General features: G+C 43.0%; 7 protein-coding genes, 1 long non-coding RNA gene and 1 pseudogene across 20 annotated transcripts in view; 7 read left to right on the forward strand and 2 right to left on the reverse strand.

Moving 5' to 3' along the window:
* The first annotated feature begins 20506 nt into the window (after positions 1 to 20506).
* Positions 20507 to 40514, forward strand: IFNLR1 (interferon lambda receptor 1). Of its 4 annotated transcripts, none has more exons than XM_020983106.2 (7): positions 20510 to 20858; positions 28238 to 28361; positions 29922 to 30106; positions 31550 to 31692; positions 32405 to 32564; positions 32687 to 32802; positions 34850 to 40514. In XM_020983106.2, exons 1-7 carry the CDS (start codon positions 20801 to 20803, stop codon positions 35636 to 35638), a joined length of 1575 nt encoding a protein of 524 aa, XP_020838765.1. In that variant the 5' UTR covers positions 20510 to 20800; the 3' UTR covers positions 35639 to 40514. The 4 variants fall into 4 exon arrangements, with proteins under 4 accessions (XP_078001722.1, XP_020838765.1, XP_078001721.1 ...); XM_020983107.2 differs by having other exon boundaries at positions 20511 to 20858; positions 34450 to 34943; XM_078145595.1 differs by lacking the exon at positions 28238 to 28361.
* Positions 40515 to 49502: 8988 nt separating this feature from the next.
* On the forward strand, positions 49503 to 70761 carry IL22RA1 (interleukin 22 receptor subunit alpha 1). The gene is made up of 7 exons (XM_020983104.2): positions 49503 to 49645; positions 55142 to 55274; positions 56170 to 56354; positions 56932 to 57107; positions 59120 to 59258; positions 65700 to 65821; positions 67680 to 70761. Exons 1-7 carry the CDS (start codon positions 49603 to 49605, stop codon positions 68562 to 68564), a joined length of 1683 nt encoding a protein of 560 aa, XP_020838763.1. The 5' UTR covers positions 49503 to 49602; the 3' UTR covers positions 68565 to 70761.
* A 7141-nt stretch (positions 70762 to 77902) lies between these two features.
* On the forward strand, positions 77903 to 160209 carry MYOM3 (myomesin 3). Its single transcript, XM_020983103.2, has 37 exons — positions 77903 to 77987; positions 83896 to 84015; positions 85120 to 85197; positions 87831 to 87990; positions 90868 to 91025; positions 98792 to 98887; positions 100179 to 100267; positions 102009 to 102053; positions 102639 to 102779; positions 110401 to 110562; positions 110859 to 111000; positions 112173 to 112372; positions 113435 to 113488; positions 115054 to 115181; positions 115740 to 115923; positions 116095 to 116269; positions 120761 to 120882; positions 121969 to 122156; positions 123485 to 123611; positions 124652 to 124830; positions 126670 to 126784; positions 127966 to 128122; positions 132489 to 132598; positions 134208 to 134252; positions 134515 to 134651; positions 135741 to 135885; positions 137759 to 137818; positions 138906 to 138973; positions 141635 to 141745; positions 144997 to 145084; positions 147248 to 147286; positions 152062 to 152170; positions 155293 to 155456; positions 155840 to 155876; positions 156920 to 156942; positions 159119 to 159174; positions 159760 to 160209. Exons 2-37 carry the CDS (start codon positions 83909 to 83911, stop codon positions 160024 to 160026), a joined length of 4266 nt encoding a protein of 1421 aa, XP_020838762.1. The 5' UTR covers positions 77903 to 77987; positions 83896 to 83908; the 3' UTR covers positions 160027 to 160209.
* A 66344-nt stretch (positions 160210 to 226553) lies between these two features.
* Positions 226554 to 240587, forward strand: SRSF10 (serine and arginine rich splicing factor 10). 7 transcript variants are annotated; one of them, XM_020983099.2, is made up of 7 exons: positions 226557 to 226831; positions 228750 to 228854; positions 232683 to 232786; positions 233802 to 233964; positions 234236 to 234289; positions 234435 to 234536; positions 240429 to 240587. In XM_020983099.2, the coding sequence occupies exons 1-7, from the start codon at positions 226761 to 226763 to the stop codon at positions 240448 to 240450; spliced, it is 621 nt and encodes a 206-aa protein (XP_020838758.1). In that variant the 5' UTR covers positions 226557 to 226760; the 3' UTR covers positions 240451 to 240587. The 7 variants fall into 7 exon arrangements, with proteins under 7 accessions (XP_020838755.1, XP_020838757.1, XP_020838759.1 ...); XM_020983096.2 differs by lacking the exon at positions 240429 to 240587 and having other exon boundaries at positions 226554 to 226831; positions 234239 to 234289; positions 234435 to 236629; XM_020983098.2 differs by lacking the exon at positions 240429 to 240587 and having other exon boundaries at positions 226554 to 226825; positions 234239 to 234289; positions 234435 to 236629.
* A 3029-nt stretch (positions 240588 to 243616) lies between these two features.
* On the reverse strand, positions 243617 to 248868 carry PNRC2 (proline rich nuclear receptor coactivator 2). Of its 2 annotated transcripts, none has more exons than XM_020983102.2 (3): positions 248778 to 248868; positions 246438 to 246627; positions 243617 to 246101 (listed from the first exon to the last, which is right to left on the reverse strand). In XM_020983102.2, exon 3 carries the CDS (start codon positions 246081 to 246083, stop codon positions 245661 to 245663), a length of 423 nt encoding a protein of 140 aa, XP_020838761.1. In that variant the 5' UTR covers positions 246084 to 246101; positions 246438 to 246627; positions 248778 to 248868; the 3' UTR covers positions 243617 to 245660. The 2 variants fall into 2 exon arrangements, with proteins under 2 accessions (XP_020838761.1, XP_078001725.1); XM_078145599.1 differs by lacking the exon at positions 248778 to 248868 and adding an exon at positions 246883 to 247554.
* On the forward strand, positions 247583 to 255620 carry LOC110206005 (uncharacterized). The gene is made up of 2 exons (XM_078145598.1): positions 247583 to 249557; positions 253399 to 255620. The coding sequence occupies exons 1-2, from the start codon at positions 248545 to 248547 to the stop codon at positions 253502 to 253504; spliced, it is 1119 nt and encodes a 372-aa protein (XP_078001724.1). The 5' UTR covers positions 247583 to 248544; the 3' UTR covers positions 253505 to 255620.
* LOC144454198 (uncharacterized) lies at positions 254280 to 267208 on the reverse strand. 2 transcript variants are annotated; one of them, XR_013482516.1, is made up of 3 exons: positions 266526 to 267208; positions 256615 to 256757; positions 254280 to 255098 (listed from the first exon to the last, which is right to left on the reverse strand). It is a non-coding gene; the product is annotated as an uncharacterized LOC144454198 (long non-coding RNA). The 2 variants fall into 2 exon arrangements; XR_013482515.1 differs by lacking the exon at positions 266526 to 267208 and having other exon boundaries at positions 256615 to 256920.
* A 4088-nt stretch (positions 267209 to 271296) lies between these two features.
* Positions 271297 to 279521, forward strand: LOC144454199 (serine palmitoyltransferase small subunit A pseudogene; annotated as a pseudogene).
* Positions 279522 to 287047: 7526 nt separating this feature from the next.
* Positions 287048 to 288358, forward strand: part of CNR2 (cannabinoid receptor 2) — a 17580-nt gene continuing 16269 nt past the window's right edge. For both annotated transcript variants that reach the window (XM_078145603.1, XM_020983093.2), the window contains exon 1: positions 287048 to 287352. The gene's annotated coding sequence lies outside the window, so the exon portion shown is untranslated. The remainder of the gene's footprint in view (positions 287353 to 288358) is intronic.

The following is a 288358-nucleotide window of genomic DNA, read 5'->3' on the forward strand; positions in this document are numbered from 1 at the left end:
GAGCGGCCCAGGATTGAGGACAGTACTCTGGGTGAGGTCTGACCAGGATGGAATAAAGGTGCACTAATGCCTCTCTCATGTTGGACCTCTGCTTGAGACGACACTAGTTTTTCTGGCTGCCATATCGCATTGTTAACTCCTAGTGAGTTTGGAGTCCACGTAAACCCCCAGATCTTTCAAGCAGAGGGCCTCTGTTCTCCTCTGGATGGAACAACTGGCCCAGGGGTTGGGGAAAACCAACCCAGGCTGATTGCAAGTGAACAAACATCCTGAAATCCAAAAAACAAATAAAAAACTTAAACCCTGGTTGTTTGAATGACTCCCACTAGAGGCCAGAAAGGACTGGAGGTTTCCATCCACCCACCACTCCACCCCTTTGAGTTCCCCATGCTGGGCCTCCCAAACAAAGAGACCAGAACACTCAGCCTGAATAGAGCTGAGTGATATGATATGATAATCAGGCTTCCATGCTAACGGGAGAGAGGCAGCCCAGAAGTAATGCCAAACAATGCATAATTTAATACTCATTTCTCTTTGAATTTCAAAGGTTTTGTTTGTGACCAACACATTTACATTTCTATTTATAGATTCACAAGATGTCAGCCCTGGGAAGGGACTTAGGACACAGAATGCCAGCCTTGGGAGGGCCTTTAAAACACAGAATGTCAGGTGTGGTAAGGGTCCTTAGAACATAAAATATTGGAGGTGGGAAGGCCCTTAGCACAGTGAATGTCAGAGCTGAGAGGGACCTTAGAACATGGAAGGACAGAGCGAGAAGGGCCTTTAGAACACAGAACATCAGATGTTATTGTAAGGGCCCTTAGAACATAGAATATTGGGGCTGGGAGGGCCTTAGAACCTAGAATGTCAGAGCTGGAAGGTCCTTAGAACATAGAATATTGGGGCTGGGAGGGCCTTAGAACCCAGACTGTCAGAGCTGGGAGGTCCTTAGAACACAGGATGTCAGACCTGGAAAGGAAAGGCAGCTTGAAATTTAAAATCTACTCTGGTGTGAGGTTTTGTCTCCTGATTTAAAAAAGAATTCTTGTTGTAAGGGACGGCTTTCCAGAAGAGGAGGAAAAGAGGAATTGTAGGTAACTTAAAAACAAAATAAATCAGTAAAAACTTATTTTAAGAAATTTATTGTGGTGATCTCAAATACTCCAAACCTCCAGGGTTCCTGTGATCTCATTCAGCCTCTAACAATCAGCCTTGTAAGCCTTTTCTATGTCCCAGACATTGTTCTAAGCACAGAAGATACAAAAGACAAGTCCCTGCTTTCAAGGAGCTCATAGCCTAATGCCAACAACTATGTATTTGTAAGACATATACAGGGCAAATTGGGAATTACCTATAGAAGGAAGGCACTGAAAAAAGTAAGGCAGTTGGGAAAGATTTGTTGTAGAAGGTGGGGTTTTAGCTAGGACTTGAAGGAAACCATGGTCACCAAAGGTAGAGATGAGGAAGGAGGGCATCTTAAGCATGGAAGACATGGGTGGTAGAGGATCTTGTTGGAGGAACAGCAAGAAGCTGGTGTCATCGGATCAAAGAGCATATGGTGGGGGGAGGGAAGGGTTAAGGAGTAAGACAGGAAAGGAGGCACCCCTATCTGCCCAGTCCTGTAAGGCTCTTGCCCATTTATTCCCGTGACATCCACGCAGGGCGTCCACCCCATACGTTCTAGGCCTTCCTTGTGGATAAGCTACAAAGAAGAAAAAAAACCAACAAAAAACTGCAGGTGTATAACTGAGAGTTGTCTACTAGTGAGGAAGCCAGGTTGTGTGTGGAGACGGCAAGAAAATAGCGCAGCTGATAATGTCCACTTCTTAAACCAGAGGAAAAGCCTCAAGCCCTGGTCAGGGCAAGGACCATATACTCCACTGGCCACGCCCCTTCCCAAATCCAGACTGCATAAAACCTGTGGCCTATCATTGGTGTCACTTTTGAGTGCAAATCTCTCTCTGCAGTTTTTTTTTTTCAAAGACAAGTCCTTCTGAACTGGGATTAAGGGGATAAGACCTTAGAGTGAGTTTTCCCACCTCTGAAAGTGGCAAAAATTGTAATTCAGGGCTTGATTTACTGATCGTCTAGACTTAAGAAAGTGATAGAGAACCATGTGAATAATGCCGATTAAACTGAAAAGTGTGTCATGCATTTTTGAAGAGCAGGTTATTAAATATTTACTGGTATACTAGTTTATATTCTGCCCCACATGAGTAATTCCTTTGGGAGAAAGAGGTACTTCCGGTTACCTGGGAGGCGAATATTAGAATAAAAGTCCGTGCAAATAGTGCCCTCTGTTGGCCAGTCCTGGTACTCCTTATACCAGGTCATCTCCAGAGAAACGACAGTGTGATGGAGTAGCTCTGGGCTAGATACAGGAAAGTGGCCTTTCTAGTCCTGGCCTGGAAACTGACTCTATGTGTGTCCTTGAGCAAGTTATTTATATCATCTTACCTCATTTTCTCCATCTTGAAAATGAAGGAGTTGTAGATTTTATGTATGTGTGTGTACATGCATATATGTGTATGAACATGTATATATATACGTATGTGTGTATGTACATATAGTGTGCATACAACACACACACACACACACACACACACACACACACACAGAGACACATTCTGGTCCCTTACCATTCTGACATTCTTTATTTTAAGACCTCTTCTAGCTCTAACAGATTATGTTGAAAAATCCCTTCTATTTCTGCTATCCTGGGTTCTGAGGTATCTCTCAGTTCTGACACTCTACGTTCTAAGGCCTCTTGCAGTTTTGATATTCCCTGTTCTAAGGTCCCTTCTGGCTCTGACATTCAATGGACCAACATTCTGTATTCCGAGAGTTTTCCAAACCCAACTTCCTAAGATTTTGTGGGAAGATAAAAGCAGTTTCCTAACTGGTTTTTTTTGTACTCCCTTTTATATTTTAAAATTTCCTTTTTTATTATGAACTTGACAAACATGGCTATTCCAATATATAATAAGTACAGAAAATAAGCATCGCATATGAAAATGTGAATCTCTGTTACATATCGTTTGGGTTTTTAAATAGTGTATTAATTTTTTAATGTTAAGGGGGTGTTAAATTTAACACAGTTGTTCCAACACTGTCTGCGTCCCTTTTCTGTTCTCTTCTGAACGTGTGTGTGTGTGTGTGTGTGTGTTGGGAGGTGCGTGTGTGATGTGTTTATATGTGTGACCATCATGATGAAAAATCCATTTTTTATTGATGCTTGGTGCCCCCTGGTGTTCATTCTGGGTATGTGCAACTGATTTTAGCTAGCGATTGAAAAGTACCTAGAATCTCTTTGGGGACGCTACAAGCGAGGGTCGTCTTCGAGTTAAATATCGACTGCTAGCATATAGAGAGAACACGGAAGAGGCCAATCCTGTTTTAGGCTGCTGAAGGAAAAGGCACTGGGGGAGGAGCAGTTCCACCAGGTCCCTATTCCCAGCCGGCTACTCTAGAGACTCTAGTGATGGTGGTTCCCCTTGGTTGAGATCCAGGACTCTGTCTGTCTGTCTCTGTCTCTATCTTCCTCTCTCCTATCTTTCTTCTCTCTCTCTCTCTCTCTCTCTCTCTCTCTCTCTCTCTCTCTCTCCCTCTCCCTCTCCCTCTCTCTCTGTCTCTCTGTCTCTCTGTCTCTCTGTCTCTCTCTGTCTCTCTCTCTCTCTCTCTCTCTCTCTCTCTCTCTCTCTCTCTTTCTCTCTCCCCCTCTTCTCTCTCCTCTCTCTGTCTCTGTCTCTGTCTGTCTGTCTCTGTCTCTCTCTGTCTCATGTCTCTCTTCTCTCTCTCCCTCCATCTCCCTCTGTCTCTGTCTCTCTCTTCTCTCTTTCTCTGTCTTTCTCTCTCCCCCTCCTCTCTCCTCTCTCTCTGTCTCTCTGTCTCTGTCTCTCTCCATCTCTCCCCCCTTCCCACTCCCCCCCATCTCAGAGGAGAGCTCCTTCATTCTGTATTGTCTGGTAGATCTTCTCCTATGGATACTTCGGATTTGGATAAAGGGGTTTCCTTGCTAGAAAGGAAAAAAAGAAAAGAAATAGCTGACATACAGACGTGACAGTTTTGTTTGACATGTTTTCTCAAGGACCCCTTGTGAATCCTCTGCCACAAGCCCTCTGATGAGGAGCCTCCAGGGGTAGTTAATGCAAAGATGCTTCACTCCTGGGTCCTAGTGGTACCTAGCCCAGCACCAGTGCCTGGAGCAGACCAGGGGCTCCATAAATGCTTGTAGATTGGTTGATGGGGAGAGGGGAGGAGTGACTATCCATTACCGACAGAGTGAAACATCAAGAATGTTTGGAGAAACCCTCTCTGAAATTTGTCTGTAAGAACCCCAACTCCCACAGCCTCTAGCCTGATGGTGCCTTCTCACTATCTCCTCCATCCCCTCCTCCTTTATTTAAATTCCCCTGGGTTAGAACTCCTGATTCAAACTCTTCCCTGAAGTTCACTCCTGCCACAGCTCATTTCTCTGGCGTCTTAGTCCCTAAACCTTATTTTCTAAAGAAACAGGATCATAGCATTCAAGGGCCAAAAGGAACCTTAGGACAAAGAATTCAGAACTGGAGTGGCCATAGAACACAGAATGTCGGAGCTGGGAGGGCTCTTAGAGCACGGGATACCAGAGCTGGGAGGGCCCTTAGAACACAGGATGTCAGAGCTGGGAGGGCCCTTAGAACACAGAATTTTATAGCTGGGGGGTGGCAATCTTAGTTCATGGGGTGTTGGAGAGCACAAAATGCTTTAGCAGAAAAGCATCCTGTGTTGTAATGGATCTAGCACTGATTCTAGAACGCTGGGCCCATAATTCCAGTGTTCTCACTGATGTTTATCATCCCTGTGGCCTTACAGAAGTCACTTCTCTGGGCCTCTTTCCTCAACAATAAAAGGAGGTTGGACTACATGTCCTCCTCAACTCATGTTTGGACGATTTGTTGCTGGGCCTGCTGGCCTCAAGTCTCTCTCTGCTCCGCTCCATCCTCTGTTCAGCCACTAGAGTGATCTTCCTAAAGCTCAGGTCTGACCATGTCACCCCCTACTCAATACACTCCAGTGACTTCCTCCCTGTTGCCTCCAGGATTGAATACAAAATGCTCTGTTTGGCATTCAAAGCCCTTCTTAACTCAGAATCCCCTCCTACCTTCCAGTCTTCTTATACCTTCCTCCCCAACACATTCTTCTATCCAGTGATGCTGGCCTCCTGGCTGCTCCACGAACAAGACCCTTCATCTCTTGGCTTGGGGCCTTCTCTCTGGCTGTTCACCATCCCCAGAAGGCTCTCCCTCCTCTGCTCATGCTACTGATCTCCCTGGCTTCTTTAAATCCCACCTTCTATAGGAAGCTTTCCCCAACTCCTCTTAATTCTAATATTTTTTCTCTCCTAATCATCTCCTATTTATCCCGTCCATAGGCTGCTTTGTATATAATTGTTTGAATATTGTCTCCCTCTTTAGATTGTAAGCTCCTTGAGGGCAGGAACTATCTTTTGACTCTTTGTATCCCTAGCCCTTAGCATAGGTGAAGGCACATAGTAGGTGCTTTGAATTCTTATGGATTGACTGACTCCTAAGTCACTTCCAGCTCTAAATCTATGATATCAATCAAATCACCTAAAGAAAACATGGAGTTTCAGAGGAGGGGAAGTGACTTGTCCAAGGTCATACAGCAAGTTAGTAGCAGATTCAGAATTAAAGCCTGAGATGCTGTTATCCCCATAAAGTGCTGCTGGGACCTCTCCTTGGGCCAAGATGGCTGAGCAGGCAGATGTGACTGGAGGAGACCTAGAAGCAGAACCACAGCAAGGGTCCTCCTGCATTCCAAAGGCTGTAACTTGACCGGATTCTTGGAAGAACTTTCTAGTGAAGAAGTCTTACGGGAGTGAGCTGGAGGTGACACCATTGAACTCTAGGAATATGCTGGGCGTTCCATCAATGCCCAAGAACTACCAAAGACATATTAGTGCGGAACTTCATCCAGAAGACAGGTGCAACATAAAGAAACTGTCAGATACACTTATTACTACCATTGATAATAAGACCAGTGAATGGGTCAACTGGGTAATCCCAGATATCTCTGCATTTGCCATGGCTGCTTCAGAGCAGAAGTATCAAACAGTAGGCCCGAAGGCTGCATATGACCTCCAAGTGCACTCCAAACCAAATGAAAATGTAATTGGGAAATACTTAACAAAATAAATAACAACACAATAGAACAAGGTTAATGTTAATATAGTGGCAGCTATGAGCCCTGGATTCAGGAAGACCTGAGTTCAAATCTAGCCTTGGACACTTACTAGCTGTATGATCCCGGGCAAGTCACTTAACCCTGTTTGCCTCAGTTTCCTCATCTGTAAAATGAGCTGGAGAAAAAAAAATGGCAAACCACTTTAGTATCTCTGCCAAGAAAACCCCAAAAGGGGTCATGAAGAGTCAGACACCATTGAAATGACTGAACAACAACAATAATGTTAATATATTGTTTTCTAAGTCTAATATTTCTAATGTTAGAAAGGCAGGGATCCTTGTGTGAGGTTCAGTGGCCCCCGTTTCTATTCAAGTCTGACCCCACTGCTTCAGAGTACTGAGCACATTAAAAAAGCAACTGAGGAAAGACAAGAATGACTTAAATCCAAGAAATAAAAGTGTCACTTGTCACTCTGTCCACTTTGCCTTACAGAAGCCAACTTCACTTACCAAGATAATTTTAGTATGTCCATTTCCTACCCCTCCTCACCCTCTGACAAAAAAAATGAACTATTGCTCTGTAAGTCAATAAAAATTTGATTAGCATTTATTAAGCACCTTCTGCATGCCAGGCACTGTGCTAAGTGCCAGGGATAAAATAAAAGGGTCAAAAGATAGTCCCTGCCCTCAAGTGGCTTACAATATAATGGGGGAAACAACACACAAACACTTATGTACAAATAAGAAAACTCAATAGATGGATTCATCTATATAGAGTCTATCAATAGCTATAGATATAGTCTATCTATAGCATTAGCTATATATAAGTATAAGTAACTACACTTATCTATCTATAGTAAATCAGAGATAATCAACAGAGGGAAAGTACTAGTATTAAAGGGATAAGTGAAGCCAGGAGAGGCTTCTGGTAGAAGGTGGGATTTTATTTGGGAGGCTTGAGATAAGGAGACCAATCAGCAGGTTAATAATATAATAATATTTAATATTATTAATTATAATAGTTTACATAACAAGTTAATAATAATAATAATCGTCCAAGGGTTAGGGAATGAGAGAAGAAGTCCTATCATGAGAGATATTTATAAAGGCAAAAGAGACAGTTCTTGACAACTGATTGGAAACAGGGGTGGGTGAGAGAGTGAGGAGTCAAGGACAACACCCAGGCTGTGATCTGTTTCTAAGCCACTAGGCGGCGACATTGTGCACAGACCACTGGCCCTCGGGTCAGAAGACCCGTTTCAAGTCCCACCTCCTTGGCTAGCTGGGTGACTCTGAGCAAGTCACTTAACCTTTGTCAGCTTCAGTTTCTTCATCTGTAGAATGGGGTTAATAGTAGCACCTACCTCCCACGGGTATTGTAAGGACCAAATGACATAGCGTTTGTAAAGTGCATGGCACAGTGACCGGCACATCGTTGCTCTGTTGTGTCCAATTCTTTGTGACCCTGTTTCAGGTTTTCTTTTTTTTGTTCTTTTCCTTTTTGGTAAACTGGATTTTATTTATCCAATTACGCGGAAAGATAATTTTCAACATTTATTTTTTATAAGATTTTGGGTTTCAAATTTTTCTTTCTCCCTCCCTTTCTTCCATCCCCCCTCACCAAGATGGCAAACAATCTGATACAGGTAATACATGCAGAATCATATTAAATGTATTTCCACATTAGTCATGTTGTGAAAAAAGAAACAGAACGAAAGAGAAAATCCACAAAAAAAAATAAATGAACACAGTATGCTTTGATCTGCATTCAGTATCCATAGTTCTTTCTCTGGATGTGTATAGCATTTTTCATCATGAGTCTTTTGGAATTGCCTTGGATCATTGCATTGCTGAGAAGAGCTAAGTGAATCATGGTTGATCATCAAACAATGTGGCTGTTACTGTGTACAGTGTTCTCCTGGTTCTGCTCACTTCACTCAGCATCAGTCCATGCAAGTCTTTCCAAGTTTTTCTGAAGTCAGCCTGCTCATCATTTCTTATAGCACAATAGCATTCCATCACATTCATATACCACAACTTTTTCAGCCATTCCCCAATGGATGGGTATCCCCTCAATTTTCAATTCTTTGCCACCACAAAAAGAGCTGCTGTGAATATTTTTGTACATGTGAGCCCTTTTCCCGTTTTTATGATCTCGTTGGGACACAGTCCTAGAAGTGCTATTGCTGGGTCAAAGGGTATGCACAGTTGTATAGCCCTTTGGGCATAGTTCTATTTGGGGTTTTCTTGGCAAAAATACTGGACTGGTTTGCTGTTTCCTTCTCTTGCTTCTTTTACATATGAGGAAACTGAGGCAAACAGCGTGAAGTGACTTACCCAGGATCATGCAGCTATTAAGTGTCTGAAGTCAGATTTGAACTCAGAAGCTGAGTCTTCCTGAGTCCAGGCCCGGTGCTCTGTGCACTACGGTGCCACCTAGCTTCCCTGACTGGCACATAGAAGATGGTTAATAACTTTTTTTTCCTTCCTTTCTTTACAGGGTGACTCTTAATTCAAATTACTTTTGAAGTTTAGTTTCTATTTTTGATGCTTTATTCTTTACATAACAGAGACGTTGCTATGGTTACTATGCGGCCTTTAAAATTTAGATCATGTTGTGCATATGTTTGGGCTTGAACAAATCAGCCTTCGATGCTTTTATTAAAACCTCTTCAAAGTCCTTCCATGGATCACCCACTCAAACACAAGCAGTCAGCATCAAGGCTTTGCTCTACAAAAGTTTGGGGCTTCTAGCATTTAGGGCAGTAAGCCTAGTAAAGAATAATGTGGCACAGTGCTCCTTTCAAATCTATTTCCTTTTTAGGCAATTAAGAACTCACATGGTCATGATTTAAATGCTTCTAATAATTGTTCTGGTACAGATAATAATGGTAAAAAGGAGAAATGTCTAGAAGAAGCTGATGTTGATCAAGAAACTTTGCGTTCCTATAAAGCACAAATGATTATTGTCCCAAGGCCATTTTTCATTCCCAAAGTATCCCATCCTCAGCCTAGATTTAGCACTTGGATTCTTTGAGGGGTAAGGTATGTGTATAGTGGGGAGAGATCTTCCTTTGGGGACTGCCATTTGGAAGAGAAAAACAAAACCCAGTTAGCACATGCTTTCATTTGGGAAGGCTCCTAATTCCCTAATTTTTATTAAGAAGGACTGGAAGGTGCACTTTCTGCTGTTTGGATACTGCCTTTTTGAAGGAACTCAGTTGCCAATTAACCAGGCAGCTAAGTGGTATGATAGAGCCCTGGGCCTGGAATTAGGAAGACCGGAGTTCAAATTTAGCCTCAGACATTTACCAGCTGTGTGACCCTGGGCAAGTCACTTAATCCTTTTTGTCTCAGACTCTTCATCTGTAAAATGAGCTAGAGAAGGAAATGACAAATCTCTTCAGTATCTCTGCCAAGAAAACACCAAATGGGGTCAAAGACAGTCAGGCTTAACTGACCAATGGCAAAAGTTGCCACTAAAGAAAGACAAATGACTTTGCTGTAGCTATATCCGTTTCCCCCCCTAGGTTTTGTCCATCATCTTTATTTTCTGGCCATCACTCGCCTTCCTCTTTGGAAGGTGAGTTGTTTGATGACATGAAGTCAAGGAAGTGAATCTCTTTAAAGTGTAAGCTGTCATAATGAACTGTGATCACACATTTTCCCCTTGACATATTAGTTAAATAGAATGCACATGAAAAAACCACCAAAGCACAGTAAAAAGGCAGATTTTTGTCTCTTCAAAAAAAAATAACTATAGATTTTAAAATCAATAATACCACTATGACCCTGCCTCACTAACTTAAAAAACAAAAAATAAGGGGCAGCTAGGTGGCTCAGTGGATACAGCACTGGCCCTGGAGTAGGGAGGACCTGAGTTCAAATCCAGCCCCAAACACTTACTATCTGTGTGACCCTGGGTAAGTCACTTAACCCCAATTGCCTCAAAAAAAACCACCCCAAAACAAACCTTCACACACAGTATCGCATGGGGTCAGGACCTTTCCAAGATTTAGAAGTAATGCTCACTATTTCAACCGAAACTGATATTTAGAATGAAAGGGCAACTATGTCAGAAATGCAAAATTACCTTGCAGAAAAATCTTTTGTTGACATTTTTAGTAGTCATTGCTGGAAGAAACAAAAACAAAAACACCTGGGCTTCCTGGCTTTCAAGCAAGTATTCTTTCTATTTCACCTTTATACATTATTTACTAAATATAAGTCTTGCATCTATTTAGACAGATGATAATGGATCATTGTGTTGCCTACTACCTTAAAATATTAGTCATTTAAAAGAGAGGCTTTTTGGAAACAATGCCAGGATAACAGTAGGAATTTCAGACAAAGGCGAGAAAAACATTTAGAGTAAGTGGATTTTTTTTCACAGGGAAACAGAAATACTAAGAGAAATGTGGGGATCTTAATATACAAAATCAGTGGGAGTAAAAGGGTAGAGAGAGACTAATACAAAAATATATGGAGAAATTTGAAAAAGAGAAGCACTTTCTGGGTCGTGTAACCAAAAAGATGGAAGACCAAACATTTCCTCTGATCCTCCTAACTTCTCAAACCTTTCCAAAACAGCAATTGTGCACGAGAGATAAAATGATTTTAGTTATCTCCATGGTCTAGAACACTAACCCCACCCCCAAATGTGAAAATCTAATGAACTAGCAGCAGAGGAGGCTAATCCCTAACCCCTAACATGTTTAGTGAGCACTCATGGTACTACCACCCACTATGTAGGCAAGACTGCACAAGCAGACCCTGGAGCTTGCGACAGAACTCAACTCTATCTCCCTCTCCCCTTCCAGAAGCCAGAAGCTTGTCCTGCCTGGGACAGCAGCTCAGCAGTGCTCCGCACTATAACAGCTGTCATGCTGAGGAATAGAGGGAACTAGGGCAGGACACCTACGTGTGGCATTCCACTAAGCCTGAGGAAAAGAGCCCAGCATCCAACTGAAGCCAGTTTTTTCCCCCAGAAACCGCTTCAGGCAGAGGCTTAGGGTCCTGAAACATGAAATGCCCAGGACAGGAGGAGGCTGAGACAGATTTGAGGCCCAAACTCCAGGGAAACTACTATCAAAGGTGAAAGAATCCGAAATTGGGCCATAGGGGAAAATAAAGGGAAAAGATCTCAGGAGGAAGTAAGCTCAGTTACAAATCTTGAGCATAAGAAGAGAAACCAAAAAAACAAGATAGCAATAACTGAGGAGAATAATGCCTCCAGACAGGCTGAAAGACTCTGGGCATCTTTGATTGAATATTGTAAGACAAAGGAAACTTGTTGAACTAGAGAAACCCATGGATTCCCAAGAAAGTATGGTCTTACAGCAGGATATTCCTGAATGGTTTAGAAGAGAAATAAGAATAACAAAAGCAGAATTTATGGATTGCACAGCACAAATGATTACCAAAATAGACAAACTTGAATCCACAGGGGCAAATTTCACCAAAGAAACAAGAGAGAGAATAACTAATCTGCAATACAAGCGTACAGAAGGACACTGAAAGAAGAGAAGCAAAAAGCGACAATGTTCAAAAAAAAAAAACCATGATCTCAATACAAAGAAAATATATTGATTTTGAAGATAGTCTGGGTAGAGATAATGTAAGGATTATAAAGCTCCCAGAAGAACATGACACCTAAATGCTATAACACAAGAAATAATATAAGGAAATTGCCTAGAACTTCTGAACACAGAAAACAAAGTTCCAATGGAAAGAATCCATAGATAGCCACCAGAAACAAAAAAACAACAACAACAACTTATAATCCAAACACCAATATGCATACTGGCCAAATTCAATAATTCCATTGACAAATAACAAATGCTCCAAGTGAATAGGAAAGAGACCTTCAAGTATAAAGGGAAGGAAATTCAAATAACATGAAACTATTCTGCATCCACCAGAAAATGCTGGAAGGGAGGAAAATAACATGTTCTAAAGAGCAAAGGAACTCAAGATGCAACCCAAGACGTCATGCTCCGCAAATTTGATCCTAACCATTAACAAAAGAGATGGATGTTCAATGCAAAAGATGTTTTCTGCGTGTCTAGAAAGAAATTCAGACCTGAAAAAATTATTTGCTTTTCAAACACCCCAGACAACAGGAATAAAAGAAAGGTAAACAGATACAGCAACCAAAGACAGCAAAAAAAGGATAACATCAGAGAGATCATTAAGAGATTTTCTTTCCTAAAGTACACAAGGAGAAAAGAGTGAAAACAGAGGGCAAACAGAAGTGAAGGTAGAGAAACAGGTCTGAAACATCACGGACCAAAACATTCAACGCCCACCTAAAGGTGAATCAATTTCCTGTGGGACTAAACTCCAGAAGAAGAGGGATCGTAAAAGGAGGGTAAGGAAGAAGACAGAAAGGAATATGTGATGTACTCTCCAATCAAGTCAAAAGTTAACAATGAAGGGGAAATAACTCCTGACGTCTCTCAGGAAGAGGAGAGCCTACAGAAGAACGGATAAGGAGGCAAAAAAGGGAATGAAGCAGGTGGAAAAAAAGAGGGAAACCTTATTTCAGTTGTTGGATGGGGTACCACTGACGAATGCTCCCATGGAGGAAGAAAGATATTCCATAATGGTGGATGGTTACCATTCAATAGGTATAATTTACAGAGACTTGGTTCTTAGAGATATCACTCATCTTCCCTCAGGAGAAGGGGAATTAGAGATCGTAGGGGCAACTCAGAAGAGTCAGACCCAGAAGGGTATGGATCTAGGGTGGAGATCGCTTGGAAAATGGAAAAATAAAATAAAATGACCGTGAACAGAGCAAAGGTTAATAACGAACTGAACAATCAGGGGCAGAGGAAGATTCCCACCATGAGTCAATAGCGTCTCTATCACATTCAGGCACTGATATTTCTAAGCATGAGGCACAACAGAAAAGATCAGCAAGGCTATAATGTAGAAATTTTTAGAAGATGGAACCTAAAATATATCAGAATATATATATATATGCATAATATACATATATAATTTATAATACAGTTTTATAAATAATAATAATACTAATGTGATAAATAAATGCCATATATATAATGTGTGTGTACATATATATATATATATATAGTCTCTCAGAAGCTTTAATTCCATGAAGATGCAGAGACTAAATAAAAAAGTGTAAGGATCATAAATCAAAGAATAAAAGTCTGGAATAGACAAAAAGGGAAAGAGAACAAAATCCTTTGTAGGAAAAAAGTGCAGAACGTGAAAATTTAAAAATGAATGGGCAAAACAAGTTTAAGCAGGGAAAGGAAGAGGGATTTTACCTGACTACTTAATTGGGGTGGGGGGAGAAGGGGAAGAATTAAATAACTAGGTAAAAGGAAGGAAGAAAAAAGAACTAATAGGTTAAAAAAAACCTACCAAACTAGGGAAAACTCAACAAATAGAATTATTAGGATCTACTATGAAGAATTATAGGCTAACAAAACTGAGAGCACAAAGAAATAGAGGAATACCTTCAAAAACATAACATACACAAACTAATAGAAGAACAAAAAGAAATCTTAAATAATCAGAAAAGGAAATAAACCTAGTTGTAAAGAAATTACCAAAAGGGAGGGGGAGAACCTCCCCCTCTCAATGGATTTGCAGAATTCTATCAAACTTTTGAAGAATAATTACTACCCGTGCTACAGAAATTCTCAAAAATCGATAAAGAAAAATTGAGAAAGAACCAATTTCTTTTGTGAGACATCAATACACTTATCGATCAATTGTGCTGACTTTTTTTTTCCTCTCCAAAATAAAATACAATTTGTCATATGGGATGGTTCCCTGGGAGAGGGAGGAATGGGGTACATGGAATACCATGATAATGTAAAAAAAAATCAATAAAAATTTTTAAAGCAATATACTATCCATTATCTTCTATGATTTCTAGTGGGTATGGAATAATTCTGTATTATTTGAATTTTTTCCCTTTATATTTGAAGGTCTCTTCTGGCCATTTGCAAAATGTATGTTTGTCATTAGAATTATTAAATTTAACCTCTATGTGTAATGGAGTGTGAAGCAGAGTGCTTTTTTATTTTTAATGGAGGTGATCTATGTATTACTTCAGTTGATGGTCTGTTTTCTCATGTTATTTCCTGACTTAGGTGTGTTCTGGGTGGGGCATGGTTCAAGCCAATTCCCTATTAATTTAATATTTTATTCCAATATTAGTTCAATATTGGAATAAAATTTAAAACTCATAGGTTATTCAATGGTTAATAAACCACAAGATAGCCATTGAGGCCATCTGTTGGCTATCAGTGTGCTGGAGCTAGCTGGTACCATCTCTCTAGAGATGATTGTTAAATTTTCAGTTTGATCATTTAAATTCCAGAAATCAGAAAATGCTACAAATCAGGGCTTGATTTATCATTTTGTTGATTGTATAAGCTAAAGAAAGTAGTGGGGGGAAATGTCAATAGTGTAGATTAAACTGAAAAAATGTGCGTGGGTGTGTTTTTTTTTTCTTCTCCCCCAGGATGACTCATTGTTGAACATTTTACGAGCACATACCCGAGGACACCTCAAGTTGATCGAGCTGAGTTAAGCTCCTTTGCTTGAGTTGTCCATCATGGTCTGTGATCCATGTATCCAAGTTCCATCAGATTTCTTGATGGCTGTTTTGTACTCAGATGACCAGAAAGTGATGTCAACAGCCTAAGCCCTAAGCCTTCTGAGTCAATTAAGTTTCAAAACTAGTTTCAATACTTTTAAAGGAAATTCTAGCCTAACTTGTATGAAGGCAAAGATTAAGATATTGCTCCCCCCAAAATGGGAGTCAGGTTTTGTATTTGTCATGTTCCTCTGTGATTTTTGTTTCTTTTGTTTTGTTTGGCTATATTTATTTTTTTATTTTCAAATAATATCTTATTTTCCCCCAATTGCATATGAAGATAATTTTAGCATTCATTTAAAAAAATTTTTGACTTAAACTTCCTAATTTTCTATTTTCCTCCCTCACCTCCTTCCTTCTTGAGAGAGTAAACAATTTGATATAGGTTATATATGTGCAATCGTGCAAAATATATTTCCATATTAGTCATGTTGTGAAACATACAGACCCAAAGGAAAAAAGAAACCATGGAAAAAATACAGCAAATGAAAAATAGTATGCTTCAATCCGCATTGAGACTCCATAAATTCCTTCTCTGGAGGTGGATAGCATTTTTCATCATGAGTCCTTGGGAATTATCTTGGATCACTGTATTGCTGAGAATAGCTAAGTCATTCACAGTTGATCATCATATAATATTGCTGTTACTGTGTACAGTGTTCTGGTTCTGCTCCATTCATTTTATATCAGTTCATGTATGTCTTTCCAGGTTTTTCTGAAATCAGCCTGCTCATCATTTCTTATAGCACAGTAATACTCCATTACAAACATATACCACAACTTGTTTAGACATTCCCCAATTGATGGGCATCCTCTCAATTCCCAGTTCTTTACCACTATCAAAATAGCTGCTATAAATGTTTTTGCACAAATAGAGAGGTTTGATTCCTAAATTGTCTCTGTGCCTCCAGTATTCAAGGTCAATGACTGCTTGTATAGAGATCGGGTATTCTTTTAATGTAACAATATTAAGTATTTTGCTTCTCATCCATCAAATTTTCCTCTACTTCTATATTTTTGTATTCCAAATTTATTAATTTCTGTTTAGCTTCTTTTGAAAAACTTTCCAACGTGGATTTAATTTTTCTCTCATCTCCTAGCTGACTTTTTAAAAATTAATTTATTTGCTTTTAGTTGTCAACATTCACTTCCGTAAGATTTTGAGTTTTAAATTTTCTTCCCCTCCCACTTCTTCCCCCACCTCCAAGATGGCATACAATCTGATACAGGCTGTACATATACATTCATGTTAAGTATATTTTCCCATTGGTCGTGATGTAAAGAACAATGAGAATCAATGGGAGGAACTATGAGAATGAAGCAATGAAACAAAGCAACAAAGGAAAAAGAGAGCAAATAGTATGCTTCCATCTGTATTCTTACTCCATATTTCTTTCTCTGAGTGTGGTTAGCAATTTCTCTCGTGAGTCCTTTGGAGTTTTCCTAGATTCTTGCGTTCTAGCTGAGTTTTTAATTCTGCCTTAAGAGCTATAAATGCTGACATATAATCATTCCTAATTTCTTCTCTTACACATTTTTTTAACCATTCGGGAATTTCCTGTTTCTGTTACATGCTTTTTGGAATTCTATAGGATCGTGTGTTTCACCAAGCATGGGTTCTCTTTGTCTTGTGGTTTAAAGTAGCTGTGTAATATCTCTGAGAATTTAGTGATTTAGTATTCATCCTTCCTTCTGGTGTTAACATATGCTCTGTTGATTTGTCTGCGTGTGCTCTGAATTTTTATTAAGTTTTCTTTGTCTTGAAATCTTTTGGCTCTTACCCTTTTTTTACATTTTGACTCCAACACCTTTGCTGGTAGTTACCATGCTAGGACTGGATTGTAAAACTACTTCAGCCTCCTCTTATGTTTGGGGACTGAGCTTTCACTGGCTTTGGTCCAAGCCCTGAGAATCCTCTGAGGAGAGAGGACTGGCCTTGATTGAATTTCAGCCCCCTTTTTTCAGGGTTCTTTGCCCTAGTTCCTCTCGTGACTTTTCCCCTTTCTTTTGCTGGGCTAAATCAACATTTACTGCTTTTTTAAGGGAGGAAGTAAGGTATGGAAAGTGTTCTGGAAAGAGTCTTTGCAGTTTTGGGGATTTCTAACCTAGGGGCTGCCCTAGGCAGAGGACAGCATGCTTTCTCTCCTGGAACTCCCCGGCGCCCCCCAACCCCGACCCCGTTCTTCTTCACATGAGTGAACAGAATCAAAGTCTGCCATTTATTGCCAGTGGAGGGTGGACAGGAAGTGAAGCGTGTCAGTAAGGTTCCTGCAGCAGAAGGAGATCCCATTTGGAACCCTAAGCATAAGTTTGCAGTGCGGTTTGTATGTCCCTGCAGGGACAGAAGGGTAATGAGTGAGTACTTTAAGGATTCATGTTTTCAGATATTATTCATGAAGTTCTTTACCTTATTGGAAAACTCTTTGTCACCCTGTGGATTCAGTTATAATTCCTCTATGTCTGGTGCATAATTCCTCTTTGGGATTTTAGAGGTTTGTTGAGAGTTAGTAGTAACTAAGGAGTGTCTAGTCTACTATTCCATGACCCAGAATTTGAACTCTCCATTTTTAAAAAAAAACACCTTATTTTTTGCTCTCTCAATTTCAGGCATTTTCTCTAACCGTCCCTTATGCCTAGGATCCTTTTCCTTTTTATCTCTGTCTCCTGGCTTCCCTGGCTCCCTTTAAGTCCCAACTAAAATCCCACCTTCTACTGGAAGCCTTTCACAATCCCTCTAAATTCTGGTACCTTCCCTCTTTAAATTTTCTTCGTGTTTATCTCCACATAGAGCTTGCATATATTTGTTTGCTTATTGTCTTCTCCACTAGATTGTGAGTTCCTTGAGGGCAGGGAATGTCTTTTGCTTCTTTTTGTATCCCTAGTGCTTAGCACAGTGCCTGACACATAGTAGATGCTTAATAAATGTTTATTGACTGTAATATCTTTAAGTGCTGTAGGAAATCTTTCTTCTTGCCCCATTTAATTAAGCCATCTCTGTTTTCTTGGCTTAGGGTAATAATAATAATAATAGCTGGCATTTATGGAGGTTTAAGGTTTGCAAAGTGCTTCGCAAATACTAATTTGATTCTCACAATGACCCTGGAAGGTAGGTGCTATTATTTTCATTTTACAAATTGGAAAATGAGGCAAAGAGAGATTAAGTGATTTACCTAAGGTCACACACCTAGTGTCTGAGGCTGGATTATGGATTCAGGTCTTCCTGACTCTAGGACTCTATTCATTGTACCACTGAGGTAACTCAATCCTACTTACCTCCCGTCTCTCCTAGTGCATGAATGAAAAATTCCCACTCACATATGCGCTGAGTCTTGGGGTTTGGAGGAGTGTCTCACTTTCAACCCATTCCAATTTCCAGCTCCCATCTTCCTTCGGCACGCTTGGGCCAGGCTATTCCAGTTATTCCTGGGCTACTTCCTGAAAGATTTCTAGCCACAGCTAGTCCAAACAGCTATACCAAGGGTATATAAGCTACAGGCTTGCAACCATGGGAGTGGGAGATATTTTGCAGTCCCCATCACATAAGCTTGTGTTTTATTCTCCTATGTGAGCCTCAATTTTGCTGATCAGTAAAATAAGAAAGTCAGATGAGGTGTGCTCCAATGCCCCTTCCAGCTCTAACTATGATCCTACTAGACCGGGAGTTCCCTGAGGACAGGGACCATATATCTTGGTTATTTTTACCTCTCCTAAGACTTACCACAATGTGCTCTGCTAACAGTAGGCACTAAATAAAATTCTGAATGACTGAAAAGATGAATGGATGGATGAATGAATAGATGGATGAATGAAATTACAGGAATATACAGTCAGAATGACATTGGTGTGAGATCAAAAGACAAAGCATGAGAAAGAAACAAACATTGAGACAAAAACAGATACCAAGACAAAGATAGAAGTAAGAAGTGGTACTGCCCAGTTTCCTTTCCTGTAAATATCTCCTTTCACTTTCTGAGGCACCTGAGACCAGAGCTAGCTGACAGTGGGCTCAGAGTTCCCAGTTTCAGATGGATTCTCACCAGTTTATTTCCCCAGAACCTCTATGGGTTTGTGAAATTTTGAATTTTCTTAAACTAGAGGTAGGCAAGCTTACCTGGAAATTCTTGTCAAGTTGTTCTGATGGTTTCGTGAACTCCTTAGGTGAATAATCACATAATGATTACAATAGCAGCTGGCAGCTAGATGGGGATTTAAATATCAGGGCAGCAGTTGGGCCTGCTTCTCAACTATTTGTATCTAAATGAATTCATTTCAACCCCATTTTTCAGGTACTTACCCTGAGTTTTCATTCAGATTCTTTGGCTGTTTCCATTCCTCCTTCTTTCATGGGTCTTGTTGACATGTCCTTTTCGGTTTCATTTGTTTGTTTGTTTTGGCTTTTGCTTTGCATTGTTTGATAAAGGTCTGTCCATATTTCTTTGTGTTCCCTATGCTTGCAGGCTCATAGGAGCATAAACCCAGAGTTGAGAGGGGCCTTAGAAGCCGGTTAGTCTAGCTGTCTCATTTTACAGATGAAGAAGGATGAGGCACAGAAAGGCTAAGAGATTTACCCATAGTCACACAGGACTTAAATGATAAAGCTGAATTTGAATTCAGGTCCCATAATTCTAAATTGGATGGGAAAATTCAGTGTTCTTTCCCCTGGATTGTATTGCTGATGACCTCTGGGTAGTCTTCGAAGTGCATTTTAGTCTGTTGGGAGAGACACAGACATAGACCCTGACCTCTAGGAACCCCAGGTTTGATGAGGGATATGGTGACTTGCCCTAGAGGAACTTCCAGGGGATCTTAAGGGGAGTCATAGTTCCTGCCCTCAGGAAGCTCCCCAATAGAATGTAAGCTCCTTGGGGGCAGGGACTATCTTACCTTTATATTTGGATCCGCCCAGATACAGTGCTTGGCACATAGTAGGAGCTTAATAAATGCTTTGTTGATTAGTTCTTGCGCTGGGGAGTCCTTGACCTGACCTGGCATCAGAAAATCATAAATCTAATTAAAAGGCACGTCAGAGGCCTTTACTGAGTCCCAGGGAGGCTAGGTAACTTGCCCAAGGCCACAGTGTCAGTGCACATCAGAGACAGGATTTGAACCTACGTCCTCTCTCGTTCCACACGGTATGGGTGAAAATGACGTTTACATGGGCTTTAAGGTTCGCAAATGTTTAACATGAATGATATGACCCCAAGGAGTTCCCCATCTGAATGGAGGGTCACATGCCTCTTTCTGAAGAGGAGATATCGGATCTTTGTCCCACCTTTTCTATCCTACACAAACGGAGCATGAACTTTCTCCTATGCCTAGGGAGATCCACGTCACAGGGGCAAATGGTGTCCTGCTTTAAGGAGAAAGTTGCCCCTCGGGGAGCCCCAGTCTGATGAGGAGACCCACACATATCCTCACTGTCCCAGAAGAAAGTTTAAGGACCCGCCTTGCCCGAGCGCCTTCCCCGAGTCTTAGAGGGAGATGAAACACAGACCAAGCACCATCAGAACCCCAAGCCCCGCATCAGGCCCCGATAAACTGTCCTGGCGGCAGCAGAGATCACCTCGAGGTATTCAAGCCGTCCTTTTAAGAGAAGTGGCTAGGGAGTTTAGTGTTACAGCTGGGTACACCACTCCGCCTTGTGCGTGCTTTGCACCACACTCGCCCCGGCCTGGGGACTGGGGACTGGGGCTGAGATGCGCCTCCCATTCTCCTCCCACTCCAATCCACTCCACGCCCTTGACCTTTACTCTGGGTGAAGGATCAGCCTCGCGAGTTGTCATCCTGGGTGGCAGATTTCCCCCACAACGGTTCGGGAAAGCCCCAGCCGAATGAGGAAGAAAAGGGACAGGTGCGGAAAGGCCGGGCCCTGTTGGGGAGAGCCTGGCCAGCGCGGGGCTGGAGGGGGCGGTTGAGAGCCGAGCCGAGTCGAGCCGAGCCGAGCCAAGCTGGGCCGGGCCGGGAGCCCCCAACGATGGTCAAGGGCAGTTTCTGGGCCCCGCTGCTCCTCTGCCTTCTGCAGTCAGCGCCAGGTAAAGTCTACCCCGGCTGGGAGAAGACTAGGTCCCAGCTCACAGCGGGGCGGGGGACGGATGGAGGCTGTGGCCGGCCCCCTGGACAGCTGTGGGAAAGACCGATGGCGGGGACGCTCCGCCAGCGGTCTGCGAGATTTGGAATTGCTTTCTCCGGGTCTTGTGAGTACAGTCTCCTCAGACACTTGCAGTGTCGGGGCTGGAAGACAGCCTAGAGATTGTTGAATCCAGCGTCTTTTTTTTTTTTTTTGCTTCCAGGGAAGCATTGACGTGTGTCTAGTGTTCTCTTCCTCCCTCCTTTCTCTCTCCTTCCCTTCTCCCCCCTCCCAACCCCGTCCCCTTCCCCGCCCCCCCGCGCCCTTTTCTCCCTCCCTCCTTCTTCGGTGCAAGCCCCAAGCAGGCCACGTTCTTGCCAAGCGAGCTGGGGAAACCAGACACTAATAATAATGAGAAGGCAGAGGATAAAGACCCAATAAGACCTGTGCACTGTGATAGATACTGAGGGTGTGACCTCAAGAAACTCAGTGGGAAAGTCTCAAGTGCCACCGGGATCTCTTTAGGGTTCGAAGGAGAGAATTTCCTCACTGGGAGCTCCTGAACCAATGAAATCACAGTTCCAGTCCAAACACAACAGTAGCACTGCCTTGCCTAGCATTTTGTAACTGGATCTTTAAAGTTCTGAAAATGCTTTCATACCTCCCTGGATCACAGGTTCTTCGTTTGGAAGCAAGTGAGTTGGGTGTGATATCTGAGGTCCCTTTGGCCCCTTCCAGTTCTGACGCTCCATAACCTAAGACCTCTCTCCCTTCTAACATTCCACCCTCTAAGGCCTTTCTCAGCTCTGACATTCTATATTCTAACAACCCTCCCAACTCCCAGCTCAGTCTATGTTCTAACAACCCTCCAAGTTCTAACGTTCTGTTCTAAGGGCCCTCCCAGCTCTGACATTCTGTGTTCTAAGGTTCCCTCTAGCTCTGACTTTCTTGTGTTTGAAGATGCCTTTGGCCCCTTCCAGTTCTGACATTCTGTTATTCTGCCTTGTATCACAGCAGCCTCGTGAGGGAAGGTACTGGTAGTATGGTTACCCTCATTTTGCTGTTGTTCAGTTGTGTCTGATTCTTCATAATTCCATGGAGCATGTCTTGTCAAAGGCACTGGAGTGGTCTGCCATTTCCTTTCTCCAGTGGATTAAAGCAAACAAGGTTAAATGACTTGCCCAGGGTTACATGGGCCAAATCTGAACTAGGGTCTTTCTGTCTCCAGGCCCAACACTGAGCCCCCTAGCTGCCTAATTTTAGAGGAAGAAACAGGCAGGGAGAGAGGAAATGACTGTTCAATTTTCCACAGAAAGCCAAAGGTACGGGCTGGCATTAGAATCCAGGTTTCTCTTCTGAATTCTAGCTTTGTGTAGTTTCTAATGGATCACACATTTCCTTCTTAAACCCCTTGCAGATATACCTTTTATATACACACACTCTCTCTCCCTTTCCCCTTTCTCTCCTTTCTGAGAATCTTAGGTTCTTGTCCTAGGTTGCACTGACCTGCTACAGGGGCCAAGGGTAGCTTGGGAATCAGTCCTAGAGCTGCCACTGGCCCCCTGTGTAACCCAGAGTAAATTGTTTATTTGCCTTTTCTGGATTTTAGAGCTCATCCCCAAAATAAACTGCAGGGTACATAAAACTCTCTGATACGACTTTTCCTTTCACCCCTTTTCCCTACCCATGGGCCTCATCAAAGGCCCAGCAATAGTTATGCTATCATAGGATTTAGACTTAGAAAGGCCTTAGAGAATATCTGGGTCAGAGATTCTTAATCTGAGGTGTAAATTCAGGGCATAAACTTGGATGGGAAAAAATTTATATCCATATTTAAAATATATATATATATGTGTATATATAATGTGTGTGTGTATGTATATATATATATATATATATATATATATATATATATATATATATATAACACACACACACACATATATATCATTCTCGGTAGGGGTTGAGAGGTTTCACCAGTCTGCCATAGGAATCCATGATGCAAAAAAAGGTTAAGAACCCCTCGATCTAGGCCAACATTCTAATTTTACAGAAGAAGAAACTGAAGCCAAGGGAGGAAAATGACTTAACCAGTGCCCAGCACAGTGTCGGACACACAGTAGGCATTTAATAAATGCTTGCTGATTGGAGCAAAACCAGGATTTCAAACTAAAAAAGACTTTTGAAGCCATCTTCCCAGGTATATCTGGGTGGCCTCTTCTAGGTCAAAGGCCTCAGGAATAGAAAATGCCTCAAGTACATTGCTTTCTTTCCTTTCGTTCACTAATATATATAGTATCATACTATATAAAAGTATACATGTGGTATATGAATGCAATGGAATACTATTGTGCTATAAAAAATGATGAGCAGGCTGACTTCAGAAAAACCTGGAAAGACTTGTATGGTCTGATGCTGAGTGAAGTGAGCAGAACCAAGAGGACTTTGTACACAATAACAGCCACATTATGCAATGACTAATATTGATAAACTCAACCCTTCCCAGCAATACAAGGATCTAAGACATCTCCAAGGGCCTCATGATAGAAAATGCTATCCACATCCAAAGAAAGAAGTATGGAATTTGAATGCAGATCGAAGCATACTATTTGCTATTTTTTTCTCTTCTGTTGAGTTTTGTTTCTTCTTTCTGTGGTTCTTCGTATTGGTTCCAATTTTTACTTACAACATCACTAATCTGAAAATATGTTTAATAAGAATGTACATATATAGCTTATATTAGATTGTGTGCCATCTTGGGGAGGGTGGTGGGAAGGAAGGGGGAGAAAAATTTTAAACTCAAGAGCATGTGGAAGTGATTGTTGATAAATCAAAATAAATTAATAAAAATAAATAAAAAGTATGCATGGGCAGCTAGGTGGTACAGTGGATAGAGCTCCAGCCTTGGAGTCAGGAGGATCTGAGTTCAAATCTGGCCTCAGACACATAACGCTAACTAGCTATGTGACTCTGGGCAAGTCACTTAGCCCCACTGCCTAACAAAAATCAATAAATAAAAAACAAAAGTATGCAGTATATAAAAATAGCATTGATACTTTTTGTTTGCTATTGATATCACTGTATCCCTCTCTAATTCCTCCCAAGATAGCCATTCCTTATAATGCAAAATAAAAACAATGGAAAAATAAATGTAATCGAATTAGCCACCAACTCTGCCAAGTCTGACAATAGATGTGGCATTCCACTCCTGTGGTCCCTCACCTCTGCACAGGAGGCATTTTCTCCTATCTCCTCTCTGGGGCCAACCTCAGCCATTTTCAGTTCGTGTCACTTTTCATCCAGGACAGCGGTTTCTAAGATGGAAGGGCAGGGGAGCATTCCTTATAGTGGGCAGGCTGTCTAACCTTTGCTGGGGCTTAGTGTCCTCATCTGTAAAATGAGAGGTTTGAGTCTCATGATCTCCGAGGGCCCTCCTAGCAAGAAATCTATGCCACTGCTGCTTTCCCTGGCCGTTCCTACTCTAGGAAAAGTACCGCAGGCTTGCTAGATCAGAATCCATGCTGTTTCCCTCAGCATAAGCATTGCCTCTGGGAGAATTGTCCTGCAGCTATTCATAATAATAGCCAATGTTTACTTAATGCTTTAAGGTTTGCAAAATGCTTTCTGGGTATCAACTCATTTAATCCTCAGGAGGATCCTGGGAAGTAGGTGATAGTATTCCCATTTTACAGATGAGGAAACTGAGGCACAGAGCTAGTAAGTGTCTGAGGCAGGATTTGAGCTCAAGTCTTTTTAGCTCCAAGACTAATACTCTGCCCAGGGATAGAGAAGGTATGGCTTCAAGGCCACATGTGGCCCTCTAGGTCCCTCCAAGTGTGGCCCTTTGACTGAATCCAAACTTCACAGAACAAAAGGGAATTTGTTCTGTGAAGTCTGGATTCAATGAGAGCGCTACACTTGAGGACCTAGAGGGCCACATGTGGCCTCGGGGCAGCAAGTCCCCCCTCCCCCCATCTACAGTATCACGTAGGTATTCCTGATACCATTATGAGAGGAAATCATTTAATCTGGGCAAATGTGAGCTCGGCCCACAGTGAGACACACTCAGGCTTATCTATGTGGAGCTGCATCTACCTGAGTGCCTGAAAGCTTCTCCTAAGGGTTAGAACTGTAATAACTCACATACAGCACCATCAGGTTTCCAAAGCACTTTCCTCAAGACAGTCTTAGAGGTAGAAAGTGTGAGAAATGGCATCACTGTTTGATAAGAAATTGAAACTTCAGGAAATAATATCTAGAGACTGAAGGACCTGGCCCTGCCACTTAACTAGCCACATGACTTTGAGCAAGTCATTTCCCCCCTTCTCTGTGCCTCTGTTTCCCCGTCTGTCATAAGATTCTAGGATCTAAACCTAGAGCTCAAGGTTCCCTTAGAGGACATCTTGCCCAGTGCTCTCATGAGGCCACTGAGGCCCAGGTAGATGCACTGCCATACCTAGGGTCCCACAGGGGGTGGCTAAGCTGGGATTTGAACCCAGGCCCTTTAACTTCAAATCCATTGCTTTTTGCTTAATACCGCAATGCCTTCTAATAAAGCAGTTGGACTAATGGGTCCCTCTGGCCTCTTTTAGCTCTGCTTATATTATGATTTTAGAACGAGTAAACATTGAAATGCCCTGCTCCGGAAATTGCCCCTGAGAATTTACAGCTGAAAGGTGTGTCCACACTTCCCAGAAGTGACATTTGTTTTGTAATCCATTGTTACCACTCCTCTCCACTAAGCCCAAACCCAGTTCTCAGAAGCATGGATTAGACTTTCCCAGTACAATAGAAATCATTCATTGAATTGGTCAGAGGTTGGGAAGAGAAGTGGAACTCTGTAGAAAGTACATAGAACTGAAATTTGAACCCAAGATCTCCCTCGCTTTCACTTTCTATTTTACCATAGGGTCCCAGGATCCTAGATTAAGACCTGGAAGACATCTCAGAGGCCACCCAGTCCAACACCCTTGTTTTACAGATGGGGAAACTGAGGCACAATCAAACATTTAATCAACAAGCATTTGTTAGGTGCTGATTTTGTGCCAGGCATCCCACTAAACATTGAGGATAAGAAGAAAAAGCAGAAAAAGGCCCTGCCCTCAAGGAGATGACATTCAAATGTGGGAGTCATGTGAATAGGTACATACAGGATGTACAGAAGAAGTGGAAGGTAATAATAGAAAGGAAGGCTGATGGGGAGGAGGGGACCATCGAGGTCCTCAGCTGAGAGAATGGGGGAGAGAGATGCCAGGGGAAGTTCAAGGAAGGAAAAGGAGGTTTGGAAGAGCTAATATTGAAAATGGGAAAGAGATTATTAAAGAGGAGTAGAAAGATTGCCTTATTTCAATGAGGGCCTAGCTGAGATTCAATAACATAAATTTGTAGTGGACTCAGTCATCTTGGTTTTGTGACTTCCTCCAACTCTGTTCAGCAGTACACAGCATAGAAACAAAGGAGGAATCTGAGGGGAGTAATCCTGGTTTGAGCGTTGGGAAGACATGATGAGCAATTAATAAGAAAAGAGGGCAAGGCATTGAAATTGGGAAGGGAAGTGGGATGATGGCCTAGGAAAGCAGTGAGAGTCATCAACACAGTGAGGACAGAGAATAAGGGTCACAAAACATAAGGAGAAATGAAACGATAAAAGATCATGATTGGATAAAGGCATTTTGGAGTTCAGAGGATCATAGGTTTAGAACCAGAAAAGTCACTGAGTCTAACTCTTCCATTTTATAAGACTTATAAAAAGAGGCAAGGTTCTGAAGGGTTTTCACAGCCAAATAAGATTCCATATTCTATTCTAATGGTAGAAAGGAGCCACTGGAATTTATTGAATGGGGGTTGGGGATGGAGGAGAAAGCCACCTTGGTCTCTTGCATTCCCTTGCAGCACTGGTGTCCTCTGCCATTTTGGTGGTCACTAGAAGTAGAACCTGGTCAGATCTGCACTCTAGGAGGCTTAGTATGGCATCTAAGTGGAGGACAGACTGGATCAAGGAGAGGTTGGAGGTAGGGAGATCTGCCAACAGGCTATTTCCATAGTCCAGGAGTGAAGTGATGAGGGCCTGTACTAAGATGGCGGCAGTGTCAGAGGAGAGGAGGCAGAGATGTTAATGAAGGTCGAGTTGACAAACCATGGAATTGCCAACTGATTGGCTATTGGAGGTGAGAGAGAGTAAGGTATCAGTAAGGACACCTAGATTGTGAGCCAGGGTAACTGGGAGGAGGATGGTGTCCAAACACAGGGAGTAAGTGTCTGAGCCAGGAGTCCAACCCAGATATTCTACAACACACAATCCCTCACGCATGTTTGAACAGGGAAATAGAACACTTGGAAGTGATGGCAATGTCGAGGCTGTGGCCGTCCCTGTATGTAGCTGAGGTGGAGTAGAGAAGTAATTGGAGATGAGAGTTGAGTAGTTGATGAAATGGGAAGTTAGATTGTTTGAGGGAACATCGACATGTATGTTGAAGTCCCCACATATGAGGGCAAGAGTTGGGATGGAGAGGGAGACTGTGAACAGGGCACCAAATCATTGAGGAAGATGGAGAATGCCCCGAGGGTGACTAGATAACAGCAGTTAGCTTATGACTTGGGCAATAAGTTTGGGTCCTGTGAAGGTCAAACAAGGGAAGGCTACCTCATAATGGTGGTAGGCAACTAGGTGGTACAGTGGATATTAAGCTCTGTGACCCTGGTTGTCACTTAACCTCTTTCTGCCTCAGTTTCCTCATCTGCAAAATGAGGATACTAAGATCACCCATCTCCCAGGGTTGTTGTAAGGATAAAATGAGATAATAAACCTTAAGCCTTTGTAAACCTTAAAACACTATATATGTGTTACTGTTTTCATTATTATTGTTATACTGGTAGAGGGCAGCTAGGTGGCGCAGTGGGTAGGCACTAGACCAGGAATCAGAAAGACCTGGGGAGAGGGGAAAAAAAAAAAGAAAAAAAGAAATTTACATGATAACTTTATTAAATATTTAAAAGGAATAGCAAGTTGTACATAATAGATTTGTCATTTCATGTACAATCATCTTTTTATTATACTGTGTTATAGAAATGCTTATTTTTATTAAAAATAAATAAATGTGAAAAAATTCAGGCTCACTTACTAGCTGTGTGATCCTGGGAAAGTCACTGTTTGCCTCAATTTCCTCATCTGTAAAATGAGGTGGAGAAAGAAATGGCAAATTGCTCAATATCTTTGCCAAGAAAACCCCAAATAGGGTCATGAAGAGTCAGACAAAAGCAATACTACTGGTAGAGGGAGAGCCTGGAAGTGGTGATGGGAAAGCCCAAAAATGGGGTCTCAGACAACCTTGTCTAACCCTACAGGGAGCCCAAAGTTGGCCCGTCCACAGAACGTGACGATGCTTTCCCGCAACTTCAAGGTATACCTGACATGGCGCCCAGGACCCAACTATCCCCTCAATGTGACTTATGTGGTGAGGTATCAGAGGTAGGTAGAAGTTTCAGGCTTGAGGGAGGGGAGATGGATAAGGCTGGAGGGAGGACAGGGACTGGGGGAGTTATGGAAGGTGTATGGAGAGACTGCAGGGGAAGGCCAAGGCTGACTGAGGCCTACAGCTTCACTGGGCTAGCTGCTTTGATTCAATTCAAGTTAACAAATACTAATATGAAGTATTAAGTAAAATCCAGCCTTCCACTAGGTGATTTGGGGGTGGGGAGAGGGAAAAGGATATACACCCTTGCTCTCAAGAAGTTCACAGAATTAGGGCCATAGATTCTATATTGGTAGAGGCCATTCAGTTCAACCTTCTGATTTTACATATGAGAAAACTGCGTCTAGAAGGTTCTAGAAGGTTGAGTGATTTCCCTGGGCTCACACAACTAGTAAGTGCCTCAAGTCAGAATTTGAGCTCAAGTCTTCTGGACTCCAGGGCCATCACTGTTAACCCACTACTCTATCTAGCAGCCTACATAAAGTAGACCTCAGGCAGAGGATTGTGAGAGGCCTGGAGGCCAGTCAGCAAGTCAGTCCACAAACCTTTATTATCTACTTTGTGCCAGGCACCAGACTGAGTGCTGGAATGGGCCCTGCAAGGATTGGTTGGAAAAAATGGCCTGCTTAGGTGAGAGAAGATCAGACTTGAAGGTGCAGGATAGCTGACTTCAAGTATGTAGAGGTGGTCACATGGCAAAGCCTGGTTCTATTTGGTTCCAGAGAGCCAAACTAGGGGAGAATGGGGTGGTAGGGACAATTATAAAGAAGTGGATTTCAATTCAATGCAAAGAAGACCATCCTAAGGACTGGCAGCATGTCAGAGTCCGAGGTCTTGGGTTCAAATCCTACCTGGGATGCTTACTACCCTTTATGATGCCAGGCAAGCTGCTCACCCTTTTGGGCTTATGAAGGGAAAGAATGGGGTAGAAAATTTCTGAGGTCCCTTCAAGCTCTAGTTTTGTAATTTAATCATGAAAGTGGAATGGGCTGGCCCATGATCCAATCCAACAGGATTCAAGTAATAAGTGTTCCATCATGGAGGCCTCCGATCAGAGTCTAGGCTGGATAGTCTCAGATCCTCTCCACTTCTGACTTCCTGGGCTTCTGGGAGTCCCCCAAGGAGACTCAACTGGGCCGTGAATGATAACAACAGCTCACATTCCTACAGTCCTTGTCCTCACAGCAATCTGGCAAGGCTGGTAGTGCAGGTTATCATTATCTGTGTAGCACAAATGTGGAAACTGAGTTCCAGAGATGTTCTCTGACTTAAAAGAGTTACTTGGATGGCCTGTATGTGATCACTGGGGGAGGGGTCCTAGTTGTGACCGAGGAAATTACCCATCATAGACACTAGGAGTCGGGAGGAGGAGCAGAGAGGGTAGCCACTTACCGCCACGACCCCTATTAGCCGCCTCTTACGCCTGTGTTACCCTGGAAAGTCACGTAACCTCTCTGTTCCTCAGTTTCCTCCTCTGTAAAATGAACATGTTGGAATTGCTGGTCTCCCAGTTCTAGACTTATCAGCCTACAATGTATCCTTCGCTCTTTCCACAGCTTTGAAAATGAGCGCTGGAGGAAGGTCAAACATTGTATGGGGATTACCATGGAGGAGTGTGACCTCACCTGCCTGGAGAATCACAGTCTATACATCAAATACAAGGGGCAAGTTCAGGCAGTGGCCCCTGGGACCTATTCCCTGTGGGCAGAATCCCCTACTTACATGGATTATCTCTTTGATGGTAAGCTTCTGTTTCTCTTCCTCTTCATGGGGGTTCTGGTAGGGGGTGAGGAAGAAAGGGAGGCAATGGTGGTACCCGTTACTGTCAAAAATATTCCATAATTTAAAAATTGTTGATAAATACTATAGAATAGTATTGATTTTTAAGAGGTAGCGTGATGTCATGGCTACAGTGCTAATTGAGAAGACCTAGTTTCAAATCCCACCGTTGATTATGTAGCTATGGACAAATCATTCAGTCTCAGCCTCAGATAACTCTAAAATGATAGATTATAGGCTGCTCGCAGTCTGTTAGCAGAGGGAACTTGTATTCCAGCAGTCTCAGAGGCTCTCAACACACTAATGTTCTCCATAGTGATAACAGCGTAATGTGTCTTCAATTGCCATGATTATTTCTTCACAAGCCAGATGGTGGCAGGGCCCTCAAATGTCCATTTGCATGGCTGTCATATACCATAGTTCCTATCTTCCTCCTTCCTCCCTGTTGTCCAAATGGGTTCTCTTCCAAATTTCCCTATTTCTGGCCGGTTACCCAGGTTCAAAACCTCAGAGCCTTCCCCAACTTTTCCTCATTCTTCATCCCCAATACAGAATAGGTTACTAAGCCTTGTTGAGTCTGGTCAGTCCATGAGTGAACAAGTATTTCTGCTATGTGCCAGGCACTATGCAAAGGATGAGGGTACAAAAAAAGGCAAAAAGTCTTTTCCCTCAGGGAGCTCACATTCTAATTGGAGAGATAACAAGGTAAGCAGAAAAGATAGAAGATAATTGGAAAGGGGAGGCATTAGCAGCTGATGGGAAAGGGGGGGGGGACCCAGAAAGGCTTTCTGCAGAAGGTGGGGTTTAAACTGCATGGTCTAGCAAAACAAATTCTTCCCATGGGTTTGTTTTTTTTTTTTTTACAATAATACCTATCTCTTATTCTATATCCTGAATCTATCACCCCTCTGTTCAGGGGTAGGCAATGTGTTTCATCAACAATCTTTTGGAATGATGGGTGTCCATTGTCTTGATTGAAGTTCTTACAAATGCTTTCCTTCCTCACCCTGCCTCCCACAATTCCTAGCTCCCTTCAAGCCTCATCTGAGGTCACCTCCTACAAGAAGCCTTCCTTTCTTGATTTTCATCTGACATCCCCCACCCCTTCCACCCCATCCTTCAGAAAATCAAACCCAGGTCCACCAACCTCAAATCCAGAGGCTTTTTTTCCAGTGGCATGTTAACAAGTCCTCTAAGGCTGAGGGTTGAAACAGGAGGGAGAGAAGTCATAGATACTTCCTGACATAGACTCTTTTACAGAGCCTTGCAGAGGGTGGAAGATCCTGTGTTTCTAGCCTAGGTAAGGAGCTATCCTCCCTAGAGGCAGAGAGACAGATAAGATAACCTGGGAAGAGCCCTCCACTACTCTCTATCCCTACTGACTGATCTGCTCTGTATGTGATAGTGGAACCAGCCCCACCCAATCTGACATGGATACGGACCAAGGAGACCTTAAGCATCAATGCCACCTATAAGTTGCCCCACTGTGTAAGCTTGATGAACCTGAAATATGAGGTGGAATTCTGGAAGGAGGGGAGCCCAAACAAGGTAAAGAATACAGATCAGCACTTTCCCTCCTGCATGCCCTGCCCACCCCCCAGGGTCTTCTACATCCCTCTCACTCCCTGCCAAACCATCTTCTGCCTCATTCTCTTTATTTTAGCCTGTGATAAAGCCTAATACCTTTATTTTTAAAATTATTGATATATTTTGGGGTTTTTTTACATCACCTTCATTTCCAAATACACCCCCCCCTTCCTCTGGCAAGAAAGCCATACTGTGTAATAAAGAATAAAAAAAAGACAGAGAGAAAACCACCCAACACTTCAACTGAGTCTAACAGTAGTATGCAACATTCTGGGCCCATAGCCCTCCACCTTTGCTATATCATCATCATCTATATTATGTGCTCCCTTCACTGTATGTGATCTCAAGGTTCTGACCAGGACCTTCTTCCCAGCTCTTTCTACCCTCTCTCTATGACTTCATCAGCTCTCGTGGATTTAACTATAATTCCTATGCTGAGGATCCCTAGATCAAAATATCTAGCCTGTGTCTCTCTATCTCTCTCCCTCACTTCATTCCCATATCACCAGCTGCCCATTCGCCATTTTGAAGTGGATGTCCCATAGGCCTCTCAGACTAAACTGGTCCATAACAGAATGCACTTCTACTCAAACCAGGCGCCCTTCTAAAATATCAAGAGAAGTCAGTCCCGCTGCAATCATTCTGGGTTACCCTTTTCTTTTCTCCTGGACAGACCCGGTCCCAGGCCACACTCCATGGGACAGAGGTGAAGATCCCCCTCTCCCCGGCTTCTGCTGGGTGCTACTGCCTGAGTGCGCGGACAATCTACTTATTAATCATCCCCAAGTACAGCGAGTTCTCCCAACCAGTCTGTTTCCTGCTGGAGACCCCAGGTGAGACCTGGAAGGAGAAGACTATGGGATGGGGCCAGGTGGGGCCAAAGAGGAAGATTTTCCCACAAGTCTCTTGGTACACCCAAGGATCAGAGGGCTCCCATTTTGTTTTCTCTCCCCAGGAACCCAGCAGAGGAAGCCATTCTTGCTGCTATTTCTTCTGTCTATTATCCCTCTGCCCTGGATGTACTGCCTAAAGGATATCTATTTCCAGCAGGAAAAGATGCCTCAGAGCCTGGTATGTCAAAGATGGTTGGAGGAGAGGAGGGAACTCTAATCTGCATTGGTGCAGTCCTCACTGGCAGGGCAAGACTCACACAGAGTGAGAGGGGCTGACTAGCCATGTCATAATGAGGAGCGTCAGGAAGGCCTGAAATACATCACTCACCTCTTGTCAAGCTGCCTGAAATTCCACTATTAGGAGGGTTTTAAAAGTCATATGATCACTCTTGTATTTCCAAATAACCTAGAGTGTCAGAGATGGGTGAGACATTGGAACATAAAATGTGAGAACTGAAAGGGTCTTTAGAATGCAGAATGTCAGAGCTGGGAGGGCCCTTAGAACACAGATGTCAGAGCTGGGAGGGCCCTTAGAACACAGAATGTCAGAGCTGGGAGGGACCTTAGAACACAAAATGTCAGAGCAGTTCTGAGGGCCCTTAAAACAGAGAATGTCAGAAATGGGAGGAACCTTAGAAAACAGGATGTCAGAGCTGGGAAGGGCTTTAGAACACAGAATAGCAAAATTAGTAGGGATTTCAGACATAGAATGTCAGTATTGCAAGGGCCCTTTGAAGGAGAAGAGAGGAATAGGCACTTACGTGCCTCCTCTATGCCTATGAGTGCCTACTCTGTGCCAGGGCTACTCTGGGCTAAATGCTGTACAAATATTATTTCCTTTGACCCTCACGGCCTTGGGGGGTGGGTGCTATTATTATCCTCATTTTACAGTTGAGGAAAATGAAGCAGGCAGAGGTTAAGTGACTTGCCCAGGGCCACATAACTAAGAAGTATCTGAGGCTGGCTTCAAACCCAGGTCTCTGTGACTCCAGACTCAGCCCTCTATCTGCTGCACCACCCACCTAGAATGGTGTAAGAGCTGGGTGAGACCTGAGGGGTCATCTTGTCAAATTCCCCAAATTTTACAGAGAAGGAAACTGAGGCCCAGAAAAGGAAAGAGGCTTGGCGAAAGTCAGACAGTGACTGGGACTATACCACAAATCTCATGTCTCCTAGACATGACCCATAATCCTCTAACAAAATGTGGATCCCAATGAGAGAGAGAGAGAGCACCTTAAGCATTGATTAACTAACTGCTTTTCAAGAATCAGTTTTTCAGATGCAGAGAACAAGGGGGTGAGGGGGTAAGGGCAAAGGATAGATGCTAGGGCAAGAGTAGGGAACCTGCAGCCTCGAGGCCACATGTGGCCCTCTAGGTCCTCAAGTGTGGCCCTTTGACTGAATCCAGACTTCACAGAACGAGTCAGTTTGGATTCAGTCAAAGGGCCACACTTGAGGACCTAGAGGGCCACATGTGGCCTCGAGGCTGCAGGTTCCTCACCCCTGTGCTAGGGAAAGGCAGTAAGGAGGAGGTCTCCAACATCCCAAGATTTGAGAATCTCAGAGTTGGGAGATACCTTTCCAGCTCCTCTTGACCAGCCCCTATTTGGACAGAAATACCCTCTCGGACCTCCTTACCAGGTGGTCATTCAGGCTTCACTTAAGGAGCTTGAGGTATGGGGGGCCCATTACCTCTCAGGACACTTTGGAAAGCTGGTATCAAGCCTAAATGTGTTCTAGTGCAGCTTCCCCTCCTTGGCTCTAATTCTGCCTTCTGGTGCTGCAGAGAGCAGATCATATCCCTCTCCCCTTTGATCCTTTTCAGATCCTTGAAGATGACTATTACATTCCTGCTTAAGTCTCCTCTCCAGCTGATTTTCACATGGCAGGATCTCAAGGACCTTCCTCCTGGACAGGGAAGGAAATGGACGTGCAAAAGCACAAAATATCAGTATCCTAGGGTAGGGTCAGCCCTTCCCAAGAGAAGCTTAGAACCTCATCACCTGCTTTCTGATTCATTTAACTAGGATTCTGGGACTGGGTTTTTGAGAGGTCAGCAGGGACATCCAGTGTCCTCTGCTCCAGGAATAAGAGAGAATTAGATCAAGGGGAGATCTGGTCCAGCCACACCAGGATAGATGTGGGCATACTGGGGCCAAAAGAAAAACCACATAGGTCAAACGGAAACCTAATGGCTCTATTCTCCTCTCTCCACCCCAAATCAGGACTTTCCTAGGCACAAATGCTCTGTGAAAATCTTGGAACTGAACAGACAAGAGTCTTTCGGGGACCTGCACATCTGCCCTAAGAACAGTTTGAGGCAGGGAAGGAAAGCTTATGCAGGATCCAAGAACCCAGGCATCCCACAACCATCAGAGATGGAGGAGCATGACGATGAGGAGGAGAGTGAAGAGGGAGAGTCTGAGGATGTGGATGAGAGTGGAACCTTTGACGCTTACCTTGGAATCCCTTCCTTAAAGGGCCTGCTGACTGGAATGGGGGAAGCGGAGTCAAAGGCACAGAGTTGGGAGTCTACAGAGTCCCTGATACATGAACCAGGGTACGGTCTCTCCCCAGTAATGGACTCTTCAGACAGTGGAAATGTGTTTGACTCTTTCTGGGGAGAATCAGGTACCGTGAGCTATGTGATCGAGGATGGCATCTGTGGGGATGGCCCATCTCTGCCATCACCCATGCTCTTGAAGGAGTCAAAGGTTGGAGAAGAGCCTTCAGAAGATAGTTTGTCTTCCAGGGCCTCCCCAGTGCCCTTGAATCCCTCCTCACCTGGGTTGATGATCCTCCCTGAGGAACCCTTCACCTCTCTGAAGACACTGATAATTACCATGGACAGGTCTGAGGATGAGGAGGACTGGTTTATGGAGGGGGAAGAGGAGGAGGAGGAGGAGGAGGAGGAGAAAATGGGCAGTGTCAGTGAGGTAGAGGGCCTTTGGAGTAATTACTCCAAGAGGCCTAAGGTCACAGATTACCAGCACATACACTATAGGTTTCACTGAGTGAGTCATCACTCTCTTTAGCTCCCAAAATACCTACCTTTCAGTCTAGGCCTACTTCAGGATGTCTCTCAGCTTCTTCAAGTTCCTGAGGGGCCACTGGATACTTCAAGATACTTCAAACATGAACTCTTCAGTATTTGTGGGATAACCAGACTGCCTCTGGAACCCACCCTGGAAAATGATTTTTCAGTTGTTTGGAGTGGGAAGGTAACCATCCAAAGGGACCCAACAAATCCCAACAAGCCCCCCGACTGGCTGTGTGTTCTTGGCAAGACCTCTGTAGGTCTCACTTTCCTCATCTGTAAAATGAAGGAGGTTGGACTTGGTGACCTCCCAAGGTCCCTTCCAGATTTAGATTCAAGAGCTATGATCTGGTGAAGGAGTCAATGATCTGGTGCCCAGGATTCAGAGCTGAAAGGAAACTTCTGTGACCATTTAGTCCAATCTTCTCACTTAACAGAGAAGGAAACAGGTTCACAGAAACCTCATGCTGTAGAGAAAAGAGATCTGGACTTGGAGTCAGAATACCAAAGTTCCAGTCACCAGGCATTTGTAGCTGACTAGTGTGAGGTCCTAGGCAAAGCATCCTTTGAATCTCAGTTTCCTTATCAGCAGAATTCAATTTATTTTGACAAATATTCAAGGTTTATTATTTTTTTGTGTGCAAAGTATTGTATTACAAAGTACCGTACTACCAAGTACTTTTACACAGTGCAGGGTACTTGGGGCAGCTAGGTGGCACAGTGGATAGAGCACCGGCCCTGGATTCAGGAGGACCTGAGTTCAAATCCAGCCTCAGACACATAACACTTGACACTTACTAGCTGTGTGACCCTGGGCAAGTCACTTAACCCCATTGCCTAACAAAAAAGAAAAAAAAAAACAAAGTGCAGGGTACCAAAGATACAAAAAACAAAATGAAAGTCTTAGACCTCAAAGAGTCTCTATTCTGATGGGGGATACATACAACACATATGGCAAGCATGTGTGTGCTCATGGCAAGTGGGGCCTGAGCTGTGATTTGGAGGAATCTAAGAATTCTAAGAAGCAGAGGAAGGAGCATGATGGCAGCAAAGACCATTCACCACTGGAGCACAGGCCACATCAGAATGACTTTTGCGCTCAACACAGTGAGGGAAGTGCTTTGTAAACCTGGAAGGCCCTGTGGAAATGTGAGGAGCTTTTAGTGCTTTTGGGGATTTTTATTTGTTTACTTTTATTTTTTTTAATATATTTATTATTTATTTTTTAACATTCTTTTCTTATTAAATTTTGAGTTTCAGATTCTCCCCCTCCCGCCTCCCACCTCTCCCCCAGCCACTGAGAAGGCAAACAATATATCAGTTGTACATGTAAAATCATGCAAAACCCATTTTTATATTAACCATATTGCAAAAAAAAAAAGGGAGGAAGGAAGGAAGGAAGGAAAGAAGAGAAGAGAAAGGAAGAAAGGGAGGGAGGGAAAGAGAGGCAGAGAGACAGAAAATTATACTTCAATTTACACACAGAGTTCATCGGTTCTCTCTCTGGAGGTTAACAGCATTTTGATTTTTCATCATGAGTCCTTTAGAATTGTCTTGGATCATTGTATGATCAGAGTAGCCGGGCCTTTCACTGTTGATCCTAATTACAACATTGCTGTTACTGTGCACGATGATATTCTGGTTCTTCTCACTTTATGCTGCATCAGTTCGTATAGATCTTGCCAAGTTTTTCTGAAACAAAAATGCTACATAAATGCTAGCTATTACCCTTATTATTACTTTTACCCTCACAGCAAGCTTCTGAGGTAAGTGCTACAGGGATTATTATTACCATTTTATTGATGAGGAAAAAAGGCTGAAAGAAATTCAGTGACTTGGTCACATGGCTAGTTAGTGTCTCAGGCAGGATTTGAACCCAAGTCTTCCTGACTCTAAGTGTGGCAGTGCATCCACTGTGCAGATCTGTGAGCGTGTGGGCCTACGAATATTGCACAGTGGGAATGTTTTTTAAATTTTAAGTCTGAAAGTCTGGGTTGGATTCCCAGCTGTGCTATTCCTTCTTCTGTGTCTTTGGGTCAGTCGCTTACTTCCCTCTGCCTCAGTTTCCTCACCTGTAAAATCAGCACGTTGTCCCACATGGCCTCCAAAGACCCTTCCAACTCTAAAACTTGTTCTTGATAGAGTAGGCCACACCTGCCTCTTGCGGCTTGCCTGGCAAGCTCCCGGTGGTTTCCCCTTCTGCTATATTAATTTGCTCTACGAAAGGTAAGAGGGTAGAAATCAGAGAGGCCCAGGGGGACAAAGGAAGGGACTTGAGCAGATGAGCCCTGGCCCTAGAGATGATTTTTTTAAAAACAAAAGGCACAGCCTGCTGTACCCATCATTGTTACATTGGAAGAAATCAGCTTATCCACCTGTTTGAATCCTTGGTTATTTTCTATGGAAATATGTTTGTAAGAGTAGTCAAGTCCTGAAAACCCAAGGAACTCTCGCATGTTCGCTGTCGTGGAGCATCCTCCCGTGATCTCCTTCACAAATGGGCTCTGCAGCCTAGCGCCCCCTTCCCCGGAGCCAGGTCACCTGTGATCGCCCGCCCCAGCCCGCTGCCTGGCGGGGGCTGCTCGGGAGCCGCCGCTAAGGTTTTACATCATCACAACACGAACCAGCCACGTGGCAGCAATCCCGTCCAGCGGTTCACTCGTAGCAACCCATGACTGCTGTTGAAGGTGTCTGGGTTCCACTTCCAGCAACGGCTCCCGTGGAGGTGCTGAGTACTCTGGGGAAGTGATCCCCCACCATTCTGGTCTTCCCAAATCAGACCCAGGCCACTGGTGGGCAAGCTTCTTCTTCGGGAAGTGGAATCATCCATTCATGACAACTGTATTGGAATCCCCAGAGGACTCAGGCGCTTCCCAGGTTGCTCATGGCACGATCCCCTGTGACCTGACTCAGGAGGCCATGAGGAAGCGGTGTGTCAGCGAGCCCAGTAAGACCAGCGCTGGGCCTTCTGCATGAGCAGCAGCACCCTCCTTGCTGCTCCCCGCTTCTGAAATGTGCTGGGCATCACAGCCTATTTCCCCCTCCCCTCCCTTCCCCTCCCCCCTTCCCTCTCCCACCCATTCCCTTAGAATAGACAGGCTGCTCAAGTGTGGAAGCAGTTGTGCAGTGTGTGTGTTGGTTTGTTGTTGTTTTTAAGGAAAACAAAAGCAAAACACCAAAAAAAAAAGAGTAAAAGAAACCGCAGGGTTATTGTTTGTTTGGTTTTTTTAGTTTGAATTTTTGTTTTTGTTTTTTTACTATCTGAATCACCTTTGTGCTTCCAGCAGCCTCAGTCACTTGTTTACTTTGTACTCAACAGAAACTAATGAACTTTGAGCAGCCTTTAAAAAAAAAAAGTCAAGTCCTAGTAGTGAGTTCCAAATCATTTACCACCTGTTTCAAATGTTGGGAAGGATACCAGCTGCTCAGGGACAGTTTGGACTAGAACAAGGGTCTAACCTGGGCTCTGTGACCTTTTGAAAAGAATTTTAATAACTGTATTTTACTATAACTGATTAATTATTATTTTATTATTTAATTTATTCATTTTAATTATTTATATAAACATAATTTAATTATATATTAACTATTATTGTTAATATATAATTGGTCTGATATTTAATATATAACACAATTGACAATTTCCTTTGTAACACTGCATTTTATCTTATGCATTTAAAAACATGGTTCTGAGAAGGGGTCCATACTCTTCAACAAACTGCCCAAGGAGTCTAGGACACATAAAAGGATAAGAATCCTTGGACTGAGGGGATCTCTTGAGTACCTTCCAACTTATCCACTCTAATGTTCAAAATTTTCTTCTATAAAATGGGTATTTTAGCATCATTCTATTTCATGGTACTATTGTGAGGACAGTGCTTTGTAAACCTTAAAACAGTATGTATATATATTATTAGAGTTCTAACATTCCTTATTTTAAGGGCCCTTCCAGCCCTGATATTCTGTGTTCTAAGGGCCCTCCCAGCTCTGACATTCTGGGTTCCAAGACCCCTCCCAGCTCTGACATCCTGTGCTCTAAAGGTCCTTTCAGCTCCTGATATTCTCTGTTTTAAGACTTCTAGCACTGACACCCTATATTCTAAGATGTGTTCCACTCTGATGTTCTGTGTTCTCAGATGTCTTCCAAATTTCACATTCTACAATTGCATATTTGTATGCTATAGGCTAGAATTGTCAGCAACTAAGTTCCTATGAATTTTTTTTAAAGTAGTCTCTGAGAGATACCAGTTTGTAAAAGAAAAATTCATCCTAAAATAGAACTATTGCCTTCTGGGGAATTTCTTCAGTCACTAACCAAAAATGGGCTGAAATAATTGCAAGGGGAAGAACAAACTTTACCTCCAAGCTGCAGGAAGTTATTCCTAAAGCTCCAAAGGTTAGAGAAAAATAAATTGAAGATCTCTACTTAGAGTCATTGAGAAAACAGGGCAAGAATTAAGATCTGTTCTAATCCTGAAGCAACATTTCGTTGGATTCAGAGTTGAAAGGCATGGATTCAAATCTCTGTTCTGCCCCTTGCTGCCTTTATGACCCTGAACAAGTCACTCAACCTCTCTGGGCCTCAGTTTGCTCCTCTGTAAAATGAAGGGATTGGGCTGGTTGATTCCATGGTCCCTTCCAGCTCCAGATCTGTCAGCTTATAAAAACTCACAACTGTTAAAGGTTGGTGAGAAAGAGCCTGACTTGTACCTAGGTGTACCTATAGTATCTATGGACCAATAGTTCTCGTTCTAAGCTGTTTGGGATATTTTGATATAATGCTATGCTAACGCTAGCGACTCATCATGTCTAACTGCTTGAATAAAGAGTTATATTTTTATAGCAAAAGATTATTTGAGTGGAAAATGCGCTTTCATTTTTCAGATGAAACTTGTCTCTTGGGGGTGGCCAGGCAGGGGTGGGGAACCTGATTTGTTCTGTGAAGTTTGGATTCAGTGAAAGGGCCACACTTGAGGACCTAGAAGGTCACATGTGGCCTCAAAGCTGCAGCTTTCCCAACCCCGGCTCTAGTCCCTGCAGTCTGCCTAGTGGTAGGTTACCAAATTGGGGCATTTGGGATGTCCAGGGAAGACTAGCAGCTCTGGTAGGAGGGCTGCTGAGCCCTTTTCACGGCTGTTCATCCACTTTTGATGTCCACCTGTCACCCAACTCTTACTTATGGCTCCAAGAAGCTGTAGCACACCCAGCTTCCCTCCCACGTAAAATGTTCTCAGCTGATGGACTAAATCAGGTTGAAGGTAAGCGAAAGGCAAAAACCCTTTGATGAATTAAGGGGATGTCTACCCCAAGCATAAGAAGACTTCCTCTGGTGGAATGGGTGGATAAGAACAATTCATTCCGATGATCATGAAAACTTTGGAAGCAAATGCTGTGGAGCGCTTAGAGCTTGGTCAGACATTGAAGTTGCCAGTGTCATCCACGTCATCCCATCTTTGCCCATCATCCTGACTTTTGTTTTGCCACTGGACTTTAAGGACCCTAGAAGAGACAATGAGGCTGATGACTTTGTGCCACTCTGCCTCGCTTAAATCCAATTTATGCACAAATTAAAAGACATCACCCATCCCATTTGACTATTTGTGATGTCATTTTGGTCCTCTTCGACTACAGAGGAGGAGGAGGAGGATAACAACTGCAAGTTGTAGGCCCATTTAGGAAATCAAACCACTTGTGGTGGGCTAGCCTTGACAGTCCACAAGTAGGAAATGTCAGGACTCACCCTGACCTGTCAACAGCATTTGGGTTTCAATATAGGCACAACGGCCTCCTCACGTGTAAAGCTCTGCTTCCTCTTTAGTATTTGAAACAGTCTTCTCCCCTCTTTAGCCCAGTTATCAGAATGTGGCAGGAGCCAAATTCCCTTCTTGCTTCCTGGGGGCAGGAAAGGAAAGAGAGGGAAGACGGGAGGGAAAGAACCTGGGCAGGAGCCTTTAATGTCAATGCTTTTGCTCTGCTGAGTATTACAATTTATCCCATATATATCACTTGTACATCATTGTTTGCATCATCTCCCACATTAGATCTTGAGCTCCTTAAGGGCAGAGACTGTCTTTTGTCCTTCTTTATATCCCCAATGCTTAACACGGTACCTGGCACACAGCAGGCATTTGATAAAAGCTTGTTGACTTACTGACTGTCAGCAATGTCTGCCCTCAATGTCTTAGCATCTTAAAGTGATCCATGCACCACTCCGGCTAACCGTTTCTCACGATCACCTCTGTCGCCACTCACAACTTCTTCATTTTGTCCTTCTCACTGTATGCAAGTGATCACAGGTAACTTGCAGCAGCCCATAGATGCCCAGCATATGTTACCATTTTTCCTTGGAGAATAAATTCACCGCTGGAAAAATGAATTCAGTAAGTCTTTACCGAGCACCTAATAGAAACCATAAACTTGGGAACTTCTTAACCATGACATTTGCGCACCTATTCCATAAGAGGAGGGTGGTAATATCCATAGAACCTTCTTCTCTGGTTTAACTAAATTCAGCAGATATTGTCACAAAAGCATCATTGCTAACGATAGTAACATGGATAATACTATTAGTCACAGCAGTGTGGCATAGTAAGTACTGAGCAGCACTCAGAGTCAGCAGTCCTGGCCTCTGCTACATTCTGGTTTGTACCCCCAGGCAAGTCAGCCACCTTCACTGCTCTAAGCATGTCTAAAACTAAAAGTGGGAGACGACTTGCTGATCTGTGGCAATGGAGAGAGTTTCCACACTGGGACTTCCTCATGCCAGTGAAATCAAAGATCCAGATGATTCTGCCAAAAATATATTTGTATATATTTATATTACATGTACAGGAAATATAGATCATTTATTAATGTATATCATGTATATGACCGATCAAATTATTATTGTTATTGTGAGTTCAGCATAATAATAGCAATATACAGCAGGGAGGCCCCGTGTTGTAATGAGTGGAAACAATACTGGCCTTGATGTCATGAAATCTCCATTTGCATCCTGCTTTGCATACTTCCTTAATTTTCCGAGTCTCTGTTTTCTCATCTGCCAAATGGAGATAATGGTTCCAGTGCTAGAACCTCAGAGTTGAAAGAGACCTTATTGGTCATCCAATCAAGTCTGCCATTCCACCCCAAAAAAATCCCCCACAACATGGGCAATTGGACATGAAGCCCTTGCTTGAAGACCTCCCTTGATGGGGGATCCATTAGCTCTGGAGGTAGCCCATTACACACCATCTGCCTCATGGTTAATAGCAGTGTGGTCCCCATCAAGTCACTTAAGGTGTTATTATTATTATAACTTAAAGTCACTTGAGATAATAATAAAATTATAATTAATAATAATTAATAGTAATAATTACTTGCCACCACTATCCCCTCCCCAATATGGACCTGAAGAAGCTAGGTGGCACAGCAGATAGAGTACTGGCTCTGAAGTAGGAAAATTTGAGTTTGAACATGGCCTCAGACACTTACTAGCTGTGTGATCCTGAGAAAGTCACTTAACCCCTGTTTGCCTCAGTTTCCACAACTACAAAGTGGAGATAATAATAACACCAGCCTCCTAGATTTAATTATGTCTATAAATAATTGTTAATAACATCAAAACAAATTATTGTTACATGTGGCCTTTGGGATCAAGAAGCTTAGAAGGGAAAGAAGCCCTCTAAACAGTAGAAGAAACATAAGGAAAAGTGGTCCTATTGTGTGTGCCATTCAAAGACCATTTTTGATGGTTTTGCCATTCTTTTTCAGTGATCCCTTTCCCTCTTCCACACAGTAGTGCAGACATTCTAGAGATGAGGGTTGTGGGTGGTAGAAGGCTTACTAAAGTTGGAATCATGGGACCTGAGCTCAAATTCTACCATTTACTACCTGTGTGACCTTGGGCAGTCATGATGTAGTTCCTAGAATGTCAGATTTGGAGTCAGGAAGACTTGGGTTCAAATCCTGCCTCTGATACTTACTAGTTGTGTGACTCTGGACAAGTCACCTGATTTTCTCCATCTGTAAAAGGAGAGAGTTGGACTAGATGACTTCCAAGTTCCCTTCTGGCTCTAAGACTTATGATCCTATCAGCTCCCTGGACCGCAGCTTCTTCATCTCTAAAATAAAGTGGCTGGACCAGATAGCCACCAAGGTTTCTTCCAACTCTAGGTCTGTGTCCTGTGTTGCTAGGCTCCATTCCATCTTTCATGCCCATCTCCTGAGCTGGTCCCTTCCCACTTGTTGGGGACTCTTCTTGTTTCCAGGACACAGAGAGAAGCCAGTTCTTCCTGCTCGCTCTGCTTATCTCCTGGCCTGGACTAACTGAAGAGAAGGGAAAAGACACTTTTCCCTCAGTTCCCTCCACTGGTCTTCTTGACTGAGCTACCTAACTGACTAAGAGGATCAAACCCTGAAGCCATACCCCTAGTGATGCTAATGACCTGCCTGAACTCATTCCTCAATGAATAAACTCCCACCTAGTCACATCCTCTATACCCCAGTGATTCTAAATGTTGGATTGTGGTCATTCAAACCCTGTTCTCCTTCCCCCACTGTCCACTCCATTGTTTCCATCCCTCCTCAAACCAGTCCTATTCTAAAGCCACCTGCTCCTTCCACTGTGATCTCTGTAATGCTTGCTCTGTAGGTAACAAACTCACTTTCTTTTTTTTTTTAATACTTTCCTCCAATTACATATAAAGACAATTTGTAATACTCATTGTTTTTTCAATTTTGAGTTCCAAATTTTCTCACTCCTCTTACCTCATCTCTCCTTGAGACAGTAAGCACTTTTATATAGGTTATACATGTGCAATCATGCAAAACGCATTTCCGTATTAGTCATGTTGTGAAAGAAGACACAGAACAAAAGGGGGGGAAAATGAAAAAAAATAAAGCAAAAGATAATATGCTTTGATCTGCATTCAGACTCTGCATGCAGATGCAGAGTCTGAATGAATTCTTTCTCTGAAGGTGGATAGCATTTTTCATCATGAGTCTCTTGGAGTTGTGTTAGATCATCGTATTGCTGAGTCCAAGAGCTAAGTCAATCATAGTTCAGCATTGTACAATGTCGCTGTTACTGTGTACAATGTTCTCCTGGCTCTACTCACTTAACTTTGCATCAATTCTTGTAAGTCTTTCCAGGTTTTTAAAAAATCATCCTGCTCATCTTTTCTTATAGCACAATAGTATTCCATTACATTCATATACCACACCTTGCTCAGCCATTCCCCAATTGATGGGCATCCCCTCAATTTCCAATTCTTTGCCACCACAAAAAGAGCTGCTATAAATATTTTGTATAAATAGATCCTTTTCCCTTTTTTGGATCTCTTTGAGATATAGACCTAGTAGTGGTATTGCTGGATTAAAGTTTTATAACCCTTTGGGCATAGTGCCAAATTGCTCTCCAGAATAGTTGGATCAGTTCACAACTCCACCAATGTTACATTAGTTTGCCAATTTTCCCAAATCCCCTCCAACATTTATCATTTTCCTTTTCTATCATATGAGCCAATATGATAGGTATGAGATGGTACCTCAGAGTTGTTTTAATTTGCATTTCTCTAATTAAAAGTGATGTAGAGTATTTGTTTATATGTCTATATGTAGCCTTGATTTTTTTTCAACTGCAAACTGCATGTTTATATCATTTGACCATTTACCAATTTGGGAATGACTTATATTCTTATAAATTTGACTCAGCTCTCTATACATTTAAGAAATGAGTGGACAGTTTGGAACACAATGTGTAGTATTTTTATATATAGGCTTTCTTGAAATAGAAATGTATTGCTTTATATTTTGAATCCTCTCTTCTGATCTGCTATGCACATGGCAACGTTTATTTTTCTTTTCTTATTTCATATTTAAGTTTTAGTATTTAAATTTGTTTCTTTTTTTCTTTTCTTATGCATTTAAGTTTAAATAAAAAATTTACAAAAAAAAAAAAGAAATGAGGTCTTTATCAGAGACACTTGCTATAAAAATTGTTTCCTTGCTATAAAAATTATCTGCTTTCCTTCTAATCTTGGTTGCACTGGTTTTGTTTGTCCCAAAACACTTTAATTTAGTATAATAAAAATTATACATTTTACGTCTTGTAATGCTCTCTATCTATTGTTTGGTCCATTTCTCCATAGATATGATGTGTAAACTATTCCTCTCCTAATTTCCTTATGGTATCAGCCTTTAAGTCTAAATCATGACCTTATCTTGGTATATGGTGCAAGATGTTGGTCTATACGTAGTTTCTGCCATACTCTGTTCCAGTTTTCTCAGCAGTTTTTGTCAAATAATAAGTTCTTGTCCCAAAAGCTGGGGTCTTCGGGGCTCTCAAACACTACATCGCTCTGGTCATTTACTGCTGTGTCTTGTGTACCTGATCTATTCTGCTCATCCACCACAGCAAATTCACTTTGATCTTAAAATCTTGTCTTTTCCCGCTCCTTTCATCTTCTGGCTCTCATTGAGAGTTGGCTCCATATTAATGACACAGCATCCCTTTCTAGCGCTGGTTACATTTTCACTCATTCCCTCTTGCTAGTCAAAGTGGAAGAGTGAATATACACCTTGCTCCCCATTCCCACTTCCAAGCATAAGACTTTCTGTCACCATCATTAAGTAACTTCTCCCTTAAGGTTTAGTCATTCCCTATCTACCACATCATCAAAATTCTGGTAGCTGTTATCTAAGGGCCTCCAGGTCATTCTTCTTTCCTCAATGAGTTCCTGGATCACCTTTCAATCTTTCTCTCCTCCCCAACTCCTGCCCTCATACTCAGGAGACTTCAACATCGATTTTGGTATTTCCTCAATCACCCTTGCCTCACAATTCCTCAACTTGCTCATTCCCTATGACCTCCTAACCAACTACACTCAGAGATAAGCATATGCTAGATCTTGCCACCACTCACAAGTATTCCATTTCCATATTTATTAACTCTGAAATTCCTTTATATGATCACACTCTATTGATATTCCACTTCTCCTTCTGCCTTGTCATCCCTAACCCTGTCCTTCACACCTACAGAGACCTTGACCCTTTTGTTTTTTCCCAGGTAATCACCCTTACGCTGTTATACTCTTTTTGCTTTCCCTTTGTGGCTTCCTAGCAGAACCCTACACCTCCTTCTTTTGAATCCTTTGCCCTATCACTGATCTTGCCCTGCCAAGGCTCAACACTGGGTTACTACTATTATCTGCTGTCTTCATTCTTACTCATGTGCTTCCAAACAAAGCTGGAGAAAATTGTGAAATCATGCTGATTGGATGATCATTGATATTCCACTTCTCCTTCTGCCTTGTCATCCCTAACCCTGTCCTTCACACCTACAGAGACCTTGACCCTTTTGTTTTTTCCCAGGTAATCACCCTTACGCTGTTATACTCTTTTTGCTTTCCCTTTGTGGCTTCCTAGCAGAACCCTACACCTCCTTCTTTTGAATCCTTTGCCCTATCACTGATCTTGCCCTGCCAAGGCTCAACACTGGGTTACTACTATTATCTGCTGTCTTCATTCTTACTCATGTGCTTCCAAACAAAGCTGGAGAAAATTGTGAAATCATGCTGATTGGATCCAGCAGAAATTTATGTTGCACAATCTCAACTGGGCCCTCACTGCAACAAGGCAATCTTTTTACGCCTCCTTTATGGCTAGCTAGGTGGCACCATAGTGCATAGAGTGCTGGGTCTGGAGTCAGGAAAACTTATTTTCCTCAGTTCAAATCTGAGCTCAGATACTTACTAGCTGTTTGACCTTGGGCAAGTCACCTAACCCTATTTGCCTCAGTTTCCTCATCTGTACAATGAGTTAGAAAAGGAAATGGCAACCAGGAAAACACCAAATGGTGTCATGAAGAGTAAAATACAACTGAACAGCAAGAGTATAAGCTACTTGAGGGCAAAGTGCATTCTACTTTTGTTGTTGTAACCCCAGCACCTACCACAATGCTTAGCACACAGTAGGTACTTAATAAATGTTTGTTGAGTTAAATTCAATTTGAGTCGGACATGACTGAAATGACTGAACAACAACACAATGGACATCTTAAACTCAACATACCCGAAACTAAACTAATTATCTTTCCCCCAAAAAATAGCCTCTTCTACTGCTATCAAGGCTACCACCATCCTCCCAGTCTCCCAGGCTTGTAACCTAGGAGTTACCCTTGAATCCTCCTGCTCCCTCACCCCACCCCCATATTTAGTATTTTGCCAAGGCCTGTTAATTTTGCAGTATCTCCCAATATGATCCTTTCTCTCCTCTGATGCTGCTACCACTCTAGTTCATGCCCCTTTTGCCCCATGCCTGGATTGCTGCAATAACCTGCCGGCTGCTTTCTTTGCCTCAAGCCTTGGCTCACTCCAGTCCATTACACTCAGCTGTCAAAGTGATCTTTTGTTTGTTTGGGGTTTTTTTAGGCAATTGGGGTTAAGTGACTTGCTCAGGGTCACACAGCTAGTAAGTGTCAAGTGTCTGATCTGAGACTGGATTTGAACTCAGGTCCTCCTGGCTCCAGGGCAGGTGCTCTATCCACTGTGCCACCTAGCTGCCCCCTCAAAGCGATCTTCTGACCATGTCACTCCCCCCTACTCAATAGACTCCAGTGGCACCCTATCACCTCCAAGATCAAATGAAAAATCCCATTTCATTTTCCATAATCTCTATCCCTTAACCATTCTAGTCTTCTTATACTTTGTTCCCCTCCATGGACCTACCCTTGGATTCAGTGACACTGGCTTCCCTGCTGCAATTTGCACAAAACATTCCATCTCCCAACTGGTGGTCTGCTATGATTGGAATGCACTCCTTCCTCATTTCTACCTCCTGCTTTGGCACAGAGTTCAAATCCTATCTTCTCTTCATTCTAGTGCCTTCCTTCTGTTGGTTATCTCCAATTTATTTTAGCTACTTCTTGTTTGTCTGTTGTCTCATTCATTCAAGAAGTCCCTGAGAGGAGAGGCTATCTTTTGCCTTTCTTGCCAGCATTTAGCATGGTGCTTGACATATAGCAAACACTTAATACATGTTTATTGAATGACTGACTGACTAACTGACCAACCATGAATGGAGCATGAAGTCAGAATCGAGAAAAACCGGCTGCTCTGTACCAGCAGTCAAGGACCTCCCTCGGCTGTCAGCCAGGGCACCTACATTCCTGACAGCTCAGTCCAGCACCTTTGGACACCTGCTTCTCCCTGGGCATGGCTCCACCCTCCCCCACTGGCCCTGCCCTTTCCCTACTTCCCTCCCCCAGTGCTAGGCCTGGGGTGGAACAGACTGTCTGGGCACCAAGGCTTCCCCACCCTCACCATGAACACTCCAACAGTTGAGCGGAAGAGAGGCAAAGAGAGAAAAGGAGGATAAAAGAGGAGAGGAGAGGAGAGGAGAGGAGGGGAGGGGAAGGGGAAAGGAGGGGAGGGGAAAGGAGGGGAGGGGAAAAGAGGGGAAGGGAGGGTAGGGGAGAGGAGAGGAGAGGAGAGGAGAGGAGAGGAGAGGAGAGGAGAGGAGAGGAGAGGAGAGGAGAGGAGAGGAGAGGAGAGGAGAGGAGAGGAGAGGAGAGGAGGAGAGGAGAGGAGAGGAGAGGAGAGGAGAGGAGAGGAGGGAGGAGGAGGGAGAGGGAGGGGGAGGGAAAAGGAGGGGAGGGAAAAGGAGAGGAGGGGAGGGAAAAAGAGAAGAGGAGAAGAAAAGAGAAGAGAAGAGAGAAGAGAAGAAGAGGAGAGAGGAGAGAAAGAGAAGAGAAGAGAAGAGAAGAGAAGAGAAGAGGAGAGGGGACGAAGAGGAAAAAGAGAAGAGGAGAGAGAAGAGGAAGAGAAAAAGAGGAAGAGAAGAGAAGAGAAGAGAAGAGAGAGAGGGAGAGAAGAGGAGACTTGACGAAAGGAGAGAAGAAGAGCAAAGTGAAGAAAGAAGAGGCAAGGCCCTTTCCCTGACTCTCCTCTTCCAGGGGACCCAATGAAGTGGTTACTAGCTATCCTAGCCATCAGCATCCTGAATGGTGAGTTTCCCCAGTGCCCCATGGCCAGACCCTCTTTCTCTTCCCTGGAGTCAGAGAGAGCAGAGAGAGCTTTTCTCCCTCCTCCAACTTTAACAAGGAATTACTATGGCTTTCAGTTTTGTTTTGCTTTGTTTTTTTCTGATAAAAGCACTGGGTTTGGAGTCAGAGAACCTGCATTCAAATACTCCATGTTCCTCCTTACCAGCTGTGCGATCTACAAATCCCTTATCTTCTCTGGGCCTCAGTTTCCTTAACTGAAAAAATGAAGGGATTGGACTAGATGATCGCTAAGGTCCCTTCCAGTACTAAAGTCATGAAGTGACCTTTGCACATAATCCCTGAATGGCAGAGTGGGAAGAGAGCTTAGCAATATGGTTAGAAGGGGAAATGGCCCCATGGGTCTTTCACCCCTTGTCAGGGAGCTGTTGGAACAAGCTCTAACCAGCACAGGGGAGCTGATGGTGGAAGTTCCGGTGTGAGCATTTACATCTTGGAGACTGGCAAATACTACAAATCAAGGCTTAATTTGTTTTGTTTATTGTTTTGTTGATTGATGGGGGAAATGATAATAATATGGATTGAACTTAAAAGTGTGTCATATATATGCATGACAAACTTTGTATATATGTATGTGCAATACATTTGTATAATATAAATATATTTATATAAATATATATTTTAAATGTGTTGTGCATATATATTTATATGTCTATAACATAATGTAAAGGAAATATGTACATATACATATATTTTAAAGTATGTTGAGCATATATATGCATGACACTTTATATATGTATATAATACATATATAATATATGTGTATATGTATACAATACATATATAATGTGTATAATACATATATAAATCCCTCCTAAAAGGGTTTTCTCCTCAGGAAAGAAATGAACTGACAACTAAGGCAAAGTGGGGAGGGGTTAAAGCTTTAGCCTTGGTTTTCTCTTTCTGCCTTGAGTGATAGCATCTGGAAAGGGGGAGCTTGGCCCAGAGGTCCTGAGCATTCTATGAAGCCCCAATCTTTCTGGTTATCTCATCTCTCTCTCTCTGTCTCTCTCTCTCTCTCTGTCTCTCTCTTTCTCCCTGTCTTTGTCTCTCTTTTTCTGTCCCTCTGCCTCTCTGTCTCTCTGTCTTTCTCTGTCTCTCTCTCTCCCTTTGCTTCCAGGCAGCAGGGGTCCTCCACCTCATCCCCAGGCCACATGGTAGTGGAAGGGAGGAGAGGGGAGGGAGGGAAAGCTATAGCTACACTTTGTCCACCTCTTATACCCCCGTCCTTGCCCTTGTCATGTGGGATTAAAAATCATAGCATGCACATTTGTACCCTTGAAGGGTTGCAGAGGGCTCTGTCTTCACAACCACCCTGTGTGTGAGATGGCACATGAAGGTTTTATTCATTCATTTGTCCTGAGAGAGATCGGACCTCCTTTCCCAGGAGAAGAGAAGGCAAAGGGGAAACAAAGACTGTTTCAGCCATAATGGGGTATATATGCTCTGAGCACAAACTCAAAGAAAGTGTTGGTGGCAGTGGTATTTTATGTAGAAATTAGGAAGAACTTAATGAAAGATGGAGCATAGGATGTAGAGCCAACTTCAGGGATAATTTAGTTCAATAGCTCCCCATTTTGCAGATGTGGAAACTTGAGGCCCAGAGATAAAGTGACTTGTCTAAGGTCACACAGTTTTAAATAATAGAGCTGAGACTGAATCTTAGGTCCTCTCTCTCCAGACCCAGGGCTTCTTCTCTGACTCAACAAGGAATCACAATGTACCAGGTCAGGCCTCTGTTTAAATGAAAGTCATAGAGTGTTAGAATATTAGGGTTTGGGGGAGGGGCATGTGCCTGATCAGAGACAGGGGGATGGTCCCTTACAACCCCACTTAGGAAAGAGGCTGATAAAATCCACTGAGAAGAGTTTCTCGGAAGCCCCGACAAGTGCTGACTAGACCATCCACTTCAAAGGAACTGCTTTCATACCTCCTCCCACTCCTGCCCCTGAACAGCCTCAGGGAGAGGGCTGGGAATCCCAGTCTTCGGGAGGTTGGCAGGATTTGGCTTATTTCTGAAGACCCACAGACAGAGGCTGGCAGCAGCTATTGGCTATCATGTGGAATAAGCCCTGGCTTTGATAGAGTCAGTGGTCCTGGAGAAGTCAGGTTGCTGACTCCACTACTTAGTACCTGTGACCTTAAGGCAAGTAATTTTCCCTCTCTGGTCCGAAGTTTGCTTATCTGTGACCTGTGGGAGCTGGGGGTCCAGATCCTAACCTTTCAACTGGCTACTTTTGTGACTTTGGGCCCATCACTTCATTTCGCTGCATCTCAGTCTCCCCATTTGTAAAACATGACTGCTGGACTGGATCAACTTGTGGTCCCTACCAGCTCTAAAGTCTATGATACAATAATAATATTAACAATAGCATTGATATGGCACTTCAAAGTCTGCAAAGCGATTTAAAAATATCAGCTCATTTGATCCTCACAACAACCCTGGGAGAAAGGTGCTAATAGTATCCCCATTTTAAAGATGAGGAAACTGAGGCTGAAAGAGATTAAGTGTCTTATCTAGCTAGTGTCTGAGGCAGGATTCAAACTCAGGTCTTCTCAACTCCAATAATAAGTCTGTATTATCTAGCTGGATGATCACTAATGTCCCTTTCACTGTAAATTCCTATCCTCTTTTCCTTGGGTCTCCACCACTAGGGGCCTTAGCAACTCCTGATCCTGATGCTTTAGGAAGAAGGATGCCCTCAGGCTGACCACAGCACTTGAAGCTCTAGAGGAGATCCTGGGCTGAAATTTGCTGGAGCAAACATTTCAAGATTCAATTTAAGCTTCCTGAGAGCAGAGACTGTTCCACTCTAGTCTGTGTTCTCATCTAGCACAGTGCCTGGAATATGGGAGGCAACTGATAGATAGATAGATAGATAGATAGATAGATAGATAGATAGATAGATAGATAGATAGATAGATAGACAGAGAGACAGGCAGACAGACAGATAGATAGATAGATAGATAGATAGATAGATAGATAGATAGATAGATAGATAGATATTCACTTAACATATGACATAAAATAATTATAGAGTCTTGAGTAAAGTTAAAATCAAGGAAATTTTCATTTCTTAAAAATCCAGGATTTCCAGCTAAGCAATGTATTTTCCAGTCAGGATTTCATAATATACAACTTGCCTTTGGAGAAGTGTGGAAATCCTATCATTCTGAGAAGCAGATAATAGATTTGGGCAAAATATAAATGGGGATAAAGAGGAAATGCAGCCTTGTATTCTGGGTCTGATAGGGACTGTCCTCATTTATGGATAAGGAAACAGAGGCTAAGTGAGATACACTAGCTAGTTAATGTCTGAAGCAAGATTTGAACTCAGAGCTTCCTAACTTCAAATATCACACTCTGTCCACTCTCCCAGCTTGCTATATGCCTGAGTTCAGCCTTGGGGAAACCACTGTACCTCTCTGGGCCTCAGCTTCCTCATCTGTCAAGTGACTTCTGAGGTTGCTTCTAGCTCTAGGCTCTCTGCTCCTATGAAGTTACCACTTGGCAAATGCTTACCGAATGTTTCTATGAATTTCCAGGGAAGCAGCCAGCCCTATCCAGACTTAGGACTCACAGAAGCCCAGGAGAAGAAAGTCCTTGGGCTGGGAGCACCCCAACCCAATCCCCAAACTCACTGTACTGGCGGCTAGGCTAAACTAATGTCAATGTAGGGGGTTGGGGCAGTGGGTTGGAGAAGTTACTGAACACAAATACACAGACTGATACTAGCTTTGCTCTAACTCAGAGAAGAGCTACTACATTGAATTATTGTTCTCCATCAATTCACTTGCAAATTATGGCATCACCTTCCTGATGTCATGGTCCTCCTGGAGAATGAAGGACAAACAACAATTATTCTCCATCTCGCCAGGAAGCCACCAATCATTGCCTCATTAAGCCTAGCAGAATCCAATTAGTTCCTTCTCTGGGGCATTTCTCAGGCTACAGCATTCCCTCATCTTTCCTCTCCATAGCATACAGTCCTTTCCCAAGCATTTCTGGGGAGGAAGGAGGGCTTCCCGGAACCTGGACAGGTAGCCTTTATCTTTCATTCCCCTTTCATGTCCTCATTCAACCTCTGCCCTATCCCTGCCCCAAGTAGTAAGATAAAGGAAAGGAACAGAGTCAAGGACCTTCTTCATTAGAGAAAAGTTTCTTCTACCTCCATACAGCACCTATGCCTTCACCCCCGAAGGCTAGACCACAAAATAGAACTACCAGTCCTAGGCATCCCCTATAATTTCCCACACACATACTTGGAACTCCATGTCACTTGCCCCTAGGTGATCCTCTTCTCCCCCTACAAAGGTCACGGGGACACAGAACATCAGAGCTAGTAGGGATCTTAATCATTCAATCAATAAGTCCTGATTAACTGCCCACACAGAGACACAAAAGTAAGATAGTCCCTGCCTTCAAGAATACTAGGAAGATACTATTCACTGATGAGTAAATACAGGGATACATACAAAAGAAAGAGAAGCAGATCTCTTAACCTCTCAGTGCCAATAAACTTCTTAAGACTATAAGCTGCAGAAAAGGTACCAACCTACTTTGATAAAGGGTATCCTCACCTGGTCCTACCCTTATCCTAATGAGAATATAGGTCCAGTGATAAAATGGAATGGGATGGGAGAGGATAGGATAGGATGGGGTGGGTTGAGGTGGGGTGAGATGGATTGGAGGTGGGATGGGCAGGATGGGATAAGGGAACTAACAAATGGAGAATAAGGAAAGGGCTTGACCTTAAAACAAAAAAAAAATATGAGCTCTAGAAGGGATTCTCATTTTAGAGGAGGAGGAAACTTAAGGATAGAGTAATTTGCCCAGGATCACAGCAGTAGAACCAAACCCTGAACTCAGGTATCTTGGTTATTCAATTCCACCCCACTTCCAGACACCATCAACCCTAAAACTAATGTTCCTATTATATTTGGCACTACCTATCTCACAGAGCTGTTGTAAAGAAAACTTTGTAATCCTTCAAGCTATTGAAATGTGAGCTGTTATTGGTCTATCCTTGCCACATTCCCCAACACACCTCTACTTTTAAAATGGATAAGAAAACAGAGGTTAAAAGAGGAGAACTCACCAACCTAAAGCTACAGACAAAGTCTATAGCAGAGCTTGGACTCAAATTCATACCTTCCAATTCCCAGTTCAATGTTCTTTCTGCTAATTCCCATTGAGTGTCACCCAGTCAGAGGAAGGCCTTTCTCTTCAATACCTTCATGCTACTGGGCTGATCCCATCCTTGCTTCCCACATTCCTGGCTCAAAAGGCTATGTCTGCCCTTTGCCTGAGGGTCACAGCCCCCAGGCCATGTCAGGGCAGTGGCCAGTGGGCTGTGGGCAGTGGGCAATGCTGACTTGGGGGGTGGGGATAGGGGTCTGGGAGCCTCCTGGTTCACTGGCTTCTGACCTTCCCTCCAGCATACATCGCAGAGGAGAATCCCAAGCTTCTTCAAAACCTGATGTTCCACTCAAGCAACTTTGAAAACATTTTGAAATGGGACAGTGTTCAGGGAAGCCCTGCAGACACAGTCTACAGTGTGCAGTATAAAAGGTATAGTCACATGCCCTGATGGCAGGCCTGCACCTCTCTGAGTCAGACTGGACTCTCCCCAAGGCCAGGAACTATATCTCCACCTTCAGAGGACTCTAAAGTCAGAGACTGATTCCCTCCTCAAACCAGGGTTCCTAGAGATCAAGGGCCATGGCCCTCTTGGAGGGGGCTCTCTGAGGGCAGGGACTGTGTTTTTCCTCAGTCAGGGGCTCCCTGAAGGTAAATATTGTGCCTCTCTCCTCAGATTGGGGGTTCCATAAAGACAAGGACTTTTCTGTTTGCCCCCTCAGACTGGGAGCTCCTTAAAAGCATCTTCCCCCCACCTTCCCCCTCACTCAGGAATTCCCTGAGGTGAGCCATCATTTCTCCTTCTTCTGGCTGACCCCTTCGTTCCCAGTACTGGGATCTGTATGTGGGACACAGCTGAAGGTGAGGAGAAAAGAGCAGAGAGAATATGGAACCCAGACTGAGTGACTCCTGTTTAAGACAGCCCCACCTCAAGTTACTTCTTGAAACTCTTTGCTGGGGATAAAGACTATGAGGGAGGTGGGCAAGAATACAATTTCACATACTTGGAGACTCTTATTAGGTATGTGATGGCCCAGGGATGGCCTGTGGGATCTCTTCCAACTCTAAATTCTGTGATTCTGATTTGATTCTATGGTGAAAGTTCTGGGCTGGCTTGTTCGGGCAGACCGGGCTGGGAGGTGTACTTGTTTGCAAGGGTGGGGCCAGGTAATAGCTCTGCTCTCCACAACTCTCCAACTGTCCATTTGCTGCCTCTGTCATTCCCTCCCCTCTTTGCTCCCTCATCATCATCATCATCACAGGGAGATGGAGTCAGCTCAGAAGTTGAAGGGATTCCTTCTTATTCTCCTCTTGGCCTGCCCTATAGGTACGGAGACCCAAAATGGAAGCCCAAGGCCGAGTGTCAGAACATTACTCAGACATCGTGCAACCTGACCTACGAGACGAGAGACACCGAGGAGCAGTACTTTGCCAAGGTGATGGCTTCTAGCCAAGGCCACGGAGACATTGTGGAGTGGAGGCAGACGACAAGGTTCAGTGCCTGCCGAGACAGTAAGGACAGCTCCTTTTCTGAGGGGGAGGGGATGGACAGAAGAGTTCAGTACCCAGGACAGCACCAGGCTTTGAGCTGAGTTGGGGACAAAGGGACCCTTTATTTCATCTAATCTATCCCACTACAGCAGTTTTTAACATTTAAAATCTACTTCTCCTGACCTTTGTGCACCCTTCCTCCCTCCATCTCTGGATCATGGATTTAGAACTGGAAGGTACCTAATTCAACCTCCACACTTCACAGATGAGGAAACTGAGGTTCCAAAAGGTGAAATTAATTGCTTTGTTATAGGATCACAGACAGAGCAAGAAGGGATTTCAAAGGTCAACTAGTTCAAACCCTCTCATTTTATATATAAAGAAACTGAGGCCCAGTAAGGACCACAGGCAAGATTTGAACTCCAGTCCTTGTAGTGTCAACCTCAGCACTCTAACCATTGAGCTATACAAGCTTTTGTAGGGTTTTCCTTCTCTGTGTTGCTTAGCAAAAGCCACAGTCAGCACTTATGATAGTGGGACTTGAAGAGCAGGCTCAGTCATCTTTCTCTCTCCTCTTTCTTTCCACCACCCATATCAGCGCTTATTAAGCCGCCACTGGTGACCTGCATCCCCAACGTACGGTCTGTAAAACTCGTTGTGCATCCCTTGCCCACTGCCCTCTGGACTAGAGATGGCCACCAGCAAACTCTAGAAGAGATATTCCCAGACCTATTCTATCGCCTTCAACTGCACATCAACCAAACTTACCAAATGGTAAGCCCTAAACCCACCCTGTCCCAGAAAAAGCCCTCTTCCCAGTTCCCCAGAGAGAAGATAGAATTAAGACTTGACCTGAAAATTAACTGGTGACGTGGTAGCTCTTTAGAATTATGGCTGCTGGGATTTGAAAGGGACTCCAGAGGTCCTCAAACCAGAGCCAACCTGAGCAGGAATCCCTTCCCCAGCATCCCTCAGAAATGACTCCCCAATCTCTGCTTGTAAACCTCCAGAAAACAAGCCCACTACCTTCTGAGATAGCTTCTTCCACTTGGGCACAACATGGTTCATAACAGAATGCAGAAATCACCCACCAAATGGGTCTGTATCTGGGCTCCTGCCATAGTTCTTGGGTTGAGTCTCTTCTGCCCAAGCTCACCGGGAAAAGGATCATAGATTCTTAGAGCTATAGGGAACTTCAGAGGCCTTTCAATACAACCCTACCATTTTACAGATGAGGAAACTGAGACCTAGGGAGGGGGAGGGGAGATTAAGCACCACTTTGTGCCAGGCACTGTGTGAAATGCTTTATAAATATTATCCATTTATCTCATAACAGCTCTGGGAGGTGAGTGTTCTTCTTATCCTCATTTTACAGATGATGAGGCAGACAGAGGTTAAGTGACTTGCCCAAGGACACACAGTTAGTAAGTGCCTGCAGCTGGATTTGAACTCAGTTCTTTCTGACTCTTAGCCCAGGTTAAGTGACTTGCTAATAATTCCCATGTAGTAAGTGGCAGAGGCAGAAATTAAAGCCACCTCCTCCGACTCAGAGGCGAGGCTCTTTCTGCTGTACGGCATTGCCTCGTTGGGACCTATGCTCTGGATCCCCCTGAAAATGGACAGTTGAAAGCTGACTCTAGACTTCTTTTCAAGTGAATGTGGGATTAAATAGATAGAGCTCCAGCCTGGCCCTGGAGAAGAGTTGAGAGAATGCTCCCCAATTTCTTTAGAGAGGTGGGTGACTGTGGGTGTGGAATAATACATACACTATCAGGAATGGTCAGAGTTCCTCTCTTTTGTCTTTGTTACTAGGGAAAGCTCACCAGTCAGGGAAAGAAGAAAGGAAGTGTTTACAAAGGAACAGGGAATAAAATACAAAAGGCACCAATAAAAATAAAAATAGCTTGGGCTCTGTACAATGGCCAGTGTAAGAGTGGGATGATAGAATGGGAAGTGTCATAGGATAATAGATTTAGAGCTGGAGTATATTGAGGTTAAGAGATTTGGTCAGGATCACACAGGCTACTGGGCAGGATTTGAACTCACATCTTTCTGACATAAGGTCTAACATCCATCTATCACGGACATCGCGCACCCTACCTTTCAGGAAACCTACCTCTGCCACCTATTTGCTGGGTGATCCCTCACCCCTCAGCTTCAGTTTTCTCATCTGTAAAATGGGGTAATCATACTCTCCTGGAGGTAGCAGATAGGTGGCACCATGGAGGAAGACTTCAGTTCAGATCCAGCTTCAGATACTTTCTAGATGTGTCACCTGGCGCAAGTCACTTAATCTCTGTCTGCCTGAGTTTCCTCATCTATAAAATGGAGGTAATAATAGCACCCACCTCCCAAGATGGTTGTGGGGATCAAATAAGAAAATAAAGTACTCTGCAAACCTGAAAGTGCTATATAAATGTTAGCTGTTATTGTTATAGCTATTATTATTATTATCATCGTTATTACTCACCTCTGACACATTTTGTCTGCATGACCCTGGGTAAGTCTCTTACACTCTCGGACTCCCAGACAGTTCTGTAAGATTACACTTTGTAGAATAAGTACCGATCTGCACTGATGGAGAGAATTTCTTCACTTGGAGTCCCTTAGACCACAAAATCTCAAATCCTTGCTGAAAACAAAACAAAACAAAACACAAAGGTTTCTTGACCTTTTTTTAAGCAAATGTATTAGAACATTTTGTAATGTGGAAAGGGTGTGAAGGTAAACACTGGTGAGTATCAATAAGGTGAAGTTCTCTCCCTCGGTTTCTTTACTTTATGCAGCACTTTGAAGGGAAGCAGAAAGAATATGAATTCTTTGGCCTGGCTCCAGACACAGTGTACCAGGGGGTCACCGTGATTGTTATCCCCACCCCTTTCAAGGAGAGTGCCCCCTACACATGCCGAGTGAGGACACTGACAGGTAAGCTTTGATGCCCATGAGTCCAGTGGAAAACAGCCCCAAATTCAAGTTCTGTGCCTTCTCCTGCCACGCTCAGTGACCTTGGGCTATCCTGGAAATCAGTAAGACCCAGGTTCAAGTCTTGCCTTTGACACATAGTAGTTGTATGGCGATGGGAAAAATCATGTAACTGCTCAGGCCCTCCGAGCAGTCCACTGAAGAGTTGCCCATCTATCTAGATTGGTTTATGGAGTTTCCATATTGGGATCTCAGGCTCAGTGATTGCAAGCTGAAAGAGACCTCTGAGGTGAGCTGGTACAACTCTTTCATTTTCCAGATCACGAACCTAAGGCTGGTAGAGCTGAAATTATTTGCGGAGGGTCATGCAAGTATTAAGTGACAGAGCTGAGATTTGAACCCAGGTCCACTGACACCAAATCAGCATGTACCATAATGAAATCCCAGGTCTGGACCTCAAAAGAAAAATGCAGGGGCAGCGAGGTGGCACAGTGGATAGAGCACCGGCCCTGGATTCAGGAGGATTCAAGTCCGGCCTCTTACTAGCTATGTGACCCTGGGCAAGTCACTTTACCCCACTGCCTAGTCAAAAAACAACAACGACAACAAAACAAAAAAAGGAAAGAAAAATGCAGAGTTTTCACTGTGCTGGGAAACACATCATCTACCTAGAAAAGGCAATCATTAATAAGTCAGTCATTAACAAGCATGTACTAACTAGCTGATGTATGCTAAGGAATTGATGATTAAATAATCCAGATGGGTGAAAACAAAGTAATTTTAAAAAGAAGAGACCACTCAGAACAAGGGCACATTTAGGAGACGCCATGAGAGGTTCATTTAAGGAAGGCGGGGATTCTTTGAGGCCGAGTGCTTGCTAAGCCCGCCCCTTCCCAAGTGCTCTAACAGGAAAACTGGCTGAAAGTCTCACTCTGCCCTGCCTAACTTTCACTGGGTTTGGGGGGTGACCTCTAAGACAAAAGATGGAAAAGAGGCCTGATTTCATAGGCCAAGGGAAAGACTTGGGATCCTAACTGGGATCCCAGAGCTAGAACTAGAAGGGAGCCCAGAGGCCATATTTTACAGATGAGGAAACTGAGGCCTAGGCAGCTCAAAAGACTTGCTCAAGGTCAACCAGGCATTAAGTGTGAAATTTGAATCCAGATCCCCAGACTACAGAGTCAGTGCTAAAAGGAGAACTGGGAGGGGCCTTAGAACTCAGAATGTCAGAGCTGGGAGGGGTTTAGAAAATAGGTCAGTGCTGGGAGGGACCTTAGAACACAGGATGGCAGAGCTGGGAGGGACCTTAGAACACAGGATGGCAGAGCTGGGAGGGATCTTAGAACACAGTATGGCAGAGCTGGGAGGGGCTGAGAAAATAGGTCTGTGCTGGGGGACATTTAGAGACAGTGTAATTGAGCTCTCTCATTTCACAGATGTGAAAACTGAGGCCTCAGAGAAATGACTTGCTAAAGCTGGTTGCCAAGTCGGTATTTTGAAACTTTTTGAGAGAGCTACATATGGAGGCACGTTCCTAGTACACTCAGTTCTTAACTATCAAAGAGCTGATTAGCTGATAATTCCTGGCAGTTGCTTAATCCAACTTATGTTTCTCCCTGCCCTCCAGCACTTGTCTGAATTTTCTCCTCCAGAAACTCACAGTATGTAGGAAGGAGAGGAAAACTTGCTATACAACTAGCAGGCATGAAACCCATTTGGGAAAGTACAAGTGTCAGCCCCAGAGGTGATTTCTGGATTTGGAATTCTCTGCTCTGCTGAATTATCTGCTCCTCTCCATTCCCATGGCAAGTAGAAGTCCAAGCCACAGGAGGGGCCAGGACACAACCAGGTCTCAGTAGCCAGAAGTGGCTTGCTGGGCCTCAGGTACCATGACCTCCAGGAGGAAGACAGGAAGTGGCAATGGTCCTAGAAGAGCCGTATTCTGGACATAGTGCATGCTGGTTCTTCAAGTAGCTTTGTGCCCAACAAACTCTAGAAAAAGGCTAATTGTATCCATTGCCTCCACTTTATCTCCTCTCACTCCTAGTTCAGTGGGCAGAACTGAATTTAATTCATGAAATATTTATTAAGCACCTACTGTGTACCAGACATTGTGGTAGGTGCTGGGGTTACAAAGACAAAAGTGGATTGGCCTCTGCCCTCAAGTAGCTTATATTCTTATTGTTCAGTCATTTCTGACTCTGTGACTCAGTTTGGGTTTTCTTGGCAAAGATGCTTGAGTGGTTTGCCATTTCCTTCTCCACATAAAAGGAAACTGGGGCAAACAGGGTCAAGTGACTTGCTTAGGGTCACACAGCTAGTATCTGAGGCCAGATTTGAACTCAGAAAGATGAGTCTTCCTGACTCCAGATGCTAGTTTTCTAGTAGACACTGTGGAGCCACCTAGCATCCCTAGCTTATACTCTACTGTTGGGGAAGGGGTGGACAACATGTAAGTGGAAGTAAATACAAGCTCTATTCCAAATTCTTACTAAGGAATTTCAGGGTGGATGTAACTGAAGAAGGGAGAATGCATTGAAGGAAAGGCCTCATGGAGGAGGTAGGTTGCAGGGAGCCAGGGATTATAAGCGACTCATTCAGTTCCCACATGGGGTTGGTTCCATGATGAAGTGAAGGATCAAGGGTTTTATGGGGAGGGGCAGCTTCTCAGTTAGCCGTGCCTGAACTGGTGCTACCACCTCTGATACCACAAGCAGGGAGACTCCAAGAACTGGCTGTGGGAGCTTAGAGTCTAGAAAGCTGAGAACGTGGAGGGGGCCAGAATAGATGCCAGGTATGGATGGCAGCAAGGAGGAGTCAGGCAGAGAGCCAAGATTGCCCACCCCACAGGAGACACAGAGGGATCTCAGAGGAGCCCCCAAAACCACAGGTTTTTTCCAGCTACCACAGTTGTCTGTTTTTATAGCCCAGAAGAATCTCATCTTAAGGGGCAGAATGTTAGAAGGTCTTATTAGCCAAGCACAAAATAATGGTGTAATATCATCGTATGATTCCCATCACAGTATTATCAGCATTTAGAATGATCTCTTACAAACTAAGGTCAATGTACAAAGTGATTTCATGGAGACAGCAGTTTCTCACGTAGACATGTCACCTTGGACAATTCTCTTCACTCTCAATTTCCTCATTTATTATATCTTGATGGTATCTGGTGAATGAATGAATGATTGAATGAATGAATGAAAGAAAAAGCATTTTTTTCAATTAACAACATTTATTTTTATCTCACTTTTTCCCTACCCCTAACCTGCACTTAAAAAAAAAATCCTCGCAACACATAGGCATAGTCAAGAAAAACAAATTCCCATATTGACTGTGTCCAACAGATAGATGACTCTTTTTATACTCTGAGTTCATCCCCTCTCTGTCAAGTGAGCAACATGTATGGTATGAGATGTTGGTCTAAAGATTAGACTCTGAACCAGTGGTACCAAATTCATACAGAAAAAGGGACCACATATTGACTTAGAAAATCACATATTAATGTTATCTATGTTTCACTGTGTTTTTATTTATTTTGTTAAATATTTCCCCATTACATTTCAATCTGGTTCAGGCAGTACTCCAGATTAGTATGTGATTGACACTTCTGTCCTGACCCATCCTGCTTTAGTCCTTCTCCCAAAAGCTAAGGTCTTTGGGTTTATTGAACAGTAAGCTACTAGAACCTTTGTGTCCGTGTGTTATGTACCTAATCTGTTCTACTAGCTGAGTTCTCTAGTTTTTAACCAGTACCAAATCATTTTGATGATTACTTCTGTGTCATATAGTTTGAAATCTGATACTCCCACCTCCCTTCCTTCCCACTTTTCATTATTTCTCTTGTGATTCTTGAACTCGTGTTCCACCAGATGAACTTCCTCTCTCTCTGTCTCTCTGTCTCTGGCTCTCTCTCTCCCTACACACACACACACACACACACACACACACACACACACACACACACACGTATACACACACAGACACACAGAGGTTCATATATCATCACACAATGCATATATACACACAATTAAATATATAATAGTATACATAATATATAGTAATAATGTGTATATATCATATATATGTTAGTGTGTGTATGCATGCATTTCAGTCATGTCCAACTCTTTGTGACTCCATTTGTGGTTTTCTTGACGATGATACTATAGTGGTTTGTCAATTCCTTCTCCAGCTCATTTTAAAAATGAGGAAACTGAGGCAAACAGGGCAAAGCGACTTGCCCAGGATCATACAACTAGTAAGTGTTTGAGGCTGGATTTGAACTCATGTCTTCCTGACTCCAGGTCCAGTGCTTTATTCACTGGACCATCTAGCTGCTTCCAGGTCACCAAGTTAGTATATACTGAAGGTAGAATTTGAATGGAAACCTTTCTAACTATATATAGCTGATTTTATCTCTCTGCCACATTTTTCAGATCTGTACAATTGACTATAAAATTAAATTCTAAAAGAAACTGATTTAAATTTGATTGTTTTATTTATTTATCGTGCCTACTAAGTGCCATTTATTAAATGCCTACTATGTACAAAGTACTAGGCAAAGCAATGAACACAGGAATAAAAAAGCTAGAGTCCTCGCTGCCAAGGAGATCCAGTGTCTCACTGGGAGACAACTGGTAGAGGAGGTCTCAGCTTAAGGTCAGATGGGATGGTTGTGTGGTCCCTAGGGTGCACCGGGAAAGCAGATGACAGCACTTCCTCTTCAGTGTCATTTCCACTGACACCTGTGTAGGAGCAGTGGGTACAGGCCACTGCAGTTGGATGGAGTTGGATTGACCAATTCAAGTTGGTATCTAGGCCTCAGGCTTGGAACTTCCATTTTATTCCTTCTCCCAAGGGGGTGCACCCTCAGGCTCTATGCAGAACTGGTTCATACTAATCAGACACCCCCCCCCACAAAGACTCCTTTCTATTTAAATGTCATTCTCATTTATATCATTGCAGCCCACGTGTGCGTTGCTTCGTGCCTCTGCTTCCTCCCTCTGGCTCTATTTCATATTTCTCCCCAGGCTTCTCAGAGTCCCTCATATTCATCATTTCTTGTGCAATCACACTCCAGCACAGTCATGCACCATGATATATTCAGCCTTTCCCACAATCAATGGGCAATCACATAGTTTCCAATGTTTTGCTATCACAAGAAAAAGTGTTGCTATAAATATATTAGTACATACTGCACATGACCTTTCTTTCTCTCCTTGGTCTTGTGGCACTTGCCCAGTAGTGGGATCACTAGGTCAAAGTGAGAGATAATCAGTCAGCCTGCTTATTTTTGTCTTTGTGACACCCTCTAACCCTTGATGTATCACACTTTCTAAGATTTTAACTGACTGTGTGCTAGCTAGTTCTGGTTGATGCTGGCAGTTTCCTGTAGAATCCCAGGGAAAGCTGAGGAGTCCCTGGGTTCCCCTGTATATGTATGTAAGCATATGTATATATATATATATATATATATGTGTGTGTGTGTGTGTGTGTGTGTGTGTATGTGTGTGTGTGTGTGCTTGTATGTAAACATGTATGTGACATATAATCTCATCAATCAGCCTCACCCTACCTTGCTGCAGAGTAAGGTATAAACTAATCCCATTCCCTGGTTTCAGACTTCACTTTGAAGAAATCACCATGGATAGGAGCTGGTTCTCAGTCTGGCAAATTGAGAAACCCCCTTTTATCCACTTCTCCAGGAGTGAGGAGGCTCAGGTATATAAGCATATCAGTGCTAGATAGGAGGCATCATGATTGTACAGTTGGTTGAAAAGCCCTGAAATTCTGGATCCTCTCGTCCCTTGAACTTGTAGTCCTGTATTCTCTCACAAGCAGAGAATGTCAAAGCTGGAAGGAGCCTCAGAATATAGAATATCTGAGCTGGAAGGGCCCTTAGAATATGCAAGTGCCAGAGGTGGCCTTTTGGAAGTGAACTGTCAGGGCTGGGAGGAACCTTAGAAAATAGAGCATTCAAGGAGGAAGGACCATTGGGACACAGAGTGACAGAACTGGAAGGACTCTTAGAATGTGAAAGCCATGGAATGTAAAGCATTTCCACACCCACACACACCCACATAGACTCTACCCTTGTCTCTCTGAGGGTACAGCCTTTAAGGCACAAGATGTTCTAAGAGGAAAGGTGGGAAGGAAGAAAGGAAGGAGGGAAGGAAGGAAGGAAGGAAGGAAGGAAGGAAGGAAGGAAGGAAGGAAGGAAGGAAGGAAGGAAGGAAGGAAGGAAGGAAGGAGGCAAGGGAAGAGAAGGGAAGGGAAGGGAAAGGAAGAAAAGGGAAAAGAGGGGAAGAGAAAAGAAGGAAAGGGAAGGGAAGAGGGGTTAGAGAAAGAAAGGTTGGTCACAGGTGTTTAGAATTCCAAAATGGGAAGTCCCTACACCTAACCATTCACCTTCTTCCCCATATCTGTCTTCCTTTCTTTGCCCAGACTGGACATGGATGTATTCCTTCTCAGGGGTGTCCCTGTTTGCCATGGGCTTCTTTGTAGCTGTGTTTTGTTACCTGAGCTACCGATATGTCAAGAAGCCTCCTAAGCAGCCCAATTCACTGGTGAGAGACCTTGCGGCCCTGGGAAATGAGGTGGGAGAATGAGGGTGGGTGTCTCCAGGGGAAGGGCCTACAGCTTACAGAGAGACAGTGGGGACCCAAGGACCCCTTGGCTCTCCCTTAGACCCTAGGCTTGAAATACAGAATTTTAAGAGCTAACCCAGTTTGTCCTCTCAAATAACCTAGAATCCAAATCCACAAAAAGTGCAAGTTTAGGGATTTAATAGTATGCAGAAGTCAGTGAGGTGGTCAAGAATTGTGTCCAGGCATTGAAGAATATGGAAGCAGCTCAGAGATGATCCGTTTTTCTATCCTTTCAGGCAATTCTCACACAATGTGGTGTAGAAGAGTTCACTTGGCTTGGAGGCTAATAATCTATCTGGTCCTAGTCCTGGCTTTGCCTTTCATTAACCATGTGTCAATTCAATTTGATAAACATTTATTAAATTCCTTCTGTATACCAGATATTCTGCTAAATGCTGGGAATACAAAAACAAAAAATGAAATAATTCCTGCTCTCAAGAAGCTTACATTTTACTGAGAGGATACAACATATACACAAGTTATCAATCAAAAAGCATTTATTAAGTGCCTACTATATCCTAGGCTCTGGAAAACAAAGAGAAAAGTGAAAGGTTACACTCTAGTAAGAAGAAACAACACATACACACATAGGACATCCAAAATTTTGAGGGGAAGGCACTAGGGGATCAACGTGGTACTTAAGCTGAGCCCTAAAGGAAGCTTGGAATTCTAAGAGGAAATAGTAAGTAAGCTTGCATTACATTAATCAGGGACTGTTTGTACATCAAGCTCACAATGTGGGACATGGAGTATCATGGGCAAGCATTTGGGTAGCCCACTGGAAAGTATGTTGGGTCTGAAGTCCAAGACCTGAGTTCAAATCCCACCTCAGGGGCAGCTAGATGGCTCAGTGGATAGAGCAACAGCCCTGAAGTCAGGAGGACCTGAGTTCAAATGTGGCCTCAGACCAAACACTTGCTACTTACTAGCTGTGTGACCCTGGGCAAGTCCCTTAACCCCAATTGCCTTTAAAAAAAACAATCAAATCCCACTTCAGACACTTTCTAGCTGGGTGACCCTGAGTAAGTTGCTTAACTTCTATCAGCCTCAGTTTTCTCATCTGTAAAATGGGAATAAGAATAGCACCTACCTCCCATATTGTTGTGAGGATCAAATGAAATAGTACTTGTGAAATGCTTCTCAAACCTTAAAATACTATAAAGATGCCACCTATCTAATGATGATAATGATGATGATGATAATTACTAACAGCTAGCAGGCTAGTTTGACTAGAATAAAGAATATAGGGAAGAAATTTTTATGAAATGATTAGGAAGGTAAATTGAGCCAGATTGTGGAAGGCTTTAAGTCCTAGGTTGAACAGTTTATATTCTATTCTAGATGCAATGAGAAGCCGGTGAAGACTTTTGAGTAGGGGGGCTGAAATGCTCAGATAGTTTGGGGAGGATCAACATGGCAGATTGTGCAGGATGGGTTAGAGAGGGGGGAGGGGCACCAAAGGTAGTGCAGGTCCATCAGAGTCAGTGTGGTGAAAACACTGGACTTGGAGTCAGGAAGACCTGGGTTCAGATCCCACTTCTCCCACTCATTAGCTGCATAAGCCTAGGCAACTCCCTTCATTTCTCTGAGCCTCAGGTTCCTCATCTGTAACGTGAGGGGGTAGGGTTGAGCTCCATGACTTCCAGGGTTCCTTCCAACTCTTCATCTCTGTCCTTGAGATGCATCCTTGGAGAACCCCAAAGTGTCAACCATACCCCCTGTGGAATCAATGGCCCACAGCACTAAACTTTGCCTCAATGTCCTTGCTTCTCCACAGGATGTCCAGAGAGTGCTGACCTTTCAGCCACTGAGATTCATTCAGGAGCATATCTTGATCCCAGCCATCGACTTCAGCAGTTCTGGGGGCCTGGTCCCTCCAATCCAATACTCCCAGGTGAAGATACCTGGGGCCAGGGAGCCCCTAGGAGCTCCATTGCCCCCTGGCTTGCCTGAGATCACTTACCTTGGACAGAGTGAGATACCCATCCCTGTCCTCCTGGCTCATGAGGCACTTGCCCCACCATCCTATGCCCCTCAGTCAATTCCAGAGGTGGGACCACCTTCTTATGCCCCACAAGTGGCTCCTGAGACAGAGCCCTCATCCTATGCTCCTCAAGCCCTCCCTTATCCATGGCCCCCATCTTATGGAGCCTGTATGGAGATCTCAGGGGGACAAATGTCCCCACAACAGGCTTTGAACCGCAGATGTTTCAAGGGGACAATGGGCCAACCTCAGGCCAAGCAGAACCCAGCTGGACCCTTGTTGCCAAATTCCCAGACAGAGGAATGCCAGGAGATTTCCAGAGAATTCTTTCATCAATTCCCAGGACTCCAGAGAGAACAACCACCCAGCCCAGCCCTGCCCCTGGTTCACCCAACTGGTTCACTGGAATCAATAGCTCCAGGATACTTAAGCAACCAAACCTCTTTGCTTTCCTCTGTCCAGGTGGAAGACCATCCCTTTTCCCTCCTCTCCTCCACCCCTTCCCTCCTATTTCAGCCCAGGAAACAGACTGAGGGAGCCTGGAGCCTGCTAGATTCTGTAGTATGTCCCAGGGATGAAGTTCCTCCTCCAGGACCTGAGGGGAGCTGCCTAGGGCAGTCTACAGAGCTTGATTTGCTCTTTAGAGATTTGGACCTCACAGTACAGTGGGAGCCCTGAAGGAAAGTATGGCGGGGAGCAGCACCCTCATTGTGCTCTGACAGCCATTGTGGCTCTCCCCAACCTGGAATACAGCCCGGGGCAGAACCTCCTGCTGGTCACCCTGTGTCATGGCTCTGGCCCTCAAGAAGCCCCCATTTATATTAGGGTAAACACAGCTTCTGTCCTCAAGGAGACTGCAGTCACAGAAAGGAAACACAATTCCTGACCTCCCAGAAATCTCAGTCCTGAGAAGGAAGACGGTCCTACTTTAGAGGCTCTCCCTATCTGCATTTGGGGAACCCTTGGTCTGAGACAGGTGGACATAGTCCTTGCCCTCATGCGATCTTCAGTCTGAGAGGGAAGACAGTCCCTGCCTATAGGGATCCCCCATCCGAAAGGGGAGACAGTTCCTGCCTTCAATCTGAGGAGGAAGACAGGTCCTCCAAGACAGCCCCTAGTCTGAGGAGACAGACACAGCCTCCACTTTGAAGGAGCCTCCCAGGGTGCCCCCCTGCTTAGGAGGGCAATGCTCCCCTGCCTTCAAGGAGCCCTCTGCAAACAGACATGAAGCTCTTATCCCCAGAGAGCCCTCTGTCTGAGGGAGGAAACAGCTTTTGCCCGCAGGAAGGTCCCCAGTCTAAAGGAGGGAGGCAGGTCCTCCCATGGATCTCCAGTCTGAGGAGATAGACACAGCTCCAATCTTCAGGGTGCCTTCATACTTAAAAGGAAGACGGCCCCTGCCCTTGGGGAGCTCCACCCCTTTTAGGGGAGAAGAACCTGAAGAGAAAGGGTTCTTATAAGAAGAAGATGGACCCCACCCCTAAGCCCCTGAGCCCCATTTCTCCAATTCCAATGACCTTGGCAGCCCCCACACCCATTCCTAAGAGGGTTTAGATTCCACTACCATAGTCTGTCTTTCCCATACAATCTCTTCCTAGATACTGGCTGCCTGCAAACATACCCATCCTGCCTACATTCATGGCCTCCACTGCCTCTCCTAACAATCACATCTCAGTCACTCACAATCTAGCTTTCTTCCTACCTGTTTGCTTCATTGAGACTACACCTGTAAAATGACCACATTTCTTTTGAATTTGCCAAATCCAGTCTTCAACCTTCTTCATCACTCTGCATATACTATCAACTCTTCTCTCTGCTACATACATTCTCTTCCCCTCCCAAGCCAAAAAATCACCTTGTATTTACTTTGTTTATAATTCACTTATATTCATATGTATACATGTGTCCTCTCCACCCCTGCCCCTCCATGTAAGTTTTCTGAGGGCAGGGACTGTTTCATTCTCTATTCCCAGTGCCTAGCACTTACATGCTTATCAGTTTGGTGATTTCATCATGGGTTCAGTTTTCATCTTTATGCAAATGACTCCCAAATCAATATATCCAGTCCAATTTTCTCTTCTGAACTCCAGACCCACAACCCCAACTGCCTCCTAGACATCTCCACCTAAGTAATCCATCACTACAGGTGTTTCACAATAGACAGGTTCAAAACAGAACTCATTGTACTTCCCAATATCATTACTTCCTCAAAACTTTCCAGATTTTGTCCAGGATACCATTTTCCTCAGCAGTGAGGTGACACAGTGGATTGAGTGCCAGGCCTGGAGTCAGAAACATCTGAAACACTTACTAGCTGTGTGACCCTGGGCAAGTCACTTTATAACCCTGTTTTCCTCAGTTTCCTCATCTGTAAAATGAACTGGAGAAGGAAATGGCAAACGGCGCCAGTGTCTTTGCCAAGAAAACCCCAAATGGGGTTATGTTGGACACATTTGAAAATAACTAACCAACAACAGCAAATCATCTTTCCAATAATTCTAGTTCACAGCCTTGGAGGAATCACTGACTCTTCTCCCCCTCTTCCCCACCCCCCTCTCCTACATGAGGCAAGTCACTTATAAAATGAAGATAATAGACTAGGTGACATATAAGGTTGGTTCCTTCCAATCTATGATCTAACGATTCCTCCTAGTTTTTAATGATCTCCTCCTCTTAAAATTAATTTATATTGTTTTCTATATCTTCTACATTTATTTATTTGGGTATATGTTGTATTTGTACCCTGCCTCCAGTAGATTGTAAGTTTCTTGAGGGCAGAAACTTTGGCTGTTTTTTTTTTAATCTTAGTATCTCTAGCATCTAGAACAATACCAGACATATAATAGGCACCTAATAAATACTTGTAATGGAATAAGATCTTTTGTCTGAATGCTTTGTCCTGCTTAAGGACAGCTAGGTGGCATAGTAGATAGAGTGCCAGGCCTGCATCAGGAAGACTCCTCTTCCTGAGTTCAAATCCGGCCTCAGGCACTAGCTGTGCGATTTTGGGTAAGTCACCTAACTCTGTCTCAGTTTCCTTATTTGTAAAATGACCAAGAGAAGGAAATGGCAAACCACTCCAGGATCTTTGTCAAGAAAACCCCAAATAAGGAACTGAAGAGTTGGACACGACTTAAACAATTCAACAACAATAAAAATGAGGATAATAACAGCATCTTTTATAGGGTTACTGTAAAAATCAAATGACATAACATCAAAACACTTTGCAGATCTTAAAGCATTATCTACATGTTAATAGCTATGAAAATTAATGCCAGAGCTGGGACTAGAATCTTAGAAACACAAGATTTTCATGATGGTCTGGGATATGGAGCTAGGGTGGGGGAGGTTTGCAAAATTCCAATTCTAGTTCACTCCCTTCATTTCCCAGAGGAAGAAGCTGGGGCCCAGAGAGGAAGCTAAAACTCAGTGCCCCATCCACTCCCCTTCTTCCCCCTCCTCCTCTCAATGAGGCTTGAGGATCGCAAAGAGGGGGAATCATGAGGGAGTTAAGCATGACCATGCTAGAGCTGCTGCTCACCTCCTGCCCTTCGAAGACTCTCTCTGAGCCCTATCTGCACATCACTGAAAAAGAGGATCAGACCCTCGGACTGTGGGGCGAGGCCAATTTCCTCTCCCAAGGGACATAAGATAAGCTTCTCCCTCCCAGATAAACTTCCTTCTGCTCCCTCCCTCTGCTGCTGATGCAGCTCCACCTGTCAACATCCTTATCAACTTCTCATTAATATTTAACCACTATTTCAGGTCATTTTCATCAGTCAAGTGACAAATGGAAAGATTCCCCATGTATCCAGGCCCTTTATTTAAGGTAGGACTTGCCTAATGATCCCGTAACACCCCTGAGAGCAAACCAAGGCTACTATTTAAGGATGTTATGATAAGAGAGACAGGCAGTCCTCTTACCTCTGACAGACAGGACTCTTCCAATTCTGAGAGTCTTTGAAATTTTGAAACATAGTAGTAGATTGTAGTAGATGTAGTAGAATCTTAGAACATAAATTACTAGACTGAGAAAGGACCTTAGAAGATCCCAGCAGGAAGATACCTTAGAACAGATAATGTCAGAGTTGGGAAGTGTCATAGAATACAGAAGGTCAGAACTGGAAGGGTCCTTAGAACATAGAATGTCAGAGCTAGGAGGAACCTTAAGTACACTAAGAGCTAGAAAGAACCTTAGAACAAAGAATGTTAAAGCTAGAAGGGACCTTAGAAAACAGAATATCAAACCTCGAAGGGCCCTTAGAACACAGAATGTCAGAGATGGAAAGGTCCTTAGGACACAGAATGTCAGAGCTAAGAAGGGCCTTAGAATCCAGAACTTCACAGCAGGAAGGGTCCTTAGAACACAGAATGTCAGAGCTAGAAGGAACCTTAAGTACACTAAGAGCTGGAAAGAAACTTAGAACACAGGATGTCAGAGCTGGGAGGGCCCTTAGAACACAGAATGTCAGAGCTGGGAGGGCCATTAGAACACAGGATGGGGGCAGCAAGGTGGCACAGTGGATAGAGCACCGGCTCTGAAGTCAAGAGGACCTGAGTTCAAATCCGGCCTCAGACCAAACACTTGACACTTACTAGCTGTGTGACCCTGGGCAAGCCACTTAACCCCAATTGCCTTAAAACAAAACAAAACAAAACAAAACAGGATGTCAGAGCTGGAAGGGTCCTTAGGACACAGGATGTCAGAGCTAAGAAGGGCCTTAGAACCCAGAACTTCATAGCTGGAAGGGTCCTTAGGACACAGAATATTAGAACTGGAAGGAGCCTTAGGACATAAACTGTCAGAGCTAGAAGGAACCTTAGAACATAAAATGTCGGAACCAGAAGGGTCTTTAGAACATAGAATGGCAGACCTAGAGGGGTCTTAGAATCTAGAATGTTAGAGTTAGAAAGGGCCTCAGAAATTAGAATGCCAGATCTAGGAGGAGCCTTAGAACTTAGAATATTAGAATCGGAAGTTTGGCAGTGGCTAGAAAACCTTAGAAATCATGAAGTGCAATCCTTCCATCTGAGACATGGGATCATTAAATCCCAAACTGGTGAAATTGACTTAAGGTCAGACAGCAAGTTAGTCAACTTTCTTTGATATCAAAGTGGCTGAAAGAGATTTGTCTTACTCATGTTCATTAATGAATCTGCATCTTTATAGCCCAAGTGTTCCAAGGCGAGAGGAAGGAAAGCACAAATAAACACCTCCACCCTCAACAAGCTTGTGCAAATCTAAGAATTCCCAGGTGGTGGGGAGGCTCAACTCTCAAGTTCTGCAATCCGTGACTTCCTGAGGGTAAGGTTAAGAGTCAAGCAGGGAAGATCAGGACCGGTAGCCTGAGTAATGTGACCCCTGGTTCGTGGGTACCTCCCTAATTGGGGTTGGGGAGAAGGCGCCTCAAGGCCAGAACTGTCTAGGAAGTGGGACTCACTTGATGTCCAGGGTAGAGCAGAGACCAAAGGAATTCTGGCCCCTCATGGAGGCAACGTATTTAACCTCACATGAGGCTCAGTTTCCTCATCTGTAAAATAAGGGGATTGGGTTTCACGGCCCCTGAGTTCCTTTCCAACTCTCCCTCTATGACGATTATTAGCCCAGCAGAGTGAAAGGTATCGTGGCCAGGGCAGGAAGTTAATTTTCAAGTCCAAAGCAGAATTATACAAGTATCCTAACCGCCCCACCCCCACCCCCTTCAAATGCCCGTAGCTTGAATCACTGCTGTAGAAACATCCTTGGCCCTCTTTTAAAGACTCCCTCATTCTGGAGGAGCTCAGGGAAATTAGGAGGGAGGGGAGGCAGCTCAGGTTCTGTTACCTGAGTATTTCTATTTCTGCTCCCTGGAGTCCTTAAATCACACGAGGACTGGCCTAGCTGGGCAGGGTAGGAGTCCCCCAGGACAACCATGGGATTCATAGATAAGATGTCCATGAGGGACTTCACAGATTATCCACTCCTTCCTTCATTCTACGACAGGAAACTGACAAAGGGGGATTTGCCCACAGCCATACATGTGGAAGTGGTAGAGCTGGGACTGGAGCAAAGTCTGATACTTTTTCAGGATACGGAGGAAGTTTTGTCCCCTAAAAAGTTGCATTGGGTGAACTCCCCCCAAATCCTTAGGGAGGGTACCTGGGGGGGGCCTGAGAAGGGAACAGCTGGGGCAAAGTGAGGGGTGCCAGAATCTCAGGGGAATTGCCCTCCAGCCCTTCCTATGTGTGTGCTTGGGTGAGAAGGAAGGAGAGGAGTTTCCACAACTCACCCCACTCCCACAGGAAGGATTAGAGGCAATTACTATGTTCCTTATCGAGTCTTTTCATTCTGAGATCACTTCCAGCTCTGACATTCTGTGTTCTAAGGCCCCTCCCAGCTCTGACATTTCTAACTCAGAAGTGTCAAATACCCAGCCCACCCAACTGAATCAGATTAAAATAGTTGGGAAATAAGATAAGTAAAAATACAATTAAACATTGATAATGTTAATATGTGGTTTTCTAAGTCAATATTTGGCAGCTAGGTGGCACAATGGACAGACCACTGGGCCTGGAGTCAGGAAGACTCATCTTCCTGAGTTCAAATCCAGCCTGAGACGCTTACTAGCTGTGTGATGCTGGGCAAGTCACTTCACCCTGTTTGCCTCAATTTCCTCATCTGTAAAATGAGCTGGAGAAGGAAATAGCAAGCCACTCCAGTATCTTTGCCAAGAAAACCCCAAATGGGGTCACAAAGAGTCAGACGAGACTGAAATGACTGAAAACGAACCACACCAAGTCAATATGCAGCAGCTTTAAGGAATCTTTGTATAAGGTTTAGTGGCCTTGTTTCTGTTTTGAGTTGGACACTACTGTTCCAAGATGCCTTCTATCTCTGACATTCCATATTCCTCAGCCCTTTCCAGCTCTGACACTATGTGTTCTAAGGCCCCTTCTGGTCCCACCATCTGTGACTATAATTTTAGCTGCCATTACTCCTGGGGCCTAGAGAGCCCAGGAGGAACCGGCAAGGACCATTATTCTGTGTCACTGCCCTGCCGTCTCCTTCCACAGCCTTCAAAGAGCAGCCTTACGGCTGCAGCAGCCAGGGGCCTGATGTCACTACCTGACCCTCCTCTCTCCCTTCCCTGAAACATTAAGCCTTGACAGCAACCATTCAAGGTACAAGCTGTCCCCTGCTTACAAAGGGCTTGTCTTTCAAAAGCTTTTTTGTCAGCCCTTGGAACTCATAGTACAATGTTATAAATGCTTCTCAGGTTTCCAGGGTAGCCCCAACGACCAATTTAACCCCCTGAGACCCTGTATATTTGCAATAGAAAATATAGAAGAAAACACTAGCATTGCAATCCTTGTAATGGATGAGGAGACTCAAACCTGGCATTAAGTTAGAAATGGGGCTTTTAAAAAATCTTTCCTATTCATGTTTAAGAAAAGCAGATGGAGAAGAATCATGCTTGTAAGGCCAGAAGGAATCTTAAAAACCCCCAGTCCAGGGGTTCTCCACCTTGTTTGGGTCATGGACTCTAAGGCAATCTTTTGAAACCCCTGTACCCTTTTTCAGAATGCTGTTTTTAAAAAATAAAATCCATAGGATTTCAAAGGAAACAAATATATTGAAATAAAATTATCAAGATATTTATTAAAAACAAGTTTACAAAAAAAAGTTTACAAACCTTAGATTAAGACCCCCTGCTTACCTAGCCACCTCATTTTACATATGAAGAAACTGAGGCCTGGGAAATGAAATGAGTTGCCCCAGTAACACAGGTAGGAAGAGTCAGGTAGCATTTGAACAGAGGTTCTCTGATTCTAAAATTAATGTTCTTTCTGTTTACTCATGGCATATCAGGGTTTTCAAAGACTAAATTTTAGAATTCATAAGCCCCAACCCATATCTTCAAGGCATTTACTCTAGAGGGGGAGGGAAGGGAGTGACTCACACAGAAGTTTCTCATATTTGGTGCCAGGAGTGGTGAGGAGAGAGAGATAACAGATTAGTGAAGAGAAAGATGGAAAAGCAGATACCACTGGGGTTTTAATTAACACTAGATTTGAAGTCAGAAGACCTGAACATTAATCTCCACCACGTCATCTGTACAAGAGTAGGGAAGTCACATAAACTAACTAGATCTTCCTTGTCTGCAAAATAAGCAAATTGGACTCTGTGGATTCAATATTCCCCTCCAAATCCAAAGCCTGTGGTGCTATACAACTCACCAGGACTTTTAAAATGGTCATTTGGGGAACTCATAGATGTTATAAATTTACGTTTTTGTTAGCACTTAAAGGTTTGCAAAGCATATGATGAAGATCCTTGTCCTATTCAGGGGAGGGGAGAAATAGAAAGATATGAGCAAGATGGAATTGGGAAGTGGTTGAAAGGCCATTGCCAAAGAATAGTCATTAATGGTTCAATGTCACCTTAGATTAGAAGGAAGTCTTAGGGCAGCTAGGTGGCGCCATAGTGCATAGAGTGCTGGGCCTGGAGTCAGGAAGACTCATCTTCTTGAGTTCAAATCTGAACTGAGACATTTGCTAGCTGGTTGCCTCAGTTTCTCATCTGTGAAAAGATCTGGAGAAGGAAATGGCAAACCACTCTAGCATCTTTGCCAAGAAAACTCCAAATGGGGTCACGAAGAGTCAGACACATTTGAAAAATGACTGAACAACAAAAAAGGAAATCTTACATGGATTGATGTTAATAATTAGAGAAATGCAAATTAATGCAACTCTGAGGTTCTACCTCATACTCATCAGATTGGAAAAAGTGACAAAAAGGGGAAAATAACAAATGTTGGAGGGACAGGAGGAAAACAGACACATTGATTTACTGTTGGGAGAGCTGCAAGTTGGTACAGCCATTCTGGAAAGAAATTTGGAACTGTGCCCCTAAAGTTACTCAATTGTGCATACCCTTTGACACTATAATACCACTACTAAACCCATACCCCAAAGAGATAAATAAAAAAGAAGAAAAGGATTCATATGTATAAAATAATCAAAGCAGCTTTTTGTGTGTGTGTGTGGTAGAAACCAAGGGGGTACCCATCAATCGTAAAATAACTGAACAAAGCATAATGTATGAATGTGATGAATGCTGCAAGGAATGAAGGGTATAATTTCAGAGAAACCTGGCAAGACTCATATGAACTGATGTAAAGTGAAGAGAACAGAACCAGGAGAACAACTGATTTAACACTGTAACATTGTAAAGGCAAATAGCTATGAAAGACTTAAGAACTCTAATCAATGCAATGACCAACTATGATTCCAGAGGATCTATGATGAAAGTGTAGAATGAGATATAGGGTTTTTTTTAGATATAACAAATTTGGAAATTCATTTTTCTTGCTTATACATATTTATTACCAGAGTTAATTTTTCTTTCTTTTTTTAATGCAAGGGCAAGGGAAGAAATAGAAACTAGAGTAAATATATTTTGTTCATTGCAAAAAAAAAACCACAAAAAACCAAAATTAAATCCTCAAAATAACAATGACTAAAATGAGTGGGGTGGACTAGATAGTCTCAGCATAGTCTCAGATGTCCCTCCCAGCTCGATGTCCTGTTAACACAGACCACTGGACTTGGAAGGATCTTGGAGATTGTCTAATCCAGCCTCCCTGGTTTTATAGGTGTGAAAAGTGAGGCTCAGAGAATAAGATCACAGGGATAAGCATGCGGCAGAGTCAAGACTCGAACCCACAGCCTCTAGCTTCCAAGGTAGCAATCAATCACCTCCTCCCCTACCATTCTGGTACACTTTCTCTCCTATCCCGTGGAATAGTGGCCAGGGCTGAGAGCAGACGGACATCTCCAGAGAACCCCTGGGGGCTGCTCACACCTGTTCTTGGAGCTGGCTGGAGGCCAAATGCGGCCAGAGCAGCTCTTACATTCTCACCCCCCTAGGAACTCCCCCCTCCCACCCCCTAGATGGTTTCCATCCATTGTCATAGCACGATCCAGGCTGATGCTATATTTAAGACATCTCTGCTGTGCCCAGAAAGCATTCTTCCTCGCCCAACTGTTGTCCTGAGCTGCGGACAAGAAGAGATCAGGAACTCCCTTTCTTTCCTAATTTTCAGCGATTCTGAGGCCTCCGTGAGTCAGACTTTGGGAATTGGTTGGATGTTGGGGCATCCTGAGAGAGGAAGCTCTTCCACTAGAGCTGAGCTTTCTGTTGGGGAGATCCATTGGGAATGATTTCTATTCACTGGGACCCTTATGCTTGGGTGGTTGGTATATGTAGGGGGCTGGGGATGTGGGAACAAGGGTCTGGCCCACCTGAGAACCATGGCACTAAAATCAAGCCAGAGACACCGTGGATATTGTGAGCATCCTAGGCCCCACCCACCCACACTGACCCCTGGGAAGCAGCATATTCCAGCCCTCACAATTAACTGGGTGGGGAACCAGGGATGAGGAACTTTTGTCTCTCTCTGGAGCCTCAGTTTTCTCATCTGTAACAGGTGGACAATAATACTTAAATTTCTTACTTCACAGAATTGTTGTGAGGAAAGGCATTTGGCAAACCTGAAAGCATTCTGAAATGTGAATAATAATAATAATAACAATAATAGTCTGAACAGCATAGATGTGGGATCCAAAGGTTAAGAATTAGAGCTTGTTCAGAAAAAAGGAGGGGAGCTCTCAAGGTCTCTTTCATCCCAAACTCCTAGAAGCCATGGATAGGGCGATTATCAAAGTCAAATGGAGAGGGTATTGGGGGAGACCTCCTCCCCATCCTGAAAGGAGGAGGGGGAAGTAACAGGCATTTATGAAGCACCTACTATGTGCCAGGCTCTATACTAAATGCTTTACCAAAATGAGCTCGTATGATGCTCACAATAATCGTAGGATGTAGGTGCTAAATAAAATAGCTCTGGATGCATGAACCTTCAGAGACAGTGTGTGGCAGCCCCATGAATGCCAGCTCTGGAGTCAGAGCCCTCCTTACCCCTGGAAGTTGAGGTTCCGCTCCTGGTTGGCTCACTTATTTATTACCTCAGACACCCTGGGCAAATCCCTTCAGTTGACTTCAGTTAACCCTGAGCTTCAGTTTCCTTATTGGTGAAAGGAAGGGGTTGGGCTGGACAATATCTAAGGTCCCTCCAAGTTCTAATGCTATGGTCCTTCCTCTCCCAGCTCAAGACACAGTGGCCGTGGCTGTGGTCTTAGCCAAGAGCCTTGTATTTCATGGCGTTGTAGATGGGACCTAGGAAAGTTGGGTCTCTCTTTGCAGGATTATCTGAGGGTTAGGGACCCCAGGACTCCAGCCCCAGCTCTACAACCAACTCATAGTATGACTTTGGCCAAGTCACTTAATTTGTCTGGTTTTAATTCCTCATCTGTAAAACAGGGCAGTGAGATGGGGCAGAAAGCCCAGATGTAGGGTCAGCACACTTGGGCTTGGGCTCTGGCATTTACAGCAAAGTTGTTCAGTCATTTTCCGCCATGTTCGACTCTTCATGACCCATTTGGGGTTTTCTTGGCAAAGATACTGGAGTGGTTTGCCATTTCCTTCTCCAGCTCATTTTACAGATGAGGAAACTGAGGCAACCAGGGTCACACAGCTAGTAAGTGTCTGAGGCCAGATTTGAACTCAGGAAGATGAGCCTTCCCGACTCCAGGCCCAGTGCTCTATGCACTATGGCGCCACCTATCTGCTCTACAGCACAGTGTTTTGCAAACCTTAAAGTATTGCATAAATGCTAGCTGTTATTACTTACTACTACTACCATTAATTGTCTCTCCTAAAAGAATGTCAACCCCTTGAGGGCAGGAATTGTTTCATTTGTTGTTGGGTTTTTTTTTTTTATTCTCAATACCTATAGAACAGTGTTTTGCCATAATAGGCACTTAACAAATACTTTTGATCGGTTGGTAATTCTACAAAGTTTACAAAAAACTTTCTTTCTAATGAAGCAGGACATGCAAGTCTGATTATGCCCATTTTATAGATGAGGACAAGGAAGCTCTAAGCAGGTTAGGCTAGATTTCAATCTCCCCTGCCCAATCCACTTCTCCCAAAGTTTACCTTGCATAAGCCTCATTCTTCCTCTCTCTGAAAAGAGGCCCCTGGGGGCAGCTAGGTGGCATAGTGGATAGAGCACCGGCCCTCTAGTCTGGAGGACCTGAGTTCAAATTTGACCTCAGTCACATAACACTTACTAGCTGTGTGACTCTGGGCAAGTCATTTAACCTCACCAAAAAAAAAAAAGGTGGGGGGCCCTGAAGAAAAGTCTGAGTGCTCAGGGCTGAAGACTCTAAAGGAATAGGGGCTTTGGTCCTGGGAGGGCAGGAGAGGGAGGGGAAGGAGAGCAGAGAGCCTGCAAACCTACCCCAGTTTAATCTCCTAGCTATCAGTCAGCGTCCTAAAAAAAAGCCATGGCTCATTCCCCCCCTAAGCTGGCTCTCACTGCTGGCATTTGGAGAGCTGAGGGCTCGGAGCCAGTCCCTCCCTTGTTAATTAGAGTGAGAGCATCCAGGCGTAAGGCGCCAGAGGTGGGAGAGGGAGAGGTGCCCGGAGCTGTAACCCTTTTCCTACTGAAAAAAAAAAGTCCCCTAGGGAAGACCCCTGAAAGTCTGTAAAACAAGTTGGGGGGTGGATCCTGGATCTGAGCTTCTGCCCAGTTTGCACAGTCTCTGTGGTACTTTAAGGGACTTACACATAATAGGCACTTAAGAGCTTGTTGAATTTAATCAAATGAGTCTAAAAGTGTTTCCTTTGCTCCCTAAGCCATATGGGCACCTTGGCCAAGGGAAAAGGCTCAGCTGTTCGGCTTGAGCTAGACATAGAGTCAAAGGGATGGACTTCCAGCCCAGGGGAAGAATAACAGTTCTTATTACCCATGACGATGCCCAGTTGGAGAACTGGCCACTACCACCAAGGGGGCCACACTAAAAAGAGGCCTTAATGGGGTCAGATAGGGCCTGGGGCCCAAGGAAAAGGAGTAGAGAAAGGTGAGTCGCTCTCCTTCACTACAGGGCCTGCTGGCATAAGTACCTCTCTACCTGGAAAGACATCAGTTACTGAAACATCCCTTCAGAACAAGGTTTTAAATGGAGGATTTTATATTTATCCTGGAGGTAATGGGGAGTCACTAGAGTTTATTAAATCAGGGGGAGCAGTAACCTGGCCATACCTACAATTTAGGAAAAGCATTTTGGTGGTTGAATGGAAGATGCATTGGAGTGGGGAGAGACCCTACTGCAGGCAGACTCCCCAGCAGCTATTGCAATAGTCCAGGTGTGATGTGATGAGGAACCTTACCCCCTCAGAGCTTCAATGTCCTTATCTGTAAAATGGGCATAATCAGACTAGCACTTCCTACTTCATTAGGAAGAAAGCACTTTTTGTAAACTTCATAGAGTTACCAATCAATCAAAAGTATTCATTAAGTGCCTATTATGGCAAGACATCACTCTATAGGTACTGGGAAAACCAGTACAGGACAGTGTCAGAAGACAGAGGGGGTGTATTGGAAAGATGTTGCAAAGGTGAAATCTGTAGGTCTTAGCTACAGCTTGGATGTAAGGGTGAAAGATAGAAGAGGAGTCCAGTATGCCTCCTAGATTGGGACCTGCTGCAAGAGCGAGGGACTGGGAGGAGTGTGCTGCCTTCTACAGTAATATAGAAGGTAGGAGCAAGGGAGGCAGTCACGTCGTTCAGTCATTTTTCAGTCATGTCTGATTCTCCGTGACCCCGTTTGGGGTTTTCTTGGCAAAAATACTGGAGTGGCTTGCCATTTCCTTCTCCAGCTCATTTTACAGATGAGGGAACTGAGGCAAACAGGATTAAAGTGACTTACCCAGGATCACACAAATAGTAAAAGTGTTGACTCCAGGCTCGGCGCTCTATCCACAGCGCCACCTAGTGGCTCAGGTCTTCATGACAATGATGTTAATAATACCTTCCTTCTCTAACTCCTTAAGGTTTACAAATCTCTTCTCAGGAACACCGCGAGGTAGACAGTGTTATTATTGCTATCCCTATTTCATAGTCCAAAACACAGGTTCATAGAGATGGAGTGGGGGTGGGGGATGGTGTAGTGGAGAGTGGGGCTTGCAGTTAAAGGACAGACCTGGGTTCAGATCTAGACTCTATTCCTTACTACCTGAGTGACCCAAGTCACTTAACCTCTCTGGGCCTCAGTTTCCTCTTCAGTACAATAATTAGGCTTGCCTAGATGCCCTCTAAGGTTCCTTCTAGTTTGAATTATATGATCCTACGACTTCCTCAAGTCTACATGTCCAGTACAAAGTGGATCCAGAACTGGAACCCAGGTCTTTTAAAACACATTTTAAAAATTGATTTCTTTTGGTTTTGTATGACCTTTGTTCCCAATATGATACTTTTTTTCCTTCTTGTCTCTCAGAGACTGGTTTGGTAGGGCAGTAGATACAGCGCTGAGCCTGGAGTCAGGAAGGCCTGAGGTCAAATCCAGCCTCACTTACTTAGCTGTATGACTCAATTCACTTCTCTCTCCCTCAGTTTCCTCACCTGTAAAATGGGTATACTAATGGCACATATCTCCCAGGGGTAGGTGTTGTGAAGGTCAAATAATATAATATTTGTATAGTGCTCAGCACAGTGCCTGACACATTGGTGCTTAATAAATGCTTGTTCTCTTTTCCCAGAAAGTCATGCCTTATGACAAAATATATATATATATATATATATATAAGGGGGGGGAAGCCATTCAGCAAAACTAACAGTATATGCCAATGTCCAGACACGTAGTCTCCCACCTGTGCACGGAAGTGAGGGAAGTACACTCTACCATCTCTTTGGGGCCAAGTTTGGTCATTATAATTTCACAGCAGACTTTGCTGGAATCCTTATGTATCTTGTTTTCCTGCCTCTGCTTCCCTCACTTTGTATCACTTCATGTGAGTCTTCGCATGCTTCTCTGCCCTAGCTGTTCTCCAATTGCTGGGCACCTTGTTTTGAACCCAGTTTTGACTTCACATTCAGTGTTCCTTCTCTTATACTACGCTATTGGGATGTTTGGAGAATGGAATGTTTCCCAGGCTTCCCATGGCTACAGCAGCTGCTACTTTCCTATTTTTCATGAGGACCTAAAATATACCCTCCTCGAGAGTACGGATTCTTTACATTGTATCTTTGCCACCCCAGTGCCTGGCACAGTGCCTGAAACATAGAAGGCCCTTAGTATGAGGGTGCTGACTGAGTAATTCAACGTGTGACCTTAGGTAAATCGATTAACCTCTCATCCTCCATGAAAGAGGCAGCACATCTCTTGTGATATTATTTTCAGAGGTTAGGGAGGAGCATTATGGACGTGGAACATTGCATGTATTGTCTAATTTGGTTGGTGTTGAATCAAGTTAAGAAGCAGTTATTAAAACTCAGTCTCTTCTGTGGGTTACTTTTGTTGTTCAGTATGACCCCATTTGGGGGTTTTCTTGGAAAAGGTACTGGAGGGGTTTGCTATTTCCTTCTCCATCTCATTTCATAGATGAGGAAACTGAGGCAAACAGGGTGAAGTGACTTGTCCAGGATCACAGAGCTAGGAAGTGTCTGAGGCTGTATTTGAACTCAGCAAGACGAGTCTTCCTAATTCCAAGGCTGGAGCTCTACACAAACGTGCCACCTACCTGCCCCTTACATGAGTTTTACTGAACTGCCTTTCTCTTTCTCTCTGTCTCTCTGTCTTTTTCTCTGTCTCTGTCTTTTTCTCTCTGTCTCTGTGTGTCTCTGTCTGTCTACCTCTCTCTTTCTCTCTGTCTTCCTCTGTCTGTCTCTCTTTTACTCTTTGTGACAAGGATGTCTGAGCATGCCATGGCTTAGATTTTAAGGGTTGGGTAAAGGAAAGGGAGGAGGAGATATTGATTTAGAATGGAAGATGATCTAATGGCAAAAGATAGCAATAAAAACTGATATTTTTAAAAGGCAGGGGTGTTGTGAGAAGACAAATGGAAAAGCATTATTTCATGGGAGGGGATGTAGCATGGTCGCTATGAGTACTCTGATACCTCCCCTCAGGTGAGTAGGGGACATGGAGATCCACCGGCTAGAACACAGAAGCCAGGAGGAGCAGAAGGAGGAGAGGCAGCGGAGTCTGCATATGTCCTCTTCCACCCAAAGAAGAACCTTCCACACAAGGTGAGGGGGCTAGGTTGATTGAAGGCTGCATTTCCAGAAGCATGGGGGCTGGGAGTCCCACTGGGACCACACAGGGTATTACTGTGGTCAGTGCTGGGTCCCACATTTGAGGATGGAAACTGGCAACCTGGAGAGTGTCCAGAAGAGAGTGACCAGATGGTGAAAGAGCTGCTGACCATCACATCATTCAAGGATCCCCCTGAAGATGAAGAAACTTAGAGTGTTTCTTTAAGCTAAAGAACAAATAACTTGGAGAGGAAATGAAGGCATAGGATACAATTGTCTTCGTAGATTTGCTGTGTGGGAGAGGGACTGATTAGCTTTGTTCTGCTTGGTTCCAGGGGGTACAACTTGTAGTAGTGGATGGAAGTTAAAAAGGGATGGAAAGACTTCCCAGTGGTGAAGGCTGTCCCAAGGTGGGATGGACTGCTTTAGAAGGCAGTGGGTTCCTCCTCCTTGGAGGTCTTGAAGCACTTCAAGTCAAGCTAACCAACCTGTCAGCCATATTAGAGAGAGGTCACCAACAGTGGCCTTAGGCTTGCCAAGACAGCCTCTGAGATTGCTTCTGATTCTGTCACGGTCTGTGCCTGTGATTGGAGTCTAAGTGGGACTGGCAAGGCCTTGGGAGAACAAAGGACAGGGAGGTGACAGGGAAGCTCTCCTTCATTCTGTCACCGTCTCCCTGGAGTGGGCCATCCCATGATACCTCCATTTGCCATTGCTGGTGGTCTTCCCTGTCCTTCTCGCATGCTGGGAGCTATGGAGGGCCACAGAGCAAGAAGGAGGCAGATCCCCTGCCCTCAGAAAGCCCTCAGTCTTGTGGAGGTAGATACGGTCCCTCCTCTGGGATACTCTTCCCTTGAACGCTGGGGTTGGGAGGGAAGAGAGGGCAGACGATTTCAGGGAGCAAACCAGCCTTTTATCTGTCTTGGGAGTGGGAAGGAGATAGAGGCCGCAGGATAATAGAATTTAGACCAGAAAGAGACCTTAGAAATAATCTAGTCCATTCGGATTCCCAGAAAAATGTCTCCAGCACCACTTACACCACCCCTCCATCTCCCTATCCTTAGCTCTATTCACCTGCTTCTTTTTTTCTCTCCCCAGTGAGGAAGAGGAACAGTTTAGCTCCCTGGATTATTCTCTGGCAGCTGCCCTGGCCCTGACTGCTATGGAGACATCATGGTGAGCTGTGTGAACTTTCCAGAGAATCACGGCCCAGGAAAGGGGTCCCTTGGTCTATCTTCCTACTTTCTCACTAAAGCACCATGTTCCTGGCAGGGCTGAGGGATCATTGCTAAGAGTTTCACAGAAATTCCTGGGGATGGTGGGGAGGAGAGAGGAGAGAGAAGAATAAAATGATTCACACATATTTTATAGACAGAGAAATCAGAGCATTGTCAGTGATCATCCTGAGATCTACTTATCAGTCAACTGAATGTACTCACATAGTAAAGAAAAAGAGATGAGGACTAAGAATCTGACAGAACGATGTTAGGTTGAAGAGGTGACTTTTAGAAAGGGCCTTAGGGTCTGGGACAAGAACCCACTCTTTGAAAAAAACTGCTGGGAAACTGGAAAAGAGTATGGCAGAAACTAGGTATAGACCCAAATCTCATACCATATACCAAAATAAAGTCAAAATGGGTTCATGATTTAGATTTAGCAAACTGGGAGAACAAGGAATAGTTTACAGAAGAATTCATGACCAAACAAGAGATAGAGAACATTACAAAAAGCAAAATAGACAATTTTGATTACATTAAATTGAAAAGTTTTTGCACAAACAAAGCCAATGCAACTAAGATTAGAAGGAAGGTAGAAAATTGGGAAAGAATCCTTACAACCAGTCTCTCTGATAAGGGCCTCATTTCTAAAATACATAGAGAATTAAGACAAATTTATAAGACTACAAGCCATTCCCCAATTGATAAATGGTCAAAGGATATGAACAGACAGTTCTCAGATGAAGAAATTAAAGCCATCTACAGTCATATGAAAAAATGCTTTAAATCATTATTGATTAGAGAAATGCAAATCAAAACAACTCTGAGGTACCACATCACACCTATCAGATTGGCCAACATGACAGAACAGGAAAATGACAAATGTTGGAGAAAATGTGGGAAAATTGGAACACTAATGCATTGTTGGTAGAGTTGTGAAATTATCCAACCATTTTGGAGAACAATTTGGAACTATGCCAAAGGGCTATAAAAATGTGCATACCCTTTGACCCAGCAATAGCACTTCTAGGGCTATATCCCAAAGAGATCATACAAGTGGGAAAGGGACCCACATGTACAAAAATATTCATAGCAGCTCTTTTTGTGGCGGCAAAGAATTGGAAATTGAGAGGATGCCCATCAATTGGGGAATGGCTGAGCAAGTTGTGGTATATGAATGTCATGGAATACTATTTGCCATAAGAAATGATGAACAGGCTGACTTCAGAAAAACCTGGAAAGACTTGTATGGTCTGATGCTGAGTGAAGTGAGCAGAACCAAGAGAACGTTGTACACAGTAACAGCCACATTGTGTGATGACTAATATTGATAAATTTAACCCTTCTCAGCAATACAAGGATCTAAGACATCTCCAGAGGCCTCGTGATGGAAAATGCTATCCATATCCAAAGAAAGAACTATGGAAGTTGAATTTCTATCATTTTTTTTCTCTTCTGTTGAGTTTTGTTTCCTCTTTCTAATGGTTCCTCCTATTGGTTTTAATTTTTACTTACAACATCACTAATGTGAAAATATGTTTAATAGGAATGTAAATGTATAGCCTATATGAGATTGTGCACCATCTTGGGGAGGGTGGTGGGGAGGAAGGGGGAGAAAAATTTTAAACTCAAGAACATATGGAAGTGATTGTTGATAAATCAAAATAAATTAATAAAATTTTTTTAAAAAAGAAAGGGCCTTAGGGGTAGAAGGGGCCTTAGAACATAAAGAATCAGAGCTGAAAAGGCCTTCAAGCTTAGAATCTTAGAGCTAAAAGGCCCCCTAGAACACAGAATGTCAGAGCTAGGAAAGACCTGAGAACATACAGTATCAAAGCTGGAGGAGCCCTTAGGATACAGAATGTCAGAGCTGGGAGGGCCCTTAGAACACAGAATGTCAGAGCTGGGAGGGCCCTTAGAACACAGGATGTCAGAGCTGGGAGGGACCTTAGAACACAGGATGTCAGAGCTGGGAGGGACCTTAGAACACAGGATGTCAGGACTGGGAGGGCCCTTAGAACACAGGATGTCAGGGCTGGGAGGGCCCTTAGAACACAGGATGTCAGGGCTGGGAGGGGCCTTAGAATCCAGAATGTCAAGTAGTCCAACATCTCCTTTTTAAAAGTGAGAAAACTGAGGCCCAGCCAATGACAATGACTCCCCTAAGGTAGCAAAGGTAGGAGGTAGTAAAGCTGAAACTTGGTCCTGACTCTTCTGATGCCAGATATTGGACTCTTTCCACTCTACTTTGCAGCAGAGCATGTGGACAGTTGAGGAGGCTGGACCATCCATGTAAAGGAAATTCAGGGAAAGAGAAAAAAATCCTTATAAACTTGTGGTCAGGAGAGTCTTGAAGAAGGAAGAGGGATAAGGAGTTGGGACTTGGCCAATGGGGAGGAATGAGCTAAGTGGACAGGAGCAGAAAGGGCATTTGATGTGGCAGGAATGAGGCTGATGAATAGGATTATTGGGGTTCCTCCCCCCCCCATCAACCTCAGAAGCACAGAGATAATGGACCTTTGGGCAGTTTGGGGCTGCGGGCAGACTAGATGGCTACATTATAATTAGGAGGGAAATATTTGCTACTCCCAGGGAAGCCAAATTGAGGAGTGAGGCCTCTGTCCTGGAAGTGGAAAGACGTGGTGAGAAGCGGGTGGGCTTCCGGAATGACTGGGAGAAAACTGAGATTGACATCCTGAATGTCTGCCACATGCTTCGGGAGAGAGTGGACCGGAAAGCGCTATGGAGGAGGGTAAGCAGAAGAACACAGGCCCAAAGGATGCTCTGCGGCTCTGTGGGGCACAGTCTTGAAAGGCAGGCCATAAAAACTCTGAATTCCTTCATACCTGGGCCTGTACTATCACTCTCAGAGAGTTAACAGGGCTGGGCAAAGGGTTTGGAGGAGATCTTTCTATTAATTATCTTCTGATCAAAGAAACGGAGACCTCATGTACTAACTCTAACAGTGAGTCATATTACAGATCTGTGTCATCTTTCTATTTACTATGTATATTTTTGAATCACTTTTCTGTGTACGTATTATCTCCCCAGATAGAATGTAAGCTACATGCAGGCGAGAGCTATTTCTTTCTCGTCTTTGTATCTCTAGTCCCTAGATGCCTTGCACATCTATCTGTTTTCTCCAATCTTTCCCAGCATGGGGAGCTTCCAGGGAGAAACTCCCTCCCTCTGCTAGTGCAGTCTGGCACCTGCTCTGCTACCTAGTCTTTTTTTTTTGGGGGGGGGGCTAGGCAATGGGGTTAAGTGACTTGCCTAGGGTCACACAGCTAGTAAGTGTTATGTGTCTGAGGCCAGATTTGAACTCAGGTCCTCCTGACTCCAGGGCCGGTGCTCTATCTACTGTGCCACCTAGCTGCCCACTTAAAATCTAAACAAAGAGAGATTAAGAGCTGAAGTCACAAAGCCAGCATGTGTCAGCAACAAGTTTTGAACCCAAGACTTTCAGGCTAACCCTCTAAACACTCTGCCATGCTGTCTCCACATCTGGCATATAGTAGGTGCTTAATAAATGCTTGTTGATTGATTATATAACTATATTTCATGTACATAATGTTTATATGGTCAAGGAATTCCATTTAAGCAAGCAAGCATTTATTAAGTACCTACTTCATAAAGGTACTGTACTAGGTACTGAGGGTACGAAAAAAAGGACCTATCTTCAAGTGGTTCGTATTCTACTGCGGGGAGGAGGGTGGACAGAAATAATATGTACACAAGGAAATAAATGGAAAGTACATACAAGAGAATAGAAAATAATTTCAAGACGGAAAGAGAGCTGCCCACATTGCATGGGGATCAGGAATGACTTTGTATGGGTGGTTGCACCAGAGTTGAGTGTTGGAGAAAGTTAGAGATCCCAAGAGCCAGAATTGATGAGCAGAGATCTAAAACTGGAAAGGACCTCTAAATTCATCTAGTCCAATACCCTAATTTGGCAGATAAGGAGACCAAGGCATAGAGAATTTAGGGGACTTTCCCAAGGTTACACAAGTGGAAATGATAGAGCCTGGGTTGGAAACCATGTCCTCTGACTGAAAAGTCCTTGAAAACCCTCTTCCCACCGCACAATGTTTAATTCTGCTAGTTTCATTTTGCCCCATTTTATGTCTTCTCCATGTTGCCCTATAGTTCTATATCTGTCCTTCCTTGAAATTCCATTACATTCATACACACCCTTTATTCAGCCACTCACCAATTATTGAGCACACAGTTTGTTCTTACGGTTTGGTATTTTTATAATTACAAATAATACAGTTGAGAATACTTGTATAGGGATGGCTCTTTCTTCCTATCACTAATCTCTCTGAGTATAAACATTTTCATTGGGATCTAACACTAGAAATATTTTTGTAGTTTTGGTGGTGTAATTCTATATTCCTTCAAAAAATAGTCTAGCCTGTTTCTGGCTCCACTGGGCAACTGGCCTTTAGTTAATAGCTTTCCCATTAACTCACTATATAGCATTGGGTGAATTACTTCACATTTCTCAGGCTCTTTTTCTCATCTGTAAAATTAGACAGTTGAATTAGATTGCCTCTCAGGGTCCCTCCATCTCTTTGGAGTTCGTGAGCCTTGACATCTGAGAAGACAAGTGTGTAGGCAGTGGGGAATCTGGGAAGGGGCTGTCTCTGAGCAATTGATCCAGAGTTCATGCCAGTGGTATTTGAGTCGAGAAAAGGAGACGGAAACAGAATGTGACACCTGAAAGGGACCTTAGAACAAATAATGGGAGAGCTAGAAGGGGTCTTTAGAATATAGAATGTGAGAGCTGAGAGATACCTTAGAACATAGACCATGAAAGCTATAAGGGACCTCAGAACAGAGCATGTAAGAGTTGGGAGAGGCTTCCCAGTCCAATATTCTTTCCACCAAAAGACACTTCCATTCTCTTTAAGAAAGATAGGACAGGAAAGACTCATGCCAATTGATGCAAAGTGAAGTGAGCAGAACCAGGAGAACATCATACACAGTAACAGCAACATTGTGTGATGATCAACTCTAAATGACTTAGCTATTCTCAGAAATACGATGATCCAAGACAATTCTGAAGAACTTGTAATGAAAACACGCTATCCACCTCCAGAGAAAGAACTGATGAGGTCTGAATGCAAATCAAAGCATACTTTTTCTTTACTTTCCTTTTCTTGGTGTTTTTTTTTTGTCTGTGTTTTCTTTCACAACTTGACCACCATGGAAATATGTTTTGCATGACTGCACATGTAAAACCTATATCAAATTGCTTACCATTTTAAGGAGGGGGAGGAGAGAGAGGAAGGGAGAGAATTTAGAACTCAAATGTTTTTTAAAAGAATGTTAAAATATGTTTTTACATGTAATTGGGGGAAATAAAATATTAATTTAAAAAAGGATGGAATGAAAGGAGAAAGCATGGGAGTGATGAGGGAGGCAGGACGAAGGGTACAAATGAAGGGAGGAAGAGGAGATAGTAGAGGAAAGACTGGTGGCGGGGGACCCTGGAGACGATCCATCAATAAACATTTGTAAAGTGCCTACTATGTGCCAGGCACTATGCTAAGTGAGACATGGCTGTACATAGGAGTGCTGACCATGCAGACTTTCTTTCCACCTCCTCCACCCACATCTCTAGACAGAGGAGAAGACCCGAGAGGCCAAAGAGTTGAAGGAACTATGTTCCAGTCGGGGTCCTTACTTCTGGATCCCTCTTCGCTCCCACACCGTCTGGGAAAATGAATCTGTCCTGTTGACCTGCACTGTGTATGGCTCCCCTCCACCTCAAGTTGTCTGGTAAGTGACTGTGTGTATATATTGGAGCTGGAGGAGGGCTGATGCATGGAGCTCCTTTGTCCAGGGTAGGAGTTCTAATCCTGATTCTGTGCTGAGCAACCTTAGGTCAGAGGCTCACTCTCTCTGAGCCTCCACTCTGGGCGAAGCAGCAAAACAGGAGTCCCTAGTCTGAAGTTTTCCTGATGCTCTAGGCCTCCCTCTTGAGAGCCCAGCTTCTCATACGATTGGAAGAGTATGCAATATGGAATGAGAGGACACAGGTTCTAATTCTGACTTTGCTTATTACTAGCCCTTGTGAATTTCAGAAAGTTCACTTCCTCTGTCCCATCTTCAGCTTATTGGGCAAGAGATGGACCTTTCCAGCTTTAAATCTTATATTATGCTCTCATGAATAGCTCAGGGGTTATCACTGCCCTAGATCAAAGGTTCTTAACCATTTTTTTGCATTGGGTCTCTTTGGAAGTCTCATGAAGCCTTTGGCCCCCATCTCAGAATGCCTTAGATCTTTGAAGGAAGTGCTAAATTTCAGTTAGAGTTTACTGAAAATAAAGATGGAAGCTTTTCCCACCCAAATTCACAGACCCTCTGAAAACCACCTCCAGGTTTTTAACCAGGTTAAAAATCCTTGTTCTAGAAGAACTCAGGTTAAGATGGAATGTAGTTGAGTGATGTAATTGTAATTGAGATGAGTGTAGTACAACAGATAGAAGGCTAGAGTTGGAGTTAGGAATCAGTAGGGGACCAAACTTGGAGTCAGGAAGACTTGAGTTTGAAACTGGCCTCAGACACTTACTGGCTGTGTGACCCTGAGCAAATCTCTTTACCTCTCTGTGTCTCAGTTTCCTCATCTGTAAATGAGGGGGTTAGATTAGGTCTAATTAGGACTCTAAGGTCCCTTCTAACTCTAAATCTATGATCCAGTGGACTTCAGTATCGTAGCCTGTGGTTCCATAGATCCTGCTTAACCAACTGCCCCAGGCCCAGAAATAGAGAAAATCCTTGGGCAGCTGCTGGGTACAAAACTGGCTCCAGGCGACTGTCTGTAAAGATATTCTTAGCTTCCTCCCTGCCAGCTCTGTTCGGGGCAGAGGGTCATAAAAATATTATTCTGGAGGGCCCTTCACACAGCTGTTCAGAGCTGAACATCCCCTTTAGGGATGGGGAAAGCCGAGAGGAGAGCAATCTGGAGGAGACAGTGAAGAAGCACTGAATTTTAAGGCAGGGACCTGCATTCAAATCCCCCCACCTCTGTTCCTCACTCTACCATGGGAATTTCAACAAATTACTTTCCTTCCCTGGGCTTCAGTTTCCTTATTCAGTTCCAAATCTATAGTCCTGTGACCCAGAAGGGTTGCCCATTGAGAATGAATAGATGGTTTCTGATGGTGGGTGGGGTAAGGCTGAGAGTTAACACATTAGACAAGAGACGTGACAAGAGACAAAAGACTATAAAAAGGGAAAAATACAGAAAGAGGATTCTCCTCTTGGCTCCATCATTAACTTACTATGGAATCCTGGGTAAGCCATTTTACCCATCTGAGCCTCAGTTTCCTCCTAGGTAACACAAAGATAATAATAACAATAGCTCCTACTCACAGGGCAGTTTACTAGTTTACAAAGCCCTGTTACATCTATTATCCTATTTCCTTGTCCAGTAGGATAAAATATCATTAGCCCCATTTTCAGTTCACTAAACATTCATTTAATTCATTCATTCATTCACTTACTCACCAACATTTCTTAAGCTAGGATTTTGTGCGAGGCGCTGGAGGTATGAATACAGAAGGGGAACATTTTTCACCCTTAAGGAATTTATAGCCTATAAGGAATATGAGAGGTCATATGTCCTGATGAAAGCTGCACAGCTAATTAGTGGCAGAGCTGGCCCTCAAAACCCAGTTCTCTTGTTTCAAAGAGATGCCATCGGGGTAGAGTAGTGATTCTCAAACATTTTGGTCTCAGGACTCCTTTTGTTCAGTCGTTTTTTAGTCATATCTGACTCCTCCTGACCCCATTTGGGGTTTTTTTTGGTAAAGATACTGGAGTGACTTGCCATTTCTTTCTCCAGCTCATTTTACAGATGAGGACACTGAGGCAAACAAAATTAAATGACTTGCCCAGGCTCATACAGCTAGTGTCAGAGACTGGATTTAAACTGATGTCTTCCTGACTCCAGGCCCAGCATTCTATCCACTTTGTCACCTAGCTGCCCCAGGACTATTTTATATTATTAAAAATGATTGAGGACCCCAAAGAGCTTTTGTTTAGATGGGTTATATTTATTGATATTTACCTGATAAGGAATTAAAACAGATATACTTAAAAATATTAATTAATTTAAAAATAACAATTGCATTATATTAACATATGTAACATTTTATGATAAATAGCTTTATTTTCCAAAACAAAAAAAAATTTAGTGAGAAGAGTAGCGTTATTTTACTTTTTTTTTTTGCAAATCTCTTCAATATTTGGCTTTATAGAAGACAAGCAGATTCTCATAGCTGCTTCTCCATTCAATCTGTCGCAATATTATTTTGGATGAAGTACATAAAGAAAATCCAGCCTCACACAGATAAGGGAGTTGGGAAAGGGACAGTTATTTTAACAGGCAAACAACATCTTAGTATTTAGGAAAATAGTTTTGAGACCCCCTGAAAGTGTCTCAGGGACACATAGGGGTCTTTGGGTCACACTTGGAAAACTGCTGGTCTTGGAGTCAGGAAGACTCAGACTCAAATCCAGCTTTAGATACCTGCTAACTGTATGACTGTGGGCAAGTCACTTCTCTGTGCTTCTGTTTCCCCATTTGTAAAATGGAGGGATTAGACTCCATGGCCTTCCAGATCTCTTCCAGCTCTAAATCTGTGATCACCCCTGTCCAGGGTACCACATTGCCTTGTGTCCTGCCCATCTCACAGGGTCGTCATGAGGATGAATCACAGACTTCGACAGGTGGAAGAACAGACCAATCCATACTGAAAAGCAGTCCTTACATGGTCATTCAGCCTCTGCTTGAAGGCCAGGGAAGGGGAACCCAACAGCTCCAAAGTCAGCCCATTCTACCTCAGGATAGCTCTAATTATTTTTTAGGATGCTGGTCCCTCTTGGCCTTGTTCTTCCCCACACTTGGGCTGATGCTGTCGCCACACCCACGACTCAGCTGCCTGAATCCCAGCGGCCAAACCTGGCTCCCTCCCAGCCCTGTGGCCATAAGCCAAGGGCGTCTCCTGAAAGCCTATTATGAGAGGGGCTGTTTCTGATGACTCCAGTTGCCATAACACATGCAGAAAGATTCCTGGCTCTGGACCAAGATTGTGCCCACGGCCAAATGGGAGTGACTCAGGAGCCCTGAAGACATCTTTGCCAGGTCTGGGCACAGAAGATCACTTTTCCATCTTTGGGCACTATGGGAAGCAAACTAGCCCTGAAGGAGCTTAACAGAAGCTTCAGTAGGTTCCCAGGCAGGGAGATAGGAGAGGGCGCTCCCCATCCCACCAGTTGCCCCCAACTTGCTAGGGAGCCATGCAGAGACAGCTTGAGGTAATGGTGCTGGGAGACCTAGGGGGCTGCTCCCAGCTCAGCTATTGCTGAGACATAGATGGCCATAGATAAGCCACTTTCCCCCTTATCTATAAAATGAGTGGACAAAATAATTTCTAAGCTCGTTTACAACTCTTGTTCTATGACTATAAGACACTTCCTCTCTCCTGGCCTCAGTTTCTTTGTCTGTAAACTAGGCTAGTAACCCTGATAGATCACTTATTTGTTCACTCATTTAACAAGCATTTATTAGGCACCTACCAGGTGCACAAGCACTGTGAGAGGAAAAAAAAGATCAGATAAAGCACAATTCCTGCTTTTATGGAGCTTACAGTCTAGTAAGGAGAAAAGGCTCTCCACTATTAAACCATACTGCTCCTCTAACAATTCATTAGAGAGATACAAACAAAATGCCACAGGAAATTTAAGGCTTAGGTTGTCACTGACCTGATGGCAGCAGGGCAGGCTTCCTGGAGGTGGTGGCATGTAAATCAGTCCGTCAATCTGCATTTAGTAAGGCACCAGCATTAACAGGGATCAGAAAACACTTTTCAATAAAGGTTGGGGATTCAGAAGGTGAAGAGGACCCAGAGGGCCTGAGAAACCTGGTAACAGGATGAGTGGAGAGCCAGCAGCAAGTTTCAGGGACAGAGAACATACCTGTTTGACGGGAGTACAGAATGAATGAAAGAAAGGAGCAGGAGAAAGAACTGGAAAAATGAGTGTGACTCCAAGCTATGGGAAGCTTCAATCGCTAAGCAAAGGAGTCTCAAGTTTGCTTCTTCTTCCTCGCCCCTCTGCCCTCCTGGTGAGCTTTGGGTGGGCACAGTTAGAGGAGAAATTAATGGGGAGCCGTTGAAGACTTTTGAACAAAGGAGCAACAGGACACAATTTATGCCAACAAAAATTATACTAGCTGTGATATGAAGGATGGACTGGCAGGAGAGAGAGTAGAAATGTGAAGGCTTGTTGGGAGTCTATTGCAGCCATCATCATGCTTTCCATGTATCATCTCATGCAGCAGTATCAAGGGTGGGATTAGAAACAAGGTCATGTCAGTCCAATACTATTCAAGTCACCGTGTTACTTCCCAAGAGTCCCTGGAGCTGATAGAGAAAGTCGGTACTAGGATAGTAGCTGTTGGATGGGAAAGAATAGGGGGGATAGGTGGTGCAGTGGATAGAGCACCAGTCCTGAAGTCAGGAGGACCTGAGTTCAAATCCAGCCTCAGACCAAACACTTGACACTTACTAGCTGTGTGACCCTGGGCAAGTCACTTAACCCCAATTGCCTAAAAAAGAAAAAGAATAGGGGATATAGGAAAGACAGAAAATAATTTAGAAAACCGTTTAAGGTCTTCTAAGCAATTCTCTATTGCCTCATTTTAGCCTTACAACACCCCTGTGAGGTAGGAGCCACACAGAATGTCAGTCATAGATCTAGAGCTTGAAGGGACCTCAGAAGCCATCTAATCTAATCCATCCATTTTACAAATGAAGAAACTGAGGCTCGGGGCGGTTAAGCAATTTGCCTGAGGTCACAGAAGTAATAAATCTTAGAGGGAGGATTTGAACCCCATCCTCTAATTCAGGGGTTCTTAATCTGGGGTCCACAGACTTCCAAGGGGTCAGGGCATCTGTGAACTTGAATGGGACAAAAAACGACATCTTTATTTCTATCCACCTCTAACTGAAATTTAGTATATCCTTCAATTATGAATGTTGGCAACAAACCATAGCACAGTATTTCACCAGATGATAAAAAACACGCCAAAAGTTAAGAATCCCTGCTCTAACTGATGCACCAGGGCTCATCTCACTGTATTATTCAGACTAGCTCTTTACTGGGTATAGTCACCGTGAGGGAAGGACCTGCCCATCACCCAGGGAGTCAGGCTGCTGCCCCATGCAACACAACTGATCATGCTTAATTTCTCCTCTAACCATGCCCACCCAAAGCTCACCAGGAGGGCAGAGGGGCAAGGAAGAAGAAGGATTTGTTTCCTTTGACCCAGGGGTACCACAAGAACATGTGTCAGACACATTGGTTTGGTAGGCTAGGGAGAGGGGTTGGGTAGGAGGCAGTAGCTGAGGATAGTGGGCAGATGGTCTAGGTATTGCGTGAGGCCCAGAGCCACAGGGTGGATCTCAGTTTATGCCTCATGTACTCTTCCCTCTTTTGACAGCTTCCCTCCCTTTCCCCCTCCCACCCCTTTTTCTATTAACTCCCCTCTTGTTGAGGTGTCTTGGACTGATGGTTAACAATGAAGCTTTTTTTGAAAATCTTGCCCTTGGCTCACCTAGGAAGTTGGGATTTGGATGGCTGGGGGGGAAAATGGTTTTGTACCACGGAAGCAAAGCATGCCTTCCCAGGGGCTTGCTAAGCACAGAGCCAAAGAACTTTTTGTCAGGACTGTGGTTTCTCCACATTTTAGATGCCTTTCCAGTTACCTTGTAAAAGAAGCCAAGAAATTGAATGTGAATTTTGGAACAGAATCTGTAGGGAGGTTACCCACAATTTAGGCAAGAATCTCAATTGTAACTGAAAATTAGTGAGGCCTTGCTATGGGATCTCCAAGTAAACAGAAACGCATTTTTGAAATGTGGTACTTGAATTGAGGAATGTAAAAAATGCCCTTTTTAAAAAAAGTATTGCTAACATTTATGGATTACTCCCACTTTTAGAGAGATCTCTTATAACAAATAGTTAGCCCTAAAAACTAATCATATAGTGCTATCAAATGATTTACATATGTACCACCTACATGTCTCTACATATCTCTAATTTTAAAAATTAACCTAAGTCTATTTTCTCTCTTTCCTATCCCCCTCATTTTTTTAAAAAACAAAGAAAAGAAAACTTCCTTGTAAGAAATTTGAACCATCAAGCAAAATAAACTGCCTCAACAGCTACGTACAAGAACATGGGCCTCATTCTGCACCCTAAATCTATCGTCTCTTTATAACGAAGAGAACATTTCATTTTCTGTCTTGGGGATCCTTGATCTGGTACTGGCCAGAGTTCTCATGGCTTTCAAAGGTGTTTATTCTTATGGTCTTAATCCTCGTGTCTCCAGGTTCTGTTCATTTCATTCTTTATCAGTTTACAAAAGTCCTCAAAACTGACCATTTTTATAATATTGATGATTTAGAATAAATTATTCTCAGTTCCCACAAGCCTTTGCACCTCTCTTTGAAATGATCTATTCCTCATTTCTTTCAGCACAATTTTTTTTTTGTTTAGCCATTTCAGTCGTGTCTGACTCTTCGTGACCCCATTTGGGGTTTTCTTGGCAAAGATACTAGAGTGGTTTGCCATTTTCTTCTCCAGCTCACTTTACAGATAAGGAAACTGAGGCAAACAGGGTGAAGTGACTTGCCCAGGGTCACACGGCTCTTGTCAGGTGACTGTATTTAAACTCAGATCTTCCCAACTTTAGGCACAGAGCTTTGTGCACTATGGTGCCACCTAGCCGTTACTCCAACACAATGGTATTCCATTCCATTATAAACCACCATTTACTTATCCAGCCATTCTTCAACTGATGGACATTCTCTTAGTTTCCAGTTTTTTCCACCTACAAAAAAAGAACTGCTAGAATTTGAAGGGGGTTGAGAACAGTAAGAGAGGGGTGAAGTAGGAGGAATCTAAACCCACAAGCTGTTTCAAGAAACAGAGAACAATCAGACTTTGGTGATCTGGATATCTATGTATCTGGTGCCTGGAGCCAAATTGTTCTTAGCCACCTGCTAGTAAAGGAAGTAGCACCCTCTAAGTTTTGCCACCTGAAATAATGCCCTCTGGTCACCACTCTACTTCCAGTTCTGATCAGCAGCTCAATGCATTGGCTTTCTTCCCAGTGTCCTGATCTTCTGGGGTTAGGTAGGCATGACCAGTTTGGGGAAGGAGCAATTCTCCCCCTTTAGTGACAATAACACACATTTCTAAAGGCATTAAGGTTTACAATGTATTTTCCTCATGACAGCCCCAGAATCAAGGAATGATGGTATTATTATTCCCATTTTACAGATGAGAAAATTGAGGCTTAGCATAGTTAAGTGAATTGTCCAAGGTCATACAAGCAGTAAATGTCAGTACTGGGTGTCCAGCCAAGGTCTTTTGACTCCAAATCTGTTACTCTTTCCACTGTACTACACTGGAACCTCTCCAAATGTCTCCCCCTACCTCCTCCACCTTCACTGTCAAGTGTCTTGTTTCCACAGGTACAAAAATGATGTTAGGATTGATCCTCACCTCTTTCCCGCTGGAAAGTTCATCATGAAGAATCATTTTGGGTTGCTTACCTTGGAGATCAGGAGGTGATATATCTTTTCTGCCTGTTTCTCTTTCCTCACCGATTCCCTGGGACTTGGGGCTTAAAGTAAAACCAAGGCCTTTCTTTCAAGGCCTCTTCTTAGCCTGCTCTTAGAAAATCCGTCCAGATCAGGGGGTTCCAGGCTAGACACCGAGTGAAGGAAGCAAAAACAGGGCTCCTGCCTGCAGGGCAATTCTGCACTGAGAAGTGGGGTACAAACATATATCCAGAGATCTCCGCATGTTTACCCCACGTAAGGTTGTCTCATTTAACATCATAAATACATTGTATCTAAATTGTTGCATCCAAACCATCAAATCAAATTTGTTTTTGCCAATTATCTAGTGTTCCGGAGGAATAACTGTAATGTTGTTTCTATAGAAACAGTTTTTTCAAGTGAGAGGTACCACTGATAGGTAACAAAGTGACTAAAGAACAGAGGTGTAACTAGGATGGGGCAAGTGGAGTTTTGTTCCTGGATCCTGAAATTTAAAGGTCAATAACAGCACTTGCAGTCCTGCAACCACAGAAATTGTAGAAACTTCATGATCTTCTGGGAATATATTCCTTTTCCCCCAGTAGCTACACCCCTATGTGAGTTCCTCTCTAGCCCAGCCCCCAAATAATGGTTTCCCCAGCATTGACCCCATGATGTCCTGGAACAGGCTTCCTCCCCAAGAACAAGTACCCCAGGTGAGTTCCTCTCCACTCCATCTCTTGGGACATCTTGCCTTTTCCTTCCCCCATGACACTTGACTAGCGTAAGAAAATGCTGGTTATAACTCTGCTGAATGCAAAGAATGAGATCTAGCCTCCACTCTACAAGAATGTTCAGAGACTAGTGGGATTGATCAGGGAAGGCTTTCTCAAGAAGAGGTCTTGATCTTCCTGTGAAGGAAGCAAGACATGCAGACTGGTGGAATTCGAGAAGAGGGTATCTGGGGTAGGGTGGGGTAGGATGTCATAGGGGACTGGATTCCAAGCCTTGCTCTTCTTGAGTGACCATTGGTAATTCACATCATGCCTCTTGGCCTAAGCTTACTCATTTGTAAAATGAGATGAGTCAAGAGGATCTCAAAGGCTTCCTGAAGATCAAAGAATCTGTGATATTCTAATTTATCCAAAGTCCAGGGCCAGGGTGAGAGATGAGGGTGGTGAATTTACATTGGTGAACCCATTTTAGAAATGAAACTAGGCTTTGTAGTCCAGGTTCTGTTTTCCCTGGAAATGAAAAGGGCAGAGACTGAGACCCCACACACCTATTACCATCCCCCTCAGTTTTTCCTCCTTTCTAGATGCACAGTGGAGGATTCAGCCACCTACACAGTAATGGTGAAGAATGCCTATGGTGAAGCCTCCTCTTTTGCCAAAGTCCTCGTTCGTAGTAAGTCCTTTCCCCCCACTCCCACATTGGCTTAATGCTAGTTGAGAACCTTACAGTGCCTGTCTGTCAATAACCACATTGGAAATGGGCCTATGGTCAGATATGAGAAAGGCCTTCCTTTATAATGCATGCACAGGAATGGGTGGTCTGGCTGGGCACAGAACTTCTCTGGGGACTACAGAATATGTTGTTGCCATTGCTGAGTAATGCCCTACTCTTCACGACCCCATTTGGGGTTTTCTTGACAAAGATATTGGAATGGTTTTCCCTTTTCTTCTCCAATGTGCCCCCCATTTTACAGATGAGGAACTGAGGCAAATAGGGGTTAAGTGACTTGCCCAGAGTCACACAGCTAGTACGCGTCTAGGGCTGGATTTGAACTCAAATATTCCTGACCCTAGGCCAGGTGTTCCATCCACTGCAGCACCTACCAACAGTCATAAGATCACAGGATTTAAAGCTGGGAGGAGCCTTAGAGATCAAGTCCAGCCCCCTTATTTTACAGATGAGAAAACTGAGACCCAGAGAGGTAAAGGGACTTTCCCAAGGTCACACTGGTAATAAGCAGCAGAGTCATGATCTGAGTTATAGTCCTCAGATTAGAAATCCTGTGTGCTAGGGCAGCTAGGTGGCACAGTGGATAGAGCCTTAAAGTAAGGAGGACCTGAGTTCTTGACACTAGCTGTGTGACCCTGGGCAGGTCACTTAACCCCAATTGCCTAAAAAAAAAGAAAAGAAAAGAAATCCGGTGTGCCTTCCTCTACACCATGCTGAGTTACTTCAGGCAGAATGGGTTTGGTGGCAAGGGAATGCATTAATTGACTGTCAAGGGCCCTCCCTACTTTATGAACAGTCCCTGGCAAAGTTGTAAGAGAAGTAGGCTCACCAGTCCCTATAGATTCACTTCAAGGCTAGAGAAAGATGGTGCTAGGGCAGCTAAGTGGTGCAGTGGACTGGCCTTGGAGTCAGGAAGACCTGAGTTCAAATATGGCCTCAGATACTTACTAGCTGTGTAACTCTGGGCAAGTCGTTTAACCCCAATTGCCTGCAAAAGAAGGAAGGAAGGAAAGAAAGAAGAAAGTGACTCTGGACTGGTTGTTTAAAAGCATTGAACTTAGTAGAATTTAGAAAGTGTGAGTTCATACTAACTCACTGTGTGACCCTGGGCAACTAACTGACCTTCCTGGACCTCAGCTTCTCCATCTATAAAATGAGGAATGTGAATTAGGTGATCCCAGGTTCCCTTCCAGCTCTATCATTCTATGGTTCTAGGTTCCTCCCACATTTTACATTCTATGTTCTGTTCACTTTCAGCCCTGGCATCTATGTTCTAAAGAACCTTCTAGCTCTGACATTCTATATCCTAAAGGTCCCTCATACCTCTAACCTTTTATGTTCTGAGATTCTTCCCTTCCCTGCCTCCCCCCAGAGGTAGCCACAGCTGAGCACTTAAGTGCCCTCAGTGGAACACTCACCTCTAGTCAACTAAATGGAAAAAGCAATCCCCCTAGATGATGAATCTGCTCCTGTCATCACCCTGGCCCCAGGGTGGGTGTCCTTGGGTAAGAGACTATTTCCTCATATTATCCAAAGGCTTCGCCTGTTCTCCATCTGTTGTCCTGTATCCTAGCTAGAAGCTTGAGCAGCTAAGGGTCTTGATTCCCAACCTTAGCTCCTGACCCCATAGGAATGTGGGGCCATAGTCTATTCAGAGCTCTGATCTTCTTTCTTGGTTTTGCAGCATACCTGGGGAAAGAGTCTGGCTTCGATTCGGAGATATTTAAAAGTAAGGATGGGGGTGAGGGTGGGGATGCGAATGGGGAGGGGAGGGGCAGTTAAGTATAGTTATGGACACCTTTGTCATAAAGCTTGAGATTTCCCATTCAGCAGCTTCCAATGGGAATTCAATGTGCTTTCTTATCTATTTGTGACTTAGCTGGTAGAAATCGTATAGGCTGGCTTCTCATTGATACCCATCATGCTTCAGGGCTGCTCAAACAAACCAAAGGAGAGGGTGGTAGTGGTAAATCGCCTCTTACAAAGAGTCAGATTCAATTCAACAATTCATCGAATGTTTCCCCAAGCATCTGTTAAGTGGCAGGCCCCGTGCTCAAGTCTGGAAATGCAAAAGTAAAAGCAACGTCATGCGCACCCTTACAAAGCTTCCAATCTATTAATTTGGTCCATAGAGCGTTTCCAATGAAGTGACTACAGTCTCCTGGGGCGGGGGAGAAACAACGATTGGCCCAGAAACTAACGTTTGAATTGTCGGTGGCCTGGACAAGGGCAGTTTAGATCCCCGTGTAGTAGCCTAGACGGAGGTCTGGTCCGTCTTCTGGGAGAGGCCTGAGCATTTGTGTTCTTCCTCCAGGATTGCTGCTTGGCCTAGACGTTGAATTCAAATCCATTCTGCAGCCTGTTTTCGCCAGGGAGAAGGAGCCCTTCATCTTGGCCTGTGCTTTCACTCAAGATGTGCCTGATGGCCAGAGAAATATCCAATGGTTCAGAGATGGTATGTACTTATCGAATGCCCCATGCACTCCCCTGAGCTCACTGTGGAGATGCAATCCCTTCCCTCAAGGGGCTTCTAATCCAGCGGGAGAAAGAAAGCCCCTTCCATCAGGGAGCTCCAGTCTGATAGGTCGAAGGAAGGAGACTTCCCAAATTCTGTGAGTCCAGTACAATCCAAGCAATTAAAGGAGGACACAAGTAAAGGACCGGAGGGCTTCCTGACACCAGATCTCAGAACCATAGTTGAGAATTACAGCTAAAGTTGGCAAAGAACTTTACATCTATTAGCTCATTTGATCCTCTCCCAACCACCCTGTGAAGTCAGTGCAATAATTATTAGTATCCTCATTTTGTAGTGAAGAATGTAAGGCTAGGAGAGATTGCTGAGCTAATGGCCACAGAGATGGTATCAAAGGTGGGATTTGAACTCAGGCCTTCCTGCAGTGTAGTACAGTGGGAAGAATGATGGATTTAGTTCAGATTTGATTTCTGGTATGTGGGCCCTTAAGTAAGTTGCGTACCTCTCTGAGCCTCAGTTTCCTCTTCTGTAAAATGAGGGGTTGGTCAAGCTGACCTCTAATGCCCTTTAGGCTCTAAATGATGGCTCAGTGATCCCATGGCTAGAGGTTCCACATTCTTTCCACCACACAACTGCTGCCGCTTCTCCATCTATTGTAAAGGATTCTAGTCATAGGAATTGGGAGAAAGGTGGCCGGGGCAGCATTTGCTGACTTCCTTAAATCCTGCTCTCCGCTCTCCAGGGTGACCTTGAGCCTAGTCATTTCAGGGTCCCAGACTCAGTTTGCTCACCCAAACGATTGAGACAAACCTTCAGCCCTGCCTTGGGAGGAGCCTGGAGCTGCTTTGGAGAGGGCGCTAATCGTTAGTACTGACTGCCTTCCCTAGCAGAGCTTCAGCGAAGCAGTCTGGACCAAAAGAAGAATGAGTTTCTCTTTCCTTTGGACGCTCCTCTCCCCCAACCTACCCTGAAGTCCCAAGGACAAGGAGAAGGGACGTACACTCCCCCCTCCTAGCTCTTGAGTCCAGAAAGTCAGCACCTGTCTTTTAAGGGGTAGGGCATGGCCCCTGAGGAGACCCCAGAAGCAGCTGTAAAAACAAGGCCTGGGATATTTTCAGGAACACAGAGGGCAGCCAGGACACTGGATGCTGAGCTAAGGCATTGGCTGGATTATACAGGGGTGAGTGTAGGGAGGTGCAGATCAGGGATTGGGAAGGGGGTAGATTGGGCAGGTAGAGAATAATAATGACCATAGAGAAAGGACATAGGCAAGAGTCAGATTGGATTCATGAGCCTCAGCCCTCCTCACTGAGCTTCTAACTCCTCACCCAGCCTCCATTTCTCTCATCTCTCACTGAGCCCCATCCCCTGCCAGAATCCTTGGCCCTCTCATGGAGACCCCATCCCTTTAATGGGCTGACATCTCCCCACCAAACTTCTATTGCTTCATTGAACTCCTCAGCCTTTCATTGAGCCCCTTCTCCCTTCCTCAGGGAACATTAATCCTTTTACTGAGCCTCTAGCCCCCTCACCAAGTCTTCCATTCTCTTTCTTGGGGCCCCCCCAATCAATCAACCAATGGGTTGTCAATAGTAACTACCCATTATGTGCCAAGGACTGTGTTAGACCCACACTTCACTCATCGAACTGCCATCCCCTCCCTGAGCCCTGATACCACCCCTTAACCCCCCTAACTGCTTCACTTAATCCTTACAACCTCAATGAATTCCTGCCCCCTTACTGAGAGCCCATCCCTTTTCTGGGCAAAATCCAAATTCAAATCAACCTCAGTTTTCTCATCTGTGAAATAGGGATAATAACAGCACCTACGTTATAGAATTGTTGTAAGGATAAAAATGAGAAAATATTTGTAATGCACTTTATAAACCTTAAAGGCTATATAAATGGTAGCTATTGTTGTTCATAAAATGAGGGCATTGGACTCCACAATCTCTAAGGCTCCTTTCAGTTCTAAAAGCTATGATCCCATGATCCCTATTTGAGCCTCAAGTCCTCCTCACTGTGGTCCTCTGACCATATTCTCACTGAGCTCCCATTCCTCTCACTGATTCTCCTAGGATTAGAATTACACGAAAAATCTTTCAGCGCAGATGTCCTCACTCACCTTGACAAAGCCCCAGAGTAGCCCTGCCTCCTCTCTGCCTGCACTTCCTCCATGTCTACGGCCACACACTGTTCCTGCTGCACAGCCCTCCTCCGCTGAGGCTGTATTCTATTCAGTTCAATTTACCAGCTCTGGGCTCAGCACTGGGGATATGGAGCCAGACAGGACACAGGTACAGCCCTCAATGTGATTATTATCTAAGAATATGCCTGCCAGGGACACCAAGCCTTGATGATACACCCAGCCCTCACTTAAACTCTCCTCCAGGGTCTCCTCGTGGTTTTGGGGGACCCTGAGTTCTCAAAGACTACCAACGTAGTACCAACCTACCATTCACTGGCAGGTCCATCTCAGTCATTTCTGGCTCTTTGTGATCCCCTGGGGTTTTCTTACCATTGCCTTCTCCAGCTCATTTTATAGATAAGAAAACAAAGGCAAACAAGATTAAGTGTTAAGAAGCTAGGAAGTATCTTAGGCTAGATTTCAACTCAGGAAGATGAGTCTTCCTGATGCTGGACCTGGCACTCTACGCACTGTGCCACCTAGCTGCCCCAGGCAGGTCCTATCCCATTGGAAAGGTCTGGGGACAGACGAGGTCTGACATTCAAGGACGAGCTAAGAGTAGAAAGATTCATCTCCAGAAGGTAAGCCACCAAGGGATGAACAGTTTTCAGTTGTAACAAGTGATGAAGATCTTCTTCTAAGTCATGGTGTGTGTATTGGGGTAGGAGTGGACTTATATTCTTTAAAGGTGGAGAGGATACCCGCATGAATTGAACCAAGGACCTTGGGAATTTTTGAAATAAGTACCCAATTCAATATAAAGCTCTTTGGAAATGGGAGTGGATGATAAAACTGGTTCCTGTCCCCAAGAAGCTTATAATCTGGTTGGGTGGAATGAATGGTATAAAGGGGGTCGGGAAGGAAGTATTAGACTTGGAGTCTGGGGATCCCATCTCTGGTACTTACCTGTGTATTTGGGTAAACTATTTCCCTTTTTTGAGTCTTGTTTCCTCATCTATAAAATAAAGGAGTTGGCTTCTAAGACCTCTAAGGTTTGTCCAAGACTAAATGATATGAAATTATTATATAGTAGCTCCTAATGTAAGAACATAATGATATTCAAATGTTCTTTTGTATTGAGGAAGGCAAGACGAAGTGTGTTACAGCAGCTAGGGAGCTGTGCTTGGAGCCAGGAAGACCTGGGTTCAAGCCCTGCCTGTGACACAAACTGGGCCATTTAACCTCTCAGGGCCCCAGGCAATTCTAAGACTCTACAGTTTTCAGAGCTGGTTTCTGACCTGGATCTGTAGAGGGTGTTTCAACATTGGGAGTTGAAATCAGAGATTCAACCAAAAATAAACACAAATGTGTTAGACCTGAGAGGTACAAAGAATAAATGAAGTGATCCCTGCTCTCCTTGACTTTATATTCTATTGGAGACACAAATCATGTTGATAAATAAGTATAAAATAAGAGGAATTCTTACTAGCTGTGTGACCCTGGGCAAGTCACTTAACCCCCAATTGCCTCACAAAAAAAATAAATAAATAAAGTAAGGGGAATTGAAGTATTAAAAAGCTAACCAGTGGAGACATCAGGGAAGGCTTGGAGGTGGCCCCTAAGGTGACTACTGAAGACTCCTAAAGCAGGGATTGCCTGCATGGGATTGAGCCAGATCAATAGCATATACTACGCACTGAATGTTAGAATGGAGAAAAGTTGATTATTCTTCTTTGAGTCATTGACTTTGCATCCTGTGGTCAGTAGGTCTATGGTATGGATGCCAGTGTACTCTGTAGAAGGGACTTACATGGATTAGCATCATGTCAAGGGAGGAAACATAATTGCTTGCTTGGTCTGGGAGTCTAGGTTAAAGTTTCATTTCATCACAAATTATAATACATTTATAAAATGTGAGGAATATGCCAGCAAAAATCCTCCCACCCAAAGTTGGTCTTTTTTCTGAGGTTGCCTGATAGACACCAGTAAAGGTGTTTCATTTGGTTGTTTAGTTGTTTCGATCACATCAATCATCCATGACCCCATCTGGGGTTTTCTTGACAAAGATGCTGGAGTGGTTTGCCATTTCCTTCTCCAAATCATCTTACAGATGAGGAAACTGAGGTAGTCAGAGGTTAAATGACTTGCCCAGGGTCACACAGCTAGTAAGTGTCTGAGACAGGATTTGAACTCAAGCCTACCTGATTCCAAGTCCAATATTCCATTTGCTACCTAGCTGTTCCATCCTGGACATATTCAAATGATCACAATCTATTCAGAAGAACACCACATTAGCATTTGAATACAATTAATCCATATATTTACAAAAAGTCTCCATGATGGGATGAGCTGAATGTTTCACCTTTTCAGTCTTCCTGATGTTATGTGTCTGACATATAGGACAACTCATATAGCTGTATTGAGTCACAGACAGAAATTTGTTTTGTATTTTTCTTTGTAATTTTTTACAATGAATAAGCACTTATTTTCTCTCCCTCCCATCCTACCCTTTGTTGAAAAAGAAAACTCTGGCAACAAATATGAAAAAATATATATGTAAATGTATAAAATATGCACACATGTATGTATACATAAAAACATACGTACATACAGTTAGTTAAGCAAAGCAAATTTCCCCCATTTCCAAAAACGAATATCTTGCTCTGCATCTTGAGCCCATCACCTACTCCTCTGTCAGGAGGTGGGTAGCAGACTTCATCATCTACCCTCTGGAATTGTGGTCACAGGAAGAAATTTGAACCAAACTAACGCTATTTAATTCTTTTCAAGGTCAGATGACCTTGAGCTGCTTTCAATCGTTTCTCCCCACCACCACCACCTCCGATCCTTTTTTCAGATGTGCTATTTCAGAGTGAACAAGAGTAAATGAAAGCTCAAGGGGAGGATGAGATGAAGGGGTCCTGGAATCAAGACAGACCCTAGGCCAGGGGTCGGGAACCTGTGGCCTCGAGGCCACATGTGGCCCTCTAGGTCCTAAAGGGACACACTTGAGGACCTAGAGGGCCACATGTGGTCTGAAGGCCACAGGTTCTCGACTCCTGGCCTAGGCTCCTCTGAGCCACTTTATGGACTAATGCTTCTTTCGCTAAGCCAGGGATTCCACACTAGTCTCTTTGAGCCTGGGGATAATACAATCTTTGGCACATACAACAGTTAGGAAGTGTGTGACTTTTTACAAGAATATTATTCTGCCCCTGTGTTCTCATCACAGTGGATTTAGGGACACAGTAAAACTCAACATACAAAGCATTTTAGGCATTAATAATAATCATAACAACCATTATATAGTGCTTTAAGGTTTGCAAAGCACTTTCCATATGTTCCCTCATTTGATGCTATAATAAAGCTATGCAAAGAGTGTCCTAAAAGCCTTAGTCTAAGTTGTTAAAACTTACATCTTAAACTATTAAAGCATAAAACTTTGCTAAGACTTTTAGGACACTCTGTACTATACAAAGGAAAACTGATATTAAACAGAATTTTCTCAGTCCTGTTGGATTCTGGGCAAAGATCTGAGAAATTAAGTTGCCAATTTGTGTATTGAAATCCTCATTTTACAGTTGAGGAAACTGAGGTAAACAGGGTTAAGTGATTTACCCAGGGTCACCCAGGTAGGAAGTGGCTGGATTTGAACTCGGGTCTTCCTGACCTGACACTGGCACTCCATCCATCCAATGTGCCACCTAACTGCCCTCCCAACTCATTTCACTTAAGATTGGTGACAGCTTAGGAAAATTCCGTTCAAATGGAACATTTGTTGACTACACCTCAAGGAAACGATAATGATTTTAATGTCCTACTATAGAGAAAAATCCTTATTTGACTCCAAGCCCTAAGCTCAACATCCTACTATAATGTGATTCCAGCAGACCTGATTCATACAAAACTAGTCTGACACAGATCTGAGCAAATTCTGCCACACTTAGATCATTTCCCACTTGAAAAATATTTAAAAAAAAGAAATTAAAAAAACGGAAAAATAGTCAGAAAGATTTAAATTATAATTGATCCTGTGGAGTTCCGTGAAGAAAAGTCTATGCCAATATTTGCCTCTCCAGGTGACCAATCTGAGTCCAAAGCGCCATTCTGTTGCAGCAAGTAAAATGAGTTGTGTTCAGTGATCAGATCTCTTGGAAACAATATTTTTATTAGTTAAATCCAATGCAGTTTGAAGGACAGTCATCTGATAAAGAGGAGCTAAGTGGTCTCCTATGACATATGCTAGTGGAAATCCTTCTAGAATGTTATAGAAAGTTCTAGAAATTGCCTCACACTAAGGAAGTCAAGTTGTCTTAAAGTCAAAAATCCAGAACAGTGCATTGGTCACAAATGGAAGATGAAAACAAGCCAAAGATACAATCTGTGATGCGAGATCATAATAGTACTGTACCACATCAATGACTTACCGCTAGCTGGTCACGCAGTGGACAGAGCACTGTGATTAGAATCAGGAAGAGCCGAGTTCAAATTTGGCCTTATTCACCTACTAGTTGTGTGACCTTGAGCATGCTACTTAACCTCTGTTTGCCTCAGTTTCCTCAACTGTAAAATTGGGATAATAAAAGCACCTACCACTTAGGGTTATGGTGAGGTTCAAATGAAATAATATTTGTAAAAGCACTTAGCGCAGAACCTGGCACATAGCACATACTATACAAACGCTTATTCCCCTTTTCCCTCTACTTATAGGATGAGCAAAGGATTCTACAAATATACACACAGTAGGAGTCTTATGAGAGCAAATTTCATTTTTGTCTGGTCATTAAAAATGGCATTCTCTTCCGGCATCTTGCAGTGAGTGCAGGCTTGCTTTGGCATGTAGGCTTTTTTATCTTGATCAATAAACAGTGGCTTTTATGTGCAGATTCCTAGTAAGTTTTAAGTAAACCTCATGCTTTAATTTCAATAATGTATATGTTAGAGACCCCGGTATTCTTGCTTCCACACATGTCTTTGACAAGTACAAGGTTTCTTGCTAGTGCTGGACAGAGACACCCTCTCTCCCCCTCCTTCCAGTCCCAAAGGCAAGAACATCCTTTCCTTCAAATAGAAACTCCTCATCTTCACAACCTGCCCCTAAATCTACTTTTCCAGCTTTGTTAGCTATCACCTTCCCTTTACACTCCGTGGTCCAATCAGATTGTCCTTTTTCTGGTTCCACACACGGCACTTCATCTCCCACCGACGTCCTCCATGCCTAGAATGCACTAATTCCTCACCTCTGCTTTAGATTCTGTTTCCTTAAAAACTCAGCTCAAAGGCTACCCTTAGTAGAAAGTCTCTCTGGATCTTCCTCCCTTCCCCACCCCCCTAAATTTTTTTCAAGTTTTTTAAAAAATGTATTCTATAGAAATCACACATGCACGTTATCTCATTTGAATGTAAGTTCTTCAAAGACAGAGGAAATTGCAAATGGAAAGTGTTGACTAAATGCTCGCTGATTGATTGATTCAGGGATGCTGCTACAGATCTCCAAGAGGCGCCAGCTCCAGTACTTGGACTGCCAGGCTTCTGTGAAAGTGTCCTGTGCTTATAAAGAGGATGAAGGAATGTACACAATCCGAGTGCCCTCTCCCTTTGGCTCCAAGGAGCAGAGTGCCTATGTGTTTGTGAGAGGTGAGCTCTGGGGTCAGATGGAAGGAGCAATGGAGGGCTTGGCCTGGGGGAGGGAGCAGGTCTGAGGCGTTTGGCACCAAGAACCCCAGACGGAGTAGAAGTTGGGGATAACCAGGGATCAAGCTGGGAGAGGATCTAGCCTCTTCACAAACATCTTGCCCCTTATCCTGAAGCATCAAGGATCTGGACAATGGAGGGGAAGATAAAGGAAGTGAGGGTGAAGGATGGAGAGGTGATGCAGGTGGTTAGAGATGTGCTGTAAAATGAAAGCCAGTCTGAAGAGCGTTCTGTTACAGATGCCCCCGCAGAGGAAGCTGGGGCTCCAGGCTCCCCACTGAATGTCCGATGCCACGATGTGAATAGAGACTGTCTGATTCTGACCTGGGTCCCACCCAGTGACAACCGGGGCAGCCCCATCATTGGCTATACCATTGAGAGGTGGGTGCTGCAGCAAGGACCAATGACCAGAAGTAAGAGCCTGTCTTATACACAGGAAGATTTGTGACTTATGCACTGTGGGAGGCACAGCAAACAGAGGACAAAATCCCTGCTGGAAGAGAATGGTAGAGCTGAAAAGGACTTTAGAACACAGAATGCCAGGTGTAGGAGGAACTTTAGAACATAAACCATCAGGGCTGGAAGGGACTTTGGAACAAAGAATGTCAGAGCTTGAAAAAACCTTAGAACACAGAATGCCAGACCTGGGAGGGACCTTAGAACAGAGAATGTCAGAGCTGGGAGGGACCTTGGAACACAGAATGCCAGAGCTCAGAGGGACCTTAGAACACAGAACATCAGACCTGGGAGGGACTTTAGAACAGAGAATGTAGACACTGGGAGTGACCTTAGAACTCAGAATGTTAGACCTAGAAGTGAGCTTGGAACATTAAATGTCAGAGCCGGGGAGACCTTAAAACACAGTATATCAGATCTAGGAGGAATATTAGAACACGGAGTGTGGAAGCTGGAGACCTTAGAATACAGAATGTCAGAGGGGATCGTTTTGTCTACTGACCCCCTCAATGGGAAAACTAAGGAAAAAGAAAATGACTTCACTAACTCCCAAGTCTTCACAAAAGGACTAGTTTTCTACAAAGGCAGAATAGGATAAAGTCAGAGGATACTGTGAGAGAGCCCCATGAATAGCCCTGGAGATCTGTGGGGGAAGGGGACGTTTAATGGGGGGGAAAAGTCACAGGAGGGGGGGCGCTGTCCTGCTCTATTCACTCTAGTGCCTGACAGTATCGGGCAAGGGCAGAAGGAATAGGGTCTGGCTTATAAAAGACCAAGGCAGTAAATGCAGATTAAGACTATTTTAGAGCAAACCGTAGACCAGGCTGCTGTTGATGGAGGGAGGGCTAAGCAAGGAGGACTTTTTTTTTTGAAGGAGGGAAGATTTAATCCACAGTTTAAAGGATAGGAGGGGCCTGGCTAAAGGGGCGGGGTGGGGGGGTGTGAAAGGAAAAGGGGCTGGATTTCCAGGGAGGGATACACATCGTCAGTGTCATAGCTAAAGGCTCTGGGTATATAAAAGATGGGACTTGTTTTTTCAGGCTGGGGCACAGTGCCCATGTTGAAGAGCCTAGAGCTTGAGTTATCTCTGATAATAGGTGCCAGGGAGAATCGGGGGTATGGGAGGCCTGCCACGAGGCCCCTGGAGGAACCTGCCGATGCCCTGTTCGAGGACTCATTGAAGGCCAGAGCTACCGCTTCCGGGTGAGAGCCATTAACAAAGCGGGCACCAGCCTCCCTTCCAAGGCCACAGAGGTGGTCACTATGCAAGACCCCAGGGAAGCCGAGAGGAAGACAGGTAGGTACAGGGACCCCGTGGGCCAGAGTCACAGCCTTCCCAGAGCTTGGCGAGCAGAACTTCAACTGCGGGAGATGGTGTGTTGGGCACTATGGGAGAGAGACAAAGGAAACTTCTAGTCTCTGCCCTTGGAGAGCTTCTACTGGTGGAGGAGACACGGCCAACATCCCCAGGGAGCCCCTAACTTGATGGGATGTGGTCCTTGCTTCTGAAGGGGGATTCATAGTCCTTGCCTGCAGGGGGCCCCCATTCTTTTTTTTTTTTTTTTGGTTAGGCAATGGGGTTAAGTGACTTGCCCAGGGTCACACAGCTAGTAAGTGTTATGTGTCTGAGGCCAGATTTGAACTCAGGTCCTCCTGAATCCAGGGCCGGTGCTCTATCCACTGCACCCCCTAGCTGCCCCAGGGGGCCCCCATTCTCATTGGCGATACAACACACACATACACACACACACACACACATACACCCTTGAAACAGTGAGACAAGTAGTATTTGAATAAGTGACTGATAAAAGAAGAGCTATAGAGGAGATGAGGCTGAGGCTGGACACCTTATGCTATAGGCACAGAACTTTCTCAGAGCAGGTGAGTTTGCCCAACAAACTTCCAGTGTGAGTACTCCACTTATCCTGTTTCCTATCCTAAGAACCCCTTTCTAGATCCTAAAATGTTAGAGCACACAGAGCAGGGAGGGTCTTTAGAACATAGAATGTCAGAGATGGGAGGACCCTTAGAAGAGAGGGTATCAGATGGGAGGGCCCTGAGAACAGAGGGTGTCAGAGCTGGGAGGGTCCTTAGAACACAGAAAGTCAGAGCTGGGAGGGCCCTTAGAACAGAGAGTGTCAGAACCAGGAGGGTCCTTAGAACATGGAATGTCAGAGCTGGGAGGGCCCTCAGAACAGAAACTGTCAGAGCTGGGATGGGGCCCTTAACTGATATCTACTTCAACCCCTTCATTTTACAGAGGAGATCACTGAGGCCTGGAAAGACCAAGTGGAATCAGGCCTTGATTTCCATCACAGACACTCATGTATCCCTAATTCAAATCTATTCTCTATCCTAGTGATTCATTTTGATCTCGGGAGGACCATCACAATCAGCAAAGCTGATACTGAAGGTAACATCAAACTATGACAGAGAATGTGAGACTTTAACACCATCCTTAAGGGAGGTATAGTCTAGAATAATACCCAAGTGTGAGGCCCCACATCAGCCATAGCGAGCATGAGGCCCAGACCTAGGCAAACAGGAATCTGGGGAGCTCTGTACAAACCAAGGCCCCTACACTGACAATGGTAGTGGTGGTGGTAGGTAACAGCTATATAATACTTAACAGGTTACAAAACCAATTTACATATGTTGACCTTCACAACAGGGTGGAACCAAGACAAGCATTTGTAACCATTTTATAAAGGAGAAAATAGGCTCAGAGAGTTAAAATGACTGACCTAAGGTCACACAGCTTGTCAGTGTCAGAGCCAGAACTTGAATCTTTCCCTTAGCAGACCAAGGCTCTTACCATTCTATGAGCAGAGCCAGGGGCTCTTAAGACAAAGGCCACAGGGATGCCAGCACTCTGTCTCAGTATGAAAAAGGTAGTGTGGTGGGATGGATGGAGAATGTACCTCCAAGCCAGGAAGACCTCTGCTATCTTCGTAATCTGGGCAAGTCTCTCTCACTGTCCTAGGCATTCTCTAAGACTACACTTTGCAGAAAAGCAGCTGGCTTAGATTGGTACAGAGAGTTTCTTTACCCAGAAATTCCCTAGACCAGCAAGCAGGTCCAATTCCTAGCCCTACTTTTCAATTCTCAATTGTCTGCAGATGATTTTTCATCCCAGACCAGCTTCCCTTAGGAAGAAGTAACCTCTTGGTCCTCCCACTCAATCACTCATTAAGTACTTACCATATGTCAGGCACTGGAAACACAGACACAAAATTGCAAAAAGTTCCTGCTCTCAAGAAGTGTAGATTCTCTTGAGGGAGATAGAGTTTTGCTGCTGGAAGGGACCTGAGAACCTAGAATGTCCAAACAGGGTGGAACTTCAGAATAGAGAATGTCAGAATCAGAAGGAACCACAGAGATAGAACCTCAGAAGGAACCTTAGAGGAATGTTAATGGTAAAAGGGACCTCAAAATACAGAATGTCAAATTTGGAAGGGCCTTTAACATATAGAATTTTAAGCTAGATAGGACTTTAGAAGACAGGATGTCAGAGCTAGGAGGGCTCTTAGAACACAAAATGTCAGGGCTAGGACTCTTAGAACACAGAATCTCAAAACTGGGAGGAACTTCAGAATAGAGAATATTAGAACTGAGGGGAATCTTAGAGCACAGAATATTAGAGGTGAAAGGGACCTCAAAACATAGAATTCTAGACCAGATATGATCTTAGAACGTAGAATATAAGAGCTGGAAGCATCCTTAGAACACAGAGTATTCAAATCTGGAAAAGGCCTTAGAAAATCATCTAATCCAATGCACTCACTTGAAAATGTGAAAATGTCCCGTCCTTCAAACTCTGTGATACATTGAATGACCCCCTCCCTGAAGCCTACTCAACTAAACCGTCAAAATCAAAAGGATAGAATAGGCCCAAATGATGTGTTTGGGATAGTGAGGGGGGAGCCCCAGTGGAAGACAGCCATCAGCTGAGCGACTCTTTCATTGGATTCCTTGTAGATTCGGTGATCATCCCCTTGCCTCCCACCAACGTCAGAGCCAGAGAGACACGTCAGGCTTACGTTCTCCTGTCCTGGGATGAGCCTTGCCCCCGAGGCAAAGAGGACCTGACCTACCTGCTGGAGAAGGTGAGGTGACCCTGAAGTTCCCCCTTCATAGACACCTCACGAAGATGGAGGGTTGGACTGTGCAATCCAAGAGGGTAGCCAGAGTCTTCATCTGAGGAGGCCTTTAGAAAACAGAAGTCTTCCATATCTCAGGCCTCTAAGAATCAGCCTAAGACAAGATCCCACTCTGCTGGGCTAGAATGACTGAGAAATAATGTTAGCTTGTATTGCTATAGAACTTTAAGGTTAAAAGGCATTTTTTCTTATAGCTACCCTGTGAAGCAGACAGTGCAAATGCTATCACCCCCATTTTGAAGAAGAAAAACTGAGTCCTGGAGAGGCTTGAGTGACTTCTTACAGTCACATAACTAGACAGTTTGAGAGCCAGAACTCGAGCCCATGTTTTCAAACAGCAAGTCCAGAGCTCTTTTTTACATGTTTGGCTGTGGAGTTAACTTCCAAAGCTCAGTAGAAACATTTTTGGACAACGCACCATTTTTCTATATTTGTTGTACTACTGTGCACTATCCCATCACCCTGGAGAGTAAGGCAGGGACTGACCATCTGCTTGCCGTATAGTCAGTCGTAGGCAGCGATGCTTGGGAGGCAGTGAGCTCGGAGACCCCTGTGAAGTCCCCAAGATTCGCACTCCTGGATCTGGAGAAAGGGAAGGCGTATCGATTCAGAGTACGAGCAGCAAACCGGTATGGCCTGAGCGAGCCTTCGGAGCCCAGCGAACCAATCACCCTTGGGAGTCCTCCAGGTATTGCTGGTGGGCAGAGGGGAGGAGGGCACAGCCTGCCTCAGAGCAGGGATGGAGAGGACAGGCCAGCTCTCCACCTCCACTGTGGGCCCATGGACCCATAGGACACAGCCCTCCTCTCCCCTCCCACCCTTTCTCATTTTGTGGTTTTGGTTTGTTTTGTACTTTTAGCTACTCTTCCCCCTCCGGCTCAAGTCCAAGTTTTCAGAGACACAAAAACCTCTGTCTCCTTGATTTGGGACCATGTAACGGGGGACTCTGAGCTCCTGGGCTATTATATATACTGTCGGGAAGCGGGCGCTTCTGAATGGCAAACTGTTAACAACAAGCCCATCAAGAATAACAGGTAAGTCCTCCCCACGTCCTTCCTTGCCAAAGTACATCACTTCCACACGAAGGAAGCCAGGGCACCTGAGTGGGCGAGCAGCAACTGAGGCAGTAGCTTTGAAGAGGGCACCCTCTCTCCCACTCCAGAGCTGCTTGTAGTTAGCAGATAGAACCCAGAAGTCTGGATTCCAGGATAGAGTCCAGCTACAGACATCATTGGCTTGGGTTATTGACTTGGAGTTTTGATGAGACCTCACAGATTACATAGTCCAACCTCATTTTATGCTCATTAAAAATAAAACACAAAACCCTGAAGTCCGTTAGAGCTTGTGATAGGCTTGAGATCGTGCAGAAAACAGAGCTGAGATTTGGACCCATAAGAAGAAGAACCTCTGGGTTCATTGTGTCGTCTTGAAGCTGTTTGTCAAGGATGGGGTGAGAGACAATGAACCAGGTAAGACTTCTTCACATCAGCCAATGAGACTCCAGGTGGGGATCTGATGTATTTAGGAGGGTTTCTCTCTGTTCCAAGGGGTGTGTGTGTGTGTGTGTGTGTGTGTGTGTGTGTGTGTGTGCGTGCGCAGTGCGTGCACAGAGGTAGGCACATTCGTGCAACTCCATGGGAAAGTCATCAATGCCAAGTTTTCTTGTAAGGTGCCTGGAGTTTGGGGGACCAAAAAAGCACCAAAGGTCCTTGGGTGGTGATGAATCTATGGCATAGGGTCGGAAACCACCGCTGCCTTAACTGCATCTTTTCCAGTCTTCCCTATTATCGCATAAGATTGTGGAATAATAGAATCTCAGAGAGAAAGGGCCCTCCGAGGTCTAGTCCAGCCCCTGCTTGCCTGTGACTCCCCTTCTACTCCTACTGAGATTCCCTTCTAAACATCCACCAAATGGAATTCCAGTCTCCAGTTGAAAACCTTCAATGAAGAGACACTCATTAACCCTCTTCCACTTTTGGACAGCTATAACTATAAGAAAATTTTTCCTTGCCTTGAGCCTAAGTCAGTATCTCCTCCATGGCTCTTTATTCTGCCTTCTAGGTCCAAGCAAAGCAAATCTAATCCTGCTTCAGATACTTGAAGATAGCTGTCATGTGCTCCCTCAGCCTTCTCTTCTCCAGACTAAACAAGCCCAGTCCCTTCGACAGAGATCTTCATGAGACATTATATCTCTCACTATTCTTCTCACTATCCTTTTTTCACATGCTCCAACTTGTCAAGAGACTTCCTAAAATGTTGTGCCTAAAAAACAAACAACATTCCTAATGTGGTTTGGCCAGAGTAGGATGCAGTGGGACCATTACCTCCCTTACTGAAGACACTAGGACTCTCAGTGAAGCCCAAGATAGCATTCCACTATGACCATATTGAACTTCAAGGTAACTAAGCCTCCAGATTTTTTTCAAACTCTTCTCCCATCTTATACCTGTAAAGCCAACTTTTTTGAACTCAGTTTAGGACCTGACATTCCTCTCTAATAAGCTTCATATCATTGGATCCAACCCATCATTATATCATCTTGAGATCTTTTTGGGTCCTGAGTCTGTCATACTATCATACACTATGTATATGTCATATCATGTGTTAACTGACTCCTCCAGATTTGTCTTGGAAATAAATTTAATAAACCTGACATTTATGTCATCCAAAACATTGATAAAAATATGAAATAGCATGGAACCAGTGGAGCAGACCATGGGCTGCCTCCATTGAAGCTGATTTGACATACTAACAAATCTAGTTTTAATTGAATTGTTCTTTGGTCATTCAGTGGTGCCTGACTCTTCATGACCCCATTTGGGGTTTTCTTGGCAAAGATATTGGAGTACTTTGCCATTTCCTTCTCCAGTTCATTTTATAGATGAGGAAACTAAGGCAGAGTTAAGTGACTTGCTCAGGGTCACACACCTAGTAAGTGTCTGAGTCCATATTTGAACTCAGGAAGATGATCTTCCAGACTCCAGGCCAGATGCTTTATGCACTGTGATGCCACCTACATTGGAAATCAGGAAAGATGGCATTATCGGGGCCTGAATTATTGTTTTGTTGGTTGCCTGGAATCTAGACTTAGGAAAACAATGCAAAAAATGTTCATAACCAGAGAGCAAACTTAAAAGTGTGTCATACATTTTCAGAGATATGGTTGTTTAACATTTAACATCATACCCCTGCCACCAATTAATCTTACCAGTTTGGGCCAGTTCCTTAGCTCTTTCCTACAGCTGCTAAGGGAATTTTCTGCCATGAATCTACATTCTCCCAGGAAGACATATATGGGACAAGCTTCCTGGGGCCAAACCCACTGTGCTAGAACCTTGAGAAGGCACATAAACAGGATAATATAGAACAGAACTCTGCACCTGAAGTCCATCTACTCTCTGTCAAGAGATGTGAGTAGCAGGCTTCATCGTTGGTCCTTTGGAATTATAGTTAGTCACTGCATGGATCAGAGTTCTTAAGTCTTTCAAAATTATTTCTTTTTCATGATGTTGTTATCATGTAAATTGTTTTCCTAGTCCTGCTCACTTCACTCTGCATCAGTTCATACAAGACTTCTCAGGTTTCTCTGAAATTGTCCATTTCACCATTTCTCACAACACGGGAGTATTCTCTTCTATCCATGTACCAAAATTTGTCCAGCCATTCCCCTGACAGAAGGACATCTCCTTAGTTCACACACACACACACACACACACACACACACACACACACACACACACACACACCCTGAAACACAGACAGAGAAACCCTCCTAAATACACCACAGAAAAATGCCACCACAGGAAAAAAAAAACTTCTTTATGTTTTTTTGTTTGCTTTTTAAAATTTTTATTAGTTTATTTTGATTTATCAATAATCACTTCCATAAGTTCTTGAGTTTAAAATTTTTCTCCCCCTTCCTCCCCACCACACTCCCCAAGACGGCGCACAATCTGATATAGGCTATACATTTACATTCCTATTAAATATATTTTCACATTAGTGGTGTTGTAAGTAAAAATTAAAACCAACAGGAGGAACTATCAGAAAGAGGAAACAAAACTCAACAGAAGAGAAAAAAATAGCAATTCAACTTTCATAGTTCTTTCTTTGGATGTGGATGGCACTTTCCATCACGAGGCCTCTGGAGATGTCTTAGATCCTTGTATTGCTGGGAAGGGTTAAGTCTATCAATATTAGTCATCTCACAACGTGGCTGTTATTGTGTACGGCATTCTCTTGGTTCTGCTCACTTCACTCAGCATCAGACCATACAAGTCTTTCCAGGTTTTTCTGAAGTCAGCCTGTTCATCATTTCTTATAGCACAATAGTATTCCATTACATTCATATACCACAACTTGCTCAGCCATTTTCCCAATTGATGGGCATTCTCTCAATTTCCAATTTTTTGCCACCACAAAAAGAGCTGCTATGAATATTCTTGTACATGTGGGTCCTTTTCCCATTTGTATGATCTCTTTGAAATATAGCCCTAGAAGTGCTATTGCTGGGTCAAAGGATATGCACATAAAAAACTTCTTTAAATAAATATTTTTGTACATGTAGGGTTTTTTTCCTCCATCTTCAATATTTTGGGGAGTATGGGCCTAGTAGAATCAAAGGAGTGTCTATCCCTTTTCATCCTTTTTAAATTTTTGTTCAAGTTTTCCCACAGACCCTCCAAATAAGCATCTACAAAACACAATAATGGGTGTCCTCTTCTTCTCTTGGTATCTTAGGAATACTGAGGCACTGCCTGAGGCTTTCTACTCACATAAGGAAGATTGGACTAGATGGCCTTGGAAATCCCTTCTAGCTCTAAAGCAATCCATTATTCTAGGATCCTTTGAACTATATTTGCATTTTTACTCCATAGAATTTACCACTGGAAAGGGCCCTTAGGACACAGGATGTCAGAGCTGGGAGGGGCCTTGGAACACAGAATGTCAGAGCTGGGAGGGCCCTCAGAACACATTATATCAGAAGAGCCTTAAAGAACATGGCTGTGTATCATAGCAATAAGAAAGCTGGATTTGGAGTCAGAGTTCCTGGGCTAGAATCCTGTCTTTTCCATGCCCCAGGCAAATCATGTGGCCTCTCTAGGGCTCAGTTCCCTTATCTGTAAAATGGTCCTGAGGCCTTCCTCAGTTTGAGTCTACAATCCTGTAGAGTTAGAGACCTCCCTAATGCCATGCACCCTTACTCTCCAGTCACCCCCAAATTATGGTCATCATATTAAAGGTGTGCTATGGCCTGCTCACCCCCACCATGCATATTTGGTCTATTTGCCATTTTCATGATATGAGGACAAAGAGGTCATGATTTGTAGATCTAAGACATGTCTGGAAAAAACACTGATCTTGAGGAAATGGGCTTTGCCAGTCACAGGCACCATGGAATCAGTGAGAGCCTGGCCCAGCTTGTAGCCCTCAAATTTCTCCATCTATTTATCAGGCCACATTGGGTCCATCAATGTTGCTGTAAGACTCTGGATCTCCTGAAGGGTTATGTGTTCCTCTCACAGGTTTTCAGTCCCTGGACTAAAAACAGGGAAGGAATATGTGTTCTGCATCCGGTCGGTCAGTGAAGCTGGAGTGGGAGAGAGGTCAGCAGAAACTGACCCTATCACTGTCAAACAGGCCATCGGTATGTACAAAGGACCTGGAGACTGCCTTTCCAGGACTTGGAGCCATGGGGCAGGGGACAGAAGAGCCATTTCGAGGTCGTATGGGTAGCTCAGTGAAGAGATAGAGCACGGAGGGGGTCCAGCCTGTAGGAGCTCCTTCCCCTATGGCAAATGGCTTGAGCTGTATCACCTTAGGCAAGTCACTTAACCACTCTGGGCCTCCTGGTGCGAGGGCCTCTAGTATCCTTCCCAGTTCCTATCAAGGATCCAATGGTTTTGAGGCAAGAGCTTTGGACTGGGAGGCAAGAGAGCTTGGCTTAATCCAGGCTCTCTTATTACTTGCATGATTTGAGGCAAGTGATTTCACTTGATTCCACTAAGATTCAGAGCTAGAAGATATCTCTGAGATCATCTGGCCAAACTATGTTGTGTTCAATAAGGAAAATGAGGCCCTGGGAAGTAGTTATCCCTTCCACATGATGACTTTCCCCATTGTAGTTTTGATGTATCATGGGTCAGCACAAGAAATTAAATGGGAACTTGGGGGGAGTTTTGTGGAAGCTACGGATGACACGTGAAGGCCAGCAGACAACACAGAAAAAGCTTAGAAACACAGAAATGCATAAAATGTATGTATTGAATATTGAATATTGAGTATTGAAAAACATCACCTCAAATTTTGCCATCAGTGACTGTAAATACCCCATAAAAGAAAAAGAAAAAATTCAGACCTCTTCTCTGGCATGAAGGGAGGGCCAAAAAATGTAATGCAGATTTTCCAGATTGTGGGGCTCCTCCTCCCAACCCCCTCAATGTGGAAGGGATAACTGTGGAAATAACGTGGCCAAGGTCACACATCAATGAGTAGAAGGGCCAGAATTCAAACCCACAGCCTTGGGTCCTTACACTTGGCCTGCTCCTCCCTGAGATTCAGTTTCTTCTTCTGTAAAATGGGGCTGAAGTGAAGGTGGCCAAGAGAAACAATAAAATCAGTTTCAGTCCTGACATTCTACAAGATTTCTCTCAGCCCCAGATGCTGCTGTCTGGAGAAAAGAGCTGGCCTTGAATCTGTCTTTCCTCTCTCATCCTTGTGCCCTCACCCTCAGCCACACCCTCTGCACCCTACGGATTTGCCCTCCTGGCCTGTGGGAAGAATGACATGGTTATTGGGTGGAAGCCCCCAAAACGCCGAGGGGGAGGCAAAATCCTGGGCTACTTCCTGGACCAGCATGAGGAGTCAGAGCCCAAGTGGCAGCCAGTCAACCAGCAGCCGGTGCCTACCCGAGTCTATAAGGTATTCAGCTGGAAAAGCAGCTAGTTGGTCCACTAGCATTCATTAAGCCCCTGCTGTGTGCCGGGCACTGTGCCAAGTGCTGGGGATGTAAAGAAAGGTCACAGACGGTCCCTGCCCTCGAAGGCGTCATAATCTAATGGTGGAGACAGCCATGTACAAACGAGACACATGCAGGTTTACGTAGGGGTAGCCTCAGAGGGAGGGTGCCTAGGACCAGCTTCTCGCAGAAGGTGGGACTTGAACTGAGACTTGAAGGAGAGTCCTAGGCATGGAAGACAGGCAGGAAAAATTCCTGGCATTGGGAAATGGAGTGTCTTGTGTGAGGAGCAGTAAGGAGGCCAATGGCACTGGGTCAGAGCTCATGGAGGAGAGTATCTTAAGGTGTAAGAAGCCAGGGAAGGTAGGAAAGGGCCAAGGAAGGTGGGGGAGGGCTGGGAAGGGAGGGAGGGGCCAGGGAAGGTAGGGAGGGGCCAGGGAAGGTGGGGGAGGGCTGGGAAGGGAGGGAGGGGCCAGGGAAGGTAGGAAAGGGCCAAGGAAGGTAGGGGAGGGCTGGGAAGGGAGGGAGGGGCCAGGGAAGGTAGGAAAGGGCCAAGGAAGGTGGGGGAGGGCAGGGAAGGTAGGGAGGGGCCAGGGAAGGTAGGGAGGGGCCAGGTTATAAAGGACTAAAATAACCAAGCAGAGAACTTTATGTCTGATCCAGGAAGTCACAGGGAGCTACTGGAGTTTATTGCATAAGGCCAGCCAGCTCTCAATTATCTATGCTGCTGCATGTGATGGGGGTCCTCTGAAACAACAGAGAAACCAAAAGTCTTCCAGACTGGGCTCAGGGGTGTGCTGAGTTGAATGCCATCCATGTGTCTCCTCTTAATTCATTTTGATTGGACCAAAGGAAACCATCCCAAAATTAAACATTTTGATTCAATTCAAAAAGCATTTATCAAGGGCCCATTATGTGTTGGGTGAGAGGGGGTGTACATCGTGGATAGAGTCAGGAAGGTAAGACCTAGGTTCAAGTCTAGCCTCTCACATATTGTGGATGAGTGACCTTGCCCTCAAGAAGCTTACATTCTACTCAGAAAAAAAATTGCAAACAAGTCAATACTAGATATATCCAAAGTAACTCCTGGGAGAATCAGGAAAGACTTCACGTATGCAGTGACCCTTGAGCTGAGCCTTGAAGAGATTCTCACTTTGAGAGTCTTATTTGAACTGTCCCATAAATCTACCTGCCCTTTCTTCCTTATCCCTTACTCTCCCATGCCTTTTTCACTGCTTCAGCCCTTTCTTACCCTCATACTTGGGTGTTCCACGTTTTTTCTTCCCTGAAGTTCACTGACCTCCAGGAGGGACATTTCTATCAGTTCCGTGCTCGAGCAACCAACTGGGCAGGTGTAGGCGAGCTCTCGGAGCCTAGCGACCTGTTTGAGTGTAAAGAGTGGACCATGGCCCAGCCAGGTAAGGCTCTGCCTCAGCCCCACACATCTGCCTGGGCCAAATGAAAAGGAGGCCACCAGGTCCCTTCACCATTCTCTCTTTCCCTGTCCCTCTAACCAAGCTACTCCTGTCCATAGTTCCTAATTCATTAACTCAACTCACTTCAGTTTAACAAGCATTCGCTATATAACTACTGCATGCAGGACACTGTGGTGGTCATGGAGAATGCAAAGAAAAATCATCTCTGCCTTCAAGGAGCTTACAATCTACTGGAGGTCAAAGCTGTAGGTCCAAGCCATAAATGAAGCATTGTTTCACTGTGAAAAAAAAAATCAAAACTATTCCTAGTTAATGAGCTGACCCGTTACTCCCTGCCACAACCTGGGCCTTGACCATTGTTTGAGACAAGCCCCATGGAAAGTGCACAGTCTCAGATACTCAGAGCCTGACACTCAGTTGCCAACACCAGCCTCATGTCAGCTCCACAGTTTTCCAAAGCTTAGCTAGTTCTATGTCATTCCAACAGAGTATTAGACTTTGGAGTCAGGAAAATCCAGCTTCAGACACTTACTAGCTATGTGACTATGGGCAAGTCACTTAATTTCTGTCTGCCTCAGTTTCTGTATCTATAAAATGGGAATAATAGTAGCACCTACCCCACAGGAATGTTGTGAGAATTAAATGAAATGAAATAGTATATGTAAAGTGTTATATAAATACTGCTGCTGCTACTGCTACTTCTACTATTCCTACTATACTATTACTAGTCTACTACTAGTAATAATTGTCTACTACTAATAGTAGTCTACTACTAGCAATAATAGTTTGCCACTAGTAGTAATAGTCTACTACTAGTCTACCACTACTACTTCCCCACCACTATCACCACCACCACCACCACCACAACTACCACTACTACTACTAGTACTGCTACTAATACTATTGCTGCTATTACTACTACCACCCCCACCCCCACCACCATCCCAGGTGAGTTCTCCACTGCCAAGTATGCTGACTGTTGACAAATCTCCCCTCCTATATCTCCCTCTCCTCTTCTGCAGGACCTCCATATGATGTGAGGGCTTCTGAGGTGAGGGCCAGTTCCCTAATGCTGCGTTGGGAGCCCCCACTGTACAAAGGAGTGGGGCCCGTCACTGGCTATCATGTGAGTGTCCAAGAAGAAGGCTCCGAGAAATGGGAGCCACTGGTCCCAGGTCCTGTCTCAGACACCCACCTGAGAGTGAGTACCTGTCCCCTGCTCAGAGCATCCATGATTCCCTACTTCCCCCCCGCATGTAAGATCTCATTGGTGAAATGGGAAGTTAATCATCTCCCTGACCAAATGAGTCCTCTCAGTCCACTTGATGAGATTACATCATGAGCAACTTTGGTCAGAGTGCACTCTGGCTCCACGGGAGGGTGCCCCTGGCTCATAAAGGTTCTCATCAAATGGATTAGGGGGATTCCACTGATTCGTTGTCCCCCCTGATCGATCTCTCACTTGCTCACTCCCCACCCTTATTCTACACTAGGAGAAATGGAAGCCTAGAGAGTCAGAAGATTAGCCAGGATGCTGGGTCAAGGTCCAGAATAGAATTCAAAATTCCTGACTCCCAGGTTGAGAAGGTAGTGACTCTGTAAGGGGAATAGCTACCCCTAACTTTGGCAGGGGGATCTACTGCTTATGTCTCTGTTCCAAGGCCAACAGGTAGTAATCAAAGACAACTTGGCAGGAGATAGTTGCCTCTTTGATGCTTGTCTGTGGCCAAGGTGCAAACCCAGGAGGGCATCTGCCAAGCCCCCAGCCTGCTCCAGACCACATTCCCAAAGATCAGTTGATGTAAACTCAGGAAATACCAGCTCATTTAAAAATGAATATCAATAAGAAAGAATTAGGAAAATATAACTCCTCCCCCCACCACCTCTGCCATCCACCAATCATAGGAGGGATTTCATGGCAAATAGAAACACTTGGAGATTACTCCTTCCTGCTTTGGATTCTCTATACTGGAAGGCATAGATAACCAGGAGAGGGCTACTTATAAGTGCCAGACTCAAGAATCAGGTAGCTAGGGTTTTATTCTGCACATTAATATCATGGGGCAGTGTCAAGAGCCAGAAATTGGAAGCCAAAAGTCCTGAGACCTAATCCCAACTCTTCAATTAATAGACCGTGTGGCCTTGAAAAATTACATATTTCTGGACCTCAGTGTTTCCATCTGCAAAATGAAGGAGAAGGTTGGATTATGATCTAGGAGGTCCCAAGCAATGCTGACTTTCTCTTCTCTAAGGTCCTGCTCAGCTCTGACATCTTATGTTCTAAGGGACCTCCCATTTCTGACATTCTGTGTTCTAAGAACCCTCCCAGCTCTAACATCTTATGTTCTAAAGCCCCTCCCACTTCTGATGTTCTCTGTGCTAAGGCCTCTCCTACTTTTTATAATTCTGTGTTCTAATTTCTTTCCCAACATTGATGTTCTGTGTCTAAAGCCCCTCCCCACTCTATGTTCCGAGGTCCTTTCTAGCTCTAACATTTTATGTTCTAATGTCCCTTTCAGCTTTGACATTATGTGTTCTAAGATCTTTCCCAGCACCAATGTTTTAAAGTCCCTCACATTTCTAACATTCCATATTCCTTCTAACATCCTATGTTCTAAGATCTCTCCTATCTCTAACATTCGATGTTCTGATATCCCTTCCAGATTTGACATTCTGGGTTCTAAGGGCTCTCCCAGTTCTAACATTCTATATTCCACTGTCACTTCCTGTTCTGACATTTTGTATTCTGAAGTCCCTTTCAGTCCTGCCTGTCTACATAAGTCTATGACTAAATGGTTAGTCTTCATGCCCTAATTTGGGACAGCTAATGGCCCTCATGGAGAGCAAGGAAGCAGGATTCCCTTGGCCACATGTCCTTGGCCAAAACACAGTAGGATGACTGCAACAGGTCATGGCCCTACCAGCCCCCAGCTCATGGGATACCTAGTTTTCACCTACTTCATTAACATGATGGGCATTTTTCTGGAGATGGAGAATTGGTTCTCTGCTATTGGTGATGGAGCTTTCTTGGTCTCCCCAGGTTTCAGACTTGGAACCAGGAAAAAGTTACAAGTTTCAGGTACAGGCTGTGAATTCAGCTGGGATAGGGCAGCCATCTCTGCCCTCTGACCCTGTTTTCATGGAAGATAAACCAGGTAGGGGGGCTTAGAAGAGAGTTGATTAAGGGTGGGGGTGGTCAAGACTGGGAAGGCTATATTATCTGAGGCAGAAAGGCACTGAGTCACATTGAGGACATTGTCAACCCCCAACCCCTGCCCCATTCTATATACTCCTTCCTTCTCTGCTTCCTTCTTTTTTCCAAACCCCACTCCAACACCTCCATATACCACACCATCCCCTAACTTTCCCTTTGCCCCATCTTCTCCGTCTCCATTTCATATTTTTCCTCTCCATGTTCACTTTGGGAATTATCTACAGCTCATGTTTAGACCCAGTTTGACTTCTCCTCCCCCAGTCCTTGGAGTCCCTGGAGCCCCTTCTCTTGGCCTCAGTTTCCTCATCTGTAAAAAGAGGGAGTTGGATTAGCTGACCTCTAAGGTCCTTTGCAGCTCCAAATCTATGAATCTGTTATCCTATTCTATATTCTAACATTCTAAGGTCCACCCCCTACACATGTTCTATGTTCTAAAGCCCTTTCCAGATCTGATATTTTACATTCTAAGGCTCCTTCTAGCTCTGACATTGTATGTTCTAAGGTTTACTCCCTTACCCTCACATCTGACATTCTATATTCTAAAGTTCCGTCTACATGTGATATTCTATGTTCTGAAGTTTCTCCGATGTTCTAAGGCTCCTTCCAGTTCTAACATTCTAAGATCCCTCCTAGTGCTGACATTACCTGTTATAAGATGCCAACTCTGACCTCCTATTTTCTAAAGTCCCTCCTACCTCAAATATCCTGTACTCTAAGACCACGTCCAAGGGTGATACTCTGGGTTCTAAGGTTCCTCTGACAGTATATGCTCTGAGTCTCATTCCAACTCTTCCATCCTATACAAGGGAGTTCTGAGCCTCCTTCCCTCTCTCCTCCTCACTTTGCTTCCCTTTCCCTCAGCATGGCTGATACATAAAGCACTGGGCTGGGAATCAGTATGCCTGGGTTCTATTACCAGCGGTACCAGTGACTTGCCATGTGACCTTAAGGAAGTTCTTTTGACTGAGAGGAGGGAGGTCCCAGTCTTTTTACTTTTGTTCTTCCTGGTGCATGGCCCTGGCTGTTGTGCACAAGCAGTCCCTGGGAGAATGAATGCTGACTGGTGTGGGGACCTAGGCTCATAAGCACCATGGAGGACTGAGGTGTTATGTCTTTCCTCAGATGCCAGGGAAATCAAAGTTGGTGTGGATGAAGAAGGCTGTATTTACATGGCTTTTGAGGCCCCTGAGGCTCCAGATTCTTCTGAGTTTGAATGGGCAAAGGATTATGAGGGTCCTCCAGACCCACAGAGAGTCACAGTGAAAGATGGCATCTGCAGGTATATGTGGGGAACAACTCACCCATCAGCTGTTTTTTCACTCCCTCATAAGGAAATTAGTCCTAGCTCTGCTGCTGCCTAGCTGGGTGACTGTGAGCAAGCCACTTGAGTCTCTGAGTCTGATAACATAGCTTCCAATGCTAATATCTTATATTCTAATACCCCTCCCAGCCCAGACAGTCTGTGTTCTAACAGCCTTCCTAGCTCTGACATTCTGTGTTCTAAGAGCCCTCCCAGATCTGACATCCTATATTCTAATACCCCTCCCAGTTCTGACATCCCGTGTTCTAAGGACCCTCCCAGCTCTGACATTCTGTGTTCTAAGGGCTCTCACAGCTCTGACCTTCTGTGTTCTAAGGGACGTCTCGGATGTGACTTTCCACGTTTTAAGAAGCCTTCTAGCTCTAATAGCCTCTGCCCCTTTCAGCTCTAGCATTCTATGTTCTCAAGTGCTTTCTATTGCTCCCTGACCTTCCCTTCCAAGGATACAAAGTAATGTAGAGGAAACCTGGGTTTATCAAAGCCCTTCATTGAGCCTATGTAGTTCTGGATAAAAGTTAAGAGGTCTGGGCCTGCTGCACACACAGCTCAAGTCCTAACGATGGAACAGTGGCCCTTACATTTATCAAGCCACATTCCCTTCTCCACTCTCACGGGATTAGGTCCCCCCCTATTCTTCCCAGCTTAGTCACCAGTCCCAGACATCCTGCCTTACTTGTTCTTCATCATCGCTCGTGTTAGCATAGTCCTGCCACTCACTGTCTTTGGGATAAAGTTTGCTTATGTAAGAGCTGCTCATCCTCGGTCTCCCAGGATAGGCAGTAGCTGTCATTCCTTCTTTTTATTGCCCTTTGCCTCCTTTCTTCTCAAATCTATTCCATTTCCCAGATGACCAGTCAGCAGCCCTTAGAATGTAGACACATCTCCTAACAAACGGTTAGGAGGCAATGGAAGAGTAGCCCCTGGTGGCTCTTTTAGGCCATCAGGAGCATTATCAGGCTGCTTCCTAAGAGTGAAACCAGACACTTCCCCATCACCCCAGCCCAGGCTGTCCCTTGGCTGCCATAACACCTTCTAGTTCTGACCTAGTATTACCTTAAGGTTTTTTCTAGTAACTAACCTTCTATGCTACAACATTCTATGTTCTAAGTTCCCTTGCAGTCCAAACCATTCTGTTAGAGGCAGGCTGGTCACAGTGTAAAGAGAGCTGATTTCAATATGAGAGGACACAAGTTCAAATCCTGCCCCAAACACTTCTTACATATGCGACCTGGGGCAAGTCATATTTCTTTAGGTCTCAGTTTCCTCATCTGCAAAATGGGGAGAGAATTGAATAAGATTAATGCTAACGTCACTACTGGGTCTAAATCTAAGCTCTCTTTGAATACTTATATTCTAAGTTCTTTTCCAGCCTTCCTATTTTCTGTTGTAAAGTCCTTCCTATCTCTGACCATCTTATGATTTTTTTTATTTGATCCTATTCAAAAAAGTCTTTTTATTTTGTCTGTTCAGTCCTTGGTTTCAAGCAGCAGTGAACAGGTCAGCAGAAAGAACAAGAAGTGGAATGGAGAAATCCAATCTTGTTATTTACACCATTTATTGGGCTCCCATTGTGTCAGATCCTCACGCTAAACTCTGCGAAGGTGGGGATAACAGAATGAGGATAACAGGGTCCCTGCTCTCCAGGAGCCAACACAGGAGGCACACAGGGACTCATCCAAGGGCATTGTTCATCCAGAGCATTAAATGCAAGGAAATATGGCGCCACCTTCCATGCTAGAAGAATGACCATGGAGGGTGGAGGGAAGGGGAGGGCTGTGAATCAGAGATCCCAAGTAGACATAGAATTAAAGAACCATCCTGAGGCTAATATCCCTAACTTCAAGGCCTGTGGCTGTGCCTATACTGTTGTCCAGCAAACCCTGGATGAGCCCAGATCTGGGTCAGCTTTGTGGGGATAGAGCACCAGAGCCACAAGCTGCCCCATACCGTGTGTGTAGGCCTACTTAGGGGCATCTTCAGAAGGGCACCCAAAGGCCCCACCTGTCCTTCTAGAGTGCTGCTTTCTTCCTCTCCTGAAGAGATCTGATACGCCCACCCAAACATTATTCTGAACTTCCCTGTTAATAATAATAAACAACAAAGATAGGTCGTCTGGCTTCCAGAAAGCTCTTCTTGAAATATTACTTCTTTGGCCCTGATAATGACTTCAGGCAGGGCATTCCCAATGAAGAACTCTTCTCTGCCGATGCAGATCAACACCTTTTCTTAGGAACTTGACAGAGACACCAAGAGGTTAAGTCCCCTACCCAGATTCACACAGCCAGAAAGTATCAATGGCGGAACTCAAACTCAGGTCCTTCTGACTCCAAAACCAAAATTCACTGTGCTAACATGAGACGATAAAAAGAGCAATAGTGACACTCACATCTCTATAGGGAGAGAAGAGAGAGAGCAAACATTTATTAATTCACTTTAATTTATTTATTAATGTTTATTATTGCTCTGTGATAGACACTCTGCGATATTCACAACAGGTCAGTGAGGTCGGTGCCATTATTGTCCCCATTTTACACTTGAGGAAACTGAGGCAGGTAGCAGTGAAGTGACTTGCCCAGGGTTTCACAGCTAGTAAATGTCTTGGATTTAATCTCATGTCTAACTGACTCCAGGTCCTGTGTCCTTGGTCACTATGGTGCCACCTAGGTGCCACTTCATAGTTTTTTTAATCATTATTTATGTATTTACTTTAAACATTCTTTTCTTTTTAAGTTTTGAGTCCTAGATTCTCTGACTCCCTCCCACAGCCTCTTCTACCCACTAAGAAGGCAAACAATATGGTAACAATTATATAACAATCATGCAAAACATATTAGCTGTATTTCAAAAATTAAAAGAAAATAAAGAAAGTGAGAAAATTATACTTCAATTAGCACTCAGAGTTCATCAGTTCTCTCTCTGATGGTGGAGACCATTTTCTCATCACAAGTCCTTTGGAATTGTCATGGATTATTGCGTTGATCAGAGTAGCCTAGGCTTTCACAGTGGATCATCATTACAGCTTCACTGTTACTATGCACAATGGTCTCCTGGTTCTTCTCACTTCACTTTGCATCGGTTCATAGAGGTCTTGCCATGTTTCTCTGAAATCATCCTTCTCATCATTTCTTAGAGCACAGTAGTACTACATCACAATCATATGCATGTTATAGTTTATAAAAGCACATTACATCCATTATCTCACTGTATCCTCACAATAGTCTGGGGTGTGGGTGGGGCTTAGGAGGAGGGAGAGAATATGGAGGAGGGATAGGGAGTGCTATTATTATAATCTCTAGTTTACAGATAAGACAGCTAAGGCTCAGAGATGAAAACTACCTTGTTTTAGATGGGCTCATGTTACTCTACTCCCCTGTCATTGGCAGATTGTAACAGGTCTTTGTTTCACTATCAGTTTGAGCTCTGAACTCAAGATTCATAACCTCAGAGGATTTAGAATTGACTGTAAGAGACTTGGAGTGGGCAGCTAGGTGACACCATAATGCATAGAGCGCTTGGCCTAGAGTCAGCATGACTCATCTTCCTGAGTTCAAATCTGGCCTCAGACAGTTACTAGCCATGTGACCCTGGGCAAGTCATCAACCCTGTTTGCCTCAGTTTTCTCATAAAATGAGCTGGAGAGGGAAATGGCAAACCACTCCAATATCTTTGCCAAGAAGATCCCAAAAGGGGTCATGAAGAGTCAGACATGACCCACCTCCCAGCATTGTTGTGAAGATAAAAATGAGATATTTATAAAAAGCTTTGCACTCCTGAAAATGCTTTATAAATGTTAGCTATTATTGTTAATTATCTATCCTGCTCAACTGAATTTGTTCTAATTTACTTCTTGTATTAATTTTCCATTGTGAATTCCAAAGTCGATTTGAGAGTGCCTTTCATTCTTGCCCAAGGCTCCAAAATTGTTAGCTATGGCTCTTCACTATTTGATCTCTGAGGTTCCTGGTAGCCCTACAACCTGTGGTCCTATTTCAGAGGATCACAGATTATGAGTTAGAAGGGATCCCCAAGGCTACCTAGTATAATCCCCTCATTTTACAGATAGAGTACTGAGTCCCAGAGAGAGGAAGGGATTTGTTAGAGGTCACTTGATAAGCTGGAAAGCCAGGGACTGAGCCTATGTCTCCTGACTCCAAGGTCAGCACATTCTCCCCTGTACCACATTGCCTTCATGGCTTTGTAGGGCCAGCTAAGATGCCTTGAGATCGAGCTGAAGGGGAGGGGAATGTATTTGAGAACCCAGGGAAATGAATGTTTGGGTGTGCAAAAACCTAATCATGGAACCTCTTATTTCATCCCCTTCTAGCTCTAAGATAATCCTGAAGGAACCAGGCAAAGAAGACCTAGGAGTGTATTCAGTGACAGTCACAGATGCAGATGAAGACATTTCAGCAAGTCATACTCTGACTGAGGAAGGTGAGCTGCCCTCACCCTTGACACTACCCCTGGAGGGTAGTAGAAAGGACATTGGCCTAGTGCTTGATCCTTTGTTTATGTGTTGTCTCCTGAACTGGGCAGCTAGGTGGTGCAGTGGACAGGGTGTTGGACCTGGAGTCAGGAAGGCTTATCTTCCTAAGTTCAAATCTGAGCTCAGACACTTACCAGCTGTGTGACCCTGGGCAAGTCACTTAATGCTGTTTACCTCAGTTTTCTCATCTGTCAAATGAGCTAGAAGAGGAAATGGCAAACCACTCCAATATCTTTGCCAAGAAAACCCCAAATGGGATCATGAAGAGTCAGACATGACTGAAAACTACTGAACAATTCCTCCATTCAACTGTGAGCTCCTTGAAGCAGGGACTGTCAATTTTTATTGTTATTTGTTGCTATTTAGTTGTGTCTAGTTCTTTGTGACCCCATTTGGGGTTTTCTTGACAAACATACCAGAGTGATTTGCCATTTCCTTCTCCAGCTCATTTTACAAATGAGGAAATGAGACAAACAGGGTTCAGTGACTTGGCCAGGATTATACAGCTAACATCTGATCCAGATTTGAACTCAGGTCTTCCTGACTCCAAGTCAGGTGCTCTATTCATGATGAAGGACTGGCCAAAAGATCATGTCACAAAAAGATCTGTTGAATGAACTGGCCATGTTTAGCATTGAGAGAATGAGACGTGGCAGGGCAACATGGGTGGGAATAGGGATCAACAGAGGCCATGATCACTGTCTTCAAGTACCTCAAGAGGGAGCACCTAGTGGAGAAATGCTTGGCCCAGAGGGCAGAACCAGAAGCTATGGACATTGCACAGAAGCACACCTACGCAGGTGGAACTAGCCCAGAGTGGGACAGGCTTCTTCAGGCGCGTGTTCCCCCTATTCTCCTGGGAGCCCCTTCCCCACTGGAGGGGTCCAAGAAAAGGCAGCAGATCGCGTGACAGATGGGCAGCAGAGGAGATTTTTGTTCAGATACCAGGAGGACCAAACGGATGCTGATGTTCCTTTCAAAGCTGAGATTCCGTGAGAAGCGAGAGCACAAATGAGAGCACGGGGCTGCAGAACTGACCAGACAGTCCCTTAGAGACCATCTCATCCAATCACATTATTTCATAGATGAGAAGACAGAGGCTCCAAGACATGAAATGACTTGCTGAAAGTCCCACAGATTGCAAGTATCAGAACTTGGATTTGGACCTAGTTCTACACCAGACCCAAAACTCTTTCCATCACTAGGTCAAATCAACAAACATTTACTAAGTGCTTATTATCAGGCACTGTGCTAAGAGCTGGGGTTACAAATTGAAACAAGAAAGTTAGTCCCTGCCCTCAAGGAGCTTACATTCTAATAAAGGAAGACAACACATAAAAAGACAGGGTGGAGCAGAGAAGGTCCCTGAGAGGGGAGGATGCTAGAGAAAGTCCAAAGAATCAGGAATGGAGCCTAGAGAGGCCTTATGTGCATATGAAGGCATTTGATAAACTATAGGTCATCATGCCCTACATGAGGTTTAGGGGATGTCTCATGTATTTGAGCTGTTGACTTGTGACTTCAATTTGATCTCCCATTTGCTCTTCCCTGCTCTAGAACTGGACAAGCTGAAGAAATTGAGCCATGAGATCAAAAACCCAGGTGAGTATACCAAGCTGTGGTGGAAAACCGTCCAGCTCAGGACTCAGGGCAAAGATATCACTGTGCCTGGTTCTGAAGCTGAGATCCCTGGTCTAAAGCACAGGACTCCTGAGCTTAGAAAAGACTGTCAAGACCATTTGAATTATTGAATGCTAAGGATGAGCTCAAAGGTGGTATCAAAGTGATAAGAGGAATAGGAGAAGGAAGGGAGAGGGAAGGGATGATAGAGCCAGACGAGCGGTTCTTTCCTTCTGTTTCCTAGTGATTAAGCTGATATCCGGCTGGAACATTGATATCCTTGACCATGGAGAGGTTCGTCTGTGGCTGGAGGTTGAAAAATTATCTCCCGCAGCTGAGCTGCATTTAATCTTCAATAACAAAGAGCTCATCAGCTCTCCAGTAAGTGTGTGCTCAGAATTCCTACACACAAGTTCCCCTCCCCCAACTCACCCTCCCTCCCTAATTCCCTTTGTTCCCTGGCTATCATCACTAACAGAGATCAGCACGGAGGCAGTGTAGAAGAACAGAAAACATCCTAGACCAGGAATCAGAGGACCTGGGTTGGTTTAATTTTTGTGTGTGAATTGGGGAGAAGGGGAATCTTTTTACGCATACACTATTCGGACAATTATCATGCAATGTAATGCATGTTAATTCAACACATGTATGAAGTAGACTATAAGCTACCAGGGGGGCAGGGACCATATTATTTTTGGGTTTGTGTCTCCAGCACCCAGGACAGTTCTCTGCATGTACCAAGTGCTTAATAAATGTTTGTTGAATTGGGCTTGCCAGAAGTTAAATTGAAGTGGGGAAGAGGCTGGAAGGTTAGTTCTTAGATACCATCTAGTTCAACCCTTTGGTTTTTGTTTTTAATTAATTTATTTTAATTTATCGACAATCATTTCCATAAGCTTTTGAGTTTTAAATTTTTCTCCCTCTCCGTCTCCACCTCCTTCCCCAAGACAGTGTGCAAATCTGATATAGGCTATACATATACATTCCTATTAAACATATTTGCACATTAGTGATGCTATAAGTAAGAATTAGAACCAATAGGAGGAACCACCACAAAGAGGAAACAAAACACAACAGAAGAGAGAAAAAAAAAATAGCAAATAGTCTGCTTCAACCTGCATCCAAACTCCATAGTTCTTTCTTTGGATGTGGATAGCATTTTCCATCATGAGGCCTTTGGAGATGTCTTAGATCCTTGTATTGCCAAGAAGGGTTAAGTCTATCAATACTAGTCATTGCACAACGTGGCTGTTACTATGTACAATGTTCTCCTGGTTCTGCTCACTTCACTCAGCATCAGACCATACAAGTCTTTCCAGTCAACCCTTTGTTTTAAAAAATGAGGAAAATGAAGCTTACAAAGATTAAGTGCCTTGCCCAAAGTCACTAGTAAGTGGCAGAAATGGGACTTGAACTCAGTTCTCCTGACTTCCATTGAAGTCCTTTTCCCTCTCTGTTTTGTTTTCCCAGACACACAAAATCAATTTTGACAGAGAAAAGGGACTTGTGGAACTGACTATTCAAAATTTCTCTGATGAAGACATGGGAACGTATACAGCTCAGCTCCAAGATGGAAAAGCTAAGAACCAGATCACTCTGGCCCTGGTGGACGATGGTAAGTAAAAGCAGACACTTCCCCAACTGACTTTTTGCAAGGATTTATTATGGCATAGAAGTAATGTCAACAAATCTATGAGGAGAGAGGTACTCACTCTCTCCTTCTTCTACAACCTCTGAGACAAGCCCTACCTCCCAAGCATCCTGTATGGTCCCCTGGAACCTCTTCCACTTTACCTAGGCCAGCTTTCCACACATGGCACCCTCTTCTTCCCACAAAGCAAACCTCATTCCACCATTCCACCCCCTTCTCTGAGCAAGGCTGCCCAGGCAAGATTGTCAAGGAGGCAAAGTTGAGCTCCCCACCTCCCCAAAGCCCTCTAAGGTACTAGTGATCACTGAAGTGACAATTAATGGCCAAAGCGTTACTGAGAACTAAGGTTTTCACACCTAGCTAATGTATAGCCAGGTGTATCATCTGTTAACTACATTAGCTACATTAGCTGGTGAGCAATCTATTAAGAGCCTGGCATATGCCTGGCACTGTGCCAGGGATACTAAGACAAAAGTGGGACAGTCCTTTGTCTTCACTGTGCCTGCATCCTGGGCCATTCCCAGTCTTCTTGACATTTGTCTTGCCACTAGATTTCAATGACTCTGGAGGAAAGAGTGAGGCTGATGATTTTGCACAACCCTGCCTCGATTAAGTCCAATTCAAGACATCATCTTCATGATGTCATTGGTTCTCTTCAAGAACAAAGATCAACAACAACAACATTCTATGGAGGAAGATAATTATATTATATTACATTATATTACATTACATTACATTACATTATATTATATTATATTATATATATTATATTATATTATATTATATTATATTATATATTATATTATGTATCCTATAAATACATACGAAATATGTACCAAATAAATACCTGGAAATTGGGGGGGAGGTTTCAACTGATAATTAAAATACAGTGGAGGAAGGAGGAGAGGCAAAGTAAGTGTAATTGGAGGATAAAGGAGGTTTAGGTTCTAGAAGACAAATTTCATAGCTCTAGTGCACTCAGTGAACTAAGAGGCAACTAGGTGGTGTAGGGGATAGAGCTCTGGTTCTGGAGTCAGAAAGACCTCTGTTCAAATACCACTCCAGACTCTCACAAGCTGTGTGATTCTGGCCAAGTCATTTAACTTCTGCCTGACTCAGTTTCCTCATCTGTAAAATGGGAATAAAAAATAATGATGATGGGGATAATAACTCCCAGGGTAGATTGTGTGGATAAAATGGGATATTTGCAAAGTCCTTTGCAAATCTTAAAGCCCTGTGTAAAAACTAGTTATTATCATGATTATGATACTGGCCCACCTTAATAGTGCCCTTTCATAAAGCAAATGGGATGGCCCTAGGAGGAAATACCCTCCTACTTCCCCAATTGTTGGGTAGTTTCTCAGGGAGTTAGGTTGGGGTAGAAGGAGGAATCTGTGGGCTCAGGTTGTACTTAAAAAAAAAAAAAGACATATCTAAGCATTCAGCCCATAAGTACCCAGCCCACCCTATCACCTTGGCAAAGATTAAGGCCTGCCCCTCCCCCTTCCACTCCTTCTCCCTCAGGATTTAAGCTTATTTCACCCATCCAGGAAGATTCCTGTGATGACCCAGTCTTCCTTCCAGCAAAATCCTTGCTCAGAGCAAGGATTCACTTCAGACCCAATCAACAAGCCCTTATTATATAGTTATTCCATGCCAGGCTCTGTGCTAGACTCTTAGTCTACCAAGGCAAAACTAAACAGTTCTGCCCTCAAGGAGCTTACAGTCAGTCTTCTGACTTAGAATACTGATTGCAATCATGTTCTCTGCTACTCCTGACCTTGATGAGGTCCTCCAACTTGGCTAATGGCATTCCCCTCCATCTGGGCCTTTACAGATTTTGATAAACTTCTGAGGGCTTCAGCTGCCAAACGGAGAGACTGGAAGAGAAAACAAGGTAAGAGCCTGAAATTGGCCCTCAGGTGATTTTTTTTTTTGTTTTTGGATCCAGCAACTCTTGAAAACCATCTACTGAGTCACAAAGGGGTTGACATCCGGATCTTTAAAGGGAATATGCACACCAAAGAAATCATAGGTCATTTGTCTATTGAAGTACACGATTTCATACTTAATATTTTAAATGGAAAATATCACTGGAACCTAAATTTTATATCCTGCAGACTACCAGTGTTCTGTGGAATACTGTTTGGAAAAAGCTGACCTATGTTGTTATTCCAGTGTCAGAAGACTTGGGTTCAAATACCACCTCTAATGCTTATTAGCTTTGTGGCCTTATGCAAATGGATTAACTTCTCTGGGCCTCAGTTTCCTCACCTACAAAATAAAGAGGTTGATCTAGATGGCCTCTGAGGTCCCTTCTAATTCTAGATTTATAGTCCTATGATATCCTTAAAATAATCATTATTACATTCTTTTCTTTGATATGATTAATATTAATACAGCAACAAGTATTTATTGAGTATTTAATATGTGCTAGGCACCATGCCAAGCACTAGAGATACAAAGAAAAAGCAGAAACAGTCCTTGCCTTCAAGTAACTTACAGTCTAATGGGAAAGACAGTATGCACATACATAGATATAAACAGGATACACTCAAGATAACGTGAGAGGGGAGGGTGCTAGACCTGGAAGAACTGGAAAGGGCCTTCTGCAAAAGATGGCATTTGAGTTGAGTCTTGAAGGAAGCGTGGTGGTGATGGTGATGGTGATGATGATGATTGGTGAATAGTTACTGAGTATCAGGTTTGGGTTGTTAGGCTTGAAAGAGAATTCAGTTCAATTCTGTTCTATTAAACAATCTGTTGCAAACTCATTCAATTACTTTTTTTTTTTACTTATGTGTATACTTTAATTCTTGGTGGCCCAGAACCCAATGTCCCTCAACAAAGCAAAAGATTAAAGCAAAGATGGGGGTGATATGTGGGCACTTAAAAAGCAGAGGCCAACCAGGGCTGATGGATGCCAGGGAGGCAGTCCTCCGGCTCTAACAGACATGGGTGGGTGGATATGTTTGCATTGGCAGGTCCCCATTTTGTGGAACCTTTGAAGTGGAAGGTCACCGAAGAATGTGAGGTGCTGCTGACTTGCAAGGCAAGTGTGACACTTCTGTTCCGGGTCTTTCCTTTTCTGGCCTCAAGGGGGAGACAAAGATGTTTCCCATCCAAACCCAACAGTCCTTCTCGCTATCTCTTAATTAGGAAGTCTACTGTGTATTTGTTTCCAAGACAAGAATTTAGTTCCTTCGATCTACAGTCAAGTCTAGGAAATAGTCCAAATAGGCCTGGCTGACCCTGCAACCCAGACAACTGATGCTACTGACTTCCCTGGGTGGGGTGACTAGTGAGGAGAGGGGAAGGGAGGGGTCCGTTTTCAAGGACCGGTCCTTCTACCTTCTAGGAGGAGAGGAGTAATGTATATGTTCCCAGGAGGGAGATCATATCTGAGTATGACCTTGGGGTGGAAGAAATTCCTCCTGGAACCTAGTCGGCAAGTTTCAGGGTGAGGAAAGTGGAAAGTCTTGAAATGAAAATAAGGGAAGTTGGCAAAAAGAGATCCTTTGAGGGTTGATGGGATTATGAGCCAGGTTAATTGGGGAGAAGAGAAAGCTGGTGACCACGTGGAGCCTGGAGTCAGGAAGTCCTAAATTCAAATCCAGCCTCAGACACTTCCTAGTTGTGTGACCCTGAGCAAGTCACTTAACTTCTGCTTGCCTGACAAAATGGATTCACTGGAGAAGGAAATGGCAAATCTCTCCAGTATCTTTGTCAAGAAAGCCCTAAATGAGGTCACAAAGGGTTGGACACGGCTGAAACAACTGAGCATCAGCCACACTTGGAGAGAGTAGATAGGGCACTGGGCTTGGAATCGAGAAGACTCATCCTCATATTCAAATCCAGCCTCAGACCCTGGGCAGGCCAAGTCACGTCACCCTGTTTGCCTCAGTTAACTGGAGCTGGAGAAGGAAATGGCAAACGACTCCCATGTCTTTGCCAAGACAACCCCAAATGGGGTCATGAAGAGTCACATGTGACTGAAGTAACCCAACAACAACAAAGAAAATTGGGGAGAATGTGCGTGGGCATGGTGGGAGGGGGGCAGGATCCAGGAATGTTCTAAGAAAAAAACAAGGGGCTCCCGCCTCAAACCAATGAGAGAGGGGTGATCCCATTATAAATCAGAGGGGATTCTTGAGCACATAAGGGGAAATGGTGAATATAAGGGGGAGGGGTAGAGGAATTGTTTCAAGGGTAATGGGATTTCAGTGGATAGGATGAAGTAGGTATGTACCCCAGGGTAAAATGGGGTATAACTTGGAGGAAGACTTCTCCAAAAGGCAATAAGGTATAGTAGACCCCAAGATGGGGGGGAGGGAGAGAGAATTTATCTTACAGCTCCTTTCCCAAGAGGAAAGAAGCAGCAAGTTACAACTTCTTTGAACCTCAGTTTCCCTATCTATAAACTGGGAATAATAATACCTGTAAAAGGAGTTTCCTCATGATGGAGTTCCCAATATCAGTAAAATCACAGGTCCATTCCTTACCTCAGTCCCTATGCTGGTACCTCCCTCAGAGAGCCATTAGGAAGAGTCAATGAGATAATGTAAAAAAGCATTTTGCAAAACCTGAAACCACCTAGAGATGTCAGTTGTCATTGCTACCCCCTACCTCAAGACATGGTTGGGAGGAAGCTGCCTTGTGAACCTCGAAGCTTTCTACGCCCCCCAGAGGCAGGAACAGTGTCCCTTTTGCCTTTGCATCCACAGAACCTTGGCCAGCAACTGACCCAAAGTAAACAAAGTGCTCCTGGATTGATTTGCTGTCTGATTCATTTCATTGACTCTAAGCTACAGCCTAGAACAGGCTTAAGTTCTTAAAATGGGTTCTCAGACCCCTAGTGAGCCCTTGGATAGATTTCAGAAGGTCTGTGAACTTGGATAGGAAAAAAAAGTGTGCATTTTCATTAACCTGTGACTGAAATTTAGCATTTCCTTCAATTAAGAATATGTATGTATGTGTACATATATACACACATATGTATATCTATCCATACATATGTATGTATGTATATCTATATATACATGTATATATTCTGAATCCATAGGCTTCACCAGACTGTCAGAGCGGGGGAAGGAGAAGGTTAAGAACTGCTGATTTAGAGGTTTCTTTTCACTAAATTCCTGATGTGTCAAGTAACAAATATTTACTAAAGCCAGGTATGAAGGTATACTCCCAGACACCAGGGAGCCTGAGGCTGTGGAACCACACCTGGGAACAGCCTCTGCACTCCCAGCCCAGTAGAAATAGGGAGATCTAGTCTTTTTTTAAAATATGTGTTAGGCACTGTGAGGACTAAGAGATGTGAGGAGTCTGGGCCCCACCCTCAAAGGAACTTCACAGGACTGCCTGGCAGCCAAGACCCAACCACAGAAGAGAGGGCAGCACAGAACAGTCTATGTTCTTACTAGCTGTGTGACCATGGGCAAGTCACTTAACTCCAATTGCCTCACCGGGAAAAAAAAAAAAAGCAAAACCAAAAAACAAACAAACAAAAAAACCCAACAGTATATGTTAAAGGCCAAATGAGTCCTTCAAACAAAGAAGAACTGGCTTGCTTTTCTGCCCTGTTCTTAAAAACCAAGGGCAGGGAGCAATACTCTGATTAATAGAGTTTCCCCTATAAAACAAGAGAAGACACAACTTCCTTGAAGGGAAGCCTTCACTCACATCCTCTGGGCTCTTTCTCATTCCCCAGGTAACAAACACCAAGAAGGAGTCTCGGTTTCAGTGGTTCTTTCAGAAGAAGGAGAATTCAAAGGGCCAGTACAATGCTGAGACAGGGGACGGCCTTCTAGAGATTCCAAAGGTAAACATGGTACCAGGGAGTTGGGGCTGGGGTGATGGGGCATGAGCAGGCTGGCAGTGGGGATGAATCAGGAGGAACTGGGTAAGTAGAGTTCCATAACCTAGGTTCTAATCCCAGCTGTGCTTCTCATTCATCGTGTGACCCTGGAAAAGTCACTTCCCTTTTCTGGGTTTCACTTTCCTCCTCTGTAAAAAGGAGGGGTGCAGTCTAAATTGTCACTAAGAATTCTATGTTTTCATGTCCCTTCTAGTTCTGCCAGTCTCTGTTCTAAGGGCCCTCCCAGCTCTGACATCCTTTGTTCTAAGAGCCCTCCCAGCTTTGACATTCTGTGTTCTAAGGGCCCTCTCAGCTCTGACATTCTTTGTTCTAAGGGTTCCTAGCTCTGATATTCTAAGCCTGGATGACAGGGCCAAGTGACCTAATAATCCTTGTGCATCTAAAACTGAAAGCTGATCACACTTAGTTCCCCCTTCTAGACCTCCCTGCATTCTCAGAAAATTCTTGCCGATGGAGGTCTGGTTAGGAAAGAAACATGATTCCTCTTCTGAAAAAAAGTTTTAAAAAAAACCCAATACCTTTTACTTCACTGCTGCTGACTTCTACAAGGAAGCTGAAGTAAATATGACAGTTAAAAAGGGGAGAAAATGACCACGAATCTTCCCCCCTTATCTGGGGCCCTGTTCTTTGTGATGAGCCCTCTGTCTATGGTTCGGAGTGTTTCCTTAGCTGGTGGAGAGCTCCTCAGAGATTGATGACAGGCCTGGCGGGATGGGATGGAGGTCAGGAGCTATAAGGGGGGGGAAAGCACTGAACCCCAGGTTCCTCCGAGGTCAGTATTCTCATACCCTCCCCAACCCCCGAGAATGAGTCACAGGCTCCTTACCCAGCCACTCCCATCACCCCCTCAGAGGCCTGTGTAGCAGACATAGCCTGGAGAAGATTTGGGTTCACATCCTGGCCCTGTTTCTTACTATCTATATGACTTCCTTCAAATTTCTTCCCTTTCCTGAGCCTTATTTTTCCCCTCTACCAAACGAGGAGTTAGGATGAGATCACCCATAAGGTCCCTTCCTACTCAAAATCCTATGACACCTTCAACATCTTCCTGCTCAAAATCCTATGACACCTTGTACATATATACAGACATGTGTATACCCAGAAGCCACCCCCTGGAGGCTTCTGAATTGGGACTGTGAGGGTTGATGGGGAACTACAGGGAAAATCACAGACATAAAAAAGAAAAAAGAAAAAAAGCCCAGTTCTTTGTTTTCCTAAATTCCAGGGGTGGAGGTCTAAATTTGGGCACTAGAGCAAACTGTGATCAAGGACCTCTGAACTTGCAAAATAAACAATGGCACACCCTCTGTGGATGAGGGGAATGTGCATCCAGAGCTCTAGCCATGACGACCTCAGAGCCAGGATGCCCGGCCAAATGTGCAGCCCCACCAGCCCAGCAGGAAAGCCCTGAGAAGCCAGGGTGCCTGGGACCCAGGTCAATGGAGGGGAGGGGCTTAGAACTTGGAATCTGAGACTGTGAGACTGTGAACCTAAGGCCCTTCCACTCCCCAGAGGATGAGGTAGTGCAGGGGTGGGCACAACCCCTAGGTGTTGGAGGAAATGTTTGTATGTTTATTTATTCTTGCCATACCTTTGAAAGAAACAGTCCTTTGTTAAAACTTTAAAAAAAAAAAAGAGAGAGAGGTCCTTAGTCGGCTGGCTGGTCATGAATTGTAAAATCAACGTGTCTACTAGAAGGAAGCGAAGCGTTCATCTAGCTCATCCCCACCCCCACAGTTTGGCAGCCTGGGTAACAGGGCCCCAGAAAAGGGAACTGGCTTGTCCACCTTCTGCCAGAGGGGCTGCAGTCTGCTTGGCTCCTTCTCCCTCTTCCCCCAGGCCCTCTAGGCCCCAGCTCTGAACTTCTCCTGAGACTCACTTGTGCAAATCTTACCTGATTAGGGCCTAGGAGAAACCCTAAGTCCAGACCCTGAACTGGAGGCAAGGGGAAAAGCAAAGCCCCAGCCCCTGGGAGCCAAGACATGAAAAGAGAAGTTCGATGACAGACAAATGTGTAGGAGAGATGAACACACTCCCCTGGGAGCTTAGTAAAGGCAGAAATTACTCTCTGTGGGAGAGGTCACAGAAGGCTTCACCCCTAAAGCAAAGATGTGGCCACATCATTCCCTTACTCAAGAATCTTCAGTGGCTCCCTATGGCTTGAAAAACTCCTCAGCCTAGCATTTGAGACCCTCCACGATTAGGCTTCCATCCAGCTTTACAGATTTACCTCATTAAGCAAGTATTCAACAGGAAGCAGCTAGGGGACTCCACAGTGCATAGTCTTAGAGTCAGAAGGATGAATTCAAATCCTGCCTCAGACACTTACTAGCTGTGTGACCCTGGGCAAGTCACTTAACCTTGTCTGCCTGTTTCCTCATATATCAAATGAGCTGGAGAAGGAAATGGCAAACCACTCCAGGATCTTTGCCAAGAAAACCCTAAGTGGGATCATGACTGAAAACAACAAAGCATTAACAAATTGATTGTTGCCTTTCACATGCTTCTCTGCTCCTGCTAGCTGTCGCCCAGATATGCCAGTCCAACTGCTGCCCTCCTGCCTTTGCACAGATGGTCCCTGGAATGTGCTCCCTCCTCACCTCGATCTCACAAGATCCCTGTTTGCTTTCAAAGCCTCACTCAGGAGCTGCCTCCTACAGGAGACCTTTTCTGACCACCCCACTAGACTGCTTTGTATTACTCTGTGTACATTTATGAATATGCCACGTATGCCCCAGGAAATGCAAGCTTTTTTGAGGGAAGTAACTGTTTCTTTTTTGTCTTTATGCCTAGCATATCACCTGGCACATAGGAGGCATTGACTCAAACAGCCACTCAGCAAGCATTTATTTGGCACCTACTATGTGCAAATGGGAGTATCAGTGAAATTAGAGGCTCAGTCCCTATCCCAATCTTGATATTGAAATCAGTAGTGGAGCTGGTATTGACCTGAACCTTAGGATTCTAATTGGCAGAGATGGGAAGAAAGGTATTCTGACAGAGTTGGCAGGGACCCTAAAGCCTCCAGGCAGTGGGGGGGGGGGTTGCCTGGTTTGTCTGGAGCACGGGTTACCTACTGGGCCATTGTTTGAGAGAGGACCAGGAAGACAGACGGGTCACCAGCTCATCAGGAGCCTTGAATGCCAGGTTTCTGTTTTCTTCTCTCTCATACATGTTTTCAACACTCCTACCAGATGTCCAACAAAGACAAGGGCACATACATGGCTGTGATTTCGGATGACCGAGGGGAAGATGACACCATCCTTGACCTCACAGGTGAAGGTAGGCACCTCTAAGTACAGGTAGACGTAGGGGCCCTGGGGTGCATGACACACACAGCAACTCTGCTAACATGCCCCCCCACACACACACACACAAAACTGTGAAGGGGACAGTGTGTCTTCATCCCTAGCTGCCCTGTTCTCCTTGCTGGGGCTGCCTCCTCCCCACCCACCCCCAGCCTCCCCATAGCCCTGTTGTCTCTCCCTGCAACCCTGCCAAAGGATAGAGCAGCAGACATGTATATACCCAGAGGTTCCCATCCCCACGGAGAGGCCTGGCCAAGCATTCCCATTTGGGCCCTCCCCTGCCATCTAGCTAGAGACAACTAGCAAAGTGCCTGACATATAGTAGGCACATAATAAATGTTTGTTGATTGACTGGTGCTAGATTTGGAGACAAGAAGACCTGAATCCATGGGGCAGCTGGGTGGTGTGGTAAGTAGAGCACCGGACCTGGAGTCAGGAGGACCCGAGTTCAAATCCGAACTTAGACACAAAACACTCATTAGCTGTGTGACCCTGGGCAAGTCACTTAACCCCATTGCCTAGCAAAAACACACACACACACACACACACACAAACCCTGAATCCAAAACCTGCCTCCAACACTTAGTAGCTGTGCAACCTTGGGCAAATCACCTAACTTCTCTGAGCCTCAATTTCCCCCTCTGCAAATGTGGATAATTACAACCTCTCTCTCATAGGGTTTTTGTGAGAGCCAAATGAGCTAACATATATAAAGTGCTACATGAATGCTAGCTATCATTATTATTATTATCTTCTGGCTGGCACATTGTCCCGATGCCCTGAACATTCTTCCCCAGGTACAGGAGACTAAGAGGCTGGCAACTACTCTGACAGGCAGCACCTGAATGTGCCTGAGCCTTGTGCCAGCCCCCCCACTCCCCTGCCTCTCTTATGGATAAGCACTGAGTGAGTCAGGGTAGAGAAGAGGGCCATGCTGGAACAGTATGGGCCACAAATCCTGCCCAATTCAGATACCCTCAGCTAGCCGCCACCACCACATCACCAGCATCGTAGCTAACATTTATATAGCACCTACTGTGTGCCAGGCACTGTGCTAAGCTACAACTATTATCTCCTTGGATCCTCACAACAACCCTGGTAGGTAGGTGCTGTTATCATTCCCATTTCATAGATGAGGAAACTGAGGCAAACAGAGGTTAAGTGAATTGCCCAGGGTCATGCAGCTAGTAAGTGTCCAGGGCTGAATTTGAACTCTGGTCTTCCTGATTCCAAGTCCAGTGCTCTATCCACTGAACCGCCCCGCTGCCTCCATATCACAGTCATAATGCAAGGGGAGAAGTGCTATTGGAGACCCCTCAAAGTCTCCTCCTCCAACTTCACAAACTGTGCTCTCCAGATGGAACGGTTAACCTTCAGCTGCAGCCGTTCCAGGCCTTCAAACGACAGCCAGTTGATACATTCACCAAGCCCCTTTCTACCATTCAGGACCCTTAAAGCCCCCAGCAAAGATGCTAGCACAATCAATGCTTCCCTTGTTAGAACGTACACCCCCGCCCCCGACATGCTGCCAGCACCAGAGTCAGGAGTCCTGGTGCCTGGGACAAATTCAGGGGTGCCAGAGGAGACACAGAGACCCTAAGACATTTTAATGCCACTGTCAGGAAGGTGACCAAGGAAGGGGGTCACAGGGGAATGGGGCCAGACAGGCTTCCGAATTTCACCTTGGCCATCATGTACCTATATCACCACTGATCTCAGGCAATCCCACACCCAGTGGCATGATGTGATTGCCCTAACTCTTTAAGAGTCACTCATACTGCATTGATTTGGTGGTAGAAGAAGCCAGGAGCCAGTAGGTAAGTGTGATTCCAAAGAGAAGCTCAGGGGATTGCCGCCCAGAAAGGATGAGAGTAGAGGCAGACATACTCTGCAACATGGAGTACCCCCAAAGGGAAGAAATGGACCCTTCTTCCATGTTGGCCCCTAGGGACAAAGCCTCAGCCACTCCACCCTAGTTGCAGGTTAAGCCTACCATATCCCAGTCTCCTGGCACTTGTCCCACCTCAGTGAAAGCACTTCTATTCCTATAGTACTTTATAATTACGAAGTAATTTCTTCACAATGCCCTCTTGCCATCAGAGACACATCCTGACTTTTCCATCTCTTTCCTGTGTAGTGTATGATGCCATCTTTAATGAGCTCTGCAGGATCGGTGGTAAGTCAGTCCCATCTCCTGTGTGAATTCTGTTAGGAAGTTAATGGTACATGTGGAACCCCAGCTGTCCAGCTACCTGAGGCCGGGGCTGGGCTTCTACACCCAAAGGACAGACCAGCCTCAAGCTCTATTTACTCAACCATTGCATGGATGAACATGGAGGCCAGTGTGAAGCCTCATGGGTAACACCCACATAAAACCTTCCTTATGTGGAGCATGGATTTATCAGCGTAATGCCCCAGAATGGCTATGACTGTCCCTGAGTCAGTTCTTTACACCCTAGTCTAACTGCCTAAGGGGAAGCTAGGGACTAGAGTAGGTAGCAAACTTGACTTGAAGTCAGAAAGACCTGAGTTCAAATCCTGTCTCTGACACTAATCACTATGTGACTCCAGGCAAGTCACTTAAACTCCTCAGGTGTAAAACAGGGATAATTACAACATCAACTTCATAGGGTTATTCTGAAGCTGAAATGGACGTAATGTACATAAAGTGTTATGCAAACCTTGAAGTGCTATACTGTTGTTCGATTGTATCAGTCACATACGATTCTTCGTGATCCTATTTGGGGTTTGTGGCTTGCCATTTCCTTCTCCAACTCATTTTATAAATGAGGAAACTGAGGCAAACATGGTTAAGTGACTGGCCCAGGGTCAAGAAACTACTAAGTGTCTAAGGCTGGATTTGAACTCAGGTCTTCCTGACTCCAGGCCTGGCGCTCTATGCACTGTACCACCTAGCTGCCCAAAGTGCTATATACATGTACATATCAGTTGTTACAATTATTATGCATCTGTAACCATCTGCATACTCCACGGGATGCAGGTGCTCTATCAGAACAGAGTTTTCTAGGATTTAGGGCTGGAAAGGACCTTGAAGCCCACCTACTCCATCCATCTTCTTGTATAGAAACTGAGGCTCAGAAAGAGAGTGGTGTGCCTAGCAGAGCCAGGATTTGAATCCAAGGCGGACTCCCAGAACCACAGAACTTGAGAGTTAGAAAGAGCCTCTGTGTCCATCTATTCTGTCAGAGGTGTGCTGACTCCAGGTCCTACTTTCAGAGAGCCAGTTGTTAAATGTTCATTGTGAGTGTTTACACCTCAGAAATCAGCAAATGCTAGAAACCAGGGCTTGGTTTATTGTTTTTTTTTTATTTCTAGACTTAAGAAAATGCTGAAGAAAAATGTCAATCCTATAAAGTAAATTTAAAGGTGTGTCATGCTTACAGGTTTTTTTTTGAGAGCAAGTTGTTAAACATTTTCCAGCTTACCCCTGATTCTCACCTATACCTAAAAAAAGAATCCCCTCCTGTATTGTACCTATCAAATGATCATTCCACTTCTGCTTACATGATCTCCAGTCAGAAGAGACTTGTTGCAACCGGAGGCACAAATTCTACTTTCAACTAATTCTGCTTGTTTTCCTAACCTCAAGCCTAATGTTTCCTTTTCTCACCTTTAATCTATTGATCCTGGTTCTGCCCTCTGGGGCCAAACAAAACAGGTCTAATCCTTCTTCTATGGTGTTCGTTTCAAACATTTGAAGACAACTATCACTACTCTCCTAAGTCTTATCTTCTCCAGCCCAAGATCTCCCAGTACCTTTAACACATGCTCATGTGGCATGATTCACCATCCTTTTTGCTCAACCTCAGTTTGGTAAAACCGAGGTGATTGGACTACATGTCCTTTAAATTCCCTTCTAGCTTTAAATCTCTGACCCTCTGACTCTTCCTCTGGACAATCTCTTCCTAAAATGTGGCCCCCATTATTGAGCCCAGACCCTCAGATGTGTCCTGACCCTGACGGAGGATGGTGGGACCTCCATCTCCTTAGTCCTGGATGCTATGCCACTCAATGCAGCCCAAGATTACACTTGCTTTCTTGGCCACTCTATCCCACTATAGACTAATTCTGAAATTGTGGTCCACTGGAAACCTCAGGTCTTTTTCAGATGAACTGCCTTTTAGCCCCAGCAAAATTTTTGAACCCAAGTATAAGAGCCTGAATTCATCTCTATTAAATTTCATCTCATTAGATTCAATCCCATGTTTTATCCTCTATCTATACTACCTATATCAGTTGCTCATCTTTCCTGGGCTTCATTATATTCACTTCTAAAATGAGGGCACTGGACTTGATCCAATTCAGTTTAATTTGAGGATCATTTGCTTTGTACCTCTAAGGGCCCTTCCAGTTCCATTGCTCTAGGAGTCTATGATTCTATCAAGCTGGATGAGAACTGAGTTCGACAAATACTTGTTAAATTCCTGCCACCTGCAAGGCTCTGTGTGTTGGGTTCTGAAATGTGAGTTACCCAGCCAAGTGTGGAATGAGGAAAAAGCACCAGCTGTTCCAACATCCCTATCAAGAGGACTGATCTACAAGTATTGACTGCATGCCTTCTATTTGCAGAGCACTCAGTAGTGGATATGGGATGGAGATGTTCATAAGAACAGAAATGACTCCCATAGCACTTTGTTAAACCCAAGCAGTGCCCTCAGGATGACCAGGACAGGGAAGCAGGAGTTTCATTGAGTTATTGATGTGAAAACCCCCTCCATGGACACATCTAGGGGATTGTGCTGAGTTCTGGGCATCGTCATCTAGGAAAGACATTGAGAAACTGGGAAGCATCCCTAGGAGGGCAACCAGGGTGAGGAAGGGCTTCCAGTTCATTCATTCAGTAGGGAACATTGGAAGTAACCAGGGATGTTTAGCCTGGAAAAGAAAAGAGCTAGAAGGGACATGTTATCTGGCTTCAGCTAATTGAAGGACTACCTTTTAGACCAGGGCTTCTTCCCCTTTTCGGTGTCATAGACCCCTATCTAGATCCCTTCACAGAATAATGTGTTTTTTAAATTCATAATTGAAGAAAATACTAAATTTCGGTAAGAAACTAGTGAAAATAAAGACTTAATTGAAATCTACATATGTACTCTTTGGATCAATGGATCCCAGGTTAAGAACTCTCTAATATATGAAAAAGAAAGCCCAATATAAAGGGAATATATTTGTTGTTGTAGCCCTAGAGAGTAGAACCAGGAACAGCAGGTGAGTTTGCAAAAAGGCTAATTCAGGCTTCAATCAGTCCACTGACGAGCATTTATTAAATGCCTAGTATATGCCAAGCCCTGTGCTAAGCTCTGGGAATGCGAAGACAAAAATGATACAGGCCCTGTTCTCAAAAAGCTTACATCCTGTCTGGAGAGATAACATGTACATATAAAGATATGTACAAAATAGGTGATTTTGTGAGGAAGGCACTAGCATCTAGGAATGCTGAAGGACTTGAGGAGAATATTGAAGGAAACAGGAGTTCAAAAAGATAATAGCAAGGAGGAAACACATTCCAAGGCTAGCAGGCAGCTCATACAAAAGCACAGGAACACAGAAATAGGAAACAATACGGAATAGGAAGAACAGTAGGAAGTCTAGTCCGGCTGAACTCACAGACCAAAGAAAGGAAATCATAGTAACAACACTGGAAAGGTAGGTTGGGAATCCAGTCATGAAGGATTTTAAAAGCCAGACAGAGAAAGAATGGAATCTCTGGGTCATGGACATTTTAGTCACTGCATTTGCATTACTCCAAGTGCCTTTTCAAAATTATTGTACTGATCCAGTACAATGATTGCATAGCGTTATCAATGATGTATTAGAGTGCCCACAACCCCTCCAATATTGATTATTCTCATATTTTGTCATCTTTACAATCTGCAGGGAGTGAGGTGCAACCTTGGGGTTGTTTTGATTTGAATTTTTCTTATTACTAGTGATCTGGAGCATTCTTCCATATGGTTACTAATAGTTTGCTATTCTTTTTATGAGAACTATTTGTTTATATCCTTTGACTACTTATCTATTGGGAAATGGCTTTGGAGTAAATTGATAAGAAGAAAGTCCTCATATGCACCAAAATATTTAACAGCAGCACTTTTGGGGACAGCAAAGAGCTGGAAATAAAGTAGATGCCAATCAACTGGGGAATGGCTAAACAAATTGTGGTATGTGAATGGAATGGAATATTACTGTGCTGTAAGAAATGCTGAATTTGGTTGAATATGGAGAAGCAGGAGAAAATCTATATGAACTGATGCAAAGTAAGTAGAGTCAAGAAAATGATATACACAATGACACAATGATATAGAACTATGTGCCCTATGAATGGAAAGAACAAGCACAAAAAAAAGATGAAAACTGTAGTACAAAATTACAAAGAATAGGCATGGCTTGAAAAAAGAGATATGAGAAGTCACTTATACACAGGGGTGTGCTGGTAAATGTTTAAAATCTGACTCTTCCAAAAAGGTGGACACACATTTTAAAGTTTAATCTGAATTCTTTACATTTTCTCCATCGCTTCCTTAATAAGTCCAGAGAGCCAACAAAACAATAAATCAAACCCTGATTGGCTGATTTGCAAAGTGTAAATGTTCACAAAAAAAATCTAAAAATCAGCTCAGTGGAGCCAGTCTGATCTGACTTCAACACACCTCATGGCAGAGGTGGGAGGTCCACAAGTATTGTACATTGCCCACATGTTCAACCTTTTTTGATCTATTTATCAGTTATACTAATTTTTTCTTCTTCTTTTTCTTTTTTTCTTGCCTTAAAAATATTGTTTGTTATTTGCAATAATTGTCTGGTTTAAGTAGGAGAAGGGATACTGGGGGAAACTATGGTGATGTTAAAAAAAGAGAAGACAACCTTTCTTTTTTTAAAGTGTAAAAGTGAAAACAGTGTTTGGAAAACTAATTCTGTTTTTCTCATCAGCCCTTTCTGCCACCCCACTGAAAATTCAAGGCACTGAAGAAGGCATTCGGATCTTCAGCAAAGTGAAGTTCTTTGATGTAGACTGCATGAAGACCTCATGGTACCACAAGTATGCCCTCCCCCCCTCCCATTCCACCCCATGATCCTGATTGTGGCTAAAGGGAGAACGCAGCCCCTTCTCAGTGTTTCCCCTTAATAAGCCACTGAGGACTAAATTTCCAGAAGAATGGACCAGAGGCCAGGTCACAGACACCAGCATCATTAGCAGGATTAGTAGGAGGAGGGGTCACTAGCAGACCTCAGCTTAGTCAGACTCCTAGAGCTGGAAAGGAGCTCAGAGGCCATCTGAGCCCAACCTCCCCTCCCCAATTTTACAGATAAGGAAACTGAGGCTCGGGGAAGTTAGGTAATTTCCCAAAGGTCACATAGGTGGTAAGTATTAGTAGCATTCAAATTGAGGACATCTGACTCTAAATCAGTCTTTCCTCTGCACCATACTACCTCCAACCAATGATCATGTCTAGCAGAGACTAGCTAGTAGATCCTGGGCCACAACCTCTGAGCATGTCTCCATTGGGCATTTCCAGAGAGGAGGGGGAAGTCTGATTCAAAACTACTGAACCTTAAAAAAAAACCAGAATATTCCAGCTAAAAGGAATTTTGAAACATGAATGTTGAAACACAGATTGATAATATTGGAAGGGACATAAGGACCCGGAATATTGTATTATAGAACTTGGTACATGAGAGTTGGAAAATGTCCCAAAAATGCAGAATGTAAGAACATAGAAAGCCAAAGTGAGAAGGGAACTTGGGAACAATGGAGTCCTCCCCCTTCATTTTACAGAAGAGGAAACTGAGGACCAAAGTTCAAAGGCAGTGCCCAAGGTCTCACAGCCTTGACATTTAGAAAAGAAAGATCCAGGAAGGGTGGGCCAGCATGGGTCAGGAATCAGGCTGGACCAGTTGGATGGATGGTGGTTCTCCTTAGCACTTCATCCCAAATGACTTAATGGGAAAGTGAAGGCCCTGGGGTTAGTCCAAAGAGGAAATCCCTCTGAGACTGAGGCAAGTACCTCACAGCAGCTGATCCAGGCATGGGATGGGAAAACCAGAGCAGGGAGGACACCTACACCTGATCCAAGTACAGAAACACAGGACAGGAGTCTGGGTCATGGTCAGGGCTCTGACATTCTGTGTCCTAAGGGCCCTCCGAGATCTGACATTCTGTATCCTAAGGGCCCTCCCAGTTCTGGCATTAGATATTCTAAGGTCCCTTATAGTCCTGATATCCTGTGTCCTAAGGGCCCTCCCAGCTCTGACATCCTGTGTCCTGAGGGCCCTCCCAGCTCTGACATCCTGTGTCCTGAGATCCCTCCCAGCTCTGACATCCTGTGTCCTGAGATCCCTCCCAGCTCTGACATCCTGTGTCCTAAGGGCCCTCCCAGCTCTGACATTCTGTGTCCTAAGGGCCCTCCCAGTTCTGACATTCTGTATCCTGAGGGTCCTCCCAGCTCTGATATTCTGTGTTCTGAGAGCCCTCCCAGCTCTGACATTCTGGGTTCCAAGGACTTTCCCAGCTCTGACCTCTTTTCTTAAGTCTATAATCTCTATTTTCTATTCTGGCCCTCTTTTTTTAAATCCTTGCTAGTTCCAAAAGAAATTCTCTGACTTCAGGAATGGAATTTTTTAGTAGTGTAGAATGTAAAGCTGTAAGGGACTTTAAAATGTCATGTAGCCTAACCCTCTAGTTTCACAAAGGAGTACAGATTTGAGGCACAGAGGCAGGAGGAGCTTTCTGGGTATCACATGAGCAGTGCTCCTCTTGGTCCCAGGTCTTCTGACTCTCTGACTTCTTGCCCCACATTCACTCCAGCCCATCAATCATCTGTAAAACAAAGATGTTAACCAGACGACATCTAGCATCCTTTCCAGCCCTAAATCTTTGATCCTATCAGCCTATGACTCCAACACCTCGGATGGAACAAGTGTTATTGCCCCTATCCTTTGGCAGGTGGAGACTAACTTTGGATTGACTCGGCCATGTTCTTAAAATGAACAGTGGCCATTGTCCAGGGTAAAGTCCAGATGTCCTGGCTTCTCTAGACCAGTGTTGCCCAGGCTGTGACTTATTCTAGTTATCTCCATTTGCCATCTTCCACAATCTCATCAGAGTGAAATCTGAGCTGGGGCTAAGACAGGTTCCTGTGGCCTTGAGGCCACATGCGGCCCTGTAGGCCCTCAAGTGTGGTCCTTTGACTGAATCCAAACTTCATAAAACAAATCCCCTTCATAAAAAGATTTGCTCTGTAAAACTTAGACTCATCAAAAGGCCACACCAAGAACCTAGAGGGCCACATATGGCCTTGAGGTCACAGGTTCCCCACCCCCAGAAAGGATGGAATTGGGTCTATATAAGCAAAAAGAACTAGCAGATGGCAGTCATGGGGAGAGGCCACAGAAGTATGAGACAAAAGAAAAAGAATCAGGATTGAAAGGAAAGGAAGAGGGGAAGTGGACCTGAAAGTATCTGGAGTCAGAAGACCTGGATTCAACTCTCAGCTCAGCCATCACTTTACACCCTCAATCCTCTCCTCTGTCAAATGGGGTCTTTGGTATAGGTGATTGACCACTAACATCCCCATAGTTTTAATTCCCTGGTGAAGAGAAAGGGGGCAAAATGTAGAGGAAAGGGAAAACCAGGCAAACCTTTTTTCTTGGTTTTGAATGGAGTCTGACATTGGTTTCTGGGTGACCAGATACGGCCAGAGTTAGGAACTGGGGAAAGCAGGAACTTCAGGGCAGAAGCTGTACTATTTTCTTCAGAGAGGCCCAGCTAGAAATATATAGAGGGGACCTTATTATTGATCATAGGATCCTAGATTGAGAGATGGAAGGGATATGAGAAGGACATTGAATCCAACTGGAAACTGACGCCCTAGAAAGACTAAGGTTACATAGCTAGTAAATATCTGAGGCAGGATTTGACCTCAAGTCCTCCTGACATCAAGCCCAGTACCCTGCCTACTACGTGGACAACTATTACCCCCATCCCTCTGTCTATCATCATGGAGAGCAAGGAAACCAGACAATCTGAAAATCTAACAAGCAACAATAGGAGGAAATGAAGATGGAACGGGAGGAACTATTCTTATCAGGCCTATATTGATATAGCCCCACTATCCCCCATGAGACAAATCACGTTAACCATTTGGTAACTTTCATCTTCAGAGAAAAGCGACTGGAAAGTGGCGATCGGATAAAGGCAGGAAGTACTTTGGATGAAATCTGGCTCCACATTCTAGATCCCAAAGACTCTGATAAAGGCAAATACACCCTAGAGATCTCAACCGGGAAGGACATTCATAAACTCACTGCTGATTTGTCAGGCCAAGGTAAACAGGACTTACCTGTCTGTTTCTTTGTCCATTGGACTGTCCAAGCACATCGTCAGAAAAGCCTCTGGTCTGCTCTGGGCCCCCATTCTCTCCCTTTCACCTCCTCCCATCTTGCTTATCCTGATGACTCTCCCTACCCCCACCCTCTACTCTGTTCACTGTACCTCACTTTTTAATACCTGGATGCAGTTTCAAAAAGTAATTTAAAAAGATAATACATTAAAAGTACTTTGTCAATTTTAAAATGCACTTTAGAAAATCAGCTAACATTATTATCATCTTACGTTAATTAGTATTAAAATGTTCTCATTGAAGGCCCTAAATTGGGTGATCAAATTAAATGAGGCATTCGCTTTCTCACTCACCTTTTCTTTCTACAGCTTTTGATGATGCACTGGCTGAACATCAAAAACTGAAGTAAGTTTCCACTGACATTTCATTCATTGATTCTTCTAGTCACTCAACAAACCTTTCTAAGGCACCTACTATGTGCCAAGTTCCATGCTATTGAGACTGAAGGACTTTGGGGTAGGGAAACACAGTGTTTAGATAAAATGAGATACCCATCCTCATGAAACTCATAGTCTAATAGAGAGATAAAACACATACACAGACAACCATAATACAAATATTATATAATAAATATATTAAAAAGTACAAAAGAAAGTTCCATATCAAGGTCGAGGAGAAAGGTCATTGCCGACCAGTGGAGTCAGGGAAGGCCTCCTGGAAGAGGTTCCACTTGACCTGGGCTTTAAAGGATTGGAAAGAATTCAATAAGCAAAGAAAGGATAGAAGGCATTCTGGCATCTGAACAGCAAAAACAAAGAACTAGAGATGGGAGAATTCAAGGCATATGTAGTGAGAGTAGGGAGAGATTATTTTCCAGTTTGGTTAGGGCACCAAGTATGTGGAGAGCAGTAATATAAGAGAAGGCTTATAAGAAAGGTAGTATCATAGCATGACCTTAGACCTAGAAAGGACCTTAGTGGTCCAATTCCCTCATTTAAAGATGAGGAAACTGAGACCTGAAGTGATTTACTCTGAGTCACACAGCTAATAAGTGTCTGAGGCAGGATTCAAACCCAAGTCTTCCTAACTCCACATACAGTGATCCATCATTATACCATGCTTCCTCTCATGGTAGGGTAGTGCTAGTTTATGATTGACCAAAGGAGTCTGAACTTCACTCTTTTGGTAATAGGGAGCCACCGAAGATTTGGGGGCAGAAGAGGTGTAAGACCAGATCTATATGTTCCTAAGCCAAGTTTGGACCAGGGATATTTGCTTCAATTGCTACCTGGGACACAGTTAGCAAGCATGCTCTATAAACTGCAAAAGAGTCTGGATAACTGGGCTTTTGTTGTCATTGTTATTGTTAGTGCTGTTAGATATGATTATAGGACAATTGATGTAACAAATGGAAACTCATTCCCTTTTTCCCCGTTTCTGTTTTTCAGGCAGGCTGCAATCATAGAGAAGAGTAAGTCCATTGAGATCTGCATTTTCTTTCCATTCTCATGTCAGAAGCAAATTAGTCCAAAGGAGAAAATATCCCCAGGCTTAGCCAAGTGACCTTGCCCATCATTCCTTCTTCTTCCAGTGAGCTGGTGATGCCACATCATTCCACAGAAGAGAGATGAGAGAGATGGTTAATAGAACTGGGCTGGGAGAATAAGGGAAAGTGGTATGGAGAGGGCAGATCAATGGATAGAGAGAAAAGAAGGGAATGAGGAGTCATGGAGCTTAGTAGGACTTTGTGGAGAAGAAGTTTGAAGCAGAGAACTTCGAAGACTGGTCTCCAGAAGCCAGATTTTGACCAAAATTGGTTCTATTTAAACACCCAGGTGACCCCACAAGAAAATCAATATGCCAACCTCCCTTATTTGGTTGGGGAAAGGAAGGGAAAGGAAGGGAAGGGAAAGAGCATTTATTAAGCATCTACCATGTGCCATACTTTGCAAATATTACCTCATTTGATCATTATTACTTCAAATATCCCCAAATAGGACTATTGCTGAGAATCTGGAAGGAAACCCCCAAAAAGCAAGGGAAGAAATACTTATTAGGTACCTACTATTCCAGACAATGTGCTAAGCAAGTGTTCTTAGAGGTAACTGAGAAGGCAGAAGTTAGGTGATTTGCCAAGAGTCATACGGCTAGTAAGTGTCATGGCTGGATTTGAATTTAGGTCTTCCTGACTCTAGGTACAGTCCTCCATCTGCCAAGCCACCCAGCAGCCTCTGAACACCTCAAATAGCTATCACAAGACCTATGGGTTTTACTCACAGAAAAACCCCTCAGGCTCCCAATCAGAACTTGTTTATTTTTATTTTGTGCACAATTTAAACAAATTTAGTTATCTGCTTTCCCAGCTTGCAGCAGATTAGAGGAGCAAATTTTAAAAAATAAAATCCAGGATCATCTCGAAAGTGCTTTGGCAAGAAAGAGAAGTAAGAACTGAGACTGTCAGAGAGGGAGGAAGCAGAGAAACTATAGGAAGCAGAAATAAGAACTCAAAAAGCTCAGCATGCTGGAGCCATCTAGAATATGAACAGAGAGCCCCACACCTCAGGGGACCTGAGGTCATCAGTGTGCCATGGCCAGAGTATTTGGGTTAGAATCCTGACTCCTCATTCGCCACCTCTGTAACCCTGGGAAATTCACCCCTCTGGACCTCAAGTCTCTCATCTCTAAAATGCAGGAGGTTGAACAGACGGCCTCTGGGGTCCATTCCAACTCCAAATCTGTGACCCTGTGATCTACCTAGCATTTCTATGGCATTGTACAGCTAGCTGCCAAACCCTGTCATATTTTCTTATTCAGTCATTTCAGTCATGTCTACCTCTTTGTGACTCCATTTGGGGTTTTCTTGGAAGAGATACTAGAGTGGTTTATTGTTTCCTTCTCTAGTTCATTTGACAGATGAAGAAACTGAGGCGAACAGGGTTAAGTGACTTGTCCAGGGTCACAAAACTAAGCCTCTAAGACCAGATTTGAATTCAAGTCTTCATGACTCTGGATCTGGTGCTCTGTACACCATGGCACCACCCACCTTCCCCCCCCCTTCACATATACCAACTTATTTTTGCTTTAAAACAACCCTGGGAGTTGGTAGGATATCCCTATTTTGCAGATGAAAAAACTAAGGTCCAGAGAGTTATGGGATTTGGCCTAAGGCCATACCTGGCAGATCTAGGACTCAGATACTTTGCCACCAAACCTAGTTCTCTTCCCACTATACCACAGACCTCTTAAAAACTAACGTTCATCAATATGACCTTGAGTCACCATGAAGAAAGGAGGTTGTGTTCAGTTGGCTCAGTCTACAACTTGACCAGCTTTGTTCCACGTGACTATTTTGCCACAATCCTGCCATCACTGAGTTTGATTTTCTTTTACCTTTTCCAATTTGGTGGTTGTCAGGTGGACTCTAGGAGACCATTCTTCATTCTTGGCACACAAAAGGCCTATTTCTTTTAACTATTCTGCAAAACCTTAATGATGAGTAAAATCTGATTTATGTTTGTGGTTTTTTTTTTCCCAAAGTTTTAGTGCTTAAAGGAGTTCAGTTGTCTGAAAAATCCATTTCTATGGAACAAATATTCTAGGGAGAACCCAGACAAGTCAGGATTTTTATTCCATTTATTTCTTTCCAGATCGTGCTAAAGTTGTAAAAGGCCTGCCAGATGTCGCCACTATTATGGAGGATAAGGTAAGAGTTCAGTCAATTCCAAACACATTCTGCAAATCCACTTGGGTTCTCATAAAGTCGTAGAATATCTAAGCAGGAAAAGTCTGCAGAACATTAGAACTGAAAGGGGTCTGAGAACACAAGATGTTAGAACTAGAAGGGACCATGGAACACAGAATGTCACGGCCAGGGGGGACCTCAGATAATTGAGGGGCAGAGCAAGAAGGGATCTTTGAATGTCAAAGCCAAGAGGAACTAGTGGAATAGAAAATATTAGAACTAAAAGGGGCCTTAGACTATAACGTAGTGTGTTAGAGCTAGAAGGGACCTTAGAACATAGAATATCAGAGTTGAGAGGGACCTTAGATCATAGAACGTCAGAGGTAGAAGGGACCATAGAACATAAAATGTCAGAGATGGAAAGGACTGTAGAAAACAAAATGTTGGAGTCGGAAAAGACCATAGCTCTCCTGATTCCAAATCTGGCACTTTTCATTCAACCAACCCTCACTCTTACTGCTCACCTAGGAATCGGGGTGGGTTTCTCCATCATGGAAATGGACAGCTCCCTGATTGGCACCAAACTCTTGCCATCTCTCAAAACAGACCCTGTGTTTGACATGCATCATCTCAGGGGACCCATTCCCAGAAATCACCTGGCTGAAAAATGACCAACCCGTGGCCTTCCGCGACCGCTATCGGATGGAAGTAAAGGGGACTGTGGTCACCATTACCATCGAGAAAGTCTGCAGTGAAGACAGTGGGCGTTATGGCATCTTCGTCAAGAACAAATATGGTTCTGAAACTGGGCTGGTCACTGTCAGTGTATTCAAGCATGGTGAAGAGCCCAAAGAGCTGAGGAAGCAAAAATAGCAAGTTTTTTAAATGTCCAGCTGCCGGGCCAGACCCCAGTGGAGCCTGTGTGGTGCAGTGGAAAGAAGGCTGGACTTGGAGGCTTACTAGCTTTGTAACTTTGGGCAAGTCTCTCTCCCTTTCTGAGCCTGAGTTTTCTCATCGCCAAAATGAGAATAAATAAAAATTGCATTGCCCACCTTATCCAGTCGTGGTCAGGAAAGTGCTTTGTAAATGACAATTCTAAAATAGTTCAGAAAAATAAGCTATTATCATAAGATTCACCATATAGGATTAATCCATATGAACCATATGGAAATAGAGGGGAGATCCTTAGAATTGAAGACAGAGAACTTGGATTTAAATCCTGGTTCTGTTTCTTACTGTCAATGTGACCTTAACGCTTCTCTGGGTTCCATTTTCTTTAACATAATAAGCTTGATTAAGTCCCTACTGTGTTCTAAACTTGATAGAAAGACAAAAACCAGAAGGTCCCTCTAGGAATCATTGTGTTAGGTGGGTGTGGCATGCCCCAGGATAAGCAAATGCCAATAATTTGAGGAGAGCTCCCTGATGACTTTGTGTAGAAGGCAGATCCTGAGCTGAGGCCCAAAGAAGCCAGAGATTCTACAAGGCATTCATGCAGAAGGCACGTCAAGGATCTGGGAACAGCAGGAGGCAGGATGAGGAAGGTCAGGATAGACGATCTTGAAAGTCTTCTCCAGTCCAAAATCCTTAGATCCTCCAGATAATTGGGTCTTAAGCCTCAGGGCTTGCTTTACAGCCACAGATGGAGAAGGAAGGAGATCCTCAGCCTCCTTCTCTTATTTTATCACAAAGCTTTCTTCACAATAACTCTGTAAATATAACCATCACTTTGCCCATTTTGAATACAAAACTGTGATTCATCAATGGGGCTCTCAAGGGACAAGTTTCCCTCCACCAATGCCAATAGAAAACTGTGTGACAATTCATAGTCTTAGAGAGTTGCCCAGAGATGTGAAGTAACTTTTCTAGAGTCACCCAGTAAGTGTGAGTCGGGGTGGAGGGGAAGGACTTGAACCCAGGTCTTTCTGACTGCCAGACTGACCCTCTATTTATTATGCCATGGCTGCTTCTTGAGTTCTCTACTCTTCAGTCTCCCCATTTTACACATGAGGAAATTCAAGTTCAGAGATAGTTGCCTGAGATCCTATAGATAATGGAGCGAGTACTCAAATCCATTTACTCTTCTGCACAATATCCTAGGGCTGCTCTGGAATGCCATTCCCTCCTCTTCCCTTTCCTGGTTACTCTTTTTTCATCCTAACCTGGTTTCACCTGGATGAAAGGAATAGGGACTGTACTGGTGATTTCATTGGCATAGGGAACTCCCAGATGAGGAAACTCCCTCTACCAATGCTGACTGGCACCTTTTCTGCAACCATACTCTGGGAAAGTTTGCCTAGAGCATTGAGAAGTTACAAGACTTGCCCCAGGACCACACAGCCAGTATATCTTAGAGACCAGACTTGAATCTAGGTCTTTCTGGCTTCGGGCAGCAGCCTACTATCTGCTACACCACACTGATATCATCATCATCATCATCAAATAAAATTATATTAGGTAATATTATAATAATAAGTAGCATTCGCATAGTGCCTACTATGTGCCAGGCATTATGTTAATCAATTTACAAATATTATTTTATTTGATCTTACCTAGATACCCATGTTAAAAGAAAGCTAGAGGGAGGAATATCTATTATGTCTTGGGGCCAGGTCTCCATCACTCCCAGGGCAGCCCCTCAGGCATGGACCTCCTGGTCCTCCCCTTACTGGAAAGGTTTCTTGCTTTTTCCTTTATTATTTTACCCCTTTCTCTGTAGCCACTAGCTCTGCTCTAAATAATAATAACTAGCATTTAAATAGCATTTTAGCTAAATGTCTATTTATATAGCTCTCTGGTTATATATGTGTACATATTTATTTGTGTGTATATCTACGTAACTCTTTGGAGTTTGAGTGATTCCTACCCTCAGGGTTCCTAATGGAATCAGGTAAGCAGCAAATATTGGAGGAGCTGGTGTGTTTCCTCTGTCAGCTAAAGATTAAGTAATACCCCAAGGTTGATGTTTAAACGTGGCTGCATTCTGAGAAAACTAGCCATTCTCAGAGGCCACTGACACAAAACCGAAGTTCAGAGGTTAGAGTCTGGATGCCATATGGCACAAGAGCTTCCTTTGACCATGAAGAAAAAGAAGATGTCATCTGAACACATTTATATTTCGAGTGTGTGTGTGTGTGTGTGTATGTGTGTGTGTGTGTGCTTTTGTCATGGTTCTAGACCTGTGATTTCAGCAGCATAGGGAGCTCTCAGTGGGGAAACTCCTTTCACTGTGGCAGATCAACAACTTTAGTGTTACTTGCAGCCTTAGAGAATTGCTTGGCGCTCTCAAAGGCTGTTGACATGGTGGGTCAAAAGCAGGATTAGGATTCTGATTCTAGGACCCTCCCTCTATCCATTTCACTACACCACACCATCTTTCTTTGTGTATATATTCATATTCCAAGCAGGCACAGAAAGTTAATACGGCAATCAATTCAAAGTATCTGTTTAGTACCTATGATATGCAAAGTATTTGTCATACAAAACCAAAATGAAAACTATCCCTGGATTGTAGAAGCTTACATTCTAAAGCCGGGGGTGGGGGGGAAGGATGAAAAAGTAAGTAGAGCAGACATATAATATGTCTATGGATAGAAAAACTACAAAATCCCTGCCAAGAGATAAATAAATACAAAATTATGTTAGTGGCAGAGGGGTAGGAAGGACAAGAGGAATGTGCTAACAATTAGAAGGTTCATGAAATGCCTCCTGAAAGACACAATACTTGAGCTGAGCCTTGAAGGAAGCTGGGAAAATCAAGAAGCAGAGGTAAGGAGGAAGAGCATTCCTGGCTCTGGGGACAATGTATGCAAAGGAATTGGAGGAAGGAAACGGAATATCACATATGGACTTCTTGTTTAATTGTGTCTTATTCATCATGGTTCCATTTGGGGTTTTCTTGGCAAAGACATTGGAGTGGTTTGTCATTTCCTTCTCCAGCTCATTTTACATATGGGGAGACAGAGGCAAACAGGGTGAAGTGACTTGCCCAGGGTCATACAGCTTGTAAGAGTCTGAGGTGAGATCTGAACTCACAAAGATGAGTCTTCTTGACTCATGTGCTAGGCTCTGGGCTGAGGACTGGTGATACCAAACCAAGTTTCTTGTCCTAAAGGAAATAATGTGTGTATATGCACATTTATCCATATGTATGTACATACATAAATATATGCACAGAGTATACATGTTTGTATTCTATATATACATAATATATACAAAATGAGTACAAAGTAATTTTGGGAGGGAAGCCACTAGTGACTGGGAAGGGCTGATCAGAAAAGGGCTCAGAAGGTGGCTCTCCAGTAAAGTCTTGAAGGAAATCAGAAATTCTGAAAGACAAAGGTGATGATGGAGGGTACTCCAGGCATGAGGTGTAGCCAGTGCCAAATTCAAACTCAGGTCTCTTCTGACTACAAATCCAGTGCTCTTTCCACTGGGCCACACTGCCTCTCCCATTAAGCCATCCTTGAGTAATAATTATTATTGACATTTAAGGCTCACCATCATCAAAAAGAATGTGGGCTGCCTAGTATGTGCCCATCCCTATCCTGGGCTCTGGAGGAGAGGCAAGAGAGGAGAAGGAGACAGTCTTGCCTAGGGTCAGCCTGGCAAAGTGGATAGTCAATACATAAAGAGTGAGTGGAGAAAGAAATTTGAGGAAGTCACAGGGTGGGACCCATGGGGCAGACGACTGACATATCCTTTCCAGAAGCAATGGTAACATTATTTGTGGAATAGTGGATAGAATGTTGGCCTTAGAATCAGGAAGGCTTGGGTTCAAGTCCTGATGACAACTGTCTGTGACCATGGGCAACTCACTAAACCTCTTAGCCCTCTAGTCAACTCTCAAGATGGTAAGTTGAGGAAAAGATGCCAATCTGCTTTGGTAAAGAGAGTTTCCTCACTTGAGAGTTCCCAATGCCCATGAAATTACAGGTCCAGTATCTATCCATACCCTATTGTGCTGAGAGGAAAAGAGGCGGAAGAAAGGAATAATCGGGATGGTGACGGGGGCAAGGCAGGGCAGGGCAGATGGCCAGATAGCCTTCTGGATGATTGACTTAATGGAATGTAAAGTATGATCTAAACACAAGGTAGAGGGAAATAAGTACAAAGGAGAGGTCCAGGCCAAGTAGTAGGAGACTGAGAAATGAGAGCACACTTCATTTGACCTGGAGAGAATCAAGAAAGGCTTCCTGGAGGAGGTGCCATTTGAGCTAGATTCTGTAGGAAAGGAAGGACTTTAACAGCTGGAAATAAGGGAGGGGAATCCATTCCAAGGATAAGGGATGGAGAAGCACAAAGTCACAGAAAGCAAGGAGTAGTGAGCAATGCAACTCTGCCGAAATATAGAATGTGTAACAGTCATCACTATGAGATAAGGCTGGGTAAGCAGATTCACAGAAACAACTGGGACTAGAACCCAAGTCTCCTAGCTCACAGGATCATATTATTGTCATCAGATCATAACCCTAGAGCTGGAATGGAACTTGAGGGCCATCTAGTACAACCCCCTCATTTTACAGATGAGAAAACTAAGGCACAGAGAGGGAAAATGACTTATCCAGGGTCTCATAGATAGTCAGCATCAGAGGCAAGATTTGAATCCAAGGTCCCTAACTTTACTGTGCCACACTGCACCAGGCTAGTACTTTGGGGTCTCAGTTTCCTCATCTATAACATGAGGATAATGAAAAATTCCTGCCCTCCCTGACCTCACAAGGTTATTGGGAGGTTCAAAAGAACTAATGAATGTGAGCCCAAAAGCACCGTATACAAATGAGGTGTTACTGCTGGTTGCTGGCTCTTCCTCTGAAGCATCAGGCCTCCTAATCAGAAGAGGCTGATATGTGCCAGTTATAATTTTCACTGCGTCCTGGGGACCCAAAACTTTTGAAAAACCAGATGCCTTAAATGCCTGAGAAGATCCAAGTAACTCAAAGCAAATATATTGAAAATCTACTTAAAGCCAAGCTGGGTAGTGACATTTACAGGGCAAAAAAAAGCAGTCTCTAAATCCAACATTTCCCAGATGTATTATGGAAGGCAGAGACTTGGCTGAAGCCTGTGAGAGACATGTTGAAGTCTACCCACAGTGGGGAGAGTCTAAGTTCTAGGGGTGGAAAAAAACAAATGAACGGAGAGAATCCCTTCTGCTTTTGCCTGATTTGGGTTGACAGGCAAATAAACAGTTATGTTTGGGAGAGATGCCAGGCTCTTTCCACAAGTCTCTCTGGTAGGTCAAATGGTTTCAGAGTTGAAGAGTTATTAAGAAGTGAGGGGAAAAAATTTTCCTACTAATTCTAGAAACCCCACATTGGTATCTGTGCATTTCTTTGAAGCATTATTCAAGGCACTATATATGCACACATCATCACATTCCATCCTATCTTCTCCAGCAAATTGTCCCTTGTATCATCCACACTCGCCTTCATTGGTTACTCTCTGTCTAGAGGCTGCTTCCCTTCTGCCTACAAATACACCCATGTCTCCTCTTTTCTTTTTTTCACAATTAAAAAAAAATTAATGAGCTTGGTATTAAGATAGGTAATAGGAACAGAGAAAGTGGACAAAAAAAGGTATAATTCATAACTCCCACAAAGAAATACACATTCCCATTGATACATTTAAACACAGTTGTTTGTTACAAGGAGTGAAGTTCTGCAGGAGGTTGGTAGATTGCTGTCTTTCATTCTCGAAGAGGACCAGAATGACATCACTGCCAGAGTCAAGTTTCAGTGTGTCTGGCTGTGGCTGATCAGACCAATACAGGCTCGGAATGTTCCATAGGTCCAGACCACAGGTCAGGCACAAATAGTCAATGTGAACATTTGGGTGGATTTTCTAAATTTATGCATCTTGCCTGTAAAAGTCCTGGAGAACAAAGGAATTCTAGAGTATTTACTCAAGCTTCTATTCTGTTTATAGTGGAATCTTCTATGATAGTCACTTAAATTAATTTTTATTAATTAATTTATTTTTAGTTTTCAACACTCATTTTTATAAGATTTTGAGTTCTAAATTTTCCCCTGCCCCTCCCCCCTTCCCCAAGACAGCATGCAATCTGACATAGCTATATGTGTATAACCATATTAAACCTATTTCTACATTAGTCATGTTGTAAAAGAAGAATCAGAACAAAAGGGGAAAACCACATGTCTCCTCTATTCTTAAAAATCTCTCATTTGATCGGGCCATTGGCTATGATTCTGTGTCTCTCCTCCCTTTTGTAACAACTCCTGAGAAAGCTATCTGGTGTCTCCACTTCTACCCCTCACACTCTGGTCTAAACTGTCTTAGTCTGCTTTAGTTCTCACCATTCAACTGAAAGTGTTCTCTCCAAAGTTTCCAATGATCTCTTAAGTGCCAACTCTACTACTCTTTTCTCAGTCATCCTCTTTCTTGACCTCTCTGCAGCCTTTGACACTGTCCATCACCCTCTTCTCCCTGATGCTGTACTCTCTCCATGACACTGCTCTCTCCTGGTTCTTCCACCTATCTGACTACTCCATCTCAGTCTCCTTTCTGGGAGCTTCCTCCAGGTATCACTTGCTAACTGTGGGTGTCCCCCAAGGCTCTGTCCTAGGTCTTCTTCTTCTATACTATTTCACTTAGAAATCTCATTAGCTCCCACAGATTCAATGATCACATCTATGATGATAGATGATTCTCAGATCTATCTATCCAGCTCTCTTGTCCTCCATTTTTACATCTCCAACTGCCTATTGGAATCTTGAACCAGATGTTCTATAGACATCTTAGAGTTATTTTCCCTCTATGTGCCTCAGTTTCCTATAAAATGGGAGAGCTGGAGGGGCAGCTAGGTGGCACCGACTCTGGAGTCAGGAGGACCTGAGTTCAAATCCAGCCTCAGACACTTGATACATACTAGGGCAAGTCACTGAACCCCAACTGCATCCAAAAACAAATAGTCTTTTTTTTAAATGAGTGTGCTGAACTAGATGGCCTCTGAATACTTTTCCATCTCCAGAACTATGATGACAACATGATCCTATGAGCCAGACATGGGATTTAGTCCCAGTTTTGCTGTGAATCTACTTAACATGTCCAAAACTAGACTAATTATCTTTCCTTAAAAGCATTTCCCTTTCCTTAACACGTCCTGTGGACACCACCAACCTCCCAGCCAACTCAGGCTCACAACCTAGATGTCATCTTCAACTCCTCAGCCTTTCTTATCTCTTATATCCAACTGATTGCCGAGTCCCATCAATTCTACCTTCATGACGACTCTTGCTTATGCCTCCATGTCTCCTGGGACACTGCCACCACTGTGGGGCACACTCTCATCGCCTCACACACAGACCATCCTACTAGCCTTCTGGTGGCTCTCTCTGACTCCGATCTCTTCCCGCTCCAGATCTTCCTCCACTCCACTGCCTAAATGCTCTTCCTAAAGTACCGTCTGGCCATGTCATTCCCCTAGTCGATGACCTCTGATGGCTCCCTGTCACCTCCAGGACCAAACAGAAAATCCTCTGAAATGTAAAGCTCTGTGTAACCAGTCCCCTTCTCTACCTTTCCGGTCTCTTCTTATGCTTGAGCCCAGTCTACATACTCATAAGACCAATGACACTGGGTTCTTAGATGTTCCTTGCACAAATCCCCATCTCCCAACTCTGTCCCTTTCCATGGATTGGCCCTTGGGCCTGGAACTCTCTATCTCCTCACCCCTTCCTCCTGGGTTCTTTGGCTTCCTTCAAGCCTCAGATAAAATATCACATTCTACAAGGTTTTTCCTGATCCCCTTTAATGCTACTGCCTTCCCTCTGCTGATTTTCTCCACTTCATCCTACATTTATCTTGTCTGTACATAACTATTTGCATGTTATAGCCACTATTTTATGGGAATTATGAGTTCCTTAAAGGCAGGGGGTGTTTTTGGCTTTCTTTGTATTCTCCAGTGATTAACATAGTTCTGGGCAGCTGGTACAGTGGATAAAGTGCTGGGCCTGGAGTCAAGAAGATATGAGTTCAAATCCAGCCTCAGACACTTACTAGCTGACCCTGGGCAAGTCACTTAATTTTGTTTGCTTTAGTGTCCTTACCTGTAAAAAATGAGCTGGAGAAGAAAATGGCAAACCACTCCAGTACCTTTCCAAGGAAACCCCAAATGGGATTATGAAGAATTACGTACGACTGAACAGCAACCGTGGGCATACAGTAGGTGCTTAATAAATGCTAGTTGAATTTACTTGACTTGTTCACATACCGCAGGATAGGCAGAAATTAGGAACAAACAATAGCTATTTAACCGTGGACAGGTAATTTTCTCTCTCTAAACCTCGATTTCCTCAAACGTAAGATGAGAAGGTTGGACTTAGTGATCTCTAAGATGTCACCCAGCTCTAACAGACCATGCATTAAGGTGCTTTATACTGCTATTCTGTGTACTAAGGTCCCTTATGGGTTGGATGTTCTATGTTCTAATGTCCCACCCAGCTATAACAAATGGCATATCATTACAGGCAGAGCACTAGACTTGGAGTCAGGTAAGATCTGGGTTCAGATCCTGTCTCTGACACATTAGCTTTATGACCATTGACAAGTCACTAGGCCTCAGTTTTCTCAATATGCAAAATGGAAGAATGGGAGGAAATGTTATCTGTCATGCATACCTCCTAGGGTTGTTTAAATGAGCTAATGGCTATAAAGTCCTTAGCATTCTACATAAATGATTACTCCTAAGTGCTACTTCTAGGCCACCCCTCAGTGACCTTTTCCCTTTTGAGAGCCATGTAGTGCTTGGTGCCTGAACTACCCTCTCCTCATCTTCATTATGGTCATCTGCCAACTTCGAGGTCATTCTACTAATGTTTTCAGTGACTTCAGTACTTGGTTTATGGTCTTCTACTCTACCCCATCCCCTGTTATCATCCTCAGGAACTCCAAATTTCATATAGCAACCCCTCTGGATATAGCACTGAGGCAGGAGGACCTGAGTCAAATCCAGCCTCAGATACTTACTAGCTGTGTGACTCTGGGCAAGTCACTTAACCACCCTGGGCTTCAGTTTCCTCAATTATAAAATGAGGGGATTGTACTCAGTGACCTCTAAGGTCCCTTGTAGCTCTAAACCTATGATCCTAGGAGGCTTTTGCTAGACAATGGGGTTAGGTGACTCAAATAGAAACAGATCCTACAGTACATTGGCTTGGAAAACCACAAATTAACATAAATATAACATAAATTAACAAAATTAAATTTATGTTATAGTGTATTTTTCTAATTTTGCTCAACATCTCCCAATTGCATTCTAATCTGGTTTGGATGCATCTGGAGGTCAACCTGCAGGCAATGAATTCAGTCCATCCTGTGCCTGACTCTTGATGATTCAGTCTCTGCCTCCAGATGATGGAAGGGCCTAGATAGATAGACAGATAGATAGATAGATAAATAGATAGATAGATAGATAGAGATAGAGATATCTATATATAGATATATATATAGCAGTCCTGTATATATCAAGTTAGCTAGATGGAAGCTTTCCCAGAAGTCTGAGTGTATGGCTTTCTAGCACACTGATGAGGAAGCATCAGCCACTTGGAAAAGAAAGGCCTGGTCTTTGGCTAAATCTCCTCTCTCTTCTCCTTTGCTCAGAGAAGGACCTTTTAGCTTCAGAGGGTCTTGGAGGATGTAAGACTTCCCCTCTTAACATTGGTGTCTTAAATGTCATCCTTCCATTATCTGGAGGCAGAGACTGAATCATCAAGAGTCAGGCACAGGATGGACTCAACTCATTGCCTGCAGGTTGACCTCCAGATGCATCCAAACCAGATTAGAATGCAATTGGGAGATGTTGAACAAAATTAGAAAAATGCGCTATAACATAAATAATGTCAATTTGTGGTTTTCCAAGCCAGTGTACTGTAGGATCTGTTTCTATTTGAGTTTGATCCCACTGCTCCAGGGCCATGCTCTGAGAGTCCAAATGACCCGCACCAGAAGAAGGAGCATCCTTACTGGGGGCTCCCAAGTCGACTCACTGGCCCTGTTATCACACTGTAATGAAAAAGTAATTGAATTCTAATTCTTCATCAGTTGTAATTGAAAATGGAATAACATGAAGTCCATAATGAACAGAGGAGATGGGCAATTTCCAAATGAGGAAACATACATTATCAATAATCACTAGAAAAATGGCTAACTGCATTCATCCTCAAAGACAGGAAAATTAAAATAACTCAAATGGGCAAAAATAATTAAAAGTAATAAAAATGAAATGCTAGCAGAATCATAAAGAAGCAATTCATTGCTGGTGAAATTACAAACTCAGAGAATCTTTTTGGAGAGCAATCTAGCAGGATGCAGCAAAAGTTACAAAAATAATCATGCATTTTGACCCAATAATTCCATTGTTGAGAATATACCTGGAAACTAAAAAAAAAAAAAAAAGGAAATTTTAAAGATTTTTAAGCATCATTATATGCAATTGCTTACCAAACAAACAAACTAGGAGCAAACTAAAAGTCCTCCAATAGGGAAATAGTTAAATGAATTATGGTACATTGATAGGACAGAATATTATTGTGCCACCAACAGTGACAAGTTGTTGTTTGTTCATCATTTTCGAAGAGGACCAACGACATCATGGAGTGATGTCTTGACTTATTCATGAATTGGATTTAAGTGGGCAGAATTGTGCAAATTCATCAACCTCAATCTCTCTTCCAGAGTTATCAAAGTCCAGTGACAAGAAAGGACCAACGACATCATGGAGTGATGTCTTGACTTATTCATGAATTGGATTTAAGTGGGCAGAATTGTGCAAATTCATCAACCTCAATCTCTCTTCCAGAGTTATCAAAGTCCAGTGACAAGACAAAAGTCAGGATGACTGGCGATGGCCCAGGATGTCGTGGATGACGTTGGGGTCTTGGATGTCTGACCAAGCTCTAAGGCTCTACAGCACGGGCTTCAGCTGCCTTCATGGCCGCTGGAACAAATTATTCTCATCTGCCCATTCTGCCAGGGGAAGTCTTTGCATGCTTGGGGTAGACATTCCCCTAACTCTCCAACAAATATTGAGGTCTGTTGATTATCCCAAACCTGGTTTAGCCCATCTGCCAAGATAGTTTTACGGAGGTGTGGCAGCTATACATTCTACAGCTTCTTGGAACCACAGGTGAGAGTTAGGTGACAGGTGAACACCAAAGCTATGTGAGCAGCCCTGAAAAGGGTTTGGTCAGCCCTCACACCAGAAGTACTAGTCCTTCCTGAAGAGAGGTGGTTCAGTGAATAGAGAGATGGATCTGAAGTCAGGAAGTTCAAATCTGGCCTCAGATACTTACTACTAGCTGTGTGACCCTGGGAAAGTCACTTAACCTCTATTTACCTTAATCCACTGGAGAAGGAAATAGCAAACCACTTTTGCAAACCATCTTTGCCAAGAAAATCCCTTGGACAGTATGAACAACAACATTACCTCTAGGAACAAATACAAACACTGACAAGTACAAGGAATACAAATGTAATGGAACTTAGAGCATTCTCAGATCACCTAACATGGAGGCACCTTACTTCTACATGGGTGGGAGTACCCTTCGTTGATTGGCTGCAACTTTAAACATGGCCAGACAAGGAGAGTCTCTCTTTTCCCTACAAGCTCTTTCCTGTTGCATCCAGAGGGTGAAGATCACACACAATTCACCCATAGCTCAAGCATCATGAACTGAACAGAGAGAGGGGATATCTTTCCCTCCCTGCCCCCCCCAACCTCTCCTTTAACGTGGCTCCAAGAAATGGGCCTGAGGTGTTTCTGTTTCTGTCCTTCTCACTTGCAGATGCCTGCCACATGTAGGGGCAGTGTGTGTAAATATTGTTTTGTTTTTGCATATATAGGTTATTTGTGCCCATGTAGTTTTGTCTAGGCATAGCTCACAGGGAAACAAAAATAGATATTTCTAGCATCTTCTTCCCATACTGATTCCTTCCAGGAGGCTGAGGCCAAAGATTGGCCACTCTATTTTCCTTGCCCCCAAATTCAATTCATGGAACCCACGCTGTGGATGAACCATATGCGATCTTCACCTTCTGGATGAAGCAGGAAAAAGAGAGACTTTCCCAGTCTGGCCATTGGTAAAGATTCAGCCAGTTCTAGCTGCACAGCCAATTGAAGTAGGCTACCTCCACTCACATAGTAAGAAGGTATTCTTCTCCTCCTCACCACCACCCCCAGTTAAATAGCAAGTTTCTTGAGATCAGGGTCTTGTCACAACTATCTTTGTTTTCCCAATACTGACCATGATTCCTTGCAAACAATAGGTACTAATAAATCTTTGGTAAGTTGAAATGAATCACTGGGCCCTGTGAGGGATAGGAAATAGGAAAAATATTTGCAAGGAGGAACTCCTAACCAGTTAGCCTCCCTCTTAAATCATCACCTGGCTACCTATTCCTTCCAGCAATCCAAGCTGTCAAGAGTAGAGTGGGCTATCCTAAAATATGGGAGGTCCCTTTTCCTGGTGTCTTCTTTTTTGTTTTTAATAGCATTTTATTTTCCAATTACATGTAAGTTGTCTTCTTACAAAGACTAAATAACACTTGTCAGAGCTTTTCATAACATCATAGATACAGCGTAATATAGAGACCTTAGCAACCATCTCTCTAGACCCAATTTCCTCAATAGAGTGAGGGGATTGGACCTCCAAGTCTTGGGGGATGACCCCTAAGGTCTCTTACAGCTCTGAATCTACAATCCTGTTATCTTACCCAAACCCCTTATTTCATTCACGGACTAAGAAACCGAGGCCGAGAGAGGTTACATGACTGACCCAACATCACACAACTAGTGAAGTATTAGTCTTAGGATTGGAACTCAGATCTTCTAGCTCCAAATGCAATGCTTCTCCTGCAAATCCTGCTGCTGCTACTGCCATAGAAAGGATTCTCGATTTAAAATGGCTCAGACTAGGGAGCCTCTGAAGACCTTTTCCGCTGTAAAATTCTGTCATTCTCATGAGGTTAGCCAGACTTGGGCTGACCTTTACACAGCAAAGAAAGGAGAAGTACAGCTGAGGGGGGCAGATGTTCAGGTGCTGTTTTGCAGAAGTAGGATGGAGAAGTGATCCAGACAGGGCCAAATATAGGAACACAGTAAAGTAAAGGGAGGCTCTCAGGGGGACACGTCTTGAAATCTGATGCACGTCACCGGAAATATTAATAATATAACTTTAAAAATCTGACACATAGAATAACTACTTTTAGCAAGGATTTTTAGAAACTATTTTACATGGTTTAATGCGCCCCTTTAAATAATAATAGTAACAGTTAACATTTATATAGCACCTGAAAGATTACAGGCAATGTTATGTTTTCAATGTATTGTTATGATCCTCACGATAACCCTGAAGTAGGTAGGTGCTGTGATTATCCCCATTTTACAGATGAAAAAACTGAGGCAGGCAGAGGCAAAGTGACTTTTCTCAGGGTCACACAGCTAAGGGTCTGAGGCAGGATTTAAACTCAGGTCGGTGCCCTATGGCACCACCTGGCTGCCTATGCCTATATTTAGAGAACTGAAGAAACCGCACCCAAAGACTTTTGTCCCTAAGAGCTAAAGATCAGCACCTTAACTTTGACACAACTAGAAATCATACACAAGATTTCCCTGGGGCATCTGCAAGAAAAACTCCTGGGGCAGCTAGGTGGTGCAGTGGATAGAGCACGGGCCCTGGAGTCAGGAGGACCTGAGTTCAAATCCAGACACTTGACACTTACTAGCTGTGTGACCCTGGGCAAATTACTTACCCTCAATTGCCTCACAAAAAAAAAAAAAAAGTAAGCTCCCTGCAGGCAGGCCTCATCTTTGGGGCAGCTAGGTGGTTCAGTGGATAGAGCACAGGCCCTGGTGTCAGGAGGACCTGAATTCAAATCCAGACACTTAAGACTAGCTGTGTGACCCTGAGCAAGTCACTTAACCCCATTGCCTAGCCAGGAAGGAAGGAAGGAAGGAAGGAAGGAAGGAAGGAAGGAAGAAAGGAAGGAAGGAAGGAAGGAAGGAAGGAAGGAAGGAAGGAAGGAAGGAAGGAAGGAAGGAAGAGAAGGAAAGAGAGAAAGAGAGAGAGAGAGAGAGAAAGAAAGAGAGAGAGAGAGAGAGAGAGAAGAGAGAGAGAGAGAGAGAGAGAGACTCCCTTATCTAAGGCATTTCTAGCCACTGGGGATTATTGTGGGATCCATGAGACTAACCGTTATTCATTAAAGGATTTCTGTCTTATTTTTGTCTTCTTTCAATAAACCATTTTCTTTTCAGTAGAATATAAGCTCCTTGAGGGCAGGGCCTGTTCCATTTTTGCTTTCTTTATTACTAGCACCTAGCACAATTCAATTCAATATTTACAGAGTACTAGACACAAAAACAAAATAGTCCGTGCCCCAAAAGCATTTACATTCTGCTGGGAACACGTACACATAAGTGCATAAATAATATCTGAAGAGAAAATACAAAATAATTTGGGGTAAGGAGATAATTAAAAATTGTCATAGTGACAGGACACAAAGGCTCTCAGCCAAGCCAAGCATGGAAATGAGCCCCAGGGATTCTACCCATACCTCAATGTGGTGAAATAGGTATGTAGGCCAATTTTGCACTGACTTCAATACAAGCACACTGCAGTCAGAACAGCTCCACCCTTCCAAGGGTTACGGTGTGCTATTTGGAAGAGCGGGGAAGCAGACTGAAGGAAAATCTCTAAGAAGTTTGGAGTGACATGGGCTATAGGGGTCTGCCATTTTTCCTTCTGATTCCCACCACGTTTTGGTGTATGGATTGATCTGTCTCCAGGAAGGCCATCAGGAACTTGAATATCTCCAGATATCTTCATAGGATCACACTGTCTCTTATCCTCATCTTTCTTGACTTCTGTGCAGATTTTAATGCTGTAAGTCTCCTTCTTCTTCTTGATATCTTCTGCTTTCTGGGATTTTGTGGCATTGCTCACTCCTGATTCTCCTCTTTCTGGTCTAAATATTCCTTCTTTTTGCTGGACCTTCATCCATGTCACACCCACCCATGGATGTCCCCCAAGGTTCTGTCCTAGACCCCCTTTTCTTTTCCCTTAACACTGGGAAGGGGGAAAATTACTTTTTTTATTTTCATCAATCTTTTTTTCCCTTTGTAGTCCTAGCAATTTTATTTAATGTATTTTAAAACTTTATTCTGATATGGGGTCCATGAGCTGCACCTGATTGTCAAAGGTGTCCATGACACAATAAAAGTTATGAACTCCTGTTCTATACAATCTCACTTGGTAATCTCACCAGCTTTCATGGGATTAATAATCATCTCTTTGCAGATGATTCCCAGATCCATATTTCCAGACCTCATCTCCCTAGTTATTGAATTATTCTTCCATTATTGTATCAAGATTCTTTTTTTGATTAGAACTTTCTGGTAATTCAATTATTCTTATATTTTCTCTTTTTGATCTGTTCTCTAGGTCCATTGTTTTTCTTATGAGATATTTCACATTCTCTTCTATTTTTTCATTCTTTATATTTTCTTGTTTTATTTCTTCATCTCTTATAACTTCACTGACTTCCCTTTGTCCAATTCTGATTTTCAAGGAGTCGTTTTCTTCCTTAAGATTCTGGATCTCAGGGGCAGCTAGGTGGCGCAGTGGATTCAGCCTTGGATTCAGGAGGACCTGAGTTCAAATCCAGCCTCAGACACATAACACTAGCTGTGTGACCCTGGGCAAGTCACTTAACCCCATTGCCTATCCTAAAAAAAAAAAAAGATTCTGGATCTCCTTTTCTAATTGGTTGACTTTCTTTTCATAATCTTGTTTTTCTTGTATTTTTCTTCTTAGTTTTTCCTCAGTCTCTCTCATTTGGGTTTTTAAAGTCTTTTTTAAGTTCTTCAGTGAGTTCATTTTGAGCAGGTGACCATTTGACATTACTCTTTGGGGTAGAAGAGGGTTTCTTTGCTTCAGTATCCTCCTCTGAAGATGAACCCTAATCTTCTCTATTCCCATAATAGCTCTCTATGGTTGGATTCTTTCTCTTTTGCCTGTGTGTTTGGGGGAGGGGGATTGGCAGTAATTTAGTTTTTATAACCACCTCTAGCCCTGCGGTATGGGGGATGGTGCCTCTAATCCTCTTCAATTCACTCTTCTGACTTTGAACTCAAACCAAGACCTCCAGCCTCCTATAAGTGTCCACAACAGAGGCGTGTCCCCCACCCCCCACCCCCTGCTACCAGCCCTGTGCTGGTCCCTTCTCGCCTCTACTGCTCTCTGAAGCATAGCTGGGTCTGGCATTCCTTGTCAGAAGAGGTTCTCTTGATCTTCCCCAAGCCAGATGCCCAACTCCCCTCACTGTCCTGGGGGTAAAAGTTCCTGTGGCTGGGGCCGAGGCAGCCTTCCAACCCAGCTAACCCTGGGGCTTGCCACTTATTGAAGCAGACTCTAGCCTGTAGGTGTTTGCTCTTCACTGGGAAGAAATCTTGTCCAGGATTTTTCTTCAGATCTTCTCCAATTCAGACATCATCTCTCTTTTAAGCCCTTGCCCAGATCCTCAATTACCTTTTGGACATTTCAAGCTGGATGGCCTATGCACATCTCAAATGCAACATGTCTAAAACAGAACTTATTATTTTCTCTCCAAACTCTACCCTTTTCTGAATTTCCCTGTTACTGTCAAGTGCACTACCCTCTTCTCAGTTACCCAGACTTACAATTTTGGTATCATCCTCTACTACTCACCCCCACTCCACATCTCAAATCTGTTGCCAAATCTTATTGTTTCTGGGCAGCTAGGCGGCACCATAGTGTGTAGAGTAGTAGGCTTGGAATCAAAAAGATTCATCTTCATGAGTTCAAATCCAACCTCAGACATTTACTAGCTGTGTGACCCTGGGCAAGTCCCTTAACCCTGTTTACCTCAGTTTACTCATCTGTAAAATGAGCTGGAAAAGGAAATGGCAAACCACTCCAGTATCTTTGCCAAGAAAACCCCAAATGAGGTCACCAAGAGTTGAACATGATGGAAATGACTACCTTTTTGCTGTCTCTCACATACCGTATCCTTTTCTCCACTCACACAGCCACCACCTTGTTCAAGCCCTCATCACCTCCTAATTGGTCTCCCTGCCTCAAGTCTCTCCCTGTTCCAATCCGTTACCTACTCAGCTGCCAAAATGATTTTCTTATGGTGGAGGTTTGTCTATGTTATGCTCCCTACCCGATAAATTACAAAAGCCCTCTGTTACCTGTAGGACCAAATAGAAAGTCTTCTGTTTGGCATTTAAAGCTCTTCCCAAGCTTGCCTCTTGCTGTCTTCCAGGATTCATAGACTTTACTGTCCTCCATGTACTTTACCATCCATCCAGTGACACTGGTCTCCTTCTATTCCTCATACGACATGCTTCATCTCTCATCTCTATGCCTTTGCACTCGCTCAATCAATCAAGCAAGCAATAACATTTATTAAGCGTCTATTATGTGTCAGGCACTGTGCTGGAGATTAACAAAAAAGAAAAAGAAGCAAAAGATAGTCCCTGCCTTCAAGGAGCTTATAATCTAATGGGGGAGAGAACATGCAAACAAATATATACAAAGCATATATAAAACCAATATGTACAGAATAAGTAGAAAATAATTGACAGAGGGAAGGTATTAGAATTAAAAGGGATTGGGGAAGGCTTCTAGCAAAAGATGGGATTTTAGCCGGGCCTTTAAAGAAGTCAGGGACATGAGTAGTCAGAGCCAAGGAGGGACAGCATTCCAGGCATGGAGCCTGCCACAGAAAATTCCTGGAGCCAAGAGATGGATGTCTTGTTCCTGGAACAGCCAGGAGACCAGCCTCACTTGATCATGGAGCATATTTTGAGAAGAAATGTGTAAGAAGACTGGAAAGGTAGGAAAGGTAGCTAGGTGATGACGAGCATGGAATGCCAAACACAGCATTTCATATTTGATCCTGGAGATGATAGGGAACACTGGAGTTTATTGGGGGAAGGGGGTGACATGATCAGACCTGTGCTATGTAATGGAATACTATTGTGCTATAAGAAATGATGAGCAAGCAGACTTCAGAAAAACCTGGAAAGATTTATATGAACTGATGCTGAGTGAAGTGAGCAGAGCCAGGAGAATATTGTACATAGTAACAGCCACATTGTGTGATGACTGACTTTGACAGATTTAGCTCTTCTCAGCACTGCAAGGATCTGAGACAACTCCAAAAGACTCATGATGGAAAATGCTATCCACATCCAGAGGAAGAACTACGGAGCCTGAATGCAGATGGAAGCACACTATTGGCTCTCCTTTTCTTTTGTTGTTTTGCTTTATTTTTTTTCTCATGGTTCCTCCCATTAGTTCTAATTCTTCTATAAATCATGAGTAATGTGAAAATATGTTTAACATGAATGTGTAAGTAGAACCTATATCAGATTGCACTGTCTTGGGGAGGGGAGAGGAGAGGAAAGGGGAGAAATCTTACGGAAACTCAAAATCTTATGGAAGTGAATGTTGAAAACTAAAAATAAATAAGCTATTTAAAAAAAAAAAGATAATGAGCTCTGTTGTGGACATAATGAGTTTAAGATGTCTGCTGGACATCCAGTTCCAGATGTCTGAAAGGCAGTTGGAGATGCAAGATTGGAAGTCACTAGAGAGGTTGGGGCAGGACAGGTAGATTTAAGAAATGTCAGCATAGACCTGGTAATTAAATCCATGGAAGCTGATGAGATCACCAAGTGAAGTGGTGTTCCCTATGCCTAGAATTCTCTTCTTTACCTTTGCCTCCTGGTTTTCTGGGCTTCCTTCAAATGTCAGCTTAAATCGCACCCTTTTCAGGAAACTTTTGCTAGGCCCCGAGCTCCTAATGCCTGATCCTCTGAGATTTTTTCCCACATTCTCTCTCTCTATATATATATCTCATATCTCATACCTAGCTATTTACATGTTGTCTCATCCACTAGAATCTGAGTTCCTAAATTAGGACACTAACTCATTGTTGGTGGAATTATGAACTGATCCAACCATTTAGGAGAGCAATCTGGAATTATGCCCAAAGAGTTATTAAACTACCTATATCCATTGATCTAGCAATATCATTACTAGGTCCATTTCCAAAGATGATAAGGAAAAAAGGAAAAGAACCTAGATGCTCTAAAATATTTATAGCAGCTCTCTTTGTGGTGGCAAAGAAGTAGAAATTTCAGGGATAACTATCAATTGGGGAATGGCTGAACATATTATGGTACATGATTGTGATGGATTAACACTATGGTATAAGAAATGACGAACTCAGTGATGCCAGAAAAACATGGAAAGACTTGCACAAAATGATGAAGAGCAAAATGAGAACCAAGAGAGCATTTTAAACAGTAATAACAATATTATTTTAAGAATGATTTTGAGAGAATAAGTTATTTTGCATATTACAAATACCCAAATTAACTATAAAGGATATATGAAGACAGATACTATCTGCATCCAGATTAAGAACTGATAAATAGAAGTATATATGGAATAATTTTGCATATATATATATACCTATTTGTATCTATAATGGCCATCTCTAGGGCAGGGGGTGTGGGTGGGGGAGAAAAAGAAATTTACATGACAATTTTGCTGTATATTTTGTTAACAGGATTTTACTGAGCCAGTCTCTAACCTGAAAATGGCAAAATAGCAGGCCAGAGACAAAGGCAGCTATTAAATTAAACAATTTCATTATGAGGAACAGATTTGCAAATCAGGAATTCTCCTGGTCTGAATTGTACCTTGCTGTAGTGAAAACAGAAATTTTATATGTAAATCACAAATGGGAAGGGAGGGGAGAAGGTGGATTACAAACATTCATTTTCCAGGACCAGAATGGTTTCCCACAACCAGCCCACAAAATCCAACAATACAACAATGCTTTAATTTTTTCAAATTTGCAGAGTCATGACCACCATCCCCAAGACACAAAACCAGAGTTCTATGATGTGAACAGGTTTTACAATCTTTGATTCACTTCATTTAAGGTACACAGGCACAAGAATGCCAGGAATTGTGGGAAAGTTGTCAAAGGGGGTTGATCATTTCAAACTGCATTGTGAGCTTCGAACTCACAAGCTAGAAAAGGCAATTCTGAAAAATCTAATCTATTAGTATAGTCATTACACATATCATATTAATTATTATGAAAATCATAATTCCTTTTGCACCCCTTCCTTTCAGCCAAAGAGGTCATAATGACCCTTGAAAGCCGATGGGGAACATTCATCTGAAACATGATTTTAATTTTATGTAAGAGTAAGTGAGTTACAAGTAAAATGCCAAGGTAGATGGCAAGGCAGATAAAGAAAGGAAATATCAGACCAGGGAGGGCAGAATGCAGAATGCTGCCAAAGTTTTCAGGTAACCAGGAGAATATATCAAAAGAAAGTGAGAGGGAAACATGCCTCAGAATGTTTTGATCCCTATCCCATAAATCTTCCACTTGCATGTTTAGAGCACTAAGGTTTTCCTCTATTTGAGAAGATTGGTTGACATAGAAACAACATTCCTCCCCAATAACGGCACAGCCGTACCCCACCCTTCTCGGTGGTTAGGGCATCCAGCACAACCCTGAGCTTGGAGGCTGGTGACCAGCTTCCCTGTGCACTCCAGGACCATGGCTGGTTCTGCTGAGAGGTCCCCGATAGATGGGTACAGCATGCCAATGGTGGCTGCAGTGCCAGTCAGGGATCCAACAGATGCCAACAGGGCCACAATGGGCAGGAAAGCAAACCTTCACTGCTGATGGAGGGGCAGCTATAACTGGAGTGGAACTTCAGTGGAATGGTTCCCTGGGAATAGGGACGAATTGGGCATAGTGCATACAAAAGTACAGAGGCCTTCCCATGAGGGAGGGAAGCTGTGATATTGTGCCGAGCCACATAAGAACAGTCCTGTGATAGGGGCAATTCAATAGCAAAGGTATGGGTATTAGAGAGTGAATCCCAGGCAGAGTGGGAACTCAGTGCCTCCAGCATGGGTATTTGGCTCTGGCATGGTTATGATAGGTAAGGGTCTGATGTGCTAGGGACCCTAAAACCTGCTGTTAAGTGCATTAATTCTCGGTTAATGTGCTCCTTCTTCTCATGGGCAGGTGCAGTGTTTGTGATGGTGGTAGTTTCCTGAGAAATGGGATAGAACTAATGGTAGGGGGCACTAGTCGCTCCCTTCATATTAGCTGTTGCTCTATGAAGCAGATCAGGATTGGGTAGATTCTCAGTCCAGGAAGGAACAGGGGTTTTCAGAGCATGTCTCCGTGGGCCAGTAAAACACAACCCTCCTACTGGGGTCATGATCCAAGCTTCTAATGGCGAGGCCAGGGCCAAAGCTTCCAGGGGTTGGGACCTTGAATAACGTGACCAACCAAATAAGTTGAGTGTTTTAGAGAAGTGTTGCATTGGGCTCCTGAGTGGGTGGTTCAGTGGGGGTGAGGCATACAAGCCTATTGACCAGAGTGAAGGAATTAAGGATAGGACAAACATTTTGGAAAATGAGAGGCCAGAGACTTCTATAGGAGCGATAAAGAAAAGGCTTAGTTCATAGAGAAGGTAACTGCAAACCTCAGCCCACATCCAGTTTCTTGGGTCAGGAGTCTACATCTGATGCTATCATCTTCTCATCCTGGGGTCTTGGGAACAGCTGTCTACCTCAGGTGTCAGCTGCTTCTGACCCTGTTTAACCTTTAGGGTCAGGTCACTTGTGGGTTCCGCAACCCAAGTGGGCAGTACTGCCCTTTTGAGATGCGACAGGTGGATCTAGGACTGCTCTCCCTGGAGTTTGGCTGCAGCATCTCACCACTGTGGCTCCAAGAAGTGTTTTCAGAGATGACGCTTCCAGCAGATGCAGTTACCAGGCTGGATCAAGCACTAAGTCTCGGTCGAAATTTCTAAAGAACAGGATTATGACTAGCTGTGTGACCTTGGGCAAGTCATTTAACCCCAACTGCTTCACCAAGAAGCAAAATGTTTTTAAAATGGGACTATGAGACAAGTTGTTAAATCTCTGCTATGTTCTGAGCCAACCCAATACAGTACCGTAGGAGGGGTCCTTTGGCTGTTATGCCTCCCACCCATGGGTACGGCAGCATTGGTCATCCTGTTACTATCTCATAAAGGCTGAGCTCATGGGAACCACTTGGTCTAGACCTAAGGCTTACGGGATTAAAGGAAGGGCTTTGGGCCAACGATACCTAGCTCCTCAGAGATTTTAGCAAGCGAGATTTTCAGTATCCCATTGTGGGGTACCAACTGGGCAAAAACCATAAGACCCAGAAGTGATAGCCATAACTTAAACTCCGTAAAAGTTGGAAGCCCAGACATGGTGACCTTTTAAAAATTATATAATTCAGACACTGAGTCCTAATTTAGATAATGTGTCGTTAAGGTCATAACATGAACACAATGACTCATACATGATCAATGCACAAATCTGTGTCTGGGCATTTTACCCAGTAACATTGGCATAACCGCCCAAGCTCAGAAATGAGCTCATAATTAAGCAGAAACCCAAAATATCCACCAATCAGTAGCGATGTACTCTATGGCTCCACCTCCCTTTGTTTGATTTCTATAATTTCCACTGGACTTTCCTGGGGTCTTTTAGGGGTATCAATGCATTATTGAGACTGTTTTCATCCTGCAGCCACCCCAGACTGCACTCTATTATAAGTAACCCATCGTGATTATTAAAAGCATTTATTAAACTCTATATTTAATCATAAGGGGGCCCTCAGCCTCTTTCTCTGGTATAAAATTAACTCCTCTGATTGTAGAACTCAAAAATATCCCAGTGCACAGGGATATCAGCCTTTGTGAAGGTACAGAGTTCCCCAGCCAAGGCAATTCCAGACCCTACACCTATTAACTCTTTCAACCATTCCTGATGGTTGGGGGTGATAGACACAATGGATTTTCTTAGGAATCTCTCATAACGGAATGATTTTTTTCTAAGATTTTTACTACCCCAGAGGCTGTGGCAGTATGACAGGGGAACACTTTTCATTCACTAGGAAAACATACAGACCATAAGCAAAACATGTTTGTAACCAAGGGAAGGTAGCAATTGATTGAGGTCAATCTGCCAGATTTCAAAAGGCGCACCTAGAAGAGGGAACTGCTCATGAGCAGGCTTTAGAGGCTCGGATGCATTGTGCTTGGGGCAGGTGGGACACATCTCCCAGGCAGTGACAACAGCCCTGTGGAAACTCCCATCCCGTAGTCCCATAGTCTTATCAAATTTGCAGCCCTCCTTTTGAAGCTTTTCTTGCTTTGTGATAAGCATTCTTCTCTGGGCAATGGTTATTTCTTCTTTTGTTAGGCTAGGAGGCTTAGGCAGATCTTCAAGAACAGAGGAATATACTAAGGCCTAGTTAAGGGGTGAGATGAAAGTTCCTTAGGGACCTGTACTATGAGAGTGGCTCCCTCAGGAGTCTGAGGAGCTGAAGTTGCGGCTTGGTCAGCCAAGTCATTTCCATGGCCATGAACGCTGTTTTCCTGGCTGTGACCTGGAATTTTAATTACTGCTACAGCTTGGGGAAGCAGTAAACAGTCTAATAGAATGGAAATCTGTTTCTAATTTCTAATGGGCTGTCCTGAGGAAGTGAGGAAGTCCTGATGTTTCCATAGCATCCCAAAGTCTTGTTTCAGTCTCATCCTCGTTTTCCACCTCAGGTGAATAGGTAACAGGATTGGATGTGCTTACACCCACTACATCCCCTCCTCTCTTAGAGGTGAATAAATCAGACAGAAGAGCTAACTGCACAGCAATACATGAGGCACTGATCACTGACCCAATAACAGCAACATCTGATGAAACTTTAGATTTAGAGTCGATGGTCAGAAGGGGTTAAGGAAAGTGTCTGGGATAAAAGACACAAGGAAGTGGTCCCTCCTGGGTCAAATGAAATAGTGACTTGTCTAGGGGCCTCAGGGACCAGGACAAAAGGACAAAAGGCTTATTTCTCTAAGAAAAAGGGACCATGGTTCTGAGATATGGTCTATAGTGGTCTTATTAGCAATCCCCATAACTGAGATACTCTCTTCACTGTGGGGGAGGGGAGTGGAGAAGGCAGAGGGGTTTAAAACCCAGAGTGTAACATCTGTGCCAACTAGGGCAGACACCTCTTGCCCCTGTATGAGCAAGGTGACATTTCCAACAGGGGTCATGGGGATAATGGGTGTCACCCCTACATCCCTTTTACCACTCCTCCTGCCAGCCTTCCCCGTAACCTAGTGATGCTGAGTGATTAGGATTTCAGGGAGGGTCCCTCAGTGCTTTCTGGGGTGCTTTCTGGAACCAATTACTAGTCTCCCCTTTCTGGACTGAGACAACCATGAGCTGATCCAGATTGGGATACTCAGATCTGTAAGAACACAGGGTGTCAAAACTGCTCATCTAAGCCTGTAGGATCTTCCCTGGGTCTGGGATATTCTTTGGCAATAGCCTGGAGTTCTCCATGATGCCTGAGCTTAGAACCATAGGTCCTGATGAAGCCACTCTCCTCAGCTTGCACTTTGAATAGAAATATAGAAGCTGGGGGGCCTTTTGGTAAAGATGGGTATATTTTAGGTAGTTGGGTCATTTGGAGGTTGTTAAGGAGGAGGTTTTCAAATGATTTGAACCTTTCTTTCATTGATTCTAATTTAGACCTATATTCTTTCTCCCTTGCCTCTGAGTACCATTTATTACAACTGTCCCACTCAAGAGACTGGGTTTCCTTATTCATCAGTTTCTGCTTTAAATACTCTAATTTGGTCTCATCGAAGCTGCCCCAACAGGGCCAGTAAAGGTTAGGGTCATCAGTAGTCAAATCAATCCAACCCTGACAATATAAGGGACAGTCAGGACCATATTTCTTATATATTTGAAAGGTGCATGTTTGTTCAAGGAGTTTGTTAACAGGAACTACTGTGCCTTTACTACAGACATCTCTCCCATTATAAAAGTGTACACTCAGAGATAATAACAGCACTTAACTAACAAGCACACGCAATACACAAATACAAATACACTAAAAGGATACACAAACACAAATATACTATAAATACAACACAAATATAAGTATTCCAAGCTGTGCTAGCAATTCACTTAAGTTATAGAATTATAGAAGTAAACATTCCACAACTGGTTTAACCAAACACAAAATGAACCACGCAGGAATTCTTATTCAAATAAAATTTACCACCTGCAGAAATAAAGCCTGCAGACCATAGCTGGTGCTGCCTTCATAAAAGAGAGAAGAGAAAAACCACAAGCCATGGCTGGCCCTTCATTAGAAAAGAAAAGGTGCACACAAAGGCCAAATCCGTGTGCCAACAGGCCTTACCAGAGTAATCTGGGCCAAGAAAAGGTCCCAGGAACATTCCTCACAATGAAATGTGGGCTTGATCAAAGGCTGAGCCTGTAACAGATAGAGAGTGGAGGCACTGAACCTGCTAGACCAGGTAAGTTGTGACACTGGAAGAAAAAAATCCAGTGGTACCTGGTCCCTTCTCCCTGCTACTGGAATGTTCAAGTCTTCACCCTAAGTCCACCCCTTAAAAATTTCTGACATGAAGTAATGTTAACAGGATTTTACTGAGCCGGTCTCTACCCTGAGAATGACAGAATAGCAGGCCAGAGACCAGGTACAAGTAATCAGGTAGCTATTTAATTAATTAGTTTCATTATGAGGAACAGATTTACAAATCAGGAATTCTCTTGATCAGAATTCCACCTTGCTGAAGTGAAGACAGAGAAATTTTATACATAAATCACAAGTGGGAAGGGAGGAGAGAAGGTGGTTTACAAACATTCATTTTCCAGGGCCAGAGTAGTTTCCCATGACCAGCCCACAAATCCCACAATACAACAATTCCTTGATCATTTCAAATTTGGGAGGTGGTGACCACCCCCAAAACACACAGAACCAGAGTTCTGTGACAGGAACAGGTTCTAAAATCTTTGATTCACTTCACTTAAATTACACAGGCACAAGAATGCCAAGAATTGTGGGAGCAGTGTCAAAGGTTGGATTGACCATTTCAAGTTGCATTGTGAGCTTCGAACTCACAAGCTAGAAAAGACAATTCTGAAAAATCTAATCTATTAGTGTAGTCATTGCATATATCATATTATTATGGAAATCATAATTTCCTTCACATCTTAAAGAAATAGTAAGTTACACATAGTAGATTTGCAGTTTCATGTGCAATCATCTTTTTTTTATTACACTTTGTTATGGAAATGCTTATTTTATTCCATGAATGAAAAATAAAATAATTTTTTTTTTAAAAAATGTGAGCTCCAACAAAATGTCCAGAATATCAAGGGAACTAATGAAAAGAAATGCAAGGGAAGGTGGCCTCGATGTACCAGATCTTAAATTGTATTATAAAGCAGCAATCATCAAAACTGCTTGGTACTGGCTGAGAAATAGAGTGATGGATCAGTGGAATAGGTTAAGTATACAAGACACAACAGTCAATGACTATACTAATCTACTATTTGATAAATCCAAAGACTCCAATTTCTGGGATGAGAAATCACCATTTAAAAACCTGCTGGGAAAACTGGAAAATAGTATGGCAGAGACTGGGCAAAGACCAACATCTTACACCCTATACCAAGATAAGGTCGAAATGGGTACAGAATTTAGATATAAAAACTGATACTACAAGCAAACTAGAAAAGCAAGGAATAGTTTACCTTTCAGATCTATGGACAACAGAAGAATTTATGACCAAACAAGAGATAGAGAACATATTGAAATTCAAAATGGATAATTTTGATTACATTAAATTGAAAAGTTTTTGCACAAAGCCAATGCATCCAAGATAAGGAGGGAAGCAGAAAACTAGGAAAGAATTTTTACAACCAGTATCTCTGATAAAGGCCTCATTTCTAAAATATATAGAGAACTAAGTCTAATTTATAAGAATACAAGTCATTCCAACAATTGATAAATGGCCAAAGGATATGAACAGACAGTTCTCAGATGAAGAAATTAAGGCCACCTATAGTCATATGAAAAAATGTTCTAAATCACTATTGATTAGAGAAATGCAAATCAAAACAACTCTGAGGTACCACACCACACCTATCAGATTGGCCAACATGACAAAACAGGAAAATGATCAATGTTGGAGAAGATGTGGGAGAATTGGAACAATAATGCATTGTTGGTGGAGTTGTGAACTGATCCAACCATTCTGGAGAGCAATTTGGAATTATGCCCAAAGGGCTATAAAAATGTGCATACCCTTTGACATGGCAATCCCACTTCTAGGATTATATCCCAAAGAGATCATAAAAGCAGGAAAAGGACCCACATGTACAAAAATATTTATAGCAGCTCTTTTTGTGGTGACCAAGAATTGAAAATTGAGAGGATGCCCATCAATTGAGGAATGGCTGAACAACTTGTAGTATATGAATGTAATGGAATACTATTGTGCTAATGATGAGCAGGCAGACTTCAGAAAAACCTGGAAAGGCTTATACGAACTGATGCAGAGTGAAATGAACAGAACTAGAAGAACATTGTACACAGTAACAGCCACATTGTGTGATTTCTGACTTTGATAGACTTAGCTCTTCTCAGCAATGCAAAGATCTAAGACAACTCCAAAAGACTCATGATGGAAAATGCCATCCACATCCAGAGAAAGAACTGTGGAGTCTGAATGCAGATGGAAGCAGACTATTTGCCCTCCTTTTCTTTTGTTTTATTTCTTCTTTCTCATGGTTCCTCCCATTAGTTCTAATTGTTCTTTACATCATGACTAATGTGAAAATATGCTTAATACGAATGCATAAGTAGAGTCTATATTAGATTGCATGTTGTCTTGGGGAGGGGAGAGGAGAGGAAAGGGGAGAAATTTTAAAACTCAAAATCTTATGGAAGTGAATGTTGAAAACTAAAAATAAATTAATTAATTATAAAAAAAAAATACAATGAGCTTTAAAAAAAATCTCTCCCCCTCCTACTGGTGTTACAATAAACTGCTCCTTCACTGGAAAAAAAATTAAATAAAATAAAAATGTGAGCTCCTATGGTTGGAAAGATCTGTATTTCTAAAAAATACCTAATTGAGCGATCAACAACTATGCCAAGAGTGTGAAGGCTGTAGCAGCTGGCCTGTTTAGTGCAATGTCCTAATCACATACTACTTATGTTGTTGTTCAGTGATGTCATTTTTCAGTCACGTCCAATTCTTCATAACCCCCATTTGGGGTTTTCTTAAGAGTCAGAGATACTGGAGTGGTTTGTCATTTCCTTCTCCAGCTCATTTTACAGATGAGGAAACTGAGGGAAACAGGGTTGGGTGGCTTGCCCAAGGTCACACAGCTGGTGAGTGTCTGAGGCTAGATTTGAACTCAGGAAGATGGGTTCTCCTGAGTCCAGACAGGCTTTCATCCACTGTGCCATCTAGCAGCCCATCACTTTTGACCTTCAATAAAATTCAATGATCAGAACATTCCCTTAAGCAGAATACTCTTATTCTATATTTCCTGCAAGGTTACCCTAAGATAAGGATGATTTGAGATGGTGAGATTTTTAAATAATTTGGACCAGTGACCTGGTGGCAGGAAACCAGTGCTTAGATGGGTTAATGGTAGTCAGAACCATATTGTCAATCTGTGACTGGCCAGCCTGGTGTGGTCTGTGGTCTGTGATTAGTTATGCTACTCTGCCCTGCAGTCCCGCCCACTCAGCAATCTGTGATTGATCAGATCAACCCACTTAGCAGTTTATGGTCAGTTAACTATACTTCTCCTTGGTTATGCTTGTACATCACTGGTTAAAGTCAGGAGTGTGAAGGAGACAGTTCAAATTAGCTTGTGAGAGATGAATGTTAAATGTTTAGCATAAGCATCTATACCTGGGAAGATAGCTACAAACCAGGGTTTGATTTATCTTTTTATTGATTGAATAGATTTAAGAAAGTGATAGAGAAAATGTTGATAGTGCTGATTAAACTGAAGTGTTTCTTTTAAAAAAAGTTTTTTAAATTAAAATGTAAGCTCCAAAATAAAAAGTCATTTAAATAACTATTGAGCTGGAACTCTTCATGTACTAAAGGATCATGCCCCCTTTCCAGGCTGGAAATCTGGGGGCTATTTAGAGACTTGTCTGGGAGAGTCAGATTGGGTAATGAGAGAAGATGTGTCCCCCAACCCAGCCACAAACAGCCTTGAGCACATGTCCAACCTGGGCAAACCTGGGCCCAGGATGGGACCACCTCTCTTTTCATGTGTTTCCTTCCCGAACCAGGTAATTGAACATTAACCTTGAGAGGTCCAGGTCCAGATGATCTTATGAATTTCATTAGGTGATGAGGCGCAGGAGTCAGCTGAGATCAGTGGCTATGATGTCCACCAAAGCAATAGATTACAATTGTGATGGTCACAGCAGGAGCAGGCTAATGCATGTGACAGACATGCAGACAGACAGACAGAAACAGAAACACAGAGACAGAAAGAGACACAGCCAGAGGCAGAAGTAGAGACACAGATTCACCAAAAAAAAAAAAAAGATAACCCTTTGCTTATGTTTGGCATTTGATCAGACAATGCTTAGTAAAAGTGAAATGTGCACTAATTAGCTAATTAGCAGTCTTGGAAGGGCTAGGGAGAGGGGAAAGGAACTATTTGTGCCCCTCAACAAGGCTCCTCTAATGGTACTAGTAGTGAAGAGTTATTGGATTCTGTTCCAATAATTCTCTGATTCTTTATTGCTTAGTACTCCCTTTTCTGGGAATCTTTCCATACCTGATTAATGTTTACAAATTGGGTACCTTTTTTTTTTTAACATTCCTTCCCATTGCTTGGGAAAATCCCAAAATTCAAATCCATGACCATTTCTATAATAAATAACTCTAAAAGTAGCAACTTTCTGGAGTAGATCAGGCAGAGATGAAGAGCCAATGAATGGGAGAATGGGGGAGTCCACTTCCATTATTGAGAGAAGTCAGGCAAACCCAGAATAATGGATCTAAGGTCTACTGGATTACAGCAAAAGGACAGGAATCATTATTCTAGATTGCCAGCCCTCATGGCCTCCCCAGGTGGTGCCTAGCTAACCACTGCTAGACAGGAAGGGATAGAGGGAGAATGTGAAAGAAAGAAAAGGGAAGCAACCTCAAGCTGCAGGTGGGACCTGATGAAAAAGCTTGCAAATCCCCCTGGGCCTGACAGGGAGTCACGGCCACTGAAGCAGAGAACCATGGTGGGGAGGGACAAATCCATAGACCTTGTCCTTGATGGGAGTAGAACAATTCATGTAATAAGGAACCACCTGAACCAAAGAAAGAAAGGACAAAGAGCCATGACCAGATGAGGCAAATCTGTGGACTTTGACCTTGTTGGAACAAGAGTGATCAGTCCAGGGGCTCTTCACTTTGCTTATGTCATGGGACCCTTCTCAGAATCATGTTTTTAAATGTGCAATAAAATACATAGAATTGCAAAAGAAACTAATGATACTGAAATTGGGATCAAAATAATTTAAAAACAAGCTCATGGTCCCAGGTTAAGAACACTTGGATTAGTATAACAATTAATAACATGTGACCAAGATGGGCAGGTCATAAAACCATGACCAATAGCCACATGAACAGAGGAGCAACCTGGGTCAGTTCCTTTGATGTGCCCAGGCAAGTGGGTAGATGAAAATGGTTTCTCTAATGACTCCTAAGCAATTGGGAAGTGTCATGGGCCTGGAATCAGGACGACTTGAGTTCAAATTCAACTTTAGACACTAACTAGCTGAATGACCATGAGCAAGTCACTTACCTCTGTCTGCCTCAGTTTCCTCAACTGTAAATTAAGGATAATAATAGCACCTATTTCCCAGGGTTGTTGTGAGGATCAAATGGGATAATACTTGTAAAGTGCTTAGCACAGTGCCTGGCACACAGTAGAACCTATACAAATGCTTGTTTCCTTCTTTCCTTCCTTTCCTGGGTTATATGATATAGTACTATAAGTCTAAAGGACCAAAGACATCCCTGTGGGAAGAAGAGAAGAGTCATGCTCACATATGAGGGGCTTGAGTATAATGTGTCTGGTACAGAATGTAAGAAATAGAACCTGTCCAATATTTGATGTTTTGGTAGCCTGAGTACTTGCAGAGGGTCTGAAGGCCTTTTGATGCAACACAAAATGAATCAGCTATTGACATTCCAGGGTTTCCCTGGGTCAAGGCACGAGTCAGAAGTGTTTTGTGAGAGGTGCGAGCTAAATGACGATGCTGACAGAAGCCAGAGAGATTTGGTGAAAAAATTTCCTCCTTCCTCAAAAAAAAAAAAAAATTAAGCCATGGTCCATTTCATCACTGGGCAAGGCCCAAATGACTCCCAATTACCCCTGGAATGTATTTCTTCCATATTTCTAATAGGTGAAACCTAGTAATAGTGTGTCTAAAAAGTTTCTATTTTTGAAAGATGAGCTTCTGGAAGTTAAAAACATTTTTCTGCCCTTCAGGATATAGCCTGTGCAGCCCAATCAATCAATAAACATTGATTGAAGCACCTCTTGTGTGCTAAGCAATGGCCAGCATCTGGGGAATATGAAGGTGCAAACAGTCCCTGCCCTAGGCTTGGTCAAGGAAAACAAGATGGGTAAATATAAGTAAATAGAAAGTATACAGAAGGTAATGGGAAGCCGTAGTACAACCGGGGAGATCAGGAAATACCTCATTTAAGAGACAGGCCTTAAGTTTGGCTTTGAAAGGAGCTAGGGATTCTAACAGCTAGGTGGCACCATAGTGGAGAACGTATCTGTCCTGGAGTCAAGGATACCTGACTCCAAATCCAGCCTCACTTAAAGACTGTGTGACCCTTGAGAAGTCACTCAACCCTGTTTGCCTCAATTTCCTCATCTGTAAAATGAGCTGGAGAAGGAAACGGCAAATAAGTTCATGGTCCCAGGTTAAGAACATTTGGATTAGTACAACAATGAACAACGTGTGATCGAGATGAGCAGGTCACAAAACCATGACCGATAGCCACATGAACAGAGGAGCAACCTGGGTCAGTTCCCTTGATGTGCCCAGGCAAGCGGGTAGATGAAAATGGTTTCTCTAATGCCAACAAAACCCCAAATGGGGCCATGAAGAATTGGACACAACCGAACAAGAAGAAAACAAAAGGATTCTAAGTGGTGGAGATGAGGAGGGCATGTGCTCCAAGCCTAGGAGGGTGAAAGCCTATTCATGGCATAGTCTAAAGATGAATCCCACATGGCATCAGTCCCAAGCATTTTAGTCAATATCCTGTTAATAAGTCACAGTAGTGGAAAACATGTGATAAAATAACTCGGTTTGGTCTTCTAGAAAACATAATGAACCCAGGAATATTTTCTCCTTAAAAATAGTTCGCTCATCATCATAACCCTTATTAATGATTTGCAGATTCTCTCTTGATATTCCACAAATGCCTCACATCTACTCTTCAGAAACACCTGACATCCTGTAAAGCTGGCCCATCTGTTGGCCTTCCATCTATGCCTCCTGGCACCTAGTATTCCCAAAATGGCATTCAGTAGGACATGGCAAATGTATGCCCAAGAAAATCTTGAAAACTTCTTCAGATCAGATGGTAAGTCTCTTGCAACTCTTCCCATAATGCAACAGGTGCAGGGTAGAGCTTGAGCCTAGTACAATTACATGGCATCAAGGTGTCCTAGAAAGAGTACTGGCCTTAGAGTCAGGAAACTTGGCTCTGCCACCTGGGAGCAGAGCGACCAACACTTCAAGGTGAGTTTCTTCATCTTCAGAATGGTCATACTAATCCTACATACACGCATACATATACATACATACACACATACACATATATGGAAAAGAACTCAGAGGCTATCTAGATCCACCCCATATGGGGTTGCGACCCACAGTTTAAAAAGCACTGAATGGGTCACAAGTGGAAAAAGTTTAAGAAGCCCTGATCTAGACGAACCTCCTCATTTTACAGATCAGAAAACTGAGGCTTAGAGAAGTTAAGTGACTTGCCCAAGGTCACACAGATAACCAGGATTCAACTCCATGGCCTCCGGCTCTAAACCAAAGAAGTGATAAGCATTAAGTACTTGCTATGTAACAGGTACTATGTATATGTATATGTGCACACATATATATGTGTGTGTGTATGTATGTATGCATGCACACATACACACACTTAGGTAAGTTCCTTGAAGGTAGAGACAGTTTCAGGTTTTCCTTTGGATCTCCAGGACCTAGCACAGTACCTTTCATACGTCAGGTGAGGAATAAATGCTTATCACATGGGTTTAAATCCTGGTTATCTGTGTGACCTTGTGCAAGTCACTTAACTTTTCTAGGCCTCAGTTTCCTCATCTGTAAAGTGAGGAGGTTGGTCTACATAGCCTCTGAGCTCCTTTCTAGTTGTAAGGCTATGGTCCTGTGTGAGGATATTAAATATGCAGATAATTATGAAACAGGTACTGGGATTTTCCTTTCCTTTATCACTCTCTCTGCTGACTTAAGAGTACAGCAGCGATCCAAAGGTATCTACATTTTAGGAACATCAAGGACATAGATGTAAACATAGAGGCAGACATCGGCATAGATACAGGCATAGATATGGACATAAACGTAGGCAGATATGAATATTATTGTTGTTGCTCAGTCATTTCAGTCCTGTCTGACTCTTTGTGACCCCATTTGTGGTTTTCTTAACCAAGATAGTGGGGTGCTTTGCCATTTCCTTCTCCAGTTCATTTTACAGAAGAGGAAACTGAGGCAAACAGGGTGAAGTGACTTTTCTAGGGTCACACAGCTATTAAATGTCTGAGGTCGCATCTGAACTCAAGTCTTCCTGACTCTAGGCCCAGCATTCTATCCACTGCTCCCCCTAGCTGCCCCAATAAATATAGATTACCAGTTAGGAATAGATTTATATACATATATATACACACATAGATGATAGATAGACAGACACATAGATAGATAGATGTAAATATGTACAAAAATACCCCCAAACTCCTCCCTGAAATAAAGGCTCACCTTCTTAGTAACAAATCATGAAATTGTATAATCTCTATTGAATTTTTTAAAACTGAATTAAAAATAAATATTATAGAGAAGGCTGTTGAGAAGTGTATTATAGGTATGAATGGGTGGGAGCAAAGGATGTCATCGAAGAAATGTAAGATCCAGAAATAGGACAGCCAGATCATGAGGCAAGAGGGAGACAACCAGTTAACGGCCCTGTACCTCCACTACTTTCTCCTAGAAGTCAGAAGAAAATGAAGAAGGCCTCTCATACACTGGGTGAATTCCTTGTGGTAAACTAATGCAGGGGTGGGGGCGGACACCTACCAATGGCTGTCGGGTGCGTTGCTGGAAGATTCACCCTTATTAATAAGGTCATAGATCTGGGGATCAGCCAATGCAAAGTCACGATGATGCAAGAGGACACATGTGAGGAACAGAAAGAAGACGAGTTTGGTTAGAGTAGAGTGTGGGATAATAGAAAATGCAACTGGAAAGGTAAGAGAGACCTAGACTCTAAAGGGCTTTAAAAGCCAAGTAGAGAAGCTTATAATTGATCCTAAAGACAATGGAAAGCACCTGTGAAATGAAGGGGTCTTTCTGTATATTACCAACAAAATCGAGCCTGAAGCGATGGAAAGAGTGCCCCAATACCACACAAGCTCCTTCAAAGCCAAGACTATTCCGTTCATTGGGCTGTTTGTTTGTTTGTATCTGCCGCTTCAAAGGGCAGCGCCTGGCACAAAGCAGGCGCTTAATAAATGTTTGCTTATTGATTGATCATTCATGAATTTAATTCTCCAGATATTAATTTCCTTAACTTCAGAATGACGGGGTAGGGTTAAATGATCTGTAAGGCTTTTTTTTTTCAGCTTTCATGTTTTGTGTTCTTACATTAGAAGTTTTAAGACCTCTCTGACATTATATATTCTAAGTTATATTCTATACCCCTAACAGTCTGAATTCTAAGGTCTTTCCCAGCTCTGACATCCCATGTTCTAAAGACCCTCCCAGCTCTGACATTCTGTGTTCTAAGGGCCCTCCCAGCTCTGACAGCCTGTGTTCTAAGGGCCCTCCCAGCTCTGACATTCTGTGTTCTAAGAGCCCTCCCAGCTCTGACATTCTGGGTTCTAAGGGCCCTCCCAGCTCTGACATTCTGTGTTCTAAGGCCCCTCTCACCTTTCATATTCTCTGATTTGATGTTTCCATTCACATAGGATCCCTACTTCAACCCTTACTTACAACTAGTGTGAATATTGATTTGTTCAAACTTTTTTTCCCTTCATAGGAAAATCTGAAGACTTCATCAAGAAAATGAAAAATATTCAGCTATCTATTGAAATTCAGCAAAATGTAGACAATTTTGTGAATACTGTAACAACACCAGATTGATCAATAATTAATTCATTTCCTCTTGGGAAAGAGGCAGAGATGGCTGACATTGCAAAAAAAATTATAAAGAGAAGGTAAACTTGCATTTTTCATTTCTTATCATTTTCCCAGATCCATTTTCCAAAGGAGCCTATAATTAGTTGAAATTGCTTTCTTCCTTAAATCCCAGTGTAAAGAGATAGAGTGGTATAGTAGATAGAACGCTGACCTGGAAGTCAGAACAACTTCAATTCAAGCCTCACCACTATGACATCCTGGCTGTGTGACCTTGGGTGAATCACATAACCTCCCAGTGACCCTCAGCAACCCTCTGGAATTAGAAATTGTAGGACAATGGCTAATCTGCCCTAGTAGAGGGGATGTCCTCATCCTGAGCTCCCTAGACTAATTCTTAAAGGAAGATTTCCCTGGGTTCATCACTGACAGCCCCTAGGTTTTCTGGGAAGAATTCCAACTTTGAATCCAAAGAATGGATTTTGAATGATATGTTGTATTCCATGACTTTCCGAGGCTTTGAGGAGATTATTGACGATTTCTTGATAATTTCCTGTTTTGTAGTTTCCCCAAAAAAGTTTTGTTTTTCAAAATTTTTTCTCTGAAGCTCTTTCAACTTCATTTAACTGTTCTTCCTAATATTCATCATTCATCATAGCCCCATTTTGAGAAACCACAAATAACCCACTCTGATTTTAGCATCACCGACTCTGTGAAACTAATTTTTTCAGACAAGGAAAGTGTGCTCCCTTTCAATACCTAGTGCTTCTCAAGGGAAGCTTCATGTTTTGAATACAATTTGGTACATTCCTATTAAACATATGTTCACATTAGTGATGTTGTAAGTAAGAATTAGAACCAATAGGAAGAACCACCAGAAAGAGGAAACGAAACTCAACAGAGGAGGAAAAAAATAGCAAATAGTATGCTTCAATCTGTATTCAAAGCCTTCCTGCTCTTAAGCAATGATTCTGTGATGGCTATTTTTTTTCCTTAATGAAAGGCTTACCTCCAAGTTTAAACTGATCCCAACATATCCGAATCCACCATCAATCACAAGATTTGTTTTGTAAATCAACGAAGACTAAGCTGTACCCAAACCACTGGAAACTTGGACCTTAGATAACTAAGATGCACCCGGTGATTCAGATGGTCATGTCGAGGTTCAGTGTGACAAGAGAGGAGCCCCAAAGGTTCCAATCACCCATGTGAAGTAACTTTTCTATCCTGAGATCTAATCACTCTAACACACTAAAACTGACCATCTCTGTGATCTTAATTTTTCCAAAAATTGAGCTGAATTTTCAGATTCTAGGACAAAAAGAATGAACTTTCCTGAATGAGGGCACCAAATAGCCTGTGATGAGATCCAAGCACTTCGTAGTCTAACCCAAGGGAGCCAATACAAATAGAATCCTAAGCTTTGTACAGCAGAGAATTCATATGCTTTCTGAATTAGAAGTCAGATTTCATCTCAGAGATTTAAATTTCACTTGCTGTTTACATTAACAAAAAGTCATCGGGTATTGACAAACAAAAGAGACATCCCAAGAACTTTGGCGATACACACAACACCTACCAAATACAAAATACTGAGCCAATGAACATAGAAAGAAGGGTGACGTTTGTCAGGTGGCAGCCAGGACTCGACTGACAGGACAGTCTGACACATCCTGAAGGCTTCATTGCGTTACTGAACGTACATGGAAATAACCCAGCCCACCTTGACACACATCACTTAAGTCTGGACTTCACCTAGCACACAAAGGTAAGCCAAACGGTGGCTTTTCACTGCTCCCAAGCCCCCACCAAGATACACTTTCTCATGAATAACTTGTCAAAATGCACATTTTGCTCCGTAACAGGGGGCGACAGAAGGATTCCATTTGCATTTTTTAACTTGCATCCAAAAACACATCCAGAACACTGAGAAATGTTTATATGACAAAGTGTGTTGAACAGTACGGTGACTTCTCAACGGAGAGGGGCCCCTTAGGTCTATGCGGCATGGTGCAATGGACTGAGCTCTGGATTCAGGCTAGAGTCTGAGTTAGCAATAACCTTGCTTGATTGTTGTGTGACCTAGAACATGTCACTTACCATCGTTAGGCCTCAGTCTCCTCATCTGTAAAATGGAGAGGTTAGATGCAGTAATCTCTGGCATCCTCTCTATCTCTAAAATCTATGTTGTTATGATTCCAACTGTGATAATTACGAATGTTGTTGTCGATACACACTTACACTTTCATCAGCATGAGTGACTCCTGGTGTGAAAACTCCCTCTACTAACAGATTCACAGCTTAACTATAACCCATCAACAAAATCAATCTCAAAGGCAAATTTACCACTACAAACTTCAAAAATAAAAGTTGTATGCAGGGGCGTATAGGCAAATGCTTAACAACCAGCTCTTCCTCCAAAAAAAATGTATGTATGACACACTTTTAAGTTTAATCTACAGCATTAATTTTTTTCTTCATCACTTTTTTTAGTCAATCAATAATTATTTATGATGAGTCTACTATACGCCAGGCAGTGTACCAGATTCTGGATATTCAAAAAGAGGTAAAAGAGTCTCTGTTCTCAAGGAGCTCATGAGATCTAATGGAGGAGACAATATGCAAACAACTATGCGCAAAAACCCTCTATCCAGGATAAATACCAAGGCATTGGAATTGAGGGGGGTGGGGAAGGATTCCTATAGAAGATGGGATTTTAGCTGGGCCTTGAAGGAAGCCAGAGAAGGCAGGAGGAGGAGATGAGGAGGAAGAGCATTCCAGGCATGGCAGCCAGCCAGGGAAAATGCCCAGAGCTGGGAAATGGAGTATCTTGTTCATCAAACAGCCAGGAGACCACTGTTACTGGATCAAAGAGTACATGTTGGGGAGGAAGGTGTAAGAAGAAAGGTAAGGCGGGAGAGAGCTAGTACAAAGGGCTTTGAATGCCAAACAAAGTCTTCTATTTGATCCTGAAAATGATAGGGAGCCACTGGAGTTTCGTGTGTAGGAGGGAGTGACTTGGTTGGGCCTGTACTTTAGGAAAATCACTTTGGTGATTGAACAGAGAATGGATGGGAGTGGGGAGAGACTTGAGTCAAGTAGACCAGCAAACAGATTATTGAAATAGTCCAGGTACGAAGTGATGGGGTCAACACTAATGGCTGTTGTTGTTTGTCCTTCATTCTCAAAGAGGACCACGACATCAGGAGGGTGATGTCTTGACTTGCAAGAGAATCAGATTTAAGCAAAGGAGGGCTGTGCAAAGTCACCAGCCTCACTTTCTCCTCCAGAGCCATTTGGGTCCAGTGGCCAGATATGGATTGGGACAAGTAGAGATGGTCCAGATGCAGTGAGAGAACTTGGCCTTTTTAAGCTAAGGTTTTTCCCAGGTCTCAGTTTGCCTGAGGCAATGCCCATTCAGTGATTAAGTCTAGGTAAGAAATGAGGCAAAAAATGGCCTCTTTTACCTAGACAAAAAAAAAAGTCAATCTGGGAGGGGAAGACCCTTAGGGTTTCTGGCCAAAACAGAAACAATTGCTATTTACATTCCCTCTGGCTTCCTTCCTTTGAGGAGAAAAGGGAGCCTATTTGAGAAATGATGCACAAGTGAAATTGACAGGCCTTGACAACTGATCGGGTATGGCAAGGTGGGGGCAAGGTAAGGGATCATGAGGAGTTGAGGACAACATCTCGGATGTAAGCCCAAGAAACTGGAAGGACGGTGGTGCCCTCAACAGTAATAAGGAAGTTTAGAAGGGGCAAGGCAGGGTCTAAGGGAAAAGATAATGAATTATGTTTTAGACGTAGTGAATTTAAGATATCTGCTGGGCATATAGTTCAAGATGTCTGAAAGGTAGTTGGAGATGTGAGACTGGAGGCCAGGAGAGGGGTTAGAGCAGGAGGGATGGATAGATTTGAAAATCAGCAGCATAGGGATGGTAATTAAATTCATGGGAGCTAATGAGATCACCAAGTGAAATAATATAGAGGGGAAAGGGCCCAGAATAGAGCCTGGAAGGATACCTGTGATTAAAGGGCATCACCTGGATGAGGATCCAGCAAAGGAGACCAAGAAGGAGCGGTCAGATAGGTAGGAGGAGAACCAAGAGAGAATGGTGTCTAGACTTTCTTCAGTTTAGACAATCAACAAAGTGATAAAGCAAGCCTTGATCATTAATGTTTATTAGTGTCCAACTCTTGAAGACCTCATTTAGGTCTTTTTTTTTCCTTTTGGTAAGGCAATCAAGGTTAAGTGACTTGCCCAGGGTCACACAGCTAGGAAGTGTCTGAGGCCAGATTTGAACTCAGGGGGATGAGTCTTCCTGATTCCATACCAGGACTCTGTGCACACCCCTGATTTGTAGGGATTATTGACTTGTAAGGTGTGAGTGCTCATTCTCTCCCTCCTCCTCTCTGCCTCCTTATTTCCCTGACTTCAAGTATCAACTCAAATCCTACCTTCTACAACAGGCCTTTCCACCCTCCACCCCAGTACCTTCCCCTGCAGTCACCTCCGATTCATCCTGTATATATAGTTTGTACAAGCCATAATTGCTTACTGTCTGTCTCCTTCATTAGAATGTGAGCTCCCTGAGGCAAGGAACAATGTTTTTACCTTTATGTGCACCCCCAGCATTTAGTACTGAGCCTTGATTAGAACATAGTAAACACTTGATAAATGCTTGTTTACTGAGTGACAGATTCCTTAATCATTCTTTTAGTTCATTGAAAAGCTCTGGTGCCTGGTGAATGAAAGTCAATAGTGATATTATAAGTTTTGAACTAATAAATGCATTTTTAATCTATAACCTTTTTAGTGCACTTTTTAACTGATTGATGGGAAGATTGTCACCATAAAAGACAGCATCTACCTTGAACGAGAAGTTTGAGGAAATGAAATGTTAGGTGTAAGTATTTTTGAATGAATGAAGAAGCATTTTTAAGTGCTTACTCTGCTCAGAGCTGTATGTGGAGTGCTAGGGATAGAAACAAAAAAAGAGGAAGACAGTCTCTTTTCTCCAGGAGCCGACACTTCGATTAAAAGAGACAACACATATAAAAGAGGTCAGCTTTAGGTAAATAGCAAGGTCCTCCGGGAGTCCTTAGGGAGGGTAGACCAGCAGGGAAGTTGAAGGTGCCCAAGGGTGTAGCAGCAAGGCAGATGATGAGGACTGGAGGATTTTAGGGTGGAACAGCTGGGCAGATGATAAGAGCTAGTAGTCCTGCATTTTACTGGACGGCTTATAGTTGGCGAATTCCAGCTCATCCAAATGATATGAACAACCCTGTTGCTATTCCCACTCAGGCACCCTAATGGAGTCTGGACACCTGAGGGGAGGCAGAGAATTTTTTTTTTAGATGGGGAGAGGAAAGGTAATGAGAAAAGAGTGTCAAAGGGTAACAGAACAGGGAATATCAAACACAGAATCTCAGAGTTGGAAAGGCCCTTAGAACTGAGAATGTCAGAGCTGGGAGGGCCCTTAGAACTGAGAATGTCAGAGCTGGGAGGGCCCTTAGAACTGAGAATGTCTGTCAGAGCTGGGAGAAGCCTTAGGACACAGAATATCAGAGCTGAAGGAGGGCCCTTAGAATATTGAATGTTGGATCTGGAAATTACTTTAGGGCCCATCTAATACAACCACTTCATTTTACAGAAAGATAAAGTAAGGCCCAGAGAGTTGAAGTGAGTTGCTTAATTCTTAAAAAGAGGAAGCATAGATTTCAGTGGTTAGTGCACTAGACTACACACCAGGAAAACTGTGTTCAAATCTCATCTCTTTTTTTTTTTTAATTTTAGGCAATCAGGGTTAAGTGACTTGCCCAGGGTCACACAGCTAGTACATGTCAAGTGTTTGGTCTGAGGCAGGATTTGAACTCAGGTCTGCCTGACTTTGGGGCTGGTGCTCTATCCGCTGCGCCACCTAGCTGCCCCTAAACCTCATTTCTTCTATTTACTTACAGTGTGTCCACGGGCAAGTTATTTAACTCATTTGGGTCTGTTTCTTCATCTGCAATAAAGAGATAGCAACACCACTGCTACCTAGCCCCACAAGATTGTTTTGGGAGCAGTACTCTTCGGTACTGGCGTACAATATCAGTGTCAGTTACTGTCACTGAAGGACAGCCCATAGGCACTTGCCAGAAGAATGTATTCCTTGATCTCTAATTTCTCAGCTTTAGTCTCATGTGTACTTAGAGCCTAGTTCAGTCAGTCATTCAATCAGCAATGAACATTGGATTCTCGGGAGCCAGTTAGGCTCTGGGCACACACAGACAAAAATTAACTGAGCCTTGCCCTCAAGGAGCTTACATTCTACTGCAACATGAACACAGATAAATAAATACAAAGGAATTCCTGTGAAAAGGGGAAAGCACTAACACCTAGGGAAATCAGGAAAGGCTGATATAGGATCTGCAAAAAGTGACACCTGACCTGAGCCTTGAATGAAGCTAGAGATCCCATGAGGTGACAGTAAGAATGGAGGGTTCCCCAGACTTATAGAAAGGCATGGAGAGGAGGGATTGGACATCATACATGGAACAACCAAGCTGACGGAAATGTAGAGATCAAGGAGGAGAGTAAAATGACACCAACCCAGAAGGATGCGTTGGAGTCATAATATGAAGGGTTTTAAATATCAAACAGAGAGATTGGTAGTTTGTCCTAAAGGCAATAGGGAGCCACAGAAACTTCTTGACAAAAGGAATGACACGGTCAAAACCAGCTTAGGAATATCAGTTTGTATCTATATATAAATATATCGGCACTTCATGGTAGTCTTGGGGGCCAGAGGGGGAGAACAAAGTAAAAAGTGCACAGCAGAGAACAAAAGAAAACTTACAAGGAATCAAAGAAAAGATGGACAGCTCTGAATACAAGGTGTAGTATTTATTATAGAGGCTTTCTTCAAATGGAGATTTATTGCTGTATATTTTGAATCCTTTCTCAGGTTCTGCTGTGCACATGACAATACTTTTTTTTCTTTTCTTGTTTTGTATTATTTTAGTTTCAGTGTTTAGGGTTGTTTCTTTTTTCTTTTCTTATTTTGTATTTAAGTTTAAAATTTTTAAAATTTACCAAAAAAATCTAGGAGTATGAAAACATTTCTAAATATTATGTCTACACTTTAAAAAACAAAAGGAATATCAGCTAGGTAGCTGTGTCAAGTACAAAGTAGAAGGGGGTGGGGACCGGGGTAAGACTTGTAGCAGGGAAACTCTATTAGGAGCCCATGGAAATAAAAGCATTCTCTGCAACAGATGTTCTGCAACACAGATAGCCAGGGAAGGCATTATCTTGTGTTGAGGCCAGAGGGATCCATCTGTAATATTTACATACACAGTCTAAGTTCCCTTTCAGTTCTGTCATTTTACATTCTAATTACCCTTTCAAGCTAGCATCCTTTCTTCTAATGTTCTTCCCATTTCCAGCAGTTAATGATTCTATAAATATCAATTTCCATAGCCTTTTCAGTCAGTACCACTCAAATTAATACATCTTCACATTGCTTGGTAACATTTTCCATTTCTTAGAAAAATGCCTGGCACACATTGGGTGCTTAATAAATGTGTACTGACGGTCAGCTCTCTCAGATAAGAAGCCATCTTCCAATTCCCCAATTTCTCCTAGCACATGAATAAGTACATAGCAAGTCCACAAAAAATTTTTGTGGATTGGTTGAACACCACTTATGTGGAATTTAATTATTATCAACCCTTCCCTCCAAGCTTTTTCAGGGATATCCCCAAAGTTTTTCCTGTTACATTCCTATAAGGATTAAAATGACACGTCATTTGCCAAATGTTTAAATATCTTTAGGGCCCACCCTGTTCCCCAGAACTGTTATAAGCTTAAGTGAGAAAATAAAGTATTCTCTCTTTACAGATCATAATTTCTGGACCAAACAAATTAGTCAGAAAATCCACGAAAGCATAATCCATCGAAAGATGTTTTCCATTTCCAGGTGTCATGCTCACCTTCAAGGTCACTCTGGCTACTATGAAATATACTTGACTAAAATAAAGACATGGATGAATTCCTCCTCTGTAAAGCAAATCTAACAAGTTTTCTTTTTACTATTTTTATTGATGTTTTCTGTTTCTTACATGACCAAAGCATCCTATGTGTTCCTCTCTCTCCCTCTCCCTGAAAGCCATCCCATATGACAAATAGTATTTCCTTAGAGTGGAAAAAGAGTCAGCATAATTGATTGATACCTTGAAAAAAATCTGAAAACATACAGTACATAGTAAACAGTAGTGTTCCATTAAATTCATGGGCCACAATTTGTTTAGCCATTCCCCAGTTAATGGGCATCTACTTTTCCCCCCCATTCTTAACTATCACCAAAAGTGCTGCTATAAATATTTCAGAGTATGTGGGAACTTTTTTCTTACCAATGGCTTCCTTGGGGCATAAACCCAGTAATAATAGTTCAAAGAGTATAAACTTTTTTTTGGGGGGGGCTAGGCAATGGGGGTTAAGTGACTTGCCCAAGGTCACACAGCTAGTGTCAAGTGTCTGAGGCTGAATTTGAACTCAGGTCCTCCTGACTCCAAGGCCAGTGTTCCATCCACTGTGCCGCCTAGCTGCCCCTGGGTATAAACATTTTAATCACTTTATTTGCAAAATTATAAATTGATTTTTAAAATGGCTGTACCATTTCATAGCTCCACCAACAATGTATCAGTATGCCTATCCTTTTACATCCCCTCCAACATTTACTGTTGTCATTTTTTTTTATCATTTTTTGCCAATTTTCAAGGTGGGAAGTAAAATCTCAGAGTTGTTTTGGTTTTCATTTCTCTTATTATTAGTGATTTGCAGCATTTTTCACATAGTCGTGAATACTTGGCAGTTCTTTTGACAACCACAACTTTTAAGAAGGTTATTCCCTTGATGATATTTTACTGATTTATCTAAAAATCTGGCACTGGAAACAAAAGTAAAACCAGATGTGAAACTCAGGAAATGAAACTGAGACAGCATGGACTTTGGAGACCCCTGTCTCCCTTTGGAGATAGCCAAAGACTTAGAACGAATATTTTGTGGAGCCAGAATTTTAGAACTGGAAGGGATATAAGTGACAAATTAGCCTAAACCCCTAATTTTACAGGTACAGACAAAATGAGAGAAAGCGACCTGCTCAAAGTTGCACAGCTAGTTGGTGGCATTATGACAACTGAATCCCAGATTGCTTGATTTTTAGAGAGGCAGTATGGTAGCTAGGTGGTGCCATAGTGCATAGAGCACTCAGCCTGGAGTCAGGAAGAGCTCAGTTCAAATTCAGTATCAAATACTAGCTGTGTGACCCTGGGCAAGTCACTTAACTCTGTCTCAGTTACCTCATCTGTAAAATGAAGAGCTTGGTCTAGATCAGGGCTTCTTAAATTTTTTCCACTTGTGACCCCTTCAGTGCTTCTTTTTTTTTTTTCTTAGGCTGGAGAAGGAAATAGAAAACCACTTCAGTATCTCTGCCAAGAAAACCTCAAGTGGGGTCATGAAGAGTTGGACACGACTGAAAACAACTGAACAACAACAACAAAATAGGGACAGACAGAGACAGAAAGACAGACAAAGATGGGAAAGGCCAGTCCCATAGTCAAGGAAGGATGAACGGCCCCAAGTGTTGTACTAGTATCCATGAAATATTCTTCAAGCTAAAGGAAGATGTGGGCAGATTCCTTACAGAGGGCTTATGAAAATAACTAGATGAAACCTATGCTTTGAATGAATGTCTCCTGATTGCAGAGCCAATACTCTATCCACTATGCTGTGCCACTCTTCTATATTTAAATATTATTATGATTCTGCGATCTAAATTTTAAAATTTTATTTTTTTCTAAATTACATGTAAACAAAAATTTTTAACATTCCTTTTTTTTAAATTTTCAGTTCCAAATTCTTTTACTCCCTTCCTCTCCTCCCCCTTCCTTGAGAAGGTAAGCAATTTGATACAGATTCTACATGTGCAGTCATGCAAAATATTTTTATATTAGCCATATTGCAAAAGAAAATACAAGCCAAAAAAAACTCCAAGAATAATAAAGAAAATTTTAAAAATTAAAAAAAAAATAACTAGATGAGAGTCCCATTGGAGAAGGCTTGGATGGTTAACAATCTATGCAGAATCACACAGAATCTCAGAGTTGGAAGGGCTCCAAGGGACCTTCTCATCCAACCAGTTGCATTAACAAGAATCCTCTCTACAACATACCTGAGAAACGTTCATCCAGACTTTACTCCAACAAATCCAAGAAGAGAAAATCTATTATTTCTCAGGACACCCCATTCCACTTTGGGGGAGTTCTAAACCATTAGCTGTTTTTCCTTATACTGAGCCTTAACTAGCCATTTTGCAGTTTGTGTCCCTACCCCAGACTTAGCTCCTAGCTCTTCTCTCTGAGACCAAGCAGAACAAATCTAATCCCTCTGCCATGGAATAGTTGTTCAAATACACAAAGATGGCTGTCATGCTGAGGGAGTCCTCCAGTGAAATGAGCTGCCTCAGTACATAGTGAGTTCCCCATCATCCATCTATCCATCCATCCAAATGTCAAAGTCTACTCTATTCCATTCTCCCTTCTCCCTAGCTGTGAGTGGACGAAGAAGCTGGTAACTACACCCATGATAAAGTTCTTCGAAGGTTAAAGACACTTCTCTGCCCTCAAAGAACTTACATTCTATTGGGGAGCAAGCTGAGGGGAAGGGGTGCAACCAATACAAAGACAGATTAGTAGATAACACAATGTATACAAAGTTACACGAAGTAATTTTAAAGGGAGAAGGAATGATAATACCTGGAAAGGCCTTGTGTGGGAGGTAGCATCTAAGCTGTACCTTGAAGGAAACTGGGGAGTCTATGAAGCAGAGGTGGGGAAAGGTCATATATTCTAGGCATGCAAGGAGCACCACTTGCACAAAGATTCAGAGGGGGAAAAAATGGAATGCCATATTTGAGGATCAGGGGCAGGTTTGCAAAGTGTGTGACTTAGAGATCACATTGACCACATTCAACTCTGAAGGCTTTTCGATAATAACTCATATTGGCTCAGCCCTACCCCTAGAGCTTATTGGTTGAATTAGGCTCTGTTCTTGATTTCCATTAGGAGTCATCAGTAATCATTGTAAAATTGTAAAACATTAAGCTAGCAAGCTAATGATAAGCAGAGAGCCAATTTATTAAACATAGATAAGAACATAAAAACCAGTTCCACAAATATTTACTCCACACATAATTTTTTCTAGTTGCTAGGGACGCAAAGACAAAAATGAAACTTCCTCTGCCTCCTCAAGGAGTTTATATTCTGCTGATGGGATGTAACATATTCATGGACAACTGAATACAAAGAAACTAATGAAAGCATGTCAAAAGAGAGCATTAACATCTGGTGAGGATGGGGTGGTATCAGGAAAGTCCTTAGGTTATAGTACCTAAGCTGTGTGTGATCTGAAGGAAGGGAAGAAATCTATGAGGTGGAGGCAAAATAAAAAAGTATCAAACGGTCCATTGCCTAGGTATTGCTGTCAATCACACAATCAACAATGCAGAGATAGGATAGCAGTTTAATTTTGCTCAGGGTGCAGGCTTCATTCTACATAAGTCATTGAGCCCACAGCATCAGTTTCAGCAGCATTATATAGAATGTGAATACACGAGCAAGATGGGTACAATGGACTTTTACAGAAAGTAGAAGGGGAAGGTAAGGGTTTACATATGAGGAAAGAAATACCAGAAGGGAAGGGTAAGGATTGTGCATTAGCAAGGTTGGGAAACCAGCTGGTCAAAACTGGACCTTGAAGTTTATGTCCTACAATTGATTTTGAAGACTTCAGCAGGGTGTGTGCCTTGTTTGCCTCAGGCAAACAGTGTCAGGAAACTCGAGACAGAGCCCGAGGCAGAGTTTTCTTTAACACAGTGGAGTCAAGAAGCCTGAGCCCAAAATCTCTTGTCATTGAAGTAAGCAGGGAGTGCATTCCAGAGGCAGGAGCCACTGTGGGCAAAAAGAAGACAGACAGGAGATGGCATGTCACTTATGGAGATCATAGAAGGGGGTTATGGGAGGGCAGGTGGCAAGGTCCAGCGGTCTAGACTAGAGAGTGACCAATGGAATGTGCCCCATGGCTGGGGCTGGCTAGGTGTAGTGGGCCAAGTGACTCTCACCAATCAGAACAACACAGAGCTCAGGACAGGACTCGTTCCAGAGCTGAGAGGTGTGAATCCCCCTAAAACTGTAGTTCTGGGCTCCTGCTGACCAAGTCCAATTTTGAAGACTTCTCAGTAATAATTCAGCATTGACTCAGCCTTGACCAGGGAAGCATCTGAATTCAGTTTTTAGCACTCTATGATTGATCGTTAGATGTCCTGCCTTAGAGCTCATCAGAAGATCCACACGGGTGAAAAACCTTATAAACATGATGAATGTGGCAAAGGCTTCATCCACATAAGTTTCTTCAATATTCACCAGAGAATCCATACAGGAGAGAAACCATATATATGTATGATCAAGGCGGGAGAAGATTCAGACAACTGTCACACTTTTACAGACATCAGGGAGTCCCCACACGAGAAGCACTATGTTTGTGATCAGTATGGCAAAGGGTTCAAGAGGAAAATAACCTTTAGTGTCCTTTGCAAAATCCACTCAGGAGAGAAACCATATATATACAGTGATTGTGAGAGAAGACTCAAGCAGTCCTCACATTTTTATAAACCTCAGACAATAAACATGGAAGAGACCATGTAAATGCAATGTCTGTGACCAAGGCATCCAGGAATGAATAGACCTCACTGTTCACTGGAAAATCCACCCCAGAGAAATTATAAGTATGAAATTCAGGAAAAGTTTTAGAGTTTTGGATGCTTATGTTTAGGGGACAAACGTAGGAGAAACTGATTAAATGCGACATTTGTGGGAAAAGTTTTATCCAGAGCTCATACCTCTAATGCTCATAATAAAGTATATCCAGGAATGAAATCCTGTATGATGAAAAAAAAAAACTGCAAACATCAGACACATTTAAACACATAACAAATTTATTCAAAGGAGCATCCTCACCCCATTAACAAGGTAATAGTTCTCATTGCTTCTTTAGGTCAATTGCATTCCTTATCACCCAGAGGTTCAGTTATGGTCCCTGCAAACTCACACAGCACCAAATGATGAAGTCCTTGCACTATGAGTAGAATCACTGCTTTATTAAAAGTCTAAGTTCATATCTATGGGTGGGGCAAGTAGAGGGTCAGCACTTCCCATCAGCCTCTGATTAGTTGGCATAGCTCCAGAGAGCTACAGGGTTCCCTGGCTCCAGCAAGCATGGTTTTCAATATGGTGTCCCTCTTTTACTCTCCCAGCACAGAACCAGCAATTTGTCCTTGGCTCCTGCCATAGCCAATTGGCCCAAGGGTTCTCAGCATTTGCTCAGGAGTCTCATTGTTTTACTCCCTTCCTCTTGCCTGCTCCAATCCCTTTCTTCTCTCGCTCCAGAAGCCTCTTCTTCCTCTTGCACACGCACGGCTCCTCTTCTACTCTTCTTTTGACATTATTAGGAATGGCTCTTTAGAACTACTCAGTACCTTTTAGCCTCAGACCTACAGCATTATGGAAGGAAAATGCCTTTATCTTTTTTAGCACATGGCTACCACAAAGCCTCAGGGCTTTAAACAACAAAAGCATGGCACAGTCTACTTTTCTCAAAAGGAAAATATAGCACTCTTAGCTAAGGTCCTCAACAGAAGTCAGAAGTAAAAACAGAGGGGCAGCTAGGTGGTGCAGTGGATAGAACACCGGCCCTGGAGTCAGGAAGACCTGAGTTCAAATCTGGCCTCAGACACATAGTCCTTCCTAGCTGTGTGAGTCTGGGCAAGTCACTTAACCCCAACTGCCTCACTGGAAAAAAAAAAAAAAGAAATGAAAACAGAGACAAACTCTGCAGCTGCATGCCTAGTGAGGCCATGCCTCTCAATGACCAGCAAAAACTATGTATGCATCCATTAAAGATGTATTCAGGGCTCACATTCTTTAAGAACCTAGCCAACAGCTCACAATGTTCAGATTCCTTAAGAGTCTGGCCAATATGGCGGATCTTTAATAAACCTTGTTCTTGGCTGGAAAAAAAAAAAGATGCATTCAGCAGAAACAAAGCCACAAAGCAGCGTCCAGTGGGAACAATATGTTCAGTAGAAATCAGCAGGGAGAAGGCTCAAGAAGAGCAGTTCAGGGACGTTAACAGAAGACATGAGTAGGCCTGCAATGGCAGAGGTGTGAGTTGCCCCTCTGCTCATGTGCCATGGCTACATGTGTTTCCTAAATATAGCGGCACAGTGGATAGAGCACCAGGCCTGACTGAGTTCAAATTGAGCCTCAGACACTCACTAGCTGTGTGACTCTGGGCAAGGCACTTAACTTCTGTTTGCCTCAGTTTCTTCATCTGGAAAATGAGGACCATGATAGCTCCTACTCCCCAGGGTTGTTGTGAGGATCTAATGAGATAATAATTGTAAGGTGCTTAGCACAGTGCTTGGTACATAGCAGGTAGTATATAAATGTTAGTTCTTATTATTATTATGTGCCTCTTCATACTCATTTCATACAAGTGTCCTCTTGTCCTGCCAATGGGGCTTGTGCCCCAGGTTTGTGGTGGAAATATTCTATTACTACTTTTTCACAATGTCTTTTCATTAATGGTCCTTACTTGGAATTCATTATGTCCTCAGATTGACTAACAAATCCCCTCCTCCCTTAAGTAAACCTCCTTTTGTTAACTTTTTCACCCCTCCAAAATCCTCCTCCTAGCCCGGCCTCATCAGAACTGCTGAAATCTCAAATTTCTAGATAGCTTACTTTTTATTATATAGTCCCACCGAGCTTGACTAATTCCTTCAGCCAATCATTAGCTATTTCCTGAGTTGTATAAGTTGGCCAATGGCCAGTATCCAATGGGCAAGTCTCCAATAAACCCTCTCAGGATGATTAAGGGACTTTTTCACATCTTGGGGTGGGGTTGAAGGAAGACTCTTTAACCCTTCCTTCGAGTGAATAAGTAGGGATTTCAAGAGATAGAGAAGAGGAAGATACCTCCAAAAGTGTTTAATAACTAGTAGTGCTATAATGATTTCTATGGGCCATAACTTTTATTTTCCTGCCAAGTCTGATGACTGTGTACTCACACTGAGAAACTGAAACAAAAATCCAAACGGAAACAGCAGAGTCTAGTCAAGCTGGCTTCCTGCTGGCACATTCCATTGAGTAAACTTACTGAAAAAAACTCTGCCTGAGTCATTAGCAAGATTAGAGAGAACATACTTTCAGGGACTGTGGCCACTGAAACACTGCAGTGAATGTTTGTCATGACGATGAGGCTGTGTCAAGTTCTTGAGTTAACTGTGTTGCCTTTACTCAGGGAGAGTTTGGTTCTGCTCTTAGATACACACATAATTCCTACTGACAAGTCAGAACTTGTTACTTTGTTTTCCTCTTCAATAAGCAGAACTTTAGGGGATCTACTCTCCAAATCTGTCTATCTGTCTGTCTGTCTATCTGTTTGTATATCTTATGCATATATACAATTACTTGTGCCCAACACACTGGGAAAGAAAAGCTTGATGAAAGAAGCGGAATCCATGGCCCAATACCCCATACTCCAGGTTTACATAGATCAAGTCTGATGGGGGAGAGGGGGGAGAATAATCTCAATAAATCATCCACTCTTTGATTTAATATGCCACCTCAAAGAGTTAACTTTGAGAATTCTCATAATTACATTCATGTCTGGGTCTCCACAGACATGGATAAAATAATTTCCCATAAGCTTCATATAAACACTCAAGTTAATATTGTATATATTATCCTGGGTACAGGATATCCTTTATTCCACCCCACAGAAACTACAGAAAATGCAAAGGATTCACAAGAACTCATATACAAAGTAGAAACTTATGTTAAGGACCCACAGTAGCCTACAACCAATCAAAACTATCTTCCCCTTCTGATGAGTGCTACTTTCCACAAGGTCCTATATAATCATAGTGTCATAGTGTTGTTTGGACTCTTGTTGGAAGGGGAAAGTAATTTGGGCTGCTAGACAAGCAACCCTCCTTCCTATACAAGTAAAAATGCTAGAAAAGTACAGAGTTCAAATCCCTTGCTCTCGTATATCATGGCTTCAGTCCCATGGCTCCTCCAGCACCAAGGGCCATAATGTGTCTTCTTCTCTCACCAAAGGCTATTCTGCTAAGGAACTTCCCATTGTCTCACTGGATAGAGAAAGCAGAAAGAGAGAGAGAGAGAGAGAGAGAGAGAGAGAGGAGAGAGAGAGAGAGAGAGAGAGAGAGAGAGAGAGAGAGAGAGAGAGAGAGAGAGGAGAGAGAGGGAGAGAAAAGTAATACATTCTGACTTGTCGGTAGTAATTGTGTATGTGCGCCCACATGCGTGTGTGTGTGTGTGTGTGTGTGTGTGTGTCTCACACTCAGAAAGTATAATTTCCTGAATTCTTGAACTTGAAGTTACCTAAAAGCCTCACCTGAGGCTGGCACTACCCAATAAATCCAACTTTTCTCAGTAGAAGGATGATTCTAGCATCACACTGTTCAGGAAATCTCCCCTTTGTGGCTAGAAGGCCAGACCCTGGAATTCAATAAAAAGCATTTGCTTGAGGATAGAGATTGTTCTATTTCTGTCCTTGTATCTCTAAAGACTAACACCTATTAGCCACTTAATACATGCTTTTTAACTGATTGGTTTACTCTTAAATTTAGGGCTGCTAGAGACAAAATCCTCCACAACTTCCCCTCACCACCAGCACCACCAGCACTACCAGCACTACCCCCACCCCACCCCACCCCCAGCCATATGGCTTCCTGCTCCACAGGTGCTATGTAAGTAAGAAGTTATACTACTGCCCCTTCCAAACTGGGCGCAGGATCTTAACATCCAGGAAGACTCTTCACAAGTTACATGGGCCAGCACGTGAATTCCCAACCCCACCCCAGCACGTGAATTGGGCTTCTGGCCCAATACTGCCATTAAGGGCTCCTGAGAGGCGAAGAACCTTCGCCTGTTCCCAACCCCACTAAAAAACTTTGTCCATTCTTAACTCCGACACATTCTCTGGATCTTACTGGAAGAAAAGCAGAAAGAGGAGAAAAGAAAAATGCTAATCCTTTGGCTGCCTTTTATAAGCCAGCACAAATGGGTGACTGCTCCCAGAAGACACTACCCTCCAACCAATTCAGCCAATATCAATGAAGGCCATCCTTCAGGAGATGCCAAGGGACAGGTCTATATTCTCCACAAGAAGATACACTCAAGGCCCCAAAGAGAAGCCTCCTTCCTCCCCTTGTGTGCTCACCAAGCTGATCAGAGAACTTCCTTAATCAACCCCCTACAGAAGAAATTAGTAGCTACATGTTTGTAATTCAGATGTTTTCAATCTGCACTGATAATGCTGCCAGTTTAACAGAAGAACATGGCACAGTGGAACCGGTTTTTTAACAGCCAGCGCCCAGGAAACCACAGTTCCCTCAAGAACATGTGCAGCGTGTGTAAATAATATTCAGAGATTAATGCTCGGGGCATTAAAAAAATGGCAAGCCCATGAAAATTGGGACAAATCACTTCTCTTGGGTCCTCAGTTTCTTCATCTGTAAATTGAGGAAGAAGTAGATGATTTGTAAAAACCCTCCCAGCTCTGACATTCTGTGTTCTAAGGCCCCTCTCACCTCTAACATCCTGTGTTCCAAGGGCCCTCCCAGCTCTGACATCCTGTGTTCTAAAGGCCCTCCAGCTCTGACATTCTGTATTCTAAGGTCCCTCCCAGGCATGACATTCTGTGTTCTAAGGACTCTTCCAGCTCTGACACTCTGTTTTAAGGATCTTCCCAGCTCTGATATCCTGTGTTCTAAGGGCCCTGCCAGCTCTAACCTTCTGTGTTCTAAGGGTCCTCCCAGCCTGTGACATCCTGTGTTCTAAAGGCCCTCCAGCTCTGACATTCTATGTTCTAAGGGCCCTCCCAGCTCTGACATCCTGTGTTAGTGCTTCATTATCATCTTGTCTCCCCCCTTGCTCTGTCTCCTAAGAGGTCACTGTCCATAACGGCATGCATGTCACTGGCTGGTTAATTCCATATCTGTTATATACCTAAAGCACATATTCTGTTTTTCTGTGTTCAGTTACAATGGCATTTGGAGCGGGTGGGGCGGGGGGATGGAGGTGGGGTATTGTGGGAACATAGAATCTTATAAAGTCAGAAGTGGAGGGGGCCCTAGAAATCATTTAGTCCAATTCTCTTCATTTTACAGAGGCAGAAATAAATCCAAAGTTGTTACCACCAATAGAATAGCATCTTGCAGAAAGCCTTTGTTTCTTCCTACCTCCCTACCTCCCTCCCCACCCCAAGCTGCTAACGCTTTCCCCTCTAACATAACTTTGAATCTAATATACATATATATACACATATACATATATACATATGTTATGTTTTAATTATACATATATGTATGTGTGTAAAATATACATGTACATACTGCATGTAGAGAAAGCCCGTGAGTGGGAAGGTCCCATGTGTGGCAAGGGATTGTCCCCCTGTCTGTAGCATGGGGATCTTGTTATATGACTGAAAGAGAGGTACACTAGATAGCCCTAGCCTTTTCTCCCCCTATCCTTCTCCAAGGGATAGCTTAATTTCTGCTGGGAGGGAAAGCAGGAGGTTGGGGCCAAAAAGCTTGGCCATTCTGCTCTCTTAAGACAGACAAGGTACCCAGACTAGAATTATATCTATCTGATGCCTTAGATACTATTAGTCTAGTCTAGATATTATTAGTTTAGGGTTGGGAACCTGCAGCCTTAAAAGGATTTGCTCTGTGAAGTTTGCATTCAGTCAAAGGGCTGCACTTGAGGACCTAGAGGGCCACATGTGGCCTTAAGGCCACAGGTTCCCCACCCTTGGTCTAGGAGATATGATCTGTTTCAATCTAACTTCTGATTACTGTTTCTCATTACTGGAGGGAAGCAGAAAACCCAAGCTCTATATCTAAGGCTTAACTTCTTTCCTACTAAATACCAGTTCCATAATGAACACATATAATAAATAGCAAAGAAACCCATTTATCCAAATCATAGCAAAACATAAATCAGAGAAGGTGTACATAGGAGAATATATAACAGACAATAGAGAGTGAAGGACCTCTCCCTTTGGGAATGAGACAACTCAGCATAGCCAAGAACGAGAGTTCTAGATCTCATCCAGGGAATGAGACAACTCAGCATAGCCAAGAACGAGAGTTCTAGATCTCATCCAAAAGGAAACTCCTGTCTCCAGAGTAGCAAGCTGGGGTTAGGGACATGATGGAGACTGCCAGCTCCCCTCATGTCATCCACTCCCCAAAGTCTTTTTCTTCAGCAACCTGAAGCGGGGTTGGCCATTCCCATCTTCCTACTAGAAGATACAAAAGGGCCAGAAGCAACTCAGTGCTTGAAGAGTTCCAAAGAAGACTGATGAGGGCTGGAGATAGCTTACTCCCACTCTACCCTCCCCCTCATGCATAACAGATGATTCATCTCCACCAGTAAGAGAGTCCCGCACCAACAGGGTTTGGGACAGGGGTTACATTCATTTTTATATACAGCTAGGTAGCACAGAGGATAAAGCACCAGGCTCGGAGTCAGGAAGATGAGCTCAAATCCAGTTTCAGATACTTACTAGCTGTGGGACCCCGGGTGAGCAACTTAATCCCCATCTGCCTCAGTTTCCTCAAACACAAAATAAGGATAATAACATCACCTACCTCACAGAGTTGTTGTGAGAATCAGATGAGATAGCAATTTCTAAAGTACTTAGCACAGTGCCCAGCACACAGTAGGCACTATAGAAATGCTTTTTCCTTTCCTTCCATATGTACGTATATCTTATATTCATGTGGTCATTTACATGTTTTCTCCGCTATGTGAGCTCCTTCAAGGCAGGGAACATTTTCTTCGTATTCCCAATGACGTCCTTGGCACACAGTAGGTATTTAATAAAGCCTTGTTGGTTGATTGATTGGGGGATGGGGAGAAGGGCAGCTTGTACAAGAATTTTGCAGAGGTATTTCTCTATAATTCTGATAATTACACTTAGGTACTAGACTTATTTAGTGGAAAGTGTGTAAGATTTGCTAAAGGCCACACAGCACAATAACCTCAGCAACCACAACAAAACCCCAAATCAGAATTAGAAATTGAAGATTCAAGCCACCATCAACATTCCAAAGAAGGGTTCCGAAGTTAGAATTCCCTATCTCAAACTAAGAACTGAAAATTATTCACAATCATATCAAAAACAGCTCCAAGTCACTATACATAAGAGAAATGCAAATCAATACAACCATGAGGTTCCACCTCATATCCAGTCAGTTGAGAGAGATGACAAAAATGGAAATAATCAGTGTTGTGGGAAGATGGGCACACTAATGCACTGTTGACAGAGAGGTGAGGCCAACCGTCCTGGAAACAGATTTAGAATGCTAAGAAAATTATTAATGTCCATGCCCTTTTACCCAGAGATCACATTGCTAGTCATATTCCCCAAGCAGGTCAAAGATAGAGAGAAGGGACTCATAAACACCAAAATATTTATGGTAGCATTTTTTGGTAGTAGCAAGAAATTGGAAACAAAATAGATTCCCATGGACTGGGGAATGGTGGTGCATGAATGTGATGGAATATTACTGTGCTGTAGGAAATGATGACATGTGAAGAATGCAGAACTGATACAAAGTGAAGTCAGCAGAACCAGGAAAACAATATACACAATGACTAGAACAAGGTAAATAGAAAGAGCGACAATCACCACAACAAAAACCAACATCAATCCTGAATGGTGTGTAATTATAATGACTAAGTTCAGTTTTGAAGAAATGATGAGAAGATACACCTCCCTCCATCTTAGCAAAGGTTGGGGACAATAGTAGCAGAATATCACATATAGGGTGCGGATATCGCATGCAGCTCAGTTGGTATGCTGGATAATTTGGCTGAATTGCTTCCCCTCTTCCCTTCTTTCTTAGTCCTTGTTACAGGGGATATCTCTCTGGGAAGGAGAAGAGAAAGAGCTAGAAATGGAATTGAAACTGATGTAAAAACAAGAGATCAGTAGGCTTTTTTTTTTAATTTTAAGAAAATGCATGAACATGAACATGAACTGCAGTTAAGACTGAAAACACCAGCGTTTGATTCTAGTCTGTCCCTGAATACTCCCGTGACTGTCTGCAGCAATTTTATACTGATAACCAGGGGTGGACTAGAGGCAGCTCAGTGATGTAAATGTGAGCATTTACATCTCAGGAACTGGCAAAGGTGACAAATTAGGGCTCGATTTATTGTTTTGTGGACTGTTGAAACTTAAGAAAGTGATGAAAAAAATGATTAAACTTAAAAGTATGTTATGGATATGTTTTTCTCCCAGAGAACCAGTTGTTAAACATTTACCAGCATACTGCTATCAATAAAGCTCCAAAAATAATTAAACTACATTAATATTGAAGTAGAAGAAAAAAGACAGAGAAGCTTAAATGGCCACCTCCCAAAATTCCTCATAGCACTTTGTCTGGTTATCAAAACATCAAAGACCCCAAAAAATAAATAAATAAAACCACATCAAACAACCATAATATAAGGGAGAAGGCAATACTCTCAGAATTAAGAAATGTGAGTTCTGACCTGGCTCAGACACTATTGCATGACTATGTGACCCTGGGTAAGTCACTTCTGGATCTCTTGGTGCCTCAGGCTTCTCATCTGTAAAATAGATTATCTGCAAACTTTAAAGCACATTCTAAATGGAAGGCATTATTGTCTACCTTTCCACATATCTATCTCATTCTCTCCTGTTTCATAGCAATTTGAAAACATGTCCTTTTCCCCATTCAATCACATGAGATGCTCTGAGAGTACTGAGTGTGTCATATCTATGTTTATATCTTCAAAGACAGCCTGGTACCTTAAAGGCTCTTCATAGATAGTCGTCATAGACTAGATAGATATTCAAAGAAAATTGAATCAAATGTATTTATTTAATTGACTTTCAGCTGAGACCAAGGCATTCTCCGATGGGTCAATGCCTCAAAGAGTTCCTACGTGGTTACAGTCCCGGTTTCTTTACATGTAAGCACAGTTAATCATTGCATGAGACCAAAAGTATCTTGAGGTATATATGATGATAATTGCTCCCACAATAAGGAGCTTTAGCAATACCAAACACTTTGCTTGTATTAATAGTCAAAGTGCCATCCTCCTCCTTTAACAGATAAGAAAACTATTTCCCTTTTAAATTAATGTTTTAATTAACAAAAATCTTTTCCTCTCCTTCCCACCTCCCACCCCCACTGAAGGGTAAAAAAAAAGAAAAACCAAAATCCTTGTAACAAATATTTATAGTCAAGCAAGCCAGGTCTTGAGTTGGTCATGTCCAAAAATAAAAAATCTATGTCTCATTCTGCATTAGTGGATCCCATGTTTTATAAGCAGGCTTCTAGAACTGTGGCTGGGCATTGTGTTGATTAGAGTTCTTAAGTCTTTCAAAGTTACTTGTCCTTATGATGTTCTTTAGTAAATTGTTCTGGTTCTGCTCACCTCACTCTGCATCAGTTCATATAAGTCTTCCCAGGCTTCTCTAAAACCATGCCCTTCATCATTTCATACAGCACAATAGTATTCCATCACATTCATACACTATAACTTGCTCAGCCACTCCCCAGTGGATTGGCATTCCCTTAATAAGAAAACTCAATTTCAGATCCTTCAATCTGAAGTGAAGCATAGGAAAGGACCTCAAGAGACCACCAGTCCAATCCCTCATTACACAGAGAAGGAAAGTGAGCCTCAGAGAGGTTAAGTAGCTTGCCTAAGATTGCACTGGTAGAAAGTGACAGTGGCAGGATATGAACCCAGGTTCCCTGAGTTCCAGTCCAGAGCTCTTTCCATTGAGCCACCCATAATCCCAAAGACAGTGAGTAATGCCTTCCCACAGAGCCTGGAACATAATAAGCACTTAGTCAATGCTTGTTCCCTTCTGTTTCCTTTCCTATCTTCTACTTGGTGCCTTTCCTGATCCTCCCAGCAGCTTGTGTTCTTTCCCCCTCCCCCCTCCTAAAATCTCCTTAAATCTATTCTGAAAACCCTTCTATATGTACACGTCTCCTTCAACAAGGGGAGACTCCTTGCGATCAGAGACTTTATTGTTTTCGTATCCTCAGTACCTAGCACAGTACCTGAAGCAGGTGTTTAATAACAAAAATAAGAGTAATAGCTAGCATTTATAGAATGCTTTAAGGTTTGTAGAAGCGCTTTACAAATATTATCTCGTTTGATACTAACAACAGTCCTTTGAGGTCAGTGATATTATTACCCTAATTTTACAGTTGAGGAAACTGAGGCAAACAGAGGTTAAATGACTTGCCCAGGGTCACAAAACTAATATCTGAGGCCAGTTATGAACTCAGGTCTTCCTGACCACAAAATTCCAATCTACAACAAAAGTCACTGAGACAGATCTCTGAGCATGATCGATTTATTAGGAGGACCAGTGGTCCCTAGTCCATCAGGTCCAAGACCTTCTTCATGGTCAAGGACCCCAATGCTCAGGGGCTGAGGAGTTTTATAGAGTCACTGGGAGGACCCCTAGTGCTTTGGAGGTTCCTTCAGAAGCGTAGAAACTCCTATGATTGGCTAATCTTCAGAAACAGAGGGAGTCCTATGATTGACTACAGCCAATGCCCACCACTTTTTCATCAGGCTTTTCAGAGGCTTTTAGCTACCGATCATCAACTACAAGCTGTCAACTGCAAGCCATCTCAGCTAGGGCTTTCCAAAGGTCATAAGTCTTTGTTAACAACATCTCAGGGCCTTCCGCGGGTCATAAGACACTGAGGTCCAAGTAAGCTGTGGTTTTGAAGCAAAGGTCACTAGGAAGTGGGAGGCAGTGATTCACAGGGGTAGAGAAGCAAATGAACCTGATTTCAAGTACTATCCTTTCAGAAATGTACCTTATTTTAAGCACTGCCTTTGGGGAGGGGAGAGAAAAGTACAGGTTAGTATAGCAATTAAATCCTTAAAATAGACCCACAACTGATATACAATGAATCTAGCTGATAAATCTAATTAATATAATCATCAATACATAGTGGTTTAATCATCACAACTCTTATCCTAACATCATTAACTAACATAACTAACTCACTTAATCCTTTTCTGCTTAATTCACTAATACAATCACTGATATCCATCAAATCACAATGAACTGAATAAATGCTAAGTAAATCTTCATTTTCACCCCCCTTTAAATTCTAAATTCCTTAAGGAACCCTATCTAGCCTGCCACACTCTATACATTGCATATAAGTAGGATGCTTATTGAATTGACTTAAATGGAGCCTTGAAGAAAGTCTTGAGCTGGATTTTTTGGTGTTTTTTGTTTTGTTTTGGGCAATTAGGGTTAAGTGACTTGCCCAGGGTCACACAGCTAGTAAGCTGTCCACTTTGCCACCTAGCTGCCCCAAAAGTATCTTTGAATCAATCAATAAACAAGCATTTATTAAGTATCTACTATGTGCCAGGGGACTGTGATAGGTGCTAGAGATACAAAGACAAAAGCAAAATTATCCATGCCTTCTGGAGTTTACAATCTAAGAGGAAAAGAGATGATGGACATATGTAGGTCTACACAAAACATATACAAGGTAACTTTGGAAGAGGTTGAGGGCAGAAGACACTAGCGATGAAGAGAAAGTAGTGGTGATATTTGAGCCGAGTCTTGAAGGAAGCCAACGATTTCAAGAGGCATAGGTGATAAGGGAGTGTATATACTAAGCATGAGGGACAGCCAGTGCAAAACTATGAAGACCAGAAATGGAATATGTGAAGACAGATTTGGCTGGACCACAAAGGAGTAATGTGTAAGAAATCTGGGAAGGTAGGGTGGGGTCAGGTTGGGAAGATTTTTAAATGACAAAAAGAGATATTAATATTTGATCCCAGAGGTTAATAGGCAGTCACTAGAGTTTATGGAGTAGGGGAGGTAACATGGTCAGACTTGTACTTTAGGAAAATCACTTTGGCAGCTATGTGGAGGATAGATTGGAATGGGGAGAGTCTAGAGGCAGGGAGATCAACTAGCAGGCTGTTTCAGTAGTCCAGGGATGAGGTAATGAGACACAAGGGTAATAAATAACCCACTAGAGACAAAGGAGCTTATATGAAACAGCAACTAAGTAGATATGTGACATAAACGAAGGTAAAGAGTTTAGGATTGATGATAAGGTTGCAAAACTGAATGACTAGGCCTTTTTGAGTCTAGGACTCCCTGTCTTATCCAGACTGGAAGCACAACAACCCATTTGTTCTTCATTCTTTTTTTTTTAATTTTATTAATTTATTTTGATTTATCAACAATCACTTCCATATGCTTTTGAGTTGAAACTTTTTCTCCCCCTTCCTCCCTCCCACCCTCCCCAAGACTGGCGCACAATCTGATATAGGCTTTACATTTACATACCCATTAAACATATTTTCACATTAGTGAAGTTGTAAGTAAAAATTAAACCAATAGGAGGAACCATCAGAAAGATGAAACAAAACTCAACAGAAGGTAAAAATAAGTGATAGCGATTTGACTTCCATAGTTCTTTCTTTGGATAGGGACAGCATTTTCCATCCCGAGGCCTCTGGAGATGTCTTAGATCCTCGTAATGCTGAGAAGGGTTCAGTTTAACAATATTAGTCATTGCATAACGTAGCTGTTATTGTATACAAAGTCCTCTTGGTTCTGCTCACTTCACTCAGCATCAGTCCATATAAGTCTTTCCAGGTTTTTCTGAAGTCAGCCTATTCATCATTTCTTATAGCACAATAGTATTCCATGTCCTTCATTCTTGAAGAGGGCCATGACATCAGGAAGGTGATGCTATGACACTCAAGCAAATTGGATTTAAATGAGGGAGGGCTGTGCAAAGTCACCAGCCTCACTTTCACCTCCAGAGCCATCCGGGTGTAGTGGCCAATATAGATCAGGGCGACCACTTAGAGGCTCAATGCCACTACTGATTGGCAGGGCAGCTTTGACCTGCTCAGTTTCCGACTTGCTCCTCCATGCATATACCCAACTGGCTTTAGCTTATTGCAGAGCCAAACTCCTGCCTCCCCAGTCGCAGGGTTCACAGGCTTGCATCACTACACCCAGTATTTTTCAGATGTTTCATTGCCATTCTTTTCTTTCTTTTCTTACCTTTTTACCATTACTATCACTGCCCACCAACTCCACCACCACTCCCAAAGCTGTCCTTTGTAGTAAACAAGTATAGTCAAGGAAAACAAACCTACTCAGTGGCTGTATCTTAAAAACAGGTTTTACAGACCATCACTTCTCTGCCAAGAGATGAGGTACATGCTTATCTTTAGTCTTCTGAAGTGTAATTGGTTATTGAATTGATCAGTGTTCTTAAATCCTTCAAAGTTGTTTTCCTTTACATTACTGTGGTCATTATATAAAATTTCTTTCTTGTGTATTAGTTCAAATAAGTCTTCATGGGTTTCTCTGAATCTGTCCTTTTTATTGTTTCTTACACTGTAAAATTAAGGATTCTAAAAAACAGAAGTGAGAAAGGAGCATATCCCAAGCATAGGGCAGCTTGTGGGTGGTGATTATTGTCCTTCCTTTTCAAAGAGGACCAAAATGACATCACCATGTTGGGGTCCAAGTACAGTGTGTCCGACTGTGGCTGATCAGATCAACAAGCTCGGAGGGCTCTACCACAAGTCGGGCACAAAGGGTTCATATGAACATCTGGAGTGGAGATGTCTCTCAAATTTTCACATCTCACATTTCTTTTGAGCTACTGCAATCTGCTTTGCTCATAGAGTATAGCGCCTTCTTTGATGCAGGTACGCCATACTGAGTGTTCCAGTGCCAGTGTCTCCCATGTCTCAGAATCAGTTCCAAAGTTCTTCAGAGAGATCTTGAGAGTGTCCTTGTATTGCTTCTTCTGACCTCCATGTAAGCATTTGTCTTGTGTGATTTTTCCATAAAATAGTCTTTTAGGCAAGCATAAGTTTGGCATTTGAACAACATGGCCAGCCCATTGGAGTGATGCTCTCAGCAGCAGAGTTTGAATGCTTAGCAGTTCAGTTTGAGAGAGAACCTTAGCAGCGTTTGGTATTGTCAAGATATTCGGAGGCAGCACTCTGTTTTCCAGAGCTTAGGTCCAGCAAGTAGGCTGTGCCCTGAGCTGGGCATAACAACAATCCTTTGCACTCACCCTCTGGATGATCTCAGCCACAGAAAAATCCCAGGATTGTTTCTGGTCATGAAGTCCTGCTATGAATCAAACTTGCCACATGGTTGCTATTACCCCTCATTGTCAGGGCTACAGCTGACTGTGCAGCCATAAGTATAAGTATCGAGATCTCCCCACAATACAATGGACCCCTCACTAGAGGCAGGGCTCCAGGAGGTACCTTTGCTTGCAAACATTTTCTTCACTTTGAAATTAAACTTCTGTTTGATTCCTGACTCTCCTGTCTCTGACTTACTTTGTTCAGCTCCTGCCAACTACAGGTCAGAGACCAGGTCCAGTCTGATTGACAGTACCTTATCTTGCCAGGTGATCTTCAGAATCTTGTAGCTTATACAAAAGTAAGGAGACCAGAAATGGAACACCAAGTATGAGGAACGGCAAGTAGTCCAAAGTGACTGGAAAGAAATTAAGTCAGAATAATTTTAATCCCTTTCCCCTTGACAATCTTCAAGGGGAAGCACTTAAAGACAGGTACTGTCTTCTCTTTTCCAGGCAAAGCATTTCTAGCTCCCTCAAATGACTATGTGACATTGTTTCCAAGACCACTCACTATCCTGGTTTCCTTCCAGCTTGTCAAAGTCCTTGCTAAAATATCATCCTGAGAACTGAATACTCCAGAAAACAATACTGACCCTGACAAACTTCCTAACTGGATGACCCTAGCCATTCACTCACCTCTCAGAGCCTTATTTTCTTTTCTACAAAAAGAAGATAATAACACAATACCTGCCTCTCAGGGTTGTTGTGAGGGAATTACTTTGTAAACTCCCGCAAAGAAATGAGGTTTATTCCCCAGCAGCTAACACAGTGTTCTACACACAGTAAGCAATTTTAATACAAATTTGTTGATCATTAATTTAATAAGGTCTGAGTGAGGAGGGCCAGAGGAAAACTTGGAGATCTCTCTGCCTCCAATCTCTCCCTTTTCCAATCCATTCTTCAGCTGATGAATTAATCTTCCTAAAATAGAGATATTATTATGTTTCTCCCCAGCTCAAAAATGTCAAGGACTCCTTCTCCTGCCTTGTCTCCCATTACACCTCTGCAAGAACTCTATCAGCTCTTCCCTTAACTCCATATGCCACCTCCAGAGAGGCATGGTGGTTGCTTTGATGCCAGGATGACCTGGATTCAAGTCTTGCCTCTGATACACACTAGTTATGTAATCCTGGACAAATCATTTTATTTCTAAGTGCCCCCAGACAACTCTTGAATATGCCTACAAGTTGCAGAGCAGGTGCTGATGTGCATTAGTAGAAGAAGTTTCAGTATCAGTGGGTGAAATCACAAGTCTGATCCCCCCCACATACACATACATATAGTGCCTCAAATATTCAAATGAGCTTGATTTGAACGCTCGATAGAACATGTATTCACAAAATTATTCCTGCAGAAAGCTTTTGCTGACCATTCTCCATTATTAGTATTCATTCTTCTCAAATTACTTATTATTTACTTATCTATTTACAAGTTATAACACCCTAGTGGAATGTAAGCTCCTTAACTATTTTCATTTTTGTCTTTGTCAGAACTGTTACAGAAGCAGGGTTCAGCTTTATAAGACCCAAATACTTCCTACTTGAACTGGGAATGCTGACCTTACCACCTAGTTTGCAATCAAGCAATCTGAAACCAGCCGGCTGGTCCTTGTGCTAGGGTGTTAAGGTTTTTGTTGTTGTTCAGTCTTGGCAAAGATACTAGGGTGGTTTGCCTTGACCTTCTCCAGCTCCTTTTTACAGATGAAATAACTTGGGCAAACAGGGTTAAGCGACTTGCCCAGGGTCACATAGCTAGTTGTGTCTGAGACTGGATTTGAACTCAGGAAGATGAGTCTTCCTGACTCCAGGCAGGGCACTCTATCCACTGCACCACCTAGCTGCCAATACAACCCCAACCCTTAAGGAGATTACAAGAATTTGTGCAGGAAATAAATGTGCATCTATAGTTATACACACAAAATAGTGTGTATATCTATCTATATAGATATCTAGATATAGATATAGAGTATGGACAGAAAGATCGACATCTTGATGTAGGTAGCATATATAGTATATATGGATATATAGATATAACTCTATATGTATCTCTATACATACACACAAACTATTTTGTGTATAACCATGAATATACATGTATTTAATCTCCTTAAGGGCTGGGGCTGTTTTGGCTTTTGTCTTCATGTCCTCAGCACTAGCACAGTGACTGGCCCATTGCAGATTGCTTGACTGCAAACAAGGAGCTGAGATCAAGATTCCAAATCCTGTTAGGAAGTATCTGTGCCTCGTAGCTGAACCCTGCTCTAGAAATAGTTCTGACAAAGACAAAAGTGAAACTAGTGAAGTTACATTCCACAAGAGGGATACAACACGTAAACAGATAAGTAAATAATATCTATCTATCTATCTATCTATCTATCTATACATATATAGTATATCATAGGGATCTGAGGGGAAGGCCCTAGCAAGAATAATGTTAGAATAGGAAGTTATCTTGAAGTGTGCAACTAGCCCACTCAGTCCTTACTCTCACCTGTCCTAGCTCCAGGGGTTTCTGTCTTAGCCCATAGGGAGATATCATAGGGTCTCTGTCTTTCCCTCCTTCTCTCTGTGCCTCTGTCTCTATCTCAATCTGTCTCTCTGTCTCTCCGCGTGTCTCTATCTCGGTCTGTCTCTCTACCTCTGTCTGTGTCTCTCTTCTCTCTCTACCTCTTCTTTTCAAAGTTACCTTGTGAGCATTTCGTCGCAGGCGCTAGAGCGCTGGTCTCCCGTAGCCCGGACACCTTGCACACACTGCAGACACTTAATGACCTCGACAAACATTCATTAACCACAGATACAGAATAGATCCTGTCTGACTAGTAGCTCTCTTGGTGACCCCTGGGCAAGTCTCTTAACTCCCAAACTGTAAGTTACTAACAAGTTGCGGAAGTTGTTTCCAGCGCGGGGAGGTCCGAACGCTGAGGAAACCACCGCATTCAGAGATACTGAATTCAGTTCAGGGATACATTTGTAAAGACTACGAATTTTGTTGGCCCGGAATGGAGTCCAGAGGACGAGGGTTTGGATTGCCAGCCTTTGCAGCTTCCTCCTTGAATGCACTCAGGCCATCAATCTTGGATCTCGGCTGTTTTCCAATCCGTAAAACGAGGAGGGCGGGGCGGAGGGGGGGGTCGGACTGCCAGGTCTAAACCTCATTAGAAAAGCACTTCAGGTCTCCCCGCCACGCAGGATTTAATGTGCGTGGGGGACCATCTGGGGATTTCCGCAGGACGTGCACGCAGGCAGCGCCCCCCTTCTATTGTTCCTGCAGAGTCTGGGATTTGGCGGGAAACTACAAGCAGGCGGTTGTTTAAGGATGCGGGATGCCGCTCACTAACCGACCGGGACTGCAAGTGGGGGAGAGGGAGAAAAGGCGGGATTCGGAGGCGGTTAGGGGCCGGAGAAAGGAACAATGAATGAGTTAGTAAATGAGCGAGCGCGACACTGGACAGGGGGAGTGGGGGAGGGGAGGAGCGGCGCGCGCCCGCCCGCCTGCTCTCGCGGAAAAAGGAGCCGCGCACGCGACCCCAAGGACAGCCCCCGATCTCGGAGAGGCAGCGGCGAGGGCGGGGTGGAGGGAGGGCTTCAGGGAGGAAAAGGCACGGGCGAAGGGCCAAGACGCCGCAGGAGCGGGGAGGGGGAAGAAAAGGGGGCCGGTCTCGCGAGAACAGGAGGTTGCCGTAGCGGGGCGTCGCGAGCTGGGTGCGAGCGGGCGCGTGCGTACGTGCGTGCGTGTGAGAGGACCCGCAGCAGCCGCGCGCGGACGGTTTGCTCTGGCCCGTTAGTGCCCATCGCGCCGCCGTCGCTGCTGCCGCCGCCGCCGCCTCGCGCCCTGCTCGCCACCGCCATCGCCATGTCCCGCTACCTGCGTCCGCCCAACACGTCGCTGTTCGTGAGGAATGTGGCCGACGACACCAGGTGTGTGTAAGTGGCGGAACCCGGGGCACCGCGGGAGGCAGCGGGAGGCGGCGGCGGAGGCGGAGGCCGTAGGGGCGGGGGCCGCGGCGGCGAAGGCTGTAGGGGCGAGAACAGGGTCCGGAAGAGGCGGGGGCCGGGGCGCAACATGGCGGTCTTGCCCAGGCTCCCGAGCTAGGCCGCAGGCGGAGGCCCCAGGCCCGGCCTCCTCCTCCCCCCCCATTCGCGGGCGCGCGCACACACACTAACACATACTCACCCACCAGCACGCACGCCCGCCGAAAACGCAGCCTCTTTGATCACGAGGGCACCTTCCCCGCCGTTGGCGCCCCCTCCCGACCTCGAGTTCGTTGGGCTGGGCGGGGGGAGGGGGTGTCCTGGGCCTGCTGAGAGGAAGAAATGCCCCCACGGTGCCCGCCTTTGGGTGAAAATAACGGAGGGAGATGGGGGGGTGGGGAGGGGAGCCGCCACTCCTCCTGTTGTTTCAGTGTCCGGGTTTGGTTTTCAGTTGATCACCCACACCCCATCCAAGCTTCGGGGGAAAGAATTTAAATTATGTCTTGGTGGGTTTTTTTCTCTTTACTCCCCTCTTTCAGTTTTTTTTTTAATGAGATTGGAGAAGCTTAAACTGTCCGGGAATGTTGTAAGATTATAAATGGTCTACATCATAAATAGGCTTTCGAATTACGAGACACGACTCTAATGGAATCAGAACCCTGTCTTTTTTTTTTTTTTTGGAAAGATCTTATCTTTAGGCTACTGAAACATAATATAGCTTTAAAAACGTTAGGGTTCCTAGTTTTCTTCAAAAGGATTGGAGGAGGGGACGGTTTATGTTGGCACTGCCATGACTTGGAGGAAAAAGAAAATCTTAATTCTTCCCTTTACCCATTAGGCCTTATGGGGCTTATGTAAAAGCATATTAACAGATTGCTCAGGATTTCAGGAGGGGGATCAATATTTGGAACCCCGTAGTATGTAGGATTTGGATGTTTCAGTTTTGTACTGTTCAGCTTTTCTTCGATCATTATCCACCATTGGAATTTTTTTAATCTTTAGAAACAATAATAAAAATGCTTAAATGTTTTCCTGAAAATTGAGCTTATTTGGTGCAGCAGAAAAGAAAATGTCAGATGTCTTTTGTTGTCCATGCTTGTTTTTGTTTAATGATGTGGATAGAAGCAAAACTAATATCAGTTATGACTAAATTTTGTTGATTAGTAAATTACAGGTAGCAGTCTTTTACTTTTCTTACCAAATAGGATCAAAGATATTTCAGAGATGGAAGGAACCTTATAAAAATCATTTTCTCCATTCCTTTGGTCCCTAATACTAATAGAATATAAAATATGTTCAGTTTGTATTGTAAACTGAATTTGTGTATTTTAAAATAACGTCTCCATTTTACTTTTCCTTTTTTTTTTTAAAGGAATGTTTTGAGTTAGGCCATCTAAGGACTAGGAAGACCTGGACTGGTCAAACCACTTTTTTTAGTTTTATAGGCAATTCTCTAAGACTATTAAGTTGCAGACAAAGTGCTTCTTATCTGGGAAATTTCACATCCAGTCCCTATCCCATTTATGTGCATTTTTAGAGCTAGAAAGGAATTTGGAGAATATGTTAGCCCCTGCATTCCTCAGATGAAGAAAACTGAGGCTTTGAGAGAGTTTAAGTGCCAAACGTTACTGCACAGCTGGTAAATAATAGAAGAGAATTCTTTCTCCTGGCTTTAAGTCTCTGCTGTGTGACTCCTCTTCACTTTTTTGAAAGCATAATATGCTTCAAAGTTTTACCTGGTCTCTGTGGAAGAGGAGTTAGCTTACATAGAAATATTCCATAGTTTATGTAACGGAATTTTTTAGTTAAAAGAAGTGGTTAGTAGTAACAGAACATAAAAAAATTTGAGGTATCTTTGGTGGTGTTCTAGGTCTGAAGACTTGCGCCGAGAATTTGGTCGTTATGGTCCCATAGTTGATGTGTATGTGCCACTTGATTTCTACACTCGTCGTCCAAGAGGATTTGCTTACGTTCAATATCCTTTCTTCAGATGGCTGAGTAGTGAGGGGTGTTGAAGTTTGAAATTCAAGTTTGTGTAAGAGGTAACACATCTAAAAGTAGTTTATTTTTGTGCTGTATCTAATGAGTGTTTTGTGTCATCAGATTTTTGGAAATTAACTGACTCATATGTTGCTCATTGCTATTATTTATTTCTATGATATCTAATCAAAAATAGCATTAAAATTAATTTCCAGTCACGCTGCTGAAACTCAAAATTGATAATTCTAATGTGTGATTTAAGCTTTGGTGTGTGTACTCCGTGGTTGCAACCACATTTTTAATGTAAGTCAAACTAAAAGTAATGTTCTTGTGCTTAGCAAAATGTTGGTTGGTTTTCTTGTTTTTTGATAATTTGAAACACTTGATCAAAACAGATTGTTTAAAAATGAGGTAAACTTCTTTAATATTGTCCCCTAATTTACTGTCCTCTGTTGTTGCCTCAGAGAATGTAAAGCTGTACAGTTATGGCGACCCCAAAGAGAAAGCATGAAAGAACCTTTAGAGTAGAGTTCAACAATTAAGGCAAGTAGACAAGCCAAAGACCTCTTAAGGATCAGGCTTGAAGAGAAGGGAGAGTTTGGGAAAAGAAAAAATAAAGAAAAGCTGGAAGAAGGACAAGCCATAATGGGAGACAAAGCTTCGCTTTATCTACAAAAGGGGGAAAAGGTTGTTTTTCAAAGTAAAAGATAAAGCCATCTGTCATATTTGACCAAGCATCTCATGACAAGTCCTTCTGACAAGCACTTAAAGAGTTAAAGGTCAAGATGAAGTTGAATGATGGCCAAGATTAAAGGAGTCATACCTGATGTATCCTACGGAATAACAATTTTCCTTTTGTTTTTGTGTAAGCAGTTAAAGTTGCAAACTGATTCTGGTTTGGTCTAATGACAAAACCTGTATCTTAATTGTGGGGGCTGTTGATAATTGTGATTGTGGTCTTGTATGAAAATGCATTCTTTCTCAGCTTGCAAGATAAATGTATCTGCCATATAACAGTTGAGTTTTAGCTCAGAATATATAAGTATTAGATTGAGGCTTGACAGTTTTTAGCATTTAGATCACAGGACAGTAGACAAAAAACCATTTTGGGGAGTACATAACTTTGGGGTGAAGTAATCTTCACAGAAGCATCCCTTCAAGAAGGGCCAAGTCAGTGTAGATCTAGCAGCCATTTGAAAATTTACCATTGGTGGTTGTCTGGGCTTAGAACCACCAGAGATGACACTTCCTCTGATGGTAGGTTTCAGAGTAACAATAAATCATTGGTTTCTGGAACTATACACACTTCCCTTCTGTAGCTCAGCTCTACTGGCCATGGTTAGAAATGTCAGGGCCTGATCAGGAGTTTCAGGTGGCTGCCATATTTCCTGCTTCACCTTAGTCCCATCATATATGTTGGTACTTCTGTGGTATCCTCTCATTTGTACCAGCTGTTTAGTCTCTTACTTAAGGAAAAATTCCAGCTGCTAGATCCATACTGACCTCCTGAACCCTGAGTCAGCCTCCTTGTCCTGATGATTTCCCCATAAAGCCTCTGACTTGGTGGGTGGGATTGTGTGAATCAAACCCTGATGGAGCCAGCATATAATTTAGGGCAAATTTGGAGTCCATTGAATTCAGTAAAGCTCTGCTTCAGGAAAGAACAGAGTAGTTTCTTCAAAACATGACCGTTGGAGTTTGGCATGGCAAAGATAGGATTCACTGGCAACAAGGTTGATCTTCCACGTTTTCCCGTTAGGTGACTTGTGAATGAACTATGCATGGCCCTATAGTTTGAGTCAAATGTATGGTGTTTGAGGCAGAAACAGAATATTTACCTTTATAACAGAAGAGGGGAAAGGTAGTTATTTCAAGAAAACTACAAATTTATAGTCTGATGGATTGCAACTACTAGAGACACTTCTGTCTTGGTGGTATCTGATTTTTAAAAGAAAATTTGATGAAGAAAGGAAGATGAGAAATTTTGCATTTGAGAGACTACCCAGCACATATCTTTATTCAGGACTGGTGTGATGATAATATCTAACTCTCTCCCAACCCTCCTTATCCATCCTGCTTCCCTGTCACTGAGCCCTGTACCTAAAGCCAGGATCTGGGCCAGTCTGTCTTCGTTTTCTGTTCATACCAATAGAAATGAAGAAGGGCACTTCAAAGGTTAGAGATGTGGCACAAAAGTTCTTAGCTTCCCTTAAGACTGTTATTGTTGGTTCTATTCTTTTATTTTTTTAACTAAATCCTTTATAACTTTTTTGGTTTTGATCAGTGCAGCCTTTGGCTAAAGAGTACCATAAATCTGCTTATGGAACATGAAAATCCATTTTTTAATTATCCTAAAATCATTCACCTAAAGCTCTCAAAGGGGTGCTATTTACTTCTAGTATTCTAAGATAATTTCTTCTCAGCTCCCCAATATTTTAAATTAGAGGCCCAGTTTTTTTTCAGGACTTCTTATGAAAGCCCTTGTAACTATTTTATAAGGCCTAGTGTCCTTATCTCATGTCAGAAAAGAAGGCAAGTAATCATTTGCAAATTAGACCATTTGGTCTCACCAGTGTGCCAGAATTTTTTTCAGTCCTGCAGAGATCTACTTTGAAAGTGTGTGTGTCTCTTCATGATGTTGTATCTAGCTAACTCTAAAAACACAACTTCTCCCTAGTTAATATCAAAAGAAGTGGCAATATGAGTCCAAAAATGTGACCTTCAAATAGTAGGTAGACTTAACATTCAAATGTAGCCCTTAACCTTTCCCATAGCCACTGGAGTCAAAGACTTTCTAGGGTATGGACCTAGTTTTGAGCAACAGGGAGAGCCTCTGGGATGGCAGCTGAGTGGGGGAGTGTGGGAATAGAACTATATTTGGATGATTGGATGAGTTCTCACTTTTTTTTTCCTTTTATTAAAATGGAGAGGTTTCAGGGAAAGCAACAAGCCCCAACAAACTTTGAACTGTTAGCAGGAGTTTGTGTGGAAGTATTCTGAAATTCCCAACTAGAAATCATTTCCAAATTACTGATTTTGCATGAAACAGTTTATGTAGCGTCAGACTCAGTACTCTGGAATTGGCTATCCATCCCAGGACCCCGTAAAATGATCTTTCTTCATTTCTTGGTAGTATCTCTTAGAGCTGTACCAGGACCATATGCTTCTGACCATAAGTTAATTGAGCATCTGCTCAATAATTTCATATTTATACATACATTGGAAGGGCAGTCATTGTACTGCCCTTCTGTGGTCATTACAAGACAGATAAGTGAATGAAACCCTGGTAACAGACATATTTAAGCAACCTAAAACACCAGAAAGGTAGAGGTCTTATATTTAGTTTTAGATTTCAGATCTTGCAGGATGGGTTCTTATATTTGTTTACCTAGGAGTTTTTGGTATTTTCATATTTTAATTTTAATTTAGTATATGGAGAACACTTGGAGATACTTTTTGATATAATAGTAAAAAAATTCCATTTAGCACTGAGCAAATGTCATAAAAGATCACTCCTGAAACTCAGACTAGAAGATTCTCTGCTATCTTTTTTAAGCTTTTGGTTTTTTAGTTCTGAGTTAGGAAAATAATGGATTTTTTTCCCTGATAATGACTTCATAACCTATCTTTGCAAATATAATAAGATTTTTGTGACTTTAAAACCAGATGGCTTGATTTTGAAGTAAGTATCAATTACCTAGTTGATTTTTTTGGAGGAAAAAAAAAGGATGGACAGATCATGGAATGTGCCACTTTTGCCAGTTAAGCTTTTGTTATATATAAAAGTTTGCAAAACTTTCCCAAGCCCCTTAACATTTAGCACATTTGAAGATGTTCGTGATGCTGAAGATGCCCTGCATAATTTGGACCGAAAATGGATTTGTGGACGTCAGATTGAAATCCAGTTTGCACAAGGGGATCGCAAAAGTAAGTGTGACTCTACCGAAACTTTTTGACAAGTCATTTCTAAAAATGGTTATTTTATTCTGAGATTCCTGCATTCCACAAATGTTTTCTTAGACTGCTCGACATTTGGATCCAATGGAAAAATCTTTGCTAGTTGCATTTAGTAAGTTTGGTATTTCTACCTCACCGATCATGTAAAGTTTTTTAAATACAATTGGATCATGGCATTTGAGCGCAAGATAGAATTAAATTAATGCATTCTTTGTAGCATTAATTACTAGGGGCCAAAATTTGGTGGCAGCTCTTTGTGTAGGCATACTTAGAGCATGGTGCAGTTTTGCTAAATGTCTCCCATGAATATATATCCTGCATTTAAACATTTCCCACTGTGCTCATAGGCCCCAGGAAGTACTTAGTAGTTATCTATGCAGATGGTGAGAAGTGTCTTGGTACCATTCCCTAAACACTATTCAGCAGGATAAACGCATTCTCCATGTGAAGTAATTCTCTTTTGCTTTGGAATATATATTGTATCATTTGGGGCAGTGAATTTACCTACCTCTCGTTTTCTCTGGCCTGCTTGCTGTTGAAAGTAATTGGCACACCTTGAACAACAAACAGTATAGCGAGTAGCCGGGCTGCTGCATGCTGACGCTACTGAAAGGAATCTGGGTTTTTGAAATAAAGTTTGTCAGTGAAAAATTTATCTAAGGATAGGGACTGGACCAGTGATTTCTTTGGAATAGGGAACTCCACAGTGAAGACTCAAGGTCAGCTCTTTCTTAGCAAGGTGTAGTCTTAAAGAGTTGCCTTGACCCCACGTCTTTCTGATTATGAGGCCAGCTCTACACCCTGCTTTGGAAAAGTAAAACAATTAAAACCTACCTTTTACTCAGGTTGCGGTTTCACATCTAACCTCTGCAGAAAAAAAATAGTGAAGATATTGGTATTAAAAAGGTAAAAAAGCACTGGTTGCTTAGAATGAAAATTTGAAAGTGGTCACTTGAGACATTAAATACGAAACTTTTTTCCATAGCACCAAATCAGATGAAGGCCAAGGAAGGGAGAAATGTATACAGCTCTTCTCGCTACGATGACTATGACAGATATAGACGATCCAGAAGCCGAAGTTACGAAAGGAGGAGGTCTAGGAGTCGTTCTTTTGATTACAACTACAGAAGATCTTATAGTCCTAGAAAGTAAGTGTGATGTGTGGTTTTTAACTGTGTAGCAGTTGATTGGAAAACAAAAACACATTTACTATTTGGCTGTTAAGAGTTTTAAAAAATATTCTGAATTTTTTGTATACTCTACTTGTAACCACATGTAGGAACTATCATATATTGCATGATTCGTTGACATTAAAATAATGATTTGGCTCTAAGTGCATATCTTTTTTTAAGCCAATATTTTAATCATCTACATAAGTAGACATTTCTCATTCTTTACTTTTTCTGATGTGCCTTTTAGCAGTAGACCTACTGGAAGACCACGCCGTAGCAGAAGCCATTCAGACAATGATAGGTAATTAGTTTTGTTCTGATCTATTACAATGCAGACATAATGAATCAATGTCAGGGGAAATTATTTACTCTAAGAATGATAAATAATCAGATTTAGGAGGAAACCGTGTTTTTACGCTAATCTAATGTCTCCTCTTTTTTGAAAGATTCAAACACCGAAACCGGTCTTTTTCGAGGTCTAAATCCAATTCAAGATCACGATCCAAGTCCCAGCCCAAGAAAGAAATGAAGGCTAAGTCACGTTCTAGGTCTGCATCTCACACCAAAACTAGAGGCACTTCTAAAACAGATTCCAAAACACATTATAAGTCAGGCTCAAGATACGAAAAGGAATCAAGGAAAAAAGAACCAGCCAGATCCAAATCCCAGTCAAGATCACAGTCTAGGTCTAGGTCAAAATCTAGATCGAGGTCCTGGACTAGTCCAAAGTCCAGTGGCCACTAACAGCATAACTATAATGTTTTTAGGCATGTATCATTCATTTACTCATAGTTCAGTTTACTAAATTATCAGGAATACAATGTTGCAACAGTGCTTAAAAAAAAAGACAAAAAAAATCCCCCCAAAACTTTTACTTCTGTCAGTTTTCCCTGTAGCAGGCAATGGTTATTATAATTAAAATGATATACTGTTGAGAAGCCACTCTTAAGAGTCCAGTTTGTTAAATGTCATGGGCAGCTACCAATTTGATTGTGGTGTCTCTGTATATTTTTGTAAAGATTCTCTTTTTTTATGCTTGGAATATTGGTAAAAAGTTGTTAGTTGACCATAATTTGCAACATTGTCCTATTAGAAATAAAGTTCATATCCATGAAGCAAAAATGGTATCAATTTGACAGAACAACTGTTTAAGCTAGAAAGTCAGGTTGTTCCTTAAAACGTGAAACAAAATGGATAACTAGCCACAGTGTAACACTGACTGCTGTGGCATTTCAGGTTTACAGTGGACCTGTGGGGTGAGGGAAAAGGTGTGGTTTTGACACTTCTGTGGCTATAACATTCATTGGTACATGGAGCAGTGTGGTTTTAAGGTGTTCTTGTCAGCTGAACCATCTCAGGTAGATGGTACCCACAGAAGAGGACATGGGTGGGGAGTCTTCAGGGAGATTGAGTAATTAGTCTTTTTGAGTAGAGCGGAGACTACTTTTGCCTGGTTTCTGACTATTTTGAAAAATGAAAACATCTGTAATGTTAGCTAAAATTTGAGGTCATAATAGCAGAAATATTTTTAGGAAAAATGTGCTGTTTTTGTAGCTATTCTGAATTTTAGAGAGCTGTTAACCATAATACTGCTTAGTTTTCTTACTACCATTAGAGGCAAGTAAATTGTTTCAAAATAGGGTGTGTGTGTATGTGTGCGTAGTGTTTAAGAACTCAATTTTGATGCCAATGATGTTCAGTTGTTGTGTTCATTTATATCAGAATTTGCCTACCTCTTTCTGAGGGAGGCTTTCCTCTTCTTTACAATTCAGTTTATTTAGTGAGGCAAGTTTCACTGATAACACCCCTGAGACCGAATGTTATTTCGGTGCCATAAAATGGAAAATAATTAGAGGCAAAGGAGGCTTTAGATTTAAGCAAGAGCTGCATCTCCAGGTTTTTAGTTGATCTTAAATGCAGTACTCAGCTATAAACAAATGTGAACATGGTTCCAGACCATTATGTGATTTCAAGTATTTCTCTGAAAGGCAAGTTGTTTTGTTTTTGTTTTTTCAAACAAAAGTGGCTTTTGACAAGGTCCAACCTCATTTCATTACGAGAGCTAGTATCAGTACACCTCGGATCGCTTGTTAAGTATAAGCATAGAGATGTTGGTGGGGAAAAGTTTCCTTTTAGAGACCTACTTTATATTCTATCTTGGTTTTAGGTATCTAGGCCAGGCCTGTAAAAAACAAACAAACAAAAGATGGTTTTAAAATATTGTTTGTGGAACATACTTAAGGGATTGATACTAGAACCTTTGTATATTTGATAGTCTTTCTAACTTTTATTTCTTTACTGTTTGCAGTTAATGTTCATGTTCTGCTATGCAATCATTTATATGCACGTTTCTTTAATTTTGTAGACTTTCCTGGATGTATAGTTTCAAAACAACAAAAAGTCTATTTAAAACTGTAGCAGTAGCTGGCAGTTCTAGCAAAGAGGAAAGTTGTGGGGTTGAACTTTGTATTTTCTTTCTTATAGAAGCTTCTAAAAAGGTATTTTTATATGTTCTTTTTAACAAATATTGTGTACAACCTTTAAAAACATCAATGTTTGGATCAAAACAAAAAGACCCAGCTTATTTTCTGCTTGCTGTAAATTAAGCAAACATGCTATAATAAAAACAAAATGAAGGACATCATGACCAACTGGAATTATTACAGTTTTAAGCCATGATTCTGTAATAGAAGCTCCTTTTTAAATATACCATGGTGAAATGGGCTTGGTAATGAGTGTCTGTTAACCATAGCTACTTTTGATTTCGAATGTGACAGACTAAAAAGGATACATCTCTTGATTGGTACCTTGACATTACCTTAAGCAACAGTGTATTTCATAGTTATTCCATGAATACACATTGTCTTCTCAAGTCACTTTGCTGTCACCTGTTAGATCTGGAAGGGAGCCAAGAACCAAGCTAGTAAAGTGACTCCTTTTGCAGAAAAGGAAACTTGAGGCCCTGAGAGGTGATTGATCAGTTGCACAGAGTCACACAGTTAAGTAAGTGACAGAGCTGGACAAAAGAAGGCATGGCCTTTTAGTCCAGCATGCCTTCACTCTCCTCCCCATCCTACTTCTCATTCACCATGGCTTCATTATTTTATCAGGACTGTGTTCTCCCATTATCAGACATACCCTTCTAATAAAAGTAGAGCAAACCTTTTCATTGAAAGTAAATCTTGATCCTCATCCCTTTGAAATTGGCCTCCTTTATTGGTCCTCTCAGCCTTGGAAAAGTCCATCACAGATGATTGTTCCCTCTGTGGTCCTTCTAGTAAACTGTGTCAGATAATGGGTTGGCTGGGCCCTCCCTTTTAGACTATCTGGCTTTCCTCCAAAATAACAAGTGTCTTTTTTTTTTTTTACAAAGATGCATCAAGAGAAACATTTGGGTGCTTTGATTAGAATTGAATTTAATTGAACTCCTCGGTCATTGTGAGGCAGGGCTAATACTCCAGGTGATTATTTCCTGGAATTGAAAACACTCCTTTAATGTCTGTTCTACACTTGAGTGCTATTTTAGTGATCTTTATATGTATATCTTTGTAGGGAAGATGCACTTGATGGTGAATGAGTACTAAGTTCTGTAGTACTACAAAACAAGGATTTGGTTTCCTCTGGTCTGAGGCTGGGTGTCTTCATCTGGGATCCCCTGCTATTCTGTCCACACATTCCATTGTCATGTGCTTAAGTCTTAAGTATAGCTCTATAGCTCCACCTACACTCCTGAAGACAAAGGCAAAAACACAAAAGCGTTTAGAATGTAAGTCATTTAAAAGTTGGGTTAAATTCAACTTTTAAGTTAGAGTTAGGAATCTATGTTGTTTGAGCTTTCCTGTCACCTCGTTATATAGAAAGTGATAGTGGCAGTGGGGTCTTTGGCTTTGAGTAGTTTTCTTGTTTTATTAAAGCTAAAATAAGGACTAATGATTTTGGAGCATTTTAAGCTTTAGCCACTTAGAATCATAAACATTTTCTACCAGAGGAGATGAATTTAATAGTCCCGACCTTTTACAGAACAAAGGCTACTTGATGTCAAGAAAAATTTTGCAACACCCCACTTGATAGCAGCTATACTATGGAATCTGTTAAAGGAGAAAATATGTCACAACCTAAAGCTACTATGAATTCAGTAACTTGTGTCTTATTAATCAGTGCATCTGTATCACCAGGAAAAAATGGCAAATGTAAGAAGGTTCAGTGTATAAAAAGTTTCTTTTATTGTATGGAGTTATAATAATCAAGAAGATCAAGTAATATGTTTCCATGCCTCACAACCTGTGAACCACTGATGCAAGGCAGGCTTTTTATTTTTATAGATGTGGGAACTGAGGCCCAGTTAGACTGGGCAGAACTGGTGTTTGGGGCCGAGTGTCCTGGTTCCCAGGTCAGCATTCTGTCTACTGTCACCCTTCTTCATGAGAATCGTTGGGGTTTTTTTATTATGTTTTAGGTAAACTGAATAGCTTTGTAGCTTGTAAGATACAGAAGAAAACTATAGCTAAGTATCAGCAAATCAGTCTCATTCTTATGAAGCCAGTAAAATTGATGTTATTAATGACCCTGATATATAGGTTCCTAGTTAAAAATAGCTTCAAGGGCTTTCTTCCCATTAACAACGAAAGTAGTAATGTAAGAAGTAAGGCTCAGATATAGTTGGCTTTAAAAGCCACATGCTGTCATATTGTCTGTTCCTGTGTCTCTAAACAAAAAAGGTAGCCCAGAATAGTCCAGGTATGTTTCCTGTGCTCCTTTGTTGGCTTCAGCAGCAGTGCAATTTGTATCCATCCTACTTGATACACAGGATTTGATGAGTTGGGGAAGGGCTTAGAGGGTTATAAAGCCTTGTGCTGTGTCTCAGTGATGGGATGAACACGACTCTAGCTGTGAATCCTGTTTCTTCCTCTCTTTTCATAGGATTTAAGTCTGGAAGAGACTTTATATATCTCAATATCCCTTATTTTACAGATGTGAAAAACAGGCCCACAGAGGTTTGAATTACATATCCAAGATCATATAGTAAAGAACACATTTGGGATTCAAATTCTGGTTCCAAAATTCATGTATAGGATCACAGTATCCCCTAGGGTTTCTTTTAATACCCTTCAGAATAATGTCAGAAGTAATAGTGCACTGCTTTCCTCTTGGCACTCCTATGAGGCAAGATAGTGTAGGTGAGAAAAATTTAGAAGAAAAGGGATTTCTAGATTGTCATATAATAAGAGGTAGATCCAGTGAAATCTAAGTTTCTGTACATTTTAAATTGATCATCTTCTAATTGTGTTAAAAGGTTTAGGAGCAGAGATTACATACTCTTTGTTAGTGATTGGTTTAATGGATAATCACGACAATGTCTTTATTCAATACTTCAGAAAATTTTATGGATGGTACTAACTCTTTAACACTAAGTATTTTTAAAGTATTTTTCCTTACTACAACCCTAGATAGATAATGTAAATATCCTCTTTTTATAAATGAGGAAAACTGAGACTCTGACAGGTAAGTAACTTTCCCGTGGACACAGCTTATGTCAGGAGGTAAAATTTTACTTGTCTCCCTGACTCCCAAAAGCAGCATTTTTCACTGTCCTGAAGTTACCCCTAGAACTGTATTGTGAATGAATTCTGGTGCCTGTGTCAAAATAGGGGGCAAGAAACAGCCCACAGATGTAGTGCAACTTCTGGGAAGAAAGAGTAGAAGAAACCAGAGGGTGCTGAGGATAGCAGCAGTCAAACTGGGTGACCTCAGAAGGCAGAGTGGAAACAGACTGACCACTGTGGAACAGCCTTTCCACACTTGAAGGGACACAAGTCCCCTCGTACACTTACACTAGGCAAACTTTCAAAAGGGGCAAAGGCAGCAAACAGAAGAAGTGAGCCTGAGACAGGGCCTGAAACCCAATGACACTAGAAAGGTGGACTGGTGAGGAATTGGATACATACACGTTCAGGTATGTGTCAGGCATCCTGGTGCAAAGCCCAGTCATGTCCTAGTCACATCTTGGCACCTTTTGTGAGCTGACCTCACCCAAAATACCTGCACAACTTTAAAACTTACAAAGCGCTTGCTCCACGACAACCTTGTACAAAGAGGTAGTGCATCTATGAGCTCCATGTTATAAACCAAGAAAGGGCAGAGGTTAAAGTGACTTTCCCAGGGTCACAGCTAGTCAGTGTTGGAACCAGGATTCAGACTTGGCCTCTTCTGAGCCCCAAGTCAGCGTTCTTGACACTAGATCACAGCTGCAGGTGGGTAGAGATCAAAGCCAAGTCACCACAGTTCTTTGTTACATTAAATAACTCTTGAAACTGAAAGGGCAGGAACTAAAGCTTTGGCGGTCTTTGTTTTTGCTGACTTTTGTATTGTTTTTTTCTGCCTCAATCCTGTTTGCAAAATACTGTAGAGAAGATTCCATGATTTCTCTTACATTTTCTCAGGAGTAGAAGACATGTGGCCTGAGACTTGATTTGGCTCTTGGTTTCATCCTCATGGAGGGTAATATTGCTCCAATCACTCCTGCCCAAAGAATCTCCCACCTGGCAGACCATAAGGAGGACTTCTGAAAGTCTGAGAATAAAGAGTAAACTGAACAGCAATGAGCACTTGAGAGTATTTTTACTGTTTGAAGTTTATAAAAGCTTTGGGGAAGTGTCCGGTATGGTGAGAACAGAGTGCCTCAGCTGAACCTCCTTCCCACTTGTTCCTTGGGCACCTGCTCACGTGCATATGTATACTCGTGTACAAGGCACCTTCCTAGCCACTGGGAATAATAGTACAGTAGCCCATGGGTCAGAAGCTCCCTCCTTGACACAGACAACCAAGACACACTTTGAGGGGGCCCCTTTCACTTAGCTGGGTAACTGTCATTACCCAGCATGGAACCTGGGAACTTGAATATTTGGCAAAGGGTGGCCATGAACTTCCCCTGATGAGGCATCCAAACACAACAGGAAGATGAAGCATCTGAGCAGTAAGTCAAATACCTACCACCCACATTTGGGATGGACTTACTCCAACTTGAGGGATCTACCTCTTAACAGTCCATGTGACTCTTGATGGTGCCTGACCACCCCACCAAGAAGATAAAGAATTTGAGATTTGCTCCCATGCTGGGACTCTGTATGGCGTTCTCCTCTCATTGCCAGGCACATATGTCACTCCCCAGTTTGGTTCTTGTTTATTCCATGAGATATGTGCCTACTCTGTACAAAAGCATCATGCCAGATGTGGATGCAAAGACAGAAAAACCTTCAGATGCTTTGCTATTTTACTCTGGCTCCCAAACGTGTTGACTCCTCTTTGCTTCTCCAACATGGGGCCAGTTTTCACTCTGGGTCCTTAGAGGGATAATGTTAGTGTCCCATCAGTATGACAGCTCTCGTGCTGCTCAGGACCACAATGTCCAAGCTCTTTTAAACCCTACTTTGAGTCTCACTACTGCACATGCCGGATAAAGACACTGCTTTTTCTTGGATTGTCCAAGGAGTCTCTTCATCCTTGAGAGAGAAGTCTATAGCCTTGCCCATCTTGGCAGTTTGGCCAAACCATGAAAACTAACACTGGGAGGGAAGGGGGTTGGAATGCAGCGTGTAGCAGGAAAGCAACTAGGAAATATTTTTCTGGAAAGACTACCACTAGGAAATGACATCTAAGCTGTCTGGATATGAGGAATCCCCAAGGGTGGAGCTGGAGTGCATTCCAGCCCTGGAGTTCTCTTGCCAACAGTGGGTTTCTGTGTAAGGGGATCAGCCAATAGACCAGTCTGACAGGAATGCAAATTGTGGACAGAAAAGATGGATGAGAGGTGAACTATATGTAGGGCTTTAGCTGCCAGGCAACAGCTGCATTTTATCCCAAGTATTATCCATTGAAGATTGTAAGGTGGGGAGGGGAAAGAGGTTCAGGTCTTTTATTCATGGTTTCACTTGTACATGAAGAGTCAAAGTGGGAAGGGGCTGCCCAAGTCATCTTGGAGGTGCAGTGTTGTCATGGAATGAGCCCTGGATTTGGAGGCAAAAGCTGTGACTAACAAATCACTTCGCCTCTCTTCAGTTTCTTCATCTATAAAATGGGAAATAACAAATACATAGCATGCATCTCAAAATGACCGCTATGAGGATCAAATTGGGTAATGTGTGTGCCAGGTGTTTTGGAAACTTTAAGGCACTTGTAGGAACATGAACTGTCCAGTCCAACTGGTAGCCAAAGCAGGAATGTCCTCTACCATATTCTCAATAAGGAATCCTCCAACTTCTGCAGGAATACCACCTCTAGGGAACTCAAGAGCTTTCCTGGTCAGCCTTCTCTGCTGTTGGACAGTAGACAATGACTACATGTTGGGCATGTTGCAGAAACAGAGGTTGGCTAGTGACCTCTGAGGTCTCTCCCAACTCTGGAACTTGGTGTTCTCATGCTGCCTTCCCCCATCATGAATACTACCTAAGTGGTTTTCTCCATGGGACAATGGTTCTCCCCCTCTCACTCCTTTAGAATTCCTAGCAGTAAGATGTCTGTAGCTGAAGAGGACATCAGAGCCAAGTGACCATACTAAATCTCAGGGAAGGTATTGAACTTCCCCTAGGATGCACAACTAAGAAGCCAAGTCTCCAAACTGGGCCCCCTGCTTCCTGCTAGATCAGACTTTGGTAATTTAGTAAACATTTACCACTACCCTTCTAAATAATCAATCCTTTATGCCAGTCCATATTTTTAAAAAGGGATGCTAGAGTGACATTAAAATGGTCGCAGGGGTGGGAAATGACTACTCCTGGAACCTGACTTGTCTTAACTAACCTTTTATATCAGTCCAGAAGCTTTTGGAGTAGACACCATCCAGCCATCTCCCAATCCCAAGCCTTTTGCTTAGTGGTAATAAGGCCTTGAGTCTCACAGTTGTAAGCACATAGCCGAGGTCAAATTAACCCTACCTAGGCAAATGCTGGAAGGCAATAGCACCACACTTGAATTCAGTCAATAAGCACTTACTAAGCACCTGCCACATGCCAAGCCCTACAAAGACAAGACAATCTCTAATGGAGGCAGATGATTTCCTGTCTTTGTGTGCCAGTACCCCATGGAGAGATGACAGTAGAGCAGGCATGGAGGCTCCCAAATCAACCCTCCATCATTCCTTCCATTTTAAATTGTTGACAATATAAAACCTCCCACCACCTCTCTGTCTGCCCCAGCAGGTAGCATGTGATAATTCAGAACTCATTTGCAAGGGACAGCCTTTTTTGACATAGCCAATGCCAATAGCCCAGATACCTAGGTAACCCTCTCTGGCCTTCCCAAGCTTATTTGTTCAGTCACAGCTTAGCCAGGATTTCATAAAATTAGGAATGGAAGGAACTGACCAGTCCCACCCCTTTTTTTCAGAAACTGAAGCTCACACAGGAGAACCTGGGCAGGTCCTGATTCCAAGTTGTTTCCTATTTTCATTCACACTGGGATGATCAACTTGTGAACCTATAATATCCTTCAGTTAGCTTCCGAGTGACATGAAGACTACCTAACTTTTCTTATCCCCATTCCCAATAGTGGCATTTCTATCTTGAAATATTGAGAATAAGCTGTAATGTGTCTAGCACATTCAAGCAACTTTAAAAAACAGGAAACCAACCCATTGGGGGAGGAATTATTTTATTTTCAGTTTTGTTTCAAATTCACATAACGTATTTAAGTACTTCACAAACTGATTAAACACCAAATTAAATTATTTGGATACCTGTCCTTAAGGTTTTTTTCCTTTGAGAAAAAGTTTAAATGCAATCAATATGCCAATCAATTTTATTTAAAAAAAACTGTAAACATGGAGGGAGCTGCCATTTTTTTTTGTACAGACATTTTCTTAGACAAGTTACTGCTTTAAAATCCTAGTTCTTTTCCCCTTTACTCATTGTTAGGTCATTATTTGGAATTTTTTTTAAAAAATCAGCACTCAAAAGAATCCTAACTGCATAATCTTACAAAATAACAGCACTTGTATTTTTTTTAAAAGTCTATCATTTTGTAATTAATCTTTAGTTTGAAGCATTGATGGGAAAAGGCCAAAGGAAACCTGTTTTCTGCTTGAGAAGGGACCCTTTGGTAAAAGATTGTCATTTCGATCAAAATCACCATCTTGTTGACCCTTTTTTTGGTTTTTTTTGGTTTTTTTTGAAAAAATAATTAGGCCTGTTTTAATAGTATTCTTATCCAAACATCCCTTTATGTGTTCAAAATAAGAGCACTACACTGAGTCTTTAGCAGCTTTCACAGTTCTGGTTTTTTCCTAATAGCCCTAAGTTACAAGTCTCTTGCAATACAGTTTAGAACTAAACTGGACATGTATATGCACTGGCAAGCAACTTAGCGCAAAGACACTGCTTCCTTTAAAAAATATATTTTGATCCCTTTAAAACCATGCCATGTCTTAGTTCAGTCCATGGTCTGCCTTACATTCAGCAATTCTGTATTAAAAATACTCTTCAAAGAAAAGGCCAGCAAAAATTTACATATGCTACAAATTTTACATTTATTTACATGGCTTTCTCTTTCCTAGGTCATTTACAACCTTTCCCTACTTTGGAATTCTCATAGAATTCTCCTATTTGAAACCAGACCAATTTTATCAGCATTTTTTTCAGTGCTTTGATGCATTTTGAAAACTGTTCACAATATGCCAAATACTGAATAACGCTCATACTATCTTTTAAGAAGCTTTTTGGTACATTCTCCTGACAAAAAAAAAACAGTACTTTTGTCTGTCCATATGTGTGTACCTAAGGGTATGCCCCTATGTAGTTCCTGACCGTGGAGCAACTGAGACAGACGGGTATTCCTAGAAAATCAGGCATATCTCCTCTATCAAAGGCAGTAAGCCCCAAGGGATGAGGCAGATAATAGGGCAGTGTTCTGTGCCCTACTGTAAATCTCAGTCCTTCCCCGTATGCCATCATCAACCCCAAGTCCCTTTGATTCCAGTGCCGCCTTATTGACTAGCATCCCCCTCCTTATCCAGCCTTAATCATTAATCCAACCTTAACTCATTCATTGCCAAGGAAGGATTCCTATCACATCTGTCTATTCCAGAAAACTCACAATGGATATGGCAGTACAGTTTGCTATTCCATTCTAAGTGGCTGGTATTCAACCAGTCCTTTATCCCAGCCATAAGTGATTTTAGCTTGTTTTCCAAAAATGACGTCTACTGTTGCCTCACACTAAATGTTCACTGCACTATTGTTTTTGCCAAGAAACATGATCATAATACAAAAACTTCTTTCCCTAATTAAGAAAAGCCCATGAGTCTATACCATAAATCCTCCTTTACAATTCAAACCATGGTTTCAAGTTCAAAACTGGAAGAGCTGCTATTCAATTAAGAACAATTGATATCAAGTCCACACATTCTAAATAATTGATTTCAAACTGCCATCTAATGCGGCAGCCACGTATCTCCTTAGTCAGAGGGCAGTGCATACACACATACGTACACACACTAACATATAAGCAGGATGAAATTTTACATCAAGTATTACCCACTATTATCAGTCAGCTGCTCTATACAGATGAAAGACAAAATCCCTAGCTATGAAGTTTTTATGTTTAGGAACAAACATTGATGCGCTCCTGTCAAATACCTGAAGTCCTAAACATTGAAACACCAGCAATCTGATTATCTCACATCACAGCTGGACTTTAAGTAAGGCTTTCAGTTGGAAGGTCATTATTTCTTTATCAGAAGGATTCAAGGAAACCGGAACCCAGTGGCTGGGAGGTTTAGGGAGAACACTTGGCGACGGCGGCTCACTGAATTTCGCTCCGGCGTAGTTCTGGTTAGTTTGGGATTTCAGAAATAAACTGGAACTTGCCAAGCTGGAATTCCAGTTTTGATTATTCGGGAAATGCCCATTCTTCCCTCCACTTTGTACAGCCTGCCATGCAGCTGCAGATGAATTATAGGAATGCCCTCTTTCTTTCTTCTTGTGAACAATCTTCATCTGGGGATTCTGATCCTTGTTCTTTTGCCTATTAAGCTGCTGTTGTTGGTTCTTACTAACATTTCTAGATTGGGGACCTGGAATGTTGAATCTCTCTCCGCCACCCATCTCCAGCTTCGATGTCACCTGTAAAGAAGGAAGGAAGAAAAAGTGCAGTTTCTCTAATAAGACAACAGGTCAATTCAAAAAAGTCACAAAGAATTAAAGTTTAAAAAAATTCACTAATTTTGTATGGACTTTAAAGATATCAGCTACCTAAATTCCTAAATTCAAGAAGCCTGTTCTGATTTCAGATCTCAAAAAATTTAAAAAAAATTTATTTTCTGCATACTTGAAAATGGTCAGGGTTTAAAACAATGTCTTTTTTAAAGGATCGATCCTTTCCTCAATTAAAAACCAGGCTAATGTAGAATTATTAAGCCCACCTTACAACAGGTCTGCTTCATGCTTTTCCCTTCATACCTTTCAGTCTGCTTTGCAGACTGTAAGATTTCCACCACTTGTCTTCTTCCCTGTTGCCAGGCCCAGGATAACAAATGTTGTTTTCTGCCAGATCTGTTTCTTAGTCTGAGTATGGAAGTTTTCATGGGCTGATCTGCTAAGTTCAACATCGGAGTCTCCTCGGCACCCAGATTGGAGGGAGAAGTCCCAACTGCAAACATACAAAAAGCAGTTACAAGGAAGGCTATCAGTTTACTATGATAGGGGTGACCACTATCTTGAGTTTTAAGAGAGGCACTCTTTTTTTTTATTATTAAACAATTTATTAATTTTTAGTTTTCAACATTCACTTCCTTAAGATTTTGAGTTTAAAATTTTCTCCCCTTCCCTCTCCTCCCCCCTCCCCAAGACAACATGCAGTCTGATATAGGCTCTACTTATACATTTGTACCAAACATATTTTCACCTTAGTCATAAGGTAAAGAAGAGTTAGAACCAATGGGAGGAACCATGAGAAAGATGAAGCAAAACAACAACAAAGGAAAAGGAGAGCAAATAGCATGCTTCCATCTGCATTCAGCCTCCACAGTTCTGTCTCTGGATGTGGATAGCATTTTCCATCATAAGTCTTTGGCGATGTCTTGGAACTGCCTTGCTGAGAAGGGCCAAGTCTATCAAAAGTTAGTCATTGAGCAGTGCGGCTGTTACCGTGTACAACATTCTCCTAGTTCTGCTCACTTCACTCAGCTCGTATAAGCTCTTCGCTTGGTTCCCTTCTCGTTCAGTTCATAGAAGTCCTTCCTGGTTTTTCTGAAGTCAGCCTGTTCATTTCTTATAGCACAACAGTATTCCATTAGATTCAACTAGCTCAGCCATTCCCCAACTGATGGGCATCCCCTCAATTTCCAACTCTTGGCCACCACAAAAAGAGCTGCTGTGAATATTTTTGTACACGTGGGTGAGGCATTCATTTTAGATGCTCAATGTGCAAGGCTGAACTTGGCTTTAAACAGTGAAGTATTTTATGTTACCTACATTCAAATTCTAAAGGAGCAGCCAGGTGAAATGTGAAAGGCACCCTACTCTAGGAATCGGGAGACGGACTCTATGGAGTCTGCTTCATCACTGGCTGTTGTGTGACCTTGGCCAAGTTACTTCCCTTAATCTGAAAAGAATAGGGCTGGGCCATGTGATCTGGAAGAGTCCCTTCTAGCTCTGATACGTGATACTACATCAGAGCAATGGAAATAAAACTGTTACTATGTGTATCAACTACTACTTCAGAAAGAGATACTTTTCAAACAGTCTATTTTCCCCCAGGGGAGAAAATGTGAACTGACTTCCTGAAAAATAACACCATCATTTAAAAACCTACAGCTACGGTTTACCTTCAAGACCCCACATCCCACTCGATTATTCTCCATTATGGAAATCTGTTTCCTTTGTTATCAAGGCGGCCCGGGTCCTTTCAACGGTTAAGGAAAGGCTACTTTCCATTCAAATAGCAATCTAAGTCAATTAAAAGTGTGAAGCCGCACAAATCTCTCGGCAAGTTCAATTCCGAAATAATCTATTAAGCTCCACGATGCTTCATTTTCCTGGATCTCTCGGACCGGGAGCATTCAAAGGCTTGAAATTAGGGGGTGTGTGGCTCCAAGGAAGTTTGCCACTGGGAGACAACCTTGTACCGAGTCACCAGTTATATATTTAGCCTAATACCGGGCCACTTTAGGAGGCGCAGGAGCCTTGAATTCCAATCCAGCCTCAGACACTTCCTAGTTCTGTGACCCTGGGGAAGTCACCTGACTTCAGTTTCCTCATCTGTTAAACGGAGGGAGGGAGAGAATGCGGAACTCTATTTTTAAATGAACGCTAAAAATAATGAATCGTTTTTAAAAGTAAAGAGAGAAATATGGAACAATAATAACAGCACCTCTCTCCCAGGGCTGGTGTGTAGATCAAATGAGATGATTCCAACACCAGGCGAGTCAACAAGCATTTATTTATTAAGGGCCTACTAAGGGCCGGGTGCACGGGAGGCATAAACACACACAGCGTGCAATGGGGTGCGCGGGGGTCAAGCCCGGCCAGGCTTCGGCCAGGGGGTGACCTGGCCTCACAAGACTGGATGGGATGGGATGGGCAGGGGAAGAGGCCGAGAGGACACAGCAAAGGGCAAAGGCGCGGAGGCGGGCGGGCCGCCGGCCTCCTCATCTGGACCGTGCGATCGGGCTCTAAGGCGCACAAGCGCTCGCAAGGGGGCCCCCGGAGCCGGAAGGAGGCGCCCCGGGCTCCGCGCGAACCCCAACAAAGGCGCACTCCGACCTCCCCACAACATGGCGGCAGCCCGGCTCCACTCACCGACTCCGAGTTCCGCGAGACGGCGGCAGCACCTCCTCGACAAACGGCGGGCGGGCGAGCGCGCGGACCACACGGGACCGGACCGGACCGAACTAGACAGAGGCGCGAAAACCGCCTGCTACCCCCACTCCCAGCGCCCGCCGCCTCCTTCTTCCACCTCCTCCTTCCGCCACCCCAGACAAAATGGCGGAAGCCCCGCCCCGGAGCGGGACTGGGACTGCTTCTAGCCAATGGGCGCACGGAGTTATCGCTCTCTGCCAATGGGAAGGAGGAGCCCTCCCTATGGGCCAATGGGAGTGGAGCGCTGCCTCTGTCAGCCAATGGGAATGCAGCTCTCGCCTGTTGCTGGTTATGGCTGCGGAGGCGGGGGCGGGGGCGGGTTGTTGTTGCGGAGAGTTTGAAATGCTCGCGCAGAGGAGCACGACGGGAGCAGTCATTCGCTGGCTGCGTGTTCGCTGCTGTGCTGGGCAGACCCCAGCGGCCCCATGCTGCGATGGGGCGCTGCAGGGTGGACGCCAGGCGCAAAAGGAGGCGTGCATTCTTGGACTTGGCAGCTGGATGGATTTGTCTGGCTTGGCTCCGCTTGTTTGTTACAAAGACTCTGTTTGTCTTTTCTTTCCCCCCTCGGGAGTTGGGGGGTGGGGGTGAGGGTGGAGAGGAATGGAGAAAGAAAGTAGTGGTAATGTTGCCTGCCCACCCCCTAAAAAAAGAAAAGACGGATATTGAAGCTGTTTTTAATGCCCAGAAAAGTTCGACGCGACAGAGTCTTGAACATGGCCAGTATGAGAATTTGTTCTGCCTCACTATGTATATTTGTTACAAAGATTTTATTTTCCTTTTTTCCCTGCCCCCCCACAGGGAAAGTGGGAGGAACACAAAATGTTCGTTAATTTTTTTTTTTGGTAATGTAATTTAAAAGAATTTTTCGAAGACAGACAAGTAGGAATGCCATGAAAGTAACGTTTGGAATGATTATATGCCTTTTTTTTTTAAGCAAACTGTAATGAAGATTCATGATTTCACATATAATCTATGGAAATGTGCTTATTTAGAGTGTCAAGTTAAGAATTTTTTAATGAAGATTTGATTTAAATTTTTTAAAAGCTACCTTGTGTTTTGTTATATATGGTGTCCCAAAAGTCATAGTACAGTTTTAAACTGCACCGAGACTTTTGGGACATTCTGTATTTATTCTATATATAGTTATAACATCCTCATGATCATGAACAAGCCTTTAAAAGCATGTAAAATAAGATAAAATGCATAAGCACAGCCCTCCGTAATAGAAATTCTTTGATGCCAGAGACTGTTCCTTTTTTTTTTCTGTAGCTTTTGTATCTCCATCTTATAGAAGGGACTTAACAATTATTTGTTTGTGGACTGATGGGTGAATGGCAGCAAAATGCTGCCCCATCACTGCAAAGGAGACCTAGGGCAGAGACAAAGAGGAAGCAGCTGCTCTGTCTCTTTCCTGAGTCCTGCTTTTCTCCTGAATTTAATAAAAAAAAAAAAAGTTCACCAAGTATCATTTCCCATTACGGATTGCAGAAAGTGAGATGACTAGCTCCAGGTTATGAGCTGTAGAGCCAAGGGCTGAATCCCTTGTCCTGGCTCTAAACTCATAGGGCATTCCACAATTAGGGCGGTTGATACACAAATTCTCAGAGTTGGAAGGGACCTCTGATGGTATTTAGTCTGACCTGTAACTCATTAAGAATCCCCCTCTCTAGAGCTGACACATTGGGACAGTGAGAATAGCTCTGAACCTGGAGTCTTACCATGCAGGATACATCCTTTCACTATTTACTACTTATGTGATAAGTCATTTGGATAAGTCACTTAACCTCACTTTTTTCTTCTGTAAAATGAGGGGAACTAGATGACTTCTAAGCTCCCTTCCTCTCTGTCATTCACTAGCTGTGTGGTCTTGGGAGATTCAAGTTTAACCAATTCAATAAATACTCAGTTGGACACATGATGGATCCAAGGTCCCTAGGCAGCTAGAAGAATTAAAGCAGTTTGTAGGATTTGAAGAAGGTAGGAGAAGGGAGCAAATATTTATTAAATACCTTCTATGTATAGACCTTAGAGACAGAAGCACTGAATCTCGGAGCTGGCAGAGAGCCATGGAGTCCAATATGGGTCTAAGCAGGATCTCCAGCAAGAGAGAACTCAAACAAGATAATACATATAAAGCCCATGTCATGCCTGTAAGTGCATAAAATGTCAGCTATTACCATTAAGTCTGAAATAGCCCATTCTACTATGTTTTAGTCATTTTTCAATCGTATTTGACTTTTCATGACCCCCATTTAGGATTTTCTTGGCAAAGATACTAAAGTGGTTTGCCATTTCCTTCTCCGGCTCATTTTACAGATGAGGAAACTGAGGTAAACAGGGTCAAGTGACTTGCCCAGGGTCACACAGCTAGTAAATATCTGAGGCTGGATTTGAGCTCAGAAAGATGAGTCTTCCTGATTCCAGGCTGGGCACTATATCCACTATACCACCTAGCTGCCCTATTCTTTTTTGTTTTTTAATTTGTTTATTTTATTCTGAACTTGAGAAATAAAACAAACATTTCCATAACAAAGTGGTACAGAAAAACAGAGGATTGCACCTGAAATTGTAGGTCCATTAAACTTGCTATTCCTTTCAAATATACAACAAAGTTATCACATAACTTTTTTTCCCTCTCTGCCCCAAACTTCAAGATGTCTACCATTAGACACAAATCTCTGTGTGTGTGTGTGTGTGTGTGTGTGTGTGTGTGTGTATGAGAGAGAGAGAGAGAGAGAGACAGAGAGAGAGACAGAGAGGGAGAGAGAGAGAGAGAGAGAGTTCTTTTTCTGGATTTAAACAGCATGGGATCTTTGAGGTTAATTTGGATATTTATAATAATCAGAATGACTTGGTCACTAGAAACTGTTGTTAGAACAATACTGTTGTTACTGTATATAATATTCTCTTGGTTCTGATCATTTCACTCTTCATTATTTTGTGGAAGTCTCTCCCTGCTTTTCTAAAATCATTGAGCTCATCATTTCTTATAACACAGTAATATTCCATCCTGAACACATACCACAGCTTCTTTAGCCATTCTGTAATTGAGGGGCAATTTCACAATCTCCAGTTCTTTGCCACCACAAAAGAGCTGCTATAAATATTTTAGAATATACAGGTTCTTTTCCTTTTTCCCTAATCATCTTTGGAAACAGACCTAATAGTGGGTATTGTTGGGTCACAGGATATAGGCAGTTTAATAACTTTTTAGGCATAATTCCATATCTTTCTCCAAAATGGTTAAATCAACTTACAAGTCCACCAACAATAAATTAAGGTCCCAATTTTTCCACATCCCCTCCAACATCTGTCACTTTTCCTTTCTATCTTTTTAGCCATTCTGATAGGCGTAATATGATATCTCAAGGTTGTTTTAATTTGCATTTCTCTGATCAATAATGATTTAGAGCATTTTTTCATATGAATATAAATTGTTTTGATTCCTTCATTGGAAAACTGCCTGTTCATATCCTTTGACCATTTATCAATTGGAGAATGACTCATATTCTTATAGATTTGACAAAGTTATTTATATATTTATACTAGCTGCCCTATTCTGCTTTGGGACTGCTCCAATTGTTAGCAAAGGACACTTGGATTTAGAATCAAGAAGACCTGAATGAATACCTTGCCGCAGACATTTGCTGGCTGTGTGACCCTAGGAAAATCATTTAACCTCTCTGTGTCTCAGTTTCCTCATCTGTACATTGAGGATGATGATAGCACCTACCTCCCAGGGTTGTTATGAAGATCAAATGAGTTAAAGTAAAGCATTTTACGAACCTTAAAGCCTTATGGAAATGCCAGCTATCTGTGATGCTGCCAACTTCACTCATAAGAACTTTTGCCTTCTGAGGCCAAACAAAGCAAATTTATTCCCTCTTCCACTTGGCAGCCCTTCCAATAACTGAAGTCTTTGCTACATCTTCTTTTCACTAAGCTAAGTCTTAATTTGTCAGGGATTCCAATCCTATGCATCCCTTGTGCAAAGCACAATGCTTTAAACATAATAGGTGCTTAATAACAGTTTATTGCATTTGTTTCCTTGAATTAATAAACATGGTTGAATTGACCAAATATGATTAAACTTAAAGCCTGAAAAGAAAGGAATTCCTTTTAATCCCCAAGAATCTTTCCCTTTTTCTTCTCCTTGGGTCTGTAATGGGAATTTTTTATTTCCTTTTCTTAATTACCGTTATTCAAGGCTCTGGGCCATTCTTCCTGCAACTTTTGGTTGACTAAAGGCCTGTCTTCAGTTAATATTGACCTCACCTGACTGGAACCTGACTCATGACATACTAATGTTAAGGGAAGGTCAGGGCCTAAATGAGAGGTTGTGGAGCCGGCTGATACCAATCTCATGGTTTGTGTATTATTGTGTACTAGTGTGTACTAAATGGAGTTTAATCTGTAACTGATTTAGTTTACCTATAGAGTTTGTTTGACTAAATTTGTTTCCTTAGGGGATTCATGAGATTATGACTCATTGTTTTTTCAACTTTTATGACATTGAAGGAAGTATGCTATTAGAAATCTGCCTTTTCTTTAACTTTTAAAGCCTAAGAGGAATGTGCAAGATTTGGAGTCAGAAGACGGGAACTGCAATACCAGCTGTACTACTTACGACCTGTGTGATGTTACATAAGTCCCTTCACTTTTTCTGAATCTGCATTTTCTTGTTTGTAAAATGAAAGAGGCTGAAGTCGATAACCTCTGAGGTCCCTTCCAGCTTGAAATATCTGGTCTTACAAAAATTCTGCAGAAGTCAAGAAGGTTAAGGAATGTATATAGGTAAGCCGATATAAATACACAGAGGCAGGTGATGGCCAGTTTAAATGGGATGTAGGTTGTGTGGAGGGGACTCATGAGGCCAAATGGGGTGATTTGTTTTGCTTCACTCTACATCTTTGTGACATAAGAAGAAGGGGTCGGGAGACAAAGATAGTCACTAAGACGTGACAGGACTATTTTTTTAGGAGTATCAATAAAACTTTTTTTTAAGAAGAAAGACAGGGTAGAGCCAAACTAGGAAGGACTTTAAATGCCAAGTTTAGGAGTTCATACTTTGCCCTAAAAGCAATAGGGTGGGGGCAGTTAGGTAGCACCGTGGATAGAGCACCAGCCCTGGATTCAGGAGGACATGAGTTCAAGTCCGGTCTCAGATACATAACACCTACTAGTTGTGTGACCCTGGGTAAGACACTTAACCCCATTGCCCAACAAAAAAACAAAAAAAACAAAAACAAAAAAGCAATAGGGAGCCACTGAAGGTTCTTGAGCCAGGAAGCAATTTGGTCAGACCACTGTCAGTGGAAGCTACATTGGAGAAGGGTAAAAGTAAGGAAAGTAAGAGATAATAGATGAATAATCCCTAAAATATGACATTATTATTCCCCCCCGAAAAAAAAGGACCAGTGAAAGGTCTCCAATTGTCAATCAGTCGATAAGAAACACCTACCATGTTTGAGGCTCTGGGGATACATGGACAAAAATGAAAGTCTCTGCTCTCAAGGAGCTAATATTCGCAGTGCTACTAGGTGGTGCAGTGGAGAGAGTGCCGAACTTGAAGTCAGGATCCTGAGTTCAAATCCAGCCTCAAACACTTACTAGCTGGGTGACCCTGGGCAAGTTACTTCACCCTGTTTACCTCAGTTTCCCCATCTGTAAAATGAGCTGGAGAAGGAAATGGCCGACCACTCCACTATCTTTGCCAAGAAAATCCCAAATGAGGTCATGAAGAGTCAGACACAACTAAACAACAACACTTCTGGGCTACTCTCCCCAGCTTGAACTCTAAGGTTGATTTCCCAAGGCGTTCCCGAGTTCACTTTCCTAAAACTAGAGCTTATGAGCCCCCACTGGTGGACATGTATTTAATAGTCACCAAGTAGGCACAATTAACTCAAAGCATCAGAGATGAGATGGCAATCATCTGACGATGGTAATAAAACATTCTCTCCATAAGCCTGAAGCACATTCTTCCACAACTACACACAGCATTGGCAGGCCCAGATATAGAGTACATTAGTAGAGGGGCACACAAAAAGGGAATACATATGGGCAAGGCAAGTCACACCCCAACTCCACAGTGCTTCTAATTGTTCTTCCATGGTTTGCTTTCTTCTTAACTTGCAGACATCACATTCTTCAGAGCTGTCTCCTGCCACCAAGACTGTCATCAGTCCTTCAGCCAGCCAGTGGATGTCCATCCTTTAATTCTGTCAAGCTTGACTGAAGAACTTCTTAACACCTGGGAGTCTGTAATTTCACCAATTGAACCAGGGAAATTAGTTAGTCAACTGTGCCCTGATTAACTCGTCAACACCGCCCCCCTCCCCCACCCCCCCAATACGTTCTTTAGGAAATTACATAGAAGGATTTACAGAAAAGTATGGACAAGAATCCCATGTGGTTTTGGTTTTTTGCTTTGTTTTGTTTTTGTATGGGATGGGTTGCAATCTGAAAGGGTGAATTCATCAACATCTCTTTTCTAGCATGGCACTACTTATATTTTGGAAACACTTTTAGAGGTCGCCTCCTTCAACAAACGTTTACTGTGTACAGAGCCCTGTTATTAAGCTGGGGGGTGGGAAAGAGGCATACAAGATGAATAATCTCCAGATCTAAACTTAAGGAGCTGACTTCCCAGCAGAAAGCTTGTAGACTGGGGAGTTAAGATGGCCCATCAGGACACGCCGAGGCATCCGGTTCAGTTTGGAACTATTGACATTTCCTTCTATTGCCCCTTTCTCTTTCATAACGAGGCTTGTTTGCTTCATTTTCTCCGTGTCCAGATTGTTGCTGCTGTTTTACTAGAGCCTGTATTAGTAAGGGGAAAGCACTTGAATCCTGACAGGGCTGTGGGACAGTAAGCCATCTGCTTTAAATGTTGATGTAACCAGGGCCCTGATCCCCTGATCTAAGCATTTGTCAAAGCCACATTCCTACATACATATACACACATACATATACATGCATGCACACACAAACATACAGACGCATTTTATAGCAGCTTTTTTTGGTAGCCAAGAATTGGAAATTGAGGGGACGCCCATCAACTGGGGAATGGCTGAACAAGTTGTGATAAATTAATGTAATGGAATACTATTGTTCCATAAAAAGTGATGAGCAGGTGGATTTCAGAAAAACCTGGAAAGACTTGTATGGACTGATGCTGAGTGAAGTGAGCAGAACCAGGAGAACATTGTACACAGTAACAGCCACATTGTGGGATGACTGACTTTGATAGACTTAGCTCTTCTCAGCAATGCAAGGATCTAAGACTCCGAAAGATTCATGACGGAAAATACTATCCACATCCAGAAAGAATTTTGGAGTCTGAATGCAGATCGAAGCAGACTATTTGCTCTCTTTTTTGGCTTGTTTGTTTCCTTCTTCTTTCTCATGGTTCGTCCCATTGGTTCTAGTTCTTCTTTACAGCATGACTAATATGAAAATATGTTTAATATGAATGTATATGTACAACCTGCATCAGATTGCATATTGTCTTAGGGAGGTGGGGAGAGGAGGAAGAAGGAGAAAATTTAGAATCCAAACTCTTATGGAAGTGAATGTTGAAAACTAAAAATAAATTAATTAATTTTTTAAAACCACACAGACACATACCCTTACAAGTATACATACAAACACACATATGTGCACATGTACATACATACATGTGCGCACACACATGTTACTTGCACATACATGTACGTAATATGAATGTGCATGCAGATGTACACATGCAGACACAATGATATATGTGTATGCTAACCATTTCCATTCTGTTCTCAATACCAGCCAACCCCCAGGTTGGCAAGCAGTTCTGCTCTTCATCAGGATGGTTCTCAGGCAGCAAACACACAGTGGAAGCTTCAGGTGATAGATTCTTTTGGCCACAGCAATTCCAAAAGCCATCTCCAGAGGCACAGAAGGGTGGTGACATGAAAGGAGATGGAATATTCACATAGATGAAATCACAAACCCTTGAAGATTCATTTAGAAAATTATTTTCTTATTAATTTATTTTGATTTATCAATAATCACTTCCATATGCTTTTGAGTTTAAAATTTTTCTCCCCCTTCCTCCCCACCACCCTCCCCAAGATGGTACACAATCTGATATAGGCTATACATATACATTCCTATTAAACATATTTTCACATTAGTGATGTTTTAAGTAAAAATTAAAACCAATAGGAGGAACCATCAGAAAGAGGAAACAAAACTCAACGGAAGAGAAAAAAAATAGCAATTCAACTTCCATAGTTCTTTCTTTGGATGTGGATAGCATTTTCCATGACGAGGTCTCTGGAAATGTCTTAGATCCTTGTATTGCTGGGGAGGGTTAAGTTTATCAATATTAGCCATTGCACAATGTGGCTGTTACTGTGTACAACATTCTCTTGGTTCTGCTCACTTCACTCATCAGCAGACCATACAAGTCTTCCAGGTTTTTCTGAAGTCAACCTGTTCATCATTTCTTATAGCACAATTGTATTCCATTACATTCATATACCACAACTTGCTCAGCCATTCCCCAATTGATGGGCATCCTCTCAATTTCCAATTCTTTGCTACCACAAAAAGAGTTGCTATGAATATTTTTGTACATGTGGGTCCTTTTCCCATTTGTATAATCTCTTTGGGATATAGCCCTAGAAGTGCTATTGCTGGATCAAAGGGTATGCACATTTTTATAGCCCTTTGGGCATAGTTCTAAATTGTTCTCCAAAATGGATGGATCATTTCACAACTCCACCAACAATGCATTAGTGTTCCAACTTTCCCACATCTTCTCCAACATTTATCATTTTCCTGTTTTGTCATCTTGGCCAATCTGATAGGTGTGAATGTGGTACCTCAGAGTTGTTTTGATTTGCATTTCTCTAATCAATAATGATTTAGAACATTTTTTCATATGACTATAGATGGCTTTAATTTCTTCATCTGAAAACTCTCTGTTCATATCCTTTGACCATTTATCATTTGGGGAATGGCTTGTATTCTTATAAATTTGGCTTAATTCTCTATATATTTTAGAAAGAGGCCCTTATCAGAGAGACTGGTTGTAAAAATTCCTTCCCAATTTTCTAGCTTCCTTCTAATTTTAGTTGCATTGGTTTTGTTTGTGCAAAAACTTTTCAATTTAATGTAATCAAAATTATCCATTTTGCTTTTCATAGTGTTCTCTATCTCCTGTTTGGTCATGAATTCTTCTGTTCTCCATAGATCTGATAGGTAAACTATTCCTTGCTCTCCCAATTTGCTTATAGTATCAGCCTTTATATGTAAATCATGAACCCATTTTGACTTTTTTTTGGTATATGGTGTGAGATTTGGGTCTATGCGTAGTTTCTGCCATACTCTTTTCCAGTTTTCCCAGCAGTTTTTTCCAGAGTGGGTTCTTATCCCAGAAGCTGGGGTCTTTGGGTTTATCAAATAATAGATTGCTATAGTCGTCGTTGACTGCTGTGCCTTGCATATTGAACCTATTCCACTGATCCACCACTCTATTTCTTAGCCAGAACCAAGCAGTTTTGATGATTGCTGCTCATTTAGAAAATCTTTATATGTTCCTATTCAATCCCGTAAGATAAATAATACAAGTATTATGACATTATCCCCATTTAACAGATTGAGAAAATTGAGGCTTCAAAGGATGAAGTGACTTACCCATGTCTAATATTCTCTGTTCTGAAGTCCCTCCAAGCTCTGGCATTTTATGTTCTAAGGATTCTTCCAGTTCCAATATTCCACGTTTTAGGGACTCTTCTAGCCTTTAGAATCTACATCCTAAGGTTCGGTCCAGTTCTGCCATTCTCTGTTCTAAGTCCCCTTCCAGCTTTGACATTCTGTATTCCAAAGGGCCTTCAAGATCTGACATCCCATTTACTAACATTTTCCATTTCTTGCACATTCGTGTCCTCAGGAATGGTTACTTGGAGCAAGGCAGAGCCAACTCATAAATTCAATTCCTCCAGTTCCCAGCCCATTGGAATCCCTTTGCCTTATATGTTCCTGCATAATTAAACTGACTCTGTGACAGAGGTGGGGAAACAGGCTTTGGAACTCTACATCAGAGTGACATTAAGCTTTTTAATGCTTTTCAAAATCAGTCGATAAACACTTATTAAGCATCTACCACGTGCCAGGCACTGATCTAAGCTCTGAGGGCACAGAAAGACAAAACCAGTCCCTAATCTCAAAGAGCTCACAGACTAAGGGGAAGATAACACACAAACAACTAGGTAAAAACAAGATGCTGATGGGATAAATTGGAGAACACCAAGAGAGGGAAGGCATTTATAAGGAACCAGAAAAGACTTCCCTTCCTGAAGGTGGGATATACATGGGACTAATCCAGAATCACTGAATGATGATGAGGCATAGATTGGAAAAACTTGGGCTCAAACCTAAGCTTTGCCACTGTATGACCTTGGCTGGCTATGTCACCTCATCTTGCTATGAGCCTCGATTTCCTCATAGGGCTACTGTGAGGATCAAATGAGGTAATATATGTAAAGAGCTTCACAGACCTTAATGTGCTTATAAATGCTTGTTATCATTATTTTGAAGACCTGAGCTAGTGCGGTGGCCCAGTAAGTGGAAATAAAAGGATGGATGACAGACTCATGGAGGGGGGAGAGTTAAGATTTGATAACTCATTGGATTAGTGGTGGAGGAGGGGTAGAGGCAGAAGGGAGTGCTTTATTGGTGCTATTTAGTCATTTTCCTTCACGTCCAACTCTTTGTGACCCCATTTGGACTTTTCTTCACAAAGATACTAGAGTGATTTGTCTTCTGAGGAAACTGAGGCAAACAGGATTAAGTGACTTGCCCATGGTCACACAGCTAGTAAGTGTCTGAGGCTGTATTTGAACTCAGGTCCTCCTGAGAGAGAGGTGATAAAGGGTCTCAAGAAGGGCTAGGGCCATGTGAGTTAAGAGAAGAGGATGAGTAGGAGAGATGTTGTGAATTTAGAAATGTCGGGGTCCAACCATGCATTGGATCAATGGTATAAGAGGGAGGAATTCCAGGATGACGTAGAGTTTGCAAGTCTGGCTGATAGGCAAGATGGGGGGTGCCATACACGGTAATAGAAATGTTCAGGAGGGGTCTGGATTTGGAGGGAAGATAATCAGTTCAGTTTTGGACACGTTGAATTGGAGGTATCCAAAAGGAAGATGATGCTGCTGGACTGGAGCACAGAAGAGAGACTAGGGCTGGATGCATAGCATAGACCTGGACATCTTTGGTGTGGAGGTGCACCCAGGGAGCTGATCTCATCAACAAGAGAGAGTATGTGTTGGAAGAGAAGAGAACAAAGAAAAGAGAAGAGAAAGAAGAAGAGAAGAGAGAATGGAAGAGAAGAAAGCAAAGAGAAGAGAAAGAAGAAGAGAAGAGAGAATGGAAGAAAGAATAAAGAAAAGAGAAGAGAAAAAAAAACAGAAGAGAAGAGAAAGAAGAGAGAAGAGGAAAGTGAAAGGCAAGGGAAGGAATCCCAGGAAACACAAAAATATATGGAAGAGAGCTAAAGTTCAGAACAGAACACATAGGGAAGTTGGTACTAATATTAAATTTATTATAGACTATGAAAAAAGCAAGCAAGGTACAACAGATATGCCCAGCTTTGTATATGCAAACTTCTTTTCCTGTCCTGTGTATAAAGAAATGCATATGTTCATTGATACCTGCTGAGTTTATAAGAAAAGAAAAAAAGATAATGTTGAGCACAGCCAACCCTGCCCCCAGCCTGTTTCCTCATCTGTAAAATGAAATGGTTGGATTAGCTGACCTCTGAGGTTCCTTCCAGGCCTTGATCTAAAATCTTATGATTCTACATTCAAAGTATTATGCACGGTCTGAGGAAGAAAAGCGTTTTTCTCATGGGGGAGTGTGGGAAGAGGACTCATCAGATCACAGATGTTGAGCTGAAACTCAAGAGCTGGCATTTGACTTGGGCCTTGCTGAATACATTGGATAGCAACAAAGAGATGAACCATGGCATCTTAGAGCTACGAAGGAACCTCGGAGGTCATCGGGGTCCTTGGCACTGTCCGACAGTTCACCATCAGAAACCAAGAGGATTTTGTCAGTGGTGATGACCGCGCAGAAGAGGTCTCGCCATCTGCTTTGCTGTTGCTCCCCTAAGGACTGTGGGACTTTTCCATCTGACTTGCAGCTGAAACCTTCCGTGTTTGTTGTCTCCCTATTAGAATGTGAGCCCTTTGAGGGCAAGGACTTACTTTTCTTAGTGCAGTGCCTGGAACACTTAATAAATGCCTTGTTCATTCATTCATGCGTGCATTTGTCTAGTCCAATCCCCTCATTTTGTAGGTGAGGAAACTGAGGCTTAGAGAGAAGTGACTTGCCCAACATCATGTATGCAATGAACCCTGGCTCTCTGACTCCACTGTACCAACCTGCCTCCTTGCATAGCTTTTAGAAATGCAGCTCTAGGATTCTTTGTGTCAGTCACTCAATAAGCATTTATTAAGCACCTACTGTGTATTAGGCACTGTGCTAAGGGCTGGGGATACAAAAAGTAGCAAAAGATAGTTCCATGCCCTAGAGAAGCTGACAGGCTAAGGGGAAACAATGTGCAAACAAGTGAATATAAACACGCAACAGACAGGATAAACTTGACATGTTTTGAAGAGAGGAGAGGCAGTAAAATTAAGAGACTGGAAAAAGCTTCCTAGAGAAGGCAGGATTTTAGCTGGGGCTTGAAGAAAGCCAGGGAATGCAGTCGGTGAAGATGAGAAGGGAGAACATTCCAGGAATAGGAGACAGCCAGAGAAAATGCCCAGGGTCAGGAAATGGAGTTTCTTGGTCAAGGAACAGCAAGGAAGCCAGTGTTTTGGATTTCAGGGGATAAGGGCTGAGAGGGTGGGGGGAGGATACAAGACAAGAGAAGACTGGAAAGAAGGGCAGGGGAGGGTTGTGTTAAACTTTGAAAGCCAAACAGCGGATTGATTACACATTTGATCCTGGAGGTGATAGGTAACCACAGGAGTTTGGTAAATAGGGGGAGTGATATTAATGTCTCTGAAGACTCATAGCAGTAGATCAATGAGCTCCCTCACAAGCCTTCTGGGTACTTGGCTCAACATTTAGAAGTCACACTTCTTCCTTGGTTTGGTGAGCTCTTGTATGCTGACATTTACTCTACATCAATGCAGAAGGAAATAGCTCATGAGCACAAGCATTTCCTTCCTCACCCCATTGGAAAGCAATGTCACTGACCAAAGTTTCTGCCCACTGCTCTGGGCTGAAAGGAACCACTGTGGCAAACTCTGTGTGTGTGTGTGTGTGTGTGTGTGTGTGTGTGTGTGTGATGGTGTCAGGGTCAGTTCCTCTGTGCTAACTTGAACACAGAAGAGCACTTTGTCAAAAACAAGTGACCACATGATACTTCTACCTAGGAAAGCCCCACCTTAAAAATAATTACACACCACCTCCAGCCCCCATGTTTGGGTACTGAGAGCTTCCTCTTTCCCACACTGAGGAGGTAGTGTGTGGTCAAGCTGTTTTCCAAGTAGTGTTGCTCAACTGTTGACATAAAGAATGAGACAAACTGGACCTGGATTCTTATTCCAAAGGACTTTTCATCATGAAGTCTAATTTGCCCTGACTCCCCACAGAATCTCAGAGGTGCAAAGGCCTTTTGAAGTCATCTAGACCAAAGGCTCTTAACCTGAGGTCCAAGGACTACTAAGGGGTCTGTGGCTACATTGCAGTGGTCTGTGAACTTAGATGGAGAGAAAATGACACCTTTATTTTCATTCACCTCTAACTGAAATTTAAAATCTTCTTCAATTATTTAAAAACATGATTCTGAGAAAGGACCATAGACTTCTCCAGACTGCCAAAGGGCACCATGACAACAAAAAGGTCCAGAACACCTAATTTAGTCCAATCCTCTCATTTTACAGAGGAGGAAACTGAGGCCCAGAGAGAGAAAATGATATGCCTGAGGTTCCACAACTAACAAATGGTAGAGTTGGAATTCAAACAGATGTCTTTTGATTCCAAGACTAATTTTCTTTCCATTAATCACTGTATTATTATATTAGGGGAGGAAGGTGGTACCCCACATAGGGAAGAGTGCTGGGTTTGGTGTCTAAGCACCTGGGTTCAAATCCTGACTCTGCTACCCATTGCCTGCCCTCAGGTAAGTCACTTCACCAATCTGGGCCTCAGTTTCCTCATCTTCAAAATGAAGGAATCTGACTAGTGATCTTCAAAGTCCCTTCTATTTCTGAATCTATCATCCTGTGATCCCTGATGAAGCAGAAGCGGTCAATGAAGACTCTTGCCGTTGGTATGAGTTTCCATGAAAACATCTCAGAAACTTCCATAGGTTCATGGAAACGATGAATTTTAAAATGGGAAGGGACCATCTCACCTAAGCCATGCCCCAAAGAATCCATCTCCACTATAACATACTGGATGAGTGGAGCCACTGAGACGTTCTTTAAAGTTAACCAGAAACGAGGAAGCCAATGGCAGCCCATCCCCCTCACAGATAACATAGGTTTTTCTGACACCGAGGCAAAGTTGGCCTCTTGGCCATTTCCGCCCATTAATGCTCTTGGTTCTGCCCCTGGGAGCAAACAAAACCAGCCTAATAATCCCTCTTACACATGACAGCCCTTCAATAGTTGAAGCAGCTCTCATATCCTCATCCCCCTCCTCCCAGCCTTCTCTTTTCTAGGCTGGACATGCCCAGGCCCTTCCACTGATTTTCATGGCAGGGACCCAAGACCTTCCACCATCCCAGATTGTTTTTTTTAATAATCCTCTCTCTCTACCCCCCATTCTCTCTCTCTCCTCTCTCTCTCTCTCTCCCCGCCCCCCCATTCTCTCTCTCTCCTCTCTCTCTCTCTCTCTCTCTCTCTCTCTCTCTCTCTCTCTCTCTCTCCCACCCATCCTCTCTGTCTCTCTTCCCTCGCCCCTTAATACTTCAGAAGACCTGTGAGTTTTTTTGTTTGTTTTTGTTTGTTTACTGTGTGGCTGCCCCATCCAGCAATATAGATTGCAGCCCTTTTCTGCCTTTACTCAATGGTTTTCATAGGTTGCTGTCACCAAAAAACAAAGAAACAAAAAACTATTCCCACATCAAATGTCTCGTGGTCTCTGCCTTTAATCGGCAGCTCAGGCCAGGAGACTCACAGTCTGTACTCCGAGCCCTTCCAGTTTGTCAGGGCCTGCCCAAACTTGTATGCGGGCTTTCAAGAGCCCAGGGGGCCCTTCACACTCGGATGAAGCAATGGAACTATAGAGCTTTGAGATCTTGCCTCTGGTGCTTACTGCCTGTGTAATCTTGGGCAAATCATGTCCTCTCCCTGGGCTTCGGTTTCTTCCTCCGCAAAATAAGAGGGTTGAACTCGGGGGCCTCCAAACTCCCTTCCAGCTCCAGATGTGTGCTGTGTCACCCGGTCCCCATCATGGCACCCTCTGGGCCTCCTTCAGACCTCATGGCCTCGGAGGGCCTTTTCATTCTAGCTCTAGAGCTAGAAGCCCGAGCTCCTAGGACATTTTCTCCTAACTTGTCGAAGTAGCTAGGCAGGCCAAGCTGTTTGATGTGTTTTATGTTTCATGGCTGATTCAGAGGGAGGGGATGGTGAAAGGGAAGGCAGCGGAGTGGGGGGTGAGGCAACAGATTTTGACAAACATTCTGGTTTTTATAATCACGCACAGCATTGTCTTCAGCTGACTTCCCACACAGACCCACTCGGCAGTCAGGCATTCTGTTATCACTCATACCAATTCCCTAGATTACTCCTTGTTACTATGTGTATGGTGTTGAAAGCTGATAGTTCTCTTAGGAGTGTACAATCCACTTTTTTTTTTAAGGGATATGGGGAGTCCCGATTTGGTATTTATAAAAAACCAGAGTACCAAAGATATAAAGCTGGAAGGGACCTCAGAGACCGTCTAGTGTCCCCTCATTTTATAGATGAAGAAATCGAAGTCCAGGCCTTGGCAAAGGTCACACTGTCCAGTTCGACCCTTCATTTTGTAGATAGGGAAACTGAGACCCAGGCAGTGACATGATTTGCCCAAGGTCATATAGTACAATTCAACCCCTCACTTTACAGATGAGTGACTTAGCCAAGTTCACACAGCTAGCAAGACTCAAAAAAGGAACTTGAACCCAGCAACTTATTCTAGAGCAGGCGTTCTCAGCCATGGACTCTTCAGATAAAAAACAGGATGCCATTATGCCTCCAGATTGCTAAAACATATGTGAAATAAGAAGAGGAAAGAATAAGGGGACAAATTATGGTATCAATACATTATGTAATTTTTTCATAAAAATGACTAAAGGAAAACTAAAATTGTTCCATAAGCCCTGTTAAAACAACTAAAAATAATATATAACACTCGGCTCTAAGAACGAACAATTTTTTTCTATTGCACTGTCTTCATGACTAGCGATATATTTTTAAAACAAAAGTTACCTCCCAAATAAGAACAGATTTCTGTAAGCTCTAACTGTGTATGACACATCTCCCTTAAAATAAGTTCGAATAACATATTAAGCACTTGTAAGTATTCTTGGTAAGTGCCAGGGACCCTTCAGGATCCATGGATGGATTTAAGGGTGTCTGTGAACTTGGATGGGAAAGAAATTACACCTTCATTTCAATACAATTAGTTTATTTTGTAATCCTATGTATTTAAAAACCTTTTTCTGAGAAGAGGTCCATCAGTTCACCAGAGAGGCAGAGGGGTCCAGGGCGCACACAAAAATGCTACGAACCCCGGCTTAAGGGCCAATGCTCTTTTCCCTGTACCATAGGAAACTGTATGTGAAGAAGGAAAAAAAAATCACCCTGTCCCCATCACTGCAAGCTGGCATCTCTTCTGAAACTCTGAGTCTTAGAGAATTGTTCAGGACAAAATAACATGCCCAAGGTCAGAAGGCCAATATATAGCAGAAGCAAGACTTGAACCCACATCTTCCAGACTCTGGAGCCAACTCTCTATCTATAATGCTCATGCCGTCATGCCCATCTCCCTGCTTTATTCCTATATCTGCACCAATCCTATCTAGAAAAATGAGTCATCTGTATAACACTTTTAGCCCTTGGTGGCACTCATGGTTATCATAGCCTAATCCAGTTGTGACTGTGGACTGGAGGCTGGGCAGGGCATCTTCAACATGAAGCCTGGTCTGCTCAAGAAGTTGTCCATCTAGGCAGCTATTTGACACCATGGATAGAGCACTGGAGATGAATCAGGAAGGTGTGAGTTCAAGTCCAGATACTTCCTGGGCAAGTTATTTTTCCTCTGTCTGCCTCAATTTCCTCAACTATCATATGGGGGTAGTAACAGTACCTACCTCACAGGGCTGGTGTGAGGATAAAATGAAATTACATTTCTGAAGCACTCAGCATAATGTCTAGTACATAGCTGTTGTCATCTGGCCTTCATTCTCGAAAAAGCCCATGACGTCAGAAAGGTGATGCCATGACTTACAATGAGGGAGGGCTGTGCAAAGTCACCAGCCTCACTTTCTTCTCTGGAGCCATCTGGGTCCAGTGGCAAGGTAGAGATCAGGGTGACTGGAGATGGCCATGCCTAGCACATACTAAGTGCTAAATAAATGCTTGTTTCTTTCCCGTCTCTGCCCTGCCCCCACCTCAGCAAGCAGCACAGGTAAGAAATACCCACCTCAGCAAGCAGTCAGAGTGTTACTTTGCCAAGACTCCATCCGTGGAAGGGAAAGGAGAATCTAGGTGTGATTCAGTTCGGTGAAGAATAGATGAAGAATGTCAAATGCTCTTCTGAGGTAGTGTCTAGGAACCAGTGTCTGGCTCCTGTAGACACTGCCTGGCTGCTAGTACTGTAACCTGTAATCTGGACACTCCCAAGACAATAAGGGAAAGCTAAGTGAGTGTCAGGAATGTGGTGGACATTTGCCGCTGTGACGGAATCATCCTGGTCTCTGTGCCCAAGAACTCTGGCAACTCACAGCAAGCCTGAAACATGACACATTCCCCAAGTATGCGCGTGATAAAAGGGGACACACCAGCGCACACACGGGGAAAGTCGGCCAGGGAAGCTGTCTCTCCAGAGCTGTTCTAATGTTCTCAGCCACTATGAGATTTCACCTGGCTTTCCCTTGTCCAAACACCCAGCTTTGAGCCATGTGCTGGGCTAGCTCAAGCATCAGCAGCCCGAGGGCCAGGTTTCTCAATGAGTTTATAGTCTGCCTGCAAGCAATGTCAGAGTAGGAGAGAGGTTAGCGCCATCTTTCTGAGTGATTGGTGAATAGCTGCTGCCTTCCTGTCCTCTGGCCTCCCGCTCTTTTGCCTAGCTCAGTCTGGTAACAAAGTAACCTATCTACCTACCTACCTACCTCAGTCTGGTAACAAAAGACAAGAGACATGAAAATCTGCAAAGCAGCCCAGCATCCTAACTTTGTGACATTGGGTGAACCTTCTCAGCCTGTTTCCTCTTCTATGAAATGCAGGGATTGAACTAGATAAGGGATTCTTAACCTTTTGGGAGTCATGGACATCTTTTTCAGTCTAGTGAAGCCTAAGGACCCCTTCTCAGATTAATATTTTTGAAAATACAAAATAAAATTCATAGCAGTACAATGAAAACCAATTCTATTGAAATAAAGATGCCATTTTTTCCCACCCGGATTCCCAGACCTCCTGGAATCTACCCACAGACCCTTTAGGTGCACAGAGATCCCAGGTTATGAACCCCTGGGCAGATGATCTCCAAGGACCCTTCCAGCTTAAATCTGATACTCTGACCCCGTAATTCCACCTTCCCAGCTTACTAGCTGTATTACTATTCTTGTTCAATCATTTCCATTGTGTCTGACTCTTTATGCCCCTATTTGGGGTTTTCTTGGCAGAGATACTGGGTGGTTTGCCATTTCCATCTCCAGCTCATTTTACAGATGAGAAAACTGAGAGAAAGTGTTAAGTGGACTTGCCCAGCTAGCAAGACAGCTAGTAAGTGTCTGTGGTCAAATTTGAACTCAGGTCTTCCTGACTGCAGGCCCAGCACTCTATCTACTGTGCTGCCTAGCTGCCCCACCTGTATTATTACAAAGGCAAATATTATTATCCATATTTTACAGATGAGGAAGCAAATTCAGAGAGGAAATAACCTGCCCAAAGTGAAAAACAAAAACAAAAACCCTAAAAATTATTAATTAGAAGTGCAGAGACAGTATCTTTCTAGTACATTGCATTATAAGTGCTCAGTAAATATTTTTAAATTGAAGGATTGATTAATTGATCAATGAATTTGCCTGCCCTGGGGGGGGAGACCCACAGAAGAGACTCTGGGGGTCTCTTCATGGTCATGGATGTTGCAGCTCAATCACTGCTCACCAAGCCAATAAAATGGCTGACAGGGAAGGTGAACGTTCCTCACAGTGAAAAGGAAAGAAAACAATCACTCTTTGGATGTTGGTCCGGGATGCCTAAGATTCAATCTTGTGGATCTGAGAGGAGCTTCCTTCTCCATATGTGGAAGCACATTCCCATGTGGGTTGTGCTGTATGTAGGAAATGCCTGAAATCATAGGCCATTAGTAATCACTACCCCAGATGTTAGGGGTCTGACCTGGCCAGCAGTCTCTGCTACAGGAAATGCCTTTCTGTGACCCACTTCCTCTAACTAATCCTGCAGTCACAGAATGCCAGAGCTGGAAGGGCCCTTAGAACACCGAATATCGGAGCTGAGATTGACTTTAGAACACAGAATGTCAGAGCTGGGAGGGCCCTTAGAACACAGGATGTCAGAGATGGGAGGGCCCTTAGAACACAGAATGTCAGAGCTGAGAAGGACTTTAGAACACAGGATGTCAGAGCTGGGAGGGCCCTTAGAACACAGGATGTCAGAGATGGGAGGGCCCTTAGAACACAGAATGTCAGAGCTGAGAAGGACTTTAGAACACAGGATGTCAGAGCTGGGAGGGACCTTAGAACACTGAATATGAGAGCTGGGAGAGGCCTTAGAACCCAGAATGTCAGAGATGGAAGGGGGCCTTAGAACACAGACTGTTTATCAGCAACACTGTGCGATGATCAACTATGAATGATTCTGCTCTTCTCGGCGACACAATGGTCCGAGACAAGTACAAAGGACTCAGGAAGGAAAATGTCATCCACATCCAGATGAAGAATTAATGGATTCTGAATGCAGATGGAAGCATAACTTTTTACATTTATTTTATTCTTTCTTTTGTATTTTTATGTTTCTTCTTTCACAACTGTGACTAATATGGAAATATTTTTTACATGATAGCGTATGTATAAACTATATCAAACTGCCTACCATTTTCAAGGGAGGGAGGGGAGAGAGGGAGGAAGAAAAATTAGTAACTGAAAATCTTGTAAAAACAAATGCTAAAATTTTTCTTGACGTGTAACTGGGGAAAAAATAAAATACTATTTAAAAAAAAAAAAGAACATGGATTGTCCAAGCAGGCAGGGACCTTAGAACATGGGATGTCAAAGCTAGGAGGAACTTTAGAAGCCAGAATGTCAGAGCTGAGAGAGACCTTAGAACAGAGAATGTCAGAGCTTGGAGGGCATTGAATGTTAAAGCTGGGAGGGGCCTTAGAACATGGAATGTCAGAGCTGAGTGGCACCTTAGAAAGTGAGATGTTAGAGACAAGTATGTTAAAAGTCATTTGGTCCAATGCTTTTATTTCACAGGAAAGAAAACTGAGGTCTAGAGAAAGAAAGTAATTCAGGTCAGTTCACAGGTAGGGAGGGCAGGTAGGTGGTGCAGTGGATAGAGCCCAGGGAAGTGAGGAAGACATGAGTTCAAATCTGGACTCAGACACTTACTAGCTGTATGACCCTGGGCAAGTCATTTAACCCTGTTTTCCTCAGTTTCCTTATCTGTAAAATGAGCTGGAAAAGGAAATGGCAAACCTTCTTACTCTAGTATCTCTGCCAAGAAAACCCCAAATGGGGTCATAGAGAGTTGGACATGACTGAATAACAACAGAAGCAGTGAGTTGTCTCATAAAATTCTGTGCATGTCCCTGACTCCCATAGCAGCCAGTACAGGCCTCACAGGTAACGGGTGCATGGGATCAGGGATTTAGAGCTAAAAAGGACCTTAGAGTCTGTTAAGGCAAGCCTCTTCGTTTGATGGAGGAGGCCACCCAGGCCCAGAGAGCTTAAACAACTTGCCCAGGGTCACACAGCTAGGAAATGGCTGAGGCAGGAGTTAAACCTCCCTGTCTTTCTGACTCGAGTTTGGCCCTCTATGTAGTAGAGCAGGCTAAGCCGACCTGAGTATCTGCTTGGTAAATGGGTTCAGCTGCTCAGCACAGACACACTCAATCAAAGTCAAATCTCTGGCTATTACAACTCCTGGACCTGCTGTTCAGAATAGACAGAGATTTTCATTTCAAGTCTGCCCTGTGTCCAGGAAAGTGGGGAGAGGGGGGAAGTGAAGGATCAGAGAAGGTTCTGTCTCAGATCTGAGGAGTCTGGGGATGCTAAGCTCTGTTCTCAGCCCTGAAGGGTATTTATAGAATCAAATGTTGACATCTCCTGCTGCCAGGATGCTGAACAAACGCAGAGAGCAGGATGTGGCTTAAATGAGAACACAAAGTAGATGCAGGCTACTGCAAGAGCTGCTATTCCCCACAGGCTGAGAAACTTCTGGGAAAACCCAAGGATGCCCGGGAGCTGTGGCCAAGAGGCTCAAGGTCCTAACCAACATTTCTTGCCTATCCCAAATCAAAGGAACATTGAATAAGAAAATCATAAGATTAACAGGGATGGGAGGGCCCTTAGGACCCAGAGTATCAGAGCTGGGAGGGTCCTTAGAACACAGGATGTGAGAGCTAAGAGAAGTTTCAAAACATAAAATGTTAGAGTGGAAAAGTACCCTCGGGATCAGACGGCTCAAATATTTCTTTTTGCTGTCATGTTCTAAAGACAAACTCATGATAGATGGTCATCTAGTTTTTAAATAACAGTGTAAATAGCACTAGGGAAATCAACCAATCGATAAGCATTTATTAAAAGCTTAACCTATACTAAGCCCTGTACTAAAAATTGGAGACACAAAGAAAGGGAAAAACAGTGCCCTGCCCTCAAGGAGCTTACAATCTAAAGGGGAGAAAACATGTGAACAAATATTTACGAAGCAAGCTATATACAGAAACAATAGAGGGCCAACACTGGAATAGGGGCAGTATCAGAGTAGAGAAGGGGATGTATTGGAGACCTGGTACAAAGGTGAAATTGGCAGGTCTTGGCAAATGAATGGATATGGGAAGAGAGTGAGGAGTCCAGGGAGACTCCTAGATTGAGAGCCTGAGGGACTGGGAGTGTGATGTTGCCTTCTGTAGTTATAGAGAAGGCGGAGGGAGGGGAGAGTTGGGGCGGGGAGGAAGATAAGGAGTTCTTTTGGCTATATTTAGTTCAAAATATCTACTGGATGTTCAGTTCAAGATGTCTGTAAGGCACTGGTAGATATGAGATTGGAGGGCAGTAGAGAGGTTGGGCAGGATAGGCAGGTTTGAGAATCCCAAGCATATCAATAGTAATTAAATCTGTGGGAGCTGATGAGATCACCAGGTGAAATAGGGAGAAGAGAAGAGGACTCAGGACAGAACCCTAAGAGACACCTGCCCTTAGAGGGCGTGATCTGCAAGAGAATCCAGCAAAAGAGACAGAGAAGGAGAAGTCACATAGGTAGGAAGAGAACCAGGAGAGAGGAGTGTCCTGGAAACTTAGAGAGAAGAGAGCATCAAGAAGGAGAGCGTGATCCACAGCATCAAAGGCTGCAGAGAGGTCAAGGCGAAGGATGGAGAAAAGGCCATTGGACCTGGCACCTAGGAGGTAAACTTAGGAGGGAGCAGTTTGGGTGGAACGATCAGGCTGGAAGCCAGATTGTGAGGGGTTAAGAAGCAAGAGAGAGAAAGAGGAAGTGGAGTGACCTATTGTAGACTGCCTTTTTTGAGGAGTTTAGCTACAAAGGGCAAATATAAGATGGTAAGGCTCAAGTGAGGATATTTTCAGGATAGGGGAAACATGGGCATGTTGGTAGACAGTAGGGAATCAGCCAGGAGAGAGAAGAAGATTGAAAATAAGTGAAAGATTAAGGATGACACAGGGGGCAAGCTTTTGGAGGAGATGGGATGGAATGGAATCACTTGAACTGGCCTTGGTGTAAGGAGTAAGGCCACTTCATTTTGTGAGAGAGGGATGAAGGAGGAAATAGCAGCAGAAGGCTTTTGAGTGATACAAAATGAGGAAGAGGGGAGATGAGTTGAGGGACGTTTGAGAATGGATAAGAAGGTTTAGAAAATCCACTGTAGAGAGTGAGACATTGAGTTGAAAAGGGAGGTATAGCAGGATTGCCTAGCAGCTGTGAGGGCCCAGTAGACAGACCTATACTTCAAGAAGATCAATTTGGGAGCTGAGTGAAGGCTGGACTAAAGTGGAGAGAGACTTGAGGCAGAAGACTGATTAGAAATATCTAGGAATAGAATAGACAAGAGGTGGTAATGTCCTGAACTAAGGTGGTGGATTTGTAAGTGTAGAGAAGGGGCTGGATGTGAGAGATGTTGTGAAAGAAGAAAAGAATTATTGATGTGACTTGACTTGACTAAAGGTAAGGGAGAAAAAGGATCATGGTAAGATGACAAATCTGGGATGACAAATCATGAAGTTTGTCCTTGGACAAATCTGGGACAAAGAATGGGGAACCTTTGACAAAAATAGGGAGATTTGTAAAAGGGGTGGGTTTAAGCATAAGTTCCATTTTGAACATGTAGAGTTTGATATGCTTCTGGAATATGTAGTTTGATATCCCCAAAAGGAAGTTGATGATGTGGAAACAAGTTTGGGGAAGAATCTGGGGCTGGATTTGTCCATCTGTTTGTCATCTGCATCAAGAAAATAAATACCCACTGGAGATAATGAGGTCACCCAAAGAGAATACTGAAAGAGAAATGAAGAAAGCCTAGGACTAAGCCTTGGGGAAAATTTGTGATTAGGGGGCACAATATGAATGAGGAAGCCATCAAAGAAGACTGAATAGGAGTGGTCAGACAGTTAAGAAGAGAATGGAGTCACAAAAACCAGAAGAAGAAAAAGCAAACAGGGGAGAGGGTGGTCAACAGTATCAAATACAACAAACAGGTCAAGAACAATGAAAACTGGAGGGGGAAGAAAACATCAGATTAGACAATTAAAAGATCTTTAGATCTTTTACTTTAGAAAGAGTAATTTCAGTTGAGCAATGAGATCAGAAGCCAGTTTGCAAAAAGTTAACAAAGAGTGAGTGAGAGGAAACAGAGACCATGAGAGTAGATAGGGTTTTTTTTAATTGTTTAAGATTTTGGTTAAGAAAAGGAAGAGATGTAAGTTAACAGCCTGAAAGGATGGTAACAGTCTCATTAAAGTTTTGTTTTGTTTTGTTTTTTAAGGCTGAGAGAGACTTGGGTGTGTTTGAAGGCAATAAGAAAAGAACCAGTAAATAGAGAAACACTGAAGTTTAGAGAGAGAGCAGGGATGATTTATGGGTGCAATTTTAGCACAGGGCCTGGCACATGGTAGGTGGTTAATGAATGCTCGTTAACTTGCAATCTGATGGAGAATTTGTGAGGGGATGGTATCAAAGGCGTATATAGACAAGTTGGCCTTGGCAAAGAGATGGGCCACCTCATTAGCCAAAACTAAAGGAAAGGAAGAGGAGTCAGGAATGATAGTAAAGGGGCTTTGAGAAGAAGGGTGGAGAAATAGCTCACAGTGAATGGCCTAGATTGATTTATTTATTTAGCATTAAAAAAAAATGTGAAGTCCTCTGCTGATAGGAGGTGAAGGATGATTAAAGAAAAAAGAAAAAGTTTGGCATGACTTATGTGGAGAGTGAGATAGGGAATCAATTTGAAAGAAATAAAAGGGTTGCCCTGCTGCAGTGAGTGCCCACTTGGGATGATTTAATTTAAATTGGTTGTCCATTGGCTTGGTTGTGTTATTCCTTCCAGTTCCATTTAGCAGCATCTGAGTAGATGTGGAAGAGACAGGTGGTGGGAATGATTCAGATCTGGGGTTTGGCAAGGAACTGGTGGGGATAATGTACAGTGGAAAGGGCTTCAAAATATAGAAAAATGTAGGGTTGAATTAGCTAACTGTAAGATTGAAAAGGAAGGAGAGTAAAATAACAGCAGACATAATGGCCTGAGAAAGTACTGAGGGGGAAGGGATTGGAGGTCATGATGAGGGAAGGCTGAGATGTAGGAGAGATGGAACAAGAAGGGGCTTTAGTCAGATAAAGATCCTTCCGGTTCCGAGTCTCCGATCATAGTTTTGATAGCTTTGATTATTCAGAAGTTTTTCCTTATGGGGAACAGAAATCTGTCTTGGAATCTTCCTGCCATTGTTCTAGTTCTGCCTTCTGGGGTTAAGTTGACCCAGTCTAATTTCTTTTCCACATGACTGCCCTTCAATTGCTTGAAAATGTCAAAGGTCCTCCCCCACCGTGTTTTCTCTTCGAGCTAAATATTCCCAGTTCCTTCAACGGATTCTAATATCACATGGTTTCCCATCCTCTGAACATCCTGGTTGCTCTCCTACAGATATGTTCCACTTTATCAATATTCCAAGGGGGAGCCCCTGACAAATATGATGAGTTCCCCAGCCCACTGATTCTTGGGCAGTGGAATCCCAGAATCAGATGTTCTAGCAAGAGAAGGGGTGTTCCTGGGCTTCTCTTTAGCAACCCCAAATTTGAAAGTCCAGGAATCCATCCTTCTGGAAAAAGAAAAGAAATTCCTGAGCAGTGCCCACCTCTTAAACAGTCAAGACAAGTCAAATCAACTGCTTCTTAAATCTCCGCACTAGGGTTACACATACAAGCAAAAAAAGAGCAGTCTCCTACCTCAGGGAACTTAAATCCTAATGGGGAAGACAGCAAGTAATAGAGAGCTGAAAAGGGAGGAGAAAAGGGAAATGGCTATGAAGTCTGAAGAATGAAAGATGGGTGGTCTGGGCCCTTCCCCAAAATGAAAGTTCCAATAACTCATCAATGGGAAAGGGTTGCTGCTGGGGAAAAGAGAGAAGGCAGCTGAAGCATAGTGGCAAAATCTGGAGAATGAAGTATGGCTGGTCTAGACCCTTTCTCAAAATGGAGACCCCTGGGAGGAACTCCCCAATGGAAAAAAGGGGACTTTGGGGAAAGAGAGAGGGCTGCTAAACCCTTTATTCATTAAAACATTAAATTATTATTATTATTATTATTATTATTAAACATTATCGTTAAACCTGTCTGTGCTTCAGGTTGGAGCACTACATAATGGAGATAATAATACCTACTACCTGAGTTCAAATCCAGCTTCAGACTCTTGACACTTACTAGCTGTGTGACCCCGGGCAAGTCACTTAACCCTGATTGCCCCACCAAAAAGGAAAAAAAAATAATAGTACCTACTTCATAGGGTAATTATGATCAAATGAGATAATATATGTAAAGTACTTTGTAGACCTCGGAGCACTATATAAATGTTAATTATTATTATTGTTGTTAGCAATAAATAGTAAACTTAATTTTTTTAAAAATGAAAGCACAGCTAGCCTGGCATGATTTATTTTGAACAACCTTACAATGGAGGGAGTAGGTGTAGACCAAGAAGGAGGCACCCAGAAGACAGGTTTCTAGGTAAAGATTCCAATGGCTGGCATAATGCTCAGAAGGGCTTGGCAGCAGATTTCTTGGTTCTATTATCAGTATCTAGTTGTCACCAGCGCTCTACTTGCTGGAAACCTGGGAGAGGACTGTCTTCAATTCCATGTTGATTTCCATTGTTGAAACAGCATTATACACTGGATACATCTTCATGCCTCAACATATCTTGGCAATGTTACCCTACTTTGAAATTGTATAATGAATACAATGTGCTCAAGAAGCAACGGACCAGAGATTCATTGAAGGGAAGAAGCAACCTCTCTTAGCAAAATGAGACTTCAGCAGGTTCCAGACATATGTTATAATATAAAGACTAAATTTCATACTAGTAGGACAAGGAAGCAATCTGGACACATATGTTGTATTCATTATCCAAGTATTCCCTTATATAATAGTTTTGTCTATTTTTGACATTGTGGTGGTTTGTACTCTAAATATCAGTATTTTCTTAACCTTTGGAACTGTTTCACTATTGTTCTGTGAAAGCTTTCCTTAATGTAACACTGAGTAAATTTTGATTGCTTTCTGAAAGAAAAAAGAAAAAGAAAAACCTTACAATGATCAACGCTTTGTTTTCCTAAGTGTTCTTTAGTCAAATACATTAGATTAGAGAATTTTTCCAGGAGCAAAGCCAAGTTCATTGCCCTGTGGTCCGAATCATCTCCTCCTTTCCCTTTATAAAAATCAGGACTATATTTGTCTGTTTGTTTCCAGGACTGTAGAAACTCTCTCATCCTCCATCAAGAAGAAGAGGTGATTGATTAAAAAAAAAAAAAAACACTTCTCTCCAATTTTGTTGGAGAGCGTAGGAGAGTGGGGAGGGTAGCTGAAGATAAAAGTACAGAGCACCCAAAGAAGAGGAAGGGGCCCTCTACTGGAAGGACTGAGGGTAGTACTCACCTGTTCAGACCCGGCTGAATTCGAGGTCAAAAAACCCACTTTGGAGACTTAGTCAACCAGAGTGTGGCCCTCTGTGTGTATCCAGTCCCCTGGATTATAGAATCATAGGATTGGAGAACCAGAACTGGAAGGGATTTCAGAGCATAATTGCAACCAGATCGAGCAATCCACAAGCTTGTATTTTGTCTCCTCTATACAGAGCACTAGCATAAAGACAAACATAAAATAATCCTTCATTCAAGGCACTTAATTCTTTTGAGGGGAGGGAGACAATACGTCCATATGTGTATGTTTAAAAATTATGGCGATAGGGGCAGCTAGGTGGCGCAGTGGGTAGAGCACCAGCCCTGAAATCAGGAGGACCTGAGTTCAAATGTGACCTCAGACCAAACACTTGACACTCACTAGCTGTGTGACCCTGGGCAAGTCATTTAACCCTAATTGCTTAAAAAAAATTATGAAGATAAATATAAGGTAATTTTCAGGAGAAAACTCCAGCACCTGGCAGTATCAGGAATGGTCCAGATGATGCTTGAGCTGAATCTTGAAGGAAACTGGGGATTCTGAGAGAAAGAGGTGAGCAAGGAGAGAATTCTGGGCCCGGAAGACAGGTGGTGCATAGGTATGAAAACCGAATAGCATATGGGAGGAGCAATAAGGGATCCAGTGTGGCTGAACCACAGAGAGTGTGCAGGGAGAGGAAAGCTGGATTTCAGGTGCAGAACTTGCTGACTGCTAGCTGTGCAACCAGTCAAGTGAACAAACACTTATTAAGTGTCAGGAGGGCCGCTAGGTGGCGCCATAGTGCACGGAGTGCCAAGCCTGCCGTCAGAAACACTCATCTTCCCGAGTTCAAATCCGGCCTCAGACACTTAACAAGTTGTGTGACCTTGGGCAAGTCACTTCACCCTGTTTGCCTCAGTTTCCTCATCTGTAAAATGAGCTGGAGAAGGAAATGGTAAAATATTCCAGCACGTCTTCCGAGAAAACTCCAAATAGGGTCATGAAGAGTCAGATGTGACTGAACTGTGTGAACAAGTACAGACACGGTGCTAAACACTGGGAATTGCAAAAAAAAGTCAAACAAACAAACAAAAACCCAGCCCCCGGCTCTCACTGAGCTCATAGTCTTATGGGGAGAGACAAGAAGTCATGGAACTGCCAGATCCTGGAGTTGGAAGGGAAGTCAGAGACCATCCAGTGCATCTCATACACGAACGGGAATCCTTGACAGATGACCATCCAGGCAGGAGGGCCTCACCGCCAGCCGCTTGTCGGCTGCTGTCATCGTTAGGAAGCGTCTCCTTATGCCAAGCCTCGACCTGAATAGATCAGACACTCTTCCTACCCTCACAGAACTAACCATCTCGTAAGGCGCCAACACAGATAACTACAATGCACACGATTACCATGTAAACAGATTGTGGCTGTTGTGGTTCAGTTCAGGGTCACACATCGACTCTTTGTGACCCCATTTGGGGTTTTCTTGGCAAAGATATTGAAGTAGTTTACCATTTTCTTCTCCAGCTCATTTTACAGATGAGGAAATGGAGGCAAACAGAGTTAAGTGACTTGCCCAGAGTCACACAGCTACTAAATGTCTGAGGCTTGATTTGAACTCAGGAAGATGAATCTTCCTGACTCCAGCCAGGAGTCTATGCACTGTGCCACCTAGCTGGATTAAAGCAGTATCCACTATAACAGTAAGGTAGAAAATTATTGCAATAATTTTAGGAACATTTCCCAAATGTCAAACCCAAATATGTCTCTAGGTAGCCAGGTGGTGCAATGGGTAGAGCACCAGGCCTGGAGTCAGGAAGACCTCAGTTCAAATCTAACACATAGTATGTGCTATATAGGACAATATCAACTACAGCTTCCATCCACCGCTCCCTGGGGCCAGACAAAGCAGATCTAATCCCTCTGCGCCTCACATACTTGAAGATAGCTGTCACTCTTGCGATAGCCTGCTCACTGGTCTCTTTGCATCCAGCTTCTCCAACCTGCCCTTCACACAGCTACCGGATCAATATTCCTAAAGCACAGATTTGGCTACATCACTGCTCTGCTCAAGAAGCTCCGATGGCTCCCTGTTTGCCTCGCTTTGGCATTTAAAACCCATTACAATATGGCCCCGAAGTATCTTTACAAAATGACTTCACGTCGCTGCCTTTCACGTATTGTTTGCTTCAGTCATACTGGCCTAAATGCCTGGAATGCACCTCTTTCTCACCTTTGCCTCTTAGAATCTTTGGCTTCCTTCAGGGTTCCATTCAAGTGCTAGCCTGTGTCTACATGAGGCCTTTCCTGATCCCATCTCCCCAAGGTGTTAGTGACCACCTCCTCCCCTGACCAAATTACTCAAATATTTAAATGGCCCTGTGATCCATCCAACTGTGATCCATTCCCTCCAATGGAAAGATTGCAGCCCATCCCTGTCTGCCCATCCTGGGTGACTTTGGCCTGTGGCATCTCATAAATTTGCTGAAGGGGATTCATCCCACATGCTAGGAACCTTCCTCCCTTTCTCCCGATATCCCAAGGATACCAGAGGAATACATAGGCTATGGATTTATTGGTTACCCTCTCCCTTTGCCATGTCTTGTAGAGAGAAGGCATTTAACAAATATTTATTGTAGTGTCTTCTTCTTGAGACTGAAGAACCCTAGTTCCATCCATCAGTTCTCAAGGCCCTTTCTTCATATGTAAGCTGTCCTCTACTTTATCAATGTCTATACTCAAAAGGGACTCAGAGGACTGGACCCAATATTCAAATGTGCTATGACCAAATACAACCACTGATCACGATAGCTTCCCATGGTTGACTCATACTGAAGTTGTTGTACACAAAAAATCCAGATCTTTTTAAAAATGACCTGCTCCAGGGCAGCTAGGTGGCGCAGTGGATAGAGTGCTGGCCCTGGAGTCAGGAGGACCTGAGTTCAAATCCAGCCTTAGACACATGACACTAGCTCTACACATAACATAACTAGCTCTATGACCCTGGGCAAGTCACTCAACCCCAATTACCTCACACACAAGAAAAAATAATAAGTAAATAAAATTATCTGCTCCCTAACTATGGCTCTCTCATATTTTCCTCATGAAGAGGTTTGTTTGTTTTTTAATTCAGTATAACGTTTTATATTTGGGTCCAAGATTATAGCTCGGAAGTGAGTATAGTACTGCTGGAAGGCCAAATACAAATACAAAAACTATTCTTAGCTAGGGCAAAAGTTCACTGACCCCAGATTTGTGTCATCTGAAGATTTAAGAATATCTTCTGTGTCTTTTTCCACATCAATAATAAATGCTTCTGCTAATCAACACAGGGCTAAAAATAGAACCATGGGACATTCCCCAGGAAACCTCCTTCCAAAATCACATTGAACCATTAATGACCACTCTTTGCATCTGGGTATTTGGCCATCGCTGGATCCAGCCAAGCATACTATTGAATAGCATACATCTCTCTAACTTATCCACAAGAATAGCATGAGAGACTTATCAAATATTCTACTACTATAGCAATTCACCTCCAGCACTAGTCCCCCAGTTGGCTCTTTTGCTCAAGGTTTGAGGTCCCCAGAAGGACAGTGACTCCTCTCTTGGTGTTTTAAAAGTAAGCCTAACCCTTACTAGCTATGTGACCCTAGGCAGGCCACTTAACTCTGATTGCCTCACCCAAAAGCAAAAAAAAAAAAAAAAAAAAAAAAGTAAGCCTGAAAAGCTATACTTTTACCACTGGTAGCTCCTGAGTACCCACTGGTGTGCTCACAATTAACCATCAGCCTGTAGCCTCAATTACCTTTTAGAAAGGGTATTTACTAAGGGGTAAAGTAAGAAAAGTTGGTCCAAAACATTCTCCTGAAACCTGGGTCACAATTTCCCACCAATACACAGTGTCTATGGGGCAAATGAGTTCAAACTTAAAGTACCATAGTTATGAGGCACTTGCGTAGAGAACACATGTTGCAAAGAAGTAGCTCCAACCCCTGGCCCTGAAATCTTTTCCCCCTTCATGGAACCCTCATGAAGTTCACCTTAAGCATAACTCTCTTCTGGATGGGTTTCTTAGCTGGCTTCCCCAGATTCACACCTTTACACTTCTCTGGGCCATGAAAGGTCACCTCTCTGAAGCTGCCACCATCTTTAAGTGCCTATTTTTCCTTATCCATCAACCCTTGGGGTTTCTCTCCATTCCCAATGTAAGTGCTTCTACTGCTATTGTCCATACCAATCTGGTCTCCGGATCTTTCAAAATCCACCTCAATAATTTTATCTGAGGATTCTTATTAACCTAAGATCAGGACAGAACAAACAGAAAGAGACAGAGGCATCTTTGTACTCATAGACACATGGAAGTCAGGTGAAAGACAGAGCAGATGCCCCATAACCCAGCTCTGGGCAGGAAGTAGAAAGCTGCCCTCCCTTACCTGCAGCCACAAAGGAAACAGAGATAGAGGATTGGGTTACTCTTTTTGTATATCCACCAGGGTCTATCTCAACAGTCTCTGAGTTATGAGTTCTTTCATATGAGCAGCCAAATGGGATGGTTTTTCCTTTTCACACAGTATAAGCAACCCAAGTCACTCCTGGCCAGAAGTAAGCTCCCAAAATTCCATGAAGTATAACAGAACCAGGCAGGGAATATCTGTGAACTTTCTGTATATCACAGAAAGAAGGGCAAACCTGAGCGTGCTCTGTGCCTGTTACACTAAACTCTAAGTTAAAGCACTGCCCCCGCCCACCCTGTTCCACCACTTCAGTAACCCTATTAAAAAGAAGGGAAAAAAAAGGAAATGAGGTAACCCATCATGACTCATCCTGGATGAAGCCATGCTGGCTCCTGGTGATCACCACTTTCTTTTCTAAATGTTAGTTGATGTATATTTTGGAGACTCTACTCTCTTTCCTGTCTTGAAAATCGGAATAATGTTGTTATATGACCTTCCTAATGCCTTTGTTTCCTCATCTATAAAATAGGAGTTATAATCAGAGTTAAATGAAATGATGCAAATGAAAATGCTTTATGACCATAAAGTGTTATACCAATGTGTTGTGACAGCCCTCATCATTACCATAATTATTACCGTGTAGGGAGGGCCAGGTGGCCTTCTATTCTTCAGGAGCCTAGGGTTCTCCATGACCCTGGGCAAGTCTTTGACCTTCTCTGACCCAAAGTTTCCTTATCTATAAAATGAGTGAATTGAATTAGTTCAACACCCACATCCCTTAAAGAGTACAGTATTTGGAGTCTGGATTCTAATCTGGACTGAGAGACTAATTATCTGTGTGACCTGGGGAAAGTCATTAGCTTCAGTTTCCTCATCTGTAAAATTATAGGGTTGGACTAGATGACCTATGAGGTCCCTTCTAGCTGTAAATCTATGATCCCATGATCTCTGAGGTCCTTTCCAGCCCTAATAGTCTGTCCTAAGGCCCCTCCCAGCTCTAACACTCTTCATTCTAAAGCCCTTTCCAGATCACTACAACTAAAAGCTATATTCTAAGAGTTCTTCTAGCTCTGCTATTCTGTACTAAGTCCCTTTTTAGCTCTGATACTCTGTTCTAAGTTGTCTTCCCACCCTGATGTCTGTTCTCACTCTTTTCAGCTCTGTCTGGGTCTCAGTAATTAAGCTGTGCCTTTGCTTTACCAGAGAGTGTCCAGGAGATGGTAGCATCTCACAGAAAATATAGTCATTACTTCCATTGTTCAGCATAATAATCCCCGTGGCAGACTCAGTGGTGCTGCTGGATTTGTGGGACCCCTGATACCTAGGGCATAAAATGAAAAGGGTTCAAGGTCATCATACACAACAAGACACATGTGATGTACGAGTGCAAGTCCCGAAGAGTCAGGAGACCTGGATTCTACTACCAGCTCTGCCACTGACTCACTGTGAGACACTTTCCATAAACATGAGTTTCACTATCCACCGAATACTATAATTTGTAAGATCAAAATCAAAGAGCAGGGAAGAGGCTTCAGGGCAGGACTTTCTTTATTGTATCCTCAGCCATTAGCATGATGCCTGGCACCTACTAGGTGTTTATTCAATGTTTATTGATTGACTAATTGCTTGGTGAGAGGCAGCTGGACTTGGAGTCTGGAAGACCCGGATTCAAATGTTGCTTTGGACCCTTAACTAACTCTTTGCACCTGTACAAATCACTTTACCTAAGTTTCTGTTTCCTCATCTGTAAAATGAGGATAATAATACCTTATCTCATAGGGTTATCTGTGATACCAATTCAATCATATATAAAGAGCCCTCCACAAACTTTAAAGCACTATGTGAATGTCTGTTATTATGCTGGTGATGAATTGGTGACGATGAAGGGACTAGGTTGTAGAATACCTATTAATACCCAGCCTAATGTCACTTCCATTCCTTTATGCTACCTTTTCTTCCAATAAATAGATACAGAAACAGGGATGGTAGCTATGTGTGTCCTGGGTAAATTTCTTCCCCTCTCTTGGACTCAGTTTCCCTGTCTGTAAAATGAGGGAGTTGACGACATGCTCCCTTCCAGTTCTAAATCTGATGCTATTCATATCTGCCACCCGATCAAAATCCTGGCAGCTGGCGCCTTCAGATCCCCGGTCATTCTCCTTCCCTCCTCAGTGAGTTTGGCACCTGGCTCACAATTTTGCTCTCCTTCCTAACTACTGCCCTCCTTCTAGGGAACTTAAACAAACTAACTGACAACATTCCTCAGATGCCTTAATCTCACAGTTTCTCAACCTACTCATCTCCTATGAGCTACTCCTCCACCCCACCTCAGCCACAAACACAGTCATGCCTTTGATCTTGCCATCACCCACAAATGTACCACCTCTAGGTTCAAGAACTTTGAAATCCCCTTATCTGACTGTAATCCATTGTTATTCTCTTCTTCCTCTGCCTTCTCTTACTCTTTATCCGCACTGTGACCTCTAATCCCTTGACCCCTCAATTCTCCCCCCAGGCCATCTTCCCTACACTAACCACTCTCTCTTCTTTTCCCCACCTCAACCACTGTCCTCTTCTCTTGAACCCATAGCCCCCTTGACATATTGGCGATTAAACCCAGCCAAGTCTCTGCTTTGGATCACTCCCCCCCTTTGCCACCTTCACTTCTGCAAATGTGCTGCTGAAGAATATGGAGCATATAACCTTTATCAAATTACTTACTGTCGGGGGGGGGGGCAAGGAGGGAGGGAGAATTTGGAACTCAAAATTTTATTAAAAAAATGAAATTGTCTTTACATTGGAAAAAGTAAAATACTATTAAAATATATGGAGAAAATTACCTTTGGAGAAACCATTCTGGCTGGGTCCACCACAAATTTATGGTATACAACCTCACCTGGGTCCTCATAGCTGCTAGGCAGTCCTACCATGCCTCCATTATCAACTCACTATTCTACTCTCCGCAGTGGCTCCAAACCTTTTCATCCTTCCTCAAACCTCTCCTGGTTCCCCCTGCATCCGCTCTGTCAGCTGAGGACTTTGCCTCATAATTTACAGGAAAAAAATTAATCCATTCACCATAAGCCCCCTCTTCTCCCCTCTTCCTCATCTCCTATCACTCAAATGCCTTCTGCCGCCGTCTCCTGTCTCACTCCTGTCTCACGTGACGAAGTGGCCTTACTCCTTCTCAGGGTTAATCACTTCTATTTGATCAGATGATACCATTCTATCCCATCTCTTCCAAAAGACTTCCCCTTCTATAATCCCCTCTCTTTCGATTCTTTTCAATGTCTCTCTGTCTCTCTGTCTGTCTCTCTCTGTCTTTCTGTCTCAATGTCTCTGTCTCTCTCTCTATGTTCTATCTCTGTCTCTGTCTCTGTCTCTCCTGGCTCATTCCCTACTGCCTACAAATATACCCATGTGTCCCATATCCTGAAAATATCCTTACTTGAGCCTTCTAATCCTATTAACTAATTATCAACTTCTATCTGCCATTTGTAGTTAAACTCCTCAAAAAGTCCGTCTACAGTAGGTGTCTCCACTTTCTCTCTTCTCCCTCTCTACTTCCCAACATTTAACCCTCTACAATCTGGCTTCTGACCTTATCATTCTACCAACACTTTTCTCTCCTAAGTTAACAACAATCTCTCATTTGCCAGATCCAGTGGCCTTTTCTCTCTTCTCGTCCTCCTTGACCTCTCTGCAGCCTTGGATACTATCACTCACTCTCTCCTTGATACTACCTTCTCTCTAGATAACATTCTAGATAAGTTGATACGGATCTCTCCTGATTCTCCTCCTATGTATCTGACCACACCTTCCAGGTCCTCTTTGCTGAATCCTCTTGCGCATCACACCCTCTAAGGGTAGGGGTCTCCCAGGGCTCTGTCTTGGGTCTTCTCTTCTCCCTTTATAGTACCTTACTAGGTAATCGCATCAGCAACCATGGATTTAATTACTGTTTTTTGTGCTGACGATTCTCAAATATCCCAACCTCTCTGCTGCCTTCCAATCTCACCTCTACAACTGCCTTCACAGACATCTTGAACAGGATGTCCCTTAAACTCAGTATAGCCAAAATGGAATTCATCATCTTTTCCCCTAAACCTGCCACTATCCCTCCTACCTTCCCTATTACTGTAGAGGGCAACACCATCCTCCCAGTCTCTCAGGCTCCCAATCTAGGAGTCATCTTGGAGTCCTCACTCTCTTTCTCATCCCCCTCCCCATATCCAATCTGCTCCCAAGGCCTCTTGATTTCACCTTTGCAGGATCTCTAAAATACATCACTTTTTCTCCTCTGACACTGCCACCACTCTGGTGCAGGGCCTCATCACCTCATATCTGGATTGTTGCACTAACCTGCTGGTGGGTCTGCCTCAAATCTCTCCCCACTCCAATCCATCCTCATTCAGTCACCAAAGTCTCACACACACACACACACACACACACACACACACACACACACACACCCCACCCTACTCAATAAACTCCAGTGGCTTCCTATTGCTTCCAGGATCAAATACAAAATATTCTGTTGGGCATTCAAAGCCCTTCCTAACCTCGCCCTCTCCTCCCTTTCCAGTCCTCTTACTCCCTACCATGTACCCTTTGATTCAGTAACACTGGCTTCCTGGCTGTTCCATGAATAAGACCATATCCTGGGCTCTAGGCAACTTATCTGACTGTCCCCCGTGCCTGGAACAGTCTTCCTCCTATACCCTGACTCCTAATCTTTCTGGCTTCCTTTAAGTCCCAACTTAAAAAGTCACCCTTTATTGGAAATTTTCCCCAACCCCTCTTAATTCTAGTGCCTTCCCTCTATTAATTATTCCCTATTTATCTTGCATCTAGCTTGCTTTGTATAGATTTGTCCCCCATTTAATCGTAAACTCCTTGAGGGTTACAAAAGTTGATGTTGCCTAAAGAGCATTAGAGTAGGAATCAGATTCCAGACTCAGCTCTGCCCTGAATTAATTGATGGATAGATGGATGGATGGATGGATGGATGGATGGATGGATGGATGGATAGAAAGCATTTTTGAGTACCAAGAATTGTGATAAGAGTTGTGCCTAAAGTCACCTAGATAGCATGGCAGCAGATAGAGTGCTGGACCTAAAGTCAGGAAGACCTACGTTCAAATTTGGCCTCACACATTTACCAGCTGAATGACCCTGTCCAAGTCACTTTGCCTCTACCTGCCTCAGTTTCCTCATCTGTAAAATGGGAAGTATAATACCACTTACTTCACAATTTTGTTGTGGGGATCAGACAATATGTGCATGCACTTTACAAACCTTAAAGGACTATAGAAATGTTATTATTGTTAGTATTATTATTATTATTATTATTATTATTATTATTATTATTATTATTATTATTATATCACTGCCACCCAGTGTATGCTTTGTGTATTAGGAAACAGTTGTGTTCCTGGTCTCAGACCAATTGAACTCTTCCTCATGAGACTGTGAGCTCCTTGAGGGCAGGCACAGTTTGGTTTTTGCCTTTCTTTGTATCCACAGTGCTTAGAGCCATGCCTGCTACTTAGTATTTAATACGTATTGGTTGACTGACTGGGGTTCAAAATACAAAAGTAAGACAATCCCTGCCTTCAAGGAGTTTACATTCTAATAGGAGAGACAACAGCCATAGGAAAGTCATGTCTGAAAAGAGGTGATTGAAAAGACACCAGTAAGGGGAGCCTTGCCCTAAATGAGGAGCCCTGACAGAGCTAGAATGACCTTGAAGGAAAGGTGGCACAGCCCAGCAGCAGGAAGCTGAGCTGGGACCAGAGATGAGCCCCCAAGATAGAAAGTGTGATGTGAGGAGACTCACCAATGGGGAGCCTGGGCCCCCAGGGTGAGAGCCAGAGTTGAAAGTGTTAAGTCCTCCAGGGCATTATCTCTAACATGCTCCCAGACATGCACAGCCCACTAACCTAGGTGAGAAAGTGAGTCTGAAAGAGTTTTGAAGAACCTCAAAGCTTTATGTGTGGGAAAGGATCATCTCATATAAATGTCGTATCTCCCCTAAGCCCAGAACAAGGGTTCTACTTAACTTAATGGATGGATGAATGGATGGATGGATGGATGGATGGATGGATGGATGGATGGATGGATGGACGGATGGACGGATGGATGGCATGAAGATTATATTCTTCTCTTTCACTACAGCAAAGGGGAGAAAATGCATCCCTCCCAGAAGAAAGAACTGAAGAATATGGCCAGCAGATGGAAGTAAATGAAAGGAGGATAGTCACAGGCTAGGGGAGCTCAGAGGGGAAGTGGTAACAAGGACGGAAGGAAAAGCAAACTTTTCTTTAAATAAAGTAATAAAATTCTGGTTTGAGACCACAGAGCTTTCCCCAGAGCTTAGCCAGAGGACCCAAAGCAGCTATATGAGAAAGGAAAGTCCCAGCAGGAGGAGTAATTGAGGGGCCACCAGGAACTGTGAGTCTTTTGTATTCTTTTTGTGCTGTTATTCAAGAAAAGGGGGTTGGGGTCTTTCTTTTCTAGTCTGGAATCCCTCCTTGCTCTGGGAAGAGTCAAGAACAGGGAGGGCTGGACTGGGGGTATGCAAGGCCTTGCTTTGGGGTAACTGGGGATAAAGTGGTGTTTGCTCCCCAAGGAAGGCAAAGCTCAATCCATTCATTTCACTCCTTCATCTCAGTTGGGGTTAAAAGGTATTCATTCCTCCCTCGGTTTTAGCTGGCATATCTTACACTGCTTTGGGGTGGACTTGTAGCAAATAAAGCTTGGGGTGCTAAAGGGCAGAAGTGAGGCACCACTGAAAGCTTGGGCAGAGGCATGGAGCCAGGAGAGGCAGCAGATGAAATATTCCATGATTCATTGGCACTGTGGCACAGAGGGAGCAAAATCGTTCTGGAGTCAGAGGACCAGGGTTCAAATTTTTCCTCTGATGCTTAAACATAGCCACTTAACTATCCTCTGGCCTCAGTCTCTTCTTCTGTGAAATTGCAGCAGTACTACCTGCCTCCCAGGGCTGATGTATAAACCTTGAAGTGCTATGATGCTGTGAGCTATAGTTACTATAACAGACCCTGGAGGTGGATTGTTTTGCCCAAAGTCAGCCAAACACCTGGACAGGCTGGTGTTATCCTGGTCCCTCTATTCCTGGGTTGAATTGACTGAGCTGAGGCTAGGCTGCTGCACTCTTATTTGGGTGACTGATGAAAGTAAAATGGTGCCATTAAGGAGACACCATCATTGTCATCATCAACCTACTATTTGCTGTAGGGGCCAAGGTCTGGGCTAAGGGTGGAGCTATACATACAATAAGTGAAAGCATCCTAATTCATAAGGAACTTACATTTTAAGAGGAGACAATAAGAAAAAATATAAGAGCATACAAAACAGGAACAGAATTCAAGTCAACACCAAGTAGTTAGCTAGCATTTATATAGCGCTTTAAGGTTTGCCAAGGTTTTTGCCAAAT

This window comes from Phascolarctos cinereus, unplaced genomic scaffold, assembly GCF_003287225.1.
Source record: "Phascolarctos cinereus isolate Bilbo 61053 unplaced genomic scaffold, phaCin_HiC Scaffold_726;HRSCAF=1367, whole genome shotgun sequence".
Lineage (NCBI taxonomy): Eukaryota > Metazoa > Chordata > Mammalia > Diprotodontia > Phascolarctidae > Phascolarctos > Phascolarctos cinereus.

Coding starts and splice junctions, on each gene's coding strand:
- MYOM3 (XM_020983103.2), top strand. CDS start 83,909: ATGGAGATCCACCGGCTAGAACACAGAAGCCAGGAGGAGCAGAAGGAG. Junction 120,883..121,968: donor CACTGTCAAACAGGCCATCG/GTATGTACAAAG, acceptor CCTCACCCTCAG/CCACACCCTCTGCACCCTAC. Junction 155,457..155,839: donor TGCTGATTTGTCAGGCCAAG/GTAAACAGGACT, acceptor TTCTTTCTACAG/CTTTTGATGATGCACTGGCT.
- SRSF10 (XM_020983095.2), top strand. CDS start 226,761: ATGTCCCGCTACCTGCGTCCGCCCAACACGTCGCTGTTCGTGAGGAAT. Junction 226,832..228,749: donor GCCGACGACACCAGGTGTGT/GTAAGTGGCGGA, acceptor GTGGTGTTCTAG/GTCTGAAGACTTGCGCCGAG. Junction 232,787..233,801: donor TGCACAAGGGGATCGCAAAA/GTAAGTGTGACT, acceptor TTTTTTCCATAG/CACCAAATCAGATGAAGGCC.
- IFNLR1 (XM_020983106.2), top strand. CDS start 20,801: ATGGTCAAGGGCAGTTTCTGGGCCCCGCTGCTCCTCTGCCTTCTGCAG. Junction 20,859..28,237: donor CCTTCTGCAGTCAGCGCCAG/GTAAAGTCTACC, acceptor CTAACCCTACAG/GGAGCCCAAAGTTGGCCCGT. Junction 31,693..32,404: donor AGGAGGGGAGCCCAAACAAG/GTAAAGAATACA, acceptor TCTCCTGGACAG/ACCCGGTCCCAGGCCACACT.
- LOC110206005 (XM_078145598.1), top strand. CDS start 248,545: ATGGGATGGGATGGGCAGGGGAAGAGGCCGAGAGGACACAGCAAAGGG. Junction 249,558..253,398: donor CAGAGTCTTGAACATGGCCA/GTATGAGAATTT, acceptor TAACTTTTAAAG/CCTAAGAGGAATGTGCAAGA.
- PNRC2 (XM_020983102.2), bottom strand. CDS start 246,083: ATGGGTGGCGGAGAGAGATTCAACATTCCAGGTCCCCAATCTAGAAAT.
- IL22RA1 (XM_020983104.2), top strand. CDS start 49,603: ATGAAGTGGTTACTAGCTATCCTAGCCATCAGCATCCTGAATG. Junction 55,275..56,169: donor TACAGTGTGCAGTATAAAAG/GTATAGTCACAT, acceptor CCTGCCCTATAG/GTACGGAGACCCAAAATGGA. Junction 59,259..65,699: donor CCGAGTGAGGACACTGACAG/GTAAGCTTTGAT, acceptor TTCTTTGCCCAG/ACTGGACATGGATGTATTCC.